Source organism: Urocitellus parryii, chromosome 7, assembly GCF_045843805.1.
Source record: "Urocitellus parryii isolate mUroPar1 chromosome 7, mUroPar1.hap1, whole genome shotgun sequence".
Classification (NCBI taxonomy): domain Eukaryota; kingdom Metazoa; phylum Chordata; class Mammalia; order Rodentia; family Sciuridae; genus Urocitellus; species Urocitellus parryii.
In genome coordinates this window covers 41,156,563-41,442,044 of record NC_135537.1, presented here as the reverse complement: position 1 = coordinate 41,442,044, position 285,482 = coordinate 41,156,563, and the positions used below count along the sequence as shown (strand labels likewise).

General features: G+C 40.2%; 3 protein-coding genes and 1 long non-coding RNA gene across 12 annotated transcripts; 3 read left to right on the top strand and 1 right to left on the bottom strand.

The window, feature by feature from the left end:
• Positions 1-63,381: 63,381 nt before the first annotated feature.
• On the top strand, positions 63,382-73,076 carry Pdp1 (pyruvate dehydrogenase phosphatase catalytic subunit 1). 4 transcript variants are annotated; one of them, XM_026381355.2, is made up of 3 exons: positions 63,382-67,561; positions 67,802-67,836; positions 71,362-73,076. In XM_026381355.2, the coding sequence occupies exons 1-3, from the start codon at positions 67,485-67,487 to the stop codon at positions 73,017-73,019; spliced, it is 1,770 nt and encodes a 589-aa protein (XP_026237140.1). In that variant the 5' UTR covers positions 63,382-67,484; the 3' UTR covers positions 73,020-73,076. The 4 variants fall into 4 exon arrangements, with proteins under 4 accessions (XP_026237140.1, XP_026237209.1, XP_026237272.1 ...); XM_026381424.2 differs by lacking the exon at positions 67,802-67,836 and having other exon boundaries at positions 63,388-67,561; XM_026381487.2 differs by lacking the exon at positions 67,802-67,836 and having other exon boundaries at positions 63,390-66,965.
• A 7,903-nt stretch (positions 73,077-80,979) lies between these two features.
• Positions 80,980-121,162, top strand: LOC144255713 (uncharacterized). Its single transcript, XM_077800512.1, has 4 exons — positions 80,980-81,065; positions 84,209-84,344; positions 90,293-90,404; positions 121,034-121,162. The coding sequence occupies exons 1-4, from the start codon at positions 81,036-81,038 to the stop codon at positions 121,107-121,109; spliced, it is 354 nt and encodes a 117-aa protein (XP_077656638.1). The 5' UTR covers positions 80,980-81,035; the 3' UTR covers positions 121,110-121,162.
• A 23,994-nt stretch (positions 121,163-145,156) lies between these two features.
• On the top strand, positions 145,157-283,315 carry LOC113178931 (uncharacterized). Of its 6 annotated transcripts, XR_013343884.1 has the most exons (7): positions 145,157-145,307; positions 234,777-234,848; positions 238,622-238,792; positions 239,728-239,893; positions 243,780-243,853; positions 250,040-250,244; positions 256,218-261,557. It is a non-coding gene; the product is annotated as an uncharacterized LOC113178931 (long non-coding RNA). The 6 variants fall into 6 exon arrangements; XR_013343887.1 differs by lacking the exon at positions 250,040-250,244 and having other exon boundaries at positions 145,158-145,307; positions 239,732-239,893; XR_013343883.1 differs by lacking the exons at positions 250,040-250,244; positions 256,218-261,557 and adding an exon at positions 282,896-283,315 and having other exon boundaries at positions 145,160-145,307.
• On the bottom strand, positions 220,441-250,293 carry Cdh17 (cadherin 17). Its single transcript, XM_077800425.1, has 12 exons — positions 250,237-250,293; positions 247,600-247,731; positions 247,127-247,277; positions 245,073-245,288; positions 241,739-241,815; positions 239,944-240,135; positions 234,110-234,354; positions 230,340-230,470; positions 227,955-228,194; positions 223,330-223,446; positions 223,115-223,228; positions 220,441-220,541 (listed from the first exon to the last, which is right to left on the bottom strand). The coding sequence occupies exons 1-12, from the start codon at positions 250,291-250,293 to the stop codon at positions 220,441-220,443; spliced, it is 1,773 nt and encodes a 590-aa protein (XP_077656551.1).
• Positions 283,316-285,482: the final 2,167 nt, after the last annotated feature.

The window sequence follows — 285,482 nt, the reverse complement described above, 5'->3', positions numbered from 1 at the left end:
TTTTACCCTGTCAGGCCGGGGATCAAACCCAAGGCTTTGTGCATGGTAAGTATAACTTTCCACTGAATGGTACCCCCAGCCCTAAATTGTCATTTTAAATATTTTTGCAGTTACTAAGCCACTTCAGCTCTAACCACAAAATCTCTAATGAGATTTTATATGTATGACATTTTTTTAGTCCTAGACATCAAAACAACTCTAATCCTATTCCTCTTAATTCTGTCTGTTCACCTTAGTTATTATAAAGCCACAGGAAGAATTCTCATTTAATTAGTTTTTTTTTGTTGTTTTCTTATTTTTTTCTGTATACTTAGAGCAAAGGCAGAATAGAATTGTAGCTAAGAATAAAAACTTCAAGTTATGACAGACCCTGCTCTGAATTCTCCACCACCCTATTTCCTTGTGTGTGAACCTCAGCAAACCCTTCTGTCTCGTGCACTTGTTCCTCATCTGTAAAACTGGATAACATCTGCCATAAGAAAGTGGTCGTGAGGATTGAAGAAGATAACAGTTAGCACAGTGCCTTGAATAGGTTAGGTGCACACTGAATGTAGTATGTCACTGTGACTGAATTATGTTGACAACCACAAAACAAATTAATATGACCTTCTTGAATGTTTTTGTGGTATACTCGAGGTAAGTGTAGATATGGCACCCTAGGGGAAGTAAATGGGCCCAACAACCCACTCCAGAAAAACAGTAATAGCTTCAATTGACCAACAAGCTTGACAGAACAACACAGGATGAGGTTGTTGGCATAATTGAAAGCTACATTAAGAGAGTATACAAAGTAAAGGAGGCTATGGTCCTATTTTATGCTGTTTACACTTTGTCCATTGTAGTGTGTCTAGTTGTAACTGTGCCTGATTCTAAAGGGCCTTGATATGTTAGATTTTTTTTCAGTTTGGGGATTTTTTTTCTATATATTGATAAGAAAATATTTTTGAGATGTCCTAACTTAGTTACAGGCCAAAGAATGGAGGGAGGAAAGAGATAAGAGAAGTTCATTTTAACTCACAGCTTCAAGCTGTGATCAGGATAGTGAAGAATTCAGAGATACCCCCATGAGGAACAAAAAAGGAACCAGAGAAAAGATTAATCAGGACCATGATAGCTTCCTCAAATATTTGTTCAGTGTAAAGGGAAGTTAACATCCATATAACTCCTAAGTACAGAATGAAGATCAATAAGCAGGAGCTATAAAATAGGGGATTATAGCTCAGGAGAGAAGAACTTTCAGATGATTTAGAGCTGCCCAAATAATAATGGCTCCCTGTGTTTGGGTCTTCCTGCAGGTGCCTATGGGAACACATCTGGGGTGCTGAGAAGGATTATCTATCCCTGGGCAAAGGAGGGACCACATGGGTTCTGCTACCCTTTACCAGTTAGCTTTTTGGATGTGCCCACCAAGGTTTCCCAAACAAAAACACAACATCAAGGGAGGTTGTCTCTTTGGCCTCCTAGGATGTGAGCCCTGAGAACTGAAGTGCTGAAGAAAGTTCCCTTGCAGACAGAACAAACTCAAAGATCAGAGACTAACTGACTCATAACAGGCTCCTATTTATGTAATTCTCCTATTTGGGAAAATACAATTTGTTCCATAATATGTATGTCCACATCCATAAAGTAACAAGCCTATTATTAAAATTGTCATGGCAGACCCTGTAAATAAGAATTAGGTTAGGAAAGAGTCTGAAATGGCTGGAAATAAGTAAAAGCTGTGACTGATTGCTTCTTTGTCCCCAAAGAAAGGTCAGACATATTTAAAGACAAAGTTGAGTAGTGGGACTAGAATTCAAAGGTTTGGAACTTTATCCTGTCTCAGTTGATAACTAGAACTTGGCTAAATCAGTTATACTTTCTGGGCTTCTGTTGTATCATGTATGGTCCCAATGACCTCTAAGACTTCCTCTGTCTCTAATTCCATGGCCCATGATGGATAATCTTATACATGTAAAATGTTAGATGAAGATAATGTCCATTTGAGCCTATTTGTTTTTCTACAAGTCATTTAACCTTAAACTTAGTTTCATATATACTTTAAAAGATAATAAATAATCATGAATGAGTGTGGTGGCAGTGCAGGATTACACATTAGGTAATGTACATGAAAAAATTTTAATAATCTGGCCATTTGAACATGATTTAAAATATGGAGTATACCACTGCAAAACCCTTCATTGCCAGCCAAAAATTTCAACATGTAGAAGAATATTGCTAGATACCTTTGAAATACCTGTTAGCCCTTCTTTTTTACACTGGCTTCATTTGGGATGAAATGTACTCAAATTTTCATTGTGGCTAGAGGACCATGTTTCCCAGTGGCCATTGAGAAATAAGCAGAAATCTGTTAAATGGAGCTTCTGAAAACACTTTATATCCTCGTTAAAAAAAAAAAAAAAAAAAAGCTGGTGTGCACTTTTTGCCCTTCCCTATATTTTTGCCCATAATGTGCTTATGAAGCCTTGAGATGCAGAAGCAGGCAGACACAGAGCCAGGGGGTAAGGAAACAGTGTCCCTGATGACTCTGAAGCAGCTATGCTGGCTCTGGCTGCTTCCACTTCTTATAACTGGGAGCCATAAACTCCTAATTGTAGACAGAAATCTATTACAAGCAGCCTAATGCAATCTTAACTAATGAAATATCCCCCAAACAACTGCTTCCCAGTTGTCCCACATTAGGTACACCATAGCATGAACTAATTTAACTTGATAACCACACAGAAGTTCCCGCCTCTTAAGAGAAAATACAATGATCAGCAGCCCAACCCAGTATTCAATGACAATGGAGAATCCCCCCCTTGACCTTCTCACTTTGCATTTTTTTCTTCCAGATATTGATTAGAAAATATTTCTGAGATGTCCTAACTTAGTTACAGGCCAAAGAATGGAGGGAGGAAAGAGATAAGAGAAGTTCATTTTAACTCACAGCATCAAGCTAAATCAAAAAAGAAAAAAAAAAAACTGTCCCACATTCCTTTCCTGTGTGCTGAAGATTAGCCATCAAGGTCACATTGCATTCTGCTTTTGAAACCAACAAACTAAGAAGTTGCAAAAACTTCCCTTTACAGACTGACTTCCTATGCCCACTTCACATTATCTGTAGCCAATGTAAGTTCAATGTAAATGACTTATGTTTCTTTTCCCAAAATTTTTATTATAAAATATCCTGGCCCCTTAGGTCCATGGACATTTTCTCACCTGCTCTCTGGCCATGCTGCTGGTTGGCTTAGGGGAGTTAATTGATGAAAGACCAATCCTTTCATCTTTGGGTATCATCTCTAACAGCTCAGCAGGCCCTTTATGTCAGAGACCTGTTAGTATCTGGAATTTTGATTTAACAACATGCCGTTTAGTGTTTTCAGAAAAGAGCTCATGGTCACCTCCGTGGTAATAAGAATAAAAAACATAGTAACTACTATGTTCCTTAAAGGACTTGATTGATCAACATCGAATAGCACTGCTTAATTCAGAAACATCCAGAAAGAGGAGACAGTAATAACTTGACTACATTGAATAGCCCTTGTAATAGTTATACTTACTGTTCCATAAAATTATATTTAAGTGCTAAGAAGGTAAACGAAATTATTGTCTAATTCATTTTATCATACATACTATTTCATTTATGTTACAATAGTTATTTTTATAGCTGCTTGCTTTATTGCATATGGAGTCTCTTGTAATATTATGCATATATTAAATTTATGCCTGTTTATAAAAGTTAAGAATAATTTTACAGTTTTAGGTGATTGTGTAAGTTTGTCATTTTCTTAGCTTTTATGACATAAAATTGGTTGTATTTATGTGATGCTGAAGTCTTGGTCAGTATGAAACTCTGTTATATTATTTTCCTAGGAGGAATACAGGTTCTATTTTGTAGAAATATACTTCATGATGCAGTTTACAGAATTGCCTGTACTCCATTTAAGAACAGACAGTAGTCATCTTTTTTTTTTTTTCATCATATAAGGATTTGTCTCCTTAAGTTCCTGCTAAACAGTGCAGATTGCTCTCAACCAAGTCTTCCCTCCAAATCATGGGAGTTCCTTTGTCACTTCTCTCTGTCTGTGTATCTTCCACTAACCAATCCACTTCACTTCTCAAATACTCAGCTTCCTTTAGTACCTCAATTCCTGATCACTAGGTCTATTACACTGCCTCCCTCTGAGCATGGCCGTGTTCTTCAAATACAGCCAGGGGTTTCTGCTTGCCTGGGCTACAGCTGGTTAACTCCTCTACAGGTTCCAGAAAAAATTCTGTGATTTATTTTTAAGCTTTCTGCATGTTCAGAGGGCCCCAGTGGCTCCCACCCAACATCTCCCTTCTCACTTTCTTTCTTTCTCTTTCTCTCACTTTCTCTCTCACCTCCTCCCTCCCAGATTCACCCTGTAGTGTCACAAACCAAAACCAGCCTCGGTAGCCCAGGTTTACCCCAGGTAGGAATGGCTTTTCCTAAAAGGCTAGCTCTCCCAAGAAGGATTCTTAGATCAGTGGCTAACAAAAATTCAAATTCCCCCATCTTGTTATAATCATACCCAAAAGTCATTTGTTTACATATTCGCATGAATAACCAAAGAAAGCTCTACATTCACACACTCACTTCATAATGTCATTTTTTAAACTTTGATTTTAGAAATGACAGCCTCCAAAGAGTACAAAAGGTCTGGACCTTTCTTCAGCTTGTAAAGATCATGGAAGAGTAAATCAGGATGAAATCAGATCCCTAGGACCCAAACCACATCTGGTATATTTACTTCTGTTACAGTCACAGGGTCGGTGTTTCCATTTTCACACAGTCTAAAGGGAGAGTATATGAGGCATCTAATACCAAAACTCCAACATTTCAATGAAAAAAATTCCCCTAACAAGTAAAGGGAGATATCCCATGTGAAAGGACCAGGCAATTCTTTGGGCTCCCTTAAGTGAAAATATTTCAGAAAGGACTCAAAAAGACAGAGGTCCTTGCAGCTGAAGGCGAAGTTAATGAGCACACATAAGTACAAGGTGTGAATTTAGCTGAACAAGAAGTTAAAATAGAAACAGAACTCAATGAAAATTTTGCCAACAATAGAAGTGACTTCTATACAAGGGAAATTTCCACTCTGTTTTAGAGAACAATTCATCTGACTGAGGTTTAATTCTGCTAACATAACAGAAATGTTGTTCTGTCAAGAACCATATATTTCAATGAAAGCCATTTACCACTGTCCCAACCTCTGGGAGCACCCTGTCCCATAACATCTGGAGAAGATGGTCGCATTCCAGCTCCCAACCCATATGTTCTGAGAAGTTCTGCCTCCTACTATTTCTGAGGATTCCTGATAGGATGTGCATGGCTTGTGTGTATGTATTTGTATGTGTGTGTTAATATGCTCACACATGTGGTCCTTGCCACAACAGCAGAGCAAAGATTAAGGAGGTTGTTGGCTTATGTTCCTCAAGTCACCGCTCACTCCGAGTAATTCTCCTGAGCACTTGTTTCTCATCTTAACACTGCAAATATAGTTATTGCTCCTATCACTTCACACCTATGGGGACCCCCCCACTTAAATTCTCCAAACCATTAACTTTAGTTGCATGTTTTAAGCTTTTGCTGTGACTCTGGGATAACAGAAGAGGACAGTAGCATAGCATAGATTGGAAAAGTTGAATACCATACCTTTCTGTTCTCAAAATCCTTTGGCCAACTCTCTACTACGGGAGATTGGCGATTTGTCTTTTAGTTTAAGCCCCAGCCTGCTGCTATGCTTCTAGGACCTGCTTTCTTCTCTGCCCTGATCCTTCCACCATTTTATCATCTTCTCAGAGTCTTTAGGGTTCTTATACCTTCCTTATTCTGTGAGCAGTGCATTCAAACTCTCTTTACAGAAGAGGCTGAAGGAGAACAGTCTGCTTAGAAGTTAAGGCTAAAGGACTTATCTCAAAGTCTTCTGTGCTTAGAAGCATACTGCTTTTTACTTAGACTGTATGTTACCCATGTTTTGGGTTGGGGTCTAGATTGAAAAGAACTAATGACACTTTCACTGATAATAGCCACCCCTCCATTTATTAGAAAACTCCTGCAGAACAATTTAATTTTCTTCAAAACTTCCTCCTTTCAGAATATACCTTACAGAGCTCACCTTGTATCATTAAAAGCCCTTCTGAGTATGTCCCAAACAAAAGAATAGCTTTGTCTCTTTCACTTTCCAGAATGTGAAAGCAATTTCAAGCATTCCTTCTTAACAGAGTGTTCCTTTTCTATAAAGCTTATAATATAAAAATTATTAGTATTCAAAGATAAGATGTTCTCAAGTTTACCATAGGGGAACAATACCCCCCAAAATATTGAATTTAATATACCTTATCATTGGTAGCTCACCTCCCTTATTTGTGGTTCAGAAACTTGACCTGAAGCAGTTCTATAGCAGGTCAGAGTTTAAGCCCCTCAGTAGAAAGCTGGAACTGAAGTCCCCTCAGGACATAGCTGGTCTGATAATAGCTTAGTGGAGAGATTATATAATTTAGCTTGTTCACCTTGTTTGTCAAGTGCAACCAGTGTGGCTCAGAATTCTTATAAACATTACATCGGGTGGGGATAAGGATTAAATCATATGCAAATGATGTGATTAGACATGGAAAAATATGTGCATATTTATTGTACTATAAAACTTATTTGCCAATAAGGAAACTTATGTTGTATTGTCAAAAGATGGAGTTTCCCATAGTGATCTTTAAATTACAATTCAAATTGTTATAGAAAGACTCAAGGGAAGTCTCGTGGGCTCTGAAATCCCATCCAGATCTCAGTGTTGTTTTCCCCCCATTAAAGAGTTGCCTACAACTCAAATCATTAGGACACTTGGCAACTTTTAGCACTTAGGACACTGCTCTCTGTCTGTAAGGCATAGTTCTTATGTATTTAAACATTTTCTTATAATTATAAAATACTATATATGTATTGTAGAATTTTTAAAATACAGAAAAGTATAGAGCAAAGAAGAAAAAACTACATGTACTTCTATCATCAGAGACAGACATGGATTACATTTTGGTTTAGCATATTTCTCTAAGACATTTTTCTTTGCATTATATTTAATACATAAATTTCTGTTTTTTTTTCCATAGTAGGATCATATGCTATGTTTGTTGCTTGGTAGCCTGCTTTTTTTAAACACCACAACAAAAGCATAACCTCATATGATTGGATATTCTTCAGAAATTGGCTTTGAAGGTGTTATTATTTTAAAAAATGGTTTCTAAGCTGGATGCAATGGTACACACCTCTAGTACCAGCTGCTTGAGAGGCTGAATCACTTGATTCAGTAGTATTCTTGAGCCCAGGAATGTAAACCAGCCTGGCCAGCATAGCCAGACCCCATGTCTCAGTTGATCAATCAATCCACTCATCAATCAATAGAAAATGATTTCTTCCTGAAAAATATATACTAGGGTAAACCTATTTATTGAACTCTTGAACCATTCATAGTGACCTCTGAGAGGTTACTTAAGGACAAGCCTAAACCCCACTTAATGTGGTTTCAAGATTGGCCCTTGCTTATTTCTTTACCTTCTCCTCTTCTTGTTGTTCCATCTACGCTTGAACTCTTAAGTATCACAGATACCAAAACAAATTCCTGGAATGAATCAGCTGGTCATCCAGACAGTTTGTCAGATCTCTCTGCTTCACTTCCTTCTTAAGGTTTTCAAATTTGTAAGGGCTCTTTCTGGAGAGCTCCCTTGTTTCAGCTGCCTAACGTCTAACTCACCTTTTAGATGCCAGTTTGAACTTCCCTCCCAGGGATGCCTTCCCTGCTCCTCCATGACCAAGTCAGGAGTCACTTTTCTACATTCCCATAATGTTCCCACTCCACTGTTCATAGTATTTATTATCTTAACAGCCTTAGCCTGTTTCCTTATCTGCCTTCACAGAGGGACCATCTCTATCTATCTCAATCTTAAAATTGTATCCCTAGCACCCATAACAGTATTTGGCACACATTTTATATTTATTTATGTCATTTTTTATGTATATTCCCATGAGAATGAAGTTTCTATGAGAAGGGACCTTAACTGTGTTATTTGTTACTAATCCCAGTACCTAGAATTCTGTTAATGAATTCTCTTAAAGGGTATCATTCCATATTTTGTTTGTGACTTTGTATCTAAGTATGTATTGTTTTTTATAGAAATGAGATGACCATACATTTTTTTTACAACCTGCTTTTTTTCACTCAACTATGTGTGTGTGTTGTATGTGTGAATATCATTTCATGTTAGCAAATATCTTCTGTAAAAATTTTTCTCAGTCCATCTCCCATCATTGAATCTTTTAATTATTTCCTATTCTAAACCCTTAACCATATGCTAACTATTTAGAAGAACTTCAGATACATTCTATGAACAGAAGCAAACATCTTCCTATCTGGTGCACTAGCACATTGAGATCAGAAGGTGGCAAAAGAGAGCACCTTCCTCATTCTCCTTGGAGTCCTAGAACCTGTCCATTCAGATGGGTGCTAGAAGTAGCTCTGCCGTGGCCTTCTGTTTTTCCAGTCCTCTGCATCTCCCTGCTTTTCTCCTTATCCAGATTTTTCCTCACATCTTAGATAATGAGATGTTCAATTTCCTCTGTTTCATAATGGAGCTGGGGAAGGCATAAAGGAAAGTGGCCTTTCTGGGCATAACCTTCCTCTCTCTGGGATGTTTCAGCCACAAGACCTGAGCCTCATCAAGGAGTAATTAAGTGTTTCTTCCCTATTATGTGCCCAGGCACACAGTATTTAGAGAGCAGTAGCCCTGAATATCTGTCATCATTTGTGTGAGCAATGGTCTTCAATGAATCCACGAACACTTAATAAGTTTTTTTTTGTCTTTCAATTTTTTTTGTCTTTCTAATTCAAATGCTGAAAAGAATGACCATTTAGCTATAACTTTATATTTGTCCTCAATTATATCTTTAAGAGAATGTTCTAAGAGTTCAAAGATTATATGCATTTTTAAAGCTGCATTTTTAAGTCTGATGATACGTATAAGTCAAATTGCCTGCTCTAAAGGTCGTACCAAATAACATTCATGCCCCTGGTATTCAATTGTGGCTCTTAGCAGCAAGAATAATCACTTACTTTGCTAGACAAAAAAATTGTAGTATCCCCTTGTTGCAATAATGTACATTTCCCTAAAATATGTATTCTAGGTAGTGGGTAGGCAAAAACTAGTATCCCATTAATGCATTAATTTACATTTATGTAAAGCATACATTTTCAAAATTAATAATTTCAAAGTATTTCATAATACTGAAAAGAAATTAAGTAATAGATTTTTAGGATTTTTTTCTATTTGTTTTAAAATCATTGGAGACAAGGAGATACTAGTATTTTTAATTCTATCTCAAAACCATACACTACAGATGGTTGGAGTTAAAAATAAATAGTGGGGCTGGGGATGTGGCTCAAGCAGTAGCGCGCTTGCCTGGCATGCATGCAGCTTGGGTTCAATCCTCAGCACCACATACAAACAAAGATGTTGTGTCTGCCGAAAACTAAAAAATAAATATTAAAAATTCTCTCTCTCTCTCTCTCTCTCTCTCTCTCTTTCTCAAAAAAAAAAAATTTAAAAATAAATAAATAAATAAATAGTGATCATCTAGGCGTCTCTGTTGTTTTACAGATTAAAAAAAAAATTAAGACCCAGTAGTTGAAGGGAACTGTATCCAACAAGAGCATTGTTGAATCAAAAACAAAATGAGATTCATTTATAGTCATGAAAATTTCTGTGTATTTCAGTTTAAGCAGTATCTTGTAGAATATACATTGCAAACGGTTGTTTAAAAGGTGACATAGTAAAACATGGATAAAACTTTCTTCAAGGAATACAAAATGATAATTAGTATTAACAGATTGCTTTGTAAAAAAGTGAAGCATTAACCTTGAAAATGTGTACAAAGAAGTTAAATAAAGACTAATAAAAACTACTTTATAGGTGAGATGTTGTTACACTCTGGTAAAAAAAAAATTAAACCCACATATGACCATATTTATATGTACTTCCTGTGGATCTGAATCTGATTATATAATAGAAGTTTCCGAAGTTTGCATTAACTATCAGATAACTCTACATGGTGTTAAGAATTTACAGAGTGGGAGTGCCCACTGCCACTAGCTTGGAAAAGAACTATGTATTCAATCAATAAGAAAACTCATTAGCGATTTATTCTAAACCTAGTGCTATGGAGGAGCTACAAAGATCAAAGACAGGTCTCTGCCCTGGAGAGTTCAATCTAATGGTGAAAATAACTAAGAAATAAGACAGAAGAGTATAAAAGAGCTATGATCATCCCATCAGAACCAGTGTTGGTCAGTCCCTGAGAGTTGTCAGTTCCAGGGAAGCTACAAATAGGACAGACTGGGATTAAATGCCAGAGAGATCATCGACAAGATGCCAAAGTCTTGTCCAGGGACAAGAGACTGGCCTGGAGCTGAGGTCAGGTGGTTGTCACCATGCTGGAGTTGGACAGCAGAACTGGCAAGATGAATCAAGGACAACCCTTGAGGACAAATCTGAAAGCCGTGATGGGGGTGGAGGGAAAAGCAGGAAAAGGGAATAAGAAACCTAAGGCAGGAGACCCGGGAGAACTGGCAGGAAAATCACTCTGTTGTGGGTGGGGACATTTTGAAGGAGCTATTCCTTAGGAGAATTCCACTGCTGACCTTCAGGGATCCACTATCTGACCAAATATCTAACTATACAGGCATGTATAAAGTCGTGGTGGTAGAGGTCATCACCTGGGAATTTTGAGGCTTTGTAAAGGATGTAACAGAGTTTGGGCCTGGCCTGATTGCAAGATAGAAGATGGAAAGAATATGGTGTGGGATGAGGCTTATAAATTGGTACCAACAACCCACATTCATTGAGCACTTCCTTTGGGACAAATCAAATGTAAAGGGCTTCACCTGCCCAATCTTGTTTAAGTCCCACAACAGCTTTGGGGCATAAACTCTATTGTTAACTTTCACAGATTAAGCAACTGAGGTTTAGAGAGCTTACGTAACTAATCCAGCATTTCACATGACAATTTGAGTTCCAACTATTCTATTCTGTTCTATGAACTAATAAATAATCTCCAGGGGCATCATTATAAAAAGGCTTTCATACTATAAATTCTGGCCATACTCTCATAGGCAGTGATGATGCATGTTTGATAGGATGGCTTAATGTCATCAGTACAAACTTTAGTCTTTGATTTGGGTTCAAATCTCATATCTATGATTTCTAAAATTCTTTGGTCAAGCTAATTTTCTTAGGCCTCAGTTTCTTGTTCTAAATTAAGAATAATAACAATGTCTTCTTACTGTAGTATAAGATTTAAATACAATGATGTACATTAAAGCAATTTGTTAACTACACAGCTAAAACAAAATGTTAACTATTAGGATTTTTACCATATTTTAGAAAAATCAAGGCAGTCATTGGGCAGAGTGATAATGAAAGCTATTTGGAGACTGTTCATTGTCCAGATGAAGAATGCTGACATGGTAGTAGTAGTGAGGTTGGAGAGAAAGAACATATTTAAGGGATAAATTAGGACATTTTACAATCAGGACCAAATGACTAAGTGAATATAGGGAGGTTAAAAAAAGGGGGTCAGGATGATTCAAAGTTTCACATTGAATAATCGGGTGGATGGTGATGTCATTGATTAAGGAGGAAGGGTAGGCAGGATAATATGTTTTATTTCAGGAATATTTTGAGGAGGAGTCTATGAGACATCCAGCAAGTAGAGGTGGAATATGAGTGGGACTGTAAGTGGGGGCTCAGAAAAGTAGCATGCTGTAGATTCATATTTGGACATCCATGGGTGTTTGTGAAACTAAAACTCAAAAGAGAAGATGTGATGGCCAAGTAAAATATAAAGCAGTGCTTTGCAACCCTTTAAAGCCAAGGGACCTCCCCGATCCCTACACAAATATAAATGTGTATGCCAAAATTCGATTTGAAGAACAGATCAAAATGAAACTTTGCTAGTAAAATCCAGAATGAGTTGTCTGGAGCCTACCTCTTGAGATGGCCTCTGAATGGGTTTCACTGAGCCCAGTTTGAGAACCACTAACATTGAGCAAGAAGTAAAGAAGAGGGAAGGCTAATTGCCCTACTGAGTCTGAGAGAAAGCAGCTTACACAAAATCAGAATGAAATTTAGTTTGAGAGATTTTTTTTAAATATGTTTTAAAACTAATTCTTTTGGAAGATTTGCCCAGTTAAAGCAATAACTGATACTTTTCCTGGCCTGCTCCCATTGTCTGACACTGTGCTACAAGGTCCATGCGTGTCCATCAGAAGCCACAGGGCCATTCAAATAAAGAGCTGGCTGAGTGCTTATGCTAATATTGATTTTTCAAGTTGATGCACATTGTTTTTCCTCCTTATCAGAAGAGGGTTATCATGTACACATCTTCTGGGTTATTAGTGCTGAGATAACCACGTTTGTCACAATTCCCATAAGACTCTGAAGGGGTGTCTAAACTACATAAATGTTGGCCACCCACTCAAACAGTTATTTAATAAAAATTATCCTAAATATTTAACTTGTAAGTTTCTTAAACATTTAATGGGTTAAGCTTATTCTTCTAATTAAGAGAGTCTGCTTATTATTTCCAACACTGTGGAGGTCTTAATCCCAAATCCACTGAGTGCAGTTTGATTTGGTTACTAAATCCAAAGACCTAAGAGAGACAATGAGAACAAGAAAGAGAGGAGACAAGAGGGCGGCCAAAAGAGAAAAGATAGAACAATAGGTGGTACATTAAGAGCTACTGTTAAAAAAAAAAAAACCTAAAAACTAAAAAACCTAATAATATCTCTGTGATGTGACACAATGAATATTTCTCACTTCCTCAAAGTTCAAGGTCATAGATGTATGTGATTGGCATGTGGCTGTTTATTTTGTGACTTGGGCACCTTTTACAAGGTTCTGTGTCCTAGTGTCGAGTCTTTGCTACCTAGCAGGTGGACTGGGATGAGAGATCACCACATAGAAGTTTTCCTGGGCCAGGTTGAAGATGAGCACATCACTTATGTACACATTCCATTGGCTAGAACAAGTAATGGACCACACTAATCTGCAAAGGGGCTGGAAAATTCAGTCTCGCTGTGTGCCCAAAAGAAGGTGAAAGTAGATACTGGAAGCAGCTAGTCAGTCTTTGCTACAAATGAAATAAAAAGTGCCTAAGCACAGTTTTGTAAAAATTGGGAAAATAAAACCCTTATGGCATATGTATGTGTGTATACATGTATGTCTATGTCTATGTCTATGTATGTATGTATGTGTGTGTGTGTGTGTGTGTGTGTGTGTGTATATATATATATATATATATATATATATATATATATATATATATTATGCTGAATTCTCTTATTTGTAAGCCTTAATCCAAAAGCCTGAAAGGTGAATACCCATTATCTCCATCGCTGCCACAGTTATCAGTGAATTAATTCCTAGGCAGGAGTAAATTACTATGTTTTCAGATGTAGCAAAGAAAATGTTCTTTCCCATTATAGGTAAGACTCAATTCTTAAAATATTATTTTTAAAACATTTCAAATAATTAAATAAAATTTATATGTATTTGATACAGCTCCACATTGTTATATAAACTTTTCCTTACAAACTTCTTATAAAAACTTCTTCACATTCTTAGCCCAAAAAAAGATTTTTTAAAAAAACTAGACATACCCACTGAGTCATAGAATAATTGGAATTTTGACAGGAAGATAACTGTAAAGCAGTTCTTTTAGAAAGAACACCACTCTGCTTTATTTAAACTCCACAAAGTAGGTAAGCGTTTTATGGGTCGTGGATTTTCTAACAGGGTATTATGTAATATGTAGTTCAGCTTTGAATGGTTTTCTCCTTTGTTCTTCTTGCGAACCACACATATGCCATTTAGTGACATCCTGAGGTCTGAGAGGCTATTGGATTAGATCTTCTGAAAAGAAAAGGTTATTCTGCTGCATGTATAGAAAAAAGCTTTGATGATTCACAAAATTAAAGCTTCTCAGTTCCTGGCAGGGGAGATTCTCTAGCCAATGCTTTGAAAGGAAAATGGCTGTATTCTAACTTGCTCCCTAATAGAACCAAAGAGCTCAGCTGACATTTTTTTTTTTTTTTTTTTTTGCAGGAAGGACAGAGCAGTTGGCCAATGTTGATTAAACAACTCTTAAACAGCACAAAATAGACAAAGACATTTTCAGCCTTAAAAAAAAAATGTGTCAATAAATCTGCATTTTACTGTAGGTATAAGGATCGTTCCAGTAATTCTTTTCTCACTATGGATAAATAATGATTGCAGAAACATCAATCATGCCCTTCATAATTTGTCCTGTGCCACTGAGTTATAGCATTGCAGTATGTCTGATAAGTAAAATTGTCTTAGAAAGTGTAGTCTAATCATATTTGACATAAATTGAGAATCAGAGTAGGATCATCCATCCATTCCATTTTTTTGGTTTTCATTCCACCCAGTGTTTTTGCTCTTTCTGATTGAAGAGAGCACTTACATCAGTTTGTAATTGGCACCAGAACTGATTGCTTAATAATTTGGAAGAGTTTTGAGTTCAATAAAAGAAGTTCTTGCTGGATTTTTCTTTTTTTTGTTGTACCAAAGAATGTTGTCTCTTTTCTTTTCTTCCTCATTATAATCTGATCTTTCTAGGCCAGATTCTATCCTTCATATACTTTAATCTTTAACCTTTCTGATTATGGTCATTGCAAAGTGAAATGTGTGCCTTCAGTTATGTGTTCAACCTAGCGTTATGTGGAATACATGATGAGGACCACCCTGGCATCTGAGGTAATTTCAGTTGCTATGTGAACACAGAATTTATTAATTAATAAAAAACTAATTAGTTCCTCCAGAATTTATTTATGACTCATGAATAGTGAAAAAAATCACTCAAAATCTACTCTAAAGCTACTGTAATAAAAATGGCATGGTACTGACTTAAAAACTAACCCATTGACTGATGAAACTCAATAGAGATGCAAAAAATAGATCTGTGCTTTCACAAATGATTTTTGAAAAAATTGCCACTATTTATTTTTGAGAAATTCAATGATAAAAGGATAGTGTCTTCACTAAATGGTGTTGAAACAACTGGATATCCATGTGCTGATGAATGAAATTAGACACTTATGTCACATCATATATAAAAATCAACTCAAAATGATTTAAAGACATTTAAGACCTGAAACTGTTAAGACTATGAAAAGAAATAGGGGAAGCTCCATTGTATTTGGATAATGATTTTTTAGGGTATGAATGCAAAAGCATGATAAAAAAGCAAAAATAGACAAATTATAGATTATAGTAAGCTAAAAAGATTATGCACAGTCAAGGAAACAGCAGAGTCAAGAGACAATATATGGAATGGGAGAAAATATTTGCAAACCATACATCTAATAAGTGGTAATATCCCAAATAAAAGAACTCAAAAAAATCGATGGGTAAAATGGGCAAAGGATCTGAATAGACATTTCTCAAAAGAAGAGCATGCTGATCATCAATCATCAGAAAAATGCAAATTAAAACCACAATGGGTCTCACTTAGAATTCTAACCTCTAGAATGGCTATTATGAAAAAGAGGAAAGATGAAAAGTGTTGGTGAGGATGTGGGGAAAAAAAGGAACACGTGCACACTATTGGTGGTAATATAAATCATGTAGCCATTATGGAAAATAATATAGTAGTACTCAAGAAACTAAGAACTACATATGATCCAGCCATTCCATTATTGAGTATATATTCAAAGCAAAAAATATCAATTTGTCAAAGAAATCTGCATCTCCATGTTCAATGCAGCATTATTCACACTAGCTAAGATATGGAATCCACTTAAGTGTCCCATCAATGGATGAGTGGATTAAGAAAATGTGGTAGGTATACACAATGGAATAGTATTCAGTCTTAAGAAAGAAAGGCATCCTGTCATTTAAATGAACTTAATGAACCCGGAGGACATGTTAAATGAAATAAGCCAGAACCAGAAAGATAAATACCACATGATCCCACTTGCACGCAGAATCTAGAAAAGCCAAATTCATAGAAATAGAATGGTGGTTACTAGTGGCTGGGGAGGAGCACTTGGGTTAGGGACATAATGGTCAAACTGCAAAATTTCAGACAGGAGGAGTAAGTTCAAGAGACATATTGTACAACATGGTGACTATAGGTAATAACAATGTATTGTAATGTATTGTATTCTTTAAAAATGCTGAGAGTAGCTTTTTAGTCATCTCAGCAGAAAAAAAAATTATATGTGAGGTAATGCATATATTAAGTCATTCCACAATGTACACATATTTTAGAGCAAAATGTTATACATGATAAATACATACAAAAAAAAAAAGCACACAGTGGTTTGTGAATGAGTCAAAATCGAGAAACAAAGAACACTAGTTTGAGAACCAGTACACCTGGGTTTTGTTGTTTGCTGCTAACTAGCTTTTACAGACAAGTTACTTAACCTCAGTGGGTCTCAACTTCCTTATCTGGGAAAGGAGAAGGTTATAATATATCAATGCATGCCAACTTTGGCTGCTCATTATATGCATGTCAACTTTGGCTGCTCATTATAATCACCTGGAGAAATTTTAAGACTTCCACTGTTGGGGTCACATCCCAGACCAATTGTATCAAGATCTCTGTGGTTGGAAACCAAGCATCAATAGTTTGCATAGCTTCCAGATGATTCCAGTGTGCATCTAAAGTTGAAAACCACTGCATTCAATGACTTAAAAGACCTTTTATCTCTGTTTGTATTAATCTAGTAAGTTATGTAAAAGATTACATTGACATAATCAAGAAATATAGCTGAACATTCCTTATAACTTGTCAAATGAATCCTCTTCTTGTCATCATTTGTTGATTTAGGTATTCAAATGTACATATAAATGAATCTATATATACGCATATTACAATTTGACACAGCAGCTATACTGCAGATCCAATGGCGAACAAGGCAGTTGTGATCTCTTCCTTGTAGAACTGACAGTTTAATGAAAAAATAGCTAACCAGTGTCTCTGCGCTGGAGACTATTAGGTCAAATGGGAAAACATAGGAGGGGCATCACCAATAAATCTTAAAATTTTATTATTTAAATTCTATAAATAAAAATTGAAACATCTCTTTCCCAAACTTGGTATTCTATTTCACCTGGGCTAGAGCTCAGGATAATGCAACGCATGCCAAACAAAAAAGCAGTGATGTGAAGGTTTAAGGTTTGAGTTTGCCCACAGCAAAATTGGTACCAGGCATCTCGGTAGCCCTGAAAGAAAAGAAAGAAGAAATTCTCCCCCTCCTGCCCACTCCTTTCTACCTGGAAGGCACTTTTAGAGACATTGCTTTGTTTGTAAAAAAAAAAAAAAAAAAAAAAAAAAAAAACAAAAACAAAAACAAAAAAACTTCCATTTACAATCTGCTTGAACTCAGAATAGTAAGAAGATGGAACCCACATTAAGGATTCAACTAGTGATGCATGTCATTTCATTCAAATAATAAAGGGACCTCATTCTGGTGTTCCAGTTCCTCAGAGAAATGATCTACACTGTGATTTACATAGAAATAATCAGACATGATTCAAAAATCAAAAGAACATTTTCACTTCAAAAAACTCTTGTGTCAGGTAATTTTTGCTAAAATGGGGTTTGTTCTAAAAAAATTTTTAAAAAGCTATAAGAAGATAAAAACCATGTGACCACTGCTTAAATCAAATGAATTCCATTTTAAATTTAAAAAATAATGGTCACAGTTGAAGTATTGGAGGATCCACAAGAACATTTTCGAGAAATATGTACCCAAGTAGTCCTGAGCAGTATCCTAGCAACCAAGAAATGTTCTGGGAAATTTCCAGTGGAGTATTTGTTGAATGCCAGCATCCTAGCATGAGAATCAGTGCTGATGTATTAACTTCATATTATATTAACTGGCACACGGGGACTATGTAGACAAAAAAAATCAGAGTTCCCCAGCAGGTAGACTTTCTATAGCACTGCCTTCCCACCCTCAGCCATAAGCTCAGGCCCCTGGCACGTCGTGGTATGGAGCAATTCTGTGGGCTAGGTCAATGAAGGTCAGCCAGGCAGGATCTTGTGGTGCCCAGATCTCTGTGGCTTCCTCCTGCCCTGTTTTTCTGCCTCTAGCTTCAGAGAATGAGAGTTCTACACTTACTGTTATCTATCTCTGAGGCACTCTAAATTGGTCCCATTTTCTCTGATCTCAGTTCCAACTCACCGCACGTATGGAAATATAATGCTTATTTCTTTTTAATGTCTTATCATCTCAAGTTCAACATATCCCAACTGACTAAAACAGCCTCCCTGCCATGCCTCCACTCCACAGACAAGCAGTTCCCCTTCCTAATTTTTAGTCCCTGACCCCAGGGGACACCCTCTTCTTCCCTCTCATTCTTACTAGAAAACATAGGAGTCCTTTAAGGAGCATTTTCCTCTCCTTAATACTTTACTTCCAAGTCCTGGCTAGCTCTCCCACCTCTTTCCTCTGCATTCCAGCTCCTCCCACATGCTCTAGCCCCTCTTAACAATTCCACCTCCTAGTAACCTTAAAGACCTCTTACCTCCCCTTTGCCTCCACGGTAGCCCTCTGCCATTCAGACTGCATTTTGTTGCTCACAGGCTTCGCTCAAATTGCACCCTGGGTCAGCCACTCCTGTGTTCAGAAACTGCCATGCTTCCCTGTTGGCTCATGTGTTCCTCAGGGTGATGATGGTGACAACAGCAACAACCACCACTTATAGGATTGAGCACTTAGGTTCCTAGCTGGGGACAAACAGTGTATTCATACATTATCATGGATTCCTACAATAGCTGTGCAGAGTAGGTATTATCATTCCTATTTATGGGTGAAGAAACAAAAGACTGACATGTTTAAATGGCTTGTCCAAGATTTCACTTTAGACCAAGGCAGAGAATCAAGTCCAAGTTTAACCCCCTGCTGGGCGTTTTATGCCAAGGCTGCTTTCAAAAAGCTTGAATTTACAGTTTTGTTCTAATGTGCCCAGGACATTCTGATCTGAATTGATCATTTAGTGCCCTCCAACACGTACCCTCTACTTATGCAAGAAGGTCTAGTCTCTCTCCCTCTCCTAGTCCATATTCACTTCCTCCTCCCAATTTTCGTCCTAATTAGTTCTCGCTCCCAAGAAAGTTCTTTCTTCTACCTTGCTTATGTGAATGTCACTCATTCTTCAAGATTTCAATCCAGATCAATCCTCAACATAGACTACTCTCCAACCAGTGTTGTACACTGGTATTCCCTCTTCTGTTATTTACTCTTCACAGTTTTGTCTCTCCAGTTAGACAGGCAACTGGAACAGAAGGAAAAGATAATGGAATTCCTCCACAGACTCAGAGAACTGTGTTTGGATTCCACACACATACCACCAGTTTTTGAAGCTGAGTTTCCTCATCTGTAAAAGAAAATAAAGAGTCCTCCTTTGGTAAGGTCATTATACAAATTTAATGAGATGAAACATGTAATATCCTTTCCAGTGCCCAGCACTTGGTAGTCTCTGAATGCATGTCCGTTTTCCTTCTTCTTTGAGGGTAGGGCTATGACTCACACTTAAAGAACTTCCTCAAGTGAGTAGCAGCAGTTTGTATGTTTTCAGTTGTATAACAAACAGGGCACGGAGTTACTTCAAGAGGCTTTCAAATTCGAGAGGAAATATTCTAAACATATAGAACTAATTTCAGCATTCTAAAACCTCTCACCCGACAGAAAGAGAGTGGAGAGAGAGGATTTATGAAGTGTATTTGGGATAACAATTTTCTTGAAGAGAAAGCAGGGACACAGGATACTTGAACATCATATTTATAGGAGCATTGTTCACAAGAGCCAAGAGGTGGGAGAACCCAAGTATCCATGGAGGAATGAATGGATACACAAGATGTTAAATATACATAATGTGGAAAATACATAATGCAAATATACATAATGTGGAATATATATAATGTGAGATATTATTCAGCCTTTAAAAGAAAGGAAGTCCTAACACATGATGCAGTATGAATGAACCTCAAAGACCTTATACCCTATGAAAGAAGTCACCTCAAAGACCTTACGCCTCATGAAAGAACAAATGCTGCATTTCGCTTAAGTGGGTACCTAGAGTAGTCAAATTCACTAAGATAGAAATAAAAATAAAATAGCGGTTACCAGAAACTAGGGAGAGGGGGATGTGGAGTCATTGTTTAGTGGGTGCAGAGTTCACTTGAGGAGTGATGCAACATTTCTGGGGATAGATGGTGGTAAGATTGCACAACATGGTGAGTGTATTCAGTACTATTAGCATATGCTCATATGTTAACACACCAAATCTTGTGTATATTTCACCATAGTACCTAATATTTTAAAAAGAAGAAGAAAAGAAGGAATGGAAAAGTTATGGGGCCTGCCCTAATTTTTACCCAGAGGCAAGAGCAGAGCCCACACTGAGCAGATTCACAGGGGCACAAGTGAAATTCCATTTGTCTTTACACTGAGTTCTACTAGTTCAAAGTGCAGATGACCCAAGAACCAGAAAACACAACTCAAACTGACTTAAACTATAAAGTGGATTTATTGGCTGAGGTTACTACACTAGGCCTGAGGCTCTCAAACTTCAGCCACCATCAGAATCACTTGCTGGGCTTGTTAAAAGCAGATCGCTGGACCCTGCCCCCATGGTTTCTAATTCAGCAGGGCTGGCATGGGACCTGAGAATTTGCATTTCTAGCCATCGCCAGGTGGTGCTGGGGCTGCTCTGAAAACCATATGTTCCAAACGCTCATACGTCACTCATGTCATCGGGGCTGTGGCTCTCTCTAGACTCCTGTACTCTCCATCTTCCAGCTTATCTTCAGGTAGATTTTCCCTATGAGCACTGCACTGAAATGTCCACCGTAGGACCATCTCACATCTGGATACCACATAGTCCAAAGTAGGAAAAATGCCCTGTGTTCCAGGCATCCTAGGCACAATCCTAGCTGGCTCACTTTAGATCCGATGCCCCCACAGTTGGTTACTCTGGCCAGGGTGTGGGTTGTAAGGATTGGCTTCTATATGGTGCTGGGGTAGCTCCCACTCCCTGGAATCACCTGGCTCCTGAAGGAAGTGTGAAGGCGGAAACAGATGGTGGAGAGGCAGTCAGTGGGCACTCCCAATCCCAGAAGAAGGGAAGCTCGAAGTGGGCAGAGGATAGACACAGGTGCATGCTAAAGGGTTTAGAGCTGAACCCTAAACCAGGGGACAACTACGAAATGATTCCTATCAGAGGAAGGATGTGATTTTTTTCAGGAAGATCATGGGAGCCAAAGTTTGGAAAATAGGCTTGAGAGGGATCATTTGGAGAGTTAAGGAGAGAACAGCTCTGAGTTGTCCCTCCACCCCTCACCCACTTGCTTTCCTGTGCTTTAGAAGTATTAAGTTACCCTAGATATTCCTCATACCTCCACCCTGCTCTACCTTTTCTTCTTTTCCTTTTTTTAAACATACTTTTCTCCTTCTAACATGCTGCATTCTTATTTGTTCAATGTTTGTTGTTTGTCTGCCCTGCTAGAATATCAGCTCCATGAAGAAAGAACTCTTTGTTGGGTTTGCTGTGGTTTCCCCATGAAGATAGAACTCTTTGTTGGGTTTGCTGTGGTTTCCCCAGCACCTGACATAATAGATGCTCAATAAGTGTTTGTTGAATGCATGAATTTCACGTGAGAACTCCCTGTATTTGCCTCTGTATCTTTGCCTATAGTGGTCCTTTTGTCTGGATTCTCTTCTGTCTGATCTCTCACACTTTCCAGATTTAAGCAAGGCTTTGGCTTTGTTGGTTCATTGTATGTTACTACTAGCACCATACAATAGACTGGGTAAGTTTTAAAGAAGTGTATTTGGTTTATAGTTCTGGAGGGGCAGCATGTGGTCACGACCTTCTTCCTGGCAGAGTCCCCAGGCAAGGTGGGGCATCATACAGCAAGAGACAGGAAGTGTATGCAAGTGTCCTTGTCTCTTTCCCTCTTTCTATAAAGTCCCCAGTTTTCAATCATGGGGAATGATTAGACCAATGACCTTGTCTATCACTTCCCAAAGGCTTTACCTCTACACACCACAGTCACATTAAGTTTTCAACTTAGTACCTCACAATGAGAATTAAACTTCAACCTGAGTTTCAGAAGGGATGAACCATATTCAACGCACAGATAGTGAACTCCCTAGAATTCTTCCCTGATTTCCAACCATGACCTGCCACTCTTCAGCTGACTCTCCTCATGAGTTCTGAAATTGACCCTAGGAGCAGTCTCATCTCTGCATACAACATGGTCCAGAGCAGAGAAATGCCCTGTGTCCCAGTCGTTCGGTGGTTGTTCCCTGGTTCTCCCTGTCCCCTGGGCATCCACTTGTCACAGTGCATTGTAATTGCTGTGTTCTCTCCTGTCTTTCTAGCAGGCAGAACAGGTTGTTGTGGGCCTCTATATGGCAAATATATAGCACAGTGATATATTGGAGCATTGATTTTTTTGTCAAATTCATGAAGTTAGAGAAATGAATGGATATCGCTCAGTTAGTGCTTGTTAATTGAAAGAAGAAAGAACAGAACCCAAACATCTCCTATAGTTGGTTTCCTACATAACCATCTTCATCCCTAAAAAGAATAAATAGAAAAGCAATACAGCTTGTCTATATTTTACTTGTCCTAGTCTGCTGTGCTTGTGGTAACTTGCTCTACTGTTTCATTAATGGAAAAGCCTTTCTCCATGACTCTAAAATGACAGTAAGAGCTGGGCTCATGTGCTTAGCAGCAGAGATGAATTTGATCAAAGGACAAAACCAAATGGATTCTTCTTATGGCTGCAGCACTGCAGCTCCTGCAGAGCCAGATGACAACCAGGCCTGTGAACCCCGGACAAGCTTACCAACTGGCATCAGCAGAGCCACCCATCCTGGAGACATCTGTAGCATGGCTAAAACAGTGGGGACACACCAGGGCCACTTGGCAGCTCAGGTTGTCACGAAGACCAAGCTTAGAGCTTTGCAGTTTCCTCATCCGGCTGTGTTCTCCTCTTCATAGTTTCTTTTTGCAGACTGTACCTAAACAGACCATCTGGCAAGTCAAATTCCTTGGATCTGTCCCTCTCGGAAATTATATTTTCTCATGAAATTGCATATTTTTGTAGCTAGCTGCAAGGAATCTTTGACATCATCCCAACTGCAAGATGACACATTTATAGATAAAAGCATTGGGTTTGGGGCTTTGTGTAGCAGCAGACAAAGGCTAATGTTAGTAATTCTAATGGAAAAGAAGCTTTCTGATTTGTGGCCCAGATCTGACTGAGAATCTTTACAACAAATGTCAGGGATGGATCACAAAGAGGACCGGTTCCTCCCCTGGGATGCCATTCCCACCAGCCAACAAAGAAATTATTGCCTTCAAAGGCCACTCAAAGCCTTCTCTCCCAATCACTCTGACCCCCAAGGACCCTTCTGTCCCTGGACTCCTAGAGCATTCAGTTGGAACCAATTTTTAATGTTGTAATATTCTGTATTTCAGCATTGTGTGCTTCCTGGGCACTCCTCCTCTGTCTCCTGAATTGAACTCTGGGCTCTTTGAGAACAGAAAACACATTAATATTTATTGTATAGTCCTCACAGTGCACAACACAGCTCTTGACACAGGATAACTGCTCAATAAATACATGTGGATTGATTATCACTGGGAGAGGAAAACTCCACACAGCATTACTTTATTTGTGACGAGGCAGTCCTCATATCCTTGTACAAGGACAAAATTTTAGTAATGGTGTACTGAAAATGATCTGCATTCAGCGTCAAACAATCTGAAAAGGTAGCCTATCAACAACTTCCTGCACTCATTCCTTCAGCATTTGACATATCATTTTGTTTTCCAAGCAGTCAAGCAATATTCTTTGTTATATTAAAAACAATAACATTTCAAAATTTAGATTAATAAGCATTTATTGAATGTCTCCTATATGTAAAGCAAAGTTTCAGATGATTTGAAGATACAATAAAAATACAAAATAACCCCTACCCTTAGAGAATTTACCAGAAGAAACAAACACATTCATAATTTGGTCTGATCAGAGGCAGATTTCGACAAGTTCTGTGAGAGGAGTTAACTGAACTACATTGGAATCACAGAAGAATCATGGAAATAGATAACTTGGGGTTGAAGAAAGGTCTTTAAAAGTGATCCAGTCTAATTCTCCAAAGGTTACTTAAATCTGTCCTACAATGTAATCAAATAGCTATCTAGTTCCTGTTCAGTGATAAAAACTCACTGTCTCTAAGACTTCTAGTTCAATGGGTTCTTTTCTCTCATCATAGATACATGTGAGATCACTTGTCTGATCACTGGAGCATGCACTGCCCTGTTCAGTGTAGCACAGGACACTTTTCTTGTTAATATGTTAATATGCAGCTATATTTGTTTAAAAGTCTACAGTTCTATGTAAGTACTATTAAAACACGTACTAGATAATGAGATAAAGATGAAAGACAATGAGATAAAGATGAAATCCATATTATTTTTGAAATGATCTTACATTTTATTTTACTACCCCTTTGATCTCATTATAATTATGCAATTATTAATAATGCTCCAAATGCTTAGTTTTCCATATCTTTATAATCATGATGACTTCATATACTGTCATGATATATTTGATATCATATATGATATTATAATACATTCTATCTCAAGGCATACTATTCTCTTCTAGCTTGAATTACTAAGGGTAACAGGAATAAATTTGTGTTTCAGATTGTCTTCTTGATAATCTCAACCGTATTTCGCCAACTTCTAGACTACCCCATACTGTGAGGTTCACGAGAGCTCATCCTGGCGCTGGAGAAGTCCAGCTCTGCCTTCTCCGTGGGGTTCTCATGGGCTTCCATGTGCTGTTTGTAAGAATCATTTGACGTCCTTTATCCATTTTGTTGGGACTAGTTTAGTTAAACCAGGAAAATATCCTCACTGCTACATTTAATCTTCTACACATTGTCATAGCTCTGAAAGGCCACCAAGGAGGGAGGTTATCTTGCCAGCCCTGCAGGTGATGGAGCTCTTACCTTTCCGGAGGACACCTTGCATATGTCAAGGCAGGTATTCAGCCCACCTATTTGCTTCCCTCACCCCAGTGAGTCCTCATATGTGCCCTGGCTCCTGGTTTTCCAAAGGCTCTGAGGGTTAGAAAATTCTTCCTTCTATTGCATTATAACCCAGCTGTGGGATAGACAGCCAGTCTGCTTGCTCTCACATGACCTTCGGGGCCTCAGGTTCTCTCTGCCTTACCTGACTTACCCAGATATTTTCTTGTGGGTCTGGCCCAGGGTGTCAGCCTCTTGCCTTTAGCGGTCTCTACTCCTTAGCATCTTTTTCTGCTAGACATACATGTCTTATATGATCTCTGTCAGTCCTGATGCCACTGATACTAATATTCCAGCCTGTCTAAAGAGAAAGATATAGATAGATAAACAGACACCAGATGATAAATATAATTCTTGTTCCCATGGAGAAAATCTGAAACATGGAGAACAACAAAACAAACATTAGAATCACCCACAATTCCACATCTCAGAACATTGACGCACTTTGATATATAGTGTCTGCCTTTCTGGATTTTTTTCTTTGCAAATAAATTCAGATACATGTAGATTTCAGTCTAGCCTTTTTTTTTTTTTTTCTTCAACCACCAGGCTTTTCGAATGCAGCAACCGTGTCTATCTAACAGTGTATAAAACTGGAAACTAAAAGTGGCTTTGTTAATACCAAGAAGCTGAAATGACAAGGTGATAGAGAATTTTCTAACCTAGACATTCCTCTTTTCCATGGAGTAGTTTTTGAGTCTTTGAGTCTGTGTGCACATGTGTTAAGTCTTAATGGAAACACTATCCTTGCTTTGAAAAAATGTCTCAAGTCATATCATACCACTCCACTTAAATTAAAATCCCCTTGTTCCCAGTCTTCTCCTGGCAGGTATTTAGCCCTCTCGAAATCCTTCAGTCAGGGAAGCTCACAGCTTCCCAAGGCAGCCCATTCCATTTTCCACCACCCTTGCATTAGGTGATATGAACTTAAAATGAAAGGCCCCACTGCACCTGAGGCCCAGTGAAGACAATGAGGATCAGGGAAAGCCAAAACAAGAAAGTAGAATTTAAAATGGACTATGAGCTGGGTGCAGTGGTGCACACTTGTAATCCCAACAGCTCAGAGGCTGAGGCAGAGGATCATGAATTCAAAGCCAGCTTTAGCAACTTAGTGAGGCCCTAAGCAATTCCATGAGACTCTCTTCCTAAATAAAATACAAAATAGGGCTGGGAATGTGGCTCAGTGGCTGAGTGCCCCTGAGTTCAATCCCCAGTACCAAAAAATAAAAAATAAAAAGGGGGAGGCTTCAAAGCCAAATAAAAAGTAATTTTCAGAAAGGAAGGCTGAACTCCTTGAAGATCTAGCTATATTTCGGGAAGCCAAGATATGAGGTATGACAAAGGACCTGTGCCACTGGGTTTCAAGTAAATTGCAAGACACTAAGTGGCATTTCAGTGGATGGTCTGCCAAGCTTTAATATTATTTATTCCTCTGTATTTTTAAGTACTGCCTGAATGTTTTCCTAATCACATCAGGCATGGCTCATAAACTTTCCTATGTATGCCATTATGGCTTCAGTAACCAAAAGTTGAATTTTTAAAAAATGCAGTTCATTTAAGGTGAATAAAGAGTACACAAATTTCATTGTTTCAAAGAATGCAGTTCAAAGTGGAGCCTTGGATAAGACCACTTTTTTAGTATAAACCCAGACCGATATTCTTATCTAGGTTGGGGCTTGCATGGAGAAAGGACTTTGGACCTGGAGATTTCAGAGGAATTTAGAGGCTATTTAATTCAATGCTTTCAGTATGCTTCAGTGACCACCATTTGACTCAGCAATTCCCTCAAGAATATGGACTGGTTACGGGCCTTGGCAGTGGACATTTCAGATCACTGGAGTTATAGCCACCAAGTAGTTGGGTACTTCTGCTCTGGTAATGTAGTACAGAATCCTAACCCAAGGCTTGACTCATTTGGAAAAAGAAAGGAAGGATAGAAAGGAAAGATGGAGGGAAGGAAAAATAAGGGAAAACTAGGAAAGAAGGATCAATTTGCTTATAGTTCAACATGAACATTTTGGTATGAAAGAAAAAACAATTAAAAATGGAATTTAAAAAGGCCAAATATAAAAATACTATTTACTAAATATATGACAAAGGAATAATGACCACAATATATTTTAAAAGTTCAAAGAGTGATTTAAGATGAACAACTCACTAAAAATGTAGGGAATCACTTTCCTTCAGGAACTGGGAGATTTTCTTAAAGATTTCCTTTCAAAGGAACCACACCCTAGTTCTTGAGAAAGACATTCCTGTATTGAAAGGCTGGCAAGAAGATTTTTTTTATTTTTATTTTTAAGAGGTTTACAAACATCCCAGAAAAGGAGAGAAAGAAAGGCGTTGCCGTAGTTACCAGAGAGTTATTGATGAATTGTGTGTGGGAAATGGTGCTGTAAAGTCCTCCAATAGAAGACTTAGGAACATATATGTAATGGGTCATATCTACTTGATTATAAAAGGGGTGAGATTCCCTTCTGTATTTGCAATCTCCCCAGCAGTGTGCCTGTGATTTGCATTGAATTCTGCTTTAATTCTTACTCAGTAATAAACAATTTCCTTTCTCTTCCACTAGTGGGGAGATTTTTCTGGGTTGCAGGAGGTTTTGTTCTAATTTTGTTTCACCAACACAAAGTATCCACCACCAGGGAGAAGGGCCCCCATTGCCTGGCACCCACATTCTCTCCATGTAGGAGAATTTTCAGGGAAGTCAAATTATCTCTAGAAGATTCCCTGGCAAATGTTACATGTTGAGTTGTGTCCTCAGCCCCCCTAAAAAAACAAGAACAAAACACACCAGAGTCCCAACCCCAGCACCTCGAATAGAAACTTATTTGAAGATAGTCTACAGAGTGATGGGGTTAAATGAGGTCTTCAGGGTGGTCCCTATTCCGATATGACTGATATCCTTATAAAAAGGGGAAATTTGGACACAGAGAAGGAAGATGACAGAAGGAGACATAAAGAAAAGGCCGTCATCCACAAGATAAGAAGAAAGACCTGGAACAGATTCCTCCTCCACAGCCCTCAGAAGGGGCCAGTCCTGACAACTGGCACCTGAATTTGGGCTTCTAACCCCTTCTAGAACTTTGACACTATTACTTTCTGCAATTAAATCTACTCATTTTGGGGTGATTTATTATGACAGCTCTAGAAAACTGATACAGTGAGTAGAAAGTCAGAGCAAAGAAATGTTATTGCATGGGTCAAATATAAACTCATATTGGCTGTGCCATCTGAGGCCCTTGCCTCTATGGGAGGAATCCCCTTACTCTAAGACAGATGAGTACTACCACCTACCACATCACCATCATTCCCATCCCTAAAGTGCTGACCCATCCTGGGCTTATGGGGTCCTTTTCCAGCTCCATGCAGACCATTCTCAGGTTACTACTCAATTACATGCAGGCCTAAATTTTATTAAAGCTTCATAACTACCCAAGTAAATAGCACATTGACAAAGAGTCTGGATATGTGCTTAGAGATAGCAAGATCTCTCTGTTCCCAAACAAGATAACTTGGATGATGGTCTTCAAATAAGTTAAAAATTTATAAAAATAAAAAAATTATAAAACATTCGAGTGCATTTGGTAAATTACTTTTAAATTCAGTTTAAAATGTTTTATAAATGAAATGGAATCAATTTTTTGGAACCTGCAGCATGCCAGGACAGGGCCAGGACTCCCACCTGTAGTACTGTGACTTGGTGAGGGGAGCAGCCCTGCAGGTACCTCTGAACAGTGAACTTCATCTTCTCTCTGGGCAGGTGTAGCCTCACACCTGGCAAGGTCTGGTGATACTGGTGTGGACTGTATTTCAGATATCCTGTTCCCCCATTTCTCTGGGATCCATTTGTGTGGTACATAAATCATATGACCTATGTTCTGCTCACACAGATTGAAAGCCACTGGTATCTGCAGTGTTCTACTATGGCAGCAAGTTCTGTTCACAGTAATAGAGTTGAGTCAAGTTAGGTCATCTTTTATTGTAAGGTTGTGCTCCTTGACCGGGTGGCTGACTTTTTAAGCCAAGCCACTCCTTTATTCTCTGTAGGTCCTCAGGTGTTTGAGGGGATTCCCTGGGACAGCCTCTTCCATTGCCTTCCCTAATTCTGTTCTCTACCTCCTTTAGCTTTGATCTCATTCTTCAACTCCCAACCCTTATGTGACTCCTTCACTGGTTCCCAGTGCTGGCCCCCAAAGCTTAGTAAAGGTACATGAGCTCCATGATTTGGGGCCTGAGACTTTCTCTTACAAACTATGGCTAGATCCTTAGCTTGGGCAGGATTCACGGAGGTCCAACCTCAGCCTCCACAATCCAAACTCAACCTAGGCCCACTAGCCAGAGGCCAGCCAGCCCAGCCCTTGGCAGACTTCCCTCTTTTCTTTTCCCTCCAAGGTGGAAATGGATGTAGGCCACCTCTGAGAGGACTTGAAACTGTATTAAACACTTAGGAACCCTATCTGTGGACTGGAATGCCATGAATATATGTGCTCTGGGAAGATTGAGATTTAAACAAGACATGAGAGGCCCTTCTATTTAAGAATCTCTCCTTAGCACAATGAAGATTATATTTTTATCTTTTATAGAAATTAATTTGATATCTGATTGCTGCCACAAAGCCTTAAAACAGTCGTACAATTAGAAAATTGAAAGTTCTTCTATACATATTTCATGTTATCTTCATTCAACTTCTGGGAAGAAGGTATTCTTTTTGCAATTTACACATAAGAAACTGATACTGGAGATTGGGGGTAATAATTCCCACCCAACCTGAGGTTACCAGCTTAACAACTCTATCACATGCTGCCTCATTATTTTGAATTGAAATTCTGATCTAATATTACTAACAAAACATAAAAATGAAAAACCACACCTCACTGGTAATACAACTCTAGGCATTATCTCTTAGGGGAAGATGTGTGGCAAGTTTTGTCTTTGGAATGAGAAAACCCACCTTTATAGAGAACATACCTCAGCTTCAGGAAGATGCAATGTTCTAAGTCACTTTCAAGTGTTCCTTCTTAATTATGATTCATTCTAGAGGAGCAAACACAGGGCACATCATCTCATATGAAAGCTATTGTTTTGGGGAACTAGCTCCACAAAGGCATTGGGTATCCGACATTGTGTGGTAGCTAATATCTGCCTACATAAACAAGTTTCAGGCAGTATGTAAACTGACTGGAGCAGAGGTTGCTAATTGTCTGCCTCAAATCCATTTCCTATCTTATTCTTTTGAAATGAATACTTACTATTCTGGTACTTAATTTTCTAGCCATTCCTGAAAAAAGACTACATTTACCAGTTGCCCTTGCAACCAGTTATGATCATGTGACTAAGTTCTGGCCAATGAAATGCAAATGGAAATGTTATGGGCAACTTCCAAAAACATCAGGTGGTGAACCTGTGTGTCTTGCTTTGGGTCTTCTTCCATCATGCATGGTGAGATATTGATGGCATAACTACATTGGGTTAGCCAAAAAGTAAGATAAAAAAGACATGGGTCTTTGAATGGTTTGTATATAGTTATCCTCCAGACTCCTCTATATGAGTAAAAGTTTAACCTACATCTTCCTCAATCTCTATTATCTGGGGAGTATTTATTTATTTATTTACTTACTTACTTTTTTACATCCAAACCAATTCCTGACAAATATATCTTAGAAATCCAAATGTACTGTGCACCTGCTTAATAATGGAATTATCTGTGCATTGGGTCCCCTTAAAACATTTATTTAAAAATGAATGATAGTTGTCTGACTTATTAATTAATTTTGCAAGTGACATCTTAATAGAATTCACATTCTCGAAGATATCATCTTTAGTTCTTCATACTTATGGAGTATCTGGCCTGAGAGGGTCTCTACTAGATACAAAGAAAAAAATTAAAGAAGAAGAGATCCCTGATTTAGGGGCACCTACAGTCTAGCTTTGGAAGCAAACATAAATGTTAAACTGTACACTATGGTAAATACCACAGTAATTGTGTAGAAGTCTTATCAGAATTGTTGTAAGAGCAATTAATTCTGCATGAAAGAATCCAAAAAGTTTAGGGAAGTTATACTATTTCTTCTGAATCTGGATGGATATGTAGAATTTCCAGAGGGGACTAAGTAAAATCACAAAGCAAAGTAAGAATCCAGCAAAGAGTCCTCGTGGCTAGAACACAAAGTAAATGCAGGCAAGTGACCTGCAGTCAGCCTGGAAAGAGGATAGGAGCCAGGTCTTGTCGCTACTGAAGACAGGTCACCATTGGAAGCCTGAAATTAGTAGAGGCACAAGTCTGAAGGTGTGTTTTAAAAATAATAATGCTCTTAAAATCCTAGAAACACAGAGTAGAATGGTGGTTACTAAGACTGGGGAATGGGCAGACTGGGGAGATGTTGGCCAAAGGACACAAAATTTCAATTAGGAAGAATAAATTCAAGGAGCCCTACTGTATATCATGGTGACTGTAGTTAATAACAACAATATATTGTATAGTTGAAAGTTGTTAAGAGAGATTTTAGGTGTTCTCGCCCCCTGCCCCAATATTGTTATGTTGCAGGAATACACACATTCATTGGTTTGCCATTCCACAGTGTACACATATATCAAAACATCATGTCATATTACATAAATTTATACAATTTGCAGTTGTCAATTTGAAGATAAAATAAAAATGCTAATGATATAAGATAAAATAAAAATGCTAATGATGATCCTTGAATCAGACTTCAGAATTGTCTTGTTCATTTTCATTCTCCTTTGGACATCTTAAGCATCATTAGATAATCACTCATCCAGAGGAGAATTTTCTTAAATGTTTATGAAAATGAATGAACATATGAATGAAGATAATAGTTTGCTAGGGCAGCCATAACAAAATACCTCAGACTGATGACTTAAATAACACACAATTATTGTTCATAATTCTGGAGGCTGAAAGTCCAAAATCAAGGTGTTCGCAAAGTAGGATCCATGCTGAGGCCTCTTTTCTTGACTTGTAAGTGGCTGCAATCATTCTGTGTGCTTACATGGCGTCTTCTGTATGCATAGGGGAGGGCAGATTTCTGGTGCTCCCTACCAACAGTCCTATCAGACTAGGGCCCCACTCTTATGACCTAATTTGGCCTTAATTACCTAATTAAAGGCTTTATCTCCATATATAGTTACATTGAGGTTTAGAGTTTCAAAATGTGAATTTGGGGAGAATGAAGAAATAATTCAGTCCATAAAACTATCATAATGCATAATATGAAAACAATTCAGATAGCATAGGATCTTTCAGAACTTACATTTAAAAATGGAAGATAATGCTAGGTGTAGGTGGTGCATGCCAATAATCCCAGCAATTCAGGAGGCTGAGGCAGGAGGATTCTAAGTTCCAGGCCAGCCTCAGCAACTTAGTGAGGCCCTAAACAACTTAAGGGAAACCCTGTCTCACAATGAAAAGAATAAAAAATAAAAAGGGCTGGGGATGTGGCAGTTAAGCACCCCTGGGTTCAATCCTTGGTTAAAAAAAAAAAAAAAAAAAACATAAAATGATCAAATAATGCCAAACTGACGAAACTATTACAGACAATAGAAATTAGCTCTCAAGGATGCCACCTCACATTTCTTCTCAAGGTGGGCCAGAACCAGAGTGAGGTGCATGAGTAGCTTAGGTTTTCACATTTAAGGAGGCAACCCCTGTCCAGGTCACATGAGTGCAGGGTGAGCACCTCCTTAAGAATGTGCCAGAGCTCCCTTACTCTCCTTTTCTAGTCCCCAACCTGTTTCCAAGTTTCCACCACAAATTTCAAAAACAAATTTCTCCTAGAAGCTGACTTCAAGACACTTCAAGAGTTTGAGCACAAGTGGTTTAATTTGGAGGTGCAGGGACCAATGGAGGGGAGTGGGAAAGTGATGGGGGAAGGAGAGGCTGCCAATGGCATGCTGTTATGGGCTGACTTGAAAGTGAAGTCAGGCTGACCCCATTCGGCTCAGACATCTCACCCTGCACAGAATTGGCCTCTTTCTGCATGAGCCCACTCACATAGAAGCTGACACCCCTACCCACTTGCACCCTGATCACAATATCTTTAAACTATGGAGCTGGTGCTAGCTTCATTCCTGAGTAGGTATAGGAGGTGCCAATTCTGAGAACTTGGTGACACTTTATGAAATGTGTCTTCTGATTGTACTTGCCTCTCTGGCCCCCCTTCTTTGTGTTTTTTTCTGTTTTTATGTGGCCCCCTCACCCACATTCGGTGTCTTGGCTGCAACCTGTCTGCTTTCTGCTCCCTTGGCCCTGATCAGAATAAATCCTTTGTCTTTGCTTCAAAAAGACCCAGAGTTTGATTTGGGATTTTGGAATAGAGCACCTTAACATTGTGAGTTCTTATACGAGCTCCCCCTGTAGAGACCTATACCCCTAGGGAACCCAGAGGGTGAAAGCGACCCCTCAGATTCATACCATCTGAGGGGAAAAAAAGAGCTGAAGTTTTTACACTTCTGAACCATCTGTTGAGAGCTGTGGCACATTTGTGCAAAAGTCCTCAGGCATAAAGATGCAGATACTGAAACTTTAAGGTCTGTGGGATCCTGGGTGTGGTATGGGGTGAGGTCAATGACATGGGCTATTATACAAGCAAAGCTTAGATATTATTGGAAACTTCTCTCCCTCTCCTGAAGGCTGGCTCTCAGCATGACCTAGGTTATTGGGTTATCCCCAAGAACAGAACTTGAGTTGCCCTTGGCTGTTCAGTGTGGGGCCAAAAGGGCAGATTCAAAGATACTGTACTGGGAAGTAGTTAAAAGCCAGAAGGAAAGAAGAATGGGAGTAATATCAACAAGACTGAGGCTGAAATGTTCCAGACAATAGAGGGTTTGAAACAGAGGGAGGGTAGGAAATGAAACCCGGAGCAAGTCCTGTACCAAAACAGGGGACTTACAGACTTGCAACAGTGGTTGCTGCAAGTCTCTGAGGACTCCTGGTCCCCGGACAGGGGCAGGGAGGGAGCATAACGAGGATAATGATCCAAGGAGCACCTGTGGGGGCAGAATGAAGCACTGGGAATTCTTAGACCAGGCAACCATACGGCCCAAAGGATTTGAGAAAATGAATGCCCACATCTGCAAAGTTACCGAAGCCCTCACTTTTGCTCCAGCTTACAGGTAAGCAAGTTCACTGTGCCCTTTTATAGCCCTTCTCAGGCCCCTTCCATGGCATTTTTCAGGAGGCCTTAGAATGTATTTGGGGAAGCACTGGCCCTGGCCCTCCTCTAGGCCCTGAGTCTGGGTCTTAAGGATATAGATACTAAATCTAATCAGCAAATTCATTCCTATTGCAGTTCCCAGAAAGAACATAGAAACTTTTCTATTTCAAGTTGCATCAACTAAAATCTATGACTGTTGAATTCATTTTTAAATCAATCAAAGATACTTTTTCATGTATCTGGATGGAATGAATGGAATTGACCTAGATAATTGTTAGCTTGATGCAGGTAAATGTGTGTGCACAAATATATTTGTTTATTGGGTTGGTCCAATGTGGAATCACTCCATGGACAACCATCATTTGAGCATCTATTGTGGTCCAGATACCATGTGGGGTGCTTGACACACACTCTTTTTAATCACTACAAGATTTTCAAGGTAATTCGACAAGCTAAGATTAGTTGCTCTTGGTTCTACCTGACTTGATACTGGTGTGCAGTTTATTATGGCAAATAACTAAAGGTGGCTTTGGTGAATCCTGGCCTAGGAGTCTGAAGTCTCTGGGCTCAGGCACAACTTTGCTGCCCCTCCATAGTTGTGGTCCTAGGTGGCTCTCTTGTTCTCTCTCAGCTTCACTTTCCTCCTTGCACTATGAGGGCTTCAGGCCATCTCTTCTCTAGTTCTCTCGATGTTCTCATGTTCTGTGGCCAGCAGTCTCATGACTTCGCACATTTCAGATGTGACTTTTACAAGCAGCTGCAAATGAGGACCAAACAAGCTGATTAGGTTAATGCGATTTTACTTTGTTTACTTATGAAACCATCAACAGATATTGATCACACAACTTCTAAATGGTATGCTCAGGGAGATACATCCTTTGAGAAATGTTACAAAGTGAAGGCTTGAATTTAGAATGTACATAAGATCTTCAAGAGCTGGCTTCCATTATCCAAGCTCCATGCTGGATCCTGTCTCCTTGGGTGATCCCTTACTTTCTATGTCTTCACTCTTTCCATCTTCATTTCTTCATTGACTCCTTTAATTCAGTATAGAAATGTGATTAAGACCTCTCCATCTACTCTCTCTCTCTCTCTCTCTCTCTCTCTCTCTCTCTCTTAAATTTTGTCTCTTTTTCCAGCTTTTGCCATATTGAATTTTTTTCTTTCTTCCTCGCTACCTGCCCAAGATTTATGGAGTACTCTGCCATCATTCCACCCACTTTCTCTTCTCCCTTTGACTCCTTGCCTCTACTACTCATTCATTAATTTTCATTTATTCAACAATCTTTTTCCCCCTATATGTCAGGCATAGTGCTAGGTGCTTTGGATACAAAGATGAGGAACATTCTGTACTGACAATGCACATAATCTGGGGGGAAAGAAACGCAAAATTGTATAGCACAGGGGTTAAGAGCACAGGTATAGGAGTCCAATTGCCTGGCTGTGAATCCTAGCTCTCTACTTACAAATTGTGGCCTTGGGAAAGTTATGTTACCTCTCCTCTCTGAACTATTGTGATTTCTTGTGGTATTATGGGGTTCCCCAGAGTGCCTGCCACTGTTACAAGGATTATAGGAGATCATGCATATAAAGCATTTGGTACATAGTTGGCTGATAATGCTGAACAGTATGGTTAATACTACAACACAGAGGGACAAAGCCAAATATGGAGGTGCACGAGGATTCTTTGAAACACATGAGCATGGTTCTTAACCTAGATCTGAGAGGAAAATGATGTTGTGATATTCTAGAACAGAAGAAAGGCCTTAAATGAGTCTTAGAGAGTAACCAGGAGTTCACCAGAAGAGAGTAAAGAGAGAGGAAGGCAAGGCTAGCACTGTTCTGGTACAGACTGCTGTAAATGGAAAGGGACAGAGAGGAGAAAGCCAGCGGCACCTTCCAGAGTTGACCATGCAGGGTGGGGTGGAAATGCACCTGCTGAAGCCAGAAGAGCAGGATCCTCAGCAGTAAGTGTGTACACCTGCCAAAAGGTGGCCCTTATGTCCCCAAAGCAGCAGGACCTCATGCAAGGAGTCCCAGACCCAGTTTTCATTGGTTTCCGGGGAACATCTCTCTGGAAGCAGATAGAGGAAACCAGTGAGTGCCAGTGTTGGAGAATGGGGAGGGCTAATTTTATGTGTCATCTAGCCTGGGTCTTGGGTTGCTCAGATATTTGGTTAGACACTATTCTGGTATGTCTGTGAGAGTGTTCCTGGACAAGATTAACATTTGTGTTGGTAGATTAAGTAAAGTGGCTGCCTTTCCCAATGTGGGTGGGCATCCTCCAATCAGCTGAAGACCTGAATAGAACAGAAGGGCTGAGTAAGAAAGCATTCTTTCTGTCTGCCTGTCTTCAAGTTGGGATATAAGTCTTCTCCTGCCTTTAGACTCACCTCAGGCTGGAACTTTACCATCAGTTCTCCTGGTTCTCAGGCCTTTGGCTCTCCTGGGTCTGGATCAGGACTTCTCAGACTTCATAATTATATAAGCCAACTCTCTTTTGCATGATCTCTCTGAGTGTGTGTGTGTGTGTATGTACATACACATCCTATGGATTCTGTTTTTCTGGAAACCCCTGATATATTGGGACAACCTCTATGATTCCCATGAGTCTCTGCTTCCAGCTTTCCCTACTCTCCACTTGCCCTTAATATTCCTAGTTGAGTTATCTTTCCAACATGTATCTGAGCAGGCCAGGCCCTCCCTTCATAACTTTTCCTGGTTACTAGTTCCCTATAGTCCCTAATTCCTACTCTAGAGTCCAAGATCCTTAAAAATCTGGCCTCAGTGTATAGTTCAACCTTCCTTTTTCTCTTTTCTCTGGACCAATACCACTATCCTAGACTCACCTGACCTTTCATACCTTTGTGAATTTTGCTGTCTCCATTGTTTGGCATGTCCCTTCCCCCTTTTTTCCCTGGTTGGTTAGCTGCTAGTCAGCCTTTAAAGTCTAGCTTAGGCCATGTGCAGTAGCACACACTTCTAATTCCAGCAGCTAGGGAGGCTGAGGCAGGAGGATCACAAGTTCAAAGCCAGCCTCAGCAACTCAGCGAGGCCCTAAGCAACTCAGTGTGACCCTGTCTCTAAATAGAATATAAAAAAGGGAAAGGGATGTTGCTCAGTGGTTAAGCACCCCTGGGTTCAATACCCTGTACCAAAAAATCAGTGAATAAATCAAAAGTCCAGCTCAGGAGTCAGCAAATCCATCCCTGAGTCTCTAAAGTCATACAACCTGAGCTCCACTTCATTCTCCATTATGGCAAGAATTACATCTTATTGTTGGGACCCAAGAGGTCTATTTCCACTAATAGACAGAGGACTCCTCGTAGGAACCATTGCGGTTTTAGTTTTGCATCCCAAGGGCCTAGCATGGGATAGGCACTCAAGTCCTAATTTCTAAAACGCTAAGCATGGATGGATACAAGAACGCTTAGACAGAAAAGGGGGAGAGTTGAAGCAAGCAGGAGAGAGGGTATAGAAAACACTTGCCACAGCCCATTCTCCTTTTAAAATGTCCCATTGAATGAACATCATGATCCTCTTTCTGAAGAATGCTATATACCGCATGCCACTAACAACTAATAATCAAATATGAATTTGTGTTCATAAGATTTGTTTTGTTTTGTTTTATTCTTACCCATTCATCAAATTTCCATTTGGGCTTGAGGAGTCTCAGCTCATTTCAGAGACTGTGGTCCTCTCTCTTATTTTGCACTGGGGAAATTTCAGGAAATTATTCCGGTGCTTTTGGGACATTTGTTCATGGCATTGTTTAATGAAAAATTAACATTTTAGGGATGTTAGAATTTCTGGAAAATGTTCTTTGATCTTTTGAATCATAATTAAATGCATATCCAGAGTTTGAAAATTCATGCTCTATAACTTGTTCAGAGTGTGGAAAGGCTTTATAGAGGAGTTATGCTTTTCAATAAAAGTTGGCAAAATATGATGCAGAGATTAAAGAGTAGGCAAGTTTGTTTTGGCAGCTGACGATCCTAGGCCTAGTGAGTTTCTCATCCTAACTCCCGCTAAGCAAGAGGAGCAAAGGCCCGCATGTAGAATATTTAGAATGAAACTCCAACAGGGCAGCAAAGGTTAGTTTCATTATGTTAAAAGCAACACTAAGACCAAAAAAACGCTTTTAACATTCATACTACATAAAAGTAGTCTGTCTCAATGTTGTGCTGCTGAGCAGTTGGGGAAATGAGTATTTCTATTGTGGCCAAAAGCCTGCAGATTTCTCTTATGACTCATGTCGAATTCTGAAAGCTTGGTATGCGGAAGGGTGTAGGAGCCTCACTTCCTCATTCCAGTTAACTGTCTCAACACTAAGTCAGGCAACCTCTCGATTCAGAGTGCATTTTCTAAGACCCTTTGATATTTGGAATAAAGAGTGATCTTTCATCTCTGAATTAAAAACAAAAAATGCAAAAACAGTTTTGTATGCAAGCAATAGCAATGGCAGCAATACGTGTGTTGTTCTCAATACTCCTTCATGTTCTCTATTTTGGGGGCTGATATAATATGAGTACCCTGACCTTGAGAAGCAATTAAAATATCTGGGCTTCATTGTCCTCATCTCTGAAATGGAAATAACTTCTGCCTGCATGGTTTATGCAGAAATTAAATGAGTGAATCTAGGTGAATAGAACAACACTGACACAAGACCCATTGTTCAATAAATAATAGCTATTGCTGGGAATGTGGAAGTTGTTAGTGTTAATAATAATGTAATGGGAAGAAAATTGGGCAAGAAATTAGAAAGACTCAGTTTGCAAAAATCACTACTTAACCCATGAATCAATGCTATTTACTTACCTTTTTTTTTTTTTCTTGGTACTGGTGATTGAACCCAGGGGCACTGAACTGCTGAGCCACATCCCAGCCCTTCTTTATATTTTTATTTAGAGACAAGGTCTGGCTGAGTTGCTTAGGGCCTCCTTTAATTGCTGAGGCTGGCTTTGAACTCTCAATCCTTCTGCCTCAGCCTCCTTAGCTACTGGGATTGCAGGTATGTGCCACCATGCCCTCCTACTTACCTATTATGAAGCCATAATTTTTCATCTTAACATGAGGGATTTGGCATACATAACTTTCTAACTTCAATATACTGGTCAATATGGCAAAGTCTCTAAGCTCCATTCCCTCAAACCCTTGCAACTTTCCTGAAATCTTCTTCAACCACAAGCAAGTTTTGTGTCTTTCCTGGTATCCTGCAAGATCTTGAACTAGGGCTGGGGATGTGGCTCAAGCAGTAGCGCCCGCCTGGAATGCGTGCGGCCCGGGTTCGATCCTCAGCACCACATACAAACAAAGATGTTGTGCCCGCCGATAACTAAAAAATAAATATTAAAAAAAAAAAAGATCTTGAACTCCACCTTGACTTGCTCCACGTAGATGAAGAATAGCTCTGAAGAAATGTTCAGAGAAAAAGATGTTTGGGGGCAATTATCTCCAAATCCAAGGACACAATATCTAGAAATGTTTTTTCATACTGGTGGGTACAGAGAGAAATTTCAGATTTGTCTCCAAGAGATACTGTTTCCTTTTGAGAAACGGATAGTTCCATAGCCCTTGACACAATTTGACCATTTTAACTTGGTAAAAGAGATATTTTTCAACTGGGGAAATAAAATCCTCTAGACTAGCTTCATTTAAGGACAGGCAGTCACAACAGCCTAATCACCTCCTGCATCTCTGTGGCTTGTAGCCTCTACAAAACCTTTTGTCAGACATGATGTAATTTCAACCCCATAACAGCTGTGTAAAATAGGATGGGCAGCTGTGAACACCCCCACTGCCCAAAGAAGGAAGCTGATCTCCAGAGAGATTATGTAACTCACCTGGGTCACAAAGCTTCTTAGGTTATGTGCTACTCTGGGGATGCCAGGCTTATGGGCAATATGGTGTACCCACATGCCTCCCAACACTGAAATTAAGCAGTAGCAATTTTGCCTTATCCGGTAGTCTCCTTGGAAACTGGCAAAATATTTAGTATTTCCACCAGATAAAATTAAGCCAAGAAGTTTTCAAAGAAGGGGATATGAGAACAGGTTCTTAAGCAGGCTGATGGGTGAAAGCAAGGGTTAAGGAGAGGGGAAACCACCCCCATTCTTTATCAAGAGGTTCCATTGTAATTCTTATCGATAAACACTTATAAAGGGGCTGTTATACTATCGACATTCCAATATGCATGAAAGTCATTTATAAAGGGTTGCACTCAACTCAAAAGTAACAGTCCTTTAGAATAGTTTATGGAGAAATTTATCTGCTTACAAAGGAAAAACACAGCATGTAAGCATTTTATTGATTAAATGAAATGCTGCAAGAATAGATTTCAGGTTCATGAATCAGGAGAAAGATTCTTCTTGGCATGCTTGTAATTTTGCTTAGTCAGTTCTGCAGATAGAAGATAATAGCATATAACTTTCTCTCTCTGATGTTCCCTGCTTGGATTCAGAAAGAAAGGATCCTCTATGGCTTCTCCCTCACTCACTCTTGGAGGCACCCTGTTCCCCTAGGGCTGTGTACTGGGAGGGCTCTGACTGAGGGATCTTGGGATGTGAGGTAGGGTCACCTCTGACAAACACACAGCGATGTTAGTTCTTGAACCTTCCAGATGCTGCACTAGATGATCCAGAGGGCTTCCAGCTGGGGTATAAGAAATGTCCTTTCCTTCTCCCAGAAAGCAGTTGCTGAGAGTGCCCAGAACCACCCTGTTTCCAGAAGTCTATTATGGTTTAGATTTGATATGTTCCCTAAAAGATGTGTGAGGAAGATACAAGAAAGCTTAGAGGTGAAATGGTTGAGTTATGAGAGGCTTAACCTAATCAGTGCATTAATCCACTTGCATGGATTAACTGGGTGGTAATCCAGGTGTGGTTGGAGAGATAGTTCACTGGGGGCATGCCTTTGGGGTTTATATTTTATTCCTAGTGTGGTTCTCTCTCTGTTTCCTGGTGCCATGTCCTGAGCTGCTCTTCTCTGCCACACCCTTCTGCCAAGATGTCCTGCCTCACTTTGGGCCCAGAGCTCTGGAGTCTGATATCTATGGACTGAGGACTCTGATACCATAAGCCAAAACAAACTTTACCTCCTGTAATATAAGAAAAAAGGTACATTCATACATTGCTGCTGGGACTGCAAATTGGCGCAACCACTATGGAAAGCAGTATGGAGATTACTTAGAAAACTTAGAATGGAACCACCATTTGACCCAGTTATCCCACTCTTCGGCATATACCCAAAGGACTGAAAATCAGCATATTATAGTGACATGGCTATATCAATGTTTATAGCAGCTCAATTCACAATATCTAAGCTTTGGAACCACCCTAAGTGCCCTTCAACAGATGAATGGATAAAAAAAATGTGGTACATATACACAATGGAATATTACTCAGCCATAAAGAAGCATTTTTCTTTATGGCATTTGCCAGTAAATGGATGGAACTGGAGACTATCATGTTAAATAAAATAAGCCAATCCCAGAAAAACCAAAGGCCAAATGTTTTCTCTGATATGCAGATACTAACTCTCAATGGGAGGGAGTAGAGGTTCACTGGATTGGAAGAGGGGGCAGGGGGGATGGGAATGGGAAAGACAGAGGAATGAGTCAGACATAACTTTCTAATGTTCATATATGAATACACTACCTGTGCAACTCCACATCATGTACATCCACAAAAATGGGAAGTTATACTCCACGTGTGTATGATATGTCTAAATACATTCTACTGTCATGTATAGCTAAAAAAGAATAAATAAATAAATTGCTATGTTAAAAGTGTTCTTGTCAGTTCTTCTGGTCACAGTGACAACAACAATGACAAAAAAAAAAAAGTTTATGCAAAAGTCCTCACAAAAAAGGTGGAGAAAGACGAACTCCACCAAGGCCCTCACCCAATTTTCTCCTTACTTTGTCTGTGTGCTGGAAGAGAAAGCTACATAATATTTGAATGGTGCTACCAAGCCTTAGGAGGCCTGATGGGAAGTGAGGTTTGGTGATGGCAGACTCACCACTGAGCAATGTGTGAGGACCCTCCTGATGGTGCTTTGCCCCGGGGATCACAGAAATGTGGCTCTAAAGCCTGGTACATCTCTAAACCCATTCATCTAGCTTCCCAAAGATTGGGGTCACTTTGTTCTAGTTCTATAAGAAAGGCTTCAGGCTGGCTTTTCTTTTTTTCTACTAGGATTTCAATTTGTCCATCTATCAATCTGTACAATGTCTGGTTCATCAAAAATCAAAGGCATCTGAATAAGAAGCCCACCAACAAATTGCCATGCCCTCCTATGAGCCCCTGGACAGGTGGAAAGGAAATAATGCTCTCTACTTACCAAGGACCACTCTGCCCAGGAGCAACTCTTCTGCATTTCATCTCCTCCACAAACCCTTGAGGTAGTAGTGCTTTACTATCTACACCTTGCAGTTGAAGAATAGACTCTTAGGTAGAATAATCAAGTTTATGTCAGAGAAAAAGGGTGGCCCTATATAAATCTCAGTTCCTGCCTTTAAACAATATTGCCTCCAGATGGGCTCGAAGGAACAGAGATTTGGACTAAAGAGAGTTCTGGAACTTGGGACCAGCTCCAAGTACTACGTTTTATAGTTTCTTACTGCCTGCCAATCTACTCTGATCTATAAATACAATCTGCACACAATTTCTCTTACAGACATTAGGAAACATATAGGTAAAACTTAGAGAGGAAGAAAGTTAAAAAGATTCATGGACGTTTCATTGGGCTCAGTATCAAAGTTGGAGTGTGTGTGCATGCATATATGTGCAATCTCTCTCCCTTTCTCTTTCTCTCTCTCTCTCTCTCTCTCTCTCTCTCTCTCTCTCTCTCACACACACACACACACACACATGCACCCACATGGTGCCTTTTCCACGGCCTCACCTCTGACCATGAAGAAGAGAGCAGGACCTCTCAGTATGTCATCAGCTCCAGCGACTGCTGCCCAGAATAGCCTTGGCTGCTCGGTGCCTCATCACATTACAGAACAGCATCTCAGTTACTGTCCATCATCAGCCTTGCTGCTTTTTAGCCTCCAGTTCTCTTTCTTTCTCTCCTGATCTTTCTCTCTTCATGGTGTGTTAGCTCCCTGTGGCTAGCTTGGTTTGTGCTTCCCCAAACCACATTCCATTTCCTGTCTCCTGCTCTGCTCCAGCCCTGTTGGATGTCTGATTTGGTTTCCTCCTCTGGTCTTTGCAGTCCCCACTGTGCCTGAGATCTTCCAGGTTATTAGGAACCAGTGTCAAATAAGGACAGCGGAGACAAGAAGAGTAGCTACCAGTGCTTTCCTGAGATGGGCATAGAAATGCCAAGGCTTAGCTTCTACGGTTTGCTCTGATATCCAGCTCTGCTATTTAGGCCAGTATCTCGTTTCCTAAGTCTTGGTTCTATTATTTGTTAGGATTAGGGTTTTTGTGGGATTTTTTTTTTTAGAGTGCTGGGAATTGAACACAGGGCCTTATGGATGCTGGGAAAGCACTCTACCATGGAGCTACATCCCCAGCTCTCGGTTCTGTTATTTGTATGATAGGTACAAGGGTTGGAGAAGTTAATAAGATAACGGTATAACTTAGCAGGTAACAGCTATGGAAAACAGTTCTAGTTATTTTTACTATTATCATTATTATGTGACTTATTTCTCACATTCATGTGACACAAATCTTCCTTTATATCCTCCTTCAACCCCATTTACAGTCCTTTTCTTAAAAGTTTACTTCAATAACTTTTACAAATAGGTTTTATTACCCCAACCTATAAGTACCGAGACAGTCACAAATGGGATATGTAACTTTCCCAAGGTCATACCATTTGGAAGAAGAGCAACTGGGATTAATGAACTCACATCTGAGTCCTTTGGGAAACAGTTGCAAAGTACTTCCAGTACTTTTCAGTTTGCTGAAGGTCAAGCAGGCTGTGATGAACAGACAGAGGCTTGAAGACAGGAATAACCAAATGGAGAAACAGTGGGAAAAACTACAGATAAACAGCAAGTAACTACTGAATAATGGGATAAAAGTATTCAAATAGTCCCTTAGAGTCTTGGGGGGACATCCCCAAGTGGCAGGAGTCCAGAGATCATGATGTTTTTCACCACTACTGAGCTAAATATAAGCTATATCCTGCCAGCTCCCTAGGGCTATGGGACACATTGGAAGAAAGGGTCGTTCTCATTTAGGGGACAGAGGGGCAATCAAGGAGAGCATGTAAGAGTAGAAAACCTTATTAAGACAAGTGTCAGAAAAAATAACATAGAAATGAGAAGTAAAAAGATATATCTAAGTGGTAGCACTAGCATGCACAAAGGCACCCGGGCTAAAGCCAAAGGATTCACGGTGGGCAAGAGCATCAGTATGTGTGGACCACATCATGAGAAGTCTGGAATGTCCTGCTAAGGAGCTTGGATTTTATTCTGAGTCAGAAGGAAGCCATGTAAGGGGTAGATCAAGATTGAAGCTATATTGGATAGCGGCATGTATGTGGAGGCTGGATAGGAGAGGCAAGTTGTGGGAAAACTGAAAGGTTTATCATTAACTCTGGATCCCTGCATGACCACATTACATTGACAGTTCTGCTCATCTGCTGCCTCTCCTGGTGAGATGAGCTCCTCTCAGATGTCCAAACTGAAAGTGGGGCATGAGCCCCTTGTGCTCCCCCCCCACACACACTTTAATCCAATGGGATCCTGGTTCTCAACTGTCTCCACATTCTCTTCTTCCAAGAAATTCAGAACAGTCACACTGTTTCAAATCTCTTGGCTCTTGCTGCTGCTCATGTGTTTATGTATTATCTAAGTTAGAAGAAAACTCCTATCCTGTTTTGCATTTTCTCAATCTTCTAGCTAAGGAGAGCTACATACATAAACCTCCAATCTCTCTCTCTCTCTCTCTCTCTCTCTCTCTCTCTCTCTCTCTCTCTCTCTCTCTCTCTCAATACTAGGGGTTGAATCCTGGGGTGGTCTCCAACTGTGCTACATCCCCCAGATCTTTTTATATTTTATTTTGAGACTGGGCCTCACTAAATTGCTGAGACTGGCCTTGAACTTGTGATCTTTCTGCCTAGCATCCAGAGTCTCTGGGATAACGGGCGCGTGCCACCCTGCCCAGCCAAGCTGTTCTCTTAAGGCCTCCTCCAGACTAGAAGAAATAAATAGAATCCAACACAGATGGTCTTTACTTTGGGCTTCCTCTGAGTTCAGTCTGCAAATGAGTAATCCAGCCTGATCTAGAGCTCCCAGCTCCCCTGTTGTAACATTCTTTATCAGCACCACAGAGTTCACTTATGTGCTGGCTGAGGATAAAATCTATGCTTTATACACCTAGATCAAGATGAGTTGATGGGCTTTGATCTTGTTGATTTGCACTTTAATTTATAATTCTGAAAAAAAATGCAAATATTCCAGCTCAGGGTAGGGGTTGGCGGGTTTGGGGGGGACCTGTCAAATAAGGAAAGCAGAATCTTTTGTTATGGTAAATAAAATATTGAGATGATAAGGACAGGAAAGATAAAAGAGAATCTATGTGAAAGATTAAAACACATTAAAACCAAACAACAATTGAGAGTTCTACCTGGAGCCAAGTTAAAAAGCTAAGCATCCATAGGAAACAAATTCATTCTCCTCAAGGAATTATAACAGCCAGAAACTAAAATGGCATCAAGATAATGGTCATTTAAAAACATTTCTCTATAGAACTTCAGTTCCCTTGGTTTCCTCCACTTCACTCTGGGAGGCTTAGGAGATGTCTGCTGTGTACTTCAGAATGAGTCCTCTTCTAACTTGACCTTCTGGGATTGGGAGTCCTTCCTATTGTTCCATCAAAGGTCCAAATGCTTGCCCAGGCCCATTTCTTCTTCCATGTCCTGTATGGTCCAGAAGTAGGCTCAGCTCAGCCCATGTCCCTGCTCAGTTACTCTCCCTTATGAGCTCTAAGATTACATCCAAATGAGGAATGATCCTTTCACCCTCTAAATCCCCATATCTTCCCTAAAAACTCTATGTTGCTGTCACTTCCACAGAGAAATGGAGTCTTATCCCCTCAACTCCTTGCATGTGAGCTTCACCATGTGATTTGCTTTGGCCAATGACACATTAGCACACAGAAGTTTAGAAGAGTTCATGCATGAGGAGTTGCCCTCTTTAGCTGCTTTTGAAACCTGGTAGCCAGTGAAGCCTGAGGTAGCTTGCTGGAGCTGCAGACCCCTGCACCACAATGTGTGAATGGTGTCATTCATGATCAACCAGTTTCTGACTACACCACATGAGTGAGCCCAATGGGACCAACAGAAGACCCATTTTGTTGAGCTCAGTGCAAATTGCTGATACCCAGAATCCTTAAGCTGCTTGGTGTCTCTTCCAACAGTGAAATTCTATGATTTAATGAAAAGATTCCAATGACTACAAATATAATACCTATAATTTTAATTCTTAACTCAGGACCATGTCTTTTCTTGCCCTTGTTATAGGGCAGGTCTCTCAGAAAATGCATCAAGTCCCAGTTTTGTCCAAACTGAAGAGTCTTTATTTAGCCGGCCGGCCAGTGACTGCCTCCCGCAGGACCCATAACTGTTTCTGCAAGGAACAGCCCCAAGTCTGAGCATTTTAGGATATTTAAAGGCAAAAAGCACTTCTGGGTTGATGTAGCGGCAAGCAAGCAGGTAAAGAATCTGGACTGGCCAGATAGTGAGACAATGCAATGAGTACATGGTATTTCCCATGGGACTTTCCAGGTTGGCATAGCTGCAAGCACGCAGAAGGGAAAAGGGTCAAAATGATCTTAGTTCAGTACTAGGATCTAGATAATCTCTGATAAGGTACATTGCCCAAGAAAAATGGAAATCAAAGAGAACAGTTTTATATTTTATAAGAATTGCTATTTTGTGTTGCCAAGTATGCTATTCTAGGTAACTATTAATGGGTACAGAGGTGGGCTTTCCCAGGGGAGAAGTATTTCTTACATGATGTGGAGTCTCAGGGTAAAACGGAATATGTTTGGTCATTGCCCATATAGCCTGGCCCATAACACCTTCTCTTTCATGTTATAAATCCCAGTGACACACCACATTTGACATAAAGAACTACTGCTTATCACATGCACTCATCTCATCATTTCCTGGTCTTGCTGTGCTCCGTTGCCATTATCACAATCTCTTTCTTGAGTTGTGTGCTGTTTGTCAACTTTTACTTCCATGATTCCTCTCGCAATCTTGAATAAGAGCTATCTGCCACTGAAGGAAGAGTTCAGGCATATGTATGAATTAATTTTTAATAAAAAGATATTGAAATCACTTGCAAAGTCACACACTACCATAAAAGAAAAAAATGCAGCTTTTCTAACACTAAAGGAAATTACCTCTCGGCGTCCATCCAGTGCAATGCAATTTTCAGTGACTAAGACGGAGGCCTTGAGAATAAGAGGCAATAATGGAAATGCTGACAAACCCATAACTCCCACTGCTGAAGGAATGGCAAAGAAAGACAAGAATAATAATGACACAGTGTGAATTCCCAGTGTTTTTACCTAATGTTGCCAGCAAGTGACAGAAGAGGCTTTCATAAAGAAACATTATACTCAAATTACAAATTGTTTATGAAATTTCTGAACATGGGGGGAAATAGCACTATTTAATTTTGGATAAGATTCCATTTCTCTGTGTTTTTTCACTTCCTGTTTCCAAGTCAGAGATTTCCCAGGTGAGACACGACCCTGCCAGGGTTACACACTTGCTGTCCACCTGAGATCACATGGTGGGAAATGCGGGAGGGGGAATCGACAATCTTTGTCCAAGTGTCACAATAGGACCTAGAGTTCTTTTCTGACTCCCCACTTCCCTTTGACAGAGTTTTCTCTTTGAAGCACAGGGACATCAGGAAAAGTGTGGACAGATCCTTATCTCCATTTATGGCCCCCCTCCTCTGCTTGCAAGTCCCCGGAGGGCCTCAAAGTCTCTCCTCCTTCAGATACCCAGAGCAGACCCAGCAGGAGGGGTGGGATGGTTTGAAGGTACAACTGCCTTTATTCATTACAGAGTGTCCTCTCTTCTTATCTGGCCTTTTTTTAGCCTGAAGGACAAAGACAGAAGGAGGAGTCTTGATTTTCCTTTTTAATCTGCTCCAGCTGGCTGCCTGTCCAACATCTGAAGTCATTTGTGATATAACCATTAGTTGTTGGTTTTTTTAATGTTAACTCATTTTCTATAGTTTTATGGAGTAACAAGATGGCAATTCAGCTTAGGAAATGTTTTGACTAACTATCATTCAGACAAAAGTGAGGACAAAGAGAATGACTATGCCCAGCAAAACAAAACAGCCTAGTATGCTAAGAATTAACATAAATTATGAATTATGCTTTCCAAAGTCCATATTGCTTATGTGTTTTATAATGACCTGAAAGCCCCTCCTCACCAAGTCTCTCTTGGGTTCTAATTTTCCAAAGCTGACTAATGTGTGAAAGTGGAAGTTGGATACAAAGAATCTCAGACTCAGCTGAAGGGATTTCAAAGTTCATTTTGTTTCAGTAACTCCCTTACCTCCCCTATACGATTGGGAGTTGGAGAAACAAAGAGATTATTATGAATTTGTGTCTCCCCACAAAGATATGTTTGACCCTTGATACCCTACATGTTATGGTTTGGATCTGAATGTCCTCCAAAGGCCATGTGCTACAGGCGTGGCAGCCAGCCTATGATGCTAATAGGAGGTGGTTTATGTATGTATGTATGTATGTATTTATTTATTTATGGTGCTGGGGTTTGAACTGAGGGGCACTCAACCACTGAGCTACACCCCCTGCCCATTTTTTTATTATTATTTTATTTAGAGACTGGGTCTCGCTAAGTTGCTGAGGCTGGCTTTGAATTTGCAATCCTCCTGCCTCAGCCTCCTGAGACACTGGGATTACAGGTGTGCACCCCAGCGCCAAGCTCCAGGAGGTGGTCTTTGGATATATTTTATTTATCTCAGCCCCCCTCTTCTTTCCTGGCCACCATGATGTAGCAGCTTTGCTCCACCATGCACTTCCTGCAATGATGTTTTGCCTTACCTCTCACCTAAATTGACTATGAACTAAAACCTCTTCATGAGCCAAAATAAATCTTTCCTCCTTTTTATTTCAGGTATTTTGTTACAGTGACAGAAAGCTGACCAACACCATACCTGTGAATTTGACCTTATTTGGAAATAAGTTCCCTGCAAATGTAATAAAACTTAAGATGAGGTCCTTAGGGTCAACAGTCCCATAGGACTAGTGTCCTTATAAAAAACACTGATTCAGAAAGAGCCAAGGAGTGCCAAAGACTGCTGGCAACCACCAAAAGCTAGCCAGAGACAAGGAAAGATGCCTCCCTACAGGTTTCAGAGAGAGCATGGCCATTTGGCACTTTAATTTTGGACTTTTGGCCTCCAGAACTGAGAGACAATAAATTTCTGTGTTAAGTCACCCAGTTTGTGGCATGTTGTTACAGCAGTACTCGGAAATGAATAGAGAGTTTAGGCAAACAGGCCATGGGCACCTAGCTGATGATGGCAGAGGAGACAGGGGACCAGAACACTGTGATTCCCTTTCCAGAACTCTTGTACATGTCCTGGACTTTATTCTTCTGAGGCTACATATAAGTTATTCCTCTCTATTTTTCTCACATCTTTTGTCTTTGTTCCAGATTTCTATAATTTCCTTCAAATAGACTTTTGTTATCTTCTTCCACCATTGTAAAAAAAAAATGTGAGACCTTCAGATGTTTTAGCAACAATTCCTCGAGTACACATACTCCATCCTGATTCACTAGCTAATATCTTGCCACCTTGCTTATTTCCCTGTCTTCCTCTCCATTCAGGTATATACTTTCCTCCTGAGCCATTTGAAAGTTGTATTTCACATCTAAATATTTCAGCAGTTATCTCCTGAGAATGAAGGTATTCATTTATCCTTTCTAATACCCAGATTCAAGGAATTCAATACTAACACAAAAGTAATATCTAATAAAATGACTATCTTCAAATTTTTCAATTGACCCCCAAATCCCCTTCACAGACACTTTCTTCCCTCCTCCATCCCTTCATCTCAAATGTCCTTTCCTTCATTTTTGAATCCAGCATCCAATCATCCAACCATCATGTTTATCTATTTATTATATATTTATTTTGTATTACTTTCACAACAATGACATTTTTGAAGAGTCCAAGCCAGTTGCTCTACATTGTAATCTGAATTTGTCTGCTAGTATCCTCATGATTAGATTTAGGTTAGACATTCTTTGGCAATAAGTTTACCTAGTTTGTGTTGTATATACCCATTGCATCTCACCAGGAAAAGTGCCAGCCAATAATCACCCTTATTGATGACATTAGGCATCAGTTATAGTGAAATCTGCCAGATCTTCCCATTGTAAACATACCTTTTTCCTAGCATAATTAATGAATAAACTGAGGGTGGTATTTAAGAGAATAGTTATTCCAAACTGAGTAATATAATATATCCATAGTTAAAAACAAGCTGGGCGAGATGGCACATACCTGTAATCCCAGTGGTTTGGGAAGGATTCCAAGTTCAAAGCCAGCCTCAGAAACTTAATGAGGTCCTAAGCACTTAGCAAGACACTGTCTCCAAAATAAATAAATTTTAAAAAGGGGGCTGGGCATGTGACTCAGTGGTTAAGTGACCCTAAGTACCAAAAAAAAAATGTTGACTTGATATATTATTCTTCAGCTGAAATGGTATACCTAACATGCTGTGCTTGATTTAACACGTTGTTTTTTAAACAAGGGGTAAGGGTGGGGTTAAGGTTAAAACCAACCTTCCTCCTTTATAAACCACCAGCTTACAGAAATCAGAAGGTCATTTTCATGACTTTATCAGCCAGCATGTGTAATATTATTTGGGTTTTCATCTCATCCAAGCTTGCTAATCCTCATTAAAATTGGCATTGAAACTTAAGAAGGCATAGTGAAAGCTAAGTATATTAGAGCAAAACCCTAGGTAGGTTACAGCACAAAACGACATTAGGCAAATCAAAAGTTTGCTTTACAGCATCTCAAAGTGGGAGTATCACAGATAACATAAAGCTTATTCTATTACAGTGGTATTTTCCTTGCTGACTACCACAAAGAACATGAACTTGAGAAAGCAAAACAAAAATAGATCTCCACAACCACAAAAATCAGTTTTGAAAGGTCAAAAATACTCTGCCTTAATGGAAAGTTAGTGTTTAGTAATCAGTGTAACAAAACTACACACACAACCCCCTATGTCTCTGGGAATTTTCTTTTACTTTTTCTTTTTTTTGAGGTACTGGGAATTGAATCCAGGGGTGTTTGACCACTGAATTACACTCCACACTTTTTAGTTTTTATTTTGAAACAGGGTCTTGCTGAGTTACCAAGGCTGGCCTCAAACTTGCACTTGTGATCCTTCTGCCTTATCCTCCCGAGTAGCTGGGATTGTAGTCATGTGTCATTGCACCTGGATAATCTCAGCAAATATTAAACACAGTGTTCAGGGCCAACCCTCAGGGAGTCCCTATGCCACAAAGGGCAAGGTCACTGTAGGATTCCTACAGAATTCATTCTGTACCATTTTCCCTACCAGGCAACCAGTTCCACGAGAACAGGGTCTTGCCCTGTTTTATCTCTAATGTCCTGGACAATATGGGACACACACATCAGGTGTACAATGATTATTGGATGAATGAATAAATAACTAAAAACAATGTTTTCCCACATTAGTCCAATTCAACTTTTCCCAACTTTTTAAATTTTGCTCTAATTAGTTATACATGACAGTAGAATGCATTTTGACAAGTACATAAATGGAGTATAATTTCTCATTCTTCTGTTTATACATGATATAAAATCACACTGGTCGTGTAGTCATAAATGTACGTAGGGTAATAATGTCTGATTCATTCTACTATCCTTCCTACCTCCATGCCCCCTCTCCTCCCTTCACTCCCCTCTCCCTAATCCAAAGTACCTCTATTTTTCCCTAGCACCCCCTTACTGTGAATTAGCATCCGCATATCAGAGAAAACATTCGGCCTTTGGTTTTTGGGGTTTGGCTTATTTTGCTTAGCATGATGTTCTCCAGCTCCGTCCATTTACCTGAAAATGCCATAATTTTACTCTTCATTAAGGCTGAGGAATATTCCATTGTGTATAAATAACACATTTTCTTTATCCATTAATCTGTTGAAGGGCATCTAGGTTGTTTCCACGGTTTGGCTATTGTGAATTGGACTGCTATAAACATACTACAGTGGCTGCATAACTGTAATATGCTGATTTTAAGTCCTCTGGATATAAACTGAGGAGTAGGCTAACTGGGTAAATGGTGGGTCCATTCCAAGTTTTCTGAGGAATCTCCATACTGCTTCCCATAAGGGTTGCGCCAATTTGCAGTACCACCAGCAACATCTGAGTGTAGTTTTTTTCCCCAGATCCTCACCAACAAACTTTCTAAACAAAAAGCAACAACAACAAAAAATGTAACCTTGGGACTCCTCCACCTATTTTTAATTTAGTTACAAAACATGCTTCTTGTGCCCTATGAATAGAATAAAAGGAGCCTTCTTAGTCTCTCAACCCAACAGTTCAGCTGGTCATTTCAGGGCAGACAGCCTTCAACACATTCCTCAGTGTGCCAGATCAGGTTATGATTGCACCCCTTGAGGCCGTGTTTCTTTTACTTTTTGAAGAACATGTTTCTTTTTCTTTTATTTTTTATTTTTTTACTTTTTGCAAATCAGGAACTAAGTAGACTCATTCATCATCACTGGCTAGTTCACCTCCATCCAAAATTTCCATTGCTGACTTGCTAAAGGTCATGGGGAGATGGAGGTGTAAGGATTATTGATAGAATGTCTAATTTGCATAAATATTTAACATTATGTATCTACATGACTTGGCAAGAAATATAAGGTTTTGATTAATTTGCTTAAATATATGAGTTAGTCAAAATAAGTGATCTGCCCTGTAAACATTGACAGATTTTTTTTGTTCTTGTACAGATGCTTTAGTTGCAAAGGATCTTAAAGAACAATGGTTCACATGAATCTGGACCATCCAGATTCAAAGGAGAGGGGACAGGAGAAAGGAAACAGCAATAATAGAAATAAAAAGTATAAGAAGAATAGTAGTTTCTGTTTATTCCATATGCTTATTTACAAGAGCCCTACAAAGTAAGAACCATTATCTCTATTGTAGACAGCAGAAATTTGAGGTTTACCAAGGCTGAGACTAGACCGTTGTAAGAAGAGTAAGAGGTAGAACAAGGATTCAAATGGAGCATGTCTGACCTCAGAGCCCTCATGCTTGGCCCTACACAGTGATTGTATCCAAGTGCACAGTAGAGATGAAGCCTGTTATTTACAACTATTATCTGGAAAACTTTCAAGGAAATCTTCGATCACTTCTGAAAGTGCTTATGCTGGGAGAAACTCAAGACGGATTGAGTGCCAATAAGGTCACCACCCCTGAGGTGTGGTAGAGGAATCCCTATAATCTTCTTAAATATCCCTTCGATACTGCTCAGCCTTTTAATAGTCTTTGTATGGAACTGCAAATTGGTGTACAATTCTGGAAAACAGTATGGAGATTCCTCAGAAAACTTGGAATGGAACCACCATTTGACCCAGCTATTCCACTTCTTGGCATATACCCAAAGGACTCAAAATCAGCATATTACAGTGATGCAGCCACGTCAGTGTTTGTAGCAGCTCAACTCACAATAGCTAAACTATGGAACCAAACTAGATGCCCTTCAATAGATGAATGGATAAAGAAAATGTGGTACATATACACAATGGAATATTACTCAGCCTTCATGAAGAATGAAATTATGGCATTTGCCAGTAAGAATATCATGCTAAGTGAAATAAGACAATTTAGGGTCTCACTAAATACAAAAGGCTGAATGTTTTCTCTGATAAGCAGATGCTGATCCAAAATGGGTGGGGGGGTGGTAGGGAAGAATGAAGGAACTTTAGATCAGGCAGAGGAGAGTGAGGGGAGGGGAGGGGGTGTGGGGATGGGAAGGATGGTAAAATGAGATGGACATTATTACCCAATATACATGCATGATGACACTACCAGTGTGACTCTGCATCATGTACAGAGGAATGAGAAGTTGTGTTCCATTTGTGTACAATGTGTCAAAATGCATTCTACTGTCATGTATAACTAATTAAAACAAGTTAAAAAATAAAAAATAAGAAGTTACACTCCATATATGTATAATATGTCAAAATACATCCTAATTATAACTAATAAGAACAATAAAAATAAGTTTAAGAAGCATAAAAACCAGCAAAAAAAAAAAGTCTCTGTGGTTCTCCTTGAACCCTTCTTCAGAGATGACACATTCCCTAAAATTATGAACATAGTTCAATTCCAGAGAGGGATCCACGTGCAAATAGATGAGAAGCTTTGTACTGAAGGTGAGTTGAATGAGGACACTGGGCACAGCCAGCATTCAGTGTGGCCCAGTTAAAGATTCTATTACTGCGATTTGCTAACACACAGATCCAATGGCTCACTCTTTCTCCCTTCCCCTTGCAAAAACTTGTCCTAAATACAAAGGTTCTTTTTATTTTTTACCTAACACATAGAAATAAGTGGAAAGCTTATATTCATCAAGCCTAACTTTATTTAAACTGTGTAAGATTTTATGGGGGAATGTTCTCCCCAAATCAGTTTCCACTCTGGCAACACTGCTTTCCATATACAGTTCACATTCTCCACTACTTGGTTATAGATTTTCTCTCTTGCTTCTCACCTGCCCCCAACACTCTCCTAGATGCATACAAGAAAAACATTCAAAACCAGTTGTAAAAAGGAAGCATAAATTTTTCCTTTCTTGCAAATTAATTTTCTCTTAATACAGATGTGGTTAAGCAGCGGGCAGCCAATCCAAGAAGCTCCTTTCTGCAGGAGTATGTCTCTTCCAACCCCAGCTCACAAGTAATCATCCATAATGAGGCTCCTAATCTTTTGGATTTGAAGGACCATCAAATGGATGAATTCACAAAAATGTGAACTGATATGAGGCTGCCAATTTTCATTTTGCAATTAAGAAAACACTATAATATAAATTATTATTATGACTTCATAAAGTAAAGTAATATAATTTCAGGATGATGATGATGATGAAGAAGAAGATGATGATGATTTTGTAGAGGGGATTGAACTCAGGGGGCACTCAACCATTGAACCACATTCCCAGTCCTATTTTGTATTTTATTTAGAGACAGGGTCTCACTGAGTTGCTTAGTGCCTTGCTTTTGCTGAGGCTGACCTTGAACTCTTGATCCTCTTGCCTCTGCCTCCTGAGCCACTGGGATTACAGGCATGAGCCACTGGGATTACAGGCATGCGCCACTACACTTGGCCCAGGCTAATTTTTTAAATCAAAAAGCTCACTTGTGGGATTTAGTTTGTACATTTTTTTTAATCACTGCTTCCTTCCCCCACCACCCTTCATTCTGCCAAAATCAGTGAAAATTCTATTAGTATCCTGAGATCATTTGGGGACCACAGATCCAAGTAAAAGTCTTCCCTGACATTTGTCCCCTCCACTACCCATGCAGAAGTAGTCCCTTTCTCTTTGCTTCTCAAGCATTTTGTGATTTCACATAGAGTCATCATTATTCTGGTTAATGTTCATCCAGCAGCTATACTACAAGTTTTTAAAGGCATAGAGATTGAATATTACTCTTTTCTCCATTTGCAGAATATCATACAAAGTTAATGTACTTATCAAATTAATTTGCAGATAAGTCAGTCAAATGTTAGGATAAGGCTCTCTCCCTAGACAAAACTGATCACCTTATTTCCAAACTGGCATACCACAGCAGGGTCTGGAAGGAAGTCCAAGAAGCATAAAGAAAATTATAAGAACTTTCAAAAGCCATAAGCAAATAGAATTTAAACTGAAATTATAATATTTTGTAAACACCACTGTTCAAAAAAATTCTCAGCTAAGATATTGATTTGGGGTTGGGTTCAAACATTATGGTGACATTGATTTATACATATTTCAAATAAAAATAGAATTTCCAGATATAAAATACAATAAGAATCATAAAAAGGTCACGTGATAGCCAGTAGCAAACGAGACCCTATATTCATTTATCCATCTCATTTATTGGTGAGTCATGATTTGTGGTCTGAAACCCAAACACAGTTCCCTGAAACCAAGAAAACATCATTCTCTAATCTATTTCCCTGATGAAATCTGGCAACAATCCAGCAATGCAGTAAAAATATGTTCCATAAAAAATATCTTTATGGTTTCTCCCATTACAATGATAATTTCCTCTTAGGAGGTGGAGAATCATCAAAAACTTTAATCCTTTAAATGCAGAAATTTCCCATAAACTTAAATAGTACAAGGAAGTAAAATTCTAATCAATTTTTCTGGTACTACCACATTCAAAGAATGTAAACATACATAGTATTAGGTTAGCTGTTATTTTAACTTCTTAGTAGTACCCAAATGTTAAATTGCTTAGTGTGGGCTTAAGGTTCAAAATAGAGCTTGCCTTTAGTAGTAATTAAATAAAATTGTGAGGCTGCACAAAGCTGTATGGATAAAATTGTGGTGGCACTGGCAACTGTAAGCAGGATTGGAGAAGAAAACTAGAATCACACAGCATTACACTTGCTGACATTCATCTCCCTAGTCTTCAAGATGAAAGAAATTGAAGCATCTCTGGGTGCCAAACCTGAGCATGTTTATTTTTTTATTTTTTATTTTTTGTGAGCATGTTTAAATCCAATGCCTTTGTTAAGGCAGTATCATGCAGGCTTAGTTACATTATTTATTCACTGTATTTGGCAGTCTCCAAGAAGGCCCCCAGCGGTCCCTGCCGCTGGAATTCACAATCTTGTAGAATTTCCTCCCATATTTTACCAGGGTTCATATGTGTGAGTAATAGAACACAGAAGTGATTGTATTTCACTTTCAAGATTGTATGTGCACATGACAACTTCAGTCTGGGTTTCTCTCAGCTCACTCACTGGGGAAAGCTAGCTGCCATGTGGTGGATAAAACTACAGAGGGGCCCATGTCGCAACAAATGGAGATGTTCTGCCAATAGCCATGTGAGTGAGCTGGAAGCGTATTCTCCAACTCCAGTTGAGTGTCTATATGCCTGCAGTCTTGACACCTTGACAGTAACCTCATGAGATCCTAAGCCAGAGCCACTAATTTGCTCCCGAATTCCTAATTCTCAGAAACTGAGATAAATATTTGCTGTTCCAAGATAATTTTGGAGGGGGGGGATTTGTTATCCAGTAATAGATAATATACCTGTGATTTATTGTTTGTTTATTTTTTGTACTAGAGATTGAATCTGGAGGCACTTTACCACTGAGTCACATTCCCAGACCTTTTTATTTTTTAAGACAGAGTCTTGGTAAGTTGCCTATGACTTCACTAAGTTGCTGAGGCAAGCCTCAAACTTGCAATCCTCCTCCCTCAGCCTCCCAAGTTACTGGGATTACAGGCATGTGCCACTGTGCCCAGATACCTATTGTGATTTATGTTATATGTTAGATAAACTAATTGAACTTCTGCCTCTTTCTGTGTAGAGATTAATACCAATATGAATATATTTATACTCACTCTCCTTAATTCCAAAGTGAATTTATGGCTACTTTCAAGTATGTGTAAAATTCCAGGTAGCATAAATTAAAAGAGAAGAGAGGACAGAAAAACTCCTTCACCTTCTTGCTGCCATTGCTTAGATCTGTATTTTAACTCTTTATTACCATATTTAGGCTATAGCCTTCAGTTATTCCCAAAGGAGCCATGATCTATATCATTGTCAGAACACTTTTCTTTCATCACAATCCAGTCAAATGTCAATCAGCATCCTGATTATAGAGTCAGAAATCCAGTATCCCTAAAATTAGAGACTTTCAAGTATCAAGATTCAGCCATATGCCCCAATTCTAGCATCTGTGCTTCACCCAACATCCTCCAGATTTTCTCCTGTTCCTCTCTGGGACTTTCTGCACTGTAGTTCCCACTCAGAATGCACCACTACCACATCTTTTTTTGGATCCCAATTCCATTCTCTAATCCTAGCTCAGATCTTAGTTCAGAAAATTAAGTCTCAGTGTGGGAGAGACTCTAATGGTCCCATTGTCCAACTCTCAACCTTATCCATAAATCCTCCAGTCATCCAGCCAACATTTACGGGGCACCTCCTCAGCCAAGCTAAAAATGAGTATGAGAGGTTCAGCACTGAAAGAGATCATAATTGATAGAGAGGCTGGCATGCAAATGATCACAACATAAGTACAATGGTCAACACATGAACAAAGGGCTTTGTGAGCACATTCTTTGTCATCTGTCATCTAGATTCTATGTAAATGTCTCCACTAACAGGAAACCCATTATCTCAAGAAGTAGCTAATTCCATTTCCTGAAAATATAAACACATGAAGTTACCATAATGAGTTTAAATCTAACTTCCACACATTTATTCTAGTTTTATCAAACTTCGATTTTTCCAAGGATAAATCTTTCTTTTCACATGAGTGTCATCAAAGTATTTGAAGACCATGTTATGAATATCCCCAAATTTCTCATATATTCTTATTTTAGACTTGTCAACCTGCTGGCATCCCTCCTTTGGCTTCACTGCAGATTTTTTGCCTCGGCACGGTGGCAGGCACACACAGCATGGGAGGCTGTGGCAGGAGGATCACAAGTCTAAAGCCAGTCTCAGAAATTTAGTAAGACCCTGTCTCAAAATAAAAATTAAAAGAGCTGGAGATGTAGCTCAGTGGTTAAGTGCCCCTGGGTTCAATCCCTGGTACAAAAACAAAAAAAAAAAAAAGATTTTTATGTTATTCAAAGATTGGTGGGGATTCACCAAGGTAGAGTGGTCTTATCTTAAGGCAACTTAAATCCACATGTACATTTTGGGGAGGGAAGTGGGCACCCTCATTACATTGCTGGTAACAGGCAATCCAAAACTCTGGAGAGTCCTTTTCGCTCTCATATACCCAAGTGATCTCTCATCCAAAAGCCGAATTTGAATGTCTCATACTGGGGCTCACGGCATTCTTCCTTGTACTGTTAATCAAATTTTTTTACTTATCCTATTTAAGTTCTCCACCTAAATATTTTTCTTAAGGGTAAGGTATTTTCATTATTCTTATTTTCCTTTATGAATGAATAAATGAATATCAAAGGGAGAAAAGCCCTGTGGTATGCAGAATAATCCCTAAAAATGATGCCCAGGACTTGTGAATGTCTATGTTACATGACAATGGAGAATTAAGGGTGCACAAGGAATTAAGAGTGCTAACCAGCTATTTTACAGAAATCAACCTGAATTTTTACAGTGGGCCCTATGTAATCACAAGGGTTTGTTCAAAAGGCAGGCAGAAGAGGAAGTCAGAGTCAGAGGGTGATCTGAAGATGCTACTCTACTAGCTATAGAATGGAAAAAGGATCCAAGAGAGAAGAATTGATGGGAACTCATACATAAAAGCTGCAAAAAGAAACAAAAGGCTCCCTAGTACCTCAGACACTTCCCTTAGGCCCAGAGAGACTCAGGTCAGACTTCTGACCTGCAGAACTGAAAGCTAATGTGTGTGTTGTTTCAAGTAGCAACAGGGAACTAATTAAAGAGCTAATAAAATTTGGTATTATTTTCCAGCCATCATTTGGCATTTCTACTTACATTATCCTTAATGCTTATAACATGGAGGAGGAGGAGGAGGGGAAGAAGGAGGGGGGTGAAGGAGAAGAGAGGAGGTGAAGGGGAGGTAGGGGAGGGGAGGAGGAGAAGAGGAAGGAGGAGGAGGAGGAGAAACTATTGGGTAAATTGTGAAAGATTACCCAGCTAGAAAAATGCAGAGGTAGGATTTGAACTCAGGTCTTGGTGATGCCAACTCATACTCATCTCAAAAAACCATGACGCCTAAGAAGGGATAAAATCACAATTCAAATGTGGTACCTGAGTAACTCTCTAAATATTCTGATTAGAGTCTCAGAGCCCATTATTCCTAGGAGAAACAGGATACATAATAGCTATTATTAACTTTTCTCTTTAATTCATTGTCTTCCTTCTCTCCTTGAACTTTTATCTCTACAGTTCATACTGCTTAAACATAAAAATACTAGGGAGACTGAAGCAGGAGGATCAAAAGCTAGAGGCCAGCCTGGGCAATTTAGCAAGACCCTGTGTCAAAATAAAAAGAACTAGGATGTAACTCAGTGGTAGAATGCTTGCATAGCAGGTGTGAGACCCTAGGTTTAATTCCCAGTACCAAAAAATTAATAAGCGAATTAAATTACTTGAACACTAACTTATCACTTTTGATAGATCAAATTATTCACTCCATATTATGAAATCAACTATAGTTTTATCTGTAGGATGCAGATTGAATACATGAGGCATTCAATTACAAATATTTATGACACCTAGTATACATGGAAAACATACTTTTATAAGTCATAACTGCTTCTCCTGGAAAACCATAACTTAGGTATACATAATGTATTGCTGGTTACAGACACAATAAGAATGGTGAAAATCCTACAATTATAAGGATATAGTTTGCTTCAAATCCATAATGAAATGTGAAACTGCCTATAGTTCTCACAAAGCTATAATTAATTGAATCCTCATTTTGACATAAGCCCTTTTAAAAGAAAACCTAATAGAACAAAATAGTGATATTTCAGTCATTCATGATATATCTCTAAGCATTCAGCTGTTGTAGTATGCCACTATTTCTTCATTTAAAATGAGTTCATTTACTCATTATTGAGCACCAATTGTGTACAGTGGTCACAATGGCACAGTGCCCTAGAGTAAAAGGCTCTAGGGTCTTAAGATGGTTCTACCACTTCCTATTAGTATGATCCTGAGGCAAATTACTCTCATTAAGACTCAGTTTCCTCTCCTGTGAAATGCACAGGCTAATTCCTACCTCTCACTGAGACAACACACTTAGACCAAGGAGTGCTATACAGAAATCACCCATGACTAGATGGTTCTTACTACATGATATGCCATGGGTTTATACTGGTGTATAAGAGAGACATGGCCCCTGCACCTGAGTAGCTTATGTTTTAGAAGTTAAAAAAGAAAGATAGCCTTTAAGAAGTTTGCAAATAAGTTACTAGTTTTAAAGTTATCACTTAGAAACTCCTGATGAAGTCTACAGACTGGCAGGGTCTGCTTCACAGACATCCATGACTTAGCACCTATTATAAATCCATCCCATGTTTCAGTTCCCCTGAAGTTCTTTCTCCACTTTATACCTTCTGTATTTTGGGGGAATCTATCTATAAAATTACACTGAGTGAAAAATCTTGCCAGATTGTTTAATGACCAGACAATAATACCAATTCCCTCTTTAACCCTTCCCCCTCTTGCTCATGCATGTCTCCTTAGTATCTTAAAATACTTCACTGCTGGGCATGGAGGTGTATGCTTGTAATACCAGCAATTTGAAAGAATGAGGAACAATTGCAAGTTTAAGGCCAATCTCAGCATAAAATAAAATATAAATATAAAAAAAAAGGACTGGGGATGTAGCTCAGTGGTAGAACGCTCCTGGGTTCAATCTCCAGCATCCAAAACAAAACAAAAAACCTCATTGACAGGAATCTTTTGAGGTATCCATGGTCTCTGATTAACAATTTTATAACTTTATTATGGTGTGAAAGTGATACACATTCAGTTGAAATTATACTTCAAGTTTTGAATTTTAATCTTTTCCTAGATTAGAGATATGTTGTATGATACTCTCTTGAAGCTGAGAAGTGACAGTGAGCCACAGCTCCTAGTCAGCCACATTGTCACTACAGGAAATGACTGACACTCTGCAGTGTGTTGTGTTGGCAGGCTACGATATTCAGTAGGTTAGATGTATTCAATGCATTTTCAACTTCTGACGGGTTTATTGGGGGCATACTACTTTTGAAAATAAATGCAGATTTGTGCCAATCTCAGGCCCACAGACGTACAGTCCTCTTGCTATAAACCGTTGAGCCTCTATAAGAAACCTCAGTTGCCTACTTTTCTATTCTTTGTCACATTCAATGAATTGCAGAGAAATGTTCTGCCTGATAGCCAGGAGACTTCTTCTGTCCCTAATATATATAATATATATATATATATATATATATATTATATATATATATATATATATATATATATATATATTTTGTGGTGTGTGTGGGGGTGTACTGGGGATTGAATCCAAGTGCACTTTACCACTGAGCTACATCCCCAGTCCTTATTTTTTGAGATATGTTCTCCTAAATTCCTCCAGCTGGCCTTGAATTTGTGATCTTCCTGCCTCAACATCCCAAATCGCTGGGCTTAAAGGTGTGCAGCACACCAAGCCCAGCTTATCCCTAATTTTACAAGAAAATGAAGCTTTATATACTTATTTTTCCTATTGTTCATTCTATTGACTCTTGAAATTTGATGAAAATCGAGTCCTTTTCAAATACAGAATGAGGCAAATGTTAAAGCTCCTAGAACAGCCTCTGAAGATGAGCCACCCATACATTTTGTTTCCTTAGTGTAGGTAACTTGTCAATTTCACTGCATAGCTCCAAGTAAGTTAATTACAAAGAAGGAACTCAACATTGATATGGTAAGAAGGCAGATATCCATTGTTTAGCTATTGGGTAATTATTTCCTAGTTCCTAGCAAAGACCTGTAAGGGAAATAGGAGATAGAGTGTGGTGAACCAGTCTCTCTTCCTTCTGGTTGCTGATTTTGGCAAAGGCCACAATAAGTCAGCAACTAACAGGCCCACATGCAGATCTATTTTAAGCTTCCTGGCTGGCACCACTGAGGCTATTGGACCATCTCCATGTTGTCAAAGCTAACCTCCAATACCCCCACCCCCAAGGGTCTTTTCATCTGCCCACAAGAACACCAGGCCAATCTGGTCAAGCATTTGCTCATTTCTAAGTTTATTGTAGGTCAACAAAATAACTAAATTTTAAGAGTCACATTCAAAAACTTTAACATTTTTAGTATCATAGAAAGTATTTGTGTAGACAAAACAGGCATTTTTGCATAGTGCTTTCTTTGTACCAGGCTATTTTTGAAGCCCCTTCCTCTCTCCTTGCCAGTCCCTTCTCTACAACAATCTTGGGTTGTTTTTGTGCTACTTTTCAACAACTTCAAACACTAAAGGATCAACAGGTTGTTCTAGTGGTTAAAACAATCTCTGAGGTCAAAGTACCAAACCCAAAGGCCTGAGCCCTGGCCCTGGCTCTGACAAGACAGACATGTGACAACAAACAACCCTTTTTAAGTAAGCCCATTAGATGGCCAAATGGAGCTCCATCTAGAAATAGGCCAAGGTCAGGCCAGAGATGAATCAAGACTGCTCTAGTGTACCAGCAGTTGTCACCTCTGTAGAAGGACTGGCACTTTATAATGTGCATGTTAGTGCATCATAGAACTTTGCAACTTGAGAACAGAACTTATACCTCTATATAAGATTGTTTCAGACCTATCATTTTGGGAGATTTTATTCTGACTCCAGAAATATCTTGGCATTCAATCCTGATGATAAATTCTTTATATTTAGTGGGGGCAAATATTAGGGTTTTTTTCCTGGTATTGGGGATTGAACCCATGGACTTGTGCATGCTAAGCAAGTGCTCGACCAATGAACTACATTCCAGCCCTTATAAAATATTATTTTGAGTCAGGGTCTTATTAAATTGCCCAAGGTGGCCTTAACTTCAGTCCTTTTGACTTAGCCTCTGCAGTAGCTGTGATTACAGGCATGTGACACCATGTCCCACCAAATGCCAGTTTTTTTAAGTGTGGGTATTATCTTCAGAAATAGTCATGCAGAACTAGTAATAAGATGGGAAAATTAATACTATTCTGGTATAAAACCAAAGAGCTGTCTATAGTAAAACAAGTTGGGAGTGTCCTGTGCAGATCTGAAAACTATTTGAACAGGGGATTTTAAAAGTGCTCTGAAAAATGACAATGTCAGTATGGAATAAGGGTATATGCAACTAAGGTCACAACTTTGAAGAGGTCATTTGCTATGGATGCATAAATTCTGGAGACTCACAATCATTGGTTTATAGATATCAGAGAAGTCTATTATAAATATTTCTGGGTCCACAGGCAGAAACTCTTAGCTTCAATGACTTGATCTCCATACTTAAAAAGCAGAGACTAAAGGTAGTAGCACTCATCATATAAATTAAATTGACAGACTAAGGGTCTAAGACTCAATATCTTAATAACAATACCATCTCACCATAAAATCTATTGCATTTGAGGATCTGGGTCTCTTGCTTTCCTGGTGCCTTAATCTATAACACTGACTTGAAACATCTTTAATAATAACAGCGAATGCTTATATAGCACTTGCCATCTTTCTTAGCAAGTTATACAGAGCAACTCAATACAGCCTGGTGAATTATTTCTACTTTTATTCTTAAGATTCCTGATAGCAATAAGGCACAACAGAGGTTGCCCCAGACCATAAAGTAAGGTGGCAAAGGGGGACTGGAATTCAGATAGTCTCACCAGATATGTTTATAATTACAATGCTACACCATCCTATGCTGCCTCTATGAGACAAGAGAAAACCAGATTCACAAATGAGATTCTTAACAGAAAAATGAAGGAAAATTTATGGGAAGCTCATCTGAAAAGCAAAAAAGGAGAGGAAGTGAGGCAGATGGACCTATGTAAACTAGGATGAAGGCCAGAAGATCAAGATCAGCCACAAGAGTTCCCTGGGACTTGTCAAAAAAGACTCTAATTTATTTAGAGAATAGAGGAGGAAGTTTGAAAGACCCAGGTGTTAACACCAACTATTTTGGGGCCAGGTGGGTGGGACAAGCCTATATTCCCAGACACTAGGGAGGCTGAGGCAGGAGGATTACATGATTAAAACCAGCTTCAGCAATTTAGTGAGGCCCTGAGCAATTTAGAGACCTTGTCTCAAATTTTATTTTGTCTCAAAATAAAAAATAAAAAAAGGCTGTGGCTCAGTAGTTGAAAGCCCTTGGGTTCAATCCTTAGCACCAAAAAACCAAACAAACAACAACCAATCAACCAGCTAAACAAACAAAAACCACCTAGTTTGGGTATAGTTTTTCCTTTATTACATAAAAATCCAGTAATTCAGGAATAAAAGAATCCACAGTAATGGTAACATGATAGTTTTTATATCCAGTCCAAATCACTTCATAAACTTTATTGGCTTGTCAGCAGTTATACATAATAAATCAAGGTCAACTCATTGTCTTAACACTAGGCAGGATAAGTGCAATAATCTCTCCGATATCCCAAAGGAAGCTTTTAGAAGCCATTTTCCTGTAAAGATGGGATCTGTGTGGATAGAGCTAAGTGAGGAAGCTTTTAGAAGCTACTTTGCCATAAGGAGTGGGTATGGGTGAGTGGAGGTAAATGAAGGGCCGGCCCTCAATGTCTTCAGTTTGGCCATATTCAGAGCCAACGCCTAACCTCCTCTCACAGGTGCTGAAACTGTCTTATGTTGGGAAAATGGATCTCACCATTGGTAATGACTCAAAGGATCTTCTGACTCTCAAGTTCAGTTCTCTTCACAACTTTTGCAGACTACAGTCTATCCCTTTTCCTTGTAACCAGTCAGGGCAAACGAAGCAATACTGATTTCACAGTCCTTCAAGGAAGGTGACCACACACCTATTGGACGAGGAAAATAATTCTTTCATCTAAATTTCTCCTGTTCTTTAACTAGCTTCCTCTGCCTGGGATCTGAGGGGCATCTAGGAAAACAATATCCGAATTAATGGTCCTAAAATCTACAACTCTATTCTGAATGAATGATAGCAAGAGCTGCACTCAAGACTACGTCGCAGGTTGGGGTGAACTTCAAACGGTTTAGTCTGGAGTTGGGCCGGGAGTTGCTCCTGCAGTCTAGGCTGGGAAACCTGCACATACCGGCGATGTGAGTCGCGGGGGGCGGCGCGGCGATCAGGCCGGCCTTACGCACGACGCGGCCAGCGCCGAGGTACCAGATTCGCGGAAGCCCTCCTGGCGGGACAGCAGCCCGTGCCCCGAACCCCACGCGCGCAAATGATGCTTGGGCCCGCCCAGGAGACAACTCCTTCCTGGGCCAGCCTCCCACAATCACCACCACACAGCCCAGCGTACAGCGGACCCTCGTACAACTCAGTCCCGCCTTCCATCAGCTATAAGGCGAGATCACGTGAGCAGGTCCGGGCAACCAATGGGCGGCCCTCGCCGAATGGAAGGGATTGTCTGACCCCCGTGACGTCACAAAGCTAGCGGGTAATGCGCTCCTCTTCCGCCCCCGCCCTCAAGGCTACTGCCCGCTCTCCGCCTCCCCGCCCACTCTCCACTGCGCAGCCAATAGGGAGGCGGGATGCGCTCCGGCCGGAACGTGAGGGCGGGGCAGGGTGGTGGCCCGGCGGGGCAGGGGCGCGGAGTGGGCCGGCCGGGGGCGAGGTGCCGCGCTCCAGGGAGCTGAGCGGGTTGCGTGAGAGAGCACCTAGTGGTGCCTTCGCCGCCTCCTCGCAGGGGAAAAACTGCTAGTCTTCTGCTGTGCCCGGTTCGTATTCTTTGCTCCCCGCCCCGACCGGAATCCTCCTCCACGGTCCAAAGTTGTGAGGGGGGCGTCGGGGTTGGGGTGCGCGGCGCTCGTGTGGAGTGACGGCCGCGGGCGTGCGGAGGGCGGGCCGGTGGCGGCCGGGGCGGGGGCGGACGGAGCCCCAGAGCGCCAGGTGCACGCGGGTGCGTTGGGGCTGCAGGTCAGGCGTGGCGGTGCGGTTAGCTGCTGCGGGCGCTAGCCGGCCGCACTGGCCTCTAGTCCTCAGGGTTTCACGCACCGGCTGTCAGCACGAGGGCGCGGTGGGAACCCAGGAGAGAGTGAGCTCTGGAGAGGCTGTGGCGGGCGGGGCGTTCTTTGCCTAAGGGTCTCCCCTGACACACCCCGTGGGCCTCGTTGGCTCCGCAGGCAGCCGTCTCAGGGTGGCCCCTGGTAGTCTCTGCTAAAACAGGCGCCGCGTGGGCCGGGCGGGACAGGCAGCTGGAGGATGCCGCGCGCTGGTGGGCTCCGCGCCGGAACTGCATGGAGGGACCCAGGCGAGCCTCAGCTCGCGCCTGGGCCCCCACCGCCTTGGGCTGTGACTCTGCCTCTTTGGCAGGGTGGGTTTGTTTGTTTGGTTTCTTCCTTCTCTCCACCCCTTTCTCCCTCCTCTATCCTCTTTCCCCCTCCCAGCCCATTCACCGGGCTGAAGCAAGACCTCGCCCCTCCTCCGCTCCCGCCTCCCTGCTGCCGCCTCCTCTAATGAGCATCTCTGCCTTGCTTTCAATGGGCCGGTACTGCTGTCGCTGCTGCTGCTCGCGCGGGTTGTGGATGTTGTCGGCTCCGTGTTGTGATGACAGGAGAATGTGTGTGTGTCCCGGGCCCAGACGAATTGGTAGGTATTCACTTAACTACCTGCGTTGGGTACCCAAGGAAGGATGGTGACTGATTTTGTGTGTGGATGGTTTTAGGTGGGTTGGCATGGAATTAAGGCATCAGGAAAAAGGGACAAAGGCATCCTGGACCAGGATAGCTTTAATGCCTCAATAAGTGCGATTTTCAGGTAGGGACAAAGGAAACTCATCAAACAAGTGCTGGCAAGGTGCTTTATGTCTTCTGAAGGAAACAGGTTTCTTCATTCATTGAAGATACAGGAGCTACGAAATGGCTAGGCATTACCAGAAAATGCTAAAAAATCTCAAAGAGTTTTTATGCAGTGTATTTAATGCAACCAGATTACATAAACTGGGGTTCCGATTCATAATATTGACTTATCTTAGCATTTCTTTTTTCATTTGCCTCTGAAGGTTTGTAAGGCTAAAGAGCTCCAGTGAAGGTGCATAGCATTTTCTAATTATTTTGGTTTGTTGGTTTACTGATAATGTAGAATAATTTCATGGCACAGGCTCTGATGAACACATAGGTAAAAAATGGATGGGTCTTTTTCCTATTTGTGCCAGTGCATCTTTCCGTATTAGTCATTGGCAAAATCGGCCAAATCTTCCTCCGGCTGAGATGCTGCTTGTATCGTGGCTGAGTCTGGATCATGGGGAGGGAACTTTTCATTGAAATTGTGCTTAGGAATAACTTGGAAATTTGACACTGCTCTAGTTAACCAACAACTGGACCTTTTTGTACTTGTTGCCAAATCCAAGAGTCTTCTACTTGGTTAATTAAGCAAGTTTATCAGCAAAACTTTTGATTCCATAGGGGTTTTTGTTGTTAAGGTACAGACATTTTTAAAGATATTAAGGGGTTTTCAGTGCTTGCTTACTACTATTTATCAAAGCATTTGAATGACTATTGACTTCTAAAGGTATCTGGTCTGATAAAGAGAATATATCATTTCTACTGATATGATACAATACTAAATCACAGAGCAGGGTTTTTCTAAATCACACCTTCCCTAAGAATTTGCCTTTTAAAGGCATGTTAGGAGCTGGGGGCTCTGAATCTCAGCCTATATGCTAAGCCCCTGAATAACTGAAGATACATTTGAAAAAAATTCCCTCTCTGCTTTTTTGTCTTTAGTCTTGAATACTATTGCTTTGAAGGAAAAAAAATGTAATTGAGTAGATTGCTTGAATTTAAATATTATTCAAAGCACCTGCTGCATGAATCATGAGCTCTTTAACACAAGATTTCATTCATTGTGCAGTCAACTATAAAGGCAGAAAAAACTACCAAAACAAAAGAATTTAAGGAGAGTACAGATCTCCTGGACTTGTTAATCCTTGATTAGTGTGCCATCAAATCCTGTTAGGCATTTATTAACCTCCCACTCCCATCTTAAGTTTTAAAGAAAGAATAAATACAGACTTATACATTATGAGGAAATGGTTTCAATTAAGATTTCATGTGTTTTATATGTTTAATAATAGAAAAATCTTCATACACAGCATAAAATGATTTAATTTTTTTGCATGCAAATCTAAAAAAGTAATATAGTTTACATCTGGAAGCCAAAGTCATGTGGCCCAACATTTGAGCACCTCTCCTCATACTTAACCTTTGGATGACTTTCAGGTATTCATTTGAAGTGTTGTTAAGTGGTTAGGCCTGATAGATTCTTCTCGTTCTGGAATTTTTACCTTTCATTACTGCATTTCAGAATGCTTTTTTAGCTATGAATTCTCATTTCCCAAATTGTAGCCATACTTTCTTTTACCTGATCTTGTCTTTATTTTTGTAAACAAATCCCTTTTTAAATAGTGCAGTTAAAATAATTGTACTTTCTACCACTTGTGAAAGAGGTTCTATATGGCTGGCTTATTCAGTGCTTACTACAAAAGCAAATAAGAATTGGTGATTATTCAGTTTTTAGTTTTCTCTGTTTCCCCACTTACTATTTCTCAAATTACCTTTCAAAAAAGGTGCATAAAAAGATTTAAAATATAACTAACACTCTGTATGATAGCTATAAAATTTTTTTCCTCCTTGGGTTCGAACTTTGGAAAGAAAGGTTTATATTAAGACTTATGTGGTTTTAGTTTCCTATTCCTTTTTGTTCACTGCATTTGCTTCTATACTTAAGTATTTCTGAAATCTGTCTCTATATAGTTCAAATGAATACTTACTTTGAAGCAATATCTTAAGAATTCCGGGAAAGTATGTGTTGAGGAAAAAGAGAGATATTATCTAGAATAATGATACACATTCATTAAAATTTCCAGATAAATGCCAGCAAATCATTTTCAGGGCCATGTGATTTTTTAAAAAAAAATCATAATTATAATGCCATACCCTTATAATCTAAACCTTTAACTAGCTTTTCACTGTTCTTTGTTGCTTTTTTAGGGCAGATAAATACCTTTTTTTAAAAAAAAGTAAAAGAAAACATCTTTCTAGGGATGGGTTCTACTTTGGATCCATAGTAGATGATAACAATATTTCTGTAGCTTTCTTTTGTGACTACTAAAAAGGGAACAGTGTACACAAGAAAATTCTAAAACTTGAGGTTAAAATTTCTATGAAAATTTTAGAGTTACTAGAATGCTTACTTTTTTTTTTAATCACAAAGGGCACACAGCAAAATTCAGCAATGAATAAATAAAACCTGCATTAGATTTTAAAGATTCACATCAACAACCAAAAAGATATGAATCCTAGAAGAGGCCTTAGCATCTAGTCCCAGTATTTATTTAAATATAGGAGAGTGAGACCCATAGAAGTGAGCTGACTTTTCCAGGGTTATTTGATAAGTTGGTAGCAGACCTGTGTCCCTTAGCTTGCCAAGTTGGCACAGTGGTCTAGAGAAGTAGACATTGCAAGACCATCTACTGAAGTACAAGAAGAAAATATAGGAATTTCTATTTTTACTTCATTATGTAGAAAACTTTCTATATAGGTCGTAATGAACTTTATACTGATACAGTGATATGTGCATATAATTTACAAGTAGTGTATAAATATACATATGTTGGGGGAGCATCTTAACATTTTGGGGGTAATAACCATGTGTAATCAATGCCAGCAATTGACCACAAGTCTAGAAACAGATCGTCCTAAATGGAAGAAGTGTCTGAACAAAATGGGAGATTCAAAGCCTTTTTAGGATAGAGAGGAAGAAGGGTGATTGGCCAGGTAGATTGCTGCGGCATGTTATGTAACCTTCATCTCCTCAGCTTTCTCCAGCCAAATCTTGTACATTCTGCACAGTTTTTACTGCATAAAGAAATTCAGAGAAACAAGTGAAATCAAATACACCTCAGTCCTAGCTCCATGAATGTTTGGGAGTTTTAATTACCATAAAACACCCTGGAGAAATAGTACATGATATGTGAATAAAATATACTAACTCCTAGCACAGGGCTTAGCTTATAGATTCACTTACTAAATATTTTTTTTTGAAAGCAAAGCTAGATTAAATAATCTGAAATGTAACTCTCTTTGTGTACATCTGTCTTAATTTGCTGTCTAGGAATCCCAGTCAGAAGTTCCAGCCTGCCGCTGTTCTCTGATGCCATGCCAGCACCAACTCAACTGTTTTTTCCTCTCATCCGTAATTGTGAGCTGAGCAGAATCTATGGCACTGCATGTTACTGCCATCACAAACATCTCTGCTGTTCATCACCCTACATTTCTCAGAGTCGCTTGAGATACACACCCCATCCAGCATATGCTACCTTTTGTAGGCCCAAGGAGAACTGGTGGCAGTATACCCAAGGAAGGAGATATGCTTCCACACCACAGAAATTTTACCTTACACCTCCACAAGTCAACAGCATCCTTAAGGCCAATGAGTACAGTTTCAAAGTGCCAGAATTTGATGGCAAAAATGTCAGTTCCATCCTTGGATTTGACAGCAATCAACTACCTGCAAATGCACCCATTGAGGACCGGAGAAGTGCAGCAACCTGCTTGCAAACCAGAGGGATGCTTTTGGGGGTTTTCGACGGCCATGCAGGTTGTGCTTGTTCACAGGCAGTCAGTGAAAGACTCTTTTATTATATTGCTGTCTCCTTATTACCCCATGAGACTTTGCTAGAGATTGAAAATGCAGTAGAGAGTGGTCGGGCACTGCTACCCATCCTCCAGTGGCACAAGCATCCCAATGATTACTTCAGTAAGGAGGCATCCAAATTGTACTTCAACAGCTTGAGGACTTACTGGCAAGAGCTTATAGACCTCAACACTGGCGAGTCAACTGATATTGATGTTAAGGAGGCTTTAATTAATGCTTTCAAGAGACTCGATAATGACATCTCTTTGGAGGCTCAAGTTGGTGATCCTAATTCTTTCCTCAATTACTTGGTGCTTCGGGTGGCATTTTCTGGGGCCACTGCTTGTGTGGCCCATGTGGATGGTGTTGACCTTCACGTGGCCAATACCGGGGATAGCAGAGCGATGCTGGGTGTGCAGGAAGAGGATGGCTCATGGTCAGCAGTCACACTTTCTAATGATCACAATGCTCAGAATGAAAGAGAACTTGAGCGGCTGAAATTAGAACACCCAAAGAATGAGGCCAAGAGTGTGGTGAAACAAGATCGGCTGCTTGGCTTGCTGATGCCTTTTAGGGCTTTTGGAGATGTAAAGTTCAAATGGAGCATTGACCTTCAAAAGAGAGTGATAGAATCTGGCCCAGACCAGTTGAATGACAATGAATATACCAAATTTATCCCTCCTAATTATCACACACCTCCCTATCTCACTGCTGAGCCAGAGGTAACTTATCACCGATTAAGGCCACAGGATAAATTTCTGGTGTTGGCTACTGATGGGTTATGGGAGACTATGCATAGGCAGGATGTGGTTAGGATTGTGGGTGAGTACTTAACTGGTATGCATCACCAACAGCCAATAGCTGTTGGTGGCTACAAGGTGACTCTGGGACAGATGCATGGCCTTTTAACTGAAAGGAGAGCCAAGATGTCCTCTGTGTTTGAGGATCAGAATGCAGCAACCCATCTCATTCGCCATGCTGTGGGCAACAATGAGTTTGGGACTGTTGATCATGAGCGCCTCTCCAAAATGCTTAGTCTTCCAGAAGAGCTTGCACGGATGTACAGAGATGACATTACAATCATTGTAGTTCAGTTTAATTCTCATGTTGTAGGGGCATATCAAAATCAGGAATAGTCAGTGGATCTGGCAATTCTGAAATAAATATAAAGGGCAGATAGATTTTTTTTTTTTTTTAAAAAAAAGACATACTTACATAATGAACATTTCCAATGGGTCATTCTAAGCATTTACCCATTCGACAGTCTAGGTAGTCACGTGTTCCAAATTGACTTTGCAGCAGGGTGACAGGATCATGAGCATCTGGTTTGCCTAGCTCAGACCTCATAGCACCTGTGCTCGAGGCCAGTCAGTTTTTTAAAGTAGGTGTCTTGAGATATTGACTTCTTTTACCAATCTGAGAAAACTGGGATCATATGACAAATATGATCTTGCATAGACCCAAAGCAAGGATCTTGGGTGTATTCTCTTGGTAAAAGGGAAGAAATGTTACTGTTCATACCTGTAGATCCCTTTCTTCACTAAGATTCTAATGTACATGAGAACATTTATTTATTGCATGATTTTCTAGGTATATAATCTATGCATTATTCACATAAATTTATTTTAGCCTGAAGTAGTTTTCAGATCCAGTACTCTAAGCCATAAATGACCATGAACCAAGCAATCTGAATTTATAAATTTTTGTGATTATTATGACAGGAGTGCTTGTTAACGTGTAAAACTATACTCCCTTCCCTACCCCTGATTTCCTTAATGTAATTGAAATATTTTCTGTTTTGCCACACACTGGAAGATGATAAAGGTTTTCGGGTTTACATACTCTTGCATTGATTAAAAGTTTTTTAGTTTGTATTAATGAAAAGTTGTATTTAGTTTGAAATAAAGATATCTAGAATAAAGAGAAGAGACTGATATGTTCAATTATTATCATCTGCAGCCACCAGCACGTCATCCTTATATAATCCCCAAAGGTTTGGCATGCTTTAATGTGTGGTGGGTAGACTGCTGCCGGGAAATCATACTTCTTAGTAGCAATAAATAATTTTGGAATTTTAGGGATGACATATATAAAATAAGTTTAATTACCTATTTGGGTAGTAATGTTTAGTATAACCATCCGGTATTGAGATGGGAGAAAATTTTTGGTTTTCCCTACTTAGACATAGGTCAATTAAAATATTTGGTTTAAAATTGCTAAAGGCTTTAAACATACTGTAGCTTAAGATAGTGTTAAGATATATAAATGAGAAATTTTTAAAAGGTAACTATCATGCATGCCTGATGTCATAGAACACTTAGTAGCATTGAGTGTTGTTTGCAGCAGTCTCCATGATTATATGCAGTCCCTTCTAATACTGTATCAAAGTGAATTAAAATAAATATATTCAAATTGGCTTTTTGGGAGCTTATTTTATATGCATCAAATGACATTTTGTTCCTGTGTTTAATGGTGATCTGTGTACAGCTGTGCATATATTTCCATCACTTACTGTTAAAAAAAAGGCTATGGCTGTGTTTGAAATTCACATAGATTTTAATACAAAACATGATCAGCTTTCTGTTGTATAATTAGTTGGGTATTTAGGAGTCCTTTCAGAATTCTGTAGGATTGAACTAGATGTTCAAGGACTCTATCTCGCCTGTGGATAATAAATCAGTGTAATATTGGCTGCAAAATTTGTTCCAATTCAAAATAGACTCAGGAAGATTGTACCTCAGAACATTACATAACATTTGTTTTCTGAGGTGTTTTTCTGTTTTGTTTTAATCAGCTTGAACCTTTTTTCTTAGGCAATATTTTGGAGGGGAAAAGACTATACTATTTAGTTCTAAATGCCTCAACAGAGACAATTTCTTTTAATGAAATATATAGACCATGGTAGCAAAACCCATTTTTAGCTACTGTTTGAATTCCTTTTGAATACCACCACTGAAAAGTTCTATGCTATTATAACCTGAATAATATCTCATCTCTATATGGTACAGGTAAAATAAATTTGATTTCCTGTGGTCGTGATCAAGACAATAATTCTTATTACATAAGAAGCTTGGTCTATAGTCTGAAAGCTGGTCTACTTTGGAAATGAAAATACAGTATGGAGTTGATATTGTGGAAATGAAAATAATTGGGTGTTAAAAATCTGTGCTGTTGTAATTGGTTGTCACTATGATATGATGTCTAGAATTAAAGTCAGTAATGTAAACTTTCATGATATGTAGCCTGCCTTAAATTTATTTTAACTTTCTAACATGTATTTAATTTCTGTAATTATATTTAATCAGTGGCTCATATCTGTAGTATACCATTAACTAGTTTTAAAAAGTTTGGTATAGTACACAGTACTTGTTAGGAACACTGTTTTATGGAAGTGTATCTGTGCAAAGACACAAAACAATTTATATCTAATATAAAAATTGTCAGATAAATGCCCACAGTGAATTAAAGCTTCATATCTGCTTTCTGAATGGCCTTTGTTGGTTTTTAATCATTAAATGCTTTCTACGGGTGGTGGGTTATATTTAACTTCAGGATCCAGTAAGTAAATAATATTTTTTAGTTGGTATATAATTTACATTCAATAAAAATGGGAAGATTTAAAATTTATCCTATGAGATTTGGTAACCACCATCCCAATTTTCGGCAGGAAATTTCCTCATGCTCCTTTCCAGTTAACCCCTCCCAATGTAAGTATTGTTCTGACTTCTCTAACCATATATGAGTATTACCTTTCCTACAAATTAATATGAATGAATTAACGTAAATGAAATCGTATATACTTTTTTGTCCGACTTTTGCTCAATGTGAAATTCTTTTATGTTAAGTATATTTTATAACTAAGTAGCATTCCATTGTTCAAAATTATCACAGTTTATCCATTTAACTGTGTTATTAGTCCTCATCTTACCAACACTTTCAAACTGATTTTTAGGAAGACTGTTTTGTTAAGGTGTAGCTTTAATTTTGAAAATTGCAGATGAACTTTTTGTTCCTTTTTTCAGTACTAGGGACTGAAGAGGACTCTACCACTGATTACATCCCCAGTCCTTTTAATTTTTATTTTGGGATGGTTATATTAAATTTCCAAGGTCTCACCAAGTTGCTGAGACTGTCCTCAAACTTGTCATTTCCAGTCTCAGCCTCCCAAGTCTGTAGGATCACAGGCATGCACCACCATGCCCAGCTGCTAAACTTCAGATTCCTTAATTGTCGGACTGGATTTTTGTTTGTTTACTGTGGATTGAACCCAGGAGCACTCTACCACTGAATTGCAACCTTTTCTTTTTTTTCTTTTGAGACAGGGACTCTCTTAGTACTGAGGCTGGTCTTGAATTTGGAATCCTCCAGCCTCAGCCTCCTAAATTGCTGGGATTACAGGTTCATGTCACCTTGCCCTGTGTTTATTTTCCCCCTCACTTTGAGTTATGGAAATTTTCATGGTGCATTAGGGAATGGTCCTTTGCTATTTACCTCTCTGTACCTCTTCTACTGAGAACTTTGCATTCATTAAATGATTGTGCTAATTACTATCCAGTGAGGAAAAGGCAAATAATTATAAGTTGGTTTTAATGGTCTTGGTATATCACTACAGGGCCCTTGCTGTTAGGGATGAAGAAGGAAGTGGATAAAATGCTGTTATGAAGACGAGAGTTGACTTATTTCTACATTTTTAAAACAAGGGTAACACTGCCTAGAATGACATTTCCTATTCACTAGTCAGTACTTGCCTGAATATAGGATATTATTAGTTTTGTCCTTGTATATAGTAGGACAGTCTAGTTAGCTATGTTATCCTTAATATGTGTGTTTATGTACTTAATTATGAACTTTTTTTATAAATAGCAACAATTGCTGTTCACTATAGAATGTATCAGATTTCCAAAAGCTGGGTTCTGTTAAAACTGATGTAGTAGTCCCATTAACCACTTCTAGATGAGCTGTATAAGTGAAGACCTCTTAGTGACATGGGAATTGTGTTACAGTATGAAGGTCATTACCTTTGTTCTTTTCAGAATTTATTTTGAAAGTCGCACTTAATCCTCTTAAATCCTATCTGTCTGGTTCTTAATACAATTTATACCTTGAGTGAATTTTGACAATAAACAGTGTTGTTTGCTAAATAGGTCTCAAATTATAAGCCCTTGAAGTGAATATATTAAGAATGATAAAATTTATGTACCCTAGGTACCATTAACAATGGTTATCCTGTGCACATTTTTTAAATGGTCACATGATTTAAGTTCAGATATCTAGCCAGTATTTGGATTCTAAACCTGTGCCTATATCTAATTTTAAATCACCATAATCAAACTTTTTGTTGTTGTTTTTTCTAGAGACTTTCAGTTTTTTAAAGACAGCTCCCCACCATCACCCATCCTGTGGGTTATATTTCTCTCTCTCTTTGAGCCAGCACAATATTGAGTAAAAAAAAGTTCAGCATTCATTTTATTTTACATTAGAGAAACACAATCAATTAAAAAGCCTAAGGGAACTTTAGGACTCTATCTTCCCATTCATCAGAGTTAACATTTCAATCAGATGCAGGGAAGTAATTTATTCTGGTAACTATCATTTCATTTTATGCTTTAGAGTCAGTGATTTCTAAAACTAGAACTAGTTTTAAGATATTGCAAAGAACTTTAAGAGTACCAATGTACAAATTAACCCCTTCGCAGCTCCCTAGAGGAGACAGCTTTTTATGTTTCTAGAGAGAGACCTGAAGGTTTCAATTGTAAAAGTGAATCAGTTGGACCCAAAATGTCCATTGAGTTTACCCAGGAAAGCTACTGATGGTTCCCACCTGCCCTTTACCTAAGGAAGCTCCTTACCAAGCACAAAGTGGTAGAAGTGTTCCTTTGGGGGCTTACTAAGAACTGTTGCTGCTATTTAGAACTATCTGGCACCTACTCTGGCAGGACTGGGCATTTCATCTTGTCCACCTTACTGCCCTCACCCAAAGGTGATGAGGAGTTTTCCATCTAAGACCCTGCCCTGCAGTCATGGGTTCTCTGCTTTTCTAAGCAATATCCAAGTCACTGACTTTCTGCTTGCAGCACACAATCCACCAATCTAATTTACAGTGCGAGGAAGTTCATAAATGCATTCAGCCTTCAGAAACCTCAAACCCTGGGCAACTCAGCAACAAACAAGCAGCCAAGAAGAGTCAAGGAACCAATGATTTTATCTCATTTGCAGTGATTAATCAGGTTGTCTCCTTGAAGGATGCAGACTGATTGGCTGGCGGTGTTGATGAAGAGGCCAGCCTTCTAGCTGAACGCTAAGAAGGGGAAACGTGACAAGAGACTTAAGGGAGAAAAAAAGAAAACCAAGAAGGAAGAGAATGGTGTCGGCAATCATGGTAGTGATTAGAGGGAGTAATGAGGGCAGGGAGCAGCTGATCCTCTGATGCCTTGGACCAGTGACAGGGATGAAAGCAAAGCAAAAGAAAGACAGCTGTGTGTTGAACAGTGGCGAAGTGCACAATTTTAAAACACATTTTCAAGCCCTTATGAACTCATGCATTTTATGCTGGGGTAGCAGCAGTTGGAATGCAAGACAGTTTTTATTATCATGGCCACTTTGTCTCGGTCCATTAGATAAGAAAGAAAAAGGAAAGTTTTTGAAGCTGACCATATGGAAAAGGATCTGTGGTGCCCAGATGGAAGTTTTTTTTTTTTTTTTTTTTTGCCAAAAGAATTTTGCTTAGGAATTATTTTTTCTTGCTCCAAACCTGTGAATAGGTTAAACAGTATAATTTAGCCTGATGAGAACAGAGGCAGGATAATTAAGGCCTTGATGTCAGGAGAAACAGCTGCAAGACTGAGCAGACCAAAGAGAGCCTTACCAGAGCAAGGCTTTCCTAACTGCAGTCAAATCCCTGTGGCTCCTGGTGCTTAAAGGTGCTAAGGTAATATCAAGTATCTCCAGAAAGTACTCTGACCTTGCAGCTATAATAATGCTCAAAGCAACCACAGCTATTTCTTGAGCACTTACTATGTGCCAGATCCTGTAAGAATTACTCACATTTTCTCATATAATTCTTGTGACAGCTAGTCCCTGGCACAAGACAACCACTTCTCTAGAAGTCTCTGCCCTCTTGTGGGTACCAGAAAGCCAATCCCTGTAGGCTGCACTTCCCAGGGTTCATTTGCCTCCTGATGTCATTTTGGTTCAACCAATGGGTAACATCAGCAGCTAATTAGGATGGAATGAGAGAGGGGATGGGATATTTCTTCCTTATTGCCTCCAAGGTTGGGGCTTCACTCCAATCCTCAGCTCTAGTGCCCTGCAGGCCACCCCTCTTCTAGGATTCCAGGTCTCACAGGGCTCAGGTTAACACTATTTCTTCTCTCTGTCCTTCAGCCTTATGAGCCATAGTGATTTCCTAGTCCTGCTAATCTCTGGTTGCCTCACCAACCTTTCTTTGTTCCCTCACCCTTGCCCAAACCTATGTAAGTAATCCATTTGAACCACCTAGGGTGAAACCAGTTCTCTGCCAAGACCTGAGCAACATAATCCTTAAAGCAAGCTGAAGTTATGTCACCTATTTGCCTGGCACAAAGAGGATAGGTGACTCACTCAGCATCACACACCAAACCACCCCATAGTCCCATGTTTTAAAACCTGTGCATTTCATCACCACACCCTATTGCCAGAACCAGAACAATCCTTTCAGAGTCCAGAAGGTCTGAGGAGCTGCCATTATGCAGGTGACCCTTTGAGAAGCGGAGGTAAAGATTGAGGTGTTAGTAGCACATAGAGAATTCATTCCCCCCACAGATGGATGTGGTGTGCTAAGTGCAAAGTATAAATAATTGTGGTTTTATAGGTTAGAACTAGAAAGAAGTGTCTTGTCATTTAGCAGTGTATGGAATAGTACAGGTTTTTCCCCAGTTCATTCATTGAAATGTTTTTTTTAATGTCTTTTATAGCTCAGGCACTGAGAAAAGGTATTGGGGATCAAGGTTGCTAAGAGGTGAGGTCTGCCTTCTAGAAGTTCACAGTTTGCAGTGTTGGGGGGGTAGAAATTAACCTTGCTTAAAAAACATAATTAACTTTTGGTTATTAAGAATGATTCAAAAATTGAAACAACTACAAATTCCCAAAATAATCCAGAAATGAGAATAACTTTCCTGGTGTCCCGCAGGATGAAGGTGGGTCCTGGAGAGTCTGAGTAGTTTTCATAAGAAGACATAATACTTGAGCAGAGATCTGAATAGTGAAAAAGAGCTTGCCAGGCAGAAAAGGACCCAGTAATGACATCCCTAGAAGAAGGCAGAGCTTGTGTCAAAGCTCAGAAACATGAAAACATACCATGTGTTTGAAGATCGTGAGTACACCTGGTATGACAAGAACATGCACTGGAGAATAGGCAGTAAACACAGCAGAAAAGAGCCTCAAGTAAATAGTAGAGACTGTAGCACTCTTGCAGCCAGAATACCAGAGACAGAACTGCTGGAGAAGGCAAAGAGGGCCAAGACAAGTGAGGGGAGCAAAAGTTGGTGGGTGGGGCGGGGGGGGGGGCTAGGTAGGAGTGGGAGGAAGATGTATTAAACAAGGTCAGCCAGAGCCATGCCAGGCTGAGATCTGGCCTCAAGCTACTCACAGGTAGGAGAACAGACTAATTCTAAATGAAGGATTGGTGGTTAAGCAAGAGAACATCTGTTTCATTTACATATTGCCATTTGTCATTCACGTATCTATAGTCACATTTGGTAAGCTGGCATCTAGTTCAGTAATATTTACATTCCCCTCAGTTCTTTGGATACTACAACTACGGAACTCAGGTATTGGACAACTTGAAACAACTAAATCTAGCCATTCATCAACGTCATAGGCCATGACACTTGGATTGAATTGCCAGACACCAGTTGGTTCAGTCCAATATTGCAAGTGTTTATTGGGCTTTTTCATTGTTTTAGGTACTAGGGATATTTGGTAACCACCCTCCAATGGTTCCTGACTCCTGGTGTTCACACCTTATATAATCCACTCTTAGGACCCATTTGTGTGACCAATAGAGTGTAACAGGCAGCTTCTTTTTGGTCACACTCTCTCTTTTTTGTTTTCTTAGTTTTCTCACTCTGAAGAAGCCATGTGGTGAGCAGCCATAGAGTGGAGTATGTGTAGAAATGGACAGATGCCGCTTTTCAACAATCACAGTAAGTGAGCTGGGAAGCAGATCTTATAATCCCCATGAAGTCCTCAAAGGTTGTAGTCCTAGCTGCTAGCATACTACAACCTCATGAGAAACCTTGAACTAGAAGAGTTACTCCCAGTTTTCAAACCATCAGAAACTAAGAAATAACTGTAGTTTTAGATGCTAAGTTTTGGGGTAATTTATTATACCCTTGAGAATCTTATGATTTGGTCACACAAACATTGATCATTTGGCTGTTTCCTAAAGAGGAATGTCTCCAATTTGAATATTATCTGGTAAACAAGATGTACAATGACTGAAGAAGTCATGTGTTTGAAGGTCACCTGTGTTAAAAAAAAAATGGAAGTAGATCTATATGCACTCTTATGAAAAAACTTCTGGGACATATTGAGTGAAAAAAAACAAGTTTTATAATATGATTTTAGTTCTATTTTTTAAGTATCTTCAGTTTTCCACTGTTGTCAATGAAAAAAAAATTCACCAGGGCTGGAACATCAGACAGGCCAATTCATAATCTCCAAATCACTTTCACATTGAGTAATTTTCACTAACTTACCATTGCCAGTCCTTGAAATTCTCAGGTTTATTTATACCTTAAAACTCAACATTTACAAATTAATGCACCTGTTTAACACTATTCAAAATCATTTTTAGGCAAAACAATTATTTTAGGAATTATAGGAAGTAATAATATGGTTAATAAATAAATGACATAATGTAGCCATACCAAACATAACAACATTCCTTTTTCCCTGACCACACCCACAGGCTGATTTCTATCACCATAGAAATTAGGAAATGGAATCATATTTTTGAGGTTTATGCAGATTGTATTAGTAATTTATTCTCATCATGAAGTGATATTCCATTGTTTGACTACATGACAATTTTCTTCTTCACTCACTTTTGGGTAACATTTAGATTGTTTCCACTTGTTGGCTATCGTAACTATGACTACTATAAATATCATTACATAAGCATTTTGTGGGCATATGATTTTATTTCTGTTTTTTTAGATCACAGGGTAGATGTATGTTGAACTTTAAAGGAACTACAAAACAATTTTTCTCAATGCTTGAGCCATTTCACAGCCTCACCAAAAATGCAGGAGAGTTCCTGTTGCTTTACATCTTCATTAACGTGCTGGTGTTAGTGTATTTAATTTTAGCCTGTATACAACAGTATCTTATGACAACTAATGGTATTGAGCATCTTTTCTTGTGTGTCAATTTTATATCTTAAAAATGATGATCTAAGCCCTTGTGAACTTAACTGTGAAAGTTTGCAGTTTTTTACAGGTGTCTTCTAGTTATTCCTTCCATATGCAGATGGTACCTCACAGATTTCCTTAAACAAGTTTATCATTGTGAGTCAAACTTTCCCTCTGTTGCTCAGCCTCCTCCTTCACTTCAAGACTCTTTAAGTCCCCTGTATGGGTCCTGTGTCTATAAATGGGGCAGGTAGGTGGGCGTGGGAGGGTGGGGTGTGAGTGCATCATCCTTTGCCTGGTTACTGGAATATGCACCATCTCCCTGGTAATAAGAGAAACCAAAGTACACTGCAGTTTCCACTGTACCTGAATGGACTTCAGCTTCCTCATTTTTCCTTCTTTATCTCCCTAATGACTAGGTTACCTCTCATTACCACTCCCAACTTAATTTGCATGATCACATTATATGTATGTCAATTTGATTGGTTTTTTAAAAATTATTTTTTAGTTGTGAAAGGACACAATACCTTTATTTATCTTTATGTGGTGCTAAGGATGGAACACAGTGCCTCACATGTGCCAGGCGACCACTTTAACCCTGAGCCACAACCCCAGTCCCTCATTAGTTTTTCTTCTACTTTTTTTGAAAGGCAAATTAAAATTAATGTTAGGAAGATTCTTCTTAAAAGCCAAAAGTCACTTAGAATGAATTGTATCCCTCCAAAATGGGCATGTATCCGATTACAAAGACCTCTGTGCAAAGAAAAAAAGAAGTCTTAATCTTTTTGGATCTAGTTTTAATGACTCTACAAATGAGATTCTATTATTTCCTGTAGTGGAAATATCTGGTAACAGGAAATGAGATTGAAGATAACTAATTCAACTTTATGTAGTCAAAAAATAATACCTACAAAATCAGAAGCACCCTGAAGTCAGGGACAGATTGTTTTTTTCTCTGTATCCCTTGATGCTTGGCCCAGTGCCTGCACCCTAAAAGAGTTATGGAAAATGCTTGCTGAATTCAGTCTTATTAATTTTATTCTTATAGGATTCTCTTCCTACCCTACATTAAAAAATTATAATTCAGCAATTTTCTAACTTTCTAGAGTTTTGGTGTCAAGTGTCTATTTTTTTTTTCCTTGCAGGCAAAGTAAATAATGATCTAAGTTTAAGTTGTACACATTTTCAAACAATTTAGATTTTTAAGTCAAAAGGCATAAGAGTCTACCTTTTTATTGCTAAAAGTAAAATATAGATTTGGACATGGATATTATTTTATTTATATGTAAAATGTGTTTTGATTATTCTAAGCCATTTTTTAGAATAGAGACATTTAAGATGACATGGAATACGTATATATAAAGTGCTCGTCAACACTAAAGGCTCTGGGAGCTGTTTTTACTGTTATCCTTCCAGATCTTTTGCTATGCATTTATGCATTTAAAATCAGTTATACTGTGCATATTGATTTGCAACGTGTTTTTCACTCAAAATATGACAGATATATTAAAGATAATCACATGGTAAATCTATTTTTTGGACATGCCAAAATATATTTAAACTAACAATTTTTTCTAATTTTTTAATATTTTAAATAATTTGAGCTAATACTTAGTTGGATTTCTTTTTTACTGAATTCTATATTTATAACAATAGATTTTTTATTGTTTCCTTGTCTTTATTCCACCTTTGACTTAGTGACAAGAATTTTCATTTTTTAGTGGGAGTTTTCAGAATCTGATTCTGCAATACTACTGCTTTACAGAGTCTTGAAGTAGGCAGATGAGAATTTTACAAATGAAAGCTACCAGCCTGAGACCCAGCAGCTAAATTTTCCCAGTTCATCTCCTACTTCTCTGCTTCTATTGGTGCTGAACTCCCTCTCCTCTTCTACCTTCTCTCTTGAGCCCACCTCCTGTCTTGTCTCTGATTAGGAAACTGGCCTGGCTGTCACATCCCGTGCCTCACAATGGGGCTGGGTTGTCATCCATCACTGCCCACACTTGGCTGCTAGTTCAGCCATGAAATGGTCTACCTCCAGAATGAGCTGGACCACAAAATCACTGGGAGGTAAGTAACCATGACCAACATATTCTTTTTAGTGTCCAAGTTATTTCTTTTCTCTGGCTCCCAACCTGACTTGACCTGTGCTTTCCCTCTGTGCTAAAATACCACATTTTAGAGACCCAGTTACAAAATAGTACTGTGAGGAACTTCTTAGACCTGCTACCCAGCAAAAACAAAAACAAAAACCAAGACAGAAAAAATAGTTACTGGTAAAAATTATTATTATTTTTTAAAATAGTCATTTGGGCTGGGGCCATAGCTCAGTGGTAGAGCACTTGCCTCACATGTGTGAGGCACTGAGTTTAATCCCCAGCACCACATAAAAATAAATAAATAAAATATAATGTGTCCATCTACAACTAAAAAACAAATTTTAAAAATTGATCATTTAAAGTCTCTGAAGATTGCCAGAGGATATATAGCAAATGAAGAAACGAAAAAAAAAAAAAAAAAACTAACTCTTGAATAGTGAGAGTCTGTGAATCTTAAAGTATAACCTGCTTCCTGCCTCTCCCTGCCCTGAATCCAGTGTGATGAAAGATCCACTTCAGATTGGTGAAGTCAAGAATATGGGTCTTCCTCCTGTCACTCCATTCCCAAGTCTCTCTTCCAGAGTGCAGACTTCCAGCATTTCTCATTCCCTTCAGCTCCACATTACAGAGGCTAAGTTCCAGGTGAGGATAGCCAACAAGGTGGTGGTTACTTGCCCAGCCCCCACTACTAGAGCAGAAACTCCATCCTAGATATGAGGGGTCAGTAACTGGGCCCCAATTACTCTGGACCCACCTTGCTTGTGTAGGACAAAGGTTGCAACCCAAGAACAGAGGCTACTGTTCCTGCCCAGCATGGGGATATAAAACACAGGTGTCGCTTTGAGAGAAGTCTTGCCCTCAGGTCTGGAGAAGTGGTGCAGAGGATTTACCCAGGAAGAGAGCAGGTCATTAAGGACGGAGAACTCTGAGCTCTTCCCAAAGAAACTGACTTTATCTGAAACAGTATGAGGAAGTTCTTGCCTAAGGGTACTCTTGAAAACATTGCAGGTTATGATAATAAGCAAGACTGATAACCCCAGGAAAGCAATGCACTAAGCCATAGGCCAGTTGCTTTACTAAAGAGAACCTAGGAAAGAAACGGCTAAGAAGATGTCCTCATGGGTTTAGAAAAAACTTTAAAGATTAGCCTCAAAATGTTCTCATGCAAAGGGTTCTAGATTTAATTGGATCTAACTATAGAGCAATTTAACATTGAGCAATAAACATGCAATTAGTGGAGCTTAATAGCTGGGTGTGATACCAACAGAGGTAGAGAGCTTAACAGAGAGACCAAGGAAAGAGGCAAGAGGGCCCTGCTAAGATCACTCTCATTTCAGGGTGACCTTGCAACTGTCCAAGACCATGTCCTCTTAAGAGCAACTTCAAGGCTTCACACTGTGGGGAAATAGACTTTCCCCAAATAGTGAAGCCAAGTCACTGAATAAGCATGTAAACAATATCAAGCAGCCCCAGAGAAAGGGGCTGTATCTAAATATATTATCTAGTTTTCAACAAAAATCACAGAATATGCAAAGAAACAGGGTGACCCATATGCAGGAAAACAAAAAGGCAACTGAAACTTTTTATTACAGTGTCCAAATATCAGAAGTAAAAAAGTCTTAAAAGTAGTTCTCATAAATATGTTCAAAGAACAGGAACAATGCCTAGAAAAATAAAGGAAATATAATGACCAATAGAGACTATCAGCAGAGAGATAGAAATTTCGAGTATGTGTGTGTGTGTGTGTGTGTGAACTATGAACATTAAGAACCAAATAAGTATTCTATAGAGTTGAAATGTATAATGACCAAACTGAAAAATTCAATAGAGGGCCTTAACAATAAATTTGAACTTAAAGAGGAAAAAATAAACTTGAAGATAAATAATAGAAATTATACAATCTGAAGAATTGAGAGAGAAAATATTGAGATTCCCTCCTGGGTATTGTTCATTTGAAAATGACAGATTCTCAGAAAAATGTGGGACATCATGAAATGTACCAACATGTACATAATTGGAGTAACAGAATTAGAGGAGAGAAAACAAGAAGTAGAAAAGACATATTTGAAAAAATAATGACTGAAAAGTTCCCAAATTTGATGAAAAATATTAAGCTTGAGGAAAGAAACATTATTTAAAGCAGCCACATCCTGATTTCAAAGCTTTCTACAAAGCTACAAAAATCAAAAGTGTGTGATTCAGGCATGTAGATATATCAGTGGAATCTAATGAGAGTCCTGAAATTAACTCTCACATTTATGGTCCATTGGTTTAGAGTAAGCATGCCAAGATAATTCAATGGGAGAAAGAATAGCATTTTTCAACAAATAGTGTTGGTATATCTGAATAACCACATGCAATATGTTGAAGTTGGTTGCCTTTCTCATATTGTACACAAAAATTGGTTCAATGTAGATTATAGGTCAAAATGTAAGAGTTAAAACTATAAAGCTCATAGAAGTCAATCTTTGTGAACTTTCATGAAGTTGCACCTTTTTAGGTATGACCCAGAAGCACAAATGACAAAAAAATAAATTGGACTGCATCATTATTAACTTTTGGACTTTAATGGACACCATTGGATGATCTACAGAATGGAAGAAAATACTTGTAAATAATATATCTGACAAGGGACTTGTATTTGGAATATATATATATAAACATATGTAACTAACTCAGTGATAAATGAAACCATATTTTAACATGGGCAAAGGTTTTGAATAAACTTTCCTCCAAAGGAAATAAATAAATAGTGTGGACAATAAACATAAAGAGATTTGCAACATGTTTGCATCAGAGAAAAGCAAATAAAGATCAAAATGAGATATAACATTATATACATCAAACTCTGTAGGTTATAACAAAAAGACAAATTATGTTGGCAAGATTGGGAAAAAACCAAAACTCTCAAGCATTCTCAAGCATGGGAATATAAACTGGCCCAGCCACAATGGAAAACTATCTGGCAATTCCTCAAAATGTTAAATATATAGTTACCATATGACCCAGTAATTATATTTGTGAGTGTATACTCAAGAGAAATAAAAACACAAGCCATATAGTGTGATTCTATTTATATGGAATTCCCAAAAGAGACAAATCAATAGAAATAGTAGATAATGGTTGCCTGGGTCTGGGAAGATGGCTAGAAGAAACTGAGGTGGTGGGGCTGCCTACCAAAGAAGATGGGCTTCATTTTATACACACACACACACACACACACACACACACATACCCCATACGTGTGTGTGTGTGTGTGTGTGTGTGTGTATGTATAATTTTGTGGAGGTAGAGAAAAATGATGAAAATATTCTAAAGCAGATGTTTGTATGACCCTGTGAATACATTTTTAAAAATCACATTATACACTTCAGATGCTATTTCAATACATCTGTTTATATATACATACATATGGACATATTATACATAATATGTATATAATATGTATTTGTTCTTTATCGTGTGTGTGTGTGTGTGTGCACTTTTTTTTTCCAAAAGCACCTATCTTACAGAGAAAGTATAGACAGTGGAAACTGTCTAGAACTGAAAAGATACAGAATGTACATCCCTGCCTTCAAAACTACCTCCATTTCCTGAATAGATATCTAAATATTTAGAAAATGAAATTTTTATTTATTCTCCATGGATGCTTTCTTTCCCTGCAATATCTACCTTGTGAATTATGTCTTTCTCTCCGTGCTACTGATATGACAGGAACAACATGCTAATTAGTTTCTGATTCTTCCTCTTGGTGCACTCAAAAACTCCCCTATGCCATGAAGCCCTTTCAACAAATTCTGTGCTGTGTCAGAATAGTTTCCTAAAGACAAGTTACAAGATCCTGTGGTGTTTGATGTGTTTTTGTGTGTGTTGAATTTGATGATATTAATCTCTGCATATTAACTGCAGCCTTTTTAAGAGAATGTGAACATATGCACACCTGGTTTATTTGGTATGTGGTCTGTATCTCTTTCGACTACTGCTTTAAAAAATTCTTCTGAAATTAAGCCCTTGTGATAGAGCTTTACACTCTCTATATTCTTGGAAAACTGCCTTGCATAAAAATGGTTGATTTCAAATGCATAATAAAAGTAGGATTATTCTGTCATAATAGGAGGATTATGTAGAAGTTGACACATGATTGGTCTGGTGTGGCAAAGAAAGTATGTTAAATAGTCAAAGAGAACAGTTCTATTCTGCATGATTTAACCTGCTTGAGGATGGGCAATAAGGTGGCCTCTCTGCTTTGAATAATACCCGAGGGTCATTTATATACTTTGCAGTCTCAGAGTGGATTTCTATTTGAAGGAGCACTGCTTAAACAGGTATTTCAGTCTTTTTCAGATCTCTAAAAATCTGCAAGCATCTAAGTAATAACTCATAGTTAATCGTTAATCTCTCTGCCTTCTTTGCTTCTGTAACACCCTATAAGTGTCAGGCTCCTCACACTCTCTGCCCCCCCCCACTCCCAGGTTGCTCCCGGTCCCTCGTTTTGGCCATCCCTCTCTTGTGAGTCTAACACCCACCCCTCCCTTCCTTCTCACTTCTGCTTCTAGAGTTGGCAGTGGCAGCAGAGAGGAAGCCAGTAGGACTACATACACCCAAATGATTCTCGTTAAATTGCCTGTCAGTCACATTAAACTTCTGTAGTTTGGGGATTTAGCTTAGTGCTTGTGTGTGTCTTTAAAGACCAGGGTTTGTAAAAGAATTCTTTTTAAAGTGTGCTATTCTTTAGCACCTTGTGTTTTCCTTGCCACTGCCCTTAATCTATTCTGTACTCATCAACCTGTGTGAGTTTGATCGTCTTTGCATTATGGGTATTTTTCTATCACCTTCTTATTTTGGTCCTGGAGAGCTAACCCTGAGCCTCCTGCATGCTAGGCAAGTGCTCCACCTAGAGCCACACCCCCAGCTCTATCACATTCATTGATACCGCTTCCCTTTCTGAAGAAGAGGCAGGCCCCTCACCTCCACTTCCAGCTTTTCAATCTGGCTATGGGCAGGAGAAGACAGACCTTCATGAGAAGCAAAGGGGCAGCTGCTTCCTGTCTCATCATAGGTCTCTCTTGAGGTAATCAGCTTTGAAAAATGGAACTCTGCTCCCTTCTTTATTTGTTGGTCTGAGTCACAAACATTGTAGGAAGATGGCAAGGATGATCTGACTCTGCATTTGTATCTCAGAGACAAAACAGCAGCCTCTCTTTGTTGAGTCAAAAGCTTTCATAGAAGGGCTCAGAAGGTAATGTCAGGGAAAGCTGCCGGCATTATACAAGTTGGGTACGAAGTTCATGTTTGGTCGCTTTGGGAGACAGTTCAGACCAAGTTCATTGAGTCTGCCGTCTCTGTTCTAAATCCAAACTGTTTTCCAGTCAGGGTCTGCTTTGCCCGTGTCCTGAGGAGGAAGTTTTCCACTATATTTGCTCAACTAACTTCCTTTGGGTAACTGAGACATTTATTTTCTGCAGAAAGAATTGATTAATTTCCTTCATGGCAAACTGAGCTTACCTTTCCTTAACTACCATGAAATTGAGATCTAGATTCATGAGAAGAGGTGGTGAGGTGGTCAAGGCTAGGAGGTTGCTACCAGATTCTGCCTCCTGCCTTCTTTTTGATCTGATTGTGTCTAAAATTCAGAAGGAGGCAAAGGGTGCTTCCCACTGTATCTATAAAAGACTGCTTTGCTTCATTAGCACCGAGACTGCCAGACACACAAACATGGCCAATCATTTGATGATATCAGAAAGTCCCAGGGTAGACTAGACAGTGAGGAGCAGTTTAGCACAGCGTGCTATTTTGAAGTACTGTGCTCTCAAAAATAAATATAGCCACTAAAGGAAAACGGTATTAGGTTTAAATTGTGATATAAAAATATCTGTTATGTAAGGTTCTAACATTCATGCTCTGTTCTTTTTCACTTAGGACTCCTTTCCCTGGTTCTTTTTGGCTTAAAAAGAAGTATTAGCCAAGAAAAGGGAAGGTATGCCTTCAGAGAGGAGAAGAAACCACAGCAATGGAGACCTCCGACTCAGAGGTGGGGTACAGGTCAAATTTATTGCTATTTAAGGCTCATTTCTTGACAGATTATTTTTCCAGACAAGGTCTTCTGCAGAACTTGGACAGTTACAAAACACTCAATTACATGTCTCTGGCTCATCATTTAACATTTATTAAGTGCCCACTATGCACAAGGAATAGAGTTTAAACCTAAATTTAAAACAAGTGACTAAAAACTTCAGCTCTCAGACAAATACAATTAAATTGCACACCTTGCCGGATGTTATCTTATTTACCAATTGGAGTGTATTTACTCTGAGTGGACAAGGCTTAATAGATAACTGCTTGATCTTTTCTCCCTCATTCCCGGGCAGAGACTAGGAATAGGGAGGGAGGAAGAGGGTGCCACTTGGGAGCTGAGTCATGAATGAGGTTTAGCCTGTCCTTCTGCTTATCATCTTACAAGGTCAATTCCCAAACCTGTCTCCTAGAGCTGCTTTCATAAAGCACATTACTTTCCAAGCCTTCCTCTCTCATTGCCCACCGGTTCTCAGCAGATGGCTTGCCTCACACAGAGATCATTGAGGCCATCTGCTAAGAAGTTGCTTCCTTCCCTACTTCCGAGCCAACACATTGATCTGCTTCTCCACCTCTCTCCTCCTTTCTGACTCTGAGGCTTCTCTCCCCACCAGCCTTGTTGATCAGATCACCTTTCAGCTCCTCTAGAGTTGGAGGAGGTTAGATACTTGTCAGTCCATAGGCAGAAGTCACAGACAGTTACAAGCACTCTAGAAGATTTCTTAAATCACCTAAAACAGTGGGACAAATGTTGGGACTACAATCCTGCAAAGTCATATGTAGTTGTGAGTGTATCAAATAGATAGCAATATATACATATAAGATATATAGAGATATATACACTATAACAAATATAGACTATATAAGGCATATATGATGTATAGCAGGCAATTCCAAAGAGGTTATATTAAGAAAATAATTAAGCTTCTTGGAACACTTAATTTGTAAGTATTCTGATTTCCCATTTGGTATCATCATACAAAAGTTGTAGGCAACTTCTGTTTCTCTGTAGTCTTTAGTTCTTCAGCTTCATCTTCATGAACAGTAAAGCCATCACTACCCACCAGTGTGAACAGTGAATTTCACTTTTCTGTGGTCCAGAAACCTCTTAGTCATCCATACCTCCTTTTGAAGCTTTCATTAAGAGGTGTCTCTGCCTGAATCCCTGCCTATGGGCAACCTCCTTGAATACAATAGTTCCAGTATTTCCAGTATTATTTAAATAGTTGTTTTTCTCTTTCTTTCTCTGTCTTCCTCCCACTCCATTAGAAGATTAGACTTGGCTGCACATAAGAGAAACCCAAAATAGTAGTGGCTTAAGTAAGAGAGAAGTTTCTCTTTCTCTTATACAACTCAAGAAGTAGGTGGTACCAGGTTGCTTTGGTGGCTCTGTGGTCATCAGGGACCCAGGCTCCTTCTCCCCTTCTGTCGCACTATTCTAGTTCAAGGATTCCATCCTTAGGGCTACTGCAGTTCTGGCCACTTCATTTGTGTTCCAGTCACAGGACAGAAAGGTGGTATTCAGAAGAAGTATGCAAAGCTTGGAAATAAAGCAAAGGATGACTGCATGTCCTGCCAATGTCATCCTAGAACACTATCCACATACTCCCAAGGGTAACTCACTCTTGGGAAAGGGACCTACCTACATGTTAGTTACTCCCCATTCGGGTTTAGACTCTAAGGACAACTGATAAGATGCAAATGAATTTTTCTCGGAAGAGATGGCTTTATAACCTTGAAGAGCATGTGCCACTTTTGTATCTAACAGCATTGTGATTTCAGGAGTTATTTGGATATTATTGTTTTGTTTTATTTTAATTGGACCAGCTTTGCCATCTTCTTGTTTCCTCTTATTAATGAGTCAATTACACTTTTTCAATTTTTCCCCCAAATAATGTATGAAAATTACATTTTTAACATTGGTATTTTTTTAATTCTATACTTTTAAAAATGGTTTTTATTTGTTCTAATTAGTTATACATGACAGTAGAATGCACTCTGACATATCATACATAAATGAAGTATAATTTCTCTTTCTTCTGGTCATAAATAATGTAGAATCACACTGATCGTGTAATCATATGCACATAGGGTAATAATGTCAGATTCATTCTACTATCCTTCCTACCCCCACACCCTTCCCCTCCTTTCACTCCCCTTTACCTAATCCAAAGTAACTCTTCTTCCTTAACCCCTCCTTATTATGAATTAGCATCCAATGTTTATATTTTGATCGTAGGAAGGACAAAAGGGCTTTCTCCTAGGTGAGTTAACAATTTCCCTAAATACCCCACTTAAATTTTCAGCTTGAACCTATTGGCAGGAGTGTAGTTATAAGGCCACTCCTAGCTGCAAGGGAGGCTGGGGAAATGTAGTGTTACAGCTCGTGCATCAGTAATTTTATTAAATTAGTGTTCTCTTACCCAGGAAGAAGGCAGAGATCAGGTGGCAGAGTGCAATTGATTGTCTTGGCCATGAGGACAGAGACCCATTGAGTATGCCTCTTTCACCTGTGTGTCTGCTGCTCCTTCTATTTTGTTTCTTTCCAGCATCCTAAAAGCACACTCAACGAGCTCCCTTAGCTTGAGCCCCTTGGTCCCGAATCCTCTTCCTGCTATCATGATAGCGCTTGTCTCTTCCCTTAGCTCTTTGGTGTCTCCTCCTGTTCCTTCTTCACCCACTTTAATCATGCTGCTGTTCCTCTCACCCCTACAGGCCACCACTGATCTAAGCCCAAACCCAAATCAGCTGCAATTTGCACAGCAAATATTTAATAAATGATCACTGATTTATTTAGTTCATTTGCTTAGTTTTTTTTTTTTTTTGGTACTGGGGATTGAACCAGGGGCACTTAACCATGGAGCCATATTACCAGCCACTTTTTGTATTTTATTTAGAGACAGGGTCTCGGTGAATTGCTGAGTGCCTCACTAAATTACTGAGGCTGGCTTTGAATTCGTGATCCTCCTGCTTCAGTCTCCCGAGTCACTGGGATTACAGGCATGCAGCAACTGCACCTGGCTTTATTCTTTAGTTGTTCTTAGTTATTCTTTGAACAGTGTTATTTTCTACTCTTAGTTACGAGTTAATATTTTAGTTTCACGATGAATTAACTACGTTCTTTTGGACCTGCTTGTGAAAACCTAATTCTTAAACATCACTTTGGTTCTGTGTGAGCATGCACTTGGACTTCCACAGAGTCGGCCTAATAGCACTTTTGGAGATGACCTTTTTGGGCAGCTCCGGTCTGTTCAATTGAATAGAAAAAAAGAAATGTGAATTTTGTTGCTAATAAAAGAAGATTCCACTTAGATTGTTCCCAAAGCACAATAGAGTCGGTGATAAGATGTCTACCCGGCTAACTCATAAAGGGAAAACTACCCATTTTGCAATCCCTAAGGAAAAGCACTAATAATATTCTAGAAGATGTCTTTTCCTCCATTCTCTAATCTCCCTCCCAATCCTTTCTCATCATACGGATCTAGCTATTTTCAAGTTGGACTTTTGTTCTAAATGAGGGAACACAGTGTCCCAAATTTATACTTTGTTCTTTATTAGCTTCTCCCTCCTTGCCTGCTCTATTCACCACCTAGGGCTCCTCCTTAGGGTTTTAGGGTTGGGACCTTGGAAGCCCAGGTTGTTGACAACTGCCAGCAGGATGTAGTTATGCTGCCCCAATGTGGCTGATTGCACTCTTTTAAATGCTGCCTTATTTTTTCTCTGAAAAACCAACTCACTAATGAAGAATAGTTTCTGAGTACATCAGAGTATACCAGGGATGGCTTTGAGAGATTGGCAATATTTTGCCCATACCTCAGGTTTGGGGGGCATAAGTAGAGATAAGAATGCAAACTTGGAAGTTCAGTTTGTGACCTCTGCCTGCCATATCTAAAGAGCAGCTCCAAGAGACGGAGGGCAGCCCCACAGGGAAGAGGCTGGTGAGCTTTTTGCTGGACTTGGTCTGACTCTGCCAAGCTGTAAGCAGAGGTTACCAATTTGGGACCCATGAGCTAAATCTGGCCCTGAGACATGCTGTGTTTGGCTGATACAATGTTTCTTGATTTAATTTTTTAAAGGCAACATGAAAAAGGAAGACTTCATATACAAATCCAGATGTCTGGCTTCTGGATACTGCATCCCTGAGTCGTCACAGTTGGGTGGCACTGCAGAGCTGATCTTCCCTGTAGACCAGACCAGGTTTCCCTTCTGCATTTTGTCACAGTCCCCACTTCTCTCTATTGCACTCAGCTGCTTCCCTCATTGATATCTGCTGTGTCCTTGCAGGCAATTGGAATTTAGGATCACTGCTGCAAACAGCTAGTGATGGAGAAAGGTGACAAAGGCTTGGGGGGAAGGCTTCACAGAGGAAGGGAATGAAGCTAGTCCTTGAAAATAGATGGGAATTTTCCTGGTAAAGTAGAAAGATATGTGCACTCTGGGTAGGATGTCAGGTAGAGAAAAGACAGAGAAATCTGAATATTATTGGGAAGGGTCAAATAGAAACCAAGAAGTGGCAGAGCATGATCTAGGGTTTCAGGGCTCTGCCATGGACTGGACCTTGAATTCATTTTTCTGAGTCATTTATCTGCATAGTGGACATAATAGTAGCTCTACTGGACTGTTGTGACTACAAAATGTCACATGTATTTTATTTTTAAAAATATATTGAAGTATAATATACATCCTCAAAACGGTTTATATATATTTATGTATTAAATATATATCTATATTTAATATATAAAATATATGTGAGATATATATATATACATATATATATACATATATATATATATATATATACAATAAAACTGAACACACTCATAAAACCAGCACCCAGACCAAGAAATATATGGTTTCAACATTCTAGGTTTTCTCTCTTGTTCCTACCTACTCTGTGCTACCATTATCCTAACTCCTCTCTGCTACCATTATCCTAACTTCTAGCAGCGTAGATAAGTTATACCTGTATTCTGTGGTTGTACTTGATATAAATGGAAGCATTCTTCTCTGGGGAGGGGTACCGGGGATTGAACTCAGGGGCACTCAATCACTGAGCCACATCCCCAGCCCTATTTTGTATTTTATTTAGAGACAGGGTCTCACTGAGTTGCTTTGTGCTTTGCTTTTGCTGAGGCTGGCTTTGAACTTGCTGTCCTCCTGCCTCGGCTTCCGAAGCCACTGAGGCATGCACAACCCCCAGCAAATGGAAGCATTCAATAGTATGATTTTACCTAGCTCCTTTCACTCAACATTATAAAGTTTATCTATAATGTGGAATAGATCATTCATTTTCATTGCTTTATAATATTCTACTGTGTGAATACTCCATCATTTATTTATCCATTCTTGGATAATGAGCATATAGAGAATTTTTTGTGTGATTTTGCTCTTAAGAACAGCATGGTTATTAAAACTCTAGTACATGTCTTTTGTGAACATATCCTTGCATATCTGTTGATTGTACTCATGGGAGTAGAAATTAGGGGGTCTTGTGTTAATTTCTGATAGATACTGCCAAACAGTTTTCCAAAGTGGTTGGTAATCGATTTGTATATCCAAAAGTAATCTCAGGAATTATGGTTGTTCCCTGTTCTCCTCAGTACTTGGTATTTCCACTGTTATTTTTGTCATTCTGATAGATGTATAGTGGCATCTCTGGTGATTTTAAAGTATATTTCTTTGAAGGCTAAAGAAAGCATGCACATTATCATATATTTATTAAGCATTTGTATATTCTCTTTTATGAAGTATCTGTTAAAACCTTTTGTTGACTTTTTATTCGATTATCTATGTTTTTAATTGATTTTCATGATTCTTTATGAATGTGTATGTAAGTCCTTGTTGGATCTAGGGTTTGTACATATCTTCTTTCTGATGACTTTTTCTTTCCATTAATGGCATCATTTAATGAACAAAAGTTCTTATTTAACATAGCCCAAATTTTCAATTTTTTTTCTTTTGTGGAAAAGATTTGAATTCCCAAACACCAAGACATATAAAACCACAGCAGTTAAGAGAGAGTGATATTGCCACGAGGATGAACAGTAGATCAGTGGGCAAGAATGAAGTTCAGAAACAGACCCACATGTGACCAGAAAATTAGCTTATGACAGAGGGGACAAAGCTGCATTCTTTGCAAGGAGAAAGGATGAAATTCTTGTGGACTCTAGGGTAATGAAGATGTTCTATGCTATCTTCTCAAAGCTTTTAATTTTACTATTCACACTTAGATCTCAATTCCTCTGGAACTCATCTTTATTGATGTTGTGAGGAGGGGTCAAGACACCTTTCTTCCCATTAGATATCCAGCTGACTGACTCACTGCCATTCATCAAAAGTGATCATCCTTTCTCCAAAGGATGTTGTTATTTGTTCATCTTTGTGGAAATACCACACTGTCTCAATTGCTATAGCTTTATATGTCTTGGTGTTTGGAAATTCAAATCTTTAGCACTTGTTTTTGACTTTCATATTGCTTTAGCTATTCTTAAACTTGTGTTTTGCCATATGCATTTTAGAATCAGTGTGGCTGTTTCCTACCACCCCAAAGTTCTAGAAATTAGTGTCCTTGTAGTGTACCACAATCATTTCTGGGAGTCCAAAAGGAAGAGCTCATTTGAGTTTCTCAATCAGAGTATTCCCAGTGGTAGCCAATCCAGTGTCTTTCCATTTTTCTTCTTTGGCTCCCAGAATCCCGGTCTGCATTCCTCAAAGTCACTTGGGTAAAAGAAAGCCCTTGCTGCTCACAAAATGCCAATGTTCGTATCCAAGGTCATTTTCTGTATAACATGTTCCACTTTGATTATCTCAAATAAATATTCATAATTTACATTTTCCTTTAATATAATCTATTCCACTGACATTTTAAGTATATCTCTTCCTTTATTTTCCATTTTAATGCTTTCTGCTTCTTTTCCTTTCTTTTACTAATTAGGCTTATTAGAGGTTTCTGTTGTACCTGCTGTTCGTGCTATTTTTTCTCATTAAGGAAACAGACCTTGGACCAATTTACAGTTTCTGTTTTCTAATTCATTAACTATCCTTCCTTAGGTTTTCTAGGTTAGATTTCTAATTTTTGAATTGAACTGATTGATTCTATCTTTTTCTTGTTTAAAAACAACAATATTTAAGCCCATGTATTTGACTCTGACCACAGTTTCAATGCCATTCCATAAATTTCGAATGAGTGTTTTATTATTGTAAGTTATGGTTTAGCCCATCTCGCCCCAAGAGTTATGTAAGAGATTTTTTTCCAATTGTCCAAGATTCTTTCTTTTAAATTTTTGTTATCTTTATAGTTCAGATGATTGTTGTGCTTTTGAACCCCCCTCTTTTAGTGGAAGGTCTTTTGATTTGTCCTTGAAGAATTGTCACTCATCAGGAAAGAACTAACACTGTCTCTCCCCACTCACCCCACTTGGGGCAGGCAGAGAGGTGATCTCTAAAATATGACACTTGACAATGGACAATCCAGGCCACTTGTGAAGAAACAAATGTGATTAATTGCAGGAGGAGGGTGGAAGAATGTGTGATGGTGGGTGAAAAAGGAAAGCATTTCAGCCCTTGCCTGGTCTCCAGGCCTGGGGACAGAGACTGGTTTTAGGGAGACAGAATGATGGGAATCTGTTTTTCAAAAACGTCCCCAAAGTGGTAGGAGAAAAAGAGCTTTGGATGATAGATCCAGATGCCAAGAGCCACACTCCTGAGCTCCTAGCAGGGGAAAGTGAGCTTCCTGTGTGTGTGTAGGGGGGATGGGTTTGCTCATGACATTGCTCTCCTCTGAAGGACCTTAACTGTTGGGGCATGATTTTAGGACAACAGGGCCAAGTAATGGAGGACAGATAGAAGACCCAAGCTGGCAAAAGTGCCTTGCTAGGATAGTGAAGAGCAAGTATGAAAAGGCAGCAGCAGCTAAAAGAAACCAGATTCTTCTCTGGTTAAGAATAAAAGCCTGTTTGTTTTTCTTCTTGAGCTGCCTGAAATTTTGTCCTTGGGTGATTGTCAGGGACTGCAGTGGATAAGGGGGAGGCCCAAGAATGGAGTCCATGGCTTCCTACCAGTCTGCAATATAGGGATGCAAATCTGTTCTAATTAACTTAAGGAATAAATGAAATGTAGTATTACCTGCATCTTTCCTGGATGGAACACTTATACATGCTATATTACTTTTAGATTTTATTTAGTGGAAAAAGCAGGTGCCTTGCGTGATTTTTATTTTAGAAACTCCTTCCCTGTGTTCTTCTGTGAATTTTTGTAAATGTTTTCATAAATTCTTAACATTTTTCATTGATTTTTTTTCTATTATGAAAGCAATTCATGTGAATTACAGAAAAATGTAAAATATAAAAGCCTAAAAAAGTAAATCTTTTGTGATGATTTTTAATACTCAAAAATATCAGTTTGCATTTATTCCCCAATGTTAAACATTTTAGATTGTTTTTAATATTTCTGTCATAATTAATACCAAGATGAGCTGCAATTCTTGATTATTTATTTAGGATAAACTCTAGAAGCAGAATTAATCAAGGAGCATATCCATCTTTAAATGTTTGTTACATAGACCTAAATTGCTTTCTGAAAAGGTGCATCAGTTAACTCTTTTAACAACTTTGTTTGAGAATGCCTGTTTTCATCACCCTTGCCAACATCAGGAATTGCCATTTCTTACCTAAAGCTAGTTATCCTTGGCTGTCACCTGGGTAACTTAGAATAACCTTCTAATGATGCCCTGTTCCTACTCCAGTCAATTCTTCATGGTCTACCCAGACTGATTCTTCTAACTTGTGATTCTTATCATATCACTGCTCTGCTTAAAACTCAATAGTTTTGCTGGGCTTGGTGGTGCATCCCTATAATCCCAGTGGCTCAGGAGGCTGAGGCAGGAGAACAGAGTTCAAAGCCAACCTCAGCAATTTAATGAGGCCCTAAGCAACTCAGCAAGACCCTGTCTTTAAATAAATTATAAAAAGGTCTGGGAATGTGGTCCAGTGGTTAAGTGCCCCTGAATTCAATCACTGGTTAAAAAAACTAAATAAGTTAAAACCCCAATAGCTTTCATAATCATAGAACAGGCCCTCAGCATCCTTATAATTCAAGAAATTCTGTGTGTGTGTGTGTGTGTGTGTGTGTGTGTGTGTACTTGCTACTGGGGATCAAAACCAGGGGCTCGTGCGTGCTATATAAGTATTCCCTCACTGGGCTACATCCCCAGCCCCTCAAAAAGTCCTTGGTGTCCCAGTTCTACCTATTTTTTGGAGTCTTCTTAGTCACCTTCTCCTCCTTCTCTATGCCACAGACAAATGTAACCTGTTTCTGTATATAGAAATCATTCCATTTCTCTCTCACTGTGAGTCTTTGTCTCTCCCTCTTCTGCCTTCCAGTCTCTGCATAGAAGGATTCCTCAGGTTGGAACACTTTCTCCTCTCAGTCGGGCTCACTACCTAGTCTTTTATCAGTTTTGGGTTTTTTTTCAGGTCTCAAATACTCAGACTGGCATCTGGCGCTAGACAGCATTGCCCCCTAGAGGATCTTTGTGTGCTTTGGGCCAACAGGCTGCCGAACTCTTGGAATGTCTTGGGAACATAGTTGAGGGAATACGAATATTGATGATCCTGATGCCAGCCATATCCCAGGAATCTCTTCGAATATTACCCCTGCCCCATCCCTCCACATTTCTTCTGAGATTTCAGAAAACCTCTTAGACCTTCTCATTGTATCCTTGTGGTCTCTACTCTCTTTTGTATTTTCCTTCTCTTTGTTTCTCTGTGATGCATTCTAATAGTTTCTTCTCTTTCATCTTCCAGTTTGCCAATTCTCTCTTCAGCCATTTATAATTTACTGTTGGTCTATTGAGCTATTGGTTTGTTTGCTTGTTCCATTTGAGGGGGCTGCTGAGGCTTCAACCCAGGACCTCAAGCAGGCTAAGCACACATTCTACCACTGTGCTACATCCCCATCCCACCTGTTGTATTTTTAAATGACAGAATTCCTATTGGTTTCCTTTTCAATTCTGCCATGTTAATTTTTAATACATAGATTATGCATCCTTGCTAAAACTCTTAAGCCTATGTTTTATTTCTACTAATAGAGTAATCATAGATGTTACATTCGTTGTACATGATAATCCTGACAGTTAGGTTTTGTGTATGTATTTCTCTTGTTTGGTATTTCTGCTCCTTTTCACTTGCAGCATCTGGTTTCTAAGTGTGCTTGGTTATCTTTTACTATGTTTTTGCAAAGAGTTGGAAAAGTCATTTGTATTATTAACATGAGGACTAGGATGGGAACATGTTCATGCTGAGAACATTTTCATTTATTTTTTCTGGGTTCTAGACATATAGCATATGCCCTTATTGTTGGGGCATATATTCCAAAATCCCCAGTAGATGCCTGAAATTCTTAATGGCACCAAATCCTATATATACTATGTTTCTCATGTTCTCTGCATAGTGTCAGGCCAATTTCTCCTCATGCCTCCTTTGCATCATTACCCTTGTGCTTTGAGGACATTATTACATAAAATAAAGGTTATGTGAACATAGCTACCATGATACTGGGACACTGAGTCTGGCAACCATGACTGCCAGTCATGACTAACAGTCAGGTAGTGTATATGAAGTAGATACACTGAACAAAAGAATGACTTTGTCCTGGGTGGGATGGAGTGGGATGGAAGGAAACGGTGCAGGATTCCATCAATTTAAAATTTATGAGTTGTTTATTTCTGAAATTTTCTGTTCAATATTTTCAGACCATGGCTAATTACAGGTAACTAAAACTGCAACAAAGCAAAACTGTGGATAAAGGGAAATTGTTGTATTTTGAATCCATGACTCCCTTAATCTAAATTCAATCCCTGAGTTTCTCTTAGCCATGTAAGTATGGTGAAATAGGGCTGCAGTTCCCCATGACCTTTTCTCCCAGTTCACCTTATACAGATGCTGTGATCTACAGAGTCTCAGCTTAAAGAATGGCAAAGGATAGAACTTGGATTCAGCTCTTGGGTATTGTTCATATATGAAAAGATCTCACTGAATTGTACATATGGACACCCAGATTGAAGAAGCCAAACCAGAAGGAAAGCACAGAGCCCTTTTTAGCTCCTTGGATGGATGGCAGGGGGACATGCATAATACCTGTCTAGCTTTCATTTATCCCTGGCTGTTCTCTCAGGCTAAGGAAGGCTGTATCCCTGTCTCCATCACTTGGCTCTCCGATGCTCTGACACAACTAGGCATGACAGATAACAACTCCCAGAACACACTTCTCTAGTGCTCCTCTAGGGCTAGTGAAGACCTATCTAAAGTGTTTTATTTTATTTGCAGGAACTGTACTTTCCTGTATGTGATGTGCCTCTGTCCCTCCACTTCAGTTTTGTTTCTTTTCTAAATGTATTTTGCCAATCTCTGATGGTATGTAGAACAAGTTGGGTCAAGGGAAGAGGAAAGGAGGAAAAGTGGTATAGATGCCCACTTTCTAATTGGTTCCGATTTGTGAGTTTCTCATCCAGGGTTAGTCTGGATATTGGCCCCCCAAAGATGTCCATGTCCTGATCCCTGAGAACTGTGCATATGCTGCCATACTTGGAAAAAGAGACTTGCTGTTGTGATTAAGTTCATGATGTTGCGTGGGGAGTTATTCTAACAATCCCAGTGTATTCACAAGGGTCCTTATCAGAGGGAGGCAGAAGGTAAGAGTCAGAGGAGAAGATGTGATGACAGAAACAGGTTGGAGTAATGCAAGAAAGGGCCCCCCCCCCCCAGCCTCTCTCCTGCAGGTGACCTCTAGAAGCTGCAAAAGGTGAGGAAACGATTCTCCCCTACAGCCTCCAGAGGGAATAAACTGCCAACAGCTTGATCGCCGGGCTTCTGACTTTGAGGACTGTGATGTAACAAATTTGCCTTGTTTTAAGCCACTAAATTTGTAGTTATTTGTAATAACAACAGTAGAAAACAAATACTGGCAGGCCATCAATTTGTTTACTGTCTGCTCTACAACTAACTATTACCATTAGTGGAAATTGTTCTCTGATGCTGGAAATAGGTCCCTGCTTTGTTGTCAATAAAAGCTGTCATAACTTATGGTAGAAGTTGAGTTTTTGTCTTTTTCTATGCCCACTTTGCTGCTGCTGTTTCCTTTTGGGTGTTCTGTCTTTAATTTAACATAGGTTTTGCCTTGTAATGTAGAAAACACTCTGGTTTTTACAGGGTTTGTAGTTTCTTCTCTGTGAGCAGGAAAGTCAATTCCTCTTTCCTTTGATGGAGCAAGTCACCTACTCCCAACCACTCCTCGTTCATTGCGCATATTCTATGTAAAGCTCCATACCAATTCCCATCTCAAATTCTGAGAGTCCCTTTGGGAAAATAAACTGAGAAAGAATGAAAAAGCAAAAGCAGTTTAAAATGCTGTAAGTATTCTATTTCAAATATTCCACGGAAGATGCCCAGGTATTCGAACAGGCTTGTGATGCAGAGCTGGGACAGGCAGCAGATGTGGCCGGCAGAGGAAAGCAGCCACTTCGTCTCCCTAGGCTCTAGCAGCTCTCTCAGGAGACAGGGATTGACCACTTCAGAATTCACTTTACATTGAATCTATTTACATACATCTGGAGCCATAAAAGTGGAGAAGTACCTGAGTTCAATTTCATAGTCATAGTCTAGTGCTCCCAAACATCTCTATTTTCCTGTAGTTGACATAGCTTAGTTTGTGTTCCCTCTCTCCCTCCCTCCCTCCCTCCCTCCCTCCCTCCCTCCCTTCCTCTTTCTCTTTCTGTAATGCTTTCTGTAGTGCTGGGAATTGAACTTAGGGCAGGTACTCTATCACAGAGCCACTTCCTCCCCCAGCCCTCTAGCTTAGTTCTCAGAGACCCCCTTCTTCCTAGGCTGTGGTAGAAAGGCTAATCTTGCCAGTTCAGGGTTTTTCTGGTTTGATCCTATGTGTCTCTGGGTGTAATACCAATCAATCTCTTTTCGTTTCTTCCCTCTCATCCAGCAGTTGTCAAAGCTTGAAGAGCTTTGGGTGTCATCAGATGTCATTAAATGTGATATCAGAGAGGCTTAGGTCCTCTGATATCACATACAATGTGATAAAAATGTCCCTAATGTCCCCTTCTCTTGGCAGGGCCATCCTGCTCTCACAGCAGGTTGGGCTTCCTTTGCTGACCAGAACCTACTTGGCTCTAGCCAGGGTGATTTCCATCTGCGCAGTCTACTTTCTAGCTCCACCCTGGGATTTGCTCACCTCACCCCTCACTATCCTCTGGGCCAGCTCAGAACTCTCCAGAGCCACCTCCCATGGCCCTGCTTGGGTATGTAGGAAGTGCAGGTTTCCTCTTTGTCCTGTGGGATCCACGGAGGGAGTTGTGGAAGGCCTGACTCAGACTTTCCCTGCCAAACTCACCATACTGCCTGCTGGGCTCTCCCTTGCCATCCTCTTTTCATGGCTGTTCTTTGGATACTGACTCCTGCCACAGTCTCAGGCAGGATGTCCTGGGCACAAGACCCCCTGTTGCCAAATCTGCAAGCATATCTATGATTTTTATTACCAACTCACTCTTCCACTGATTTTTAACACTAAGATGAACAGAGAGATGCATGCCGCACTAGTATTTAAACTTTCTAGTTTTCCTCTTCTAGTTCCTTCCAAAACTTTTCCCCCAACCCACAAAAGGATTTTATTCTTCCTTGCTCTCTTGTTTCTAAAATACACTTGAGACAAGGGTTGGCAACAGTGTGTTTGGTAAATGAACTTTAATTGGAATGCAGTCTGTCCGGTTTGTTTCCTTGTCAGAGTTGTCTTCTAGAGTTGAGCAATTGAGAGAAGGGTTGTATGGTCTAGGAAACCCAGAATATTTACTCTTTGGCCCTTTATTATAAAAAAAGTTTGCTGAAAACTGTTGTGGACCCTGAATCCTCTAGATCTGGTACCAGATATTTCAAATCAAGCCTTTTCTATCCAAAGAAATCTACTTCTCCCCGGTCGGCAACCCTAGTCCTTGATTCTTACAATTGGAAGCCATGACCTCAAGACTCTTTTGAATCTCAAAGCCAACTGTTCTCATGGGGTTCCTTTGTGTTTTCCCCTCCCTAGCACAGAAAGTCTGGTTTGATTTTAATGAGGAAAAGGGAAAATGCCTCAATTACTACTTCAAAAGGTCCCATGACCCTTTACCTCCGCTCTCTGTTGGTTGTTCTTGTGCCTTTGTTCCCAGATCAACATCTGGCCCAACACAGTACACATTCCAGCCAGGGTAGATAGAGTGATTTTCCCAAAGGGAAACCAAGAGACACTGGACCCTCCTGAACTGGTTTTAGGCAGTCTCACCAAACCTAGAATAACTGAATGTTTGAGTTGGAAAAGATGATAATGTCCACCCTCTTCACTGACCCTTCTTCCCACTGACCCCTTCCACCTCACTATTAATTCCACTGTGAAGACTTGAGGTATGGAGCAAGTAATGAAGAGAGATGAGGAATGGCCTGGTCAAGGACACACAGCACACATTGCCGGCCTTTTGCTCCTCTTTAATTTCCTGTACCTGTGCTGAGATATATCCAATGAGAACAGCAGGGCTTCCGGCATCTTGGGGAACAAGCTGAATAGAGCCAGCTTCTCTAGCTGAATGTTCCCACTCATAAGGCTGTTAGGGTTTTAGTTGGGCAGCATAAATTTGTACAATAGGACAGTATTGAAGATGGCCTAGAGTCCCTGAGTCTCTGGATCCTGCATCCCTGCAATTTCCTTGTCTTTTCCCCTTTACTTATTTCTCAGGTCTCTGGTTGTAGGGAAGAAAAAAGATGAAAGACACAGTTGGACTATGAAGGTACTTCTGGGACAGAGTGTTTGGGGTGAAAGGGTACTGATTCCAAAGGACGGTTGGCCACTGTCAACCTACTCACCGCAGTGAGGTTTCTCTTTTTCTGCTCAGAGTTGGTTCTTAAATAATGATCACTGTAGATGGTGCTGCTGGTTATGTTGGCTAAATGAAATAATATATTCATAGTAGCTAATATAATAGCATGTACCATTTCCAGGGCAAATCTGAGCCCAGCATGTACATGGTTAGATTTAGTGGCTCCCCTTACCAGATCTAGTTCCTCTTCGTTACTTTGTATGTTATAGTTCTTGCCCAGTTCTCCTGCCTCATCTCTCTGTCCCCTGCTGATTCTATTTCAACTATATTGAATCTTGTTGAACTTCAAAAAAAAAATTCGTAAGTTATACTTTTTAAATAGTGAATTTTGGGGCATAGTATTGGAAAAGATGACAATATCTGCCCTCTTCACCCAACCGTCCCACTGACCCCTCCCACCCCCACCTGGAAAATGGCTTCTACCCCTAGTTACTCTACCTCCACACAATGACTCTCACCTCAAACTCTTCTCTGACTGATTCCCTCTCATCTCTCAGAAGTTTAGTCATAACCTCCTCCAGGAAGCCTGCACATCCACGGTATGCTCCTTATCATGCTGTACTTTGACTGATTATTTCTTTGCTAGCTGCCATAGATCAGGGCTTAGTCCAGATTGTTGGTAGGTTGAAGGAATTCAGTGAATATTTGTAAAATAAATGAATAAGCAAAGGCCTGAGGTAGGTTCTGCTAACTCCATTTGCAGAGCAGTTTTGTGGTTTACCCAAAGTGAGCCTTGTAACAAGAAACAGAGTTGGAATTCAGATACAAGCTTCCAAACCAAGTCCAGTGCTCCTGCTACTCCCTCTCAAGACCTACCAAAAACTTGGCTGTTCTGAAGGGAGAGAGGGGAGCCTCTCCTTCAAATGGAGCATCACCAACCTATGTAAAAAACTGAGAAAACTCTGGAAGAAAACACTGAGGAAATCACAATTATCCCTGGGGAGATGGAGAGTGCTGAGGGTACTGGGGGTGTTGTTCAAAAGGGACTTGAACCAGTACAATTTCTTTTCTTTAGAAGAAGAAGGCATTTATGTATCACTTGTATAATGAACAATTAATTTTAAAAATGAGCCCTGCCAAGGGATTTTTCTGTACCACATTCTCTAGTCAATGAAGTTTTTCCATGAAAGGATGTGGAAATTAACATTGATGTTTTCCTTTACTGTGTATTCCAAAAAAAGAAGAAGCAAGAAAGGAAAGCATTAAAACAACCAAAATACTTTGGTTACCATTGCATCCAGCACTAAAGCTAACTGGACTGAGAAGATGGAGTGCAGTGAGTGAAGTGTGACAGTGACTAGATTGCTTAATTTGTTGGTTTCTTCCAATTTATGGTTCTTCGTCATAGACAATTTGTCTTAGATGTTCTTTCTTCTCTTGTGTTTATTTCTAGTCATAAAGCATCTGGTCTGTATAATTAAGGGGAGCTAAGAAAAAATAATTAGATAAACATGCAGGAAGTAGACGGCAAATCTTCTTCATGACAGGCATGCAGCCCCAGACCATATTCCTTATTAATTAACTTCATGTGGGATTTTTAATATTCCATTCCCTGAAGACATTCCTCTTTAGCTCACTCTAGGGTTGACCTGTTTGAAAACCTGCCATTACCAGCTGCTTCCCTACCATCCCCAGCCCCATTCCCAATTCGGTGTGCATATATAAAAATCCACCCTTGTTGTCTTAGAAATGCCCCTAGCAGATGTATATGAGCATGGCCTAAGGTCTGGTTCAAAAGTAAATGTCATCTGGACTGATGAGAAGAAGCCAGAGGAAGACCAGAAGCAACTTCTCAACGATTATGAAACCCTAACAGACATGCACCATGCATCCTCTAGCAGGGACATCATGGTAACATGAATACACACATCCAGACTTTGGTGCTCTTTGGACAAGCCCCATGCCCCCAAACACAGTTGATTATTTACACATAGAATGGGTTGTTTGCATGTAATGGACATGCTTGAGATCATTGGGATGAGATTATAATAAAGAAAGCCTATTATTGTCATGAGAATATGAGTAGTTTCATACTTAAGGACATATGTGGAGCCTGAAGAGTAAGGATTTCTAAGTCATTCTGTTTAAACTACTCCTTGAATGTGTTGTGTCAAGTGGTAAATGAGGCTGATCTGAAGCAAGAACAAACCACAAACCAATGGCCCCAGTAGCCTTAACTGTCATCTGGACTGCAGATAGGGCCATAAAAGTACTAACCCCACTTCATTACCTCAATTGCCAAGTTAAAATACTGGTAGGTGTAGTTCCTCTGGATCACAGTGTCTGGGTTCGAAGCACAGAACCAGCTCTCCTCTATATGACCTTGGGAAAATTGCTCAATCTCTCTGCTTGGTTTACTCATTTGAATAATGTAATAGTGCCTGTTGGTGGGGGGGGTGGCAGGATTAAATGAGTGAGTGTAAGGGCTTAGGACACGGCTATGCACATGAGAGCTGAGTCACTGATTATTACTACTAATTTTTGCTGCATCCCCAAGTTTTGTTTTATATTTGCCTACGATTGAGCATGATCTCTCACTGCCATGAGCTATGTGGCCTTGCCTGCATAATATCTAATAGTATCTTGTAACTGCCTCCAGAGCCTCCTTTGTGCTGCAGCATATAAAATTTGCTTGACTCACTCCACTCATCCATCATCCTGTGGCCTTCATGATCCTAGTTGACTATGTCACCTTAGTTTTCACTGTAGGGTTAATTTAGAGTTAGCCCTTGATCCATGCTGTGCGGTATTGGTCCCCTGTGAATCTGAAGCTTAGGACAAATAGGCTCAGAGGTTGCCTGTTGCTGGAGCTGAGTCATGCTACTAGGAACAATCTGGAAAGAAGTTGTTGTGAGCTTATGCAACAGCCACATTCCAGCCACACTTTCTGGAATTTGGGGGGTGGGGAGCATTTGTACTTGCCTCTGTTAGCACACCTTTCCCCATCTCTAGCCTTGATCCTTAATCAGGATTTGTGCCTTGAAGCTCAGAGTTCTCTACTGTTCCCTGCAAGTGGCAGTCTGCAAATAGCCTATCCTCTGAATGGTCCCAAGCTGAAAGTAGGTGCTTTGCTTATAAAACTGGAGCAGACAGAAGAGTTACTGTTTGGAGAAGAGGGAGAACATTTGTAAAATGAGCAGATCTCCTGTTTTCTATGGCACTAGGCATGAAACAGTATCACAGATGGCTTCACTAGAATTCTATGGGCAATGTGCAGAGATCCAAACACATCTGCTTATTTGTAACTTCTCTTGAAACCAACAATCATGGGACTACAATTGGGACTACCAGTTAGAAGGCAAAGTGGTATAGAGAAAAGAACACTGGTGTTGGACTCCAGACAATCCCAGGCTGAAAACCTTGCATTATAACATGTGTTTTTGTATGATAGGGATTTAGTTAACCTCTAAGGCTTGGTTCCCTTGTCTGTAAAATCCAGATGGCAATACAGTACTACACAGGGCTCCCTAAGTTGCAAGTGATAGAAGCCCAACTTGCTTAATTCCAAAATAGGAATGTAACCCAGCCAGGGAAATGCCTGACTACAGAGTTGGCTGGATCACCACCAGACCAGATTCTCACCTTTGATTATCTCTGAAAAGTAGTTTCATCTTTTCCTGCTGGTAATGGCAGTATTCAATGACAGGGAACACATTTGCAGACCTTTCCAGGGAATTGCTCTGACTCTGTAGCGTAGGACCCTTGCCCCTTAGAACAACCATGAAGTTGGTGGTAGGAGGTGCTACATTTGCCTCAGGGTCATGAAACAACAGTGTGGATGGGTGGCAGCATAGCTGGTCTTCAGGGAAGTCACTATAAGCCATCCCAATGTATCCACTGCCTTATGGGATTTTTGTGATTTGCAGGAAGTTACATAATAAAGCACTTGCTCCTGGGATGTTCTCTGGGGACAATCCTCTTGGGGATAAGGTAGGCATTTTGGTCTTTTGGTTCTTTCAGTACTTCAGACTGAGTATGCCCAGTGTGACACTTTCAGTTCTCTCCTGACTTGCTGCTCCACCCTAGGCCTGAAGCATGCCTGCATCTTAAGTGTCCCCAGGGCCACCTAAGCCTGGTGATACTTTACTGCATCCAGAAGCCTATCCTCTGCCTTCTGTCCTGTTCACATGGTCAACGTTGCACTGTTACCTCACGACCTCCTAAGCAGGAGCCAGCTCTGATCTTGTCATAATCCTGCTTCACAATAACTCTGGCTCTCTATCACCTTCCAAATTAGGGAGAGACTCCCCATCTTGGCCTTCAAGGGTAGGCATGATCTTCTAAGGCACTTCTAAGTCACTCTTGCAGGTGTGGGATGTTCAGATCCTGCTACTGCAGGGCACACAAGCAGAAAAAAGAACCTTGAGAGATGGGTGTAAGGAAACAAGCTGGGAGTGGGGCTGACTGGTAGCAGGTTGCTAGGTAACCATGCAGCAATGAAAGTAACCTGTGTTGGGGCAGATGATACTGGAAGCCAATGAAAATGCCACGCTCTGATCTTTAGTTGGAAAGACCAGCCAATTTGGGATGCTATCTGATGGAATTTTGTGAAGGCTTTTGCTTCTGATTTTCAATACATTGAAGCTCAAGAAATATTTCCCTCTTTGGTGAAGGACAGACCTATACACCACAGTTGCTCTTACTGAGGAATGTGTCTGGGCAGCTGGTGGGAGTGGCCTGAGAGTGGGAGAGATTTTCTAAGTAACTAAGACAAAAATGAAAGTCATTATTCTGCTTTCCAGAACTCGTTGCTTTTGGTTAATGATGGTTGCCTGGAGACATTGTTTATATGTATTTACAAAGGAATAAATGCTGAACTCAGGCCTAGAAATCCAAAGGAAAAACATGCTGCTCTCAGCTCTGAGATGTGGCCAGCACTCTTCTAGTTCAACACTGTCTTTTCAACCTGTTGAATAAGAAAGTTTTATACATATACACATTTATGTACATACATACATACATACATACATACACATATGTGTATCTCTCCTTTCTCTCTATGTGTATATATATATATGTGTGTATATATATATATATGTATATAAAGATATGTGTACATGTGTATAATATAGATATTTATATTTATATATTTACAGGTCAGTTGACACTATTCAGAGTTCTTCCTTACTAAGCTGTTTTTTAAAAACCACAGTGAACAATTTTTTATTGCCAACAATAAAAAAAAGATTATTTCTTTAATCTTAGGAGTGCTTACAGACACTCCTGGCACCTAAGCATGATGAATATACAGAGGAATATAGGAGGCGCAATGCCAGAGTGTCTGATAATACAACTTCTGCTTGTCATCCTCCTTGGCACAGCTCAGCTGGTCAGACAGATGAAGGCCAAGAAGATGGGCAGCAACCAGTACCAGCTCCACATTTGGCATCTGTGTATCAAATGACTCATAGGTCAAAATCAGATTTTTCAAGCCCTGGTCTGGCTGAAAAAGTCCCAATTTCCCTGTGCCTCACATCCTGTTCTGTTTTCATGGAAAAGAACATCAAAAGAAATGCACATTGATGGATTTCCCCGATTTACTCTTTTTTTTTTTCCTGGTTTTAAGATTTTTCTGTTTCTCATTCTCATAAGCCTGTAGTTAATTTAGTGTTTGAAATGTGAGCTTCTAAAACAAACTCCCATGAATGCTACTTAGCCATGCTTGGTTTTGGAGTTCTCAAAAAAAAATCCCCTTCTGTTTTTGGTTAATTAAAAAAAAAAAAAAAGACAAATGGATACAGGGGAAGGGATTTTCCGATGTATTTCTAAAACATCCACTAACGGACAAACATCAGCAAGACAAGTTATTCTAATATTGCAGTAAAGACTTTCCAGACCAGAAAACAAGGCATGTTGCAATAACTTTAGGACAGAATTGCTGACAATACAATCATTGCCTTTTCCTCCTGAGGAGTCAGAATTTTCCAAGCACTTTTAAAAAGCGTTAGGCTTTTCTGTGTCCTTAGAGATTATTAAATTTCAATCCTCAGGAGATGTTTGTCAATATTTTCAGAGGAGAGGAAGAGCCAGATGAATAAATATCAAGCTTATGATCACCAGGAAAAGAAAATTATATGCATTACATGACTGTGATGTCTTTGTATTGTGTGCCTGGAAGACAGCTTGCTCATCTCTATTCATTATCCATTCATCCTCTCCATACGTATAATTAGCAATGAACATAACAGGATTCTTGTTCTTGTAGCTAGGATTATTGGATAGTGTGGGGAGTGATGAGAGAATGTTGACAGACATTGAATAAGTACTTATGACTGTGCTTAATTTTATAGAGAAAAGGGTGGTGCATAATGGAATTAACCTAGCCTAAGAGCATGTGGGAGATTACTATAAAGATGAAAGATGGCCACCAGCTTTCCCTCCCAACACTCTAAGCACTTGCCACTTCAAGAGATGGAACCTATTTTTCATCCCTTTAAGTCTGGATTGACCCTTGGCTTTGCTTTCATCAGTAGGATGTGAAACAAGAGATATTGCATACCTTCCAGGCATTGTCATTAAGATGCCTGGTAACTTTAGCTTTCACTCTCTTGGAAGCCAACCACCATATAAAGAGGTCCAGCTGGAGAAATCTCACAGGGAGAGAGTGCAACCCAGCATGCTATGCCAGCTGAAGTGCCAGACATGTAAGTGACCAGCCTCAGCCAAGCTGGTCCAGTGCTATGTGAAGCAGAAATGAGCTATTCCCAACCAAGCTCAACTCCAGTGCAGATTCACAGGCAGGTGAATGGTGATGGTTTTAAGCCACTAAGTTTTGAGAGGTTTGTTACACAGAAATAGATAACTGAGACAGAGGGCCAGGGAGGTTTCTGGAGGAGGTTCTATTCAATCAGACTTGGAAGTTTATTTAACTCTTTGAGAAGGAGCAGGTGTTATAGGCAGATGGAGCAGAATGTGAAGACCCAAAGTATAGTATCTTCAAGATACTAGAAGTATAGTATCTTCAAGAACTAGAAACCCAGTAGGACCAGGATATAGGGAACCAGGGGATAGTAGTGAGCATGGAGACTGGGGAGGTAGAAAAGGGCCAGACCAGACAAGGCTCATAAGAAAGAAAAGAACATACAGGATACCTACTGAGTGTCACATGGGTTTCCAGACCTCATTGTACATGGTTAGTTTCACAAAAATTAATACAAGGTCTTTGCCCACAGGGAAAATTCCATCTACAGATCTTACTAGCTATTAACACAAAGACATTTTGCTGATTACAGGTAAAGTCTGATGAAGGAGGAGATTCATACATCCAAGAAATATTTGTGGAGTACTTCTAAACTTTTTCATGGAAAAGGAACTCACAGCTCATGTATGATTAATCATGAACCTTTGACTGGTACATAAAAATGTCTCATTTGAGAGGCTCACACATACTGTAAAATTATAGTTTAAGTGTGGTCAGAAAAACCTGGATCCTTTCACATTCTCAATAGCATGATGCATAGTCAGTAGCACATCTTTTGAGTCTGTTTGATATAGTGATTTTAAATGTGCAACAACAAATATAAATGAATGGTACTGGGTGCTGAAGGTACTTTGAATACCTAAAATCATTTAACTTTCCCAGCAATTGCCAGTGATTTGTCTTAATTTTCCTATTTAGCAGTTGAGTAAAACAAGGGCCAAAATTGTTATTGACTTCCCTGGCTCTGGGCCCCATAACTAAAAAATGCCTCAGAATTAAAAATCAGATGCACCTGACTTGAAATCCTGTGCTCTTTTCTCAAGGTCTAGCAACCTCCCTTTAAGAATATATTCACTTAAGTGTCATAATGAGTGGCTGTGCTTTTTAAGCAACAGATACATCAGAGCAGATATACAGAGGGGGGGGTATCACTTCTTGGAAGGAGGTAGTAAATGAACAAACTTAGTTTATTGGAGACTGTGCTCAAGAAAAAAATCAATATGTACTTTTCTGGCACCTACCATTATCTTATCTGGTTATTTTAAAATTTACTCATATATTTAAAGCCTGTAAAATTGCCTGAGAGACAAAAGAAATAATCTCCAAGGGCTATTTTAGCTCAAGGTTCTATTATCTCACAAACTCTGCCACATTGGATTGTCTGAACTGCTCTTTGGCCATGCATATGAGCACAGTTCTGATTCCTCTAATCTTGGGTATGGGATCATTCATACCCAAGAATGGACTCTTCTAAGATAGATTAGGCTGAATGATTTATTCCAAGGAAGAAGGAAATAGCATTTATTAAAATTTTGTTATGTGTCAGGATATAGAATTTCCCCCTATGCTATCAAACTTAAATCTGGCAATCCAGTCTACTGAGATGAAATTGGACCTGCATGCAACTTAAGAAAAATTTCACCTTTATCACTGGTACCTGTTTGTTGTGGAATAGCAGTGAATGAGGTGGATAGATATGCATTCATCCAAGCATCAAAACATTTGACTGGCTTTGAGATGTGAAATGAAGAATAAAAACTAGGCTATTGCTCTGAGAGAACTATAGAAAAGAGCTGAGTAAACAGCAAAACCAGTATTTCACTACTGTGAGGAGGCACACCCCAGAAAATGGGGATATCCAGCTCCCATGGGGGATGGGAGATAAAGGGGCTTTGGGGGGACCACCAGAAAGGTGAGTAAAGCTGGAGGAAGGACAGGAACAGATTCTAAAAGGAGCAGCTAAAAGAGGTCACTAATAGTAATAGTTTCCCTATGAGGAGCCAAAGCCACAAACATCAGTCGATCTCTTAGATATGAATAGGAAATAATGGCACCGACCATTTCCTTTACGAATAGAAAGGACAAACCTGGATGGAATGACATCAGTCTGCAATGCAAGGGTTATTCACACAAAACTTAATCCTAAATTTAACCCTGCGATCAAAAAGCTAGAGGAAAATGGAACAAAAAGAAGCAGATCCTCTGGAAGCAGAAGAGGGCTCTGGGAGAGGGGATGACAGTTGCCTGAAGTAGTCAACAGATGGAGCTGGGGGGCTGCTAACCCCTTTGATTTCTGCAGGGAGCAGGGCCTCTTTGCAGAGCACTTGGCTTCCTGCTGGCGCAGGAATCAATGCCATCAGTAACCCACTAATCAAATATAAACACACGGCACACAGTTCTGTAAACGAGGTCGGAGAAGTACGTCCTCGGCCTAAGTCATGCGTGGGCAGCTGACGCACCGTGATATGTGTGGATCCCGGGGAGGCTCTGACGCAGCCCAGGGCAGGATCAACCTTTTTTCAACCTTCAGATCATGATGATCTGTGTCATGCAGACCCAGAGGCCAGACACTTAAGTGTAAATGCTTACAGGAAATTTGTCCCTTTTTTTTTATTGTGCCTGCTTACATTGGTTCCATTTATAAGGAATTTCATCTCTCCAGAATTGGCATGTTCTCCAACAAAATATTTTTTTGTTTATAAAGGCAAAGAAAAATCAGCTAGCAATGTCACCAGTGTGGTGTGGGACATAACTAGAATGGACTTGGAATTTAGAGAACCAGCCTAAAACCGGAGGTAGGGAGTAGCTCCTTGGGAGGGGGAGGACAGCCACTCTTCCCTGGTGAGGAGTCTATGTGACAGTACAAGAGGGTTTCAGTTCCACAAGGGCAGGAACAAATTGTACTAGGTCTGACTCCTTTTATCCTCTATCCCTAGCAAAGTACTCAGCACATAGTGGGTATTGATGCAAAGTACCCAGCACATAGTAGATATTGATGCTTTACTGCAGTAAATGAATGAGGGCCAAGACTTCAAGCTAAGCAGATATCTGAATTATGACTCTTAAACCTTGTCAATGACAAGTGTATTGTGCAAGTGATTTGAGACAGTGTCTGTGTCATGCTTATCACTATTCTCAGTGTCTGAACAATAACAGGTGCTCAGTAAGTATTTTGAGTAAATGAGACTCTTAGGCCTCAGTTAAGAAAAAAGAATATCATATAACTAGAAGGCCTGACTGCTGTGAGGAGTAAATAAGATTAAGTATTTAAAGTTCCTGCACCTAAGAAATGCCAAATACATATAGTAGTCCCCCATTATCCATGGTTTCATTTTCAATGATTTCAGTTATCCCTGAACAACTGTGATGTGAAAACATTAAGGGGAAAATTCCAGAAATAAATAAATTATAAATTGTGTGGTATTCTGAGTAGCATGATGAAATCTCATGGCATTCCACTCCATCCCACCCAGAATGTGAATCATTCCTTTGTCCAGTGTATCCCCAGTGTGTATGCTACCCTCCATTAGTCATTTAATGGTCATTGGGTTATTACATGGACTCTCATAGTATCTCACTGCTTGTGCTTAAGTAACCCTTATTTTACTTAATAATGACTCCAAACTACAAGTGTAGAGATGCTGTAATTCAGATATGCCAAAGAGAAACTGTGAAGAGCTAAGTGCTTCCTTTAAGTGAAAAGATGAAAGTTCTCAATAAGGACAGGAAAAAAAATCATAAGCTAAAATTGCTAAAAGCTTGGTAAGAGTAAAATACTGTGTGTGTGTGTGTGTGTGTGTGTGTGTGTGTGTGTGTGTACACATACGTACATGTATAGTTCCAAGATTATCTAGGGTTTCAGGTATCATCTGGGGATCTTAAACATATTCCCTTTATATAAAAGGGGATAATTGTAGATAGTAACTGCTTTTTTTGGCACTAACATTGCCACTGCCAACCATTACCTTCTTCCCAGTAATCCTCAAATGTGAACCTGGGACCTAACACCATGGACTTTTCCAAGAACTTCACAGTGGCTATCCGAGCTCCACCTGCCCTCTCCTACACTCTGTCTAAACATTGTACTCACAACCATTCAAGGATGTCCTGCTAGGGAAGGCCCTTATCACAACTGGCCCAAGGCTGGAGATTTGGCTCCTGGAAACAGGAGAGACAGCATCTTTGGTGCTCAAACCATCAAGAAGACAACTGGCTCCTCAAGGCAGCCTTGCCTGGAGGATTCCCCAAGAGCCATTCAATTCTTGTGATTCATTAGGATAATGAGACAAAGAAAACTCAATAGCAGCTAGGACTAGGTGAAGATCTCTCTTTTTTTCTGGATGGGGATGGATTAGAAATATCTTCAGAATGAGGCAGTAATAATTATTACATTTCTTTCCAAATAGTATAATATGTATATTGTCTGATTTTTATCTTTAACACAATTTCTATAAATTAGATAATCAGGCACTTTTAGTCGCATTTTACAGATGTGAAAACTGACATTTAAAATTCTAGTTCATTATCCAACCTTGCATTCAACTGGAGGCAGACCTGCAATTTGTTTCCATCTCCAGTGCTTTTCATGGACCCTTCAGCTTCCCTGAATTTAGACTAAATGTTAACAACGGACAATAATATAATGTCGAGTCCCATAATAAAAACCAACTGTTGTGGCTCAAATTTCCCTTATTAGGAAAAAGTCTCTCCCTGATATTTTATATTTAAAAAAAAAAACTCAAAGCTTATACCCTATAGAAGTTAAATTTGAGTATAATTTCAATTTCTAATAATTAGCTTAAAATATGTGACCACTATTTCCCGTGAATTTGTTTTCTGAACTATATATGAAGGAATGTCATCTTAGGAAATTAATTTTATCCAGGAAAAATATATAAAAATATTGTCTCCTATAATCTGAGATGGTTTGACCAACTATTGACTCTTGGGATGGATGAGCATTGCCTCCTCCTTAAAATCTGTTTCTTAAATTTCATGCATATTCACACATGTTTATGAGGTTTCGGAGACACATGATCTAGAAAACAGTTTCCCTAAAGATTAATTCAGCTTTGATTGACTAGATCAGTTGATTGACTTATCAGCTAGGTAATTTGCAAAGTGAAGTTGTAATTTTATGAATATATTTATTCAGAAAAAGTATCTCTTACAAAGGCAACTTCTTTATTCTTGTTTCTGAAGAGATTTTAAAGAAATTGACAATAGGATGATCCCTTTTCTTGGAATAAGTTTGTGTGAGAAGCAGCAGTGCATATTTGGAAAGTTTATGGACTCTGGAATCACCCAGACCTTAGCATGATACTGGACTCCAATCATCCACTCCATCATGCATCCTACCAATCATCCCATGAGCCAAATGTTATGATCTAGACATCGATGATGGTGACTAAAACTTGTGATTCCTGCCTTTGTGGATATTACTCTACTATGTTCTTAGGCAAGTTACATTCCTTACTTCAGCTTCATTTTGAACTAGAAACTGTATAATAATCGATACTAAAAAAACGAAGAGAGCTTCTTTACAAGACTGTCATGAAGATGACTAAAATACCATCAAGCACCTGGTTTATGGCAAGTACTCAGGAAATACTCCTAAGATTTACCCTATTTAATCAAATCAAATCCAGCAGCAGAGGGCAGTAGAATCCAGGGTGAATTCTATCATGTTAAATCCCCACATTTTGACTTTTAGCCTCAAAACCCTTCTCACTCTTCTCTCTCTTGTACCTCACTAACTAGTGATCCCAGTTGGCTATTCTCAGGTGCCATCTTCTTCCAACTCCTGGCAGAAACCTTTACGTTATGGATTAAGGCCCCCTACTTAGAGGGAGGCCCTCCATCCCTTGATATTCCTATTCCTTTCCTCATTCTGGTTAGTCTCCCTGCTTTCTGCTTCTTCTGCTCCTCTGTCTCCCTCTTTCTTTTTATCTTCTTCATGAATACCATATCAGTGCACATGGAACCCACTTTGTCTGTACCAACCATGAACTTCCTCCTGCCCCCCAGCCCACATGTCTGACATCAGGCAGGCATCTCCACTGTGTTTTTTCCTTTCAGCTCATGCTTATTCTAACATTTTTTTTTTCTAAAAGTGTTCTTATCTTCCTTTTCTAGTTCTATTCATTAAGTCTTTTAAGCTCTCAGACAACCTGATTGGTAAACTTGGAATCTCTTGGGACTCTCCTTGACCCTCAGTTTCTACAAAGGATTATCAAATATTGTTGATTTGACCAAATCTCTCAAATATGTTCTTTCCTTCTCTTTCCCATTATTTTTGTGCAACGCTCATACCTCTTACTTAGAATATAACCATAGCCTCCTAAGGGGTCCCCTCCTCTACTTTCCTCCAGCTCATCCCATTTATTGCTAGTAAACTCAAATGTGTTCCTAAAACCCACTCTGATCACCTCATTTCCCTGTTCAAAAACCATCCATGACTCCAAAAGTACCAGTCTGGCATGACAACCATTCTACACGATCTGACTTCAGCTGACATGCCTGTCTCATCTCTGGGGGACCCTCTAATCTTCCTACACTTCCATGATTTACAGTCCAGAGGGGAAAATAAACACCAATAATCACCACATGAGCATGCATCTAGGAATCTATGATAAGGGCTCTAAATGGAAAGAGGATGCTATCAGAACAGAAAACTGCGAGCCTGGTCTGGCACATTCCAGGCACTGATGAAGGTTGGAGATGCTCAGCGAGAAGGACACACAGGTGATTCAGAGGAAAGGAGGCAAAGTTGCCTGTTGGTGCAGGGCTTTGGAGACATTGCTTGGTAGGTTTTAGTCTTTATCCCAAGAGCAATGGAAAGTTTTGCAGGGTTTAAAATGTGATGGATGGGACTAGATTTGCATTTTTAGAAGCTGATCTTGTGGCAGGTTTCCTTTTCAAGAAGAGGATTCTACCTTTCAATAGGGCAGCCCTCAGAGTGCCTAGGACAGAGTCTCTAGGACATGAGGTCCACTGGAAGCTGCTAAATGAATGTTTGGACCAAAGACATGAAAACAAACATGACGAAGAAGGGGAGATGAAGGGAAATAAGGAGCACCCGAGAAAGTCACTGGCAGAGGCAAAAGTTACTTGATATTCAAGGTGCATGTATAAAAGAAGGAGATACTTTTACATAAACATTCTAAATGCGAGCTACCATTTCCCAGCTGTCAGGGCAAGAAGCCGAAGCCCTGTTGGAACTTGGCTTTGGAATTACCTTCAGAGTCTGTCACTTTACATGCTTTAAATGTCATTGATTTACTGTCAAACTTGCTACAAACTTTGTCTATTTTCCATCTTTTCCCCACATGCCTATATGTTCTTTTTATATGCTTTTTTTACATCATTTTCTGTTTTGGATTGTAAGCTTCTAGAAGACAAAGACCAGACCTTTCAAATTACCATTAGCAGGAAAAACATTTGTTACAGAGTTGAGTGCTCCTTGAGGACCTCTGTTTAGTGTGATGGTGGAGGTAGAATGAGGGGTCAGTTATTTGAAAGGAGGACTAGGATTAGGGCAGGGGAAGAAGGCTTATTTCTTTCCGTATCTTGTACATAGGATGTTCAGCTTCTAAAAATATACCAATGTGCAGAAGAGCTTTCTTGAGAATGTGGTGGAGTGGTTCAAATGCAGACTCTGGAACCAGAATTCCTGGGTTTAAATTCAGGCTGATTCAGGCTGATTTACATTCTAGCTGTGGGGTCCTAGACATGTGACTTCTCCTCTTTATGCTTTGGTTTTCTCATTTGTAAAACAGGCTGCTAGTACTACCTATGTCATTTGGTCATCTGTGGATTAAATGAGGAATGCACCCAGAGCAGGCCTGGGCAATAGTGAGCACTCAACACTGTTTGCAGTTTTTACTATTCCTGTTCCTAAGCAGGATGGTGCCTGTATTTGTGCTTGCTCCAGTCTCAAAATCCTTTGTTCTGAATGATTTGGAATTAAAATTATGAAATTTGATGCACATTTTTCGTTTATTCTTCTACAGACTTTATTTTGATGGTCCACGGAAATGTAATTATCATCCTGCAAATATTTTGGTGAGGACTAAAAAGCTGCCTCCAACATTTAGTGCAAAGAACAAAACATAAGAGTCATCTCGTTTTTGAAAGCTGAATATGAGAGCTCTGTGGGCAAATCCCCTAACAAGTGAGAGATTTTGAATAAACAGTAATTATGTAGCAAAAACCTAACTAACAGCTGCAGGGAGCATGGAAACAAACAGAGCCTGGAGGTTTGTGTAAAGGAAGGATGTAACCTGGCAGAGTGATTTATTACCTGGGACAACCGAAATATCAACTCTATGCATATCATCTGTATAGGAAACTTGGGAAATGGAAATATTTTCATGTCATTTTGAAACATTTATTGTCGTAATGTTTACTCTTCAAAATAGGTGTGACATCAGCTGTGGTCTATTGGTATGATGTATACTAATGGTAAAACATATGTATATTTATCTTTAGAATGTCAATCATCTCCTACCTAGGTATAGGAGTGATTTTTCCATTTCCTCATTGTTTTTATTTAACAGTAAGTTTTGAAAGGATTTCAGCACTTTGAGTAAATGGTGAGAGAGGGTCGGGGAAAACAAAGGGCAGGGATGGGTGGAGAGAGAGGGAAGGAGAGAGAGAAAAGTGTACATAAATGGTTAAAAGATGAGAAAGCAGTATGATTAAGGGCCAGTCAGTGTAACGTTGAAATGAAAAATCTTACATGTGTCTCTGTCGTGAATTTTATATCAAATCTTTTCTTATTAAAAATTCACCCAAGAAGGCATCAAGATGACCTCTGTTGGGCTAAAGGTAGCACCATGGTAGAGTGCTTGCCTAGCATGCATGATGCTCTGGGTTCAATCACCAGACATGCAAAAAATAAATAAATAAAATAACCTCTGTCCAGAATCTGAGTCATCTTTGTAACAAATGACATCAACATGACCCACTTCTGCAGATCCTTGGAACAGAGAAGAACCTCGATTCCAGATCCAAGACTGCCACCTGGGAGCCTTTTCTATCCATGTGCATAGAAGGATCTTGACATGGAAAGAGACAATGTAACCTTCTTCCCTGTGTAGTTCCATCCGGTTATTCATACTTCTAGAACTGAAAAGTTAATAATCTGCCCCTTTCTTGCAACTGCTTGTATTTTTATCAGAGTTGCTAATAGCCCAGATGATATGGAGGATGCAATGGTTTCCAAGTGGGAGAATCATGGAAATCCCAGGTGGTCAGACATCATCTTAGGAGACTTGCTACACACTCCTGTTCTTGAAGAAGCTATTATGCATGTGTGTGTCTCTGCTTTTTTACTCTGAAGGAAATGACCCTTCACCTGATGTACATATTCACCAAGATTTCAGACAGAGTTGGATGATCCTTCCACATCATCATGATTAGTCCTCAAGGATTGTTTATTTTTTAATTTGACAAGTAATAACTCCTAATAAACATTTATAGAAAATAAAGGAACAAATGGTTTCCATTCTCTCTCTAGTTTTAATTGGGGGGTGGGTGGGCACAGAAGGTGGTAAAAAAAATTGTGTTTTTGAAGCATAAGGCTGTAACACTGTATTTCTTCTGAAATAAGAAATGTGCTGGGATTTTATTTTCATGCTGTTTCAGAGATGAGTAAAAATGAAATTCAGAGATAAGAGATTTCCAGAGGAGTCAGAAACAGAGCTTCCCACCCTCTGCCCATTTCTTTGTATCGTCAATCATCTCAGGCTTGACATTTTGACCAAAATTGCCAGATATACTGAAAAGTTATGCCCACTAGGTGTAAGAGGGCAACAAAGAACAGAAAGGAATTCAGTTATCTTTCCCTGTGTTCGTCCAGTTTTCCCAATTCAAAGCCCTGCCTGGTGGCCAAGTGGCAAGGGCTAAACCTGTACCCTCAGACACTCAGCAAATGAACTGAAGGGTGTTTGCCCTCAGCTGTCACCAGAGGAGAACAGATACCACAGACTGGGTTGGTGGGTTTGATATACTCACTGTTTATAGCAGCAGAAACAAGTTGAGTGAAACAAAGACAGACATAGTTTGTTGAGTTCTTGCCCAGCTAGAGTCATGTGCCTGTCATATTTGCCAGTTCTTATTGCTAAGATTGCACCAGAGTTTTGACAGGACAGAGTGTTTTTAATTTCCCCCCATCCCCAAAGTAACAAACTCTAGATATTCTAGGTTCAAGTGCATTTGGATGGAAGATTTCAAGTGCAATTACAGGAGAAACACCAGACAATTGTTTTTTTTTGTTGAAAAGAAAATTACGCGTTCTGATTAGCAACAGACAAAACTAGCCACAATAGTTGTTCTGAGTTCTTTTTCTTTGATATTCTTTAGTCACTAGACTATTTCTCTGAGTTATGTTTATTTTTATTTATCCTGTTTGCAAATGGTTATGCTTTCTAAATCTTCAAATTCATATCTTCCATCAGTTTTATAAATTTCTCAGGCATTATCTATTAAAATATTCTCCTTCCTCCATTTTCTCTATTTTTTCTTTTTGAGAATCCCATGAGATATATGTGGAACATTTCATTTTGTCCTCCATGCTCTATATGTTTATATTTTTTGTCTCTTCATTTTCCTGGGCTGACTTTGAATAATTTCCTCAGATTAATCTTCCAATTCAATAATTTTCTTTTTTTTTCTATGTACTTTTTTCTCTTAACTTGTCCATTGAGTTTAAAATATATATGTGTGTTCTGTTTTTAAATTTTGAAATTAATTTTATTTAAAGATAATTATATAATCACAGTAAATTGAAAAACAGGAGTGAGGGTTCCCATATATTCATAATCCCAGGTCCTCAATGGTGACCTATTAAATAACTATAATGCATTATTAAAGCCAAGAAATTGCTGTACAGTACCATTCACAAAACTTCAAATTTCACAAGTTTTTTGCATATATATATATATATATATATATATTAGCATCTGTGTGTATGCTTGTGATGACATTTATCACAACTATAGTTTCATAACCACCACCATGATTAAAATGCTGAATTGTTCTTTTTTTCACAAAAGAATTCTCTCATCTGCCTCTTTATAAGTTCGACCTTCTTTCCCTTTCTTTTATCACTGGACAACCACTGATCTGTTTTCCATCTCTAAAGTGTAATTTTGAGAATTTTATATAAATGGAATGCACAGTGTATGCAGCCTTTTGAGATGACTTCTTTCACTCAGCAAGATTTCAAGATCCATCTGAGTTGTGTGTATCAATAGCTTATTTCTTTTGCTTGCTAGACAGCGTTCCACTGTTTGGATGCCCCAGAGACTGCTTAATCATTCATCCACTGAAGCATATTTAGTTTGTTTCTAGCTTTGTGTACTATATAAAACTGCACAAACATCTTGGTTCAGGTTTTTGTATGAATAGTTTTCATTTCTGTAGAATAAATTCCCTGGGAGTGTGAATGCTGGGCTGTGTGGCAATTGTATATTTAATGGTTTTTGTTGTTGTTCTTTTTTTTTTTTTTTTAACTGACTGATTTAGAGTGTGGTTGTATCATTTTACATTCTTACCAACAATGTATGAGAGACCTAGTATCTCTGCACTCTTGTGAACATTTTGCATTATCAGTGTTTTTTATTTTAGCCATTGTAATAACTATGGTGTTACTTCATAGTGCTTTTAATTTTCAGTACTCTAACGGCTAGTGATGTTGAACATCTTTTCATGTGTATATTTGCCATCCATCTATCTTCTTTGGAAAAATGTCTGCTTAAGTCTTTTTACTATTTTTCTAATCAGGTTGTTTTGAAAGACAGTTCATTTAGAGAACTCTTTATATATTCTGGATACAACTCCCTTGTCAGATACATGACTTGCAAATATTTTCTCCGCCATTGATTTTTAGCTTTTATTTAGTTTTCATTTCTAAAAATTCCATTTGGCTCCATTACTAAGTCTGTCTGATCTTTTTTCCAGAGACTCTTGAATTTTTTTTAAGTCCTTCTTTCATACATTAAATCCCTTAAATCCTTTCAAAAAATTAGTTCTATTTCAAGAATTACAGTATTTCCAGTTTCATTCTGCCTTGTGTGTAATTTGCTGTTCCTCTTTCATAGTATTATTTCCTCATAGTATTATTTTATAATTTGAGATTATCTGCCTGCCTTTGCTCGTCATAATCTTTGGAAATCCCTACAGAGACCACGTTAAGGAGATGCTCTTCAAGAGAAGTTTTGCATTTGCTTTTATGCAGAATTCTAGAAGCCTCAGGAGCCAGCGCCACATTTTATGTGATCATCCCAACTTAATGTTTCCTAGATTCTGCCCGTGGCATGCATCTGAACACCAAAGAGCTTCATGACTATAAATAGTCAAAGAATATTTTTACACCCTTCCCCAAAGCTGATGGGTGGGGTTTTTTTGGTGGTTGTTGTTCATTTGTTTGTTTTGAATTCTGCACTGCTTTAGTCCGGGCTTCATGTTGTGGTTTCAGTTCCAATTTCCTGTCTTTAGGGCCTAAGACTTTATCTCCCATTCCCATGCAGGGATTAGTACTCAGATCCCTTCCCTGCCATTTTTCCAGCTCTCATTTCAGTCTCCCCCTTTTTTATTTCTCTCATTATTCTTGCTGTTTGGGGACTTTTCTTATTTTACCATGAGCTTGTCTTTTCATGTAAAAACTATATCTCATTAAAGAGAGTACATTTATAAATTTTAATTATATTTTATCCAGTATTCCTTGTGCTTAGCAGTGGAAGAGTTTTCAAATTATCTATGTGAGTATTTTGCCTAGTAATTATTCATAACGAAGCCTACATGTGCTGTAGTTAGACAATACCAGGATATATGATGGATATACAGAACCCTGAATAACCTTGGAAAGAAATATGCTTTGAAAACATGATGGCATGACTCCTAGCTCTTAGCCCAAGTCACTTTCTACCCCTTAAATTTCTGAAAGCACTCATACTTTCTTATTGTTTATAATAGTTAAGATATATTTACTTATCTGGAATGTGAGTTCCATGAGGTTGATCATCAACCAGGATAGAGGGAGAGAAAATGTGCTTAACCATCTAAAGAGTCACCCAAGATATTGGTGCTGATGTGCTTACATTGAGTGCAGCATAGATGGCCAGAGGTGCCTGAATGGATGTGATTTTAACTAAGAAAATGAAAATTTAGTAAAATGTATTGTATCTTATTTGAAGAGAGAGAGAAAAAAAACATCTTAAAAGAGAGAGAAAGGCTATCTACATATCTGCGTAGAATCTAGAAAAAACTATCTGAGGACAATAATTTGGCAGCGTTTCTTTCAGCTCTGGCCAAGATTAGGAGATCCAGTCTCAGGCAAACAGAAGGAAGATCATTCCCTGAACTTGCCTTCAGCCTGATTGGAAGTGCCCTTTGATCTGGTTTCACATTGGGCTGCAGGCAACCTCTGATTTAAAATATGGTCATCAGGGTTCTCAGCCGGGCAGGCGTGTCCCTCCTTGTCATTAGTGAGCTGGAATTCTGGTTTATATATAAGTTTTCTGCAAACTTTATAAGCAGATCAGCCCCCATCAACTGTTTGATCAGAATCAAGTTCAGTGTTCGTCAAAATGATCAGACTGTGAAGCTCAGTCAAGGGCAACAAACCAGCCTCCAAGACCTGTACATTTTCAAAGCTCATTGCTGAGCTGGCAGCACTAAATGATCCAGGAAGCTTTTGAAAATACCAAATCCTGGTCCCCACTCCAGACTTTACTGAATCAGAATGGGGATGAGATGGCAAGAAGGATTAGGGAGTCTGTGCTTTTTACAAGCTGGTTTGATGATCCTTAGGCAGCAGACTTGGGAAACACTGTCCAACATCATTTTGCTTTTCATCCCTTTTTAACTAAAATATGTAACTTTTTTCCCCCTCCGTCCCAAAATAATAACTCTGATTGCAGAAGATTTAATTGAGTTTAATGCAGTTTCCAGTACTGTCGGCTTAATCATCCCATGGGTAATTGCATTTTGAAATAAGAGCTTGTTAGTGCAAATAAATCTCTTCAGTATTAGGGTTTTCTCATCCTTTGGAGCAAGGAAGGTCAGATTCAGTTCTGGGGTCCTTTTACCCACCCTTCTGTGCACTTCATCCACATCTCTTTCCTATCCATCCAGGCTACAAAAATGCATGTTCCCAAAATGCAGCTGGAGCTATCTGATGCTAGTTGCTTCTGTGCCTAATTTTAGCTGGCCTGGAAGACTTACAGGGAGACTCTAGGATCCCTTTCATCTAGGATCCCTCAGTCTCTTCCAACCACTCTCCTTGCAGGGAGCAGCTACTTCCTTCCTTTGAAAATGGAAAAGGAACCAGCTTTAGTTTGAGGATCTTAAAGTGCTATGATTCAGGGTTCCTATTATCTTGGTGGGGATAGAGGGGATTTGACATCTTGCCTTCTACTTATTATTATTCTAATAAGAAAGAGAACAGGAGTTAGCAGAGGATGGATGGATTGAAAAAGCAATTAAATATGACTTTCACTCAAGAATCTGAGTTTAGATGTTCTTTTCAGAGTGGCTGTTTTTCTCTAAATTAATCTGCTTCCTGGAATTCTTATACTGATAGGCTTTTATTCTATTTTGAAATAAGCCAAGTAGAAAGGCTTCAAGAGAAGCATTGGTTATTGACAATCCACAGGACCCAAGCCTGTACCATGAGTCTTTCCCTCCAGGATCAGTGCTAGTATTAGAAAGTTTAATTCTCATCTAACTAATTGTCGTTTAAATTTAACATATGCATATGAGGTTGGCAGGGCTTCGATGTGTCAATTAAATTAAATAAATTTCATTCATTTAATTCTTCAGCATTTTTTCAACAAATATCTGTTGATTGTTCAGTTTGTACAAAGCAGTTTTGAAGATGACAACTGCAGATTTTGCTTGGCTACCTTGAGGGTATACCTATTCAATGTCCATTAAGGTGAAATCTAAGAACCTACTTGGGAGCTCACATCACCTAGAGTCAGGTGGACTTGATTTCCAAGTCAATATACCTTGGTATCTTGCAGAATTTAACCTTCTGCCTTGTAATGGATCAGGAGAGGATTGCCTCTGATAAAGTTGAAGAGGACACAGTGCAATGAATTGTGAAAGCATTCTGTACAGAAAGCCTGGCATGCCACTGAAAGAGGGTCAAATGTATCTTAGAACAGTGTTCACCTATCATATATTTTTTTATGTCACATGGTTTTGAAAATATATATATATATATATATATATATATATATATATATATATATATATATATTTCCTCCTGCGTGAAGTTGACAACAGATTTCCTAATGTTTTCTTTTAAACTGGTACCTTTCAAGGTGGACCCAATATCTTTCCATTAATGTATTCTTATTGACAAGAATTATTTTCCTTTTTCAGAGGAAATAGAAGAGCTTGAACTGCCCATTAAACAGAGGATATAGTGGAGTTAAATGAAGAGTTAAAGCTAGTTTTTATCCATTCTTTTAACACTAAAACTGTCATAAACAAAAATACAATAATCCAACACTTGGCATTGCATTTAGCTGAATAAAAAATATCTGTATCTATTTGTAAATTACCTCTGTCTGGCAGACATATGAAACAAGAATATCTACTAATATTTTGTTAAATGCAAATGACTGCATAGCAATATATGTAAGATTGATACTCAAAATTATAACAGCCATCCAACTGGAACGCCCGTCAGTCTAATCACTCACATACTGGTAGGTGTGGTCTAGGTGTAACCTTGAATATATAAACACCAAGGGCTGAGAGCTGCTGAGAAAAACAGGCTTTGAATTGGGTGGCCCATAATAAGAGTGCTGAACAAAAGTTGTTTCAAACAAGAAGCAAGTGCAGATGAAGATGAAGGGATGGAGAGCCAGAGTGTTAAACTAAGGCATTACTGAAATAGAAGGGAATTGGTGAAAATTGTACCCGAATCTCCTCTCAAGGGAAGAACTACAAATGCTTGGAAGAACTATTTTGATAAGCTTCTTAGACTGGTGGGAAGAATTAGGTTAAGTATCTATAAGCACCATCATGTTTAGATATTAATATTTTGTCTTTGAACTTCCTGGTTTGCTTCAGGCTTTAGTTTTACTGGCTGGGATGCTGCCTCTAGTGGTCCTCTTCTCCTTTTCCCATCACACACCTTCAACACTAGGACTCTGCCTAAATGCATGTTGAACAAATGTCTAAAGATGGTTGGATTGAGGCCAGGCACAGCGGAACACACCTGTAATTCCAGTGCCTAAGGAGGCTGAGACAAGAGGATCACAAGTTCAAAGCCAGCCTCAGCAAAAGCAAGGCACTAAGCAACTCAGTGAGACCCTGTCTCTAAATCAAATACAAAACAGGGCTGGGGATGTGGCTCAGTGGTCGAGTGCCCCTGAGTTCAATTCCCAATAGGCCCCCCACACTCACCAAAAAAAAGAATGTTGGTTTGAATATGAGAATCCATCTGGAGTTCCATTTGTCTCTGTCTAGCCAAAGAGAGAAGCTCAGACCATTGTAAGGGAGTAGGAGGGCTGTGTGTGGTAGAGAGAACTATTCACAATGGAGAAAGAGATAAAGTGGGCCGCATAACTTTTAGAGAAGCACAGTATTTGTGGTCAAAATACCTGAGCTCCAGTTCCCACTCTGCCATTAACTCCCCATACAATCTTGAGTAAGTCAAGAATATGGATGATTTTTTTATTCATTTTATCATTACTGGAGGTTAGCACAGTGCCTCAGGGCCCAGAAACACTGAATAAATATTTATCGAATGTGAATAAATGAATGACTGCCCTGAATTTCAGTTTCTTCGTCTGCAAGATAAAAGCAAATAGAACAAACTCTACTTACTATAGAGTTTTTGTTTTATTTTTGGTTTTGTTTTTAGATGAAATGAGAGAATATGTATGTAAATGCTTATGGAAAGCGCAAGGAAGCCTCAACATTCCAAGTTTAATAGATGGTCGAGGTATTATGGCAGGTCTGGAGGCATAGAGTCTGCCCAGGGTAAGGGGGGGGGTAAGTATCTAAATGAATATGGGGTCTAGAATTCTGCAGCCCCTGCTTAAGAATCAGAGCTAAGAGGTCCTGTGCCCTGCATTCCCAAGCTGTGGAGCACTGAGTCAGAAACTTTGACCAAGGTGGAAAACAAGGGTGCCTCAAAATACTTACATACCTGGGACAACCTTTTTTTTTTAAGATTATGTTCTTTGTTTAGATTTTTGTGCCAAAATGTTTTCTTAAAAATAAGATTGTGTCAACTGTAGCTATTTATTGTGAATCTCCTTACCTAGATGAAAATTAGATGGCAATTCTATATAACTATATAACTATATATATATATATAACTATATATATATATATATATATATGATTTTATTTATCCACAAACCCTCAAATTCAGGGACTACTCTCTTGGAGAGCTCCAGATGCATACACAGGAATTTAGAGGCCCTGCTTTAGTGCCATTATCTGATCCTTGAACCCACTAGTTTGGTAGTTATAGAAAGAGTTCAAAATTTTTATAATCAAAGATAAGCTGTGGAAGGGCTTTTTGGACTGTTCTTATGAAATAGAGATACAAAATTTTTGTTTTTTGAGTTTTTGCTGGGTTTTTGACATCTCTTACTAACAAAGCAGATGGATATGAAGTCTACCCTTAAACAAAATAAAAGCACCAGCTGAAATATGAATAGATAACATTGTTTATGACAGTTTCACAGCTGGTTTAATTAACTGGGCAAAATGAGATGCCTGTTTTAACTCAGCTGCTTTGTCATTTTCCATTCTCTCTGCCTTTTCCAAGATAACTTTAAAAGCACTGTTTTTGACCAGATTGGGTAGGATTTGGTGAGATCGGTATCAACTTGTATTTCAACTTGGATATGTGAGTCAGTTCACAAATCAAGATGGAAATATTAAAGAAGCCATTAAGAACTTGCAGATTGACAAATATTTTATTTTATTTTTTGAGGCTATTTTAAATGGGGTAGTTTTCCTCATTTCTCTTTCATAGGATTTGTCACTGATATACAGAAATGCCTTTGATTTATGGGTGTTGATTTTATACCCTGCTACTTTGCTGAATTCATTTATTAGTTATAGAAGTTTTCTGGTAGAATTTTTTGGGCCTTCATATTGTCAGCAAATAGTGCTAATTTGAGTTCTTTTTTTCCTATCCGTATCCCTTTAATTTTTTTCATCTGTCTAATTGCTCTGGCTAGTATTTCAAGAACTATGTTCAATAAAAGTGGTGAAAGAGGGCATCTCTGTCTTGTTCCAGTTTTTAGAGGGAATGATTTCAACTTTTCTCCATTTAGAATGATGTTGGCCTGGGGCTTAGCATAGATAGCTTTTACAATATTGAGATATGTTCCTGTCATTCCTAGTTTTTCTAGTGTATTGAACATGAAGGGGTGTTATATTTTGTCAAATGCTTTTTCTGCATTTATTGAGATGATCATATGATTCTTATTTTAAGTCTATTGATGTGATGAATTACATTTAATCAACTTAAAGAGGTGAAAGACCTCTACAATGAAAACTACAGAATGGTAAAAAAGAAATTAAAGAAGACCTTAGAAGATGGAAAGATCTTTCTTGTTCTTTGATAGACAGAATTAATATTGTCAAAATGACCATACTACCAAAAGCACTATACAGATTTAATGCAATTCCAATCAAAATATTAATGGCATTCCTGATAGAAATAGAAAAAGCAGACATGAAATACATCTGGAAAAATAAGAGACCCAGAATAGCTAAAGCAATCCTTAGCAAGAAGAATGAAGCAGGTGACATCACTATACCAGACCTTAAACTATACTACAGAGCAATAGGAACAAAAACAGCATGGTATCAGCACCAAAATAAACTGGTAGACCAATGGTACAGAATAGAGGACACAGAGACAAACTCACATAAACACAGTTATCTTGGATTAGACAAAGGCATCAAAAACATATATTGGAGAAAGGATGGCCTCTTCGAGAATTGGTGCTGTGAAAACTGGAAATCCATATGCAACAAAATGAAATTAAGCCCCTATCTCTCACCATGCACAAAACTCAACTCAAAGTGGATCAAGGACCTAGGAATTAAGCCAGAGACACTGCACACTAATAGAAGGAAAAGTAGGCCCAAATCTCTATCATGTCAAATTAGGCCCCAATTTCCTTATTAAGACTCCTATAGCACAAGAATTAAAATCAAGAATCAACAAATTGGATGGATTCAAAGTAAAAAGCTTCTTTTCAGCAAAAGAAACAATCAGTGAGGTGAATAGAGAGCCTACATTTTGGGAGCAAATTTTTACCACTCCACACATCAGATAGAGCACCAATCTCTAGGATATATAGAGAACTAAAAAATCTTAACACTAAAAAAACCAAATAACTCAATAAATGGGCCAAGGAACTGAACAGACACTTCTCCAAAGATGATATGCAATCAATCAACAAGTATATGAAAAAAAAATGTTCAACATCTCTAACAATCATAGAAATGCAAACAAAAACTACTCTAAGATTTCATCTCACTCCAGGCAGAATGGCAGGTATTAAGAATACAAACAATAATAAGTGAAGGCGAGGATGTGGGGAAAAAGGCACACTCATACATTGCTGGTGGGGCTGCAAACTGGTGCAGCTAATATGGAAAGCAATATGGAGATTCCTTGGAAAACTGGGAATGGAACCATCATTTGACCCAGCTATTCTACTCCATGGAACCCAAAGGGCTAAAAAGCAGCACACTACACGGGACGCAGCCAGATCAGTTTATAGCAGCACAGTTCACAATGGTTAAACTGTGGAACCAACATAGATGCCCTTCAGTAGATGAATGGATAAAGAAAATGTGGTATACATATACAATGAAATACTACTCAGCATTAAAAGAGAATAAAATCATGGCATTTGCAGGTAAATAGATGGAGTTGGAGAATATAATGCTAAGTGAAGTAAACCAATCCCCCAAAACCACATGCAGAATGTCTTTTCTGATATAAGGATTCTATAAGGATTCATAATGGGGTTGTGGGGGTAGCATGGGAGGAATGTAGAAACTTTAGGTAGAGAAAAGGGGAAGGAGGGGAAGGGAGGGGAAAGGAGGGGGCATGGAGGTAGGAAAGACAGTGGAATGAGATAGACATCATTACCCTAAGTACAAGCATGAAGACACAAATGGTGTGACTCTACTTTGTGTACAACCAGAGACATGAAAAACTGTGCTCTGTATGTGTAATATGAATTGAATTGCATTCTGCTGTCATATATAACAAATTAGAATTTTTTAAAAGATTTTTAAAAAAAGAATTTGCAGATTGAGGACTGGGGAGGAGCTTGGCAGCAGAGTCAGAGCGTAGCATGCTGGAGAGGCCCCACTTCATCCCCCTCCAACACCAAAAACCAACCAACCAACCAAAAAATCCAAATTAAACTATTTTTAATCATTCTTAACAGTTTTCAATTAAATTTACTGTGGTGGTAAAAGTTTTAGCAGTATTTGTGTGCATCGTTTTCAAATCCTATTTTTAGACCTCTTATTTCCAGCTCCCGTGTCTCTCAATTCTCCCATTTGGTAGTTTGTTTCTTCATATGGTTTGCCATTTTTGATTATGAGATCATCTTTAATAAAGTTTTTATTCCCAAGGAGGCCCTAGGAACCTGGTTTTTGTGAATAGTCTCTTCAGGGCAGTCTGACATTTGCATCTGTGGAAACCCCAGGGTTTTCAGTGTTCCTGTGCTAATTTTTATTGAATTTCTACTTGGGGTTCTGGTACCACACAGATAGTATAAATTTGGCCTCGAATGTGCACATACATAGAGCTTGATTTTCAGTTTTTCTTCACTGACATACTCAAAACTGCAGATAGTCAAGCTTCAGCCTACTGCTTTCCTGGGTTGCCCTGTCGATTTTCATTTGATATGTCCCCATTTCACTTAGTTTTTTGAATGACCCTTGGTCACTATTGAGTACTTACATGTTTCAGCACTTTTGTGAACACTATTTTAGAAGGACCTCTCTATTCTATTCTTTGGGAAAATATCAGTAGGTTCCACCCATTTCTTATCCCTTTCTGACTCACTTCAGACATTATAAGCATAACAAAAGGATTTACTGAGAATAACTGAGCCCATGTTTTGGAATTAATATATGCAGCTAGCAATTTACTTATTTACACATGGTATATAGTGCGATTGCAGTAACAATATGCAATCATTTTGCACCAGGATTTAGGGGAAACCCTTGGTCCAGAGAGACTGAAATTGAGTATCATGGTATTTGAACTCAGACCCTCTCATTATTTTTGGTCCTGTGCTGTCTGTCCCTATGTCCTTGTTTCATCCTGCTCTACCTAGACACACTGTGGACTGGTAGTTTTGGTGTTAGAACATATGTATATGATTTTCAGAGAGTTTTTAGATTGTCTTGCCACAATGGTTCAGAGTTTAAGTACTGGAGTATGCTAAATGACTTGTCCTTTTGAATCTCACCATTCTTCTCATCAGTCCTTGCCTTTACATGTGAAATTCCTCTGCCCTGAATCCCAGCCTAACCGTTCTGTCTGGCAAACTCCTACATGCCCCTGAAGACTCAGTACAAATGCAGCCGTGATGCCCACCCTCCTGCTCCCTACAGATCCATTCTTCCTTGTGCTCCCACAGTTCCTTCTGCAGAGACACGACTCGGTCACAACTATTTGCACCTGCTTATTTCTCCCATTAAATATGAGCTCCCTTGAAGAAAGGAGTGTGTTTCTTATTCCTATGGCTTCAGCAAGTGAGAGTGCTTGGCACATAGAAGGGAATCAAGAAACAATTGGGAAGTGAATGAGTAGAAGTTAAGGGCTTTTATTTCATCAGCTGTATTTCTATGTTTGCAGTTATTTCCATCCTTCTTTGCTATTATGCAAATATGGGTAAGGTAGGAAGTACTAGGGATGTGTCTCTTCTACATGTGGATCCTAATGAGTTTCACAAACCATCTTTGAGTGCCTTCTATAAAACTACCTTCTGAAACTGATGGAGACAATTTTATAGAATCTGTCAATTTGGATGAAGGTCTCCATTTGGCTTTTTAATGATCTGAGGCTCATGACTCAGGACTTGTGGGTCAACTCATAAGAATCCCTGCAATCTCCAGCTAAAGGAAGGAGCAGCTGAAATCCATGACATACCTTTGTACCAGCCTCTGGGTTACACACATCATTCCCGGAAACATTGGACCCTGGCAGCACTTCCAACATGTAAATGCCTCATCACATTGAAAATGTGCAAAGACCAACCCACTGCATAGCCCCTTAGCTTTCCAATGAAAAGTTGCCAAACAGCAGAATGTGGCTTGAAACCTGTCACCCAGAAGCTGGAGGTGTGTAGACTCACAGAAACAGAAAGAGATGGAAGAAAGGCTTGATTTTATTTTTTGCTATATAAATTCAACAAATTGGGCTCAAAAGCAAAATGCTGGTTCATTCCTGGTAACCCAGGGTTTTCTGATTCCTCACTGCCTCACCTCATCCTACTTCTTTTTTAAGATCTCTTTTTTGAAATGCCCTTAATCCTGACCAGATGAGGGAATAGATGCTGACTTGGCAGCATGCTTCCTTCCTGTGAGAGAATGAATCAGCACCCTGTGTTTTCTTTACTTTGATCTGTGTTTTGGGTGATTTGATACTGAATTCACATCTTGGCTATTCATCCCTCCCCTGCTCTTTTTGTGATAATACCGAACAGTATATAGACTGTGAATTATGATGTTTTTTTTCTTACTTTATTTTTTTCTCTCTTTTTTTCCAATTTACTCTTATATTCTCAGTTAGTAGCAGAATTATAAATTTGCAATGTTTGAAGGGACTTGTACAACTTTTCTCTCCAACTGCCCTCTCACTTCTATTGGACTGCTTCCTGGACAGGTGACTTACAATCCAGAAAGGCCACAGAATATGTGTGATTTTGCTATTTTTGGAGGCAGGGGATCCAGATTTGAGACTTGATGCTGTGATTTACTGTTGTATGTTATTTTTTGAACCTGGGTAATTTAACTTGTGAAATGAGGCTGATAAAGTATTAAATTCAGGCTGAAGGTAAGCTAGTGTATTAGTCTATTTTTATTGCCATAACAAATTATCTGAAGCTGGGTACTTTATAAAGAAAAAAAGGTGTATTTTGCTGAAAGTCCAAGATCAGATGGCCACATCAGCTCAGCTGTTAGTGAGGACCTTATAGCAGATGACATCATGGTAAAAACATGTGTGACAGGGAGAGTTCAGATGGTGAGGCAGGAAGCCTGAGAGAGTGCAGAGGAAACAGCCTTACTCTTTCATAGCTCTCTCAAGAACTAACCAGGCCCCCTAAGAGCTACCTTAATCCCTTACAAAGGCAGCACCCCCGATGACCTAGCCACCTCCCACTAGGCCAAACCTCTTAAAGGTCCCACCACTTCTAAACATCACCACATTGAGGAACAACTTTGCAACACATAAACTTCAGGGGGATACATTCATGCAATTTTCAAATCATAGCAGATATGATAGCACTGCCATGGTAAAGATGCAACCTGGATGCTGTCAAGGCCTCTCAGCTAAGAAGAAAGGTCCCAGAAGAGCAGCTTCAGATGTGCCTGAGAAGCACAGAATGACCCAAACTGAGGTGCCCCATCAGGCTGTGGGGCCGGGGAACAGGGAGAGCCCTTCCTCAGTGCCTACAAAATCATCAAGAGACAACCATGCACAGGTGTTCAGATAATGGCTCACATTTTGGACCCGCCATTCATTATCTGTGTGATTGTATGCAAATTAGGTAATATTTTTGAGAATTCTTTGTCCGAGAATTGAAACAATAAAATCCCTTCCGGGTTTGCTGGGAGGTTTAAAGTCTTTGAGTCAATGCACGTCAAACATTTTTTGGTAAGAGGCCTAGTATGTAGCAAAGGCTTAAAATGGTAGCTTCAAGGAATCAAGTAACTGAAGGCCAGCATCAGTCAGGGAGATCTGTCCATGTCTGGTAGGATCCCTTCAATAAGTGTAATGGTTAATTTGAATTGTCAACTTGATTGGATTAAGAGGCTTCTGGGTGTGTCAATGAAGGTGTGTCTAGGCATGAGGGATAGTGAAGTGGAGACTCTCCCTAAGCATGAGCAGCACCATCAAATAGGTTGGTGACTTGGATGATTGGCACGTGGGATAGCAAACTGACCTGGAGACCTTCCCTAAGCATGGGCAGCACTGTACAATAGGTTGGAGGCTTAAATGGAATAAAAGTTGGAAGAACAAGGAAGCAAAAGCAGATACCGGCTCAATTCTTCTTGAATGGGTCCGTGATTGCTGCTGCAATTGCTTGAGGACATCAGACTCTCGCTCCTTCATTTTTCCAAAAAGGACTCTGCCAGTGATTCTCCAAGAAGTTTCCAGAAACCTTCCATCTGGGACTCGGGTAGCATCATTGATTTCTCTTGTTCTGAGACTTCAGCATCTTGCACTGGGCAGCTACTGGTTCCTCCAGCCTTCCAGCTTGCAGATGGCCATTGTGGGATATCCAGCTTCTGGTTATGTAAGCCAATCTAATAAGTTCCCTTTTTATAATCACAACTCCTATGGTTCTGGTTTTCCCTAGAAAATCCTGACTAGTACAATAAGAGAACAGATGGAGAGAAGGGGTAGGTAGCCTTTCCATTTGAGGAGGGTACCAATAAATTCCAGTCCAACTTGGATGGTTCTCAGTGAGGGGGGGCGGGTCTGCTCTAAAGATGACCATACTTCTGGACAGAATGAGGACTGTGTACCAGGCATCATTTGGGTATCCTGGGAGACCTGTGGTTCTCACCAAGCATAAGAAGGTACCCAAAGCTTTGCACTGGAGTGGATCACCCCGGGTTGGTCTATGGGGACTCTATTATGCATCGCCTGCTTCTCAGGGTGAATCTCACCTTTAAGCTTCTAGTAGGGCTGTGGTTGGATGCAATATCCAAGGGATGACGTAGAGCCTAAGGGGAAAAGGAGATGGCTGATGCCGCTCCTGGTTGCCCATGGATGGCTTGACTGAAAAACACCACCAGAGCTCCTGAGCATGGCTAATAAAGCCCTCCGGGTCCTGACCCCACCTCACCTCTTGGGCCACTCACCTCTTCCTACTTGAATATAGGCCTCCCTATCTTTGTTTTCCCAAGTCTTTGGCTTGAAATGTTCCACCTTCCTTTCTTCATCTGGCCAACTTTGACATTCCTCAAAGCTCAGCTGAGGAGTCACCTCCTCCAGGATGGGTTCTCTGATTTCTAAGGATGAAAATAGCAAGCATGTGTTGAGCACTTAGCTGAGTACCAGAACAGACATAACAGGCATTCTGTACTGTGTCTCGTAATACTTCAGTAATGCCCAAGAAACGAGGCTCTAAAAGGTCAAACAGCCTATTCAAGGTCGCCCTAGCAACTAGGATATGTGGGAGCCTGAATTCTGAACAAGATCTGCCTAGACCCAAAGCCAATCTCAAAGCGATGGTCTCTCATCACTACTGTATGCTGCCCTCCTGCCACGTGCTTTCTGTCTTTCTACAAACCCCTATGAGACATTCTGTGGTCATCAGTAGCTCCCACGTTGGTGTCCTTCGACAGACAGAGACTTTTCCAGGATGAGAGTTATCTGTACCAGCGTTCAGTTCATGCCCAACACAGAGCATTCAGTCAGTGAAGGCTAATGGGTCCATAAACTGAAATGAAATATATGAAACTTGTTTTTAAATGATAATTTGGGAGACATGGGTCTGAAGAAGTTCTCCACCCAGTGGTGCTAGAAAACTATTATAAACAAAATAACCTGGTGGGGGAGAAAGTCTTTTCAACAAATAGTGTTAAAATAACTTATGGGAAAAAATAAAACCCACAAAACAACAAATCTTCACCTTTATCTCACACCATGAACAAAAACTAGTTCAAGATGTCTCATAGTCAAGAACATAGATGCTGCAAACATAAAGCTTCTAGAAGAAAACCTAGGACTAGAAAACATTTATGACTGATTTTAGGCAAAGAATATTTAGGGTTAAAAAACAGGGGGCGGGGCTGGGATTGTGGCTCAGCGGTAGAGTGCTCGGATAACACATGCAAGGCCCTGGGTTCGATCCTCAGCACCACATAGAAATAAATAAGCAAAATAAAGGTATTGTGTCCAACTACTTCTAAAAAAATAAATATTTTAAAAAAACAGAACAGAGGGAAGCAACTGGTGAAAAAGAGAAAGAAATCAATGTAATCAAAATTAAGTATTCACGTGGATCAAAAGACATCATCAAGAAAGTGAAAAGAGAAACTCCACCTGAATTAAATATTCATTATGCATGTATTTGATGAAGGACTTTATCTAGATAATACAAAGGACTTCTACAATTCAATAAGAAGAAGACCAACAACCCTATGGGGAAAAAGTGGCAAAGACTAGAACTGGTATTTCACAAAAGGTATGTAAAAAGCCAACACACACGAGACGGATGTTCAACTCTATTGAATGATGGCAGCTTAAAAACCCAATGAAACGCAACTTCACACCCATGAGAATGGCTGAAATTAACAAACAACACTCATGTTTAGCAATGTGGAGTTACGGGAAGTTTCCTAAAGTATTGATACAGCCATTATGGAAAAAAATTTCTATCAATTTCTTATGTAGTTGAACATTTTCTTAGTTATGAAACCAAGAAATTCCTCTTCTAGATATTTATTCAAGAGAAATGATAACGAAAATCTATAAAGCTACTTGTTTTACCAGCCTTATTAATAACAGCCCCAAACTGAAAACAACCTAAGGTACACTTTGACAGAGGATATGTAAATCAACTGTGGTTTGTAGGCGATTATTATTCAGCCACAGAAAAGAACAAATGCTTAATACAATTTGCAACAACATGGATGAACCTCAAAAGTATGTTGAGTAAAAGGAGCCAGGCACAAAAGAGTACAGGTCCCATGATTCTGTCTGTGTGAGAATCTGGAATTGGCAAGACTAAACTGCAGACACAGAAATCAAAACACTGGCTGCTATTGATGGGGTTTAGGCTGGGGAGGAATGAGGAACCTTTCTGGAGTAATGGAAACGTTCTGTATTTTGATTGGGTTGGTGATTACACAGGTTTGTTTTCAAAACTCATAGTACTGTGTTCTTCAAGTCTATTTTTAAAAGGTTAGTTCATTCAAAGAAGAAGAAATAGAATTGAAGTGGCACCCCCTTTCTCCACAGAAAAGTCTTAACTGGGCTTCTCCAGAAATCTTCACTATGGCTGATTTTAGGACTTTCAGCAAAAGAGTCTCTACAAAAGAGTTCAATGCAGATAAACTTCCTATTTTCGTGTTGTCCTGTTTTACTTGGCCACTGGCCAGAAGAAATCAGCACTCCAGGTGCTGGACACCCCCTTACTAGTTTTTCACAAACATCTAGTATAGTAGTTTGTAGAAATGCACAAACAAGGCCTCTGGCCTTGAGATGGCTTCACAGAGATGTCTACATTTTTAAGATAAGAGAAGTTACTAACTGGGCTCCATGGTAACAGCTGGCAGGGGGAGGAAAGAGAGGGGAGAAGAAGCTCTCCACTTCTCAGGTGCTGTCCTTGAAGGGTTAACTTTCCCAGAACAGAGAGAGAAAAAACTGCTTTTATGTGAACTTCTGCAGACTGTGAACTTCTGAGCCCCTCCCCTTACACGCTGAGTATAAAACTCTGAAACCACCTGAACTCGGGGTTCAGGGGATTAATTGATTATAGCAAAAGCAGTGCCCTCTGAACCTGGCTGCAACCAAATAAAACTGTTTCCTGCTATCTTCAGTGCCTTGCCTCATCTGTCCCTACAGAATCACTATGTTTTGCTCAAAACACACTTGAAATACCATGTTCAGTTCTGAATACGTTTTTAAAACATCAGTCAATTCAGATGGGATTACCAGGATGAAGAAGGGTCTGGGGCCCAGGATGCATGAACAAGGAACTAGGGAGATGCAGGCTGGAGGGGAGACAGGGGCAGTGTTCTCCTGTCTAGTCTTTAGGAGGGCCGTTGTGCAGTAGGTAATCTGGATTTTATTGAGTCTCCAGATGAGAGAACCAGGACTTGGGGATGGAAATTACAAAGAGGAAGTTTTCTCTAGATACCAGAACATTAGAGACTGTAGAGCAAAGCAGATCCAGACAGTCGGTCAGGAGGCACTGACAGAGCCTGGACAAGACGGGGTGAAGGCTGGGACCACACACACTGTAAGGATGGAGAGGATCCTGAAGGGGAGACTGGACCTGGGAAACTGCAGGAAGTAGAATTGACAAGGACACAGCACAGTATGTGTTTCTGTACACAAGCATCTTTGGCAGACACAAAGGAGAACAACAAATTAAGAATGACTGTCACATTTTGCCCAAGGCTCCTTTGAGGTTAGTATGCATCACTTGATCATATGAATCATGACCAGGCTTTAAAAATGTCACACCTTATAATTCGGTTGCGTCTGACTGAGCAATTGAAGTGATTACAAAGAAAATGTGGCTGAGTCACAGGCACAGGAACCAGAAGTCAAGCCACCCACCTGGCAAATCTTTCAAGGAAATAGATAAGCTGTTGCCACTCAGTCCCCCTCACATCAGCCTAGTTCAGGTTCCTGTACTTACTCCCATCTGACATTTTATTTCATATTTTCTCTTGTCTTCTTTGCCCACCAGGATATGAGCTTCTTGAGAGCAAGCATGCCATGGTCTTATTCACTGTCATGTCTCAGCTCCTAGAATACTGTCCAGCACAAAGAGTTGCTCAATAAATAACAGAGGCTTGAAGGGAGATGCCCAGTGATGCTAATTGCTGGGCTGAAGGTTTGGGTGATGAGATTTCTCAACCTCCACATAGCACTATAACAACCCTAATAAGTGAGGTCTTTGGTGAAAAGAGGTAGAGAAGGTGCTGGGGCTACAGGCCCATTTCTTCCTCACTTAGATTATATGTCTATATCTCATTCCCAGGCCATTTTTCCCCTTCCTTTTTCTTGAGATGAAATCATCTAATGTAAAATTAATTATCTTAAAGTATGCACTTTGGTGGCACTTAGGACATTCACAGTGTTGTGTATCTGCCACCTTTGTCCAGTTCCAAAACACATTATCACCTTGAGAAGAGATCTTCTACCTATTATGCAGTCGATAACTGTTCTCCACCTCTTTGTCAGCTCTTAGCAACCACCAATGTCCTTACTGTCTCAACAGATTGACCTCTTATGGATGTTTCAGACAAATAGAATCACACTATTAGTGATCTTTGGTGTCTGGCTTATTTCAGTAAATATGTTTTTCAGGTTCGTTCCTGTTGTAGCCTGTATCAGAATGCCATTCCTTTTTAAGGCTAAATAATATTCTATTTTATAGTCATACCACATTTTGTTTCTCCATAGTTAATGGACATTTGGTCGTTTCTGCCTTTTGGCTAGTATGAATAGTGATGCGGTGAGCATTTGTATACAGGTATATGTTTGGTCTTTATTTAAATTCTTTTGGGTGTATAGCTAGAGTTAGAATTGCTGACTATCCATTTTTTATGTTTGCTCCTTTTACCAATGTGCCTGTACAAGCTCCAGGGACTCTGTCAATCGGCTTCCAGATAAAATCAACAATCCCCTTTAAAGTAAAGATCTGTGAAAAGAGTTCAGATTACCACCTGAACACATACCACTTTGCCAAGGCTGAAGAGGTTGGCTTCTGAAGGAGAAGTGAGAGGAAGTGAACTGGAGCACTTCCTGTGTTTCCTTTTTCTGCACAATAAAGATCTTGTTCTTGGTGAATCCAGCTGCAGGTGAGCACTGAGTGTTGGATGCCTGATCTCATACAGTTGGCTCTCTGTATCTGCGGGTTCTGCATCTGCAGATTCATCCAACCATGGATGGAAAATATTTGGAAACAAAAATCACACACATAAAGGAATACATACACACTTTCTTTTTTACATACACACTTTTTTATTGTCATCATTCCCTAAACAACACAGTGTAGCAACTGTTCACCTAGCATTTACATTGCATTACGTACTACAAGTAATCTAGAGATGGTTTAAAGTAAATGGGAGGATGTGCATAGGGTATATGTAAATGCCGTGCCCTTTTAAGTAAGGGATTGGAGCATCCAGGGATGGGGGCATTTGTGGAGCATCCTGGAAACAGCACCCCATGAGTCCCAAGGGATGATGGTACACAGATTTAGGTACCTCCATGAAACTTTTTCTAAAGGGTAAGCACGCAGTGTCCCTGTGTCCTTCTTTTCATATTCCCCCGTGGGAAGTCCTTCAGCTGTGCAACTGGTTTGTTTATATTAGTTACCATGTAAGCATTATCTACAACAAATTCCTTAAACATAGAAAAACAGGGGAAAATAAAAAGGATTCAACACTCACCAAGCTTAAGGTCAACTCTGAGTTCAGCGTACCACCTGAACTGTTAGAGTGGAGGCTGCGTCAACAGTTTGTATGCCCTGTGGACTGGATCTGGAAATGTTTTACTGTGGCAGTTTTAAGACATTAAGTCATGGCTGGCTTTGATTAGTATTCATTCTAAGAAATACATGATGTTTTAAACAACAAATGTTCCAGAGTTCTCGTTCAGCAAACTGTTCTATTTTGGGAAAGTTAAGCATTAAGTGCCTGAGTATATATGTTAGCAGGAAGAACCCATGGTCAAGATTGAGACCAAAACTACTCATTTAAAGTGATGTACACAGGAGCATCTAATGTGTTAAAAATACATCTGTGGATACTCAGGTCTCTTTCTCTCCCGCCTTGACCTTGTAATTCAACTTACGAGCATTTACCACTGGGCGAGTGCAGCAGTGTCCAAGGGCCTCTGCAAGAGCAAGGTTTCCCCCCCTCCTCTCCCAGCTGCTGCAAATGAGCACCCACAGCCCACCCTAGCTGCCTCTGACTCAGATTTTCCATCATGGAGGTCACTGGCAATGGAGCAATTAATCAGAGGTGGAATGGCTGAGATATTTATGTTCCTGTCCATAGATCTTGGTGGGAAGCTTATACGGACCTTGCTTTAATTTTCTTCCAGAATCCCAAGGTGAACAGGAATAATCCTTTGGGAGTCAGCTTGCTATTTTGATTTTTTAACTCTCTTCTTTATCAATCTTGCATAGTGTTTTAACCGGTGATGGCTTCCCCTAAGAAAGCTGAATTTACCTCTTGGAATTTCATGCATATTTTTGTGATACACATACAGGGAGAAAACCTTGTGCAAGGAAGCATCTAGAATTTAATAGTTAATAACATGCCTTCATTTACCTGGCAGCATTGTCCTCTCCCAAATCACGATTGTTGTTCTAACGCTTATTCCGCAGATGACAGGTCGAGAGTTAGGAGGAAATAGAGTCTGGTGGTCAACAGCACAGACTCCAAAGTAAACAGGCCTGGGATCCATCCTGGCTCCACTCCATCCAGCTGCTTGCTCTCTCTTTGCTCAGTTCCTACAATTGCAAAATGAAACCAAAGGAAACTTAGTAACTAGGTCTTAAAGTTGCTGAGGGAATTAAGTGAGTTTATGCATGTATTTAACTTAATCAAGGAACATTAAAAAGGGGTCCTTCCACTCTTCTCTTCAGTGACAGGTTTTGACTCCTTTGGCTTCTATCCTTGGAAGGGGCTCCACCTGCTAATGTCCACTAAAGTGAGGCTTCAATATTGAGCTCATCCAACAATCCACACCTTAGGCCATTTAATTGGAATATTTTCATACAACTTAGTTTTGCTGATATGTGATATGAATAGCCTCAATCTCACAGGGGGTGTCATAAGATAAAGTGGAGGTTCCAAGCACAGCGTCTGCCATGTGATCTGCACTGTAGCTTCCCAACGTCTGTTATTGCTAACATGGTGCTTTGTGTCTGTTTCACCATCCCTTAAACTTTAAAATCTAGACCAATTTCCCAATCTTTATCAGATAAAGAATGAAAAAAAAATATTGTTCCCTGCATTTCCCCCAATCTGTACTAATTTCGTGTGTGACCTTGGGTAAATCATTTGACCTTTCTGTGCCTCCATTTCTTCATCAGTTAAGAGGATTGAACTAAAGTCTCTTTTGAAATCACTCCATATAGGGAGATATACATGTGAATATTATCTCTCCAAAACAAATATTTGTATTATTTTAAACCACTTTGTAATTAGCTCAGTTAAACCTTTTAAAAGGTTTTCCTATGAGATAATGCACATAGTTCTGCTGAGGGTTAACCTGCCCGAGACAGAATTAGAAAGTGCAGACCTTGGCCTTCTGTGTCTGCTTGGCTCAGATATCATCCTTGCTTAATCACACAAGCCTGATATTCTAGTAAAGAACCCACTCGGCCTGAGGGGCTGCTCGGAGGGTGGGGGATGTGCTCCACTTTTCTCACATCCGGAGGATGTTCTTGGCATTCTTTAATCCATATATCTCTGCATTACTTTATATCAGACATTTTTCAAAAATAGCTCAAAACTTATTGAAAATATTTTCAGTGGTTCTCAGTGATAGAGCTCTTACTTCACATGTATATGTGGAAGGTGAAAATTTGCTAAATTCTGACTTATGAGCCGTTTGACACTTGATGTCTTTAGAGCCTTTCAAATGCTTAAATTTGGAAGCTCCAGTGTATTTTCCCATGTGACCGAGAGCTGACTCTCCCTTCAATTCTTCACGCTGAGATTTCTAGAAGCCTGACGACTCTCTCTTCGTGATTTTAACAAAGCTTGCCAAGCGTGATCAAAGGCTTGTAAGATTTGATGGAGCTTTAGGTAGAAATACAGACTTTGTGGTTAGGGAAATGAAGGTATTCTTCAGAATCCATATTATCCAGAGACGAATTCTTGGCCTAAATTGGCAGAGCCATTTTGAATAAATTCATAAAGGACCAGATGGCCTGGAAGGGACAGGTGTCCTCACATGCCCTGGAAGACCCCTGAGTTCACAAGAATGGTACAAGCTCCTCCTGTATGCGGGCTGTGACCAGGCCACTCAGTCTAGAGGGCCCCGTGATGAGGACCTTGGAACCACTCCCCCAATGCCACAGCTCAGGGTCACAGTGGAATTCAGCAGTCCTTGACTTTCCTCCAGCAAATTAAAGTAAAAGTGACACCATCAGCATTTCCTTTCTTACTGGGGCTGAGCTCCCTCCACGAGGTGATCTCTCTTCTTTGACCTAAGCTTTTCCCACTGTATCCACCAGTGACCTGCCCCTGAGGAAGGCAAGGCAAGCAACTGACGGTCCAGAGTTGGGAACAAGGTAAGAGGGACCCCACTGGTTTAACTTGCAGATGAAGACTGAGCTGGAGTGCCTATGGTCCTCTCCACAGAGCTTCTATGAAATGCTTCTTTTAAGAAATTAGGAGTAAGTTTTTAGAAGCATGTCACAGTTAATTCCTTTTTACCAGAACCAGTCCCTCAAGATCAATATGTGGACATCAATATGCTTCTTCCTGCTGCCCACTTTTGACAAAGTTCTTTGTTTACTGAATAGGAAATGACAATGATAATGATGATGATTTATTGAGCACAGGACTAAATGTACTACTGACACCACCATCATCATCATTCTAATGACCTACTTTATAGACAAGGATACCGAGGCTCATAGAAGTTCAGGGACTTGTCCAAGGTCACACAGCCAATGAGTGGTGGAGGCAGCACAGGAATCCAGCTAGGGTATGCACAGACTCGTGCTCGTTCATCATGCTGCAGCTCACTCTCGTTCTACATTGTGCTTTTCCACCCTATAGGTCTTGTTCTGCTGTTACAGAGAATTTTAAACAGTGAAAAACTGAAGGAAAATCAATTAATATGCATGGGAAGTTTAGATTGGAGCACTGCAGAGTGCTGTGGATGGAATATAAGAGAGAAATGTGAGCACAAACGCTGTACAAGAGGGAGGCTAGGGAGGATGGATGACATGAGGACAGACTCCAGAGGGATCCCCCAATCCTTCAAGGTGGGCTCAGGTGGCCTTTTGCCCTGTGTGGGGAACCCTGGGTCATAACCCAGGCCTGTGCCATCAGACTTGAATACTGTCTAACATGTGACCCTCATGGGGGGTCTTTCCTGGCTTTGGCAACCTCTCACACAACTGGGAAAAAAATATCTTCTAGAAATGGCAAGACATTTTCCCACTACCAACCCAGGTGGATGTGGGAATAACTGCAGAGAACAGAGACTTGGGGGTTAGGCAGATACCCTCTCCATGTAGCTGTGACCTAAAGAGAATTACTTCACTCTCATGTGCCTACTTTGCTCCCTTAAATGGGTATAATGATACCAGTCTCAGTGGAGTAGTTTGAAGAGCTAGCATTTAGGTGAAAAAAATGTGTATAACAGATGGTCCCAGACTTACGATGGTTCAGCTGATGATTGTTTTCAACTTTATCATGGCACAAAATCATACCCTTACAACCCCAGTTTCTCACTCTCATTACGGTACTCGATGATTTCCGTGAGCTATTCAGCACTTTTTCCTAAAATGGGCTTTGTGTTAGATGATTGTGCCCAGCTGTAGGCTAATGTAAGTGTTCTGAGAACCTGTACGGTGGTGAGGCTAAGCTGTGATGTTTGTCGGTTAGGTGTATTAAATGAATTTTTGATATAGGCTGTTTTCCACTTACGATGGGTTTACTAGACTAAATCAAGGAGCACCTGTAATGTGTTTAGCACTGAACCCAACCTTTAGAGACCACAGAGAAGCTGTAACTTTTGTTGTTGATACTGGATGAGGAGATCCTGAGGACATGGGAAGGAAAATCCAGACAGCTGGAGAATGAGTTTTTAACTGAGAAGGACAGAAGCAAAGAAAGAACTGATATGATGCTGGGAAGGTTGATGAACTTGACAGTCTCCCCTTCAATCCTCATACCCAAATCTTTTTTTTAAAATTTATTTGTTAGTTATAGTTGGACACAATACCTTTATTTATTTATTTATTGTTATGTTATGCTGAGGATCAAACCCAGGGCCTCGCACATGCTAGGCGAGGGCTCTACCATTGAGCCACAACCCCAGCCACCCCCCTCATACCCCAAATCTAAGTCGCTATCACATAGCAGTGTCCTGGATCCCGTAGAGCCAAGAAGACAATGCCAAACTGTAAGACTAAAAATCTTGTGGGAATTGGTCTCTTTACTCTAACCAGCAGTTTTCCTGTGTTGCTTCTGTTCTTCAGAAAAATTCAAAACTAAAATGTAAATCTTCACATTTTGGAGCTTCTCATAGTAAACACAATCCATATCTGTACCTATGCTGAGTACAGCATGAACATATGTGTTTTGCTCAAATTAAAATCATTCCTGGAAAAAAAATTTTAATTTTTTTTTGAGGTACAACTGCTTGGAAGACTCCAAGCAGAGGTAATTCCTTGGGGTTATCCCTGGGGTTTGTTTTAGAACTTGAGCTTCCTTTTATAAGATCCTGCTTTGGAGCAGTGTGTCTTTTACCACCCAAACATAGACTTTGCCCCTGACTGTCAGCAAAGGTAACACGGGTGGCAAATGCTCAACTATTAGGGGAATGAGCATTCTCAGAATGTCTTGGCTAATTGGGAGGTCACGTGTCTCTATCAAAGCATTCTGTATTCTTTGTTGGTGTCTGGCCTTCCCTGGGCTGGGGAATGTTCTGGGCACACAGCCTGCCAGGAGTGGAGGAATGTTCTTTGCCACTATCTCTTTTTCAGGGCTGACATGCAGATATCTAAAAATGCCCAACTTGGTGAGCAGCCTCCTGGCTGCTGGGAACTCAACCTTGAATACAACTTTGTACTCTAGGACCCCAGGAAAGGGAGCTTCAAAAGTCACTGACCGACCACAGAGAGGTCTCACGGTGAGCAACGCATTTGCAACTCCCCCCAGCTCCACACATCATGCTGGTAGGATGGGGTGTGGATCGAGGCTCTTTGGGGAAGAACAAGTGGCTTGCTGGGAAAGTGGTTCCTCCGTGCCATTTCCTGTGTCTCATTTCAGAGAAGAAAATTGAATTCAGCCCTTATACGACCTTTCCATTCTTTTTTCTTTCAACATCTATATTCAAGATGCTGTCACCTGTCAATTTAAGAGTTTAAATTTAGGAACCTGTGCTAAGACACAGCAAGAACTGTTGTGATGGGAACATGGTAACGTGGCCCAATTGATTAAATTATCCATGGAAATCTCCCACTGGCATCAGGAAGGGATTTGTGCCCAACTCAGGGTGTGGTGTGAGTCACTGTGAATCACAGACCACTTACCCTCACAGAATTCCTCCCTTCTGGATCACATGACCTAATTAATAGGAAAGGTGTTTGCCAGAGTACCTGCTTCTCTCTTAACAGAGACTCTATCTAGCTCCCATCAACCCAGATGGAGAAATGCAGTCAAGGTGTGGATAAAGTAGCAAGTGATTTAAAAATTTGGGTGCCCCTTGCTTTCAAATATTGAGTGGGAGTAGGCATGAGAATTCCTAAATCATGCTTGCCTTTCCAATACTAAAAGGATTTTAGAAGGAGCCTTTAGGGAAATTTAAGTGGTCACAGGAAAGAATTCAGAAACATTTTGGGTGACTAAGGGGGATGCTAAGGGTGAATGAATGTGAAAGTTCCACTGTTGTGTATTTTTTAAAAAATAATAATAGAATCAATTTTTTAAAAAAGAATACCTCTGCGGGGAGTCTCCCAAGCAGTTGTAGCTCAATCTTTCAGTAATCAGGGTAGGTACCTTTCTGTGCACCAGTCTTTCCCCTTTATATGGTAGCATAGCCCATCTTCCCTGGGGAGGATCTATTACATGGAAGTCAGGACCTGCTGTTCCTGCCCATCCCATTTGTCACATGAGTGGTTTAGAGTTCAGCACTGGGCCCAAGTCAAATCAAACAGGGTCACTGCAGGGTATTTTCTGCTGGCAGGGCTAACCAGCCAAGTCTGTAAGAACAGAGTGTACCTGACCTAACCCACCAGGAAATTAGATACCTTGGTGTGGCATTTTTGGAGGAGGTCAACCTCTCAAGCACTCTAAAGTGAGAGTGAGTTTAGCGGGTGTGAGAAACAGAGAGAGGGGCGGTACAGCCCGAGTGGAACAGATGAGGGAGAGAATGGACAGGGGAGGCTGTGGGGTGACAAGGCAGGATTCTGCCAGGGTAGAGAGCATGGCTAAAGGGTGAGCATCGGAACACAAGCAGGGAGAGGTGGGAAGGAGATGATGGCAGTAGCCCAGGACAGGATAAAGGGGCTCGAGTTGGTTTTATGAGTTCAGATGGAGGGGCAGAGTGAATTTGGAGGTGAGTGTTTGAGATGCAGTTGACAGAACAGGCTAATGGATTAGATGGTGGTGGAAGGGGGGTGATAGAAGGGGGCTGGCAAAAGAAAGAGAACCAAAGACAATTCCTAGAAGCAAGATTGGGAAGCAGGCTCTTTGGGGTGGGGAGCAAGAAGTAAGAGTCTTGTTCGGGCTATATGAAATATGGAACGACCATCAGACACCTACACCTTAATGTTCAACAAGACAGTGCGGCATTCCTGGAGATCCAGCCTGGTGATGTAGATTTGTGCATCATGGTGTCCAGGTGGCTCCAGAAGCCCTGTGACTGGATGGAATCACTTTGAGGGAGACTGTGGAGAAGGAAAGGTAGGGCCCATCCCTGAGGGAGGAGCAGAAGTAGTCATGAAATGCAGCTGAGAAGGAGAGGGCAGGGAGGAAGAGGACAGAGGGCAAGATGCTGTCACAGGGGTTTGACATCTGGAGGGGTTTGGTGTCTGGAGGGGGTTTAGCATCTGGAGGGTTTGGCGTCTGGAGGAGGTTCCCTGAGTGAGGGAGACAGCCAAGTGCAGCACTGCTCGTGTGCCGAGCAAGACCATGAGAGACCCAGCTGCTGGATCATTGGTGATCTGGACAATAGCAAAGGCATCTGGGACGGTCGGGGACAGAAAACCAACTGAAGAGGATTGAGGAAGAGACACAGTGAGATGAAAAGGTTGACACAGAGTTTGGAACACTCTCTCCCCAAAATATTATATTATCTCTTCTAATTAGCACGGTCATGGTGTGAGGGAGGTGTTGTTCTCACCCCATGGAAGGATAAGAAAATGAAGGTTGAAGACCACAGGGTCAGTAAGGGCCGGAGGAGGCTTTTGACTGAGAGTATGAGCCTTGACCAACCACTCTGCTCATCCCACAGCGGCCTGGAGGAAAGGTTAGCCATATAGGGACATTGCTAGAGGAAAAATGAAAACAAGTTAAGGGCCATTTCTCTTGAGAATGGCAGTAACCAGGGCTGTCAGGAGGCAGAGGACTTCCTGCCCCCGGGGCCCCTCTGCTGGGATGATGTCATCTGTGCCGACCCAGGTAGAGACTGTGCAGTTGTTTTTTTCAGTCTTTCCTTTAGTAACTCCAAAATCAGCCTATTTGTTATCTCCTTATCTTAAACAAACTGCCCCCAGAGTCTTAAAAGAACAAGGGCTACATTCCAGAGGATCAGCTTTTGTCTGTTGGATACAGACATCCTCAGCAAAGGCCTTGAAACCGCCTAGCAGGGAGAAGGATTGAAACTGGGAGGGTTCTGCTCTCTACATACTAGGAATAATAACATTAAATCTTAGCCATGCTCACTTTCCGTGTCCATCTCAAAAGAAAGAGAGCCAGTCAAAGAGGTGCCCAAGGGCACAAGTTGTGGATCTAGGACCTGAATGTCCTTCTGGAAGGAATTGCAGACCCATTCTTTCTTTGAATAAACGGCTTCACAGAAAACATGAAGTTTATTCTTCTTCTGTAAAGGATGAACTCTGTGACCACATCTGAAAAGTCTTACCTCCTTGGGCTGAGTTTTCTCAGATATAAATTGAACTGCAGAGACTCAATATTCTGATTTCAGAATTTTCTCCCCCTATGCACGATGTCCTTGTTTTGAAGCCAAAATTTACATGGAACACCAATAAATTTATGTCAGTGGTAGAAGCATGAGCCACCCCCCCCTTAAATCAAGGGGAACCTTGGGAATTTTTACACGTTCATTTACAAAATCTAGTGTTATTCCCTCTGATATAAATGAAGGATTTTGTAGTGACTACAGCTTCACATTCAAGGCCATCAGCCTCAGGTTAGCAGGAAAGCTTAACACTTCAGAGCACCATAGTGTGGGCCCCAATGTACCCCCAGTAAGGTCCATGCTAATCTTAGAGGGAAAAGTTTGCTCCAAAAGGTGCAAAATCTGCTAAGGACACAAATGGTTTCCTTTGATAGGAGTTGCATGGGTTTCCATTTCTTCTTCCCCCCACATTTTTTAATTGGTGCATCATAGTTGTCTGCAATGATGGGATTTATTGTTACATATTCATACATGCACACAATATAACAATATAATTTGTTTAATATCATTCTCCAGCAGCTCTCCCCTCCCTCTTGCCTCTCACTCCTTGGTCTCTTCAATTGTCATGAGATCCCTGCCCCTCCATCTTTCTTTCCCTTTTTCCTCTTTAGCTTCCACATATGAGAGAAAACATACCACCATAAACTTTCTGAGTTTGACTTATTTCAACATAATGTCTCTAGTTCCATCAATATTCCTGAAAATAACATAATTTCACTCTTTATGGCTCAATAAAACTTGGTTGTGTATGTATATCACATTTTCTTTATCTATGCATCCATTGATGGACACCTAGGCTAGTTTCATAGTTGGGCTATTGTGAATTGTGCTGCTATCACATGGATATGCATGTATCACTGTAGATAATATGATGACTTTAATTCTTCTGGATAAATACCACCAGACTTTCTTCCTAGTTCCATTTCTTCTGATGTTCCATGGGTTGGTTCTCCTCTTCCAGCTCACTGACATGCTGGGTGGCACCAGTTTAAACCTCAGATTACTTATACCAGCAGGCCCCTTTGGCCTCTTGTCCAGTGTCCCTCAAATGTCACCTTCCCAATGAAGCTATACACTCTACCTATTGAAAAGGCCAACTCTGTTCCCACTACCAAAGGAAGGTAAGAGCAAATGAGAGTCAGCTGGGTTTCCCCTTCATAGTGGCTGCCTCCCCTACCTTGAAGGATCTGTAGTGATCCTCTTTGTTTCCAAGAATATTAAAAGGCCACCCACACCCTACATTATTAACATAAGCAGGTCTACAGCCTCCACTTCAAAACTCACTAAACAGGTTGTTAGGACTAAAGTCCACACAGGCCCCATGCAGAGTGGTGTGTCTCTTCAGTAATTAAGCCTCTGAATTCCAGGAATTCTCAGTGCTACCAGCTGCATAGAATAAGTCCACAGTATCCACAGGAGAGTGGGTCCAGGGCTCTCTATGGACACCAAAGTCTCGTATAGAAAATCTCATAGAGCCGTGTGTGAGGCACATGCCTATAATCGCACTATTTGGGAGGCTGAGACAGAAGGATCACAAGTTTGAGGACAAAGATATAGGGAAGATCGGTGGAGTAGGAGATCGAGAGTGAGGGGGGAGGAAGAACACGAAAGGAAGGAATTAGGGAATGAATTTAACAAAATCACATTATATGCATATATGAATATACCACAGAGGAATTTTACCTTTATGTATATGCAGAAAGTACCAATTAAAAATAAATAATAAAAGAGCACAAAGAAGATCAGTAGGATCAGTAGAGAAAGGAGAATGAGGGGAGGGAAGAGGGGAGTGAAAGTGGGAGAAACAGGGATTGAAATCAGGGCTGGGGTTGTGGGTCAGTGGTAGAGCACTCACCTAGCATCTGTGAGGCACTGGGTTCGATGCTCAGCACCACATAAAAATAAACAAAGTCAACTAATAGAAATAGACAACTAAAGAAAATATTTTTAAAAAATAACTACAAAAAGAGAAAGAGCCAAGTGTGGTGGCACATGCCTATAATCCCAGCCACTTGGGAGGCTAAGGCAGGAGGATCATGAGTTCAAAGCCAGCCTCAGCAACTTACTGAGACCCTGTCTCTTAACAAAAAATAAAAAGGGCTTAAGGATGTGGCTCAGAGTTCAAGCACCCTGGGTTCAATCTCTGGTACTATTTACTACTACTACTACTACTACTACTAATAATAATAATATAATAATAATAAATATATAATAATAATAATATAATAATAATAATAATAATGGAGAAAAAAATAAAAAGAATATAGTATCTGTATCAAACTTACATACTTCTTTAAATCATTTCCAGATTACTTATAATATGTAATATAAGGCAAATGTTATTTAAATACTTGTTATGCTGTATTGTTTAGGGAATAATGAGAAGGTAGAAGGTCTGCATGTGTTCAGTACAGACACAATATTGGTTTTAGAATATTTTCAATCCATTGTCAGTGATTCTGCAGTTGTTGAACTTGAGTATACAAAGAGAGATTGTATTTGAATCATCTGGAGATATTTGAAAACTACGGATGCCTGGCAAAGGTCTGAGGTAGGGATAAGACTGGCCATTAGGATTTCCAAAATTCCCCAGGTGATCAAATGTGCAGCTGAGGTTCAGTCTCAAAGACCGAGAGTGATTCAAATGAGCCAATGTGATTTTTGGTAGTTATTGATGCTCCTAATGTGTGCAGCCTGGGCTGAGAGAATCATTGCTTTGACAAGTGGTTCTCAAATTGAGTCCCCGAATTGCAGCCTCACCTGAGAGGCTCATGAGAAATGAACCTCATGAGAAATGAACATTTTCAGGCCCTGCTCTTGAGTCTAGCTTTGATCTGTGATGTCATAATGCAGGTTTAGCAGGAGGACCCACAAATAAATACATGTTTACAATTGCAATACTCTGGGATTTCCTGTACATAGAAAAAATGGGATCCGATTTCTCGATTACTCCTTTATCCTTTTCAAGAGAAGAGCACAGTTTTTCATTTCCTAGTTTTGGAGAACTGTAGAAGTGCCACTGGGAAAGACAAGATTTGTCATTAGTGATAGGGAGAGGAATGTTTGGCAGATGCAGGTTTGTTGCCCACTGGTAGGCCGTTGACTTGGGGGAGATAAAATGTAGGCCGGGGGAGTGTAAACGCAGAGGTCTGTGGATTCTGAGTGGGTTTCATGCTTGTACCATTTTCCAACTCTGGGATGTTTCATCTGCCAGACCTGTTTAAACATTTGGAGTACATCTGGCATTTTTAAGTTTTTAGTGTCAAACTAACTTTCTTGGAGTCCAAGCCAGACTCTTTTGGTAACTAGGTAACCATTCCAAACCACTGGTAACAGGAGATCCAAGCCAATGTGTAAAATCCTGTTTTTAGTCACTCTTTTTGCATTATTACCTTATAAGACTTTATAGTAAGAGCTGGAGGAGGAACACAAAGGAAGGAAAAGATACAGAGGATGACTGTGGAAAAGTTCAGGTGAAGTCTGGAGGCCAAGGTGACCTGGAGCCCTGTCTAAGAGAGCTGCATCTGCAGGACAAGGCAAGAGGTGAGAAGCCTGCAGCTTTGCACACGGCCTCCCCTGCCTCTTCCCTCACTTCTGTGATATATATTCTAAGAGGACAAGTCATAGGAGTGGCCCCTGGGATGTGACAGACTAAACTATGTCAGGATGCATCCCAAGTCTCATGTTTTCCAAAATTGCAATTACAACAACAACAACAAAAAAATGGTGATGACATCTCTTTAGGGAGGCACACTTTTCCTTGAAGGACTGTTCAAAGATATTCTACAAAGCAAAGCTTCTTAAAACGGATTTTTGACAAGGAGCTTGTGTTTAGACAGGGAATGTGCCTGGAAAACAATTCTGGGGCCCCTTTGATGGCTGGGGCTCTCCGCACATCAGTGAGGAGGCTGTGAAGAGGAGGGCAGGGAACAGAACTGAGACAGCTGAACCCCCACATCTGCACAGGTCATGACCGGTGGGCTACAGAGATGCCTCTGCATCCCTGAATGGGGAGAAATGTTCCTCCTGAGGAAATTGTTAAAATGCTGGTTCAGATGCACCCACCTTAGTGGTTCTGATTGAGTAGTTCTCAGGAATGATCTGAGCATCTGTAAAGAAATTTCCAGATAGTGCTGATTGTTTGAAGGCCTTTGAGAAGCACTGCTATGTGTGAATTCTGCAGAACTAGCCCCATGCCATGCCACGCCACCTTGGTATAAAATGAGGCATCAAATGCATTTCCCTCTGTCTCAGGCCCTTTTCCCAATTTTCCCAAAGACCATGGAAGGATGCCCCCATCTACCTGAGATGTCTGCCACTTGAAGGATGCCCAGCTTACATTCAGCCCTGAGAGCCACCTGAAGACCATCACAATGTCAGGACACAGGCTACTGCCTGTCTCCCTGCTGATGCTGGTGACCCTTTGATGTTGGAGCATCAGGAAACTTCTGGTCTTCATTAGAGACCCTGCTATGCTCAGCAGATGCCTGGTGTTGGTTCTCAGGTGCAAGGAGGTAACTCTGTAGTGGGGGCGGGGGGTGGTGTTGGAAATATCTTTGTCTATTTGATGATGCTGACCCACAGAAGGAACTTCTGGAGCCACCAAGTGGAGCAGAGGCAGCAAGAGCTCCGGGGCCCTGTGTTCAAAGGAGCAAGGGCAGATCCATCCTAAGGAGGCTTTGCTTTGGCAAAGAGATTACATGAAGGTGAGGGTAGGTCTGGGCCTGGAAGGCTCCTGTTGCTGCAAAGAGGAACTAAGCTGCTCTGCTTTATTATGTAAATGGAGTGGAGGGGCACTAAGGCCAGCCAGCTCTATGCTGGACACTTCACCCCTGTTAATTTCATTTAATTCTTGAAACTTTGCTGACAGATGGTATTATTAGATGTTCTTGTTTTTGCCATTCGGTTGGGCAGAAGATGGAAGTTATATTTGGTATTTCTCTGATTGCTAGAGAGATGGAGCTCTTTTTGGAGGCTTTGTTTTGTTTTTTGATATCTCCTTCTTCTCTGAAATGCTATCGTATTTCTATGGTTAGCCTATCCTGACTTTGCTGACCTCTGATTTGGTTTTCTTTGGGCCAGTGAAAGAAAAAAAGAAAAAGGCCAAAAAGTGTTTCTAGAGTTCAGGAAAAGAGAAAATTGGAAATGGGCTCTGTTCTGAAACAGGTCCAATGGTATGGTGATGGACGAGGCCCCCTAGGTAGCTTCTGCTGGGAAACTGGTTCAGGTGGATTTGACCCAGGACTTTAGGCAGGGGAGGCCAATGCTCAGCTGTGTTCCTTGTCCAATGGGGTGATTCCATTCCCTCCAAATTCTTCAGCAATAAACCCTTTGTGCACACATGTTGGAATGAAGCTGGCATGGCAAGGTACTGAACTGGCCAGAGAAGGTGTGAACAAAAGCCAGAGCAAGATTTTGGGGGCTGGGGATATAGCTCAGTTGGTAGAGTGCTTGCGTTGCATGCATAAGGCCCTGGGTTCAATCCCCAGCACCACACACACACACACAAAAAAAAGAGTCCCACCCAGATGTAGGAGCAGCCATGCTCCTTGGATAGCCAGCACTTCAAGGATTCTACAGAATATCCTGTTGTCGAGGTGCCATGATCTCAGAGGTCTAGAGGTCAAAGACATGCACATTTACACCAGGAAAACATGGAGGTCAAACAAAAATTCCATTGTCCTCCCCATGACCTACTGGACCAAGTTGCCTGCCTTCCTCCTCCTTCCAGACAGGACCTCAGTCCCTCAAGCAGGCCTGGACATGGCTGGGTTCCTGCAACAAACCAGCTGAGGCACAAGTGAGGATGCTCACTGTGTTTCATGTAGCTTTTACTATGTGTCCATTTAAAAAGCTGAAGCAGAGTTTACATGATATAAAATTAACCATGTTACAGCCTGTGATCCAGTAGCATTCGGTGCGTTCTTAACATGGCTGAAGTGCAACCATCTCCACTGTCTTATTCTAAATTTTCCCTCTTTTAACCCATTAAATCCCAGGCTTTCAATTCTGCAAATAATTCACTGAAACTGACACAGGTGCATTAGATAGGTTGGAAATCATAATCCAGAACTTCTATATCCTTTACATAGGTCTTCATATATATGAAACATGCATATGTTTTCAAATGCTCTAATCATTCTTTCATTACCTTTCTCAAAAGAATAGAACTCTTAAAACATAAGATTTGTTTCAAAGTGACCGTAAGTATATTTACTGCTGGATTTAAGTTTCTCCTAGGTGTCCTATATATAGAACAAGGGGACATGATGGTATGTTTGCTATAATCAGCAAACCTAATATGGCATGTCATTACCAGAGTTCACAGTTTGCATTAGGGTTCACATTCTATGGGTCTGAACCAATGTACAATGACATGGATCCACCTCATAGAATCATACAGAGCAGTTTCACTGTCCTATTTTTAAAATCCTCTGTGATTTGTCTATCCATCCCTCCTTTCCTCAACTCCTGGCAACCACTGATCTTTTAACTCTCCGCATAATTTTGCCTTTTTCAGAATGTCATTTTGTTAGAATCATACAGCGCACAGCCTTTTCAGACTGGCTTCTTTTATTTAGTAATAGGCATTTAACTTCCCATGGCTTTTTAAATAGGCATTTAACTTTCCTCCATGTCTTTTCATGGCTTGCTAACTCATTTCTTTTTAGCAATGAAAAATATTCCATTGTCTAATGAACCATAGTTTATTCATTGAAAAACTGAATATTCAAACCAATGGCCAGACAGTATATAAAAATAGAGCTTCAGCCCACGATCTGCAGCAATCTACTCTGGAAACAAAATCTTATCTATAGTAAATATCCCAGAAAGCCAGCTTAATATAGGTCAGAAAAGTAGATTGCTATCTCTAGTGACTATCCAGGAAGCTAAATAATGACTTCTATAATCATCAGCCCATAGTGGCCAGAACTTTGTTAATAACTGACAGCTTTTCTAATTTTTGTTCCTGCTTCCAATTTGGTACCAATCAGAGAAAGCCCCAAATGCACCCCCTAACCCATCACATAATAGGATGCCCCACTACAGCTTCCCTATAGCAATAGTCTCCAGTCAGGCCACAACTGAAATATTCCTTTTTTTCCATCAGAAAGGTTTCCCACTCATCTTTCTACCTTTCAGTGTCCAAAATGCAAGTGATAATGGCAACTTCTATGCTATAACTAGTTCAGAATAAAAAGCATATATATAAAAATATAAATAAGTAATATATACAATATACATACATCATACATACATATAATACATATGTACATATAATACATATATACGTGTGTGTGTGTGTGTGTGTATAATTCTAGGTTTCCTTTATTTCTATACCAGTCACCTACAGAAGGACATCTTAGTTGCTTCCAAGTTGGTAGTTATGAATAAAGCTGCTATAAACATCTTGAGCAGGTTTTCATCTGAACATAAAATATCAATTTATTGGGGTAAATACCAGTGAGAATAACTGCTAGACTGTATGATCATAAGAGCATATTTGGTTTTGTAAGAAATTTCCATCTTCCAAAGTGGCTGTACCATTTTACATTCCCACCAGCAGTGAATGAGAGTTCCTATTCTCTGTATCTTCACCAGCATTTGGAGTTGTCAGTGTTTCAGATATGGGGTATTCTGATAGGTTTATAGTGGTATCTCATTGTTGTTTTCATTTGTTTCCCTAATAACATACAATGTGGAGTATCATTTTCAGATGCTTATTTGCCATCTGTGTATCTTCTTTGCTGAAGTTTTTTTTCCTTTTTTTTGATTTTTTTTCAAAATGTTGAGTTTATAAGATATTTCTTTTGCAAATATTTTCTCCCAGTCTGTGGCTTGTCTTCTTAGTCTTTTAGCAGTGTCTTTTGCAAAAAAAATTAATTTTTATAACATCCAGCTTATCAATTATTTCTTTCATGTGTCCTCAACAAGAAACTGTCAAGAAATTGGAAGGATTTGAGGACCTGTGACAGGAACTGTGGACAAAATAAAAATTATTCTACCATAGTTAGTAAAAATAAAATAATTCTTCATGACCTATTTGTTTCATTAAACTCAGTTGCAGAATCTGTAGCATTTCAGTTCATTAAGAAAGGGATTTTCCATTTTCCATCTATAATCAATAGAATGGGATCCTAAATAGAATAAGTTATACTCTCTGTATAATTTTCCAAAATAGATTCTACTGTCATGTATGACTAAGAAGAACAAATAAAAAATAAATAAATAAAAATGAGTAATATACTAAAAAAGAGTTCAATTTTTTATTTATGCATAACAGCAGAATGCATTACAACTCTTATTACACATATAGAGCTCAATTTTTCACATCTCTGGTTGTATACATAGTACACTCACCAATTGGTGTCCTCATACATGTACTTTGAATAATAATGATTGTCACATTCCACCATCATTAATTATCCCATGCCCCCTCCCTTCCCCTCCCACCCCTCTGCCCTATCTAGAGTTCATCTGTTCCTCCCATATTCACTGTCCTTATCCCACTATGAATCAGCTTCCTTATATCAAAGAAAACAGTCAGCATTTGGTTTTTTGAGATTGGCTGACTTCACTTAGCATTATCTTCTCTAATTCTATCCATTTACCTGCAAATGCCATGATTTTATTCTCTTATTGCTGAGTAATATTCCATTGTATATATATGCCACATTTTTTTTTATCCATTCATCTGTTGAAGGACATCTAGGTTGGTTCCACAGTTTGGCTATTGTGAATTGTGCTGCTATAAACATTGATGTGGCTGTGTCCCTGTGGTATGTTGTTTTGAAGTCCTTTGGGTATAGACTGAGGAGAGGGATTGCTGGGTTAAATGGTGGTTCCATTCCCAATTTTCTAAGAAATCTCCATACTGCTTTCCATATTGGCTGCACCAATTTGCAGTCCCACCAGCAGTGTATGAGTGTGCCTTTTCCCCCACATCCTTGCCAATGCTTATTGTTGTTTTTCTTCATAATAGCTGCCATTCTGACTGGAGTGAGATGAAATCTCAGAGTGGTTTTGATTTGCATTTCTCTAATTGCTAGAGATGATGAAAATTTTTCATGTGTTTGTTGATTGATTGTACATCATCTGTCTCTTCAGGTCCTTGACCCATTTATTGATTAGGTTATTTTTTTTTGGTGTCTAGTTTTTTTGAGTTGTTTATATACCCTAGTGATTAGTGCTCTATCTGATGTGTGAGGGGGTAAAGATTTGCTCCCAAGATGTAGGGTCTCTATTCACCTCACAGATTGTTTCTTTTGCTGAGAAGAAACTTTTAAGTTTGAGTCCATCCGATTTACTGATTCTTGGTTTTAATTCTTGCACTATAGGAATCTTATTAAGGAAGTTGGGGCCTAATCTCACATGGTAGAGATTAAGGCCTACTTTTTTTTCTATTATACTCAGGGTCTCTGGTTGTATTCCTAAGTCCTTGATCCATTTTGAATTGAGTTTTGTGCATGGTGAGAGATAGGGGTTTAATTTCATTTTGTTGCATATGGATTTCCAGTTTAAGGGTTCAATTTTTGAAAAGTGGGAAACATTAATTGGAAAATTTTCATATGAATGTGTTCCCCCAATTTTGAAGAACTTCTAAGGAAATTGGGGCATCCAACCCAAAATGACAGAAAATATTCCCCACATTTTTCCTCAAAAAGATCTCAGGATAGTGCTGCACCTTGGAAAAATTTCTCAGTTGCACCATCTTCCCCAGAGCTAAAAACACTTGGCCCTGTGCAACTGCATCGGAGAACAGGAGCTATTTTGAAGTAAAAATTTCCACTTCTTATCCACGGGTTGTAAACAGTCCAACTATTGATTAAGATACTTAAAGCTCGAAAGGAAATTAATCAAGTTGACAACATCTACTGAAAGAAGAAATAGAAAAGTTTAAGTACAGAAGAAATAGTTGAATATAATGTCATCTCATATGTGAGGTGGCATTTACATTGTGGGGCCAGGGATGTTTTAGGGTGTTTTGTCGTAGAGCCGTGTTCTTCCACACATACACACACAAAAATAATTTAAAAATCTGGAATTCAGAAGGTTGTCAAACACTCTGAAATTTTCTGTACAATTCTCCTGGGTATCTGCATATACATTTTTCTGAGAGGGAAAAAAAATCTATGTGAGGCCAGACCCTCCAAGCAGAGCCTAAGTAAGGGATTTGGATGTCTGGGAGTCCTCTCAGGAACAATTGGGATTAAAGAGGGCAGGAAAGAGCAGGAGAGTGAGCCAAGACAGGATGTGGTCTCAGAGGATTCCTTGGGACACTCTTGAGTGTGTTATTCTATATTGTTGGTGCCAGTGTGCACCCCCGTGTCAGTAAGAGTTGCTGAGGAAGTGGTTAACCACCCTCCTAGGTAAGAAAGTGCTCTGGAGGAGGAGGCATCTGGGAGCCATTAGCAGCAATACAGCAGCAGGGAGAGTGCATGTTCCTGTCTGGTAAAGGGGACCTGAGCATGGCATTAATAGCACCCATTGTACTGCATCACTTCTACAAGATTCTCAGAGTATCTGTGACTCTCACCCTCAAAAGATTTAGAAACTCTGATACACATTTTAAGATGCTATCTCTATAGGTAAGAAATGTGATGAATATGTTATTTATTATAGTACTCTTTGCCATAGAAGAGAATGGGAATAACCTAAATGTCCATCAATAGGGGATTTATGAAACAGATTGTGGTTTATGCATACGATAGGAAACCCTGAAATCATATAAGGAACGAGGACACACTTATATATTATTACAATGATTGTTAAGATTAAATGAACTAACCATGCAGAACAATGCAGTTGGTATGCTGTTATTTGTATAAAAAGAGGGGAAAGATTTTTTGCTTTATAATATACAGAATGTATCTGAATACATTCATAAGAAATTCATAAAACTGCTTCTAGAGAGAGGAACTGGGTGACTGCAGGACAGGATTCCAGTGGAGGATAATGACACTCTCTTTTGCTGTCCTTTAGGATATCATTTCATTTTAGTGCTTCTCTCTGAGATTACAGAACAATGCTTTATTGCTACAGTCTCAGTAATGATGTACGCTTTGCTGAGTATAATGAAGACAAGTGTTCTGCTTATCTAAGAATGTGAACTGCTTTTCTCCTTCCATGAGTGTTTCCTTAGCACCAGGATCACAAAACAGCAACACCACATTCATAAACAACTCTGCTTGTTTTTGCAGAATTCTTTGTTTTTCTCTCAAGAGCTCCTCATTTAATTTCTTACCAACTTCTTGATATTGATTAATTCATTCCCTAAGCCCCGGTGAAGTATTTGGTACTTAATTCTGACTTAACGTTTATTTTTCTTATTATTCAGAGGCAGTGATGGGTGGGGGAGATTTGTCAGACATTTTCTGTGATGTGCTCAGTATACTCAGTGCAGGGATGTATTCAAACAATGCAGAGGACCTGCATCAGAAATGCATTAGCAGTATATGGTCAAATACAGACAATGTGCCTTAAGCATTTTCCATGTTTAGTTTATCTAAAGATGGATCTTTTAACCCTCACAACTACTTTATGGGGAGGGTTGGCATGGGTATTATTATTTTGATCCAGAAATATGGAAACCAAAAAAGTTAATGAATACACCTGAGATTACATAGTTAGTGGGGGAGCTCAAGTTCAAATCTGCTCAGCCTGACCCCCAAACCTGAGCCCTTTACCATTCTGCTCTTTCTGGATAACTATAAGAAGCAGCCATTTTAAAAATTTGTTCTTTTTAGTTATGCATGACAGTAGAATGTATTTTGGACATAATATACATACACGGAGTACAACTTTGCATTCTTGTGGTTTTACGTGAAAAGGAGTTACATGAGTCGTGTATTCATATATGAACAAAGGAAGTAATGTCCGATTCATTCCACTGTCTTTCCTGTTTCCACCCCACCTCCCTTAGAAGTAGCCATTTTTTTTCCCCATTCCCTTTTGGAGTTGGCTTCAGAGTCTTGTTCTAGGCTCACCTGCTGAGTAATCCAGAGACTCAGTCACCACACATGGACTTAACCCCAGCACTCACACTTGTCAACTGCCTCCTTCTCCAGCTGTAGGAGATACTCAAGTGGTAACTCTTCTGCCTGGCGGCTCTTAATAGCACGGCAGTATCCATGAATGCATCCTGTCTACCCTGACAAGCCTGCTGAGGAGCTGCATATAGGAGTCTGGAAGTGGAAGTTGGAGTAAAGATAATGATAATGAGGCAACTTATTGCCTGGTTAGGATCCATTCCTCATTAGGAAGGGCAAAGATAAGTGACTCTATTTACCCAAAGTAGCCACATAAGTGTCAAGTTGGTTTTAGCCACCAGAGTCCCATTGCCTTCTCAGTTGCTGCAGGCTGTGCCCTTTCTCTGTGTGACTCTGACCTATAACTGGCAGGTGTCCTGCTGCTTCAAGGTAAGCAGAGCTGGGTCTCCTCAAGAGCGTAGTGGTCTCTTGGGCTAAAGTAATCATCTGCATTAACTTGATCATCCCAATTTAACCAGCCTACCCTACCAGCTGCATAGCTTTCATAGCCAAAGAAGCATCAGTGGCATGGTGCAAGGACAGGCAAGACATACCAGGGGTGAAAAGAGCAAGGTGCATACCTATGCCCCTGCTGACTCCTGGGTTAGAGAAACAAGGGGAAGCAAAGCAAAAAAACTCTTGGTGGAAACAGCAAGGAGCAGGGAGAATTGACACCCATTAGGAAGGGGTAAAGCAAAGGAGCTATCAGTTGTTGATTCCCTCCTTTATGCCAGACCCTTAGGTACCAGGAGCATCTAAATATGCAGCACAGAGGTCTCCATTTTTCTAATTCAAGAAAACAAATAACCCAAGTGATAAATGGGCAAAGGAGCTGAACAAGGACTTCACCGAAGAAATACAAACAATTCACAAATGTATGAAAAAAATGTTTAACATCTTTTTTTATTCTTTGGATATTGATATATTTGAATTGATTTTATTTTTTTAAATACATGGCAGTGGAATGCATTACAAATCTTATTACACATATAGAGCACAATTTTTCATATCTTTGTATATAAAGTATGTTCACGCCAATTCATGTCTTAATACATGTACTTTGTGTTTTTTTGCATTATAATTCTTATTACACACATATACCACAATTTTTCATATCTCTGTTTGTATATAAAGTATGTTGACACCCAATTCATGTCTTCATATATGTACTTTGGATAATGATGTCCATCATATTCCACTATCATTGCTAACCCCCTGCCCCCTTCCTTTCCCTCCCACCCCTCTTCCCTGTCTAGAATTCATCTATTCCTCCCATGCTCCCTCTCCCTACCCCACTATGAGTCAGCCTCCTTATATCAGAGAAAACATTTAACATTTTTAGCCATTAAAGAAATGCAAATTAAAACTACACTGAGATTACATCTCACTCCAGCTAGAATGGCAATTATCATGAATACAAGTAACAATAAATGTTGGCGTGGATGTGGGGGGAAAGGATACACTCATACATTGCTGGTGGGACTGCAAATTGGTGCAACCAGTATGAAAAGCAGTACAGAGATTCCTCAGAAAAGTGGGAATGGAACCATCATTTTACCCAGTGATCCTACTCCTCGGCATATACCAAAAGGACTTAAAATCAGCATATTATAGTGACATGGCCACATGGATGCTTATAGCAAATCAATTAACAATAGCTAAGCTGTGGAACCAAACTAGGGTGCCCTTCAACAGATGAATGGATAAAGAAAATGTGGTACATATATACAAAGGAATATTACTCAGCCATAAAGAAAAATGAAATTATGGCATTTGCTGGTATATGGATGGAACTGAAGACTATCATGCTAAGTGAAATAAGCCAATCCCTCAAAACCCAAGGCCAAATGTTCTTTCTGATATGTAAATGCTAACACACAATAAAGGCAGGGAGAGGAAAAAATAGAAGTTCACTGGGTTAGACAAAGGGGAATGAAGGGAAGGGAGTGGAATGAGAATAAGAAAGACAGTCAAACGAAGTGGACAAAACTTTCCTATGTTCATATATGAATATATGACTAGAGTAATTCCACATCATGTACAACCTCAAGAATGGGAAGTTATACTCCATGCATGTATGTATAGTATGTCAAAATATACTCTATAGTCATATATATCTAAAAAGAACAAATAAAAAATATATAACCTTTAAAAAACAGATCAAACAGATGAATGTCTAACTTTCATATTTGTTGATGTATTTGCCCAGATATATATTATTACAAATTTGGTAATTTAGAAATATTTCTTCTTAATGTCCTCAATCTCACATTTCATGAAACAATCTTACACAAACTCTTCATGGTCCCCTTTCATATCATGGTCTTTGTCAGAACTAAAGTCACTTTGAGTCACTCAAAACAGGATCCCAAAGCACAGTGGTTTCTCTTTCAGCTGAGTTGCTTTGAGATACAGTCATACCATATGCTGATAATGAAAATTTTTCCTAAGCCCAAAACATCCATTTGCATAAGACTTAGCAATGTTTTCAATTCATTCTCTAAATGTGTATTTGTGTTATCTACAAATTAGCTCTATTACTATTGCTTTTTAAAGTGATGTTCAAAAATCCAATTTTCAATGACATCTAGTACTTGGTATTGTGAAGATATATCCTCAGAAATTGTGATGAAACAATTATTAAATTTTCTACCTTTAAAAATCATTTTCTAGCCAGGCATAGTGAGACAAATTCATAATCCCAGTGACTCAGGAGGCTGATGCAGGGGATTCCATATTTAAGACTCTGTCTAAAAATAAAAAAAGATAAAAATGCCTGGGTTGTAGCTTAGTGGTAAAGTGCTACTGGGTTCAATCCCCATGCCACCCCACCCCCCCGGAAAAAAAAAGAAATCCATCTCTAAGGTGACTTCTCTAACACCTCCAAACCACACTGGCTGAACATGGCTTAAGTTAAATTGTCTTCCTTAATTTAGCCAATAAAATAATGAAAAGAGTTTCCTGGTATCTCCATCTAGGCTGCAAAAGGTTGAACCTCAGACAGAAGCTTTTGATCAACCACTTTATCAGGAGGTACAATTCGAGGGTATGGGGGATGCAAGGAAAAGGGAAGTGGAGCAGGAAAGGAGGGGAAGTCCCTAGGAGGGTGCATGACGGAGCTGTCCACCTGCTTGTATCAGATGAGTTGAATTCTACTTCCCAAAATCCTGTGTTGAAGTGCTAACCTGCGGTGCCTCAGAATGTGACAGTATTTGGAGATATGGTCTTTAAAGAGATAATTAAGTTAAACTAGGGTTGCTAGGAGGGGCCCTAATCCAATATGACTAGTGTTCTTATAAGAAGAGAAGATAAGGTCACAGACCTGCACAGAGGAAAAACCAGGTGAAGACCCAGGAAGGAGAAGACAGTCCTCTACAAGCTGAGAGAGGCCTCAGAAGAAACAACCTTGTTGAACACCTTGATCTCTGGTTTCTGGCCTCCTTAACTGTAAGAGAGGTTTTTGTGTTTAAAGCCACCCACCATGACACTTTTTTATAACAACAAACTAATATAGTACTAATGAGACCAGAATGCTTCCTCTTACTGGACCACCCACCCTTCAAGAGGCTTCCTAATTAATTACTTCTGGGGACAGGTGCAGGGAGGGGAAAGACTTTATCCATCTTCTCTAGTCTCCCAGAAGTCAATATTTCCCCCAAAGATATTATGAGCTCTCCATTCTGGAATGCTCAGATGTGGGCACCGAGTGGGTCTCCAAGTATCTCATATAGGGAGGTCCCACGGGAAAATCAGGAGGTCAGGAAAAGAGGAGGCCACTGTCAAGGTACACCATGGGAGCAAGAAGGCAAAGGTGACCCCTGGGCTTTCTGCTCAGGTAACTGGGTAGTTGGCAGTGTTTTTGTTGTGATGGGGAATAAAGGAGAAGAAACTGGTTTTGAAATGAATTTTGTATATATGGTATTCTCTTTTTAACCTAAGTGAAGGGATCCTAAACTACTTTGAAAGGATATACTAATGTTGTGACTATTAAATGCCTCCCAATATCTAGTTTCCCTTTCCCATAATAATAGAACCTTTATTTTTTGGTAGGCTCATGGTTACTCAGCAGGTAGGGGACCTAAAAATCACATTTCCTTCCTTGAAGCTAGATGTGGCCACAGGACTAAGCTCCAGGCAAAGGTATAGAACTCTGTACCTTAGAAAGTAAAGTGAAACTTCTGAGTCTGTCCTGGTAGCTGGAATATGACCATGACACTGGAGAGTGTCTATAACACAGGTCACAAGTCACATATTGAGGATGGCAGAGCAAGGAAGTGGGAGGATCCTGGGCTCCTGACACCTTCACCAGGGAAAATTGCCCTTCCAGCTTAGAATTTAGCATAAAACAGAAATAAGCTTCTATATTGGTTGAGCCATTGTTGAATTTGGTTTTTTTTTATATCCGTTCCACTCAATATGATCTTAGTAATAGAAGATCTAAACCAAGAAAAATTGTGAAATTGACAAATTTTGGGCTCCGTTCTCTTTCTCCCACCTTCTTCAGTATAATATGTTCCTCGGGGATGTCCAGGATATTGTCCCCTAGATCCTCACTGGGGGATGTGTAAGGTGGGCATAATATCAGCACCAACTTTTACAATAGTTATAAGAATAACAAACTAAAATACAGTTGGTCCTCCATATCCACACATCCCATATCTGTGGATTCAACTAAACAATGCATCAAAAACATGAGAAAAATTGTGTCTGTACTGAACATGTACAGACTCTTTTTTTTTTGGCATTATTTCTAGACAATATAGTCTACCAATTTTATAGTATGCCAGTATACTGGCATAGTATAGTATAGCAACATAGTGTTTACGTTGCATTTGATATTATAAGCAATCTAGGGATGGCTTAAAGTAAATAGGCAGGTATGGATATGTTATATGCAAACAGTACACCATTCTTCATAAGGAACTTGAGCATCCACAGACTTGGGTATCCATGAGGGGTCCTGGAACCAATTGCCCACAGATGCCAAAGGTTGATAGCATAGTGTTTAGTAGAGCTTCCAGAAGAGCATTAGAGTCAAATTAATTGTGACTGTTCCTGATTTGTGTATTTTCATCCAGGTTCAAGGTGAGCAAGTAAGATGGTCATTGATTCTGCCTTTAAAGGTCCCTGGGGATAGGATTTCCACAACCTCCTTAGCATGCATACTTAATTGACCTTGCAGCTTGTCTGTGGAGTCCTCTCACTGCCCTTTAAGCCTAGTTTAACATCTGTGGAGGACACATGGTCAGCTTCCTCCTTGAAATTCTTTGGTCTCTTCTGCAGATTAGAAACTTTGAATTCCTGATTGTTACCTCATAAAAAGCATTATCTGTTTCTGTGATAATTTAGCAATTTTGTCATCGTTTTGAGGATTTAAAGGCATTTTTTTTGAGTCTTAAAGGCATTCAGTTAAGATCTCAGAAATAACCAATTTGTAAAAGAAATGAATAGATTACTTTATCATAGGTCAAGTCTGGAATCCTAGGCTGGTGTTGTTCAGGTGTGGTCCCTGGATAAGCAGCAAAGGTGGGTCTAGCAATGCCAATTCTTAGGTCCTACCCCTGACCTCCTGCATCCGACAATCTGTGTGAGGCCCAGTGGCCTGTGCTTTAATAAGCCCTTTTGGTGATTCTGATGCTCATTAAATTTAGAAAACTACTGCTCTGCACAAAATGACAGTTAAAAGGACTGGAACAAGTGGCTGAGGCCTGAGATATAAAGGAGCCCTTGTTGCTTCCTAAACCTAAATCTAGAACTCAGACTTCAGTCACCCTCTAGTTGGCAGAAAACAATAGAAAGGAACTTACATGGCTCATACAGGAGGAAAGAGACAGACTCCTAGATATGCCCTCTGGAACCAGCCAAGATCAACTCCTTTGCCACTGAGAAGAGAAAGGAAGATAGGTGGGTATCTTAATCTATTTTCAGTTGCTATAACTCAATACCACAGACTGGGTAATTTATAAAGAATATAGGTTTACCCAGCTTATGATTCTGGAGGCTGGGATATCCAAGATCAAGAAGCCACATCTGGTGAAAGCCTTCTCGCTGGTGGGGAATTTCTGCAAAGGTCAAGTGACATGGGAAATCACCTGGCAAAAGAATTGCATAGAAGAGACAGAGCCAAACTGGCTTTTATAATAGACCCACTCTTAAAGTAGCCCATCGGGCCATTAATCTGTCAATCCATGAATGGATGAAAACCTGGAAACAGCCTCAAAACACCTCACAATGGGACTAAATTTCAAATTAAGTCTTGTGGGAACATTCATGCCATAGCAGCAGGTCTTTACTGCCTCAGTGACACGCACAAAAGAGGGCATGAACTCCAGTGCCATTGTCCCCTGGTGAATGTGATCCAAAGTCCATGTCCTAGTATCTGAGCAACCAGATCTGCAGCATGTAAGAAGGAAGGAAGGGAGGGAGCGAGAGGAAAGGCTTCACTGACAGGAATGAGAGGAGTCCAGGCTTCTGTCCGGCCCGAGAACCACAGCTCTGCGGGTTTCTCTCCCTGTCAATTTACTGTGGGAAATAAACTTCCTTTGTTGTTTTTAATGAATTTATTTATTTTTGGTGGGGTGAACTAAAGTGCCCAGATTGTGGAGGTTTTATGATGTGTGGTGGGACTTATTAAGCAATAGACGCAAAATTTTCCCATATCAAAAGCTTGGGCATATTTCCAAGAACAGAACTTTCATAGCAAAACATCATCTGATTTCAAATTACTCTAGAGGTCAAAGGCAATGAGAGTGTGGAAGATAGTTCAAATGCTCCAATTAGGAGCAGAACTCTCTCCCACGGTGTGAGGCTGGCCACTTCTTGGGCACCCACACTTCTGCCAGGTGTGGAAGGCCAGTCTGGGACCGAGAACAGCCAGACAAGCCGATTAAAATAAAAGGTATTTGTAGGACATGGTATTTTGTTTTTTTGTCCTGGCTTTCACTGCGGTATGAAGCTAGAAGTTTTACTTTTGTTCGACTCTCTGTTTTGTCCCAATCAATAGTATTCAAGAGTTTAAGATATTTAATCTAGAACAGTTGGGATCCTGTCTCTGTGCCCTGGATTTCAGCAAAGAAAAATTACATTATGTATTTGGGGAGAAAATCTTCATGAAAACGTTTATAAATTTTATTTTACTATTGTTCTGCCTTTTATTTTTCTTTTTGCAAAATTATGCCTTTTCAAATTCAGTTCACATTAGTCACAGGCTATCTGAGGTAGGTCACCAGTTTGGTTTCCATAGTACTGTCGGCTGGGAAGCTAGCTGCACAGTAATTATTTATCCCATTTTGTCACAGGAAATGCTCATTCCAACCCAATATGCTCTCGAACTCTGCAGCAGTCTCAGTGTTTCAAAATAGATTAATTACGAGAGACCTTGTGTAAATCGGCTCTCTTCTAAATGATGTCCTATCTTCCTGCCCAAATTTACATCTGCTCATTTGTGAAGACACTGTGAGACACAAAGGATGTACGCGGGTTTGACACCAATATTCATTTCCTATTTTTGAATAAGATTTGAAGCACCAGACCCCAGACTGGCCTGCCATTCAAGTGAAGCAAGCCTATCACTTGTAACGAGTGGCCTTTAAGTTAGGTGGGCCCCAGAGCCAAGGCTAGAGCGCAGGAGCTCCTAGCTGATAGAGCACCCGGTACCTGAGCCTTGTTCATGAAGCCGATATGTATGCGGAATGGCATATCAGGGCTGCAGGAAACACCTGCCATCCCTGCAATAGGGAACTTGAACTCGGTCTGCAAAATGAGATAAGCTTAAGCTCATGAAGCACCCAGAGACACCACAAAACAATGAGAGACTGTGCTCAGACATTCTGGGTATCCTCTCTACCACCATCAGGGACTCAGGCTGGGATGCTGCTGCCTACAACACACTGAGTGAAGAGACTCGATAAACAAGCCCAGAGAGGATGTTAATCTGGCCATAGATTCAGCCCAATGTTGGCACCAAAGGATCTGTGTCATTCTCAACTTTGTCCCCTCTGAAGGAGATAATCACCCTACTGAAGCACATGGCCAGGGCAGGAGTGAAATTCTGAGCTTCTACTCAGTGGTTGCATGAGAATTCACACTTTTTTCAGGCATTTCCTTGAGTACAGCTTAGGAACCCCCAACAAGTCAAGGGACATTCTAGAATCATTTTACAGAGTTTTGGGGGTGGGGGGGTGGGGTGGAGAATGGTCCTTTAAATAACATGTCCATCCAGAGTCCTGGTGGCCAACCCACTGTAGTCTAGGTCCTGGGGACACCAAGGTCAGGCAGATCCTGTCCTCAAGAGCTAAGAGTTTGATGTAGGAGGCAGGGAAGGAGATTAGGTGACAGCGCCTCTTTAGGAGGGAGCATGCGCAGTGCTGAGGGAGCCGGAGGTGAGTGGGGAATCTTGCTTGTTCTCAGGTATTAGGTACCAGAGACTCAGGCAAGGGCCCTTAAAGAGGGCGTGAGCTATTCGTTAGAATCCAGGTAAGTGTTACACAGGTAAGAGCAGGAGTAATTGGGTGGAGAGGAAAGTCAAAGGGTTGGAATTCAGGATAACTTCCAGGGCCATCGGAAGTTGGAAGATAGTTATAAACACAGTCTTGGATTGATCCAGATAGGAGCTCCCTCTTAATTCTGGTAAATAATATTCAGCCTACACACTTCTTTCTAAGGCCATCAGTCAAGGAAAGGCTAGAGGAGCTCCTTAAGCTCAAACACCCCGCAACCCGGTGTTTTGATTTCAGGGATGGTACTAGCAGGGGTGGTGCAAAATGGCAATCATATTGTAGGGAAGAACCCATTAGATGATATTGCTGATGAACAAACCACTTCAATTCTCTGGAAATTTTGTTTAAACTAAAATGTTAATTAGGAATTTTGGTCATCTGTACTAAAAAGTTAAGTGTGTGCGTGCGCGTTATCCCAATGTCACTCGTCTTGCCAGTTTTTAAGATTAACAGCTCATCCTTGGAATTTTATGCTCAATTCATATAAAAATCACGAAGAGGCAAGCAGTACCGTCCAAGGAAGGCTTGATTGGGTCTTAACCTGGAGCATCAGGGAAATGGTGTAGGAGCAATAGACAAATGGAGCAGGCTCGCGCAAGCGCACAGCCAGCTAGTGCACAGGATCCCAAGATTTCTGCAGTCCCGTCGGTTCTTTGCTCTTAGCACTGGGATTTGCACTTGACAGGGAGATGGGCTCACGCATGTTAGGTCTGTCTCCGCTCGCGGGTGAGGGATGGGGTGGGGCAAAAGATGAGATGGTGCTCAATACCGCCACCCTTAGAAAGTCACGTGTTAATCAAATTCAGAGATGTTGATGATGCAGGGGTTGTGGAAAAGCTTGGGGGAGGAGTCAGCAGCTCCTGAACTTGGTCATCGGAAGAAGCAATTTTTTGAAAGCAGTTGTGTTGGATGGAAAAGCTTTGCTCTTATGAATGACTAGCATTGGCATGGAAGATGTTGGGGCAAAATGTTATCAATAGTGGAATCTAGGCAGATGGTATATGAGAGTTCATTGTAACTTTTGACTTTTATGTGTATTTGAAATTTTCCATAATAAAACATTGGAAATAATAGGGAAGTGATGGGTCCTCTTATACATGACTTTTCAAATCTCATACTTCAATTTCATGTTTAATGAATTGGCAAAATAGAACCGTGGAGTGAAAAGGTGTAAACAACTATAAGGATCATAATATACATTCCCCAATTGCCCTATGAGAGATTTGCATCACAGTGTAAGAAAGTGTATTCCATTCAATCCATGCCATCATTGAATGATATTGGTTATTACCATGAGCCCTCCTTTCATTAAAGAAAGTGGTGTCATTCAGTTTCTTTGATGACTAATAAGTTTGAGCAGTGCTTTCTTACTTTCATTAGCCCTTTGTATTTCTTTCTTGAATTGTAACTTTGACCCACTTTTCCATTGAAACTTTAATATTTTCTCATATCTTTGAATGAATTTTTAAAATTTAATGTTTGTTTTTTTTCTTGGTAACACAAAGATTTGAATCTCATCCTTCCTCTTCTCCAGAGATGATCCCTTGAGAGAGCTGTTTCTTCTGGTGGTTTTCTCTAAGTAATGTATTTTTTTCTCCCCCTTTTCAAATGTATTAAGATATCATTTACAAACAAGAAATTGAACATGTCTTAACTGTCCAGCTTGTTAATTTTTCAAATTGTGGTAAAAAATACAGAACATAAACTTACCCTCAACTATTTTTAAGCATGTGGTTCAGTATTGTTCACATTATTGGGTAACAGATCTCTAGAACTTTTTCATTTTGCAAAACTTAAATACTATACCAACTGAACAACTCTCCATATCTCTCTCCCCCAGTTCCTGGAAACCATAACTCTCCTTTATATTTCCACGAGTTTGGCCATTTTATATACTTCATATAGGGGGAATCATATAGTAGTTGTCTTTTTGTGACTGGCTTATTTTACTTAGTATAATGTCTTAAATTTCATCTACATTTGTGGCATGTGACAGGGTTTGCATCTTTTTTTAAGGCTGCACAATATTCTTTTAGGTGTATAGATTAGATTTTCTTTTTCATACATTTGTTGATGGCCATTCGGGCTGCTTTCACCTCTTGACTGCTGTAGATTTGCTGTAGATTTGCTTCAGTGAACACAAAATTGGAAATATGTCTTCAAGATCTCACTTCAATTCTTTACAATAAACATGTAGAAGTGGGGTTACTGGATCATATGGTGATTCTATTTTTAATTTTTTGAGAAACTGTCATACTAAGCAATATGATATTACAGATATTTCTTGATTTTTCCAATTTTATTTTTTAGAAGATGATCTTCCCATACTCTGGAAGATAAAGATATTTATTATAGGTCTCTGCCATCTCAATTTCCTCATTCTACTGTCTTCCACGTTTATTTACATTCCAAGTTTTGGTTAAATTACTATCCTGTGTCTACATTTCTATGACTCTACAGGCGTTGTTATTAAATTTCCTTTCCTGTAGAGTGTTTTGTTTTTCCTAGAGTTGATTTTGTTTATTTTTTGATGCCCTTACATTTTCAAAATGCATGTATCATTTATTTGTAGCCAGATTTACTTATTTAAAAGTGTGATCAAGCATATCAGGTAGCCAATTAGTCACACATTTTCCCTGGAGACATCCTCTGCCCACTTGTACCATCTTCTCTGCTTTCTTTGTTGACCTACTACAGAGCTATTCTCATGGAACTTACTTTCCTCATCCTGCTTATTTTCATCATTTCTTTCCTGTGCTGGGTTTCCTATTTCCTGGATCCTATGTCTGAGCTTTCCTCCAGTCTGCTGACTATTGGCTGCTTATTTATCTTTAAGGGTCGAAGTTTTGTGCTTACAAGGAGGTTGCCAGTGAGAAGGTTGCTCTCCTGTTATGTCCCTAGGACAAGAGAATCTGAGGGCCTTGAAGAGAAGTAAAATTCAGAAGAAAACACATATGAACCACCACCACCACCCTTCTCCCCGCAAATCTAGAACAAGGACAGTGGTGGCACAGACAGGAAGAGTCAGCTGGTCCTTCTAGAATACGGTGATAGAGATAATGAGGAGGGTAGCGGTAATAGCAGTTAACATTTAGTCAGAGACTACTAGGTACAGGTACAGTCAACGCCCTATTTAAGACCAACATTTTCCTTTGGTTTTGAAATAATGGCCTTTCCTGAAATAACAGAATTTGATTGTGTTGGGAAGGGTGAGTCATAGATCAATAGGGTTAGAAGAATTGGCACAGGTTGACGAGTGGCATTTTGAACGTTTTTGTTTCTCCTTCAGTCACCATTCATCTTTTAAACTAAGACAAACTGTTAAAAATAATGCCCTTGTGAGGACGATCTGTATGATACATCATTTTTGGAAAATAAATGGGTACATAATGCATATTTTTGCACAAAATCCATATTTGCAAACATTTTTCTACAAGGGGATGTACAAGCATGTATAAGCTAGAAGCGAGCTTTTTAATAAGTTTTCTAACCTTCTAATGAGTACGAACTTTAAACCATGTGTATGTATATTGCTTCTATAATTAAAAACTGATTTAAAATAAAGTAAAAATCTAACCATGTCAAAAATGTAATCCTACCTTGGTGTGGTGACACATCTCTATAATCCCAGGGATTCAAGAGACTAAAGCAGAAGGATCACAAGTTCAAAGCCAGCCTGGGCAATTTAGTGAGGCCCTAAGCAACTTAATGAGACCCTGTCTCAAAATTAAAAAAAGGGCTGGGGAATGTAGCTCAGTGGAAGTGCCCCAGTGTTGAATCCCCAGTAACCTCCCCCCACCTCTGCCAAAGTACATGTACCTAAATAAATATAAATATTAAAGGAATGATTATAATGGGAAACACTCCATCAACATAAATCTTCTTAGAGTCTTTTTTCAGGACTAAGTCTCAAGTCGTGGGTGCGGAGGTAAGCTTTTACAGAATGTCACCCAACTGGGAGGAGAGTGAGAGAGGAAGCAATGAGGAAATATTATAAGAACAGATTTGGGGAGCATTTTGGAGTGTTCACCTGCCTGTGGGCTCTCTGCCCTCCACTCACTTCCAAACTGTAGATGGCGCTGTCCCCAGGCCAGCGCTAGTTGGGTCCTGTTTTGCTCATGGGTTTTGCTTCTCTCCTGCAGCAGATCAGAGCCAAAGGCTAGTGATTTCCAGTTTAGTGTTGGGACTGTAAACAGGGTCTGGGATTGAAGACAAGAAACAGACAGAAATAAATCAATCTGACAGCAAAACTGGTTGGTCAAGACCAAGAAGTCAGGAGTGATTAAAATTGAGATCTCAAGTACATCTGTACTAGCAGAAATGCAAGGGTCAAAATGTTTTCCATAATAATAGGAGCTGGCATTTATGGAGCCAGGTATCATTCTGGGTTTCGTATGTGTTCATACACCTCACCCTGCCACCAACTCTAGGTTGACATTATTCTGATTCCTACATTATAGTTGCAAAAACTGAGGCTTAGATTAAGGTAGTGATTTACCTAAATCTGGTAGGTGTTGGTGATAGAATTTAAATCCTTGTAGTCTGGCTTTAGAGGAAGGAACTGTGCTAAGGATAGGGATGACACACTCATTACATGAACTACTTCCTTACCTTTAATAAACGCATAATTGCAAATGAAGGTTAAAAGGCTAAATAGAAGAAAAACGCTTGTAGCTAAATGCTTGACCTATGCTGCAGGGTTAAGGTAAGACGTTCCTGATGGAAGGAAACTTAACAGAGACCCAGATTTGACTTTATTTAGATAAAAGGCTAGAGAGAGGAAGTCAGGGAAGCAAGAGAATTCTAGATAGCAGAGTTAACATGTGCAAAGTTCCTGTGGCAGAAGAGAGAATATTGAATTTGAGGAAAGCCAACATAGCAAGCTGGGCTGCAGGACAGCATAAGCCAATGACAGAACCACTTGGAGGTCCATGGAGGTTGATCAGAGCTTGTTATTTGCCATTGCATCCAGGATTTAGGGCAGAGTAATGCTCTGACAGGAAGGACCTGGGCTTCAAACAGGGGATTTGATGTGATCGTGTGTATCTCTATCTAGCACTATGTTTGCCCATGCACTGGTACATGTTCATTTTGTTCTTCCTCTTCCAGATCCTTATTCTTCACTTCTGCTATATCTCTGACTCTTTGGCACAGCCAGAAGTGAAAAACAATGCCCAGGTTGCACAGAGAACTGGGATGCGGCACCCCCCCGTTCATCTGCACTTTTCGTGACTGTTTTTAAATATTTTTTAATTGATGCGTTATAGCTATACACAATGGTGGGATTTGTTATTACATAGTCATACATTCACACAGTATAACAATATAATTTGGCCAATATCATTCCTTTGTATTTCCCCTTACCCTCCCTTCTCCCTCTGCATGGCCCCTCTCTGCTGATCTCCCCACTGCAGTCTTCATAAAGAGGCCTCTCTCCCTGCTCCCTCCGCCCTGGACTAGAGTGACTCACCATAATGGAGAGGCAGACAGCTGAAGTGCATTTGGCCAAAGCCAGTAGCACATTGTGTTGCAGGGCTTGTCGGCTTTCCCTACCCTGGCCTCTCAAAAGCAATTCAAATAAGAGACGAACCAGGTGCCAGGCCCATTGATCTGGGTCTGTTAGAATTGAGGTGGATGTCAGCTGTGTCCCCATTTGGCACTACCCCTCTACACTCTGCCAGAAAGGCCTTGGAGAATGCCTATTGCATGGGTGATGGAGAGCTGGCTGTCTGGCTTGCTCTCACTTTGTTTATCTGGGTCTCTGCACAGTGGCAAAGCCTCCGCCCACCACGAAATGACCAAGCTCAGTGTGTCCAACTTTGGGATTTTTCAGTTCTATGAGTATGAGATTATTTGTTTAATAATCAGAGGGCAATTGGTTATTCAAGAATGTCCTGTAAGCATTACAGGGATTTGTCCTTGACCCTCAGAAAGAAAGGCAACAGACACTCAGAATGATAAAAATCCAATTTAGGAACTATAGCAAAAAGGAGAAGGTTTTTAGTAGTGGTTTTGAACAGTGTTTCCAAAACTTCCTCTAAACTGGACTGACTTTGCAGAGCTGGACCTATATTGAATCTTAAACACTGAAAAGTATTCAACAATACTGAGTAATCCTCTCACATGGTCCAGCCCTGCTGCAGATCCTTGGATCCCAGAAGAGGAGAATACCATTATTATTCTGGAGCAGCTCACAATGGAATGGGGACATTGACTATCAATTACTTGGGGTGGGGGGGTGCCTCCAAAGAACCTAATGGAGGTTTGCACAAGGCATGATGGGAACAGAGTAAAACCCAGCTATGTTTGTCTGGGGAGGTCAGATAAAGCCTCAGGAGGCCTTGCTAAAGTTCCCACTTGGAAGATAATTTGTTTTCAAAGCTTTATGGTTTAAGATCCCCTTTCTGTGCTTCTATAGCTTTCATCCTACTGTAGTCCCCTCTACCCTGATTGGGCTCCTGGCTTAGTAGTGATAGTTAACATTTGTGTTCTTACCAGGAGCTAGTCACTGCCCAGAGTGAGCCCATCTCACAGAATCTTAGAACAAGCTCACAAAGCAAACATTATTCATATTCCTACCCTACAAATAAGATATCTGAGACATGGAGGGGTTAGTGGATTGACCAAAGTCCCACAGAGACAGAGCCAGGGTGGTCAAGCGCGTAGTCTGGTGGTAGAGACAAATCAGGGGTCAGCAAACTGTGGCCCACAGGTGAATCTAGTCTTGTTTTTGCAAATAAAGTTTTATTGGAATGTAGCTTTGTTCACTATGTTCTCTGGCTGCTCTCATGCAAAGGCAGAGTTACGTAGTGTGACAGTGACCATATGGCCCACAAAGCCATTTACTTATCTGACCCTCTTCAGAAGAAGTTTGCCAACCCCTGCTCCCAGTCACCACACGAAACAACTTCCTTTCTGATTAAATCAGAGGCTCCCTGAGGGCATGGTTTGCCTCCTTCATCTCTGTCATCCAGCCTCTAACCTGGAAAGTTCCATTATTGGTGGTTACACTTCAATAGACCTTAAAATGCTTATTCAATTTAATGAGTTTAATCTGTGTTTGAACAGTCCCAAAACTCCTTCTGAAAATGTAAAAATCATGTTTGCTGCAACCTTCATTAGTCCAAGCAAACCCAAGAGGTCAAGACTGATGGTTTTAACAGTGTAACAGGGACAAACTCTAAATTAAAGTGCATACTACATCTGCTTTTCTTTTTTCCTGAATCTCTGCAATAAGCTGCCTGGTGGAGGAGGGGACCCAATATATCTTTCAGCACCTTGGAAACTGGAAAGTACCCAGAAGCAGAACCTCAAGGAGACAAGAATAAACAGGAAAAGCTGACACTGAGTCCCCAGAGTCCTGAGCAGCCCTGAAAGGAAAAGCAAAGGGTAAGAGATGAAGCAGTTGTCCTTCTTCAGTAGTAGGGAGGAGGTGAGGGCTTTCAGACTAGAAAGAAGCTACCCATTTCATGGTGGTCCCTAGAATGAGGTTAAATCACAACTGCACCCCCGACCACCACGTACACATACACTCTGGTTTTCCCCATGGAGCATGCCCCACTTGGGATCACAAGGGCTGCCTTGATGTGGGAGGAAAAACACGCACTGGAATAGGAGAGCTGGATCAGACCTGGCCCAGAGCCTGACACAGCACAGTAGTGGCTGAGTTCCCCAAGGACTGTGTGTTGACCATCATAAGTGGTCTCAAGTACTAGCACCAGCTGCAGGACTAATCTCCACTCTGGCTGCACTAGCTCCAGTGCCTTGTGCAAGTAGTTTGTAAATTAGATTAAAAATTCTTTGAAGGCAGGGACTGCATCTTCTCCATCTTTATATTTCTAGAACCTGGGAAACAATAGATGCTCAATATTGAATTAATGAATCCCTCTAAACCTTGGGCATTCCTGTGACTATTAACTGAGAAAGTAAATGTCAGGCCCAAGCATTTAGTAAGTAGGACTGCAGATAACAGAGAATAAGGTTGAAGTAAAGCCAGCATTGCTGTGCCTCAGTTTCCTTGACAATAAAATGGAATCACAAGTGCCTGATAGAAATTAAGGATAGAATGAATACAAAAGCATTTTTTTTCCTCTCACAGGAGCTTCTACCTATCTCCATGACAGCACTTGTTATATGCATCACAATTAGCTGTTTCCAATTGCTCTACCTCCCAGCACAGGAGCTGGAAAATAGCAAATGCTCAACAAATGTGTGCTAAGTTAACAGCCAATGTGATGCATAACAGCATAATCAAGGAAAATGACAAATCAGCTTTTCATTTTGAATGTGGTAAACATTCTATAATGTTATAAAGAATCTTTAAGCAAAAAGCAAGTGGTATTCAAATTGTGTATTTTATGCCAGTACATACATTTATTAACATTCCCCTGGCTTTGCCAATTTCTGGGGGGTTTCCCATCAACAGAGTCAGCATTTCAGATCAGTGTGCTTTCCAGATTTTGGTTCACATCTTTTCTGAAGTGGAAAATAATTTTTGTTTTTTGTCCAGGATTCTTACATCTTCGATGTCAGTGGAATCATTTCATCTATGCCACTAACTTTGCCAAACTTGCTTGATTTTATAAATTACACCGGGGTGCTGATTTTCCTAGTCTTCAATAAAGGTGTTTCCCTCATGGAAGTCTACAAAGCACCTGAAAGCAGGCAAGATATTTCCACGCACCCACTTTCTCTGACTTCCAATTTGGTTTCATGTCCTGTGTCATACTTTTAGCTGAACGAGTATTATGAGCATACATCTTAAAAAAATCTATGGAACTTAAGATGCATCTGATTGAATTATTACATTTGTAAATTTGGCTGAGCGGGTGGCTCTGTGAGAGTGCTTGTTTAGCATGCACGAGGTCCTGGGCTCCATCCCTAGCACTGTTAAAAAAAAAAAAAGTAAATTTTGCTAAAAACTAAATGATTAAGAGATTCTCAGCTATGGCATAATGTGGATATTGTGAGGAATAAGATTCATGCAGTCTAGTAAAAAATGACAAACATGCACAGGCATTGATCAGCAGAGCCAGGGAGCACCAAAGCTATGCTTCTTTCCTCATTGTTGGTAGACATGGCAATCAATCACACCCGACTAAAGTTCTTAATCTTTGTTCTTTCCTCATGTGACATGAAACCAATAATTCCTATGCAGCAATGTGCAAGTCCTGGTACTGTCTCTGCAGCTCCATCTTTCTCAGCCACCCCTGAAAGTAATTCCCAATGTAAAGGAGTTACAAGAGCCATTCAATTAGGAGAACCTGGAGGCTACTTTGTTTTTAAGTCAGTCATTGGTCAAATTAGCATATAGTAGCAATAACCATTTTGCACTTGGTTGCCACAAAATAATGTTATAACTCTGTAAGAATCCTCAAGAAAAGTGTATCATAGATAGGCACTATTGTGGACTGAATATTTGTGTCCCCCAGAATTCATGTTGGAATCCTAACCCCCAGAGTATTGGTAATTAGGAGGTGGGGCCTTTTGGGAGATGATTGGGCTACGAGCAAGCGTGGAAAGGTCCTGCATGGGATTAAAAGAGGCCCCAGAGAGCCCTTCTTCCTCTTCCACCAAGTGACAGCACAGCAAGAAGGTACACCTACGAGCCACACCAAGAGCTCGCACCAGACATAGAGTCTACTGGAACCTTGTCCTTGAACTTTCCAGTCTCCAGAACTGTGAGTAATGCATTTCTTTTGTTTATAAACTACCAGTTTACAGTATTTCGTTACAGCTGCCAGACTCAGACAGGCACGTGGGGTGCTTAGACTGTGGGCAGTCTATTTTACCTGGTGGGTGACTATTCATTTCTCCTAGTAAACATGACAGTTTTCTCACAGAATGTAGTTTAAATGAATGGTTTTAAAGAATCCATTTGCCTTGCATTCTGTTTTGCAATCCAACTCCCCAGTTGATTTTAGTTAGCACACTTTTAGTCGGGTTCTTGAGACCTTCAAAACAAATAAAATGGAGCCTCATATTTAACTTTGTGTATAACGTGACTTTGCAGGAAATAAAACATACTTCTAAAATCCAGCTCTTACTTTGTAATAGATCAGCCCAAAGTTTAGTAGATTCCAACAACAAATGTCATTATTTCTCAAATATTTAGTGTGGATTGAGTGGTACTTCTGGGCTGGCTTAATGGGAGTTGTTGGCCTAAGCTAACTGCACTCGGGTGTTTTGGGATCTTGACTGGTAAAAGATTTCTTGGGCAGCTGGGACCTATCAAGGATAAACAAATCTAGACATTAAAAGCAACGAAAACAAAGCCAGGCATGGTGGCACCTGCCTGTAATCTCAGCTACTCAGGAGACTGAGGCAGGAGGAGCACATGATTGAGGCCAGCCTGGGCAATTTAGTGAGACCCTCTTTCAAAATACAAAATAAAAAGGGCTGGAAGGGTGGGGATGTAGCTTTGTGGTAGAATGCCTCTGGATTCAATGCCCCCTATTGGGTGGGGGAGGGGGGCAGAATTTAAAAACAGAGATTATTCTATAAAAACAGCAGCCAGAAAGAGCTGAGCTCTATCCCAATTTGCAAAGCATAGACTGGGTCATTTAAAGGGAGAATGATAGCTCTTCAGACACCCAGAGTCAGAGAAGTGAAGAATTACAAAAAGCCTGTGAGAATGCTGGCCAATGTCCATGCGATTAGGCCAGGGGTGTCCGCTAACTGGCCTTATCAGGTTTAGGCACCCATCTCCCCCAGAGACTGGGTGGCAAGATCCTGTCCTCCCTAAAGGTCACCTTTCAAAGGAATGGCCTTCAGATTCTGCAAAAAGACACTCTTGGCTGCAGGAGACACATATACATCTCATAAAGACACAGGAAGGATTTATGATTGCAAGCAGTTTTTGTTTTGCTTTGACTAAATGCTTAAAGAAAGGTTAGGGCTCTGTATGCAGGCATTATCTGGAATGCACTGTAAATTCTTTGGGCAGCCTTTAGTTTGTCCAGACAAAGTCGGTCGGACAAACAAAGTTGTTAGAAACCATGCTAGAGTTTGGTCAGATGTCTCCAAGCTCTGGTGATTTTGCAGTTCTCAGACATCTGCACATGGAAGCTCATCTTCCAACAGGCTCATCACAAGTGACAGAGAAGGCAAGCCCCATATGTTGAAGTCTCTACTTGCTTCATGTGTAATAACATCTCAGTTGCCAAAGAAAGTCAGATGGTTAAGCCCAGATTCCAGGGAAGGAGAAACATACTCATCCACAGGATGAGCAGAGCATCAAGTTCTATTGCTGCAGGCTGTGCACAGTAGGAGGAATCGTTGCAGCCAGCTTTGCAAACAATTACCAAAAAGGTGTGGTATATCATCAATCAGAATTTTCTCCCACAATCCTATTCCCCAAGCAAGAAAAAAAAAAAGTAAATTTTAATCACATGGCTATCTCAGCTTAAAGTAGTATATTTGATCATTTAAATAGTCCACTTAGATAGAGGGAGTCTCTCTGAAATAAAATTGGCTTTAGTCCTAATTGGCTAAGATGGTGTCTGGGGGTAGGAATATGGTAGAGCAGAGTCTGGCCCAGTTTCTGTGTATGGTTGGTCCATTTGTGTCTTGAACTGGCCATGTTGTATTTGGAGTAGCGTTCGTTCTAGACCGTGCCCTGTGTGCCACGTCATGATCCAACTGTAGCTGTATCAAATGAAGGGACATCTTTTTCCAACTGATCATCCCAGATGGGTACTGTTATAGTTCAGATATGAGGTATCCCCCTAAAGCTCACATATGAGACAATGCAAGAACATTCAGAAGTGAATGATTGGGTTTGGGTAGTCTTAACCTAATCAGTGCATTAATCCACTGATATATGGATTAACTGGGTGGTAACTGTAGATGGGTAGTGAGTGGCTGGAGGAGGCAGGTCACTGGGGGCATGCCTTTGGGGTTTATATTTTGTCTCCAGTGAGCAGGGCTCTGCTTCCTGTTGCCATGTCTTGAGCTGCTTTTCTCTCCCCTGATGTTCTGCTACACTTTGGGTCCAGAGCTATGGAGTTGGCCCTCAATGGACTGAGACCCATGAAACTGGGTCAAAATAAATGTTTCCTCCTCTAATTGTTCTTGTCAGGTCTTTCGGTCACAGCAACAAAAATGCTGACTAAAACAGGTACCCTTTTGCCTTATTCTAATGTACATAAAGACACTTTATATCTCTGGGCACAATGTTCCCCACTTTCTCTAGTGCCCTGCAGGGTGTTCCTTAGTGATCTACTTACTTCCTGCCTGCCTGGCCCTTGCAGTGGAAGCCTGGGTGGAGACTGACTAGTCTTGATTGGCCTCCCACAGCTTGCTAGGATCCAGTAGCACTTCCTGACTGGATCAGCCTCCCTCAGCTTTTGAAGGCACTAAAGATCTCTATGAGAGCTGTCTTCAGTCCCAGAGAGGGCCTTCCTGTGGGTTTGCACAGTGGTATTCTCTCAAGAACTCCTTGACTCTATCGTGTCCAGTATCTCCAGATATGTCTAAGTCCTATTTTTGCCACAACAGATATGTGTGCTACTAAGTTGATGTGGCTGCTTTCTAGAATGTTCAGGGAGGGTCCCAAGAAGTGAGCTCTTTCCAGGATTCCACAGAAGCAGTATTCTCTGCCTCGGGATCTCCCTCAACTTCTCCATCACTCTACTTGGGATCTCCCTAGGCTGGAACTCGGGAGCACACAACTCTTTGTTTTCATTTTCCTACCAACACTGGGTCTGGAAATAGGCAAGTTTCCTTGTCATAGTCTCCTCACTCTGATTCTAAGTTTTTATAAAATATTATTTTAGTTGTAGGTGGACATAATACTTTCATTTTATTGTATGTGGTGCTGAGAATCAAACCCAGGGCCTCACACATGCTAGGCAAGCACTCTACCGCTGAGCCACAACCCCAGCCCTCTATCTAAATTTTAATAGTGGGAAGGACAGTTAGTTCCCTCTATTCTGTAGACAGTCCTATCTGCTAATTGCTTCAAGTTTGATTTTTTTTTAATATGCTAGAAGGATAAATTTCCAGATATGGATAATTATTTCTCAAAACAATAGCCTAACTTGTAGGATTACTGTCATTGTGTAATTGTATTTTGCATCACATTGAAGAGTTGACCTTCTTTGTCTTCCTTTGCAATAAATGCTAATCTCTGCCACATTTCTCCAAGAGAGGAATGGGGAACAGGAGGAGGGCTCCCACCCCCCACATCTACTGAATCAGAGTCTTTGTGAGTGAGGCTCAGGATTCTGTTTTAACAGTTCCTCCAGGAGACTTTGGTGCCCAGTGAAGTTTGAGAAATGCTGGACTTTGGTGTGGGAATTGTGCTATATATGAAAATGCATCTCAAAGCTTTCATGATTTCCCATGGAACAGTCTGGATCACTTGAGATGAGGTTGCTACAGTAGTTTGTAAATTGTCCACTTAATAAATGTACCATTACTCATTAATTGGCCCCAAACAGCAAAAATAATAAACCAATGAAGTTCCTTTCACTTCTGTATAATGGTCTCCCATAGGACAAAAGCCAATACAGGAAAAGGAGGCCAGACATAATCCAGTGGATTTCTATTTTTCAGAGATTATCCCTCCATGATTATTCAATTGATCCTACTCTTTTTTTTCCCCCTTTTTGAGATGAGCTCTTGCTATGTTGCCAAAGCTACTCGTTTATTTCATATATGCAGAAGTAAACATTTCAAAAGGACTAGAGTTTGTGGGGGTAATGAAACCTTACCCAGGGCTTTGGGAGCACCTGTTCAGGAGGGCCCCAACTCTCATGGGAAGCTGTTGAGCCAGCACAGGGAACGTGGATCTTCTCTCAGACATTCAAAGGACGTCCAGCCCTCTGGAGTTAATTCTGCATTCAGGTGCTGCAATGCAGTTTTGGGTGGCTAGGGGGCAGCAGCAGGTTGAGTGTCTATGTAGCCAACTAGAAGGAAGAGAAGAGGAGGATCTTGCAGCCAACAGTGACATGACAAGGTCAGGAAAGGTGGCACTGACGAAGAAAAGCATGGCACAGTTGAAACACAAGAGTCGAGGACCATTGCTGAAATATCATTCAACTCGGGAGATGATAGAGTCCAAGCAAGAGCCCTTGAGCTGAGGATGGAGGTTAGATATGTGGGGAGAAGATGCAACCCATCAGCCAGAGTGGCATCCAGGTCAGAGCTGGTGGTACCTCCTGTCCCTCCCTCTGATCTCAGGACATCTCAGGACAGTGGTCTCCCAGAGAGGTAGCTCCAAGAGCAAGCCCAGCCCTTCACATCATGTCATTCTAAGTTTATCCATTTGTCAGTTTTCTGGCAGTAGGCTCTGTGCCTACTGCTGACTCATCTATTTCAGGACAAGAAGTCTAAGGACTTGGGGATGAAAAGCTCTTTAGCTGATCTGAAATGGAGGCAGCACCAGCCAGAGGGTTGGACACCAACATAGATCAAGACCTTCTTGTCTTTGGGGTCAAAGTTAGGGGAAACTGTGGCTTTGCTGTTTCTTTCTAGAAATATGTAGACTTGAAAAACCAGGGAGTAAAAACCTCCTGCCCACCTGTGAGCAAATGGCAGGAGGAGCCCAGAGAGTACTTCCCTGAGTATTGACACACATCGGGGTGATGGGTTCTGCTGCTGTGTGCTACAGGGGGTGACCTGGGGTGGCACAGCCATTCTGAGTCTCGTTAAAGGGAAGATGGTCATCCTGCTGGCCTAAAGGTGCCACAGGATCTAGTAAATGCTTCTGTTTCCTCTCCATAGCTTCAGAATATTGTGACAATCAGAAGACCATTGCCTTCCACATTAAAATACAGAAGGAAAAGGAAGAAGGGTACCCTGTAAATATTACTTCCGAGAGGTCTCCTTACAGATGATAAAAAATCATTTCAATAGCAGGACAGTCTGTTCAAGGGGAAAATGCCATCATTGGAGGGCTATGTGCCCTCCACTCTGTCTAATGATGCCACATCGTGGATGGGCCAGTCAACAGGGCCAAGAGGGAGCGAAGCAGACAGTGCCAACTCCACGTCAGGTGTTTTTCTCATATTTTAATTTAGCTTTCCAGGGACATCTAAGCTTTATACACAGTGCTCAGAGCTGCTGACCAATTAGACTAATGCTGTGAGAAAAAAAGACATTAGTCTGAAGAAGGAAGGGAACCAAACCAACACTTTGTACCATTTTGATACCCTATTGAAAACATTTTAAAATTCTTCCAATCTGTTTGTGTCTGCTTTAGTATGGCATTCTCAGAACCTATGACACCTACCAAATTCACACTTACTGATATGAAAAAATGGCTGTTCCCATACAGTGAAATACTATTGTTGTAGAGACAAACGGGCAAGGCACCAAAGACAGCAGGAAATAGTTTTATTTGGCTGCAGCCAGGTTCAGAGGGCACAGCTTTTGCTGTAATCAATCAATCCCCTGAACCTCTAGTTCAGGTAATTTCAGAGTTTTATACCCAGAATGTAAGGGGAGGGGCTCAGAAGTTCACAGTCTGAAGAAGTTGGTATAAAAGCAGCTTTTTCTTTCATTGTTCTGGGCAAGTTAACCCTTCAAGGACAACATCTGAGGAGGGGAGAGCTTCTCCACTTTCTTACCTCCCCCTGCCAGTTGTTACCATGGATCCCAGTTGGTAACTTATCTTAAAAATGTAGACATCTCTGTGAAGCCCAGCTCAAGGCCACAGGCCTTGTTTACACATTTCCACAAACTACTATACTGGATATATTTGTGAAAAACTAGTAAGGGGGTGTCTAGCACCTGGAGTGCTGGTATCTTCTCTGCCAGTGGCCAAGTAAAACAGGGCAACAAGAAAATAGGAAGTTTATCTACATTGAACTCTTTTGCAGAGACTGTTTTGCTGACAGTCCTAAAATCAGCCATGGTGAAGATTTCTGGAGAAGCCCAGTTAAGACTTTTCTGTGAAGAAAGGGGGTGCCACTTTACTATGTTGTTATTTAGAGGGTCATGTATTTGTGGACGTGGGAAAGCCTTCACTTGAATATTAAAATAACATGCGTTGTAAATATCCTTTTTGGGGAGAGATCCCAAAAATGTATGAATTAGTGTGTTAATTGTGTACATGGGATTATGATTCTTACTTTCTTTTACTTTGGTATTTTTTTGTCTAATTTTTATGAAATAAACCTGTATCTTTTTACAAAGTTAAAGCATTTTTTTAAAAATAGTGAGTGACAGCACCAGGGAAAGGGCCTCTGCAATAGAATTTTCTAGAGTTGTGACATAGTCCAGGGTTGCTTTACAAACCACGTCTTAATAAGTAAGGGCATTAAGTCATGCAAAAATTACTTCTGGAATACAGTGGGAATACTTTTTGTAATTGGCTCCAGCACCTCTGAGAAGCATTTGAGAAAGAGAGCCTATGTTCTGAGATAAGTCAGATATGAAGTGTTGTTCACTCTGAGAAATGTCATCAAGACGGCACAGGAGGACGTCTAGCAGCCAGCAGCTAGATCTGTTTCTGTCCCTGTCTGGAGCCAACAGTCCCTGGACTCCAGGACTTGCCCTCAGAAAGTATATCTGTCTTTTTTGTCTGGTTCTGCTTTTCTGTGGCTGCTCATCTCATTGAGTTTTCTACAAGCCCAGAGCAACACATGTGGAGAGGGAAGTGCACCAGGACCAGGGAGCAGAAACCAAAGGGCGTTGAGTGGCCTGAACACCCCGACTGCCCGGTCAGGCCTGCAGAGCACCTCTCCTCACATATGTCACTGGGTTCATCCTTCTGTGATCCATGTGGAGTAGGTGGCTTTTGTTTCTCATTCTATACTCAAATACCATAGAAATGCAAATCTTAAAAATTTTAATGTTAAAAAAAAACTTGTGAACTGTTGATAGGAAATACCTAGTACTATCTTGGATGTGGTTTGAATATCTATTTTATACTGAAATTAGGATTAAATATTTTATATATTTAGCATAGTACCTGGGTATGTCATAATAGACTCGAGCAAATAGTACTTTGTAACTATTTTTCCTTTTTGTTTAACATAACTTCTCCATAATTCCAAATTTTGGCTATTTTGAATAAATAAGAAGTTTAGATTAATTCTTGTCTCATGGAGAGTCAAAGTTCTTAGTTGTGAAATAATGCTTAATTTGATTCCCAGGCTTAGATTCCTTACTGTTTTCACTCTGATTACCCTACTTGATCTCCTTCATGGTTTGGAAGTTTGGATAGTCTTTGCAATGCTTCTTTGCTCTGCTGATCTTGAGATGGGTGTTTTGTGTTCTGGGACCCCCCTGGAGGTTCAATATGGTATAATAATGAAACTTCTAGAGACAACCAGGAGAAGCTATAAAAAAAGAGATGAGCAATTGCCAGCTGTGGCAACCCACTCCAAATGACACCTTAGGCAAGTGATGGATATGGGGTTTTTTGTTTCTTGTTCTTTTGTCTCATGGGAGAAACATGCCTTTCCTTCTTCATCCTGTCATTCAGTCTTCATGTGACCTGAGTGGTCCAGCAGGGTACATCACAACCGCACATTGGACTTTCTCAGGAACTCTTAAGAACTCCTTTCTTCACTTTAAAATTAACTGTGAGGATTATATAAATCAAAAGCTGCTTGTAGTTATCTGCCTTTACAAGGAGTGGTGGGGAAAATATTCCTAAGAATGAAGTAAAAATGGAGCTAAGAGGTGGAGAAATGGTCGCCTGAATACTCCTTATGAGCCCCACAGACCAGCCCTGCTAGAAGCCATCTGTGTCCTGCTCCTCCACAGCTATGAGAGAGAGCCAATAAAAGTCTGATTGGGTACAGTGCCACATGCTTATAATCCCAACAACACAAGAGGCTGAGGCAGAAGGATTGCAATTTTGAGGCCAGGCTCAACAATTTAGCTAGACTCCGTCTCAAAATTTTAAAAAAATAAAAAGGGTGGAGGATGTAGCTCCATGGCAAAGCACCCTGGATTCAATTCCTAGTATGTGTACGTACACACACACACACACACACACACAGGTCTGAATTGGTCTCTATCATTGACAATTGAAGATATTCCTATATTACAAAGCTCATTGAACAATATTTATTGACTTCCTCCTTTGTGACAGGCACAGAGCTATGATCTTTTCTTGATAGATTTTCATTCTACGTTGAGGCAAATGAAGCAGATCTTCAGAAGTAGTGATCATCTCCTCAGAGTCCATGGAACCCAGAAATCTTGTTTGACCTCATCCTTAGAAGGTCAACAGATCATGAAATAGCAACAGTTTTCTCCTCTTCGGCCCATCAGATTCAGTGTAACCAAAAAGGAATATCACGTCCCCAGCATTCCTCCAGCATTGCCGTCACCACTGGGACATTCAAGTCCACGCACCACATGGTGCTTTTAAGAATTCTTAGCTGACCCTGTGCCATTTCTGGAGATATTGGGTTCTCCATAAAACCATCTCTATTTTCTAGAATTTCTGTAGCATTATCATAAACCAGGTGACCTAAGATCTAGAAATTTAAAATCACAATTCTGGTCAAAATGGCAGCAGGGCTGCTTTCTGAAGGCTCCAAGAATCCTTCCTTGCCTCTTCCTAGGCTCTAGTGGTTTCCAGGAAACCTTGGAGTTGTTGGCTTGTAGCTGTACCAACCTCATCCCTGCCTCCATCCTCACATGCCTTCTAAATCCCCCTGTGACTCTGTCCTCACATGGCCTCCTGGTCAGGACACCTGCCATTGGATGTCAGGCCCACCCTAATCCTATATGATGTCATCTTAACTTAGCTAATTACATCTGCAAGAGCTGTTTCCAAGTACAGAAGCCCAATTTATTTACAGAGGCTATGCTCTAAGACCCCCAGTGGATGTTTGAAACCTCAGAGAGGCTTGAGCTTGGTCTAAAAAAAAAAAAAAACAGAAAAAAATGTCAGGCAAAGAGAAAGTAAATCCCAGCAGAGAGAAGAGTATGAGAACAAAGGAGATAAGGGAAAAGAGTGAAGGATCTAGTATGGGTAGAGGAGGGGCCCTCATTAGGGGGTTGACTCCATGATGATGATCTCTTTGACCCCCAACTGGTACATGAAGAATGTGTCTGTCATCTTAAGTGCAAGGCATTTGAGCCCATATGGTCTTGTTAAAATAAATAAATAAATAACACATTCTATACTTTGGAATGTTCTAATGTGGAAACCAATATCCAAGAATGGTCTATGAAAAAGCAGTATCTTTGCTATTTTTAGAAGCAGCCACCCTCTTTCTCTGAGTAATAAGCCTAACACCCAGACTTATGATTCAAGGACTCAATGAAAACTATCAGATTAATTTTCTCACAATAGTATCCCTTTTGTACTCATAATGCTGCTCAAAATAACTCTGCCTACAAGGATATTGAGGCCCTTATGCACATGGTTTCACTTGCTGGAAAGAGCAAATGAAAAGCAGCGAGGCCTTGGGGGAGGTTATAAAGGGAGCCCTTGCAGGCGCCAGCTGTAGAACCACCTCTGAGAACATGTGCCATGACCTCTCCTTCCCTACAATGGCAACCACAGTGAGGCCCCCGAACTGCCCGGAGGACACGGGTGACCCATGCTGGGCTTCACGGAAGTGCTATATGGTTACTATTTGAAGGAGGTTTTTTGTTTCCCTTTGTTTAAAAGTCTTGTCCCATGGTTCTTGATATTAGAAACCGCCACTTTTTTTTTTTTTTTTTTTTTTTGGAAGAACCCCATGATCACACATCTGAGTCTTAAGGTAACTGGAGCCAGGACAGAGCTTGAGAAGCGCAAAAAAAAAAAAAAAAAAAAGTATTGATAAGTACCATTAACCATCACTCACTTTTTTGTTTTTTGGTACCAGGGATTGAACTCAGGTACACTCAACCACTGAGCCACATGCCCAGCCCTATTTCGTATTTTATTTAGAGACAGGGTCTCACTGGGTTGCTTAGCGCCTGATGACTTTGAACTCAGGATCTTCCTGTCTCAGCCTCCTGAGCTGCTGGGATTACAGGTGTCACCACCATGCCCAACCTAACACTAAAATCTTATTTCCTTTATCCTTCACATCACCCTCTTGGAGCACTGGCAGAGGAAACTCCTACCCAGCATCCATTTTGCTCATTCTGTTAAAAACTTTAGCCCAATTAACTCCAACAGTTTATGTGAACAAAGAATGATTCGGCACTCTGAGCCAGAGGAGATTCGGAGAACCCTACTCCGCCCAGTGAGCAAGGAGCTTTTATAGTCTGGACACAGGAGAAAAGATTGGCCACAGCTAGGTGCTTGCCTTATTTGGGTACACTCTGATCAGTGGGCTGTTTGTGATTGCCTTAAACATTGTGGTTTGTTACAAAATACACTCTTAAATTAGGTTTTGGTTTGTTTCTGTACTAAGTTTGGTTGAGGTTCATTATGTTGGAACTCAGTATGGAGACAGCCTCACACTAATGGTCTCTGATTGTGCAATTTCACACCTCTAATTGAACCCCCGTTTCCTTCTTCCCCAATATAACCTTGACCAAAGGCATCCATGCTCCAGGGAGGGCTCGGTTCACCCGAGGGTAATCCTGTCTCCATCCCAGGGCCATTTGGGAATGCATATGTGCACCTCTTCTCTGGAAAGTGAAATTAGAGGAGGATGCTCCTGAGGAATATCAGAAAAATTTCCTTAATCTCTGACACCTGAATGGTGTAATCTCTGATGCCCGAGTGGTGGCAGCAGTCCAACTGACTATTTAGGCAGAGTTAGCACAAAGATGGCAGAGCTTCCTCAGTGGCACAGGTGAGCCATTGAGTTAAGAGCCTTCCAGATGTCCTCATGCCTAAGAGAAGCAATGCCCTTACTGCTTAATCTAATTTGAGTTGAATTATTATGCTACTTGCAGCCAAAGGCATCCTAATTGACACTCTGCTATTATTTTCCTCACTTAGAAATCCAGAGTCAGTCAAGTGAGTAACTTGCTCAAAGCTTCCACCAAGTGAGTCAGAGTAGAGTTCAAGGTCATGTCTCTGACTAATGCCAAGCCCTAACCTGCTGATGAATATAAGAATGGGCCAGCATCTTAGGGAGGAAAAACCATGGAACCACAGATTCAGATGTTCATGGGGCTGGGATATGAGAAAGGAACTAGTCTAATTCCTCTCTGAATGTTCCTCACCAAATTGGGGGAGATCTGAGATGGAGTCCCCCAAGCAGCCAGGGTGATGCAACATCCTGGCCTTTGGATGCCGGAGGGGTAGCATTTGGAAAGGACCCCATGGGTTTCTTTGGAAGAACTAAAGGGTCCTCGACCTCTTTTATAGCATTAAAAGTAACAACACTTTCACAGAACTTTTCTGTGTACAAGGTACTTTTTGATATGAATTTAGTTCTGATTCTTTGAATAATTCTATTGAGATTATGAACTAGCCTCCACTTTACAGATGAGAAGACTGAGTCCCTGTGAAGTTATAGGGCTTGTCCCAAGTCTCTCAGCTAAGTGTTGGAGCTGGGACTTGGTTTGATGTCTGTCTGGTTCTAACTCCCCTGCTCTTCCCATGTCCCACTGTGTTGTCAATGTGATTCTTATTCCTGTGGGTGACAAGCTCAAGGACATAAACTTTAAAATTTTGAGCAACAACTTGGGCAATGGTGATTTGCATGTTTGATGCTATAACTCTAAGCAATTTAGAAGGTGGTTTAAAGTCTCACCCTTCTAGAAGGACCTAACTGTATTTGGAGTTCTCAACCAGTGTGCAGCCCTGGAGCCAAGAATCCTGATGGTCTAGTAATAGGAGAGTCCCTTTAGCACAGGTTGGAAAGCCTTGGGCAGTGAGCCTTTTGGCCAAACCTCAGGTAGGATTGGAGAATTTTGCAGGACAGAGAACCTTTCATTGAAAAGCTCTTTGCTCTTGACTAGTTCACTAGACAGGAGAAGATGCTTTCCACTGTCACCTGGCAATGTATCCTTGCTGAGAAAACTTTTGTCATAAAATCATGGAAGAATTCAGTCTATTGGTTTCTTAAAGCTACTTGCTGAGGTTTCTTCTTGATTGTTTCCAAAGATTATAAACTCACTTGCCTCAAGCAAGCACACACTCATCCAGAACTACTCTGTCCATACCAAAGGTTGTATATATTGCCAAGAGACTGGAATTGGGCATGTAGCCCCTGGTGTTGCCTTGGGATGGTCTGGTTTTTAAGAACATTAATTTGAATGCGGAGTACAAAGTACTAAACAAACCTTTAATCCTCATAACCTATGGCAGCAGGTATTATCATTCCTATGGGAGTTCCAGAGTCTTATGTCCCAGCTGACTTGGTAAAAGACCCACAATGAATAAATAGTAGAGAAGACACTGTTTTGTGAGGGTCAACTTCTGTTGGCAGGTGTTAGTGCTACCCACTGTGACCCACCCATTGTGACGGGGTGACAAGTGCAGGCTGTCAAGGCACTACTGGTTTATGGATGCATATGTTAACTATGCATGCATATGTTAATATATGGTAGAATCAGGTTAGCCAGAAGCTTGGTCCTCTATGAGCTTCCAGTCTAAAGGAGACAGATGGGGAAGAAACTTCCAGCTCAAAATGAACATCTCCCTGTCTTTGAAAGTGATGAGTGACAAGCTAACCCCTGAACTTCTCAGCATGCTTCACAGTTATAGTAAAGTTCTGGACAACGGGATATAAGAGAAAATGATCTGTGCAATTTATCAGTTGTGCCTTTAAAAATAAGCAATGTCCTCCACCCTTTCCCCTTTTCCTTTCTGTTGCTTCAGACTTGATGGCAGGAGCTAGAGGTATCATCTAGAACCATGAGTTAGAGGTCACGTATTGAGGACAGCAGAGCAGCAAGAATGAATGAATCTGGGCCCTGATGATTATGGAGCTGCCGTAGCATTAGGCATTGTGTCCCTGAGAGAAAGTCAATTATTCATTTAAATCACTGTTACTTAGGCCTCTGTTGAAGTTAGCATTCCATTGGAAAAATGTGCAGATACAAATACCTAGGAATTTATGCCTAGTGACTAGATAGGCCCATCTGTATAAAGGTGGGAAATAAGAAAAGTACCACTGATTTGCTCCTGGAAGCCTTGAAAGGTGCTTCAAGAGCACCCACTAGTCTGTTGTGGTGTGTATTTGCTCTTTTTCTGCTCCCTGTCACCCACACGGCCTTCAGTGTGGCCAGTCTTCCCACAGCCATAGCAGATCAGTCTTCTAGTCTAGTGGAGTAAGATGCCGTGAAAAACATGTCCACAAAGAAGCTATAATCTTCAAGGACAGGTATGACAGACACAATTTTCGGGAGGAGGGAGCCACATCTTGCTGGAAGGAATCTGGATTGGCTGCCTAAAAGAAGCACCTTTTTTTGTTTGTTTGTTTCTGCAGGAGAATTTCAGGAAGGGAGAGCAGGGTCAGTAGCACCAAATGCTGCTCAGATGGAGGAAAATCCAGGGGAAGCCTGTTGACTTTGGCAAATAGGAGATAACAGGTCATCAAGAAGTGGGCATTCTAGAGAACAGGACTGAGCAGTGGCAAAGCTACACAGGCAAGCAATGCCCCTTATTGGAGAGGACTGACTGGCAGGAAGTAAAAGAAGAAGAAAACACAGAGACCAGCAAGATAAGAAGAGATAATCTGAAATTGTAGGGAAAGGGGATGTAGGACAGGGAGAAATGGTTGATGCTGGAAAGGAACAGGAAGAGCAGACCTAAGAGGAAGGAGAGGAGGGTCCTGAGGGTTGGAACTTTGGCTAGAACAGGGAAGCCTCCAAGAAAGGAAGGAAGCATCTCTCAGAAGACATCACAAATACCAAGACTGGCTTTAAATTCCCATTTCTTTAAAAAAAAAAAAAAACAATTTTGATGGAAGTTCATCTAAATAAATCTTTTTGATTGCAGGAAACATCTTTTGAGAAAATGGGAACTTGGTGAAAAGTTTTAAAGGGGGTTGGAGGCCATGCAAGTAAAGATGCACAAAATTCAGTTTGGCCCACGAGGAAACCAAGGGTGGGATTAGCATGAAGCATTTCTCTGGAGATGGAGAGAAATGTTCTAAAAGCCCATGTTAATAGAGTGGGTTTATCTGTCAGGCAGAAAATAGCAATGACTCTCTTCATTAAGAAACAGAAAAACAAAAGGATTAGACCACTGTAAATTATTTTAAGAAGGTTTGGGAAAGATCTGTGGTGGTTACCCCCTTCACAGTGCATCCCAGCATGTCAGGGAGAGCATTCGGCTTCTGCTCCTCTGCTGGACCTGACTTTAGTTCTCCACTAACACAAGCTCCAGATCTGGCTAGCACCAGCTGGTTCTCCTCAGTGGGTTCTTAGGAAGCATCTATTTTCTTGTTACGCTAGTATTTATGACTCCACTAAATTTGTTCTCAATAGAATATTTAGTGACTTAATTTGTGACAATTTTACCACTCTTGACCTCCAGGAGATTTCAGTAATTGTTTCTAAGGTGACATCAATTGTGGCACATGCCTACTATGTGCTAGGCATGGCTCTAAATACACCATCTCATTCAATCCTGACAACAACCTCTGTCAAACTACTGCCACTCTCTGGCTGTAAAACCTTAGGACAGCTTCCTCCCTTTTCTTCAGTTGCTGCATTTTAAAATGGAATAACAATGATAATAATAATGAGTTTGTCATAGAGTTGTAAAGATTAAATGAGTTTAAGTCACTTTAAGTGCTTTAAAAAGTATTCAGTAAGCTCAATAAATGTTTATTATTTTGACATTAGGTGAGGGGCCATTATTATCTATATTTTATATGTGGGGAAATTGCATGTTTAAATTACTTCCCTAATGTCGACATTGCCACCTAGAAAGTGGTTAGAGCCAATGATGCCAGAGTCTTTTATTAAAAATAAAAATATATATAAAATAACCAATTAGGATGATGAACTAACAGCTCCACACTTCAGGAAAGAAAAGTGAAGGCACCGTGGTGGCATGGATTCCAGTCCCACCATCCTCTCTTTTTCAAGTGCAAGTGGTGATTGACAGCATCTCGCTCCATTTATTTACGTTCAGCTAGCTTGTGTGGTTTCTCCTGAGTGTTAGCTGTCCTGTGAAATTCTGTCAGCACCCATACTTTAAAACTGACTACAGCATAAGCCATTTATGGGCAAAAATCTTCTGTAAACCTTGACCACAAGTATTTGCTCAACAGGGAGTTGTTTTTTTTTTTTTTTTCTCAGAGCCCTGATGGTTTATCATGTGAAAAGAACATGGGTCATGGAATTTGCAAAATGAATCGGAGACAAAGATTCCTTCATATGAAATGTTGTTAGAGGTTTCTGTTGGAAAAACATTGAATGTGCCTCATTTATTTTTCCTGATCCTCTTAGGAGTTGGCTCCGTTTCGGTGTATGCACTGCTGAAATTTCAAGACTTTTCACATCTATGCTAAAACTGGAGCTCGGTGAAGCTCTGTTATGCCACATGGAAAATCCCAGCCTAGACTTGAACATTCTGATGGACACACATTCCCAGTATCAGCATGCTATCTTTGCAGTGGTCAAGAGATTCTGAAGCCTCTGCTTTGTTCCTTTCAGTCCTGTTTTCACCAGATAGTTGTTATCATTACCCTTTGATGTCAACACTCTGGTCATGATGATAAGGGGGAGTGTAAAGATTTTATAGCCAAAGAAAAGCTAAATTGATGCCCCCCCACACTTTTTTTGTTATGGGGCATATAAATGTGTCATATTCTTTCAAGATTATGGATGGCTGCAATTAAACAAAAACCCAACTTAATAAGTGTTTAAAGATATATATATATATATATATATATATATATATATATATATATATATATATATATATATATAAATTTTTTTTTCCACATAACAACCACAGAAAATCAAGAGGGGGATACTATTGATTCAGCAGCTCAATGTCAGGACCATTGTCTCATTTTCTCATTTGTAAATGACTGCTGAACATTTGAACACTTGTCCCCTTTTATCAAGGTATATCCCCCACCATTAACAGGCATGTGAGTACACTCATTTGCCAGAATGGCAGTATATGGCCACCCTTATCTAGCCACAAGAAAGGTTCAGATAGAAAGCAAGGAAGAAAAAAATTGGAGGTGGGTGCTTAAGAAGTACCCACTTTATTTTTATTGGTGCATCATAATTGTGCCTAACATGGGATTTGTTATTCTGTATTTGCACACTATGACAATTTGCTCAATATCACTCCCAAGCACTTCCCCAATCTTTCCTTCCTTCCCACCCCTTGGTCTCTTTCCTCTAGGGATCTCCCTTTGATTTTCATGAGCTCCAGCCCCACCTTTCTTTTCCTTTCTCCTCTCTAGCGTCCACATATGAGAGAAAACATATGACCCCACGGATCTTCTGAGTTTTACTTATTTCACTTAACATTATGGTCTTTAGTTACATCCATTTTCCTACAAATGACATAATTTCATTTTTCTGTAGGGATAAACAAAACTCCAATTGTATATATAAACACATTTTCTTTATCCATTCATCTGTTGATGGATACCTGGGCTGGTTCCATAGTTTGGTTCCATAGTTTGGCTATTGTGAATTATGCTGCTATAAACATGGGTATGCATGTAACACTGTAGTATGGTGACTTATGGTGACTTTTATTCTTGAGGATAAATACCAAGGAGTGGTAGTCTTTTGAGGAATTGCTCTGCTGATTTCCATAGAGGTTGTACTCATTTACAATCCCACAGTGTTAAATATTCCTTTTTTTTTTTTTAAACATCTTCTCCAGCATTTTATCATCTGTATTCTTAATGACTGCCATTCTGACTAGTGTGACATGAAACCTCAGTGTAGTTTTGATTTGCATTTCAAATTGCTGCTTCTGATGAACATCTTTTCCTTCAGTGTTTGGCCATTTGCATTTCTTCTTTTGAGAAGTGTCTGTTTAATTCATTTGCCCATTTATTGAGTTGGACTTTGGTGTAAAGTTTGAATTTTTTAATATATTCTAGATATTAATCTTGTGTCAGAAGAGTTGCTAGCCAAGATTTTCTCCCATTCTATAGGTTCTCTTTTCACATTCCTAATTGTTTCCTTTGATGTACAGAAGCTTTTTAATTTGATGTCATCCAATTTATTAACTGTTATTATTTCCTAAGATTTAAGGATCCTACTGAGAAAGTCATTGCTTGTGCCCATATGCTGGAGTGTTGACCTTATATTTCCTTCTAGGAATTGCATAGTTTATGGTCTAATTTCTAGGTCTGATCCATTTTGAGTTTTGTGTTTGAGAGATAAGGATCTAGTTTCATTCTTCTATGTATGGATAACCATTTTATTAAAAGGCTATCTTTTCTCCAATGTATGTTTTTGACACTTTCATCAAGGATCAGATGATTATAGATGTGTGTGTTTGTGTCTTCTGTACCATTGGTCTGTGTGTCTGTTTTTATGCCTGTACCATGCAGTTTTTGTTACTATAGCTCTGTAGTATAATTTGAAGTCAGGTATTGTGTTGACTCCAGCATTGCTCTTTTTGGCTTAAAATTGCTTTGGGTATTCTGGGTCTTTTATTCCTCCAAATTAATTTTAGGACTGTTTTTTTTCTAGTTCTGTGAAGAATGCCATTGGTATTTTGAATGGGATTGCATTGAGTCTAAATATTGCTTTTAGTAGTATAGCCATTTTAACAATATTAATTCTGCCTATTCGTGAACATGGGAGGTTTATGCATCTTCTGAGGTCTTCTTTGAAAGAACGAACAAGGCTCGTCATCAGAGAAAATGCCCGTTTATTGAGGAACAGCTCTGCATATTTATAGAGCCTGGGGTGGTTTGACAGTTATGGCAGTTTAATGGTTGAATGGTTTGACAGTTGGCATGGGGTGCTTTCTGATTGGTGATTAAGGATCATGTGAGTCAGCAGGGCTAGTCTGATTGGTGGTGGGTAAGGATCATGTGAGCCAGCAGGGCTAGTCTGATTGGTGGGTAAGGATCATGTGAGCCAGCAGGGCTCACCATTGGATGGCTCTTCTTGGGGGATGGGGAAGTTAGTCTTTGGAGCCAGGGCAACTCCCAATATTCTTCAATTTCTTTTTTCAGTGTTCTATGGTTTTCATAGTAGAGGTAGTTCACCTCCTTAGTTATACTTATTCCTAGTTTTTGTTTTTATGCCTTCACTTCTGATTCTTATTATATAATTCCCCCAAAACTAAAGTTTCTAAATCAAGATGGGGATTGCATTGAGTCTATATTTTGCTTTTGGTAGTGAAAAAAATTTTGAGATTTCTTTGATGTATTGATCAACTGTGATTGTATATTTTATTATTCAATGGGTCGTTTAGCTTTGTTGGATTTATTTGGACAGTCTAATTCTGATAAAATTTTATGATTTTGATTTACTGACATGATTAAAATCAGAACTAAGTCAATGGTTTGTAGTCGCATTTAATGGATCAGTGCTTTGTTGGCTGCATAAGAATCACCTACCTATTCCTAAGTCAATTTTGGGAATTTTTAGAATTTTTAAAGAATTTTTCTATTTCATCCAAGTTTACAAATTTATTGGCACAAAGTCCATAGTATTCCCTTATTTTAAATGTTTGTCATATTGGTAGTGATGTCCCTTCTTTTGTTTCTGATACTGGCAATTTATATCCCCTCCCCACTTCTCTTCCCTTCTTTTTCTTCTCTCCCCTCCTAATCTTTATATGTCATTTTTTTCTTCTTAGCATGCCTAGCACTTTGTGATTGAATGTTGGACACTGAGGTTACCCTGTTGAGCATCTGCATTTTATTATAGTCCTTTAAAGAGTGTCAGTCTTTATTTTGCAATCAGTTATGTGCTAATCTATTTTGTCCCTTTGACACTAGTTTGTAAGCTTTTCTATGAGAGGTCTAGAGTATTTTTCACTTCAAGCATGCATATTAACATGATGTGATTCCTCTTGGTTCTTCACTGAATGATGTAGGTAATCAAATAGAACTCATCAGTATGAGCCAGGCACAGTGGCACATACCTATAATCCTAGATACTCAGGGGCTTTAAGCAGGAGGATCACAAGTTCAAAGCCAGCCTGGGTGGTCTTAGCAAGACCCTGTCCAAAATAGAAGTTTACAAAGGGCTGGGAATAGAGTTCAGTGGTAGAGCACTTGACTAGCATGGGTGAGGCCCTGGGTTCAATTTCCAAATACTTTATAAAAAAAAAAAAAAAAAAGACAAATAAAACACCTTTCCTTGGTATGACTGGTCAGAGCCAAAACTTCTCCCCTCCCTATAGGAACTCTGGCAATTTTTCAGCGTGTAACCCTCTGATCATTCTATGCCAGGACTGGTGGAAATCTACACTTTATGCACATACAGCATAGTACTCAGCAATGACTTAGTTCTTTTTCTTAGAGTGGAAGAAAAAGGGAATAATCTAACAATTTCGGCCATCTTGACCTCCCCATACTCTCTTCTCCAGTTTGCTAACTCAGTCTGCTTCCCTCTTTGGACTCCTTCTTTTTGTCTCAGTGGTCTGTGAATTGCCTTTGAGCAGTGAGCTGAGCGTTCACAAGGCATACTTTTGTCTGTTTCCTCTCAAGTATCAATCATGTGCTGCCTGTAGTGTCAAGTCTGAAAAACCGTAGTTGCAAGTATTTTTGTCTAGTTTTCTAGTTTGTGTTTTTTGTTTTGTTTGGGTTTTGAGTTTTGTTTTTCTCTTGGTCGAAGGCTAAATCTAGACCCCTTTCCTCCATCATAGGAAGGTAAAGTTTTTTCATGTGAATTTTTTTTTATATGCAGTCATGTTTGGGAACCACTAATAACACTGGTACTTTTATTCAGATTTTATCAATGTTACAATATTACTAATGTAATCACCTTTCCAGGTCCGATTTAAATAAGCATTTCTGATATCAATATATAGTTTAGTATGTAGGCCATCTGCTAAGGGATTTGACATTTCATTTACTGTACACAAATACTATTGAGGACCATCTCATAAAAGAAAAATGTGCAGTTCAGAGATGGCAATGTCATTGTTAGTAGTTGGCTTCTAACACAAGGTCCTGTGCTCTCAACCGTTCTATTGTGACGCATTCCAGCATGAATGGCACACAGATCACACATCTGCAGTTCATCTACCTTCAGAGCTGAAAACCACATTTGCATGGAGTTATATTAGTGCAGACTGCTGAGCATGAACAAAAGCAAAGAAATATTAGTAAAATTTGCATGCCTCCAATTCCTTAACATTTTGAAATGACTGTATTGATAATCAGATTATCTTGCTGTGCCAAAAAAATTCATCCCACTAAAAAAATTTTACATTTTAAAAATAACTACAATAAATGTAATACTTCAAGGTTGGCATCTTTACCACATCCCTAAATTTTGTCACATGACAATTCCTACCTGGAAATTACACTCGGGATGGTCTAGGAGGCACAGAGGAGCCAGGGATAAAGAGATTGAGAAATCTTTTAGATACCTCACTTGGTAATTTAAAAGAACTAACAGGGAGGGATCCAACATGGCGGCCGGCGAGGAAGCAGCGACTCCAACGTCTCCACTTTAACGGGATATGAAAGACTCATCGAAACAGCTGCAGCCTAGCTACGGAGGAACTTCTAGCATAACTTCCTTAAGAGGAGAGCTGCCGTGAACTGGTAGGCTTACTCGAAGTGACAGGTTGCCCCAGAGAAGTGGATCTTGGAAGACCACGCGGGCACAGAGGTCTAGTCCCCCAACCATCAGCCGCTCCGGCAGGCGGCTCCCCCTGGAGGCCTAGCTCTCGCCCTGGGAGAAGCGGCCCCACCCGCCGGCTTCCTAACCTGGCGGCCACAGCTACTCAGCGATAAAGGTGCCCACGTGGCGGGTGCAGAAGTTAAGTCCTGCAGACGCCAGCCACCTTTGCAACCCCCGGGAACCCTGAGTGGCTTGGCCCGCCCCGCCCGAACCGGCGGGTGCAGAAGTTAAGTCCTGCAGACGCCAACCACCTTTGCAACCCGCGGGATCCCTGGGCGGCTTGGCCCGCCCCGCCCGAACCGGCAGTCCTCCACCATACGGGCTCCCCCGGGAGGCCTAGCTCTCGCCCTGGGAAAAGCGGCCCCACCCACCCGGTTCCTAACCAGGTAGCCACAGCTACTCGGCAATAAAGGTGCCCACGTGGCGGGTGCAGAAGTTAAGTCCTGCAGACGCCAACCACCTTTGCAACCCGCGGGAACCCTGAGCGGCTTGGCCCGCCCCGCCCGAACCGGCAGTCCTCCGCCATACGGGCTCCCCCGGGAGGCCTAGCTCTCGCCCTGGGAGAAGCGGCCCCACCCGCCCGGTTTCTAACCAGGTGGCCTCAGCTACTTGGAGATAAAGGTGCCCTCGTGGTGGGTGCAGAAGTTAAGTCCTGCAGACGCCAGCCACCTTTGCAACCCGCGGGAACCCTGAGTGGCTTGGCCCTCCCCGCCTGAACCGGCGGCGGGTGCAGAAGTTAAGTCCTGCAGACGCCAACCGCCTTTGCAACCCGCGGGATCCCTGAGCGGCTTGGCCAGCCCCGCCCGAACCGGCAGTCCTCCACCATACGGGCTCCCCCGGGAGGCCTAGCTCTCGCCCAGGGAAAAGCGGCCCCACCCGCCCGGTTCCTAACCAGGCAGCCACAGCTACTCGACAATAAAGGTGCCCACGTGGCGGGTGCAGAAGTTAAGTCCTGCAGACGCCAGCCACCTTTGCAACTCGCGGGAACCCTGAGCGGCTTGGCCCGCCCCGCCCGAACCGGCGGCGGGTGCAGAAGTTAAATCCTGCGGACGCCAACCACCTTTGCAACCAGCGGGATCCCAGAGCGGCTTGGCCCGCCCCGCCTGAACCGGCAGTCCTCTGCCATCCGGGCTCCCCTGGGAGGCCCAGCTCTCGCCCTGGGAGAAGCGGCCCCACCCGCCCGGGTCCCAACCACGCGACCGCAGCTACTCGGTGATAAAGGTGCCCCCGCAGCGGGTGCAGGAGTTAAGTCCTGCTGATACCAGCCGCGTTTGCAAGCCGCCGGCACCCAGTGCGGCTTGGCCCACCCCGCCTGAACCGGCAGTCGGCCTCCATCATCCGGGCTCCCCCGGGAGGCCTAGCTCTCGCTCCGGGAGCAGCCCCCTGCAAGCTAGGCGAACCTTTGACCCATCGGGAGGTTAGGCCCAGCAACCTGCGGAGTGATAGAGGTGCCCCTCGTGCCTGCTGGGTAGGCGGACCTTTGACCGACCAGTAGAGCAGACCTAGGGCCTGCCAGCGTGGTAGACGGATCACACCAATTGGAGGAGGATCACAGCCACTACATGCCCTGCAAGGGTGATTATTCAACTATACAAGAGCAATATAAATAAATAGAGGGAAAATTTCAAAACACAACAGTTTCACCAAGCAGAAAGAAACGCCAGCAGTATGAAAAGACAAGGAAAGAAAGGACCACAGGCAATGCAGGTCAACTCAACTTTAGAAGAGGTAATAGGTGCAACAGATGGAATGTCAGATAGAGAGATCAGGATATACATGCTTCAGATGATCTGGAGTCTCAAGGAAGACATGAGACAGCAAAATCAGATAATGAAAGATCACATTGACAAACAAATCCAGGAAGTAAAAGATCAATTTCACAGGGAGATAGAGGAAATAAAAAACAAACAAATAGAAATACTAGAATTGCAGGAAAAAATAAACCAACTTAAAAACTCAATTGAGAATACTACCAGCAGAGTAGATCACTTAGAAGAGAGAACATCAGACAATGAAGACAAAGTATTTCAACTGGAAAAGAACATAGACAGCTCAGCAAGTCTGCTAAGAAACCATGAACAGAACATCCAAGAAATATGGGACAATATCAAAAGACCAAATTTAAGAGTCATTGGGATACAGGAAGGCACAGAGCTCCAAACCAGAGGAATACACAGCCTATTCAATGAAATAATACGAGAAAACTTCCCAGACTTGAAGAATGAGACAGAATCCCAAATCCTAGAAGCCTACAGGACGCCGAATGTACAAAACCATAAGAGATCCACACCTAGACACATTATAGTGAAGATGTCCAACATACAGAATAAGGAAAGAATTTTAAAAGCTACAAGGGAAAGGAAGCAGATTACATTTAGGGGTAAACCAATCAGGATAACAGCTGATCTCTCAACACAGACTCTGAAAGCTAGAAGATCCTGGAATAACATATTTCAAACACTGAAAGAAAATGGGTTCCAACCAAGAATCGTGTATCCGGCAAAATTAAGCTTCAGGTTAGAAGATGAAATTAAAACCTTCCATGATAAACAAAAGTTAAAAGAATTCGCAGCTAGAAAACCATCTCTTCAAAAAATCCTTGGCAAAACATTGCAGGAAGAGGAAATGGAAAATAACATTGAAAACCAACAATGGGAGGTAGGACAGTAGAGGGGGGAAAGTAGTCAAAGAGGATAACAAATCAGGTTTAGTAACATCAACAAACAAATATGGATAGAAGTACAAACCATATCTCAATAATAACCCTAAATGTCAATGGCTTAAACTCACCAATTAAGAGACACAGGCTAGTAGAATGGATCACAAAACAAGACCCAACAATATGCTGTCTACAGGAGACGCATCTGATAGAAAAAGATATCCATAGACTGAAGGTGAAAGGTTGGGAAAAATCATACCACTCATATGGACAGCGGAAACAAGCAGGCGTGTCCATACTCATATCTAATAAAATAGATTTCAAGCCAAAGCTAATCAAAAGGGATAAAGAAGGACACTTCATACTGCTCAAGGGAACCATAAACCAACAAGACATAACAATCATAAATATATATGCCCCAAATAATGGTGCAGCGGTGTTCATCAAGCAAACTCTTCTCAAGTTCAAGAGTCTGATAGACCACCATACAATCATCATGGGAGACTTCAACACACCTCTCTCACCACTGGACAGATCTTCCAAACAAAAGTTAAACAAGGAAACTATAGAACTCAACAACACAATTAATAACCTAGACTTAATTGACATATATAGACTTTACCACCCAACATCAAGTAGTTACACTTTTTTTTCAGCAGCACATGGAACCTTCTCAAAAATAGACCATATATTATGTCACAGGGCAACTCTTAGACAATATAAAGGGGTAGAGATAATACCATGCATCTTATCTGATCATAATGGAATGAAACTGAAAATCAATGATAAAAGACATATATAGACTTTACCACCCAACATCAAGTAGTTACACTTTTTTTTCAGCAGCACATGGAACCTTCTCAAAAATAGACCATATATTATGTCACAGGGCAACTCTTAGACAATATAAAGGGGTAGAGATAATACCATGCATCTTATCTGATCATAATGGAATGAAACTGAAAATCAATGATAAAAGAAGAAAGGAAAAATCAAGCATCACTTGGAGAATGAACAACAGGTTGCTGAGTGACATATGGGTTATTGAAGACATCAAGGAGGAAATTAAAAAATTCCTAGAGTTAAATGAAAACACGGACACAACATATCGGAATCTATGGGACACATTGAAAGCAGTCCTAAGAGGAAAATTCATTGCTTGGAGTTCATTCCTCAAAAAAAGAAAAAAACAACAAATAAATGATCTCATACTTCATCTCAAAATCCTAGAAAAAGAGGAGCAAAACAACAGCAAAAGAAGTAGAAGGCAAGAAATAATCAAAATCAGAGCTGAAATTAATGAAATTGAAACAAAAGAAACAATTGAAAAAATTGACAAAACTAAAAGCTGGTTCTTTGAAAAAATAAATAAAATTGACAGACCCTTAGCCATGCTAACGAAGAGAAGAAGAGAGAGAACCCAGATTACTAGCATACGGGATGAAAAAGGCAATATCACAACAGACACTTCAGAAATACAGAAGATAATCAGAGACTATTTTGAAGCCTTATACTCCAATAAAATAGAAGATAGTGAAGGCATAGATAAATTCCTTAAGTCTTACGATCTGCCCAGATTGAACCAGGAGGATATAGACAACCTAAACAGACCAATAACAATAGAAGAAATAGAAGAAACCATCAAAAGACTACCAACTAAGAAAAGCCCAGGACCGGATGGGTATACAGCAGAGTTTTACAAAACCTTTAAAGAGGAACTAACACCAATACTTTTCAAGCTATTTCAGGAAATAGAAAAAGAGGGAGAACTTCCAAATTCATTCTACGAGGCCAACATCACCCTGATTCCGAAACCAGACAAAGACACTTCAAAGAAAGAAAACTACAGACCAATATCTCTAATGAACCTTGACTCAAAAATTCTCAATAAAATTCTGGCGAACCGGATTCAAATACATATCAAAAAAATTATACACCATGATCAAGTAGGATTCATCCATGGGATGCAAGGCTGGTTCAATATACGGAAATCAATAAATGTTATCCACCACATCAATAGACTAAAAAATAAGAACCATATGATAGTCTCGATAGACGCAGAAAAAGCATTCGACAAAGTACAGCATCCCTTTATGTTCAAAACTCTAGAAAAATTAGGGATAACAGGATCATACCTCAACATTGTAAAAGCAATATATGATAAGCCACAGGCCAGCATCATTCTGAATGGAGAAAAATTGAAGGCATTCCCTCTAAGATCTGGTACAAGACAGGGATGCCCTCTCTCACCACTTCTGTTCAACATAGTCCTCGAAACACTGGCAAGAGCAATTAGACAGACGAAAGAAATTAAAGGGATAAAAATTGGAAAAGAAGAACTTAAATTATCACTATTTGCAGATGATATGATTCTATACCTAGCAGACCCAAAAGGGTCTACAGAGAAGCTATTAGAGCTAATAAATGAATTCAGCAAAGTGGCAGGATATAAAATCAACACGCATAAATCAAAGGCATTCCTGTATATCAGCGACAAATCCTCTGAAACGGAAATGAGGACAACTACTCCATTCACAATATCCCCCCAAAAAATAAAATACTTGGGAATCAACCTAACAAAAGAGGTGAAAGATTTATACAATGAAAATTACAAAACCCTAAAGAAAGACATAGAAGACCTTAGAAGATGGAAAAATATACCCTGCTCATGGATAGGCAGATCCAACATCATCAAAATGGCGATATTACCAAAAGTTCTCTATAAGTTCAATGCAATGCCAATCAAAATCCCAGCTGCATTTCTTGTAGAAATAGATAAAAGAATCATGAAATTCATATGGAATAATAAAAGACCCAGAATAGCAAAAACAATACTAAGCAGGAAGTGTGAATCAGGCGGTATAGCGATACCAGACTTCAAACTATACTACAGAGCAATAGTAACGAAAACAGCATGGTACTGGTACCAAAACAGGCGGGTGGACCAATGGTATAGAATAGAGGACACAGTAACCAATCCACAAAACTACAACTATCTTATATTTGATAAAGGGGCTAAAAGCATGCAATGGAGGAAGGATAGCATCTTCAACAAATGGTGCTGGGAAAACTGGAAATCCATTTGCATCAAAATGAATCTGAATCCCTATCTCTCGCCTTGCACAAAAGTTAACTCAAAATGGATCAAGGAGCTTGATATTAAATCAGAGACACGGCATCTGATATAAGAAAAAGTTGGTTATGATCTACATACTGTGGGAGCAGGCTCCAAATTCCTCAATAGGACACCCATAGCGCAAGAGTTAACAACTAGAATCAACAAATGGGACTTACTCAAACTAAAAAGTTTTTTCTCAGCAAAAGAAACAATAAGAGAGATAAACAGGGAGCCTACATCCTGGGAACAAATCTTTACTCCACACACTTCAGATAGAGCCCTAATAACCAGAATATATAAAGAACTCAAAAAATTAGACAATAAGACAACAAGTAACCCAATCAATAAATGGGCAAAGGACCTGAACAGACACTTCTCAGAAGAGGACATACAATCAATCAATAAGTACATGAAAAAATGCTCACCATCGCTAGCAGTCAGAGAAATGCAAATCAAAACTACCCTAAGATACCATCTCACTCCAGTAAGATTGGCAGCCATTAGGAAGTCAAACAACAATAAGTGCTGGAGAGGATGTGGGGAAAAGGGCACTCTTGTTCATTGCTGGTGGGACTGCAAATTGGTGCAGCCAATTTGGAAAGCAGTATGGAGATTTCTTGGAAAGCTGGGAATGGAACCACCATTTGACCCAGCTATTCCCCTTCTCGGTCTATTCCCTAAAGACCTAATAAGAGCATGCTACAGGGACACTGCTACATCGATGTTCATAGCAGCACAATTCACGATAGCAAGATTGTGGAATCAGCCTAGATGCCCTTCAATAGATGAATGGATTAAAAAAATGTGGCATTTATACACAATGGAGTATTACTCTGCATTTAAAAATGACAAAATCATAGAATTTGGAGGGAAATGGATGGCATTAGAGCAGATTATGCTAAGTGAAGCTAGTCAATCTTTAAAAAACAAATACCAAATGACTCCTCTGATATAAGGGGAGGAAACAAGGACAGGGTAGGGACGAAGAGCTTGAGACGAAGATTTTCATTAACAGGGTTGAGAGGTGGGAGGGAAAGGAAATGAGAAGGGGAATCGCATGGAAATGGAAGGCGATCCTCAGGGTTATACAAAATGACATATAAGAGGAAAGGAGGGGTAAGACAAGATAATTCAAATGGAAGAAGTGATTTACAGTAGAAGGGGTAGAGAGAGAAAAGGGGAGGGGAGGGGAGGGGAGGGGGGATAGTAGAGAATAATACAGACAGCAGAATACATCAGACACTAGAAAGGCAATATGTCAATCAATGGAAGGGTAACTGATGTGATACAGCAATCTGTATACGGGATAAAATTGGGAGTTCATAACTCATTTGAATCAAACTATGAAATATGATGTATGAGGAACTATGTAATGTTTTGAACGACCAACAATAAAAAAAAAAGAAAAAAAAAAAGAACTAACAGTAATTTTTTATTTTGATAAAATATCAAAACAATAGGATCAAAACAGGTGCATCAAAATAATCCCTAAATCAAAATAACCATATCCAAATGGCTTTGTTAAATCTTGTTAAAATGTTTCTGTTCAGGTATGTCATTTTAAAACCAAAAATTGAAATCAAACTCCATTTAAAAAAAATATCAGTTTGAAGTATATTTGGTTTGGACCATTGGTCATCTATTTTGTCTCTTTAGACAACTCCAATCCAATTTTGACTAAACAGACCTTGAAGTATAGGCATGAATTAAGAGACCAAATAGTAAGCTGAGTTGAAGACATCCATGTTGGCCCAGTCCTTGAGGCAATGGCTCTTCCCCTCCTCGAGGCCACAGGACCAGCACTCATTGCTGTTAGGCGGGTATGTCTTCAGCAGGAACGTTACAATGTTGGAGATACAGGAAAGGAATCCATGCCTGTGAACACATATTCCTAACATAGTAAATGACTGCAGGAATGTACTTGGATGCACATGGCTGTTGGCAGGCCCCAGGTTCTCACTGACTCTTGACCAAGAACATCCGGTTTTTTGTTTGGTTTGGTTTTTTGTCCATGTGAGCCTTTCCTTAGGGTAGCTCATAATATGGCAGCTGGCTTCCCCTAGAACAAGCAAGTGAGAGAGCAAGACAGGGAAGCCCCAGATGAAGGCTTATTAGTATCAGAAATGCCATCCCTTCTGCTAGACTTTCACTAGGATTACAACACTAAATCCAGCCCACATCCATGGTAGGAGATTACAGAAAGGCATAAATACCAAGTATTGGGGCAATCTTAGAGGCTGTCGATTGAATTAATCTTTCATTCCGACTGCCACTAGTGTCACCCTGATTACCATTCAATTATTAAATTCCCTTGCCACCTATCAGTTCTGTTTTTCTACATTATACCTTGCCAATCACTTGTTCCTTCCCCCCCCCCCCTAATTTTTGTCAACACTTCAGTCCACAGGTTTTGCGTTATTTTTTTGTTCAGTGATTCTATTCTTTGTCGTGGGCCATTTCGCTCTGACAAACTTTGAGTTTTCAAAGTACTTTATTCTTATTTTCTTCATCAGATGCCATGTATTCTTATATGAATCAAATGAGCATTTACTGAGCCTCTGTCATGGTTTAGAGGCCCTGATGTAAACCACTTGAACCATTCAAAAATTGCTTTTGAATCAGTGGTCCGAGGTTTCTTTATAGGCATCTTATTGGTTCCAAAGGCAGAAGTACTGGAGATGTCTTTTGACTCTGCTTATAGATGTGAGATCACCTGCATACACAGGTGGGGTAAGAACAGATCATTCAGTTTTATTGTTTTCCATTTTGCTTTTGGAACAGATGATGTAGTTTTAAAAGCTGGTAATGTTTGTCCCGAATTTGTTCATCTGAAAGTGATTTAAGTTGAGTAATTTAATGATTGGAACATTTTGGAGCTTTTTCCAAGGCACCAAAACTCTTAACATGGTTTATGAATTCTGCAGCACTGGACTGACTGTTCCCAGCTGCTGGGGAGCTTTTGCTAAGTCCTCTGTGTCTCCGCAGATCTGGCCTCTCACAGAGGTGGGTTTTCATGCTTTGCTTTTCCTTAAAATATTTTCCAGTTGATCTTAGGATCAGGTTCTGACTCTGGTAACACACCAGAGACAGGAATGGTCCAAGATGGGCAAACATTATAGTTAACACTCATCATGTGATAGAAGAATCCTTGAACCTGAAGTCTGGGATCATCCAAAATTCCTTCTAAAGACCTGAGAGCTCAGTTGAGCTAGAGGATTAATGGAAAGGAAATTTCAAGAACAAAAGTTGTGGTTGTTATTGATACTTTCTAACTAAATCTTAGGGATAGCAAAATAATGATTAGTATTTTGTGGGAAAAGTGATAATGTATGAATCTGAAGAAGGCAATTTGTAGTTAGTGCAGAGTACCCTAACTCGGGGAGCAAATATCATGCCACCCATGGACATAACTTATCCGGAGGGCTCTCATGGACAGAGCAAGCATTTCCATACACCAGCCTTCAACACAGGCTTTCTTTTCTCTCTCCTTTCCCTTACGCTGAGCATTTTACCATGATTCTTTTATATTCTAAACATGATTTTTTTAAAAGGCTATGAGCATTATTGATGTTAAGCTGTATTAAGGAGCTGGGCATATGTCAAAGAGAAAACCATTCAGGGCAGGGCTCCAGAAAACACATACCCAGATGACTTCATTCCTAGCTCCATCACATGATGCTGTCCTTGGCCAAAATGTGGTGATTAATATTCCCTTCAGACTCTAAAATAGATAGAAGCTTCTAAAAACTGTTGGGATTTGTCAGAGGGTTTTGTTTATATTTTAAAATTGTTCTATAGCACAAAGTTATTTTTAGTTCACTCTTTTTTTATTCCTGTTCAATCATGTCTAGTTTGGTATAAGGACAAGCTTTCCAAACTAAGAACCTGTTCAGTTAAGGCTAAAAAATCTGACAAGGAAGACACATTTTGGTTTATGGGGTGTTTTATTCAGATTTCCATTGTTGTGACAAAATACCTGAGAAAATCAACTTTGAAAAGGGAAAGTTTTTTTCTGACTCATGGTTTCAGAGCTTGAAGTTCCTGTAGCCATGCAGCAAATCATGGCATAGAGTGTGTGGTGGGACAAAGCTACTCGCCACCTGGATTGACCAAAAAGCAAATGGAGGAAAGGGGCTATGTCCTCCCAATGAGCGGCATAGTCCCAGTGACCTAACTTCTTTCACTAGGCCTACCTTCTGAAAGTTCTACCACTTAACAGTGCCCAGGGCTGGGAAACAGGGCTTCAACACATGGGCCTTTGGGGGGCACTTCAGATCCAAACTATAACATAGAGTTAACAAGGATCAAGTGGACAGAGGCAATTTGCAATGCCAAAAAGCACAGAGAAATGAACTTCTGTAAGGTCTTGAAACTCCTCCATTTTCTTCAATATTTACCAGCAGCTATCTTATTAAAGATTTTTCTGAAGATTCTGTTGGAGAGTAGCAATGATAATAAGGCATGATCCCCTGCCCTCAATGAGCCAAGTGTGTGCTTGAGGGAGGGCAGGTAGGCATATGAACAAAGAACAAAGCAAAAGGCTTGTACTCAGTGATGAGGTTAAGATAAATAATTGCCTACTAAACATCACCAGGTCATGTATCAAATGGTAACAAGCCTTGACCTTTACTGACTACATGGTATAGACAATCCATGAAATTCAAATTGATAGTGTTTGATTCACTCACTGAATTACGTATGTCTATCTGTGTGAAAAATATCAGAAAAGAAATAGCGGGGTCAGAACATACTGTAATGGGTGAGGTCTGTCTCCTATTTCTAAAATCCTTGAAGGAATTCCAAAATACATCCATGTAAGAGCCTTATTAGACACTGGGAGTCACATTGTCCCTGATACACAGTGAAAAAGGACAACACCCATAATTTTTCAAAACATCCTTACTATGAGGAGCCATATGTGAGTGCAGTATTAAGACTCCATTTGGTGCCCCAACAGAGCCCACAAGACAACTGGTCATTATTGTCTTCGTGTATATTTCTACAAGTAGCAGATGGGGCCCAGGAAGTCAGAGAAGCTAGTAGGATCCAGATACTGGAAATGAATGTGCTTTAATCCTACAGGGAAAATTCATCTTTGGTCCTCTCATAGGCTGGTTTTCTTTCCTCGCCATCCCTAACTCTGAATCCTGCCCCCTCTGTTCAACTCTGACATCTCCTTGACAGTTTCAGCACACGTCAATCTCTCCACTCTTCTAACCAGTTCAGCACTTCATTATTTTCTATGTCAGATGTGCGCCTTGACTCTGTAATCAGATTCTAAACTAAGCTATTTGTTCATTCAAAATTGGAGCTTTTCCCATAGGACGGGCAAAAATGCTCACTGCTAGAGGCTACAGTCAGCCAGGCCTCTGCCCCCAAAGATGCAAACTAATAAAGGACCTAATCACACATTGTGAAAGGTCTTAGGAAGGAGATTAATAAGGTGCTGTGATGGAAAATAACAGGAAGAAGGTCTCGGAGGAGGCGATCTTTACACTGAGACCTAAAAACAAGAGAAAAGGCCAGTCATACAAAATGGACCGAGGGAAGGAAAACAGCTAGGCAGAGGCACATTAAAGGAACAACAATGGAAGGAGCTGGACCTCAAGGAAGTGGCAGATGGCCAGGATGACTGAAGCATGGTGAGCAATGAGGAGGCAGGAGATGATCTGGGAAGGAGGGGCCAGATCTGGCCGACCTGGGAAGGGACCCTACGGATACTTCATTCACCATTTGGGGTTTAGCCTGGGACTTTTTCAGTAGTCCTTCTGGTGCCTCCAAAACCTTAACTCAAAGTGAAACTTCAGCAAATACTGGACAGTTGAAATGACTCAGAGGTCTCAGTCATGTGCCAACACTTCCAGAACCTCTCCCTCCCATAAGTCATCCCAAGCCCGACTTCAGCCTGAGCTGAGGATCCTAAAATCTTCTCTCAGTGCTGTGTTACGCCATGTCCAGCTATCACTCAGGCTTCTCCCAAGGAATGGAGAGTTCGGTGGAGAAGACTGATTTTTGGTCACTAACCCACTTCCAAGAGGTGGGCCAGCAGCATGCAAGACATCTGAAACTTGAGAGCTGCTGGAGATCCTTATCCTCTGTTATCCATTAGCTATGTGCTGTGGGATAAATCGGTTAACCTCCTGAGCCTCGGGTTCCTCTCCTATAAAGTAGGACTAATAAGAGGGCTTTCTCAGAATTAGATGGGATGGTGCATAAAGTGAGCTTATCACAGCAGTAAGTGCTCAACAACTTATTGGCCATCATTAGCTACTATTTTTAGTGTCAGTGTTATCAACTATGACCCCTAAACATACTCAAGATTTCCAAATTCCATTCTTCCCCTCTCTATTTGGAGATACCCTGGGGCTCCACTGGGTGCCACTTCCTCTGCAAAGGGTTCCCAGACGACCTCAGGCAGAAGTGATGGTTTCCTCCTCTCTGCACACAGTGATTCATAAGCTTCTCTCAGTGGTACTTGGTACTTGCTACTTGCCACGGCATGGCAATTATTTAGGCCTCTCTCCCATGCTCAGTTGTGAAGTCCCTGAGAACAGGCACGGCCCCTTTGTGTAATAACTATCAGCTCACACTTGTTCACGTTTTAATATCTCTGAAATTGAGGATGTATTTTAATGGCACGTCAAAATTCATTGACAATGTTCTTCATGTCACATCTTATAACTATGTCTTCAATTAGATGAAATATGGTAGCTTCAGGCATAGGCTTTAGACTAACACTGCTGGGATCACTTATTCAATATGTGACCTTGAGCAAGTGACATAGTTAACCTTCTCATCTGAAAAAATGGGCACACCAAGTATCTCTGGTTCTGTACAGTTTTTGTGAGGATTCAGTGATTTCACGTATGGGGAAGCATTTACAACCGAGCCTGGCATGTTGTACATGCTGTATATTTATTAGTTGTTGTTATGGTGTATGATACCAATCTAGTACCTGGCCATAAAGGGGCTTAATAGATATCTGATGAATAAATTTAAAAGCACACTGTGACATTGATGGGAACACATGCTCAGCTCTTCCCTCAAGAGGACCCTGCTGGGGGAGTGGGCTGGCAGGTGGCCTCCAGCTACTATACCTTTAAGATCACAGGATCACACTCCCAGAAGCAAAGGATCATGGTGGGTCCTGGAGCCAGATGGTTTCTTCCCAAAAGAGGGTCCTCCAGCACAGTATCATTGCTGTGGGGCTCTACATCATCCCAGCTCAGACTTTCTCAGGGCTGTGTGATGGCCCAAGACAGCCTATCAAACCTTCTTCCTCCCCTCCCTTCTTTAAAAGCAAACTTCCTCCATGATCTGGAACTTTCCTCACCTCTTCTGTTCCCTTTGCTTAGTCTTTTGAGGCCTTCTCTCCCCACAATAAATCTCTTGCCTGTCTAATTATGTCATGGCCTTTGCTTCTTGGAAGTCAAAACTGACCAATTAGTCCCAGGAAACATACTTGGGCCTGTTTGGACCCAGGCAACATTTTCCCAGTTTCTAGACTGATCCTACCAGAGAAGCTGACTGAGAAGATGGAGGAATAGCCAGAAAGAGCTTAAACCCTAGGGAGGCTTAACCCGAGTACAAATGTTCAACACCATCTGGGCCAGGGCTTCAGTGAGTGTCTACCAGGCCATATTTGTTTACATGGAAACCTCTGCCCTCTCCTCTCATGAGCTTCAGAGAGGCTGCCTGAGATCCACTGCAAAAGGCAGAACTTCAGCCAGGGCCTCCCCATCCTGCCCTACAGCTGGCCTGGTCACTTTGAGACCTTTTCCCTGGTCCGTTGTATCCCATGGATCAAGGCCATGGCTGACTTTCGTCGTGCCTAAGCAGAGTCCCAGGAAATTCTGTCTTTGGAATCTGTTCTTGGCCAGTAGCCAAAGAGGCCTAGTTTTGTCATTTTCTACCAAAAATATGTTTCCTCCCAGTCCTATGCTTAATTCAAGAGAGTAATGGGTAAACACATGGGCTATTTTTATTCCCACCTCCCTTGCGCACATCCTCCTCCTTCCAAATGTAGCCTTCGGATTCTAGAGTCACACATCAGCTTGATGTTGCAATGGAAAAAATGAAAATGCTCTCCCTCAATCAGATGAACAATTGCTTCAGTAGCCGCCTCTTCCTTGACCTTCCTGCCTCACTGTCCTCTCAGACAGCTTGCCCAGGATGAGAAACACAGCGGGGGAAGGGAGCTTTGGATTCTCTGCAAATAAACCAATGACTATTTGAAGACAAACAACAAATGGAGGTCTCAGTAAAACTTAGACTTTAGCCATCAACATTTACTACTCCTGGACTCCAGGCACCCCTCACCCTCCAGAATTGCCTACCACCCCAGGAGGGCATCCTCCTCCAGAGCCCAAATGTCTTACAAGTGACTTAAAACATAGAGCAGATACTCAGAAAATCACTGTGAAATATCGAATAAAACTTGGGCTAATGCTGGTCCGTTAAAAAATAGGGATATGGAAAATCAATAAAACAGGAAGTCGTTGTTTTACAAAACTATTCTTTGTTCTTTACATTGCCAATGCTACTCATTTATATCACCATTTCTCTAAGCAAATGCACAAGAGGGTCACTTCTGAGAGCTGCATACGGTGGAGAGAGACTTTACTGCTCCCTGCTTGGCTCTGGCCTATGTAAGGGGCTGCCTGCTGCAGGTGAGAAACAGCTGTGTCCTTCTTGGCTTGGGCAGGGGAGTTTGCAGAGTGACTCAGGCTGCTCTTAGTAGAGGGGTCTCTGTGGATCTTTGGATGGCTTTCCCAATAGTGGCACCTCCCGTCTTCCTTGAGTTCCAGGTAATCGTCTATGGACATCTGGGGGAAGGTCTGTATGGACCTGGTTCGGGTTAAAGATGTCCAGGAAGTTGAGGGGATTGAGAAGGGAACTGGAGTGGGGGTGTTCTGAAGAAGGATCCTGACTTAGGTTTTGTATTAGTCCGCTCGGGCTGCCATAACCAGCACCATCGACTGGGGGACTAGGAGAACACAAGGTTTATCACAGTTCCAGAGGCTGGAAATTTCAGATCAAGGTCCAGAAGGGTTTGTTTTCAAAGTTGTTCTTTCTGATTTGGAGATGCCTCCTCTGTTTCTTCCTCACTGCATTCTCATGTGGCCTTTCTTGCGTGGGTATGTATGTATATGAGGGGAGGGAGGACAGGGGGAAGGGAAAGAGAAGGAGAGATGGGCAGAGTCAGGCAAAGCTGACCACCTATGGCCAGAAAGCGAAAAAGAGGAAGAGATCAGGATCCCATAATACCAAAGCCTGGGGGCAATAGAATGGGGGGTTGTTTAAAGGGTCCAGAGTTTCATTTGGGAGAGTGAAAAGGTTCTGGAGATGGCTGGTGGTGGTGGTGATGGTTGTATGACTATATTTAATGCTACAGAGCTGTACACTTGGTGAGGTTTAAGTGATATTGTAAGAAATATTCTTTCTGATCACTTGAGTTTCCAAGTTTGCCATGTTACCATGATGAGTGTTGCATTGTACAGAATCTTGGAAGCAAATAATTTCCTTCCACTAGACACTGTACAGGTAATCTCCCTTTTTTGCTTGCGCCTTTTCTATATCAAAATACCTTGGTTTGCCCTGCTCTGTAGAAGCCCCTGAGATAGGTTCTTGTGAGAGCTTATCTCCCCAACCCACCCCTGAAATCCTCTTGGTCTCACAGCTATTTCTTCAACATTCAGAAATTGAGGACCTTTGTAATTTATAGGTCTCATTCGGCACTGTGACCTGCTCTGAGAATATTTGAATGGAGCATCAGGGTTTGTGTATAGACAAAAGGAGAGTGGAGTGGGAAAGAGTTTGAGGGGTCTTTGAGGATATTCTGAGCAAATAAATACAAAAGATGAGTTATACCATTTCTTTAGTTCAGATTGTTGAACCAGTGGCATTTAAATGGACAAGATGAATTAGCTATTTCATGTACTGTTCAATAAAGTATGAAGAAGCTACCATGAACCAGCACTTCTGCTCACACAGTGGCACTGAGGTTTCTGAGAGGTCCCACACTAGTTGGGGAAATCAAATGGGCACTAATGGCAGAACAGGAGAAGGGCCATACACAAATATCTATTCTGTTGGTTGCAAGGGGTAGAAATCAATTGTGCTTTAGAGTCAAAGGAAAAATATTGGCTCATAGGCTAGAAAAGCCAAGGGCAGGTGCTTTCAGACATAGTGGGATCCAGTTACTCAGCATCTTCAGAATTTTCCCCCTCATCCTTCTCTGCAATCCTCCTTCTAGGGGAAAGCCCACCTCTTATGGTAACTGGAATGTATTAAACTTACTGCTTGCTTGTTACTATTTTAGTAAATTACACATGAACAGAGTCCTTTGACAAGATTTTCTACCAAAATTGTCGAAGTAAATCTGAGATCAAGTACCCAACTCCAGATCTGGGGGTAAGTCAATCTAAGGATTAGCTCTACCCTACTATATAAACTGGGTGGTAACTGGGGGAGATGTTTCCCTTTGGTAAACCCAATGGCTCCTGGCTGGGGAGAGCATTTTTCTCACCACAGAGTGGCAGTTTAGATAAGGCAGTGGTCTGGTCTCCTGGAAGAAGGCTTCCCAGAGGGACCAGTGTTTACACTGGACCTTAAGATGGGGACAGTATGAAGGTTCAGAGAGAGAACCCACCCAAGAAAAGGCACAAACATATTGAATAACCAATTATTTTAGATGAGAAAGTTCTGTGTGATCAGCCTGTTATCAGGAGATACCAATAATTCCTGGGAGGACCACACAGTGGTGAGGCAGGAGGGACTCAATCCACTCAACAGACATACCTTGTTCTTCTAGTAATGCTAATAGAATTTCCTAAAATAAGAAAAGCAATACAATATTAAGTGACCTAAATGTCCCATTAGTTACTCCTTGGTTAAAAATAGGCAAACGTTGGGCAGAGAGGTAATGCTTATAGTCCCAGATACTTGGTAGGCTGAGGCACTTGAGCCCAGAAGTCCTGGACCAGCCTGATACCCCATGCCTATTTTTTAAGTGCCTATAGAGCTGCTAAGAAAGTTGGATTGTTCAACTTGGGATACAATTCACAAAGAAGACTTTCTTTTGATGTTCTTAGATTTTTGTTTTGCCTTTTACTGTGAAGTAGGCCAAGAGAGAACATTACCCATCATGAGAACTATCAATGATCCCCATGTGAAGACAGATAACTCATTTGAGAGGCACCATGTATCTTATACAAGAAAGATATATTTGGGACTGAGGTTTCAAAAACAGCTTAGGTATTTCATTTCACTTCTGTGCCTTTAAAAAACTAATAGATCACAAAGAAGATAATTTGTGACAAATTAGTCCTTGGTCTTCTTCCCCAACTATCATAGGAGCACGGTTGAGTTCTTCTTGGAGAACAATGTTGAATGCTCCCAGGGTTTACACCAAGAGCCACACAACGGCTCCAGACCTAGAAATGCTCAACAAAGTTCTCATTTAAAATGCTAAAGTTCTAGTGTACTTTCCAGGAACACATCAACCCTGACCCTATGAGCAGGAGGGACTCAAAGCAACTTAGATTACTTCTACATAGGAGGCAATTTCAATAAACAGCTATTTGTTATCCAGGCTTCAACAAATAAAGAAATAAGCCAAGAGATTGGGAAAACGAAACCAGCCACACAACGTTTATTCTTGATTTGTCACCAGTTCCATGCTTTGGTATTTTCTCCACATATTAAATATATAACAAACTATTAATAAACAAATAAAACGTGTGCAGTGCTGGGCACTGTGGCACATGCCTATAATCCCAGTGGCTTGGGAGACTGAGATGGGAGGATTGCAAGTTAAAAGCCAGCCTCAGTATCAGCGAGGTGCTAAGCAACTCAGTGAGACCCTGTCTCAAAATACAAAATATAGGACTGGGGATGTAGCTCAGTGGTTGAGTGCCCTTAAGTTCAATCCCCAGTACCCCACCCACCACCCCCCCCCCCAAAAAAAAAAAAAAACATGCGCAGCATGTTAGGAAATGAGTAAACCTGGGTAGTTGTGGTTCATGTACCCAGGTTTATGAAATTGGCCCTTATAGAAACAGGGCAACTGTGCTGGGTACCTTCTGAGGTTCTATGCCATTCCTAAGCTGGAGGTTGTCCATCAAAGAGTAGAATCGGCCACAGTGGGTTTAAGGTGGTTAGTAACAGTTTCTCTTCATAACAAGAGCCAGGGATGCTCTTATTTTTTTCTTGGGTCCTCTTTGTTCTTTTGTTTGACAAATGTTCTCAATTCAGTACTCTACCCCAGGAGATACAGACAAAGGGGGCACAAGATGGAATCAGAGAAAGCTTAAATGGAATCCAGCTGATCATCTCCTTAATGAAGCAAAAATGTACAGAATATCTAATCATCTTTTCCTAAGGGGAAAACATTTTTGGTTTGGGTTAAGTAGCTGTTTTTTTGCAGAGGGGAAAAAAATGTCATGGGAAATGGAAAAAAATCTCTAAGGTCTATAACACATGAAATATCTAAGTAGTAAAATATTAAAGGGCAAGAGGGAATATCTGTAAAAATATATATAGTGCACATGTGGATGAAAAGTAAGATTGAACAATAGTCATTGTAAGAGCACTTGGTATATAAACTCGAACATTCCTTTCCAAATTCAGCTTCTCAGAGGCTGGACTTCAGTTGTCTGAGCATTTTCAACATTATCTTTGCCTTTATCATTCTTCATGCGGATAAACACAACTGCTAAAATTATACCTAAAAGAGAAAACCCAGGGTCAAATAGATGGAATCTTCAGATGAAAAGTAGAATCTTCTTAGGAAAAAGTGACTCACACAGCTTCATTTGTTTGCAGTTCAACAATGTTTCGTTGTCCTAGTGAACAAGGGACTCTAGACATTGGCTTTCTTGGGTAAGGAATCACTTGATATTAGTGTTCATCAAGTTCCCAGTCATATCTAACCTGCTGGCCCTCTACCAGGGATGATAGCCCAATGTCCTACACTCCTGCGTGGATAAGCTTCTGACAGCATTCCTGAACTTTGTACATATTCACATAGTCCTCCTCCCTTAGAGAACAGTCCCATCAGAACAACCAGAGAGCTGTTCTGAGCTACTTACCCACTTACAGCCTACTTTCATTGTCTACACAAAATATAAATTTTCTTTGACACCCTTCTTGTGGTTCCAGCCTAGGTTATTAAGGGACCTTAAGTAGACTACCTAAGCTTTCTGGTTTCTCCCATCTCTGAACTCCTACAAAATTACATTGTACACCTTAGCACAAATGTTACTACTATGAAAAGGGGATTTTTTTAAAAAAGAATACTTTAGGTGTAAATGGTCACAATCTTTTTTATGTGGTGCGTCAAACGTTTTAGGCGAGTGCTCTACCCCTGAGCCACAACCCTAGCCCCAAAAAAGGGACTGTAAAGGAAATTAATCTCAGTACATTTACAAGACAAATCATAGCAGAAAAGACTCGATGCTCAGAAGCCCATTAAGAATCTTGTAATAACCCCAACCTTCTTTCAAAAAGAATAACAGTATGAGGCAGGAAAGATGGTGGAATGAGACGGTCATCATTACCTTAGGTACACGTATGATTCCAGGAATGGTGTGATTCTATATTGTATACAACAATATAGAATTGAAAAATTGTGCTTCATTTATGTACACTGAATTGAAATGCATTCTGTTGTCATATATAAGTAGAATTAAAGAAGTATGAAATTGTAAGATCCCCTTAGTTCTACCCATATATGTACCCCCAACTTCATCCATTCATTAACTAGTTGTGGGATTAAAGGATTAAATAAGTGTGTAAGAAAACTGCTATCTGGTATATAAACTCAAAAACCCTTTCAAGGTAAGTGGGCAAAATAATAGTTGGAAGGGAGCTTGGTAAGGGAATGGGGCCTACAAGAGCCAGTTTCATTAGCGTGAAAGGTGTGTGGCGGGCAGTGGTCCTCAGGGAAGCACAGTCACTGTGCATGTTAGGGTGGGCTGCAACCATGTCATAAGGAGTTTGCACTGAAGGGTATAAAGAAAAGAAATCCTTTAGGCCTATAAATCATAGACTACCATGATCGTTTGGGTCATGAGACAAAAGACAAGAGGTAAAGAACAATCAAGAATACTCAGAACAGCCAGGCATGGTGGCACACGCCTGTAATTCCAGCATTTCGGGAGGCTGAGGCAGGAGGATCATGAGTTCAAAACCAGCCTCAGCAAATTTGAGGTGCTAAATAACTCGGTGAGACCCTGTCTCTAAGTAAAATACAAAAAAGGGCTGGGGATGTGGCTCTGAGTTCAATGCCTGGTACCCCCCCCCCCAAAAAAAGTAAAAATACAATAATCCCCATTCCCCTCTTTATTAGAGAAAGTATGTGAAACTGTTAACCCCTTCAGTCATGTGCACGTATGGTGAGGGTAACAACTGAAAAGGGTAATTACAATAGTAGGCGCTGAGTTGTTGGCAAAGAGCGCAAACTCAAAGAGGGAGCCAAGGCAGAGTCAAGGCAATGATGCAGTGGAGCTATTTTGGGTCAAAGAATCAGGGTCCAGCTGTGAAAATATACAGAGGGCAGGTTTGTCGCATTCCAGGCATGTCAGCACCTCCAGTGGAAAGCTAACGTCTACCTATTCCAGTAATGGCAGAGACTCTACCTCTGCGTCTCCCCAACCCTGGCCCAAGCACGCTGCGCCACCCATAGCTGGGCCCTGCAATGACATTACTTTTTCTTTCGTCCTGAAAGCTAGGTAACTAGCCTTAGAATATAATAATTTATGCTTTAAAGCTGGATAGGGTTTGGAGCTTTATGTCCCTCAGGGGTTCATGGTGCTATGAGGAGGTGGTGAGACCTTTGAATTGGGGTCTTGTGGAAGAAAGGTCTTCCAATTCTTCAGGGAATGCCCTCAAAGAGGACCTTGGAATGCCAGCCCTTTCCTCCTCTCTCATTTGTCCCCTGCTATGAAGTGAACAGCTTGGCTCTGCCACCACATGTTCCCTCCCCATGGACTCAAAAGCAAGAGGTCAATCAATTATGGATTGGAACCTCTGAATCAAATAAATCTTAAGTTATCATCTCCAGGATTTGAGACAGTATTGTTAAGCTGACACAAAGCCTCTTATATTCCCAAACTAAAAAGGCAATGATATGTATAGGGTTACTTAAAGCAATCTCTCCAAACCAATAAAGTTGGATGTGGTTGGTTGGAGATCTCCGACTTGTGCCTGGCTTGCCATGTGAGCATCCACCCAAGCAATCCACCAAGGCAGTCACTGAGAAGAACTTGTGTTTCTGGGGCCTAGAGAAGCTGTACTCACCAATGACTAGAAGGGTTGTCAAGAGTATACCAACGGCCATAGCCACAGTGGGCCTCCCTTCCTGTTTATCTACTGGTCGGAAACAACTTCCTTCCACGCATGGGCAGAAAGTAACTGAAAAAACCGAACAGTATTTGGTAGGATTAAATTTCAAGTACATGGTGCAAAATTCTACAAAGTCAAAAATCCTAAGTTGCCTGCAGTAAAATACCCACCTGGTAAAAAGACAGTCCCTTCCAAAGGTGGCCGACCCCCGTCATTAATGCGGATGGCGATTTTATAAAGTCTTTCTTCAAAGTTTGTGTGCTTGGTGGAGAGTCTGGCATGAGTGCCTGTCAAAACAGGGGAAAAGTGAATGAATGACATGAAAACACAACTTCTAGAGCCCTGGCTCACCAGGAAGAGAACTCAGCTTTGTATTGTATACAAAGTTGGGAAGTGGTTAGAGAGAAGTTAAATGACCCAAAGCCATCACCTACATCCTTTGAGTGAGTTGTCTCATAATGCTGAATGGTTAAAGCATCCTTTAAGTTCTCAATTCATGATTTCTAGGTAGAAACAAATACAATTCTTTCCAGTAGTTGGCTCTATAAGTGTTGCCCTAAACACTCAAGTAGCAAATATTAAGTGACACACGGGGTTAGATTCCTGTGAGCTTTCAGTCACAGCATTTTAATCAAGTGATGAACATATTAGCCAGAAACAGGCAGGAAACACACTTATTTAACATATATTGTTGACTCATTAACATTGAGCTCACAGCCAGCAGTGTCACACCCCCCACCTGAGGGCAGCTTATCATGTGTCCCTTCTCTCTAAGGTACAACACAGCCTTCTTTCACTTGGAACACTAGTTGGCACTTCACTCTGCTTTAGAGCCATTTAAATAACAAACCCCCCAAGGAAAAGCAGAAACATTCCCCAAACAAGGCTCTAAGTAGGTTGCTAAAGAACATTTGCCAAGAGTGTGAGCAAAATCCAGAGGCCAAGTATCACCTTATTCATCCTCAGCTGGGAGCATGCATTGTGCACTCTGCAGGGGTCCGTGAATGCAAAGCCTTTATTAAGTATTGGTTTGGGGGTTATAAATCTTAGCTAGACAATGATTTGTAAATATATACCCTATAAGTAATGAGAATTGATGTCTACAGCATGGTGTGTAGGGAGTACATAGGAGAGAACATCTGTAGAACTGATCCTGAGTTTCTAACCTGCTCCTCCTAAGCTCTGTGACACTGGTGAGTCACAGCATCAGTAGCCCTGAGAATCTCTTCACGTCCTGAAATAAGGGGATGTTATTCTGATGTTCAGAGTACTTCCCTTTCCCATTTTAGTTACTTTGCATTCTTAATTTTCTATAAGACTCACATTTCTAGAGACAGTTTTGATCTTGTTGCAACTCTCTATTCATATACATGCCTAGAAATTTTACAGAGTTTGGTGAAAGATTTTTAGATTTAATTTTGGCATACACTTTCATTTCTAGAAAAGATGGAATAACTGGGATCAGATTTAGCCATTTTTGGTAGATGGCAAAAGAACAAATTATGAAACCATAGTTTTAAAGACATTGGCTTTTAGACAACAAAGGACAACCATCCCTGAAAAATAGATGATGTAAGTCCTACCATTGCCTCTAGCTTACTACTTTAAAAGGTCCAGGCGTGACCTTGAATTGAGGCAATGGAGCTGAATAAGGAGATGGATATTAAGGCAACTGGAGTTCACAGAAGCAAGTACCTGGGAGACAGCACCTCTGTACGTACCAAAGTCCTTAACCAAGTATTGGTCAGAATATATATACATAAGGTAGCTCCATAAGACTGGGGAAAGAACCCCCTAATAGAACAATTAGAACAATCTTTATGAACTCCCAAGAACCAAAAACCTCATAATTCAAGGGGCATCAGGTAGAGTTCACAGAAGGGTTTTGCTTCAGACATTTGGAAAAATTTGCTCTAAAATAAAACATCGCCCTTGTCCCGCCTAACCAAACAAAATTGCTTAAAACTGATGCTTTCATGTTGTTTTAAAACACTTTCCAAGTAACTGAAGCTCAAGAATATTTATGGGAGTATAAAAACATTCAGCATCCAAATAACTTAATAAAAAAATTCAGACATCCAAGAACAGAAAAATGAGAAAGCAAGATGTCAAAATCGACCCAGAAATGACACATCATGAGAATGGTGGGCAAGGACAAGTTACTGTGGTCATATTCTGTTTAGGAAGCTAGAAGAAAGGTTGAGAATGTTATATTTAGACATGAAGACCCAAATTAGAGATTAAAAACTAAACAGTTTGAGATTTTCTGAAAAAATGAAATTAAATTCATTGATTTTTTTTTTCCCAATTTGATGTTAAAGTTGCATAAGCTATTAACAATGGAGACAAACCAAAAACGTTAAGGGTATCAGTGAGCAATGATGGACTTCAAGTGGCTTAAATACATGTATTGATTGCATTTCTGAAGAGGAAGAAAGCAAAAAAATATTAAATAATGAGTAATATTTTTCCAATTCTAATGAAAACTCTAAGCCCTTCTTCCAGAAAATCGGTAAACCTCAGGAACAAGAAAAATAAAATTACACCATAGCAGGTAATCAAGTTGCTTTAAAGGAAAACGGTCTCAAAAATTTTTAAAGTAGCTCAACCATATGTTCTCCAGTCATGATAGAATTAAATGAGAACCAGAAAGATGTATAAAATATTCTAAATATTTGGAAACTAAACAGGTCACAGAAGAAGTCTAAAGAAAAACTCTTCTGAACTAATGAAAATGAATACAGAGTATATAAAACTTTGCAGGATGCAGCTAAAATAAATTTATAGCAGATAAATTTATAGCACAAAATGCCTGATAAAAAAAATTTTCTAATTGTTACAGCTTCTACATTAATACAATAAGAATAAAATTAAGCACAATATAAGAAATAAGACCTAAACAATCAAATATAAAACTGATGAAATCAAAAGCTGGTTCTTTGAAAATGCCAATAAAATTAAATTTCTAACTAGATTTATCAGGAAAAAAATTTCTAACGTCAGAATGAATGACATCACTACATATCTGCAGATACTAAGATAATAAAATATGAATAACTGTATACCAACCCATTAGACAAATCAAACAAAATACATCATTTGAAAGATGTAAAAAACCTCAACCAAAAAGAAATTGAATTTGTCATTAAAATTTCATACACACAAACCCAGTTCCAATGTCGTCTTCACTAGTTAAGTCCTCTCAAGTTTTAAGGAAAAACTAATACCAATATGAATCAGTGGTTAAACTGGTTTAATCCCAGTTTAAAAAAAAAAAAAAAAGGACAGGAAGAAAAAATGTCGGTTCCAGATAACAAAACTTTCTAGGTAGAAAGATCTATAACTTTGCCGATTTATTTTTCAGGTTCCATAGGATATAAAATCAAAATCCAAAAATCAATTTTATTCCAATATTTTAGAAATATGAATATTAAAATGCCACTTAAAAGAGCATCAAAAATATGAAATAGGGGAAATTTTTCAAGAACTATACACTGAAATCTAAAACTTGCTAAGAGAAATTAATGGAGAACTAAATAACATGGCAACATATGCCTTGTTCCCAAACTAGAAGACTGGCCCAAGTCCCATAGATTCAGTACAGTCCAATCACAATCTCTGCAGGCTTCTCTCAGTAGAAATGGACACACTACATCCTGACATCTACATAGAAATGCAAACCAGCTAGAAGAGATTACACAATTTTGAAAAAGGATAGTGGCAAAATTCTACCTAATCTCAAGTCTTATAGAGCCATGGTAATCAAGATAGACACAGATCAATGAAACAAAGGAAAGTTCTGAAACAGATCCATGTATATATACCTACTCAATTTTTGCTAAAGTTGCCAACATAGTCCAGTGTGGGAAAAGTACAGTTTTTAAATGGTGTTAGCTCTAATAAAAATATGCCTTGATCTTTACCACATATCCTATATAAAAACAGATGAATTTTAGGGATGCATGAAAGCTAAACTATAAAATTCAAGGGAAGAAGACAGTGAAATTTTAGTGACCTTGGAATTGGCAAAATTTTTTCAACATTAGAAAAATTATACCAACTAAATCATTTAAAAAGCTTTAAAATCTTAAAACACTGCTGTAAGAAGAAAATGCCATTTCCTGGGAGAAAATACTTATAATTTCATTTTCCAGCACAGATCTTTTATATTATATACAAATTACATTATACTGTATGCATGTATGAATACATAACAATGAATCCCACTAGTATGTATAATTATAAGGCACCAATAAGTTTTATATATATATTTTTTCAAATAGTAACTTCTGGAAGTAGAGAACAACTCACAATTTTAAATATCTGACAAAGCACATGCATCTACTACATGTAGATGCCTACAATTCAAAAATAGAAGCCAATTTTTAAAAAAATGGAAACAATATCTGACCATAAACTTCACCACCACAGTTAAATCAGCTCACAAAAAGATGCTTTACTCATTAGTCATAAGGGAAATATAAATTAAAATCTTTTAAGATGCTACTCTACACTCATTAGAATGGCTAAAATTAAACTGAGCATAGCAAGTGTTAGGGAGAACTCTGGATCACGCTCATACATCAATGGGAATAAAAAATGTTAATTTGGGACACAGTTTGACAATTTCTCAACTGACTTAGCCATGAAAAAAAAAATGAAAGGACATATCCCTACAAAATACTTGTGCACAAATATTTCTTTCTGGAACATGGAAGCAGATCTGTGTTGAGGCAAATAAAACTTCATTTCATCATCTATCAATGTTTTCCTCAATAGAGTTTTGACAACTCACCGTTGATTTTGGAAACTTCCCAGTCATTTTTTAAGTTTTCACTGCTAAGGGCAAATGTAAACTGGGGACCCCGAAATGACTGCTGGTCATCATCAGTGGCCTCAAAAATGACACTTCCAGGTGCAGTGAGAGGATGGCAGATAAACAGGCCCGTGTAGTCCTTGGCGAGCCGTGGGGGGTTGTCATTCACGTCCGTGAGAGTCAGGTGGAAGTTCGATGTGGACTTCAAAGATGACCCGCCTAAGAAATTGAATTATTGGAATATGGTATCAGCGTGCTCATTTTCTTCTCAGTAACAAAGAATATTTTTTTAAAAAGGCATTTTTTAATGTCTAATGAGGTGTAGAAAGAAACTTATAGTAGTAATAAAACCAAGCTTTTGATTCTAAAAGTTCTGTGCTGAATGTCACATTTCAAAATATATTTTTGTTTTAAAAAAAAAAAACTGTATATTTATGGGTGAGAAGACTGAGGCTCAGAAGTTGTGTGGCTTACCCACAGCTAGTGAGTGGTAGAAAGGCTTCCGATCCAGGAGTCTAATGCCCACAGCCTTCATGACTCCTTAGCACTACTTTAGGCATGAAAGTCCAGTTTTCTAAGCCTCAATTCTTCCGCTGAGAAACATGTAGCTTTGTGAGAATCTCACATGTGCGTGAATGTTCTAGAACATAGTAAAGTCTGCACAAATATTTATCATGCTATAGAGATGAAAAACATGTCCTCTGCTGCAGGGCCAGTGGGTAGCTGTGTGATCTTGGTTAAGTTTTTTAATTTCTCAGTGCATTGGTCTCCTTGGACATGAAACTGGGTCCGCTGTAGAACCTTCCGATGTGTTACATGAGGAGTAAGTTGTTATGCTAAGTGCGTGGAAAGGGACAATGGGTGCAATGTAAACATGGACCATCTTTTCCCTGCCATCAAACAAGATTCCAGTTTCCCTCTGCTTCAGTTCCAGTAAGCCCTGTTTTCTTGCCCCTTCTCTGATTCCAGGAAAGCCTGTTTTCTAGCTTCTCCACTGTCTTCTACACCCTGGCTGCTCTGCACCAGAGAAAAATCCCCTGGTGTTCTTGAAGTCATTTTGTCTGTTTACTTTGTTTCAGTGCCAACAACTGAAAATGGAACGGGGTTTTGGACTGTGGTCTTGAATCCTGAGACTTATAAAATGTGAGAAGCCCTTCGGACACATAGAAGTGAAGTGTTGATCCCCAGGGCATGACGTAGGGGAGCATGAGGCAGAGGAGCTCCGCCAGAAACTTCCTGCTGATTAACGGGGAGCTTTTAAATCAAGAGTTAAATGTATACAATGTGATAGTGGAATGCGCTCAACCCGAGGCGACCGACAGGGCCCGTCCACTCGCACGTTCGTTCCGAAGTTGGCACTCGGTTCTGCATCTCTGTCCGCTTCAGTTTAACTTGATTGCTGTGATTTTTTTCTTAATCTTTTCACCTACATGGTCCATTTCTATGATTCCCTTCTCTGTTCCCCATTCCAGCCTCCAAACTCAAGCTTCACATTTTTAAAAATGTATTTACGGTCTAAAGCTATATTCAGTAGTAACTTGTTCAATTATCTTTTTTGGGGAAGCCACATTGATATCTCTAGTTAATTACAGCATCTGATCTGCATAATTCCTACTGTATATTGGAAAAATTCATTTAAATGCACAGAAACTCCAATTTTAGTCACCAGCCTTATCACTCACAAGTATACTATTTCTGTTTACTTTCATCTTACTCTTGAAAAATCCCCTAGAATTCAACATTCAGAACCAGTGGGCGACACCTATCAACCACAACTGAATTAAATGGATGCAAAGATCATGTAGAGATGGCTCAAGCATCCTGAGCATATCTGTGCAAAGTCTTCTCTCAAAAGTTCACCCTGTTTCATCACAACAGATACCCTGGCCTCCCCCAACCTACTGAAGCAGAATCTCCAAAGGTGGACTCCTGGCTCTCTATTGCCAAGCTTGCCTGGTAATTCTGATGCATATCAAAGCAGAAAGAATTCCATAAAACATTAGAAGCAGAACTTCTAAAAGGGTAAGACCTGAGGAGCTACAATGTAAGTCTCAAGGACAAGTCAGAGGACTACTGGTCCGACTTGGCTCCCAGGAGACATCTACAACTACTTCTTTGGAGGAGGCAGGGCAGCCAGGAGCCCCCAAAGAGAAAGCAACACCCCTGAAGCCCAGCCAGCCTTCAGGGACACAGCTTGTTTCTGCCTTTAACAAAACCAGAGAAGGGGGAGTGCTCCTACACTTTGGCCCCTTCTAGTTGTTCCAGTATAGTGGTTTCACCTTGAGTTTCTCACACTCTCCAGTTTTATTGCTCATTTCTATTGATGCATCCCGTCCCCCCCCCCACCTGATTTATTTTGCTTACCTACTTCAGTGGCCACGACTTGTACCCGATACACACTTTCTGCTTCCCTGTCCAGCGGAGCCACACTAAAGATCTCACCAGTGACGGGGTCAATTTTAAGCCAACCTCTTGTGTCCCCGCTCAGTGAATATCTTCATAAAATGAACAGAGCAGAAAGCCGCATGACTATGCATGAAAAGAAAATTTGCACACTGCCACACTACGTCTACATTATCACTAGTATATTTACACCATTAAAAGACTCGTTATCTCATCTTTTCAATTGCAATTTCACATCTTTCAAAGGATTTGCTCATCCTTGCAAAGCGGCGTTTGCTTTTTAGGAAAGGTCTAGTTGCAAGTGTGGTAAGAACATTTTATGCATTCCTGGTAATCAAAGAACACAAATTAAAGCAACCTGGAAGCATATTTTAAAATCTCTCAGCAAATTGCCCCCTCTAAGGAAACCGTAGCACCCAGTGATGAAGACATTGGGTAAGATGGGTAGATAAACATAGACTGCTGGTGACACCATGAATCTCTCATTCAAGAATCATCAGTTGAGAGCTACCATCAGGCAGCACACCAACAGAGGGTTCATGCCAGTGGAGGAGGCTGACACAGAAACAGATAATTACCAAAAAGTGTGGTACATACAATGGAAGGGGTCCACTGGCATCTCAGGAAAATTTATGGCAATCTGAAGTCTTCTCTGAAGGTGATATTAAAACGGGCAAGAAGGGTGCTTCAAGCAGGACAGGTTGCACAAGCTAGAGCAGAGAGGCCAAGGATAGCTTGCTGTGTGAGACACAACAGCAGTGCTGGAATACACACTGAAGCAGGGGGTGGAAAGAGATGAGGCCACAGATTTGAACGTTGTCCCAGAGGGAGGGGAGGGCGACCACCCTATGGTGGTAAGTGGAAATGAAACCCACTGGGAGAGGTATGAAAGACGAATTTGCGAGACAAGCCCCGAATCACAGGAAGACCAATGAGTACAACACATCAAATCCATAGAGATGTGCATATATTTAGACCAAATTCTCTCTCTCTCGGAACATTTACCTAAACATATGATAGAAGTTAAAAAATTAAATGCTCACATATATTCAAAATATTTTCTATGATGAAAAATGCTGAAAACAGCCAACTTGTCCAGGAGTAAAACAATGATCAAAATTCTGCTTAAATTTTTCCCTTTTAAGTATACTGTATAGGCCAACCACAGTTACATGGGTGCTGAACAAGAAATCCTCTGTATTTGGATTTCACTGTGAAAGAAGTGAGAACTTTTCTGAGGGCTTGGAAAGAGGAGTTGGGTGATTTGGCTTGCTTTTTAAAAAATATTAGTTATGCATGATATTATATATATAAAATGTCAAAATTTATTCTAATGTATACATATATAATGGATTATACTTTCTCATTCTTCTGGTTGTACATGATGTAGAATTACATTAGCTGTGTAATCTCATAGGCAAATAGGATAGTAACATCCTGTTCATTCTACTATCTTTCCTATTCCCATACCCCCTTCATTCCCCTTTGTCTAATCCAAAGTACTTCTATTCTTCCCTATTCTCCCCCTTACTGTGAGGTAGCATCCCCATATCAGAGATAACATTCAGCCTTTGTTTTTTGGGGGGATTGGCTTATTTCACTTAGCATGATATTCTCCAGCTCCATCCATTTACTAGCAAATGGCATAATTTCATTCTTCTTTAAGGCTAGATAATATTCCATTGTGTATATATGCCACATTTTCTTTATCCATTCATCTGTGGAAGGGCACCTAGATTTGTTCTGTAGTTTAGCTATTGTGAATTGAGCTGCTATAAATATTGATGAGGGTGTGTCACTGTAGTATGCCAATTTTAAGTCCTTTGCATATAAACCAACAATAAATGCTGATGAGGATACGGGGAACAAAGTACACTCATACACTGCTGGTGGAACTGCAAATTGGTACAACCACTATGGAAATCAGTATAGAGACTCTCCAGAAAACTTGGAATGGCTTGCTTTCTTTAAAAGCTCACTGTGACTACAGAACAGTGAATTGCCTCAGTACAGTACAGAGCAGTATGGTAGGAGCAAGGGTGGCTTCAGAGCCGAGAGGTCAGTGGCTTGGTACATGTCGGAGGGAGTGAGAATCATTAGGATTCTGGGTATATTTCAACAAAAGAATCTATTACATTTGCTGATGAATTCTAAAATGTATGGAGCTGGAGAATTAAATTATCCAAGCAAAAACTTGAGGCATCCCTAATTCTTTACTAACTTATTACTGGCATCTGAACGGACTGATCATTCCCAAGATACTCTTTTCATTTGTCCTTCAGGACCAGGTCTTGCCCCGTTTCCCTCACTGACCTCAACTACAACTTCCTGGTAGGTAGATGCTTTCCCTGATCCATCAGAGAAATGTTCTTAGTTGTTTTCATTTTTTCCCCCTTAAAAACTAAATTTTTTCTTCACTTGTTTTGGACCAACGATTTTTATAGCATTTTCAGGAAGGAGGTAGAAGCATTTGTTAGACAATACATGGCTGTATAATTTATAAATTTTTCTCCCCAGCCTAATCTGTGACTGATAGTATAGCATAGATACTGTGCTTTATATCTAGTAGAACCTGTTTCTTTTTCTCTTTACAAAACTGGAGAAGTAGAGAGTAAAACAGCAGGATGCTAACTTTTCTCCTAGCTTTGGTTTGAGTTTGTCCCCCAAGGGTTCATGTATTGGGAGGTGGGGCCTTTGGTAAGTGGGGCAGAGAGAGAGAGAGATCCTTGGGTCAACTGGCTAGTGCCCTCAGAAGGGATTGTGGAACCCCATCTGTCCAGCTTCCTACCAGGCACTATGATGTCTTCCCCTTGCACAGGCTCCTGTGATGTGGTACATCCATGAAGTTAGCCTGCCTCAGGTATTTGGTTCTGGTAATAAAAAATGGACTAATATATGCCATGACTGATAATCCAAAAAGATATTAAAATTCATTCTAAATACCTAAAGGACAACTCAGTGGAATGAATGATTACCCTCAGAAGTTTAGAGAAACATGGGAAATTGTCATTTATAACCACATGTATATTAAGTCACACTAGTGGCAAAACTAACACTTATTATGGCCTAGATACAGAAAATGTCATACAATAGAAGCAAAAGATCCAAGTTCAAGACCTATCCATATGATTAACTGTACGATATTAAAGACTGTACCATTTAGTTATGTATATACATATCTTGAGCAAATGATCATTGCACATTTTTAAGGCAAATCCATACGAGTCCTATTCCACTTTAAAAAAATGACTGAGCATTACTAAGATGGAAATTGTAATACATTTTGTTTAGCCACCTCATCTTGAACATTGGCTCCTCCATGGGTGGGGTGTGGAATGAGTCTTGCTGCCTAGGCAAGGTCTCTGGAAAGCCTAAGAATATAAGCATCCTACAACCAGAAGATTCTCTTAACTACCTACAGTGGCCTCATCTATTAGTTGGGCTTTTGCTTCCTTCTATTTTGGGCTGGAACCTCTTCCCAGCCTCTATGACTGGCTTAGACACAGGGCCTGGCTCTGGCTCACCCAGTGTGTAGGAGGTGAAGTCCACGCCTTCCACTCACCAGCCCTTGGCTGGAGCCAAACCTGTTGTTGCCTAGTCAAGGCCACAGACCTGCCTCTGGCTGCTGGGTCAGGAGACAGCCCTGGAGCCAGTGCACCTTCCCCTCCCTCCCTCATCCCCTTTGGCTGTGGTTGCCCCAGGCCCTAAGGACACCCAGCCCTAGTTTGTACCTGATGTGCAGACCCTCAGGATCCCTGGCAGTCACGTTGCCCACTTTAGTGTTAATGGCAACATCTTCTCCGACTTTTGCTTGGAATACATCCTGGGAAAATACGGGTGCTTCATTCACATCTGTTAAAATAAGCTTGAACGAGGCAAAAGAGCTTGCGTTGTACGTCACACCAGATACAAGAGGCTCAGGATTTTCTGCTTTGAACACAATGTTGGAGAAGGCTGCCGTTTCAAAATCAAGAGGCTGTAGAGAGAGAAAAAAGAGGGGTTATATTCCATACCTTAAAAGGATCATTCCCTCTAAACCTTTAAAAATCTCATACAGAGTAGTAGTTCTTTAATCCAGCATCAGTTGTTCTGCCTCCCAGAATAGCAGAACCATGAAAAAGTCTTACCTGCAGAGTTTCCAATATGCTAATGTGCATTGTGACTTTCCTCAAATGCACTCGGCCCTGGGAGACTTCATTCATTCACCAGAAACTTATTGATTTTCTCAAGACGGTTCTCAGAGGACGGTTTGTAAAATGCTACAGAGATTCCTACTTTGTATGGAGAAATCTTTTCAGGTGACCTCAGGACCCAAGTTCCCAAATAAAAGACTTTAAACTCAGGGAGGATGGGAAAAGAGAGCAGATAAAATTAATAGATGATTTGCTGTCTTTCCAGGCCGTACCGGATGTGACCAGGAATGGAAATCAAGAAACCAGTTTCAGTTTAGGATGAAGAAGAATTTAGCAGGTAGGATTACCAACAGTAGAAAGAGCTGCATGATAAGTTCCCCGCTCTGGAAGTTCCTAGGCACAGGCTTAACAACATGTGGCAATTAGCACAGAAGGGAAAAAAGAAAATTATCATATAAGCAGATAGTTCTATGGGACCTGTATGGTCTCTCTCAAAGCAGGGTCTCCAAGAACCTATAGGGAAATTCTCCTGCCAAGAATAGACAACCCCAGCTGAGGTTGTTGAACCCCCTTGGAACTAAAATCTAAATATTTTTCTGTAATGTATGTGTGTCTTTTGGGGGGGAGGAGGAACTTTATCAGATTCTCAAAGGGACCTCAAAGTATGAAGGAACCAATGTCCAACAGATCCATCTTGGGTAATGGAAACTGCACTACACTATCCACTTTTCCAAGATTTCTTGGTGAACTGACCCTTAAAAACTAGAAGTTAAAAATTAAGGTTTAACACTTGCAATATCTTTTCATGAAGAGAAAAACTGAAGTGGGATGGCATTGGCCAGCTGCCCTTCCAAACAACTGAAGCTATTCTTCCCCTCCACCAGGGTTTGGCTCAATGGTGTCCTCTTCATGTCTTCCCTGATTCCTACCCTCTAACTGTACCTAAACCAGGACTCGAACAGTTAGTGAGGATCCAGAAACACTAAACAAACAGTTCCCTAAGAGGAAGAATTATGTTCCTCCTCACTTCCCACCTCGTCCCTGACATGCAGTAGCCTTAGTACATCGGTCAGGAGATGCAGTGAGAAGAAAGGTTTGGGCCTTGAGGGCTCCAATGGAGAGGAGACTCTGGAGGCCATTCCCTCCTTCTAGAAACCCTTCTCCCCATGCACAACTCTGCCTTAGTTTAGGGCAATGGGAAGACTGTCTTGTGAAAGAGGAAGAATTATGTAACTCATAGTCATTTGAGATAGAAAAAGCACCGACATTTTTTAAATGATATAAAATTCTATAAGCCATCCAGGGTGTGAAAGGGGTTGTTCCTAGAAATAAGCACCTACTATCTGCAAAGAATGGCCCCTTGATGACCTCTGGATCACTGCACATATCTGGTGGGGCCCTCACTTAGAGGCCCATGATCTCCCCATCTCGGGGGATGATGCTAATGGTATCCAACTGAAATATAGCCCTGATGGACCCAGAAGGAAGGTCCCAAAGTCAAGACTAAAGGACAAAAATAGATGGGACTTGAAATTCATTAACCACTACCATATGGGCTAAGGACACTCTTTGTTCCTTATGGGTACAGTCAAGCCCAGTCTCAAGCAGGTGGCAGAGGAGGCCTGTCCATCCTCGCCACCCAACGGATCTTGAATCTCCCGACTGGCTTTTCCATACCATCTCTATAGTCCAAGAGGCAAAGGGATAAAGAAATGAGGAAAGTATTTCTGCAAGTGGGAAGCAGCCAGTTACCAGAATAGAATGTGTGAGACTGAGAGGAGACAGAGATGGCTGTGTACATCAAGGCAAAGAGCTGGGCCTTTGATTGTCGATGTCAGATTCCTGTCTTAGAAAGATGGATCTAGGAACAATGCATGAGGGCTGGGTTCAAACCAGGGAGTGGAGAAGAGTCAGGAGATAGTATCAGTGCCCCTTACACATTTAAGGAATGGGAGGAACTAATGACAAAGGAGCAGCCTAACATTGGATATTCCATCTGCTTTACTTCCACACTTGAATAACACCCAACCAAATCTGCCAGGGAAAGAATTAGAAACGAAAGGTACTAAATTAGCCAATGATAATTCAGCAAAGCGAAATCAAGGCCAAGTCTCATTAAGCCACACTATGGCCTTTCATGACAGGGGGTGTGCGGCAAAGTCACGATAAGAGACCATCACAGCCTCTTGGGATGCACCCATTGGGTAAACTAAAACACCTGCTCCTGTCACAATGTGCCTGAGGGGTCGAGCCAGTGATTTAGATGCAACATGAAAAAAAAGGCTGAGGAAGAAGAGCCAAGATGGGGAATATTTAACATTTTCACCCAAGGAGGGAGATGAGAAAGAGGGCACATTAGGCGACACTGGAACTGGTTAAAAAAATAGTCATGAATCAAGAATTCAAAAGTACCAGCCACAATGGAGCAGGGACAAAATTTGCATTTAAAAATTCAAAGCAAAACCCTGAGTTTCAAAGAAGGGGGTCCCAGAAAGAGGTATGATGACCCAGGCAGGGCTCAAAGAAATGTCCTTCCTAATCAACACCTGCTTAGCCACAGAGCCATGAATTTCTGCAACTTGCTTAATCTGAAGAATCACCTGGGGCATTGTCAAAACTCTTGGTTTCCGGGCTTTCCCCTGGAGAGGCTGAAGCAGCAGTCCCTGGCATGCCCTTCAACTCTTAAATCAGGCAAGTTTGGTCCCCTTAGGCAAGAGGGAAAGCACACCTGTCAACAGATTCCCAGCTCTATTCAATCAGAATTAAGGTAGTGCCAGACATTTATACAGTTGGCTACATGCAGGATGCTGTGTGAAAAGCTCTGTATGTATTTTCACACTTCATTCTACACTATCCTTATGAGGATGGTGCTTACCATTTTACCTATTTTTATAGAATGGAAAACTAGAGGCCTTCAAGGTTACATCATTTGGTCAAGGTCACAGAGCTAGTAAGTGGCAATGCCAGGCCTTGCAGAAATCACTTCCTGAGAGGACTCAGAAGCCCAGGTCAAATTCCCAGCTCTGCCATTATGGGGAAGCCTGACATCATATTACTGTGAACTTGTCTATACAACAGGGCTTACTCCTGCCTCCTTCCATCAGGGGCAGTGTGAGAAGTACAGGGCACAGGATCCTTCATGAAGGAAAATGATAGAAGTTGTCAGGCATGAATTCCTCAGTGAAATTTCCTTGTAATTTATAGAAGAAAAATCTCCCCCAGGATAGAGCTCTCTAGGGATTAAGGGAAGATAGTGACCTGCCCACCTGTAATTCAGATAATAGAATTCTGCCTCTGATAGGTTTCTTAATCATAATTCTGAGAACTGGGGACATCTCGGTGACACAATGTTTGTCTAGCATGCGTGTTTGTAGTGCCTTGATGGCTTCATAGGGACACAGAAATAAGACTAAGGCCTCCTTAAGAAACCACATTATATTTTAATTTAAAATATTTTGGCAAAACAGTAGGAATACCCATATTAGTCACTTTTTTCTGCATTCTGTGGGCTGACATGTGGTGCCTCCTGATCTAAAATCCATACCTGATGATTGGTTTTTACTCAGCATTGGAAACATCTTAATTTGAGGTCCATACCCCAGAGATAGCTACTACAGTCCTCTAGCTAGCACCACCTCAATCAGCACTAGAAGTCTTGTTAATTTGCAAAGTGATCTTACAAGAGATTTTCTTAGTGATACTTTTGCTATTAAAGATCCTTAATCTGGCTGAGCATGGTAGCATATGCCTGTAATCCTAGCAACTCATGAGGCTGAGGGAGGAGGATCACAAGTTCAAGGCCAGCCTCAGCAACTCAGTGAAGTCCTAAGCAACTTAGTAAGGCCCCTATGTTAAAAAAAAAATAAAAATAAAAAAATAAAAAGGACTGAGGATGTAAGCACCCATAGGTTCAATCCCTAGTACAAGAATAAAAATAATCCAAAATAAATTCTGAGTTTTGTTACAGAGAGTCTCTCTTGGGACTGGGGCTGTAGCCCAATGGTAGAGCAAGTGCTTAACATATGAGATCCTGGGTTCGATCACTGGCACTGCTAAAAACAACAACAAAAAACTTTCAAAGACTGCCTCTCTCTTGATCTTTGCCAACAGGTGCATACATCTTTGGCTGGCCCAGCAGCTTGTGCTGAACACAGTTCCAGGGCTCTACTTGTGTTCTCAAGATCATCTTCTTGGCATGGTCAGACAACTCCTACTGCCGGAGTGCTGTTATCACAGTGTTCAAAGGACAGAAAGCCTGGACTTCTGAAGCCCAAACCACAGGTTTTGTGATGTGACTGTTAATTATATACAGGAAAGATTTCAATTTCTCCTTCAGTTAAGCAAAATTTATTGAACTGCAGTATATGCCAGGCAATATTCTAAACATTTGAAATATAACCACATACAGAATAAGGATGTTTGGTCAGAGGCCTGCTCTACTATAATAAACCAGTTCATCTCAAGGCTGCATGGGAGGCTACCAAAGCTCTCACCTACCACAAATAATTGAGGTTATCAACTTCTCCCTAGAAGTGCCCATTCACCAAAAGTAGCCAGAATAGCTTAGGTTGGTTCACAATAAGCCACCCTAAAAAATGCTGATAATGTGGGAATCATTCTTGTTGAGATGGGTAGGTCTCTATCTTCCCTTAGATCACTAGAGAGCACTGGTCCTGGGGCAGAAAAGCTGCCCTTGTCCTGTATAAAAGAGGCACACCAACATGCTGCCTAGCCACCCACTCAGACACAGCCTTCTGCTTTCCTTCTGAGATTCTTTGTCTCCAAACAGACAACCATGAATAGAAGAAGAGAACGTTATGGCGTCTTTTTCAATGTCCGCCTTTCACAGAATGCTGGACTTCCACTAATCCAAACACAGACCTCTCCGCTGAAACCCAGTGCAGCCTTTGTCAGAGGAGGGACATATGACAACAATGTCATCTGCATTCTGAGATGCAGTCCCAGGCTTGATTCAGCACTAGCACTTTTCCCCCTTTGCTTCAGTTCATTTTCTATGAAATTATTTCATTTAGTCTTTATTATTAGCCTCAACTTGCAGTTTTCCTTTATTCTGGCTCAAAACTGTCCTCCAGAAACTTCCTTTACAGCCTCCAGCCCACTATACTGCAATCCTTCTGCAGTCAGCCACTCTTGCAGATTCTCTATTGTTCTACCTCTGGGCCTTTTTAATTATAAGTATTCTCTGTCTCCCCAAGGAAGGCCCTTAAGTATACTGGATGACAGAGTGCTACTGACAAATGAGTCATCTCGTGAACCCATCACGTAGACTAAGGAGGAGAGGAATGACTCTGCCGAGAGTCCACCACCATGCCTGAGAGGTCACTGCAAATGTGTCCCCTTTGCTGATGTCTTCACACAATCGTAAGTAAATTGACACACCAAAAAGACAAATGCATTAAATGGCCATTTACCTTTTTGATTGTGACATATCCTCTATTGGTTTGGGGATCTGTGTCGACCCCCAGTCTTCCTTCACTGTCTCCTTGTATAATCCGATACAGGATTTTAGAACTTCCAGTAAATGGCTCATCAGCATCAGTGGCTTGAATGGTTAAAATGATGGTCCCAACCGCTGTGTCTTCAGGGAGAGTCAGGTTTCCATACTGTAGAGGAAGCAAATAATGAGAATGTCCTTGGCCATCAAGCATAGTTGCCGAAGGGCAAACTTGTCCCTGATTTCAGAATGGATACAAGTCATAGTTTGTACTGACATTTACCAACCATGATTTTCCTATTGATGAATATGTTGTGGTTGATTTTAACAGTCATATTCATGAACCAATACCCATGGTACAGAGTACATTTCAGAGACCCACTGGCAGGATTCCCAGACAGAATCTCACTCTGATACCCAATATGTTGAATAACCGTCATGATATTTTAATAGCAATAATAAATAGCTACAATATATCGAGTACCTACAATGTGACAGGCACTCTGCATCTATTAATTTTGTTCATTAATTTATTTTAATGTATTTCATACATTATTTTAATTCTTAACCAAGGAATAGAGCTTAAGAGCTTGAACTTGGGAGTCGACATACTGGGTAAACTTGCCATTTGTTAACTGAATGACCTGAAGCAAGTTACTTCCCTTGAGAGTCCATTTGATCCTATGTTTAACAGGGACAGTAATAGAATCTACATCATGCTTGCTGTAGGGATTAAGAAAATAATGCATCTAAAGCCTCTGAATATCTGGTACATAAGTAGGGCTCGAAAAATGTAAGAAAGGTTACATTTATCTCCCTTTGACAGAGGAGCAAAGGTTTGGACAGGTTAAACCCACCCAGGATCACACAGCTAGTGAGCCTGAGGAAAAAAAAACCCGTTCTTTATTTTATACTTGCTTAACCTTGCCTCTTAGATGAGTTCAGTCATACCTCTTACCATTCCAACCCCCATCATACATCAGTCCCCTTCTTTGTCACAGCCTTGTCCCTATTTTGATTTATGAACATCATGAGAAGGCTCTGGGCCGCCTCATAACTGTCTTCAAACATGACATAACAATCTAGCCAAATGGGCGTCTCTATCCTTCAAAATAAACAGACATTCCTTTGAAGGGAAGCAGTGGGAAAATCATCAGCAAGTCTCATGCCTGTATTAATGACAAAAAATAGTAATTTGCATTTTTCTTGATGTCTATATTGAGCTTTTCTTTATGCCCAATTCTCCTCCTAACTCTTGCAAGTATCTCGAGCACCTTTTTCTTCCATTTAATCCAGAGATTCAATTCTTCTTTTCTCTTACCCAAATATTGCAAAGTGAGTTAAGTCAACTGTATTCCAAAAATTAAATTTTTTACTCAAAAATCAAGAATTTTGGCTTGGTTGAGAACTACCAATAATCTACTAATTGTCCAGTGCACACACAAAATCTACAACAATGAACGGCAAACAACCACTAAGTTCCTTTCAGTTTGACAAAGATTGTGGATGTAGTTTTTAAGCAGCTCTTAGAATCAATGAGCTGTTGGCAGGAGTTTATGAACATTCATTCCCAGATCCTGTAACAATAAATGTTATTGTTCCCTGAAGATTTCCACTAAAGATGGTGCCTGTGTTTATTACTGGTTCATTGACCAAGGCTTACCTGTCAGGTCCGATATGTTCCTTAACTAGTATCTGTGCTTCTATCCCAGAAGTCAGGATTTAGTAACATGAACAAAGCAAAGAAAAAACAAGTGGTCTCAACTACTCACATCTGACTTTTCAAAGATGGGAATCTGATCGTTGATATCAATGACATGGATTTGCACAAAACAGGAGGTCTTGAAATCTGAAAAACAGTCATATCACAGAAATTTTCATTGCAAATCATGCATTAAGATCAGAAACCTGTAAGGAAAAATTGGCAAGAGACGTGACAACCGTAGCCAAAATTTCACAACTGACATGCAATTTGTGTGGAAAGAGGATGCTCTCTGTTCCCCACCTGCACCCGCAGGCATGGGAGGTGTGCGCTGAAGAAAGACCAAACAGAAGTTCCCCTGGGCTTTCCATCGCCTTCCACCTGCTCTCACCCTAGGGAGGGCTTGTCCCTGAGGAGGATGGTTCTTTCTGGGGAGAGCAGCCTCCCTTTTCTGACTAGTGAAATATAAGCCGTCTTCAGTGTCCTGTGTAAAACTATCGTTCCAGAAAGCCTTCTTGAGGCACCCCAGGAGACGTCTTGTCTTCTTGAAGCAGTTCTGACCTACGTCACCTCTGTCCCCTGGGATGGGAGATTCAAGGGCACCAACTCCCTCTCCTCCAAGTCAGGGAGAAAGTGGTACAATTATCCAAAGGAAGCTATGAGATAACTTGTGGAACCCTGAGGAAATGGCACAGGCTTTGAGGGGTGGAGCTGACAAGCCAAAGACCCCGTCAGACAGCAGGTTGATCCTAGATCCAAAATCATCATGCAGTGAAGGTGGGGATGGGATGCCCGAGGAGGAAGCCAGAAGGAGAAGCAAAATGACAGGTTCTTCCTAGGGGCTGCAATCCCACTTATCAGAGGTGTGAATGTCTCTGTGCCTCAGCTTATCTACCCAAGGTGGATAAGCACAGAATGGAGGTTCTCATCACAATACAAATTGTTAGTGACGTCCCTGTACCAGGCACCATGTTAAGTGTCTGCTTTACCCATTTCATCTTTACAATAACTTCACGATGTAGTTGCTGTGATCATTCTCATTTAAAAATGGAGGAAGCCAAGGGATATAGAAATGAGGAAACCCTCCAAAGGCCACACAACTAACTAGTGGTGGGGCCAGGATTCAAATCCACTTGCTGCTTTTGTCCTCCCCATGCGCTGCCTGCTCTGAGCCCCCAGGGCTGACTTATCAACATCATCAGTGGATGTCACTGCCCTATGGGCAACAGTTGGGTTCTGCCAATGGGAGCCCCCACAGGACTGGGGGGAAGGGGCAGGAGGAAAGTGACTGAGGTGTCCCTCTTTCCTGGCTACCAACTAAGGTCTTACGCTCCTAGGGAAAGCTTCCTCCCTTCACCCCTAACGCTTCAAATCAGTCAAAGCCTCCTTCCCACCTCCTATTGGTTTCCCTTAGCCCTGTCCATGACCTTTATAAATAATCCTTGTTTAAAATGTTTGGTTACTCCTTTTGAAAAGGCCATCCATTTTCTGCTCGGATCTTGACTAAACTACACAGGTGGTCTAACTCTAGAGTTTGTACTCCATGCACTGGAACAGGATGCCAGGAGTACTTTAATAATAATCATAAGAAGACCAACATCAATTAAAGTTGGGGCCAGTTCCCCAACATTGGCCCCTCCAAGGTCCTGAACTTGCTGGCCCCACTGACTTTGCAAAACCTTTCTTTGGGCCAGCAGTGGGTCTTCCACTTAATGGCCCTGCTGGATTAATGTAAAACTGTTAATTATAGCCTCAGCTAATTATCTATAGTAACAATTGAGCATTAATCCCATCAATACACATACTTACATATAAATATATATTATATTCTGGTCCATGTTTTCTCTAGATGTACTCATGCACACAAATTTATAATTTGATTTCTACTTTATACTCCAATAATCTCAAACTACCTGATGTCTTTGCACGTGGAATCCCCACTCCTTGGTAAGTCTTACACATTTTTATAACTTGTCATATCCTTCAAAACTTAGCTCAATGATACTCTTGCAGAAAGGTTCTGCTCTCTCCCTCCACTTAGTCACTCCTCTGTGAGCTGCCTTATATATTCCTTACAACTGATTGATTTGTATGTCCATCTTCTCTCCCAGAATGAGCCCTCCTTGAGGACACTGGATCTACTTTAGCTGTGTCTCTCAAGACCTTGACCAGTACCTCAAATAAGGTAAATGATAACTGCTGAAAGAATAAATAATAGTGTGAAATTGTCACTTCTTCATTGAGATGGATGGTTTACTATACTGATTTCTGTTGTACTTCTTAACATAGTGCTAAACAAATATTTGACCTTCAGTATTTGCCAATTTACTGGGTTTCAAACATTCTGCACTGGGGACCTACACATCTCTTCCAGTACATCAACTTCCATGGAAAGGAGAGAGATGTGAAGTGCAGAGTGGAACAATGCTTTTTTTTTTCCTTCTTATTTATATAACCAGTGCTGCCTAGCAGCATAATAATTACTAAATTCCTTGGCAATCTAAAATTCAGTGCTAATTAACTCAAAGAAGGATTTTCAACCTCCTAGAAGTCTGAGTATACTAGAAATGAGTCTCTGAATAAGTATTTCTGTGTTTGCACACAATTGTTTAAGTGTATGCTTGTTTGAGAATGCAGTTTTCATCAGATCCTCAGAAGGCCTTGTGACCCAGATATTAAGAACCACTTGTTTTGAAAGTGTACAAAGAGCAGGGAAGAAAGTCTCCTGACACTGTCAAATGACCAACTAGAAGCTAGCAGGAGAAGATAGTACCTCTCACTTTTATCCCAGAGCCCATGGAGTCTGAAGGCAAGAACTAGAAATACAATTAATTTCCTGTTATCATGGTGGCTGTAAAAATGTACCTGACAGAACTTCCAATGACTAGGATATTGATTGATGATTGCCCCGCTGGTAGGCTACAAAATCCAACACTATATTTGTAACAAGGCCTCAATACCCACAGGCTGCCCTGCCAGTTATTAAGCAAGGCAGTGATATGAGGATGGGCTCATTTTTAGAGATAATGTACTTTGGAATCCCAGGGTGTTCCCAGTCTTCCTCCCCTGTCTCCTTCATTCAGAGTCAGGTTTACATTGCAATCTGCTGGCTCTCCCAGACTTCTGAGTCTCCCTTTCCATTTCTTCTCAAAGGCATCCCCTTCAGGATGTACATTTAGCCCCATCTTGGTGTCTGCTTCTTGGAGGATGCAGAACACAACAATGTTGCCTGAGGTACAGCTCTGGCCTTTATGAAAACACCCGCCTCTGTGTTGCACGATTTCACAAAGGAAGCAAAGAATTCTTAAATGGCATTCTTCTGTAACATGCACTGGAGCCACCCAACAAATCAGAACTGGAAAGAAGGCAGGTATTTGTACACATGACAGCAGATGGATACTCACTTGGGTCGGACACCTCTACTGTTAGGTTGTACTGAGGAGTATCTTGCTTCTTCAAAGCCTGTCTAGCTAACTGGAGCTTTCCCGTATATTCCTCAACCAGGAAGAGTCCATCTGTGGGAATTTGTGGGGTTTGTGCCACAATTTTGTACTTTAAAATACTATTGATAGTGTTTTTTTCATCCATGTCATTGGCAGTAAAGGTCCCAATGCTGCTTCCTATGGAGAAGAGAAGGAAGAAATCCATTCATACTGACTCCATGGATTCTACTTAAAAATGGTGTCACAGGATAAGCAGATTCCTAGAAAACACTGTAAATAATTTTTGGTGTAAAGACAAGGATTTTAGGTTTATTTTGGTTCCTTAACCCTTCCCATAGTATAGTGTGTTGAACACTTTAATTATCAGTTAGCCAGGGCTGCCATTAACTGCCATGGGCTAGATGGCTTAAAAGAAATTTATTTTCTCTCACTTCTGGAAGTTTGAGTTCAGGAATTTGACAAGATTGCTTTCTTCTGAGCCTCCTCTCTCCTTGACTTGTAAATGACTTTTTTCTCTTCCCCCATGCATTCATATCATCTTCCCTCTGAACATCTCTGTCCTGATTTCTTATTATAACAACACCAGTTTTAGTGGATTAGGGCCCACCATAGGGCCCTAATTCTCTTTAAATATTCTATCTCCAAGATTGAATGTGGTGGCACAGGCCTATAATCCTAGTGCCTGGGGAGTCCGAGATAGGAGGATCACAAGTTCAAGCCCAGCCTCAGCAACTTAGCAAGACCCTCAGGAACTTAAGGAGCCTGTCTCAAAATAAAAAAGGCTGCAGCTCAGTGGTAAAGTACCTTTGGGTCCATTCCCTAATCCCCCCCCAAATAATAACTTTTTAATTTAAAAAAAAAAAAGAACCTATCTTCAAATATAACCACATTCTGAAGCACTGGGCTTAGAACTTTACCATATGAATTTGGGGAGACAACTGCTGGCTCTCCCATACTTCTGAGTCTCCCTTACCATTTCTTCAAAGCATCCCCTTCAGGATGTACAGAAAGATAGCAGTAATAGTTTTCCACCCTCAAAATTTATGTCCTCCCCAAACCTCGATACGGGACCTTATTTGGAAATAGGGTCATTGCTGATGTAACTAGTTAAGGATATTGAGATGAAATCATCCTGGATTCAGGGTAACTCATAAGCTGAAATCTTTCATTGCTGTTTAAGAAATTAAATTTTCTTCTTCTGTAATTAAAAAAAATGAGTGCGGAGGGAAAAGCCAGCAAGTCACCAGGAAAGCAGCCTCTGGGGCAAAGGTGTGTGGTGACAGGAGTGGAGAGACCAAAAGGAAATGGTGAGAATGTCCACAGGCACATGAGCATCTGCCCACAGAGCAGCACAGCCCCAGAAATGAGTCATAAGAGGCCACAGGGCTTTTAAGCCTCTGAAGCTTACATTTCACCACAGGTCAGAACATTCAAGACACATCTGCCTACTCAATGGGATCAACACTAATGGCAGGAATGAACAGGGTATGTCCCAAGACTCCCAGAAATCATAACAGTCCCTATGCCAGCCTCCCAAATTATCAGCTGCCTAGAGAGGGAGGCTCAAGGGTCAAATTCGATTCCCATTGATATTATTTACATTTATCTCAGGATACCTGACTTTGAGTGTAAATGTTTAAATTTTTAGCAGACTTGATGAGATTTGGTCCTTTAAATTAATTAATTAGAGGTCAAATAAGATAATTTGTAGAAGAATCTTGCAAATGACACATCCTATTGATGTACACAGGACACTGGTAAGGTGGTAATGGCGACAGGGAGGTAGCAGTAATAGTAGATGGTAGTCATCATTAGTGGGGGTGATAGTCATAAAAGCTTCAACTTAAGAATACTCTCCGAACAATGCTTGATCTAAACTATTGTGCCCATGCGACTCTCAGTGCATTCAGCCTCTGTGCTGTGCCACAGCTGACCGCCAAATAAGTCTCCCCACCCACCATTTACCAGACAGAGGAGAAAGACCGCAGAGTTAACACAGGGCGGGCAGCTCTTACCCAGTCCTTCATTCTCCTGGATCTCAAATACAGTCACCGGAAATGGACATGTCGGTGGATTGTCATTAATATCTCTCACTTTCACATGAATTTCCAGTGGGAATGAAAGTGGTTTTCCGTTCTCATCCTTTGCAATGGCGTAAAAAGTGTACTACAAGAGGAAGGTCAGAATTATGACAAGACTCCTTCACTGTCCCCTCTAAGAAGCAGAGAAAATAGCTGTGTCATTTCTATTTCATTGACCATCCTGCCCCACCCCCACTTATTTTCAATTTATTTAGAAATGAAGAGGAGGAAAAAAAAAATCAAATGGGTCAGATGTGCAGGGAATTTGTCAAGTTATTATGTCTTGAGAGCCAATAGTATGTCCAGGACAGATTTTTTTCTTTTAAGAAAAATGGATCTTGCTCCCAAGGGTAAGTGGACGCTGGACTCTGTCTTCTCATCTGTGAAACTCTTCCCATTTTACTCACTGAATCCTTTTTTTCTCTGTCCAAGGGTTGAGTCACATAAATGTCTCCTTCCTGGTCAATTGAGAATGGGAATACTGGCAGCTTGTCTCCGTCAGATAAGGAATAGTGTGCTCCTGGCTCATTCCACCGCACCTACAGGGCCCAAAGAGAATCGTGAGGGAGGACACACTGGACCAAGGGAACTTGAAAGGATATAAACAAATTTCTGGTTCTCAATTTCTGACAACTTTGTATATCAGTAGTTTCCTGTAGTAACCAATACCCATTTTTTCATTTTCAACCTAAAATAGGATTTAAAAAAAAAAAAAAAGCAAGCCAGAGAATTTTTCTTCTCTAAAGCAATTCTTTATAAATCCCTAAAGAGTTTGTGGGTGGTTCCTTTTAGAAGTTCGACTATGGAGGCTTCGCCTTCATGAAACATCAGTTTTAAGAAACAGAAATGAACTTCGTAGTAGTTATCTGAGAATCACACCGTGACCCATGATGAGCCTCTGAAACTCACCCAGGAAGATAAGTAATAGGAGACACTATACGAAATGAGTTAAGACAAATGATATGTAAAGGCACACTCCTCCCCTGACTATTTAGTCTTCAGGATTAGAGTGAACTGCCCACTGTAATTGTAATTAAAAATAAACAGACCAGTCTACTTGCTTATAGAAGAGCCTCACTTCAGATATTCTGCCACTACTACTAATAATTATCAAGGCTTTACCACATAGCATGCACAATTCTAAATACTTTTATGTATATCTCATTTAATCTTCAAATACTCCTATGAAACTGGGGCCACTGATACACCTCATTTATAGATGAGGAAATTAGTGTGCAAAAGAAAATTAAGATTGTTCCCCCCCCCCCAGGGTCTTAGAGTCAGTTCAAATTTCGACATGAAACTCTTCTCTCAGACCAGCTTGGAAAACCATCAAGGAGACAAATTTATCTCTTGTTACTTAAGCCCCACCCATGGTCTGTGCCAAAGACTATATTCCTAGCTCTAAAGTGAGCTGCTCTTATATCCTAAAAGTTCTTCCTATACTTTTTTCCTTGAGCTGTGCCTCTCTACTCTTCTTCATGGGGTTCAGAACACTCAAAGCACATCTTCTGGGCCTGGAAACAGTGTGGCCCTCCAGAATTTCTTTTCTTTGGAAGCCCCAAGAGCAACTAAGTACATGAGTTCTTTTTAGCATTTATGAATTCTCATGGGAATAACTTAAATAATAAACAGACTTTAGGCCCCGAATCTGAAATCCTCTTGGTAATAAGTTCTGGCAAGCTTTTTAAGTTGGCAAAGTAGAACCCCTTTTGTTTTTTGCCCTCTGAGGTTAACATCAGTTAATTCAACATTCAATAAATAAAGTCCCTTTTAGGGAAGATAATAGAAATGATGGGATGGGCTATTATATTTCCACCCCCTCAACAATAGTTCATTTTTTAAAAAAATCTTCAGGGAAGTACAGATGAGCAATTCTTCATAACATTGACATTTTTCATTTACTTTTATAAATACTACCTCAATGACTCTTTACAATATCCCCAAGAGGTGTTATTACCCCCATTTTATTGATGAGAAGTTGGGGATTGGAAGAGCCCGACTTGTTCATGATTAGTCATTAAGGGAACAAGAACTTGGTTTCAGTCACCTGCTTCCAACTCCAGGGCTCTCCCAGTAGCCCAGGGCTTTCATGCCATGAACCTCCTGGGCTTCCAGAAAAGATCAGACATTGGTGGGATCCAGACTGGATTTCCAGGAACTGAGATAGGAGGGTCCCAGGGTAAGCACCCCTCCATGGAGGTGGGAAGGAGGACCATGGAGCATTTGAATAGAAAGAAGCAGCAACAGGAGACAGAACAGGGAGGCTCCTAGGAGAAAGACTGCCTGCTCTGACTCTGACCCTTGGCCAGTGCCGTCTGTGCCCCTCATCCTCTGATGAGTCTATTGGGTAAAAAATTTCCCATAAGATTAAACACCAGCTGTCTAAAAATGTTTGCAATCCCAAATTCAAACTATATGCATGTACATGATGTGTGTACCACAGGGGACCTGCTCTAAGGCAGCCCCCATATTCTATACTAGTGACAGGGAAGAAAAAATAGCCCCAGTGTATTTTCTTTTTTAAAGGTGAGGGGAATGAAGTTCTCTCTGAAAGTCCAAATTTGTATTTGAATCCAAGTTTTCTACCCATGATGATAAACTCCAGAGGCCTGGGACCAGAAACTATGTGCTTTATGTGTTGTAAAAACATCTCTAATAAGTGTATCCGTGAAGACCGTGGGGGTACGTAGGTTTCTGCAAAGCAAGGATATTTATGTAGGAGGTGCTAGGTGTCCCTGGGCTCTACCTGAGTGATTTTGAGGGGATGAGGAGCAGTTGAGTTTTCTTCAATCTCCACCGGTTCTGGTGCTTTCCAAATATTCTCCTTCACCTTAATGTCCACAGAGGCAGTATCACTAAAGGAATTCTCAGTCTGGCCTCCCATGTCCTGTACGGAGACCACCAGATTGTAGGAAGGATTCTTAACAGGATCCAGTTGCTGAGACCCTACAGGGGAGAAGAGTAGGGGAGAGAAGGAAATATCTCTGAAGGCGACAGCCCCTTTCTCCGACTCAGTCTGGTGAGAGCATCCCTTGACTTACCTTGTGGGGTAAGTGAGATTTCTCCCGTTTTGTTGTTGATCTGAAAGTACATGACATTGTTGACATTGGGAAGCTGAATGACAATTTGATAAAAAAGCTGGCCATTGGGAGTGGCTGGGTCATCCAAGTCTGTAGCATTGACAGACATGAAGGGTTTTCCTGTTGAACAAAACACACCCAGAAGAGATAAGTGAAACCCAAACCCATCGTAGCCATTTTTCCCCCTAAGAAGCAGAGACATGGGGGAAGGGGGCCATGATTCATATCCGTGGGGAAATGAATTTTTATTCTGCTCCCTTCCCCTAAGAGAGGTTTATCAAAGTGTAGGTCAGGGAATTCTGGGAATCCAAGTCTATTTCAAGGATTCTGTGGCATTGAAATTCCTGCCTGTGTAAAAATCCATTCAAAGCACAAGATCATTTGACGGATTTTAATGTAAAGGAGTACAGAGTACAAAAGAGTTTACTGATGTAGTTTCAGATCCTTCTTCGCAACTAATTTCTTTTCATAACAGGTATTAAACCTAGAGGTACTTTACCACTGAGCTATCTCCCCAGCCCTTTTTAAAAATTTTAGGACAGGGTCTCCCTAAGTTGCTTAGGGCCTTGGTAAATTGCTGAGGCTGGCCTCAAACTTGTGATCCTCCTGAGTCACTGGGATGACAGGCATGTGCCACTATGCCCAGCCACAACTAATCTTTAGGAAACCATCACTTCAAGTTGTGCTACCTTACCAAAGAAGATCCACAGTTATCTGAAAATACTATTATAATATGCATCTCTTTCCCTACTACATATCTGTGCAAGACTAATTTTTTTTCATGTACTACTTCAACCAAAATAGCAGGTAGCAACAGAATGAATGTTGAAACAGCTAAGATAACCCAATTGTTTTTTTATTTATTCAACCAAACAAATCTGCAAAGATCAAAACAATGCCACTCCTCTTATTAAATTATTTTTGTCTTGAAAACATAGTTTTCATTAAAATGTTCCTTAACATTCCTTTAAATTATTTAGTATTTTTTTTAAATCTAATACAGTAAATATTGATAGATGTAACCAGTGAGATGCTGGAATCACCTTGCAATAACCAGTTTTGAACTTTCAAAAATTTTGTGAGTCAAAAAACTTCACTACACAAAAAAAGCCTAAGGAACTGAACAGACATTTCACAGAAAAAAACACAATCAACAAACATGAAAAATGATAGGCATCTCTAGCAATTAGAGAAATGCAAATCAAAACTACTGTAAGATTTCATCTCACTCCAGTTAGAAGGGCAATTACCAAGAATACAGTAAGTACTGGCGAGGAGTGGGGAAAAGATACACTTATACATTGCTGATGGGACTACAAATTGGTGCAACCACTCTGGAAAGCAGTGTGGAGATTCATCAGAAAATTTGGAAGGGAACCACCTCAGTTTACACCCAAAGGACTTGAAATCGGCATTTACAGTTACAAAGCCACATCCATATTTATAGCAACTCAATTCACAATAGCTAAACTATGAAACCAACCTAGATGCCCATCAACAGATGAATGGATAAAGAAAATGTGGTACATATATGCAATGGAATATTACTCAGCCTTAAAAAAGAATGAAATTATTTCATTTGTAGGTAAATGGATGGACCTAGAGAAATCATGCTAAATGAAATAAGCCACTCCCAAAAACCCAAAGACCAATTGCTTTCTCTGATAAGCAGATGCTGATCCATAGTGGGGGTAGGGGGGAGTAGGGAAGAATGAACTTTGTGCAGAGTGGAGTGAGGAGAGGAATAGGGCTATTGGGATAGGAAGGACAGTAGAATGCAACAGACATTATTACCCTATATACATGTATGATTACCCTACCCCTGTGACTCTGTACCATGTAGAGTCAGAGGAATGAGAAGTTATGCTCCATTTGTGTACAATGTGTCAAAATGCATTCTGCTGTCATATATAATTAGAACAAATTTTAAAATAAAAAATTTTGTGAGTCAATTAGTAGCATCATTGGTAGATTGAGAGTTTTTATATCCTGGATATTGGCAAATGCCACAAATCAGGGCTTTGTCCCCCAGAGAAACAGCTGTTAAATTCTGACCAAAACATTGGATTTAACCCACATGTCTAAATATTCATTGAAGACTTCAGAAAAATTCAAGAGAGTATAGGAGTCCCAGGAACAAAAAATTTTTGAGAACCACTGCTCTAGAAGATTTTATTATTAAAGAAAAAAAAATTAAGGCATGGAGAATTCTGAATGGCAGTCTATGGTATGCAAACTCAGAGATGCGGGACAGGGACTGTGAATTGCTCTATGTAAAAAAGTGGAAGGAACTTTGCTTCCTAAGTTATTAGTTGTAGGCACTGAAGACTGAGAAAAGGAAAAGATTAACGTAAAGGTGGAATTGATGTGAGTCACGGCCAAGAGTCTGAGAACTTGGAAGTTCATCTTTGTTTTGTGCCCTGTTTTTGATGGATGTTACTTCACTGGTGCCTGCTGTATGCACTGATGCCTCTAGGGAGGGCTTCTGTGGAAATGAAGGGTAGAAGGTCAATGGAGCACAGAGGAAAAAATGAACCATCACTGGGACATGGAGGTAAGAGAAGAAAAGGAACTGGGACCCCACAGTGACCATGATCATGGAGGTTCTTGTAAGCGTATTGGAGAATGGGTTCACTTCTCCAGATTGTTCTAGGGTGTTCTAGAACTCTAAAGTGTCTTCCAGTTCACCATAAAGCAGTGGTTCTACTCCCCTCCCCCAGGACATTTGGCACTGTCTAGAGACATTTTTATCGTCACAGCTTAGGGTGAAGGAGTGTTACTGGAATGTAGGGGGTAGATGTCACAGAGACTACTAATCATCCTATAATGCACAGGATAGCCCATGACCAAGAAAAAAATACTTATCCAGTCCCAAAAGTCAATAGTGCCAAGGACAGATGAGAAACCCTAGGATAGATGAGAAACCCTAGGATAATGAAACAACTCCTAAAAGATGACTGTGAAATTTAAATAAGTCAGTAAGTGCTTAATGAATGACGGCTGCAACTATCATTAGCTGCCTCCTCTACCTGATCCCTTATGTCTTTCCACAAACATCTCCGGGCTCCTGCCTGTTACCTGGGCGAGAGTTCTGCCTTACTGAGCCTTCATACTTTGACTGGAGAAACATGGGTCGGTTGTCATTGATGTCCTTCACTTCTATGGTGATGGGGACTGGGCCCTCCACTGTAGCTCCTTGGGCATCCAGGGCTGAAATCTGATTTTGAGGAAAAGAAAACCACCTTCATGAGACATCACATTACATGTCCAAAAATCATTTGAAGGAAATTACAGTGGCCTGGTGAAAATAGGAAAGGAAGGACCCACAAAAGCCCAAATTGATAGCTGCTATAAGAGAGGTCCAGTTGGTTAAGCCTGGCTAATCTCAGAAGCCTTCTAGCAGTGGGGTGTGCTGGGCACTAACATACTCTGTTCTAAATGACTCCAAGCGGTAAAAGGAGAACCCTTGGAGCCTCTGAAGTGCATGTCTTCTTACAGAGCTGTTATGGTGGCCTCCAAAGCACAGCCATTTTAGAAGGTGCCAAGAGGAGGCTATTGACTTGCTCTTTTTCCAGTTAACTTTCTGTCCTAGGTATTCAGATACCAACCATGAAAACTATGGTGGAAAGAGAAAGATCAGGGTCTTTGGAGACCCTGAGTTCCTTCTGCTTTCTCCAAGGCCAAAGGAGCTCCATCCCAGCATGGAGGCTGACTAAGCTGTGAGTCTAGGGCCCACCCAATAGCTGCAGGTAGACATCAGTGCAACACTGGCTTGGTTTGGGCCCCGGTGCCTGAACAGGGCCTTCATGAGGAGGTCATTTGAGGGTCTTAGCTACATAAATTGAGTTACTTTGGTCAACCAACTACTTCTGGTGTAGTTGGTTAAAAAAAAAATGGTGATATGAGGTTCACAAAGTATGCTACTAATGTCAGAAGAATTGTCACGGGATGCAGGGATGAGGGTACCAGTGAGATTCCCAGGATGAAGGGTGCTGCAGAGGTTAGAGTTAGAGCCCTTCATCTGGTCCGTTTACCTGGAGGTGATGAGTAGCTCTCGTTTCCCTGTCCAGTGCTTTAACATAATACAGAAGTCCATCTGACTGTATCATAAATATGTTGTCTGTTTCCCCAGTTAGTTCAAAACTCACTGCAGGAGGATTGGCCTTAAACTGGGAGAAAGCAAAAACAGATTAGGTTGTAAGAAAAAATGATGTTGTGGAATTTCCAGAAATTCACCACTTTCAAGCAGACTTTTCATTCATGTAATCACTAAGAAATCCTTAATAGTTATCAGTCTAAAATTGTGCTTGTGCATTAATTATGTAACAATTCAAAATATGTTTTCCTCAGACAATAATATATAATTCAATACATTGACAAGTCATTAATGCTTTAAAGCAGAATTAATTAATATTTAATTGATAATTATTTGATTGATAATTTGTTAAAATACTTGATTTATTAACAATTGTTAATTTATTAATTAAGATAATTTAATAATTATTGGATTATTAAAGCATTAATGAGGTTAAAGGTATTTTTCATGGAATATCTAAAAGCTGTACTATTACATCAGAAACGTTTTCAAAGGTAGCATTAGAGTAAAAAGATGTCATTTAGTACTTCTAAAACTTGTGACAAAATTAAGAAACATGTTAATATTCAGGGAGGAATTCGTAAGTGGCTTCAACTTAATACTATGCTACATGGCCTCTTTCAGAAATAAAAAAAAAAAGCCACTATTCATGTGATAGCTATATAACCTTTAAAGACCACAAAAATAGAAAATTTACATAAAATTTTAAAAACATTTTTTACCCTCCTTAATAATTACAAATATATTTTATATATTAATAAATTTTATAATCATGCCAGTGTTAATAAGGCTATAAATAAAACACATTGATGGAAATATAATTCACATAATGCTCTTAGAAATAACTTGAAGCATAAAATATTTGTAGCTTTTGATAGTAAACTTTACTGTTTTCAAATATTCCTTAAGAATATTATACGACAAGTATATAGAATTTCTTTCTGATACTGGATAAGGTTGAAAACTTTAAAGGGTAAAAAAAAGATAATGAAATTATAATAACTTGATAGAATATTAATCATTAAGAGGTTCGTTATGAAGACAAATAAGAAAATGACATGATGCAAAGTATCAGAAGAACATAAGGGTAAAACCAGGCTGGGCTGTAACAGTACCAAAAATATGTCAGTGTGCAAAAAACTGAAGTTTTAAAAAATACAAGAATACTCGGTGTGTTTGAGTAATATTATGGGTAAAGAGATTTTTGTGCATATCTTCTTATTGATATTGTATTTAGTTAATAGATAAAAGTGTTAATTTGTGTTTAAAGATGCAGACATCAGTGGAAGAGGTGGCACCAAACCACTCCTTCATAAAAGCAGTGGGCACATTGACAAATATTATAAATATCAACTTTCTCAGAACCACAGGAATTAACCAATGCTTGTGAAATCCAAGGCATGTTTATAAGAAAAAAAAAAAGCTCTTGAATATCAATAAGAATCAAGTTTCGTGGTAGTTTGCCTTGCCTAATCCCTTTGTGCTTTCCTAAAACCTGAAGTGCCCTTGCAAATCAGCAGCTTCAAAACTACAGTACCATAGAGCAGAAGGGGCTTGGAGCTTCCCGAAACCTAACTGAGAACTTCATCATCTCACCTGTCAGGCAGCTCCCGGAAGCACTTATTCACAGGGCCTGTCTTTATTTGATTTGACTCAGAGCTTTCCGACTGTGATTTTTTTCCCCAGGGGCATTTGATGAAAAGAATCATCAGTTATTGTTTAACATTGTAGCTGCCTGATTCTGTGATAACAACTGAAGCAAGTAAGAAAGCAACTAAAATTTTTAAAGGAAAAGCTGAGAGGAAAGCTATCCATAGAAAATTGAAAATCTCTGATTTGTTCCTAGGAATGTAGAAGGTCACATTCATGAGCAGGGCTGTGAATATGTCCAGGAAGGTCCCGAGAAGGCCCTCTCCCTCATCTTTGGCTGACTTTGAGGCTCTACATGAGAAGGATGTGAAGGGTAAGGCAGAGTTATAAACTGATGACAAACTATTGAAGGTGTGCCCAACATGGACCAGTGGCCCTTGGTAAGGATTAGAGATGTATTGGTGCAAAGCACCTAAGGTAATCTGTATCTGGACATTAACTGGATGCTATGCTAACTGAGCAGAGACTTCAGTGGCCACCCATCACAGAATTTGTTTATGAAAGTCACTAAACAAGCAATAACAATTCTTAAAAGGAAGAGAGATGATTTCTAGAGTTGCTACATTATACTATTTAAAATGCCAAATTTTCAGCAAATTATTAGACATAAGTAAACGTCCATATATAAAAGATAAATTATAGAAATAATCCCTAAGAAAACTCAGATGTTGGATTAGATAAACACTTCAAATCATTTCTTTTAAATAAGTTCAAAACTTAAAAACTCTTTAAAGAGCCAAAATAGAAAGCATGAGAACTACAGATCAATATCCCTGATGCACATCAATTCTAATAAAATATTCACAAACCAGATTCAAAAACACATCAAGAAGATAGGATACCATGATCAAATGGATTTCATCCCAGGGATGCAGGCTTGGTTCAATATGCCAATCAACAAATGTAATTCACCACAAAAGTGGAATTAAGGATAAGAAGCATGTCATCATCTCAATTGATGCAGAAAAAGCCTTTGGTAAAATCCAGCACCCATTTATGCTAGAATGCTGGAGAAATCAGGGAATTCACCTAGACATTATAAAGAGACCAATCCAAAGCCATACTGAACCTAAAAATTAAGAAAGCATTTTCTCTAAAATCTGGAACAAAAGGATGTCCACTCTCACCATTCATACTCAATATAGTTCTTGAAACTAGCCAGAGCAATTAGAGAAGAAACTTAAAGAGATAAGAAGTCAAATTATCCGCTGATGACATGATCCTATATGTAGAATACCCCCAAAAAACTCCACTTCTAGAGCTAATAAATTCAGCAAAGTAGCAGGACATAATGTCAACATTCATAAATTAGTAATTTTCCTATACTCTAATAGTGATTCTGCTAAGAAAGAAATCAGGAAAACTATTGCATTCACATTAAAATTTTAAAAATACTTGAGAATTAATCTAAGAAGGTGAAAGACCTCTGCAATGAAAACTATAGAATGCTGAAGAAAGAAATTGAAGACCATCTTAGAAAATTTGGGAAGACCTCCCATGTTCCTGAATATGCAGAATTAATAGTCAAAATTACCATACTGCCAAAAGCATTATACATATCCAATGCAATCCCCATCAAAATACCAATAACATTCTTCGCAGAACTATGGGGAAAAGTCCCTAAAATTTAGAAAAACAAAGTTCCCAGAATAGCCAAAGAAATCTTAAGCAAGAAGAGTGATACTGGAGGTATCACAATATCTGATCTCAGTAATAACACAGAGCTATAACAAAAACAGTATGGTATTGGCATCAAAATAGACATGAAGACCAACAGAATAGAAGACACACAGGCAGATCCCGTGGTTACAGGTATCTGACACTTGCCAAAAATATATGCTGAAGACAGCCTTTTAAATAAATGGTGCTGGAAAAAACATATTTACATGTAGAAGAATGAAACTAGACCTATCTGCATAAAAGTCAAGTCAAAGTTGATCAAAGACTTCAGAATTGGACCAGAAACCTTGAACTGCTAGAAGAAAACAGAGGGTCGACACTCCAACATATTGCCATAGGTAGTGACTTCCTTAACAAGACCCCTAATACTCAAAAAAAAATAAATAAATAAAACCAAGAACCAATAAGTGGCATAGCTTCAAACTTACAAACTTCTACACAGCAAAAGAAATTAAGAATGTGAAGAGAGAAAATCCAGAGAACGAGAGGAAATCTCTACCAGCTACTCCTCTGACAGGAGATTAATGTCCAGAATATATGAAGAACTCAAAAAGCTTAACATTGAATAACCCAATCAATATATAAGCAAAATAACCCTGCACACACTTCTCAAAAAAAGAAATACAAATGATCAAACATGAAAAAAATGTTCAACCTTCCTGCAATCAGGAAAATGTACATCAAAACTACATTGAGATTTCATCTCACTCCAGTTAGAACAGCAATCATCAAAAATATAAATCATAAATGGGCAAGGATGTGGGACAAAAGGTACGCTCATACATTGTTAGTGGGATTGCAAATTAGTACAACCGCTCTGGAAAGCAGTGTGGAGATTCCAAAAAAAAAAAAAAAATGAGAAATGAAAGCACCAGATGACCCAGCCATCCTATTCCTTGGTATTTCCCCAAAAGAACCAAAATAGCATACAATAGCAGCACAGCCACATTTCTGTTTACAGCAGTGCAATTCACAATAGTCAAGTTATGGAACCAGCTCAGGTGCCCTTCAATAGATGGATTTAGAAAATGTGGCATATACACACACATAATGGATTTTTACTCAGCCATGAATAAGAATGAAATTAGGGCAGTTGCTAGTGAATGGATGGAAACAGAGAATGATGCCAACTGAAGTGAGACTCAGAAAATCAGGTGTTGAATGTTTTCTCTCATTTGTGGAAGACAGAGTAAGAGGGAAAGGCAGTGTGGGGGATGGATGGGGATAGAATACCCTATGGAGAGAGGGAAGAAGACCATGAAGGAGGAAGAGGAAATGGAAGGGGAAGGAAGAAGGATGAGAAAGGGAAGGAAATGTGGAATGCATTTGACAAAATTATGCTATGTGCATGTGTAAATATACCACAGTGAACTCCTGTCCTGTGCATATCTATAAAGCAGAAATTAAAAATAAGTAGATAAATAGAAGGAAGACCAACTGAGTAGAGGAAAGTGAATAAAGGGGAGGGGAGAAGGGATGGAAAGAAGAGGACGTGGGACCTGAAAGGGAGCAAGTTAAATTTTATACATGTGTGACTATGTCAAAATAAACCCAGCTATTATACATAACTATTGTACTGATAAAAGCATTAAAAAGAAAGTATGTAAGCAATGTCTCACCAAATAGAGAATGTCGATAAAGATATAGAAATTTTAAAAAAATTTTTTGGGGGGAGATGATAAGTACATTCACTGAAATGAAAATTCTCTTTGAGGGGGCTTGAAAGCAGCTTTGAGCTAACAGAAGAATCTGTCAACTTAAGTAGATTATCTACCCTGAAGCACAGAAAGACAAAAGAATAAAATTAATAGAGCCCCAGAGACCAGCAGAACACACATGCTTAATAAGAGTCCTCGGATGAAAGGAAACATAAAAGGGGAAGAAAGATCATTTGAAGATGAAATGATGGAAAACGTTCCATATTTGGAGAAAACACTAATCTACATACCCAAGAAGATCAATAAACTTCAAGTAAGATAAACTGAAAGGGTCCCAATTCTAGACACATCCTAATCAAACATTTGAAAGAAAATCTTGAAAGCAGCAGGAAAAAAATCTCAAATGTGCATAGACTCATCACAGGGGTTCCTCAATAAAATTAAGAGTTTCCCATTAAGGCAAGAAGGCAGTGCACTGACATAGTCTAAGTGCTTCAAGAGGAAGACTGCCAAGTAAGGTTTATAAATCCAACAAAACTATTGTTCAAAATAAGGATAAAATCAAGCTATACTACTATCAGACAAAATAGATTTTAAAAATTATATTCAAGGGGGAACTGCTGGGAGTGATATGGGTCAAATTATATTGTTATAGTGTGTACATGTACTAATATGTAACAAATCCTATCATTATGTACAACTAGAATGCCCCAATAAAAATATGTGGAAGGAAAAAAATGACATTTACTAATGATACAGGGTCAATATATCAGAAAAAAAAATCAATGATTATGAACATATGTGCCTACACACACCCCCCAAAAAACATGAAAGACCGTTGATTCAAGAGTAATTATTGAGGATTTCAAATTTTCATTTATAATAAGGTATACAATTTAAAAAATAGAAGATTTGAACTATAAGCCAACTGGAAGCTAAAAGATACCTATAGAATATTTCTTCTACTAAAGGCTGATTATATTGAATATTCTCCAGAGTAGATCTTATGTTAGACCACAGACAATTCTCAAGTTTAAAAGAATTGAAGTTATACAAAGTAGGGTCTCTTACACAAGGCAATGAAATCAGAAATCAATAATAGAATGAAATTTGAGGAATTCACAAATCTGTGGAATGTGTTCTAATTAATGAAGAAATCTTGTTCTTTTTAATGAACAGAACAAGAGGATGAATTAGTAATCAAATTTTCACAAAGAAAAGACTACATCAGAAGCTTTCACTGGTAAATCATACCTAACAAGTAAAAAGTAACACTAAACCTTCACAAATTCTTCCAAAAACCAGAAAAGAAATATTTCCTACCTCAGTCCAGTATTATCCTAATACCCAAACTGGAAAAAGGCAACCCAAGAAAACTTCAGTATTCTTATGAATATAAACACTAAATTTTTAAAAATTTATTTGTTCCTTTTAGTTATACATGACAGTAGAATGTATTTTGACATTATGTATACTTAGAGTAACTTCCCATTTTTGTGGTTGTACATAATGTGGAGTTACACTGGTCATGAAAATAATATGTTCTAATAATCAACAGGTCTAAGAAGAAATCCAAAGAAAACACTTTGAGATACATGAAAATAATAACCAGTATACCAAACCTTCATATATGAACATAGGAATGTTTTGTCCAATCATTCTATTGTCTTTCCAATTCCCAATTTCCTCCATCCCTCCCCCCACCCTCCACTATCCCGGTCAAATCTGGTAAACCTCCACTCCTTCCGTCCCAGCCTATTGTGAGTCAGCATCCCACATATCAGAAGACATTCAGCCTTTGTATTTGGGGAGATTGGCTTATTTCATTTGGCATGATAGTCTCCTGTTTCATCCATTTACTGGCAAATGCCATAATTTCATTCTTTAAAGCTGAGTAATATTCCATTGTGTACATGAACCACATTTTCTTTATCCATTCATCTGTTGAAGGGCATATAAGTTGGTTTTATAGCTTAGCTATTGTGAATTAAACTGCTACATAAATATTGACCACATCACTGTAGTATGCCAATTTTAAGTCCTTTGCTAATATGCTGAGGAATAGGATAACTGAGTCAAATGGTGGTTCCATTCCCAAATTTTCTGAGGAATCTCCATACTGCATTCCAGAGTGGTTGTACCAATTTGCAGTCCCACCAGCAATGTATGAGTGTATCCTTTTCCCCATATCCTCGACAACATTTGTTACTTGGACTCATAATTGCCATTCTGACTGGAGATGGAATCTCACTGTAGATTTAATTTGCATTTCTTTAATTGCTAAAGATGTTAAACATTTTTCATATATTAACTGATCATATTTTTCTATGAAGTGTCTATTCCTTAGTCCATTTATTGATTGAGTTATTTGTATTTTGGTGTTAAATTTTTTAGTTCTTTATATATCCTTGAGATTAATGCTCTAAGGTGCAGGTGGCAAAGATTTTCTCCCATTCTGTAGGCTCTCTCTTCACGTTCTTGATTGTTTCTTTTACTGTGAAGAAGCCTTTTAGTTTGCTATTTTCCCATTTATTAATTCTTGATTTTTACTTCTTGCACTTTGGGAGTTTTGTTGAGGAATTTGGTTCCTAAGGGTCTCTAATGCATAGGTCCTTGATCTACTTTAAGTTTTATGCAAGGTGAAAGATAGGGGTCTGATTTCACGTTACATATGGATTTCCAGATTTATTAGCACCATTTGTTCTCCAATGTATGTTTATGGAACTTTTACCTAGTACAGAATAACTGTTTTTATGCAGGGTTTTCCCTATGTCTTCTATACCATTGGTCTTTGTTTTGGTGCCAATACTATGCCATTTTGTTACTATATTTCTGTAGTATAATTTAAGGTCTGATATTATGATGCCTCCTGTTTCAACTTTTTTCAAGGATTGCTTTGGCTATTCTGGGCCTCTTATTTTTCCAAATAAGTTTCATGACTGCTTTTTCTATTTCTATGAAGACCATCATCAGAACCTTAATAGAAATTGCATTAAATCTGTATAGCACTTTTTGGTAGTATGGCTATTTTGACAATATTAATTCTGTCTATCCAAGAACACAGATCTTTCCACATCCTAAGGTCTCCTTCAATTTCTTTCTTTAGAGTTCTGTAGTTTTCATTGTAGATGTCTTTCACCTCTTTTGTTAGATTGATTCCCAAATATTTTTTTCCAGGCTATTGTGAGTGGGATAGTTTTCCTAATTTCTCTTTCATTTGATTCATATTAATGTATAGGAATGCAATTGATTTATGTGTGTTAATTTTATATCCTGCTAATTTGCTAAATTCATTTGTGAATTCTACAAGTTTTCTGGTGGAGTTTTTTTGAGTCTTCTAAATATAGAATCATGTTGTCAGCAAATAGAGATAGTTTGAGTTCGTTTCCTATTCATAATCCCTTTAATTTCTTTCTTCTAATTGCTCTGGCTAGAGTTTCCAGGACTATGTCGAAGAGAAGTGATAAGAGAAGGCATCCCTGTCTGAGTTCTTATACGGAATGCTTTCCATTTTTCTCCATTTAGGAAGATGTTAACGTTAGGTTTAGTATTTATAGCTTTTACAATGTTAGGTATATTCCTTCTATCCCTAGTTTTTCTGGTGTTTTGAACATGAATGGATGATGTATTTTGCCAAATGCTTTTTCTGAATCTATTTCGGGAACCATCTGATTCTTGTCTTTAAGTCTATTGATGGGATGTATTACATTCATTGATTTTCATATGTTGAACCAAACTTGTATCCCTGGGATGAACTCCACTTGATCATGGGCACTATCTTTTTTAATGTGTTTTGGTATGCAACTTATCAGTAATTTATTAAGAATTTTTGCATCTATGTTCATCAGGGATATTGGTCTGAAATTTTCTTTCCTCGATGTAGACAAATTTTTTAATAAAATTCTAGCAAACCAAATCCAGCAATATGAAAAAGGATTATATATAATAACCAGGTGGATGGCTGGCTCAGTATATGAAAATCAACCAATATAATCCTTTGTATTAATAGACTAAAAGACGAAACCCAGACAAATATCTCCAAAGAGGCAGAAAATCATTTGATAAAATCCAACATCTTTTCATTAAAAATATATTCAATACACAATATACTAGGAATAGAAGATAGAGGTCATCTTAAAAAAAAAAAAAAACTCCTGGCTAACATCCTACTTAATGATGAAATACTAAAAGCCTTACCCATAAGATTAAGAACTAGCAAGAAGGTTCAATCTTTCCATGTCAATTTAACATTGTGCTGGAGGTACCAGCAAGGGGAATTAGCAAGAAAGAGAAAAAAATGCATCTAGATTAGAAAGAAAAAAATAAAACTTGCTGTTCACAGAAGACATAATCTTATCTATGGAAAGTCCTAACTGCGTGGGTGGGGGACTCTTACAGGTAATAGCTAAAACAAGTTCTGTAAATCCTGTAATGGTGTAAGTTAAAGGATCTATATATAAAAGTCAATTATCTCTTTAACACACTAGTAAAGAGCAACCCGACAATACTTCTTAAATGCTATTTAAAATAGGATAAAAAAGAGCGACATCAGAATCAATGTAATGAAAGACAAATTGTAATTTGCTTGTAAGATGAAAACAAGAAAATATTGTTGAAAATTAAAAGATCTAAGCAAATAGAATACATCCCATGTTGACAGAGTGGAAGTTTTAATGTGAGGATGGCAATACTGCCCAAGTTGACCTGGGGATTCAGCACAATTCCTATCAAAATTATAGCTGCTTTGTTTGTAGAATTGACAAATTGATCCTAACATTCATATACAAATGCAAGGGACCCAGAATAGACAAAACAATCCTGAAGATTAAAAAAAAAAAAAGTTGTAGAACTTAACACTACCCGATTTCCAAATGTAATATAGAGCTACTGTACAAGATACTGTGGTATTTAAGGCAGACAAATAGATCAATGCAATAAATGGGAGTCCAGAAACAAAACTTTACAACTGTGGTCAGCCAATTTCATTATCAGCCGAGGGGGGTGAGATAGTCAATAGGGTAAAAATCTTATTTTTTCAATTTTAATTTGTTATATATAACAATATAATGCATTACAATTCATGAGAATCGTATTTTCAACCAATGGTACTGAAACAATTGGATATCCTCATGCAGAAGAATGAAACTGTATCCCTATCCCATAACACATAACATACACAAAAACTTAATCGAAATGCTTCAAAGACCCTAAATATAAAACTATGAAACACTAAGAAGAATATATAAAACTTCATGGCCGTGAATGAGGCAAAGTTTTCTAAGATCTGATCTCAAAAACAAACGAAAATTAAAAAAATGAGACTTCATCAAAATTAAATGCATTTTGTGTTTCAAAGGACACTATCAATAAAGTAAAAAAATAGGGTTAGGGGCATGGCTTAGAAGTAGAGGGCTTGCCCGGCATATTCAAGAACCCGAGTTTGATCCCCAGAATTGCACAAAAGGAGAAAGAGTAGGAGGTTTAAAACAAAAAATTAAACTAAGGAATGTGAGAAAATATTTGCAAAACATATCTGAGAGGGGAAGACTTGTATACAGATTCTCAGAATATACAAAGAACTCCTACAACAACAAAGAGAATGATACAACTAAGTAGGCAAATGATTCAAATAGACATTTCACTAAAGAAGACACAGAGAACCATTAACCTTATGAAAAGACACTCAACACCATTAGTCATTAGGGAAATACAATCCAAATCTACAAAGCAATATCACTTCACAAACATTTGGATAGCTATAATTAAAAAAGATAAAGCTAATGTTGAGAACGTGTAGAAATTGGAACTTTCATACAATGCTGGTAGAAATATAAATGTTTCTTAAGAACAGTTTCGTTCTTCCTCAAAAAGTTAAACATAGAATTATGTCCCAATCATTTCACTACTGTGTGTGTGAGTGACCAAGAGTAGAAAACATTGTTCTCTCAGAAAGTTGTACATGAGTGTCCATAGCAACATTCTTCATTATAGCCCTAAGTGAAAACAGCCCAAATGTCCATTATTTAATACATAAATACACAAAATGCAGTACATCCATGCAATCGAATATTATTCAGTCATTCAAATAAAGTTCTGATATAGGATACAACTTGTATGAACATTGAAAGTGATACAACTCGAATTAACATCAAAAACATGGCTAATAGAAAAAGAACCAAACAAATGAAGCCTAAGGAATGATGTTTACTGGCTGGCAGTATGCTAGTATTTCTAAGCCAGAGAATTTTACATAAATAGAAAAACTTCTGAATTTTGTAGAAAAATTGATAAATCTGGCATGTCAGTACCTGAATTCTGACTTGTGAAAATTGTCTGGAGCTGAATTGAGCCTGTCCCCTTTCCGTGGGCTCCCAGATGACTGCAGTTCCCACTGTTCCTTATTGTCTCATATACGGAGGACAAGTATCAGAAACCAATTTCCCATGTACAGTTGGGACTTTTTCCTCACATTTTTGTTATCCTTGTTGGCTTGTTTGCTCTTGTTTTTCCACATCTCCAAATAGCTTTGTTTAGCATCTCGTTGACCCCAACAAGCAACTGAGATAACTCACAAAGGATGGGCTTTCGAATCACATATAAGCACTTGATCAGGATGCTCCAATCTACCTGTCCAGACCACCTGGCTTCCTTTTCCATAAACCCATTGCTCTTCTCCATTTCCTTCCTCCCTTTCTTGCACACACAACATAAGCCAATAACTACCCAAGTCAGAGACCTAAGGGTTATCCTAAGCAGCCCACCCCTTCACCTCCTGCACCCATTCAGTGACAGATTCTAGTATATATGACTTCCTTCACACAGCTCCTGTCTTCCTGCCTTCCAGTCTCCCTATCGTACTCCATTAAAGCTGCTACACATATCTTAGAATGGGTAACTTAAACACAACAGAAATTTATTGCCCATAGTTCTGGGGGCTGGGAATTCCAAGGTCAAGTCACCAGCAGGTTTGTGCCAATGGGCCTGCTCCTCATAGATAACACCTTCTATGAATCCTCCCATAGTAGAGGGGACAAACAGGTTCCCTCAAGCCTTTTTTAATAAAGGGCACTGATCATATGCATGATGGTTCTGCACTCATGACCTAATTACCTCCTTAGGTCCCAAGTCTTAATACTACTGCCGGGTGGTTAGGTTTCAACATTCTAATTTGAGGGGACAGACATTCAGACCACAGTCCCCCCTTTGCCCTTCATTAAACAAGGCCCTCTCACTCCTCACTGCACTATTGCAAATAGTCCCCTAAGACCCTCCCTGCCTCTAGGCTCACCCACTTCAACTATGTTCCCTGTGGTCCCAGATTAGCTTGCACAAGCACAAATCTATTTAGAGCACTCAGCATTGAAACGTTTCTGTGGCACACAGCACCTGCACAGGGCAGAGGTCGGTCCAGCCCATGCAGACCTCAGCAGGTGTGCCAAACCAACACACCCGCCTCCTACCCTCAACCCTGCACCACCTGTCATCTGTCATTTTCTTGCTAAATGCATACCCCTGTGCTTTTCCCTGGTGCACTCAGTGCCTGCCTCCTGTTCATGAACACCTGCTCATCCTTCAGAACTCAGTCCAGGACTTGAGAAAACCATGTCCGTTTACCCCACCACCATCCTCAGTTAAAACTGGTTACTCTTACCTTTTGAGTGTTTTTATCACACACACAAAAAAGAATGATACATGTTAATTAGCTCATTTAGCTATTCCACAGTGCATATGTATTTCAAAAACCATGTTGTATATGATGAATATGTACAACTGCCAGTTTAAAAATAAAAATTGGTCTTTCTTCACCAGCCCTTTGACCACCCACTAGACTCCATGGGAATCTTTGATGCATGCGCTGATCTACTTGTCAGGTTTTACCTTCCAACTGGTGAGCTCACTGAGCCAGGGGTAGTGGTGGTATCCCCAGCACCTGGCATAGTGCCTGGTACACCGTAGGCACTCCATTCGTGGGTAATCAAAGAAAGTGAATGTTTGCCTAGCACACAAAATTCTTATTGGCCTATGAAACATGAGTTACAAATGAATTAAAAATGTCACAGAACAGATGACCAAGTGCTCCCTGACAGGGCAGAGAAAGCGAGAAAATGAAGAATTCAACTCTTGTGAGAGACCCTGCAGGAGACTCCTAACCAGGTCCCCATGCCCCGTTTGCAGCCAGAGGGGTCTTTTCTGAATACAACCTGGATTCAAACACTTTCCTTTTGGGGGACTCCCTCCGCACCTCCGGAGACAGGGCTTTCCTGTCTCTGAAGCCCCAGCCCCACCTTCTCCTGGTTCTCTCCTCCCCAGTCACGTGGCCTTCGGCCAGTCCTTGCTGGCTGCTGCTCTGCCTCTCCCATGGCAAGTTCAGCTGTCCCTGCTGTGTCTCTGCTGAACACCGTCCCTCCCTGCTGCTTCAAGTTGATTCCTGCCAGCCTCCAGCCCTCAAGGCATTCTCACTTGCTCAGTGCCTGGCTTCCCTGTCCTGAGAGGTCAGGAAAACCCTGCTCAGCTCAGTCCCCAGTTCAAGTGCATCCCTGCCAGGGGATGCAGACCCGGGGCCCCTGTGTACTAATCCGGCTCCAAATGAGAGAAAGGGAAATCAAACAGCTTTGAGCCTTCCCTCTGGACAGGAACTGTCCAACAATGTTCAGTAGTTAATGGAAGGCATGTAGTTCAGAAGTCGTTCAGTAACCTTGGGTTGCTTCTCTGATACATGGGTGGGGAGGGGGCAAGAGCCCTGCTCTGCCCACCCCCAGGGACTCATTAAAGCACCTCCAACCAAGCAGCTTCCAAGGGAATGTCCTGGCAAAACAGTAGTATGAGTTTCTCCTTCTCCGTTACATTTCCAGGACTATTTCAGTGCCCTTAATAGCTAAAGTCTCCACTCCACCTTCAGGGCACCCCTTAGTCTGATGCATTTCACAGTTACCTAACCAAACGACAGAACCACCTCCCAATCCATATCCAAGTGCCCAGTCCTGAGCTCAGAGAAGGCAGGAAAGAAAAAGTAGGCCTTGGCCACACAGAGCCCCACCTTCCAACACTTCAATCAGGGAGCTTTCTGGGCAGACAATGCCTTTTCCAGAGGCTGATGCCACTCCCACTCCAGGGGAGGGGCGGAGCCCACAGATACCAAGCTCTCTGCAAGAGGGACAGAGCACTGACCCCAGAGATGATTGAGGAAGTCGGTAGGACTCATACATACTGCAGCCACTCATCTGTTTAATTAGGCTTCTGAAATCATTCCTGATGAGATTTGCCAGTCTCTATTTTATTCCCTGCTGTACAGTAGAGAAGGGAGCAAAAAAGAAAAAAGAAATTCCACTGAGAGAACTTGAGAAAACAAAACGACCGTGGTCTAGGGAAGACCTTACCTGGAATATGACTTGACTCGGCTCTTGACCTTCAAAAATAGAAAATGTCATGGGCTTCAGGGGTCCACTAAACTTCCCCTCCTGGCCATATCCAATTGTCTGTTAACAAAGAAAGAGAAAATCAGCATCTATGATGAACATATGAGCGTGTGTCCCTGGCTGACCTTATTAGGGATTTCAGAAGCAGTAATATGAAACACGGGATTCAAAAACAATGTGAAATCAGGCAGAAAACAATCTAATATTGGCAAAGGGACCACCCTGTCAAAGCAGTTTGCTGTGAGCTTGGCATTGCTCTTGCTGTTTAACCATCTCTGCAGTTGCTCAAGGCGAGAATATTAACATCCTCCGTTACCGAGAAGTTGAGCCCAGAGTGACACGTATAAGTGATGGACAGATATGCCCGAGCCAAAGCTCAAGTTCTCTCACAATACTGCTCAGCCTTCTAAATTCTATAGGGTTTTACACAGGCTTCCTAAAAACACTTCCCTCCACTCCTATTTTATGAGGCCATCCATGGCAGATTCCCAGCATTCTAGAGTTTATAGTCACCTTAAGGCCAACTGATTCTATAAGGAAAGAAAATATGTGGATGTGTGAAGCACAGGCTTACTTGGCATGAAGTTAATTTTAGTCCGATTTGAATCTGAAATTGTACTGAAACTTTTAAAAAGCTTACTACTTTAACATTGGGTTGTACCTTATATTTATTTAGAAAAATAAAATCACAAAATATTTACCGTAAGCAGTGACCTCACAATGATTCTAAAATCTAAAGACCTTAAACAAACCCAGACCAGTTGTGACAGTAAGAGTTCATATTTGCTAAGTTAGTACATGTGGGGCTCTGTCATGGGTACATTTAATCCTGGTGGCAGGATTTACTCTACCAGAGTAACTCTACCATTATCTGTTTCTACAGAAGATAAACTCAAGAGGAAGAGAAGCAATATTGCCCAATTCATGGCTAGAAGCAGAATTTAAAACTTTAATTCTGGAACAAGCTCTCTTAGCCACTATGTGCCACTGCCCACCAGAGGACACAAAAGCAGCCTGAATGGAAAGCCAGCTGCAATGGCGATGTGCCAGAAGTTGTGACTTCCATCCTGGAGAATGGGGAGCCTTCAGGGGCAGCCCTGCCAGCACAGTATTCCTCACCATGACGGCTTACCGAAGGGAGATGCCAGGCAGAGTGGAGCAGGGGTATAGAGGAAGCCAGCCACCCAGGCGGTGGGGACACCCTCCAGGACCAGGGACTTGGTGTCCCATATGGGATGCTGACCTCCCCTCCTTCCCTGGTGGCTCTTTGTGTCTCCCATTTTTGGTGGAAATAGGACATAGGTTAGATTAGAATCAGAAGCATGAATGACAAGCCAATTTTTGAAACTAGACAAGTAAAAATCAAAAAAGGGAGAACTGGGTGGGGTGAAGAGAATGTGTTTCCTACTTTAGGGAGAGCAAGCACACTCTTGTCATGGAAACTGCTGCCCACTGAGGATCACCTAAAATAATCAGAATATGAGAAAAGCCCTACATATAATCCCTCAGTTTGTTGAATCATAACTAGTTGATATTAGTAGTCTGATTTAAAAAAAAAAAACAGCAACACACAAAAACAGAAGGCTGTTAAACTTGCTCTTCTGAGTTGTGGCAGATCTTTGGGTTTGCTATCCTTGGTCATTACCAACCCCTCTCTTTTGCTGTATTCCACCAACTGGAAGTCAAGTTGCATCTCTTCCAGATTCTGTTGCAGCCAGAATGGTGGCCAAGTCAACCACTTCTGGTTTGTGAAATAAGAGGGAATTCTGCATTTTATACTCCTGACGGAGGAGGAAAGATGTGGGGGTCACCGCCCTTCCCTGTGGCTCCTGCTGATTTAGTGGACCTCATGTCTGCAGCCAGGACAGCCACCAGGATCCACAAGGGCACAAACCAGATCAAAAGATACTGGAGCAAAGAGAAAGAAGCCCGAGTCACTGATAACTTCACGGAACTGCTGCACCTATCACCCGCCCTGGATTAACCATTTCAGGTTTCTTATTTCTTATTATCAAACCCCTCTTTATTCAAGAAGTTCTAGAGTCAAATTTCCTGTTACTTGCAGCTAAAAGCACACTTACTCAGTAACTTTACAGACTTCTAGCCATCTATTTCTTACTAAGTTTTCTTCCTTTGAGGGCTCAGCCTTCTTTCCACTGCTGCTTCTGCTTGGAGGGTGGGGACACAAGAGCTGGTACTGATGTCCAGGTGCCACCCTGGTGGCTCCAGGATGCAGGCAGTGCTTTCCGTGGAGCTACTGCTCAACAGCAACCCACCACCATCAGCTCTGTGCTCACTCCAGCCAGCAGACAGCCTTTGAGCTGCTCACACCAGTGAAACTACCTTAGCTAGCAAACCTCACTAACAAGGCTCCATATCCCTATGGGGACGAGCTGTCCCACCCACCGGAAAGGAGGGCTGGGTCACAGTTCCAGGGTTCAAAGTTGCATCCTTGTATCGGGGCAACAAATCTTTCTTCCTGCCCATTAATATGACTATTGGGGCTATAAAGATTTCAAAATACATGTGCATGCTATGAGTCATCAGGCCACACCAGAAGAACTGGTAGAAGATGGTGTGGTAGAAAGTGGTGAAAGGACACCTTCATCCAGCAAGAAAAACGCATGTCCCCTTCTCAGACAAGTAAATGAGCTCACTTATAGCCAAGAACTGTGTTAGAATCTTCTCTTGAATCTCACTGTTGCTTTTTTTTTTTTTTAAAGAGAGAGAGAGAGAATTTTTTTATTTTTTTAGTTATCGGTGGACACTTTGTATGTGGTGCTGAGGATCGAACCCAGGCCGCACGCATGCCAGGCGAGCGCGCTATCGCTTGAGCCACAACCCCAGCCCTGCTTCTTAATATAAGTCCATAATCATGTATTTCTACTGCTTCTGGTACTGTGCTAGGTGCCAAGTTTGTTGCAAAGATCACTATACAGTCCTTTCATGGAGGTCAGGGTCCATATGGCTGTAGACACTGAACATTTAAAATGCTATAGCGACACTAACAGCTAATATTTATTGAGCTCTTAGATTGTGTGAGTCACTGACCCAAGAGCTTTATAAGTGCATTTTATTTAACTGCAACAATATCCCACAAGGCAAGTACTGTCCTTCAAGCCATTTCAAAGGGCAGAAAACTGAGGTCCAAATCCAACATAATTCATTCAAGTTCCCACCAGTGATAAGTGGTAGCAACAAGTTTGAACCAGGTCTGACTTGCCACCATAAAGTCATGTAGATATAAAGTCAAATGAGAGAGTAGGAAGGATAGTGAAGTCCAATGGGGACGTTTGACCCAGCCCTTATACAATCCTGGGACAAGCCTTGAGCAATCAGACTGTGAGGACGCACATGGCTCCAAGTTTGAGCTGTGTTTTTTTCCCCTGGAAGAAGTTCAGATGGTTTGGCAAGTTGGACTATTTCACTCCACGAAGATGTTGAGCTGTGTGAGCTTTAAGGGACCTTCTGGGACTTCAAATTTGGTGTATTATTTTGGAATCCCAGAAGAAAGGAAGCAAGATTTGAGGTGTGTGGATCTAAAGTTTCTTTCTAAGGAAAAAAAAAAAAAAACAGATGTGTCCCTATAACCTTGCTTCATAATACAACGAACTTTTGGGCAAACTTTGTGAACCTCAGGAGCCTCATGGGTAAAATAAGAATGGCTCCCACTCTCTCCCCAAGGTCCAGGGACAGGCTCTAACCCCCCTTGGTTCCAAACTCTAGAAACCGTTCAGTCCATGGATTAGCTCAACAAATGGCTAACAAAAACGGAACCAGAGAACTCCAGAACTTCTATTAGAAGAAAAAATAAAAATACAGAGCAAAGAAGAGTTGAAAATAGAGGGAATGATTTTCTTAATACGTTTCAGTGATGGTCATTCATGATCAAAGTGAAAAAAAAAAGTCAGGATTAAGGAATACAGATTCAGACATATGTCACTATCATTTCTTTCCTTCCCTAAACTGTATATGTCTTCACACAAAAGATAGATTGGTTTTAGACTTTGTACTGGTATTGGGTTTTAAACGCCGAGGAGAAAGTGGCTCCTCCAGATAAAGGACAGACATGATTGTACCCACTTCATTGGAATTGTCACATCCGAACACTGTGTCCATTCTATAGCAAGTTGATTTTGATAGGACGCCTTTTGAAGTGATGATAACCATTCTTTCTCTAGTATGGGGTAGAAGGATGACAGAAAATATTCCAGTAAACAAGCAGAGAAGAACACCCTCTTCTCTTACCAAATAAAGTGTAAGAAGACACAGCGAGCGAAGGAGCACCGGAGACATCTTGCTGTTCGACACACTCCTGTGAATAAACCGCAGATAAACGTGATTAGTCGCCAGTCTTAAAACCATCTCTTTCCAAACCATTAAGAATCACTGGATGATATCCAGTTGCAAACCTAGTAAAACGGGATTCCTACAGGCCAGTTCCCCTCTGTGGAACAGCCCGGTCTTCCAGAAGCTTCATGATTCCCCTATCCATAGCAACTTGTAGGCTGACATCTCCCAAGGAGCCCTCTGCAATTTCATTTAACTGCTTTCCTCTATTATAACTTTCTTCAGAGTCTTAAAAGATAGTCAAGGAGTCTTTTTCAACTTTGGGGATTATTTTGTTTGGGTTTGGTTTTCAAAACAGTTTTCACTCTTATTATATGGGTGTGGAAGATACATTTTCGCAAATGCCAGGATAACTAGGTTAAAAAAATTAATTGTTCCTATTCAAATCTGCAAATACAGCCAGCCGGGCGGTTGGACTCGGCTGTAAGGCCAGCGGCTCAGGAGGCTGAGGCAGGAGGATCGCAAGTTCAAAGCCAGCCTCAGCAAAAGTGAGGTACTAAGCAATTCACTGAGACCCTGTTTCTAAATAAAATTCAAAACAGGACTGGGGATGTGGCTCAGTGGTTGAGTGACCCCGAGTTCAGTCCCTAGTATGTGCGCGCATACACATACACACACACCAAAAAAATAAAAAAAGCTGCAAATACATAAGATTCCGCAAGTAGAAAAAGCTCAAGAATGTTTATGATCCTTCATTCAAAGGCCTCACCCTGCTGCCTCTTTGGTGTTCTCAGTTTTATTTTGACCTGGTGCAATACACCTGAAGAAAATAATATATTACTTATTTCTCCAGAAGAGACCAAATAAAATTCCAAACTCTGTTCACATTGTCTTCTGTTCAGAATAATTTTTCGTTTTCTCCTTGAGGTTTTATATTTCAGAGAAATTATAACTTTCAGCCAGAGACATGTCATGATTAAACAACTTTAAGATGTGACATAAATTTTCCAAATGGCCTATAAAGTAGCACTGCTGCCTGTTATAACACTGGACTGCCAAAAATTTAAATTAAATTTAAAAACAAGGAAATAAAAAATGCATTCATTTCACTACAATCTAATAATTCTATTATCTTTAGGGATTATGGATGATCCTGATTTACTTCATCTTTTTCTTTATTTTTAAAGTTTTTCTATGTTGAACATAAATATCACTAATAATCAGGGGAAAAATGGTTATTAAAAATTTAACTACCCTGAAAATGTAGATCCTAAAAGTAGTAAACGCTTTTACATTTCTGTAGCTGGTATTTTAACTTTAAAAAGGTGAAAGTGCTATCCCAATTTAGTCTCACAAATGCCCTGGAAGATTTTTTAAAAATGAGCATTTATTATGATTACCTATGAAGTAAATTTGTGGAGAGAACTTTAAAAATGGTCTAATAGGCCTGGTGTGGTGGCACACACCTGTAATCCCAATGGCTCTGGAGGCTGAGGCAGGAAGATAGCAAGTTCAAAGCCAGCCTCAGCAAAAAGCAAGGCACTAAGCAACTCTGAGACCCTGTCTCTAAATAAAATACAAAATAGGGCTGGAGATATGGCTCAGTAGTAGAGTTCCCTCGAGTTCAATCCCCATACCCCCTCCCCTGAAAAAAAAAAAAAAAAGATCCGAGTGGTACAGAAGGGAGGCTCAGAGCCAGATAGTCTAGGCTACAACCCAGCTCTGCTTTGGCCATGAGTGTACAACTTCATTGATCAGTGACTCAGTTTCCTCAAAACACCTAGCAATTGCTTAACAAATATGTGTTCTTACGATTTTCTCAGACATGAGTTAGGAATTGTTATTCTCATTTTGAGGAAATTGAGATTCAAAGTTAAACCTTTTGCCTAAAGACATAGCTAAGAAGTAACATTATTGGGATTCACCAGTTCTCTTGATAGAGTTGAAAGAAGTTTTGAACTTTGCTATCTGCTATAACCTATTATAGTGTGATAGTTACATGTATACAGATGTAGACATAGAGATGTAAATATATAAACATAGATAAAAATAGCTATAGACATCTATATTTACGTAGATCTATATACATACATACATATATACATATATAGATATATAGTTATATTTACATAGATCTTATGCCAAGGTTCCACAGCAATTTTAAGGAAAAGCTAGGATTAAAATCTTTCTAGATTCTTAGATTCATGAATTCCTTGAATGTTTAAAAATTAGTTTTGGGGGCTGGGGATGCGGCTCAAGCGGTAGCGTGCTCGCCTGGCATGCGTGGGGCGCTGGGTTCGATCCTCAGCACCACATAAAAATAAAGATGTTGTCTCCACCGAAAACTAAAAAATATTAAAAAATTAGTTTTTGCAAAAGAATTTGGTTGGCATGTGCAAACATCATTTTAGACTAACTTGTTAAACACAAGAGGTTTTTTTTTTTTTTTAATTGTTATAGACTTCTAATTAAGATGACAGGTATGGAGACACATGGAAACAAGTTCCAAGTAATCCCAGAACCTGGAATATTACAAGATGAAATACTTCCATATCCATAAATTCCACATCCACAGGTTCAACCAAACACAGATTAAAAATATTCATAGAAAAATGCATCTGTACCAAACATGCACACTTTTTTGTCATTCTCTAAAAAATACAGTATAATTATTATTTACATAGTATTTACATTATATTAGGTATTTAAGTAACCTAGAGATAATTTCAAGTATTGGAGAAAATGAGCAGGTTATATGCAAGTACCATTTTATACAGGGGATTTGAGCACACTTGGATTTTGGTATCCAGAGGGATCATGGAACTAATCCTTATGGAAACTTTAGGATGACTATATGTATAAATGAATAAATTTCTCAACTAGTTTTTTTTAATATTAGCAAACTGAACCACAATGCACATAATCAGCTATCAACCAATATTTGCTTAATAGAAGTAAAAAGGGAGCTGGGCACCGTGGTGCAGGCCTGTAATCCCAGCATCTTGGGAGGCCGAGACAGAAAGATTGTGTGTTCAAAGCCAGCCTCAGCAACAGCAAGGTGCTAAGCAACTCTGAGACCCCGTCTCTAAATAAAATACTAAATAGAGCTGGGGATGTGGCTCAGTGGTTAGATACCCCTGGGTTCAATCCCTGATACAAAGAAAAGAGTTTTGAGAGACAGTAAGAGAGTTTTAAGAGACACATCTGGGGATCCTTCTCCTCAAACTGCTCAGCATTCCTGATCTCACAGGCTGCTCCCAACTCTCCCAGCCTTATCTGCCACTCCCTCCCACACCCAGCCATGCTATACACCCCATGCACTTTGCCCCAAAGCTCCACTGGGTCCATGCTCCAGCCCTTGCAGCTTTCCCCAACCTGGCACAGGCCTGGCACAGAGAAGACGGACAATGGATACTTGCTCAATGAACTTGGATGAGATTATCCTTTCTTATCTCTGCTTTTAGTCTTCATACCTTATCATCTAGGTCCAACTTATTCGTTTATTCAAACAACATTGAACCAAGCTTCCTATATGTGCCAGATCTTGTGTTAAGAATTGGGACACCAAAAATAAAGAGTTTGGGGTCTGCCTTCATAGAGCTATGACTCAAATCCTTTGAAATTTGCCCTGATTTCCAGTCAAAAGCCTCTTCTTCCCAAAGCCCTTCTCCACCCACATTTTCCATCATTTATTTATATGTTGGAATTACTGTCTCTAATAGAAAATAAAATCCTACAGGCTAGAGGCCTTATTTTTTTTTAACCTCTTAGAGCTCTTTATACTATATCTTGAATATATTAAGCCCTCAACAAATGTTTGCTAAAATCTAAAATACTTGTCATTGTCTAAGATGGATGTCCTATTAATTTGTTCTCATCTATAAGACCTTTCAGAATAGGCTGGGGATATAGTTCAGTTGGTAGAGTGCTTGCCTCACATGCACAAGGCCCTGGGTTCAATCCCCAGCCACACACACACACACACACACACACACACACACACACACCAAAAAAAAACATAACATGTTAAAGGAAACTAGTCTCAGATTTAAAGCATTATTGGACATAAAATACAATCATACATTTTTACTATCGATAAGAAAGCTGGTTTCTCTTTTAAATACCCTAACATTTTTGCTAGATAATAGTTGAAAAATGGTTGAAATATATCATCTATCCTTAAACCAATTTTGTTTTTTAGCACTTTTAACCTTTCAAAGAAATACAGGTTGAATGATAGAAAAGCAAATAAAATGAATGCCTTACTTTAGTCCGATGCTCCACAGGCCACTAATGTTTTAATGGAAATGCGTTTATCTTTTGCCATTCACATTTAGTCTCACCCATTACAGGAGGATTTCCAGTGGGAAACAGAATCGCTTTCCACTCCCATGCATGGGGTGCCATGAACTTGAGGACAAATCTACCACGCCATGCAGTTGGTGGGAATGTGAACTCGGAGTTAGACAGATTCATTTGGGCCCTGGCTCCTCCACTGCCTCCTGGCCCCATTTACTCCTCTGTAACTCAGGAATAATAACAGCATCTATCTTTGAGAGTGATGGCATTCAATGGGTTAATATTTGGAACAGTGTTTGTCAAACAGAAAGTCACCCTGCAATCAAGTTTGCTTGGTGGGAGATTTAGGTTGCCCTACAGGACCCCTCCCCTCCCAATGCTGAACTTCTGGCAGCCCACCATTGAGAATATTCAAGAACCAGTCTCCACAGCACATCATCACAGCCAAATCAAGTGGTGAGGCACAGCCTTTACCCAAATGATTCAGAGCAAATTACACTAATGCTAGGATTATGTCTGAAGAGGACTTTGTTCTCTCAAATAAGTCTTGCTTTTACTTCCTCTTTGCAAGGACACCATACACCAATACTATACCTGGGGTCATGATGAGGCTGATGGGAAACCATTGTTTGAAACTGAAGCTGTCTAAAAACCACCAAGCATCCATATACAATAGGTCCACTCAGTAGATTTTCACAGAGTTCAGCGACATTTCATCTAAACTATTGAAACAGTTGACCCAACCATCTGCTTGGAATTTGTGCTATTTATCAGTGTCTCCCTCAGGTGCAAGGATTAACTTCAGAAAGTTCCTATGGCAACTATCAGACAGGCCAAGCATATCCTTAGCAGGCTCTTTTCAAAAGGAATTTTGAAAAGAAAAACTCAGTCCCCAAAATGTGGACACACCTCACCTACCAGACATCACCACCATGGCTTGCTTTAACCACAGATCAGGGCCTTAACTTAAAATGTGGAATCAGGGCTACTGGCCGTGATCTCCAGGGAGGTACCTTCACTGAATTCACTGCAGCCCAGAAAACATGGAAATCCCTGCACATTGAAACCAAGTCCACCAGGATCACAACACAAAGGCATCTCACATTTATCAGAAACCATTTGCCACAGTTTCGAGTCCTTTTTTTTTTTTTTTTTTTAAGTGCTATACTAGGAATTGAGCCCAGGGGTATCCTACCACTGAGCTACATCCTCAGCCTTTTTTAAAAATTTTTAATTTTTAACACAGGGTCTTGCTAAGTTACTGAGGCTGGCCTCAACTTGTGATCCTCTTGCCTCAGCCTCCTGAGCTACTAGGATTATAGGTATGTGTTATCGCATCCGGCATGCTGGGACTTTTATGTGAATTATCTTACCAATTTCTCACAAGAACCCTAGGAAGCAGATACTATCATAATCTGCCTCTTAAATGAAATCAAAAGATAAAGGTCAAGGAAGTTAATAGACTTGCCCAAAGTTACATTGCCAGGTTCATTCCCATGCCTGTGCTCTTAACTACATAATCTTCAACCTCTGAAAAGTATGAATGTCCTGATAAGATACCAAGTATCACCTCGCCTGGCACATCTGTCCAAAGACACAAAAAATAAACTTCTTTACTTCATGGCTGTTTCTCCTCTTCATATGCTGACATGGCTCCCCCAGGCCCACACACACATCACCTCCATCCAAAGACAGAGACTGCATCAGCCTGGGATTCTTGCCCCTATGCTGAATATACTTCTGTGTCAAGTTCTCTCTCCTCATTTCCCTTCATGCATCTCCAATTTTTTTTTAATTAATCCAAATGTCAGCATGGACCACCCCCCTCCCCAATTCATATGCTGGAGTCCAAACTCCCAAGTACCTCAGAATGTGACCTTAGGGTCTTTACAGACAAAGTTAAAATGAGGCCATTAGGACGGGCCCTAATCCAGTATGACTAGTGACCTTATAAAAAGGAACAATTCAGAGACAGACTCATATATACAGGAAGAAGAGAGGCAAATATGTAGATAATATTTATAAGCCAAGAAGACAGATCTGGAAGAGATCTTTCCTGCAGCCCTCAAAGGATGCAACCCTGCAAACACATTGATCTTGGACTTATAGCTCCAGATCTGAGACAGCAAATTTTTGTCATTTAAGCCATTCATGCTCTGGTATTTTGTTATGGCAACCCTAGTAAACCAATAGACCAAACTACTCTTGGTTTTGACTGAGTAAGGTGCTACTATCTCAGGACAGGAATGGCCTCAAAGCGGGGGGTTTACTCTGCTATTATGCAGTGCTCTGGCATCCCTGGGGAACTTGAAGCTTGATTTATTCTCCAACTGGGCTCCAATTCTTCCAAGAGACATTAAGACATTTTTAGATACTTTTGTAATTTCCCTATTTATCTGAGTAAGGACAGGAAATTTCCAGTCCCAGTTTTCCAAACCTACAAGTAACTTCAACATGCAAACATTGATTCCACCCCCCCTCCCTTGCAAAAACAAAAGTGCTAGGTAAATTTTAAGTAGAGCCAGAATCAGTAAGATAATTCATATAAAAGACTTTGAATTAAAGTAATTCATCTAAGGCTGAGGTTGAGCCAGGCAGCTCCAAAGAACAAAGAAGGGACAGGAGGAGAGGATTGTAAATTTTGTTTTCAAATATTATAGGGTGATGTGGGCAGGAAAGGATGTGACTAGAATTTATAACAGCACCAGGACTGAATAGCACCAAATATCCTGTGTGCCATTTATTTTACATCTGCACTGTGTATTGCTAAGAGCAGCATAAATTATAAGGCAAGGCCAGAGATGAATAAAAATCAGATTAAAAGCTGGCTCACACTATTGTTCATCAAGCAGTGTTCAGATCAATCATGCCCATCTTTTGGTCTGACTCACAAATCACAGGCACCAATTACATCACTTAAGGTTTAGAAAACCACAGGAGGAGCAGACCAATTTGTACTTTGACAAATTAGGGACCCAATTAAAGTGGCTCTTAATAAGCTAGGAGCAAGCAGGCAGGCATAAAATCTGGGCTGCTGCCTCACACTTCAGACTGATTATTCCACCTGAGGAGGGATGGCGTGTTTTTAGCATCGAGAGAGGAAAGGAGGGAGAGACATCCCTACCCCTGCCTCTCTCTCTCTCTCTCTCTCTCTCTCACACACACACACACACACACACACACGAGCACTTTTTTTTTTTTTACTAAACTTTACAATATAGATATATAAGTCTTTCAGAATGTGAAATTTTTATACATATGTAAAACTGGGGTGATTATTAATATGTTCATGACTAGGGCCCATGACCTCATGGGAGGATAGATGGAAAACTTAACATGGTTCAAATTTATATGATCAATTGCCATATAAATTGCTAGAATAATTATTCTTATTAAAGAATGAGGAGCTGGGGTTGGGGCTCAATGGCACATGAGCACTAGGTTCAATCCTCAGCACCACATAAAAAATAAATAAAATAAAGGTATTGTGTCCAACTACAACTAAAAACTATATTTTAAGAAAAGAATAAGGAGTTCTAAGGAATATTTTGAGAAATGTGGTCTTGTTTATTCCTGGTTAGCTTTCTTTCTCCCAGCACACCCCCAAACTGAGCAAGGGATGGTCAACTGGGAAGAAGGGGTCTCTCTGCAGAGTCCCTCAGAGTGTGCCCGCCCTGAACTAGTCAGCAGAGGGAAAGGCAGCCTCTTACATGGAGCAACAGAGGGCCACTTTGCCTGGGTGCCCCTCTGACATCTTAAGCCTGTAGACAGCATCGAATTCCTTGAGGGAGACAGGTTCACACCTCAGGAACCCTAGGTGGGAGGCAGGGGAAGGATTATTCTTTCCTCCATATCTAGCAGATCATCATCCCAAAGTGACTCCCATCCTCCTCTTTACACCAGGGGAGACCTGTTTCTTATAAAAGGCAACTTAGTTATTTTTGACCGAGTGTTTCTTCATGTATTAAACCACGCTTCTTCATGTATTATAAAGTGCACAGATGAGCACTTTGTCAAGATAATAAGATCACACTCCCTGGCCTTAGCAATTCAGTAGGAGGTAAGTCTAAATTAGATTCCATCCCATACGGTTTAGACATTGCAGGATTTTTAAAAAAAAAAAATCAAAAACCACTTGCTGTAATACTAGTTCCTTTACAAGGTGACCCCAAGGCAAGAATTATAATGGCAAAAAATGTACAGTCATGCCCAGGTACAACAGGTTAATGCCGTGATTCTATAATTAAATCATAACTGATGATGGATGAGTAGGAGGGCAAGGAAAAGTGAATTTAATTCTACCTAATAAAAGGTGCCATGCCACTGTGAAATCTTATCATGAATTAGGTTTTTTTTTAATTAAAATCCTCAAAAAAACCTTCATATTTATTGAAAATTTGCTAAGTTAAGTACTCTGAACAACATGAATCCTGTTATCCTTTGGGGTAGGAAAATAGTTTACAGAGGATGTCAATCTCAGCACTGAGACCAAGCTCAGAATCACAGGACTTGGTGAGGGGAGGAGGTGCCCATCTTTATTTTAAGTATTCTTCAAGAGCAAAAATCTATCATTTTGATTCTCTCTGACCCTTACACAACTATAAATGCTGATGTTTTAAAGTAATTAAAATATGGTGAGAAATAATTGACTAGACTACCAAGGATGAAAGACTTCAAAATGTCAGCATTACAAAATATTTTAAGAATAATTTTCTTGCACTGCCTACATATCATCATCAAGTATAGCTTAGTCTGTTACAAATTTCTTAAGTGGAAAAAGAAAATCAGCTCTAGTATAATTAATACCTTAGCCACTGAGTGAACATCTGCTTTTATTAAGTTAATATTTCTTATACTTAGGGGAACCCATCTACCTATTTGTGAATTGTGAGAACAAACAGAAATGTTTACCTAACAAAATTCGGAATAGCTTCTCTTATTCAGTCAGCAAGCAGGCTGACTAAATAAGAGCAACTAACTCCATTCTAAATCAACACCAGGGATTTCTGAATGGATGCAATTTTATGGCAGCAAATAAATATATATCCTAGCCATGTAAATTAGCACCTATACCATTCATTTATGGACCCTCAGAGAAAGGAAGGTGACAAAACTCAGCTTTCCTTCTCAGTCACCTCTGGACATGGAGAAAAGTGAGGACATGCTCTCCCTTCCAGAAATTTCCTTCATCAATTAAATGAAAGTTTAAGTTCCCACCAAGATTTTTTTTTCCCTTTTATAAGAGAAGGAAGAAGGTGCTGTAGATGTGACCTTCATCTTAAACAGACTTTTTTCAGGGCTCATCTTGGTAAGTTTCAAAGGATGCCACACCCACATTGCACCTGAAGATTTAAATGGGAACCATTAGAAGGGCATTTATCTGTTGGGTTTTAACTAAATATCAGAACCCAACAGCATATCATTCTCTTCCTATATTGTTGGATCCCACCTCCTTAACATAACATTAGTTGCTTTCTTGAAAAATGGAAGATATGTGTTTGTGGCTATAGTGATTTTTTTTCCTCTTACAGAACAAACAGTTTCTCAGTTAAACCCGAGTCATGACCTGAACTTGCTCATGAAAAAGGGAGCCAGCACTCATTGAACTTCCACCATGGCCAATAAATGTGGTAATTCTTTACCTTCTAACCTAATTTACTTTACTTCTCAAAATTACCTAGTTAGGCAGGTTATCTGGCTTTACAGATGAAAAAATTAAGAGTCAGAGAGATGGAGACTTCTGCTCTGGGCTTGACACTTTGGACATGATGAAACTGGCCTGACTCATCTGACCAACCCTGAAGACTCATAAACCACATGCCCCATAATCGACCGTAAAGTCTTGCTCAGGAAACGACTCATCTTGCTTCCTGGTGAGAGCTGAATGTCATCCATTTTCCTGATCATTTAAACATGTACTTCTTTCAAACACTGCCTCACTTACTAGTGAAGCTTTTAAAAATAATAATAATAAAGTCAAGAAAATCTCAGGAAATGCATTCATTGCCTTTTCAATCTCCCATTTGGCATCGTCCACCCCACCCCACATAGGGTCTTTCTCCCTAGAAAGTTGTCCAGCAAAGACTGGAACTTTGAAGCGCTCATTAAGCAGGACCATGATTTAACATCAAGATAATACCGATCCACCCACACAGCAGATGCAGCACCTGAAGCTGACCGGCACCATCAGCCTTCCTTTCGCAGTAAAGGCAGGTCTGCCTTGATGTCTTTAATTCTTACTCCAGTACTTTCTTTAAAAGTCGTCTTTTCTCCTTTCTACCTCCTTCCATGCTGCATCCCAAACAGTCCTACAAATTCCAAATCAAATCTCGTTCTGAGAAGTAGATGGAATGGTCAGTCTTTAAAGACCACATCTGAGAGATGCCACACTTTTTGAAAATAAGACTCTAACCTCCTTTTTCTAGAATATAAGGGCTTCAGAACATTGTAAGTCCAGGCATTTATATGTTAATCACAAAAAGTAAATATATGTTTAACCCAAGAACCCCGTTTTCCCTTTAATTCCACTACTAAGCTTGGTCTAACTAAGTCAAATGAATTTCCAAAACATAGACCCACAAAAAGGAACTGCAAAAGCAAGCAACTGTGCTCCACCCATCACACCGGGTGTGTCTTCCTAGCAATGTCACATAGATCACCTCAAGGAATATATTTGCCTGACAATCCCCCTGACAATCTAATTTGTCCTTCTTGAAGAAATATGTTATTGACATAATTAAGACGTATCAAGACTTACCGTTCTGTAAATAAGAAAATGGTGGCTAAAAGTTCTTTTCTTCCATTCGGTTGTGGAGACACCTGCTGAGTCTGAAGGCTCTCCGGAGAATACTACCTCTGCCCTGCTCTGCCTCCCCAGCCTCTCCCTCACCTTCAGTCAAACATTAACCAGTAACATTTTTTATTGATCTTTGGGAACCAGTGGGTATCGTAAAAGTTATCATTGCATTCATTCCAGGAAAGAAATGAGTGTGTGCTGAAAGAAGTTCCATTCCACCCTAATACATCTCAAAACAGGTTGCTGAATTTTTATTTCTCGTTTTTTTTTTTAATGTAGATGAGCAAATTAGAGGATCAGGAGAAGCTAGGATAGAAAAGTTTTGTGTATTTTCAACCATCTCCAGACTGAGCTCTATGACAAAGACAGCATTTTGTTAATATTTTACATCCCCAACACTTAGCATCGGTCTACAGAGGAGACTCCATCAAATGTAGATTCCATGTTAAACACAAAAGAGAGCACAGGGCACTAAGTCTGAGCAGCAGTGGTGTTTATGGATGACCAGCCACAAGAGACATTATAACAGGTTCAGAAGGCGTGATTGAAGCCACAAGCTGGCTGTCCCGTGTCTGAAATTAAGGGTCCCCTGCAAATTCATCAAGTCTGCATGAAACAACCTATAACAAACTTTCCCTTTATTAAAAAAAAAAAAAAATAGTCCTTTTCCCCCCCTAACTCACAACTCAGGGAATGGACTTTAAAAAAGCAAGTTATTTTTTTCCCCTCAAAATGAAGTTTCCAACTAGCCGATGACAGCCAAGACCCCCAGACTTCTGAAGTCAAGACCTCTTGAAGACCAATTCCCGATTCCCTCATTTTAGTTGCTCTGGGAGCCCATGCTGAAGAAGAAGAATCAAGGCCATCTTGGGATCCGAGGAGTCACACTTTGCCCCATTTTCCTGGGCCCCTCCTGAGCAGAGGTGGAGCTACCCTGGATGGGCATCTGTGCAGTTAAAGTCCCAGGGACCCAGCGCTCTCTAGGTGGGCACCCTCCTTCCTGGATCCTGGGAGAAGCCTTCTTAGGTGCCCTCAGCCATGTTGGGAGGGGACCACACTCATCTTGGGGACTCTAAAAGTGAAACCACTTTGCTGCCTGCCCATGGTCAGCATCCTCATTGGATGAGCCCTGGAAGGGTCCCTCCTTTGTTTCACAGCCAACATCACAATGTTAGGGAAATGGGAGCAGTGAGGCCAAGCCCTTCTCAAGTTCAGACCACTTCTGCTCACCCCGTAGCTGAATCCAATGAACTTCTTCTACAAAGTCAAGTAGCTTCCCCCTGCCCGAGTTTCACTTCCTAGAACCAGTGTGGTCTCCTCTC

Bases quoted from the DNA above. Each gene is read 5' to 3' on its own strand.
- Pdp1 (XM_026381284.2), top strand. From the start codon at position 67,704: ATGAGCATCTCTGCCTTGCTTTCAATGGGCCGGTACTGCTGTCGCTGC. The intron at 67,837-71,361 runs GTAGGTATTCAC...TTTGCTGTCTAG, and splicing joins TCCCGGGCCCAGACGAATTG to GAATCCCAGTCAGAAGTTCC.
- LOC144255713 (XM_077800512.1), top strand. From the start codon at position 81,036: ATGGACAGATGCCGCTTTTCAACAATCACA. The intron at 84,345-90,292 runs GTAAGTAACCAT...TTTTTCACTTAG, and splicing joins GACCACAAAATCACTGGGAG to GACTCCTTTCCCTGGTTCTT. The intron at 90,405-121,033 runs GTGGGGTACAGG...CCACTTCTGCAG, and splicing joins TGGAGACCTCCGACTCAGAG to ATCCTTGGAACAGAGAAGAA.
- Cdh17 (XM_077800425.1), bottom strand. From the start codon at position 250,293: ATGTCATGTACTTTCAGATCAACAACAAAACGGGAGAAATCTCACTTA. The intron at 245,289-247,126 runs GTAAGAGCTGCC...TCTTCTCCATAG, and splicing joins CCAGGAGAATGAAGGACTGG to GAAGCAGCATTGGGACCTTT. The intron at 223,229-223,329 runs GTGGGTATTTTA...CGGTTTTTTCAG, and splicing joins AGGGACTGTCTTTTTACCAG to TTACTTTCTGCCCATGCGTG.